Source organism: Chenopodium album, chromosome 3, assembly GCF_948465745.1.
Source record: "Chenopodium album chromosome 3, dcCheAlbu1.1, whole genome shotgun sequence".
In the NCBI taxonomy this organism is placed as follows: Eukaryota; Viridiplantae; Streptophyta; class Magnoliopsida; order Caryophyllales; family Amaranthaceae; genus Chenopodium; species Chenopodium album.
Window position 1 is genome coordinate 1,686,401 of NC_137836.1, and position 233,447 is coordinate 1,919,847.

Here is a 233,447-nt window from a genome sequence, read left to right on the forward strand (position 1 = left end):
GGTTGTCACTGGGGGGGGGGAGAATGGATGGGTGCTAGCCAACCGGGAAGTGGGCTAGGTACCGCCCTACCAGGGGTAGGAGTAGGGGACGGGCTGGGCTGGCCGACTAATGATGTTTTTTTTATAAAAATTTGTTAATAACTTTCTATATTCGAATTATTTCTAGTTAAACAAATAATATTATTAAGAATCAATTACAAGTTGTCACGTGGCATAATAAACGTTAATGACTAACTAAGTTAACGAAAATGACATGTGGTGACATTTTCGTAAAATTGATGGTTATATGGTGAATTTGAAAAATATTGATAGTATTTGGTCAATTAAGTTAAAACTCATGTGGTATTTGGTAAAAAAAAAAACGATTAATTAATTACTAATGGTTGTTGATTTAAGTTTTCAAATTCTTATATGTGGCCACTTTACATATACTTCGTAAGACAATTAAATAAATAATAGGGGGTTACGGTGATGAGCAAATGGGGTTACCTTGACGTATATGGGTTACTTAAATGAAAAAAGGGCTACTCTCTTACCTAAGTGGATTCAGTCTTTCAATTTTTTTTAGGTGTTACTCGAATGAATAAATGGGGTTACTTATTTTAAATTAGTTGATATTACTCATATAATGAATTGGAGTTACTTTAATAGACAAAATGAGGTTACTCTTATGGATAAATAAGGTTACTTATATATATAAATAAGGGTCCGTGTGGCTAGTCACATACATGACTTTTATTTTCTTCAAAAAAAAAAAAATGTTGAAATATTATATCGCAAAAATTTGGAAAGTAGCAAGTACAAAGTAATCTAAAATTTGTAATACAACGTATGGATTGTTTGTTATTATCTAGTAAAAAAATACTTAAATAATTCTTGAAGTAACAAATAATAATGATAAATCCCATGTCATAAGAATTTATTGCCATCCTTATTAAATTTTTCTTTCCGAATAATCCAATCTTTAGTCTTACTACGAAAAAATATCTACAATATTGTTCATTATCGCTTTCTTATTAATGTGCAATTCACACCGAGCCAAATCTTCACAAATGGCTTGATCATCAAGTGGATCCAAACGGTTAAACATGCAAATATCGGGTCAATCTAAGTATGGCATGGCTAAGCCATACTAGAATATTGATTATCTAAGGGCCTATTCTCATACGTTTATTTTCAATTCATTTTAGTTCAGCTCAGTTTAGTTCAGTTCAGCTCCTAATTTCCTTCTCTTATAAAATATTCATTTTAGTTTAGTTCAGTTCAATTCAGCTCCTAATTTCCTTCTCTTATAAAATATTCATTTTAGTTTAGTTTAGTTCAGTACAGTTCACCTGATTTCAGTCAATGAGAACAGGCCCTAAGCCATACTAGTTCGTTTAGCCCCTTTATCTAAGTGAAACTTTCTACAGAAAATGTACTCTTTCCGTTACTTATTACTCGCAACAAAGGGGTATTATTTGTGAGACATAAAATATTCCTTTGTTGCGAGTAATATGTAACGGAAAGAGTATAATAATAACATTGTCAATCAAACAAATATCTATAGATTAAGAATTGTAAGTGTAAAATTAATGTATAAGTTCCTAATGTAACTTTGTGCATCCAATCAAATGATCGCCATATCACCTAAATGCTAAAACAACTTGTTTCAAGAAAACAAGTTCAAAGTTATTTTAATAAGTTTATACTTTGTACTTGTACAAGTTTTTGTTGTCACAACGAGATTCATTCATAATTATAATAAATACTCCATATAATATAAAGTTGTGGTTTTTGAAGTGGTATCCAAAATTTTGTTTATGTGTAATGTAGTCCATTATTGTCTTACGTAGTACTTCTATTTATTTGCAATTTGTAGCTCTCTTACTCTCTAGAGTTTTGTACAAGATGTCATGTTAATATACTTTTATAACTTTTATTCCAATCAAACCCAACATTTAGGTTTTACACTATTTATACATTAATAATTTGAAACAGACAAAGTACTTGATAGTTTAATATAATAATCTAAGTTGAGGTGTCAAAATCTGACTCGATCGACCTAAATTAAGTCTTTAAAACGGACAAAGTACTTGATAGTTTAATATAATAATCTAAGTTGAGGTGTCAAAATCTGACTATCGACCTAAATTAAGTCCAACCCAAAAAATATCCGATTCAGCACATGAACACAATAACTTGTATAATATGATTGAAGTTTAAAATTAGATTGAATCCAACTTTACTGAATTCCATCCGAACACCCGAATCAACTCCTCTAAATCCAAGTGGTGGGATCCCACATCCAACAAAGATTAAAATAAGGCCCCACACAATGCCAACGTAGAAAGATTACCTGCCATTTCAATCGGTTTCTATAAACACCTTCACACCGCTACTTCATTCTACTCCTTTCTCTTTTTCTGGTTGCCTCCTCTAAATTCCTATGAATCAGACAAATTTCCTGTGAAATTATTCTTCAAAATTCCAAAAAGATAAAACCTTTTTCTCTGTTTTTCTTTCCACTTTTTCGGTTTTTAAGCAATCCACAAATGGCACTTTTTAATCGAGGTCGCAGATTTTTCAAGTTCAGGATTCCATGTTTTCTGAAAAATTAGTATAAACCCACAAAACCCTTTTGAATTTTGACCTTAAATTCTTGTAATTTAGAAAAAATTTCGTATTTTATCATCTGGGTTCTTTGAATTTTATGGCTTTGATTCATAAAATCAGTGCTAATAGCTACAATTACTCACCTTCAGTAGTAGAAATGGCGAGAAATTTGCTAATAATTAATTATTCGACGCTTTTCTGGTTGTGGTTGGGCGTTTTCTTCTTTGAATTTCATGAAGGAAAACCCCGGATTTTCTAGTGTTTTCTCACTTTATTTTTCTTATTAAAATTCCACTGAAAATTAATTAGATACATATATAAATACTTAGCAATTAAAAATTAGTTAAAATTGTTTGATATATAATCATGTACAATATGAGAATTAAGATTCAAAGTGGAGGAGCAAATTCTCATATGAAGTATGTTGAAGTAGACCCATCTGGTCGTTATGGACGTGTAAGTTTCTCATTTTTCCAATTTATTTCTGAGTAATTTGTGATTTATTATGTTAATTAGTCATATTGCATGTAATTGATGTTTGCACTTGATTCTTTGTAGAATTGGAACTATTTGTTTGATGTGTCTTGTTATGTTATGTTATTGGTTTATGATCTTGTGTTTTGTTCGATAGAGTAGAGGTGGCAAACGAGTTGTTTGGACATAGATAGAGTAAATTTTATAGGAAATTATTAGTTTTTCTTTCCCTCTATTTCTGGGGGATTGATTCTTGTATGGTATTCTTATGAGTTACCATGTCTTACCTTGTTCTTTGTTAAGTTTCGTAAAATCGAAAGATGGAAGTGATTAGAACTTTGTGAATTGGATGAAGATGGGAAGTGTGTAGAACTTTATGGAACGGAGGGAGTACGTTCTTGACTTAAATATTCTTCATTAGAGACAACTTGAAGTAGGTAATGAGTTTGACTTTGAGAAGATGATATGATGTATGGCTTACCATGGTTGGTGCAAGTGAGCTAACATTACAAGTTGGGATGTTAGTATCAGACTTTTTTTAGCTTAATAAAATAGGGGCTAAAACCGTTTTATATATTCTCATTATGCCTTGAAGTCGCAATCATCAATAAAATATGTATCTAGTTGTTGCTTGTTTGTTTTGCTGCTGATATGGGATTATATGACAAGGCTTTTCTGGAATGAATAATTTGGTGCAAGTGCTGGTTATTCGTATCAATGATACGGTTCTGCTATACTATTGATGTGGATCTATATGTTTGCTAATTGCTATCAATAAGTGGTGTCCTGAGAAATCAACTAGCATGATTAAACCACAAAACTTTGCAATAGCATGTCAATCTGACCTTATTTTATTGTTATCAACCAGCAGCATAATATATTAATATCACAAGTATTGGTGGAAAGTTGGTTATTGTTGTAATAGAAGAACCCTTCCATTGTACTGCCTTTGTTTCTCAATAGATACAGCATTTTAACTTTATACGTTATTCCTACACTATATATAATAATTAATTTCGTTATTGTGGAGTTATTCAATGTATATTTTCATAATATAAATTTATTATAATTTTTATCAAAGCATAATTAAAGATGTTAATGCTCAAAGTAGTGTGTTGGAAAATGTGTACAGTTAAAGTGATGTTTCTATTGAGAAACAAAGGTGGTATGTATCTTAATGTTTCACAACTACACTTTGAATGTCAATTATGCAGTATGTTCATCTTGTGTTAATTGAGGGAGGTGAAAGTGATTATTTTGTTCTGCTTGATTCGTTGCGTACTTGTCAATTGTCATAGATGGATCCTTTGTGGGAGTCTGGGAGAGGTGGGTATTTCATTGCTAAATCTGTTGTGTGTGATTGATAAGTTATGATGATAATCTTTGTATTCAAAGCTATAGATCATACAATTGGTAGTTGTTTTTGGTTGGTTAACTGATATGTAGATGTTTGGCTGTCAAATTACCGGCAGTTCAAAGACATTCTTGGCAAAGGAGCCATGAAGACTGTCTATAGAGCATTTGATGAGGTGCTTGGAATGGAGGTAGCATGGAGCCAAGTGATGCTGAATGATGTTCTTCGTTCTCCGGATGAACTGCAACGACTCTACTCTGAAGTTCATTTGCTGAAGAACCTTAATCATGATTCTATCATACAATTTTACAACTCGTGGATAGATATTGATCGGAGAACCTTCAACTTTATAACTGAAATGTTCACCTCCGGCACTTTGAGAGAGTAATCACTAACTCTTTCCTTTGATTAATATGTGGATCTGTAGTAGGACTTATGCAGTTGTTCTCAATCTCTTTCCAATACTTTTTTAGACTTATTCATTTGAAATACGTCATTGAAGTGTATACAATAAGATAATATTTTTGAGATTAAGGAAAACTTCACTGATTCTGACAAGTAGCATTACATTCACATTACTACAGATAAGTAATTTACAATGGTTTTTTTACTTGACCAAATAAGTGTCTTAGAAATGGCATTTTTACTACATAAATCTCATGTATTAAATTACTAAAAATATTTTTGTGGCATCTTAGTGTTTCTAGATTCTTCAATATTTATGACATCAGAAAGATTATAGGCTACAATGAGATTAAGAATAATTATATAAATTAGTAATTTGATCAAGCATACTGTGATAGATACTAACCCATTCAACTCCACATCTTATATTATAGGATACCATTAATAACTAAAGCCTAAAGGCCACTAATTAATGCTTTGTGTTGTGGCACTTTGATCACAGATATAGGCAGAAGTATCAGCAAGTTGATATTCGAGCTATCAAGAATTGGGCCCGTCAAATCCTCCGTGGTCTCGTCTATCTGCACAGTCATGATCCTCCGGTGATACATAGGGATCTCAAATGTGACAACATTTTTGTCAACGGCCATCTTGGACAGGTGAAGATTGGTGATTTGGGGTTAGCAGCTATTCTTCGCTCAAAACATGCCCACAGTGTTATAGGTCAATCTCCTGCTCATATCTGTTATAACTAGCTCTGACACATGTATACAATTGGGAGGGTTTTAGGGAAGACTGCGAATGGAACTTGAACTTTCAATTGGCTTTTTGCCATCCTCTGTCTTAAGGATACTTCTCATTTTGATTTTATATGAATTTACACTAAGTTACTCAGAGGTTTTAAGCTGAGCAGACAACACTCACAGTTGTTTTATTAATTAGCTTTGCAACTGCTGTGGCCCTCAGTTGTTTTATTCATTTTGCCAATCTTTGTTTTGAATGTAGGATTTTATCAAACCTGTTAAGCTATAATTTTAATTGATTTACTCAAACTAATGCAAAGTATAATATTTCTAACTACTCTTCTATTCTTTGTTATGTTTTAAATGACATCATTATACAACACTTCTTTTGCTAGTAATTCTGTGGACTTTAAGCTGTATTTCACTGACTTGTTTATAATTTTATTTGACAGGGACTCCAGAATTCATGGCACCAGAACTATATGAGGAGAAATATAATGAGCTTGTAGATGTATATTCTTTTGGAATGTGTGTCTTAGAGATGCTCACTTCTGAATATCCCTACAGCGAATGCTCAAACCCAGCCCAAATCTACAAGAAGGTGACATCGGTGAGTTTTCATGAGGGCTTTTCTACTGTATTTCTATATTTATTTTCCACTCCTCTGACCCATTCCCTTATTGAATATTCCAGGGAAAGAAGCCTGAAGCTTTTTACCGCATCCAAAATATTGAAGCCCAGCAGTTTGTTAGAAAATGCTTGGAAACTGTTTCAAAGAGGTTATCTGCTCAAGAGCTACTGTTGGATCCATTTCTGGCGCCTGATGAGGATCTCATGCCAGTGCCAGAGCAACCTCTTCAAATATACTCCCCAAAGGGTGTTTTAGTCGATATGCCTTTTCTGCTTGATAAACCTATTAGGAGTACTGAAATGACAATCACTGGAACTGTGAATCCAGAAGATAGTACCCTTTTCCTCAAGGTGCAAATCTCTGACAAAGATGGTATGTTTTTATCTATATTTATACTTCTCCTTGTTCAGTCCTTTGTCTATTGGGCATGGCTCCAACTAATCTTAGAGCCTGCCAATTAGGTAACCTTAGACATATTTTAGTTTACGTCAGAATAGCAAGTCAATCTTGTTAAAAATGCTTAAATCTCTTGGAATATCTTACAACTTACACTGTAATTTAAAGGTACATTAAATGATGTGGTAGTGGGATTTCATAGCTCCATGGATTATGATCTGCCATGCCTAATGTATATTGTTGTTTTCTATTCAATCTTGTACTGTGGCTAGTTGTCTATTACTTCAATATCATAGTTAAAAATTCTAACACACCTCTTTGGTATTTTGCTTGTACTGCATTGTAAAGGTTCTGTAAGGTTTATTCACTTCCCATTTGACATCATTAATGACACGGAAATGGAAGTTGCTACTGAGATGGTGAGGGAACTGGATATAACTGATTGGGAGCCACATGAGATTGCTGATATGATCGAGGAAGAGATATCCTCTTTAGTTCCGGGATGGAAAGATTTAGATTCACCCAAAAGCCAGCAACAGCACAGTTTTGACTATAACGATGATGATGAAAATGGCCCTCCCTTCCCGTCGTCTTGTTCACCTTCCCATGGGTCTCCCATTGGTTCCACCAAGTCATGTGAAGTACTTTGCTCTCGTGAGATTCCTTTGAACATAAATCATGATTGGCTTGAAGGTACATATAAGCTCCTACTGAGATACAATATTTTTACTCACTTTGTTTCATAATAGATACAACACTTAAGACTTTTGCAGTTGCCAATGCATGACTTTAACTATTAATATCTTTAAGTATAAATGGGAAATATTAATAAAAACTGAGGATATTTCAAAATTATAAATTGAGACTAATCCAACTACATGTTACATAAATATATATATGGTCAAATTGAGTAAATGGATAGTCCAAACTCCAAAAGTCAAAAGTATACCATCTATTTTGAAAGAAGGAAGTATTGACCCACGAGTTTGATAGAGTAGTGCTTCTTGTGTGCATTTGTATTATTGATTCATATTTGGGTTTTTCTCTAGTATCAATGAAGCTGCAATTAGTTGTAAACTAAATCTACATGTGATTGATTGAATAACAAATTGACAAATAAGGGTTGTTATTGGTTCTCCTAAGATTATACTGTAAAACAAGTCTAATTGGGTTGTTTAGTGTCTAAATAGCTCTGGCGAGCTAGTGAATAAAGTAGAATTTGTAGAAAGTAATCTTGCCCAAATCTTTTTAAACGGTACCTCTTTCTTCTTCCCACTCTAATTTGCCATATCTAATAACAGTCCATTTTTTCAGAATTAGGCTTGAGATAACCATGCTATGCATCAAATCCTAAAAATAGTAGTAGTAGTACTGTGGGAAAGTTCATAATTGAAGTTAAACTAATTTGTAGATTGGCATAATATTTTCGGACGTGATGTCCCAAGTTAGAAATGTGGTCTTATTGAAGTGGAACAGAGAGAATAATATGTACGTACTTAGGACTTTAGAAGGATTAGAGCTTTCTCAGTGGGTAATTGTACTTGTGTAAATTCTTTTTGGTAACAGGACATTTGGTTAATGCTGAAGATGCATATTCAGAAAGCTCATGTAGCTCAAGCTCTTGCTCTGATTTTGAGTACACTTCGCTGAAGAGTCCAGAAGCAAGGGATGTCATTTCAGATTTGAAAGTAGAGGAGCATTCTAGGTTTTGTCCTCGTGAAAGCACGACTTTCAAGCATGATGATAAATACAATGGATTATCTGGTACTCTCAAGAGTATGAGCTCAAGTGGGCAGAAGAAGTTTAGCAGGATACGTTCGTTCATGGACATCCGTAGCCAGTTGCTGAATCGGGCCTTGATGCAGTCCCTGAACAAGCGTCGTGCAGCCAAGACTGTTGGTGCTGTGGAAAATATCGGGTTCCATGATCCTTGCTGACCTTTTCTAGGAGGGGGATGCTTTATGGTATTTACTTGTGGTGTTTCCATTTCCTAAATACTTGAACTCCTTTGGATATTGTAAACTATTGAGTGTAATTTGCCGCGTCCAACCAAACGAGTATACTCGTATATAAATTTGGTTTGTTATCTTTTATGCGAGACTGCCCTTTACCTTGAAGAAAATACAGAAAATCTCAAATAGTGTGGACTGAGGACTGAAGACTGAAGATGATGCATTCTGTAATAAAAAAAGAATGAAATAGCTAATCTTGTAAATAATGGCAAAAATAATCACCAAAAAAGTTATATTAGTAACCTTTACATACTAGTATATTGGTTGATCAATATATACAAGTTTACAATTGATGTACAATATTTATTATATATAAAAAAAATTGTGTAATTAAATTTTTTCATAGGAGAAAAAAGAGAGTACATAGTTACACACTTATACGAGGTACTTCTTTTTCGGTTTCCCATAGAAGCGCAGTGACAAACTTTTGAAAACTCAACAGATTCCTTTACCTGTATGCACCTCTTACAAATACTTTTTGAATAACATTGGATAATATATTTTATAAACAATTAACAAATGTGGGGATTTTTAAGGGTCTAATTTGAATATACTTAAAAGTATATACATATCAAAGTACTTGAGAACCATAGATATACGGCCAATACGGGTGTGTATTATGTGTCAAGTACAGGTATGATGATCAATACAAGTCTTCATACTTGTACTTAGCAAGCAATATGCACCCGTGAAGAGAGAAAGACAGACAGAGGAGGAGGATCAAAAAGAAAATTGAAATAGAAAGAGGGATATAGAGAAGAGAAATAAGATAGAGAAAGGATAGGATCAAAATAGAGAGATGAATAGAGAAAGGATAGAGTAATAGAGAGAGATGAGCTAGAGAGAGAGAAGAGAAATTAGATAGATGATAGAGAAATGAGAGAGAGAGAGAAGGCCACTTTAGAAAGATCGATCATTCAAAAAGAGAGAAATATCACTTAGGTTAGAGAGAGATAGACTACTTAATTAAGAAATCGCTTAAGAAAATCAATTCAATTAGTTTAGGGGGAGAGAGAGACTACTTAAGAAAGGTCACTTATGAAAATTAGGGTAATTAGCTTTGGAGAGAGAAAGACCACTTAAGAAAAATCGGCCGGGCAATTAGCTTTGGAAAAGTTTACTAAAATGCTTAAGAAATAGAAAGAACACTTATGAAAATAATAGCAATCATTTAAAAACACAAATGACCATCTAATCTTATACGTCCTTAGCCCTTTTGCCATTAGCTATAACAAACTTTTCAAAATTGTCTATATATTATTCTACAGCTTTAAGTCAACCTGTATTTTTGCCAAAGCATAACTAAATAACATCACATAAATTCATAATTCGTGACAAACAAATAACTAATCAAATTTAGCATACTTTAGATTACTTTTTTCTAATATAATGATTTGAGTTACTTCTTTCTAATAAGATGATTTAAGTTAAAAATTTCTAATATGATAATTTAGATTTCAATGTTTCCCTTTTGCATTGACTTTAATAATTTAAATGCATACAACATTTAAACACTACGCAAACATAATTAACATGTAACAATAGTTACAATATACATAATTGAGGACCACGCGCGTAGGGGCCACTACTAGTATTGGTAAAATACCCCGTTCTAATTTCCAACTTCAATGGGCAAAATTGTAAAATCATCTATCATTATAATTTTCCCACCTCATTTGTGATTTGCATTTCCCTCCTCTTCTTCGTCTTCACTTTCTGATTGTTACACCATTAGTTCTCAATTGTAATTCATTCAGAAATAAGATTCCCAGCTACTTCTCTCTCTAGTTTTTCTCTCTCTACTTCTTCCTTCTTCTTCTATTTTTCTCTCAATATCTCTCTATCTTTTACTCAAGTTCATCCTATCATGTCTGAGCAGGTCAGTTCATCTTTGATGATTTTGCCGTGATTTTATTATTCGATTGCAGTTATTTCTTGGAGAAATTGATATTTATTTGATTGAATTAGTTATTTGATAGTTATTTAATAGCTATTTGCTGAAGTTGATCGATTAGGGCTATTTGTTAATGGAATTTCTTGCATTTCAGACTTTTTAATTGTTTCAATATCGTATTAGACTAGGTCAGTTCATCTTTGATGATTTAATTGTTGGATTGCAAATTTTAATTAAAGAAATTGATAGTTATTCGTATTGTGATTTAAGCTCGTGCTCCTCCAATGTTGCGTCGCATTTTCGAGAACGAAATGACTCCGTATTAGTAATAGTAATAGTAGTAATATGTTAGGAAAGATTAGGAGAATATTATTCATTATTATCATATAATTATAGCTTTAATTCACTCAAGATAATTCTAAGAATATCTTGTGATGTTATCTTAGGAAACTATGTACTCTACATATATGATTTGAGATCATTCAAGCTTTGAGCCCTAATTACTTTGACATAATATGAATTGCTGAATTGCTGTGTGCTGGACTCTTTCTATCGATCTGCTTATGATTGTTTCAATATAGTATTAGAGTAGGTCAGTTCATCTCTGATGATTTTGCTGTTGATTTTGATGATTGTTTCAGTTTGCAATGCAATGATCACTAGCTAGATTCTGTATTCTGTTGATAGTACTATAGCTAGGAGTGTTTTATATTTCACTTCTGCAAGGGAGATCGGTTGTACACTACAACTATCTTTAAATGATTTAGCTCAAGATCAGATGCAACTCCTATTGCTAAATTTTTCACTATAATCAAGGCAATCGGGGATGAAATAAGTGGTGTGAATCGAGTGCCAGTTTGTACATGTAATAGTTGCACATGCAACTTAACTCAGAAAATTTTAAAGCAACAAGAGGAAGAAAAGTTGGTTCAAATATTTAGATTTATAAGACTCTCACCATTGACTCAATTTAGGTTCCTAGAACCTTTCTTAACTACAGTGTACTATTAAATCTTCTATAGTAAAACCTAATAAAGGATTATTTTAAGAAAGTGTCCTCTCGTATAGGTTATGTGAAATATGTGGAAACCTGCTTGATATATGGCTTTTAACTGTAATACATGAACTAAGTTCTATAGTTATATATGAGCATTTTAACTGTACATGAACAGAGGGTTATGTTTTGTTTAGCAAAAAACTGAATTCAACTTGGAGCCTACTATCTGCATTCAGTTGAAGAGGGACTAGTTATACACAGCCAAAAGCAGGGGAATCAAGTTTCTTTGAATTTGAACACCATAGAACTCTATGCATATAAATCTATATGGTATCACAGCCTTGATGCAAAGTGCCCTATATGTTGTTTATTAATATGAGGATGATAGTAGATGATAAGTGCTTTTTATTTTTCAGGAAAAAGGGATGGCTGAGGAGGAAAAAACAATGGCTGAGGAGAAAAAAGCAATGGCTGAGGAGGAAAAAACACCGGCTACTGTTTTATGGCTCCATTGTCAGAGGAGATATTTGGAGCAGAGTGGACAGGTCCTTGGTTATATGATGCATAATACCAGTGTGCTGGTGGGGAATGACTTGGCACTTCCCTTTGCACTATTCATCACTCTTGTTTGACCATATAATATAATTTATACGTTAAGCAAAATATAGTCATGTGAGATCTTGCTAGATTTGTCTCATAAAATACTTTCACAATATCAACTTTTTATAATTTTTACTCTTATACAATTATAAATATTTAACATATAAAGTGTGCTTTAGGATGCTTAATTTCATTCTTGTTGCAATATTATTGGAACGAAGGAAGTATTGGATAAAGTTTAGAATTGACATACATGCTAACAATAAACGTTTTACATAAAATATAGAGAGGGAGTATTTCATGAATGCCAGTGACTTTTCTTTTTACTTTTTTTTTTTTTTTTGGAATACCTTCTAATATTTGGCCTTTTAAAGAAACAATGCTGATGCTCCAGCTTGATTTCTGGCTTTGGTTATCAAGATGCTTATAAGTTATGAATATAGCCCTATAGGGTTAGGGATTTGCCTTTTCTCCATCCTATTGTAGTTTGGAGCAAACATAGTCATAGAATTTTTTATTTATAAGAAATAATGCCCTCACCAAGCATTGGTTTGAAGCAAATTTGTCTTTCTACCTTAGCTTTGGGGTTTTGCTGGATTTTATCTTGCATAGCACATCTTTGACTTATATCTGTTTTTTTTTTGTTGAACAATCAATGTAAACTGAAGAAGTAAGTGCTTTGCTATTTTAGTTAAGGCAAACTAGAAAACAAGCTACCAGTGCAGGTTCAAATAAGCTCTGAATCTTTTCATGTTGAATGATAGTATGTGCTTTTATGTGTTTAAACATCTAGGTCACGACCTTTTAAAGTGTTATATAATTATATGTGAGAGTTTTATCGCTCTTTTATATAAGGTTCTTGATCTGTTCTGTTGCAGAAAATCTTGTGGAGAATCTCTCAGGCAGTTTCGAATTTGACGTTCAAGTTCCTTATCTTCTATACAAAAATGTTGTCCAAGAAGTTAATGGCATATGGTTTTATAATACTCCTGAATGCGAGGAGGTTGCTGATCTCTTTAACAGGTGATATATTATGGTGGCAATAAATTGGGAAATCATTATTGATAAAGAGCAATATTTTTTTTCATATCTTTCTTTGTGTTTCCTATCATGTCTGTTATCTGTTCTTGCTTTGTTTCCATTCTCAGAAATGTCCCTTGTTCTGCATATGGTATTGGTTGTGTGCAGAGTCTACCACATATTATACTTATAATTTGATATTGTTCAGTAACCTTTGTTAGTTGATCCTAATGTATTTTGTATGATTTTCATGGTAAATTTTTGTTTTTCTCAATTGTGTGTCCTGCCGCAGGATCATTGACTCATATGGAAGGAGTGCTCCAGAGCCATCAGAATTTAACCAAAGGTAGTAATTTACTTTTAGTATTTCTGTAAAGCAGCAATAGGATTTAAAGAAATAACTAAGTCACTTCTACGAGTTAAATTGAAGAAGATGAAAGTTGACCTTTAATCTTTTTAAATAATTTCCGTAGCTTATCTATGTGTTGGATGAGTCCATGCTTCATGAGCAAACAAGGATTGGTTTTTGCTGTAACTGGCTGTACCCGTTTCATTGGGTTTTAAGGTTATAGGCTTGTGTCATTAGACTTGCCTTCTGTGTGTGTAAGTCCTTTAACAGACACTTCCGCTGCCCTTGTGTTTCAGCCTTTATTGAGCTGTCTGTCCCGCCTAGCGACTGTTTTGCTTCAGCCCATCGCCTCTTCTATGGGCTTGTATATCTGATACATTTATCACTTACCCCCTGCTTATGACATCCAGGCTTTGGAAAAAGAGTTCCCTCTTATATCTCAAGTAGCTCTAAATTAAGCTGTTTTTTTTTTATGCTATATATTTTGAATCATCTATTCTTTGTCCTTTTTTTTTTTCTTTTCATTGATTGAGCTTTTCCTTATCTTCAAAGAAAATATTTCAGATACTGTGACTTTAAATATGTGAAATACCTTGAAACTTATCCTCCATTGAGCCTGTAACTTAGTTTACTTGCTAGTTGCTACTGAGGTGCTTTGCATAATATATGACTTTTGGTTGCATGAGTTTTTACGTAATCCTTCAAATATAACGAGCTTGACCATATATGATCGGCAAAATATACGGATCTGTCAAAGATGTTTTTATTTAGTATTTTGCATAATGATTTTAAAATGCTGTAATACAAAGAATGAAATAACACTCTTCGTATTAAGTTGTATTACACTACTCAAATAGAAACACACATGTTTATTCCTAAAAATATTAACCTAAAACCTTAGTGATAGCATACAAATTTTGTTTGCACCATGACCCAGTTATTTCATAAGAGCTTAAATACAAGGGACATAAGGAGTATTAAAGCAGGTTAAAATGAGTCTTCCTCGTCAGTATAAGAAGCCAGCCAGTCGTCCTCGTCCTCATCATAGGAACCCCAGTGGTAAGTTGGGGAGTCACCAGAACCGATGGAATCATCATTGGTTGGGGAATCACAAGAACCGAGCCACGGTATGGGTTGATGACTGTGTAGATCAATTTCAAGCTTCCTTGATTGATGACTGTGTAGATCAAACCAAAATGAAGCCTTGATTAATCTTCCTATACCTACTAGAATTTCCCGTCCATCCTTTGAATACGCGTAAGGCCTTGAGAATATAAAATCCTTTGATACACATTTTGGTATTTGTTCGTATGACAAGTGAATCAATTTAGTCCATGATTCTTTCACACGATACACTCCCATGATCCATATGTCTATCTCGTACGGATTTTCAATATAAGATATTAAATGAAGACATCCCCTTATATCGACTAGATCCCACATTATCAAATCACGACTAGGCAAGGGTAACTCAAAGAGCATTTCATTTTCAAGGCCAATACCTATTATTGGAGCATATTCTTTGTTAAATTGAGGTACCAAATGAAACCCATTATTAGAGAAAACTAATGTTTTCTTAATTTTTTTATGATAGTCAAACGGATAGAGTTTAATATATTTCCATGAACTAGACTTGAAGCTAAAGATGGCATAATAATAACAACCATGACGTTTATCATAGTATAAACATAAGATTTTATAATCATGGCTCATGCACTCATAACCAAATCCAAAAATATCATTCTCTTCAAAGTGATGCCGTATCACTCTAATATCGTCGCTACTTTGGTTGTAAACCAAAATTTGAACCAAACTCAAATTTAGGATGCAAACCAAGCCATTGCAACAACTAACGGTTTTGAATTTGTGTTTTGGGTTTGGGTCGTGATGATTCGAGTGACCTAGCCTTTTCACCTCCTCTAACTCTAATTCTATAACCAAGACATCAAAGGGATGTTCACTAAAGAGGATGACTTGGGTACTAAAATTGGCCTTATTATTCATAATTTTAAGCGAGTGTAATTTTGTAAAATTTGGGTTCTTAATTAAATTATGCAAAAACTTGCAAACACATTGGCAACGGACAAGAGGTTTGATAGGTAGCCGTAGGAGGATGTTACACTGCAGGTCCAACGGAAGCTCAGCTAGTCGGTTTTTTGTAAAAGAAGAATCGTTTTCGTTTATATCATCTGAATAACGTACTTGCTCAATTTCACCCAACTTTATACCTCCTTTTTGGGACAATATCGGCTCCTCCCTTGTATCTTCAACAATAGCCACAGTCGTATTATTCTTTGACTTCTTCATAATTGTTCACCTGAAATTTTTTGAATTATTTATGTATGAAATTCTTCATAATATAACCTAAACAATGCTATGTACAGAATTCTACCACATGTAATCTTTCTCAATCCTACACAATATCAAATTAACACATATATATCTTATGCCAACTAATCAAATCTCAGTCCCGTTTCTGTACAAAATTCTACCACACGTAAACTTTCCTAATCCTACACAATACCAAAACCCAAATTAAATGACAATATTGCACTACATCAACCCTTAATTGGATTATACACTTCAATTGCCCCAAATCATCCAATTTTGTAAAGCCCTTAATTCAAGTTTTTGACCATAAACTCTAATTTTAAGATTTAAGTGAGAAATTAAATAAACTATAATGCAAAATTAATTATGATTGACCTATAATTGTGTTCTACTATCGAAATTTCTTGTAGTCTATACCACAATTGATTGAAATTTTATTAACTAAGCTATCTCAACCGGAAATTCTTACCGGAAATTTAAACGTGGTAGTGCTACTCAAAGTTTTTGTTTAAATGAAAGTTGTTCTCAAAAGGGGTCATTTAAATGGTAGTTGTTCGCAAAATTTCCTATTTCTTTTTTTTTTGTTAACAAACCAAAGATCAAGTATTAATACAATTAAAATCTACTCCTTATTCAATAACCTAATTCTTTGTCAAAAGATACTACTCATACGATCAGCCTCAACACTTTATTATATACTGCTTATATACACTCAAAAAAGAGAGCGATTTCCATAGATAATGTTGGAAGATATTAAAATTCCCTAAATACGCTACAAATTATTAAAATTCCGGATGTACCGTCCACATCATCTACATATATTTAATTTTTTTTTGCCCTGTTTAAAAGGAAACCGCTAATTGAATTAGCGGTTTCATATAATATAAAACCGCTAATTCAATTAGCGGTTTGAAGAAACAAGTAACTCAACTGCTAAACGTCGCTCCCATTTTACATACTAACGCTCCCTTTTTGACATGAAAGGACGATATTGCCCTTTGTGTAAATTGTAGTGCATAATGGTATAATATCATTCCCGACCCCTCCACTTACTACCACGTGGTAAAAAAAAAAATCCCGAACTACCACATCCGACCTCGGCCCACCACATTCGATCTACCACCAAAAATCCAAGTTAATTTTTTTTTAAAAAATTTACTCAGCATTAGCAACAGGTTTAGGACGATGGATGTCGACAACATTCGGACACCGAAAGCTTCGTCGGAGGATTCCATAAGTCGTCGTACTATTTTTTTAAAAAAATTAAAATAAAACATCCGCCTAAAATTTTAGGATCCACGTAGGTGGATCCACTCAAAATTTCCGGATCCACCAAGGAGGATCCGGAAATTTTAGGCGGATGTGGGAGATCCGCCTAAAATTTCCGGAGCCTCCTTGGTGGATCCGGAAATTTTAAGTGGATCCACCTAGGTAGATCCACTTAAAAAATTAGGATCCACCAAGGTGGATCCTAATGTTTTGGGCGGATGTATATAGTGCTTTCTTTTTTTTTTTTTTCTTAAATTGATTAATTAATCAAATTTACTATTGTAATCTTTGTATTACTATTATTATTATTATTATTATTTTATTATGATTAGTATTAATTTTGTGATTAGAGTAATTAGTATTATTATTTTATCAAATTTATTATTGTAATCAAATTTTTTGTTTTCCTGATTTTACTTATTTTTTTTAGAGAATAAAATGAGAGTAAATGAGAGTATGAGAGTGAAGTACGAGAGTTTTGAGTACCGTAAAGTGAGTCGTGGCTATTTATTTGATAGGGGTAAAAATGGAAAATCTTAAAAAAATGCGAGCGATGCCTAGTAAAAGGGGAGCGACGTTTAACAACCCCCAACAAGTAATAAAAAAAAAAAAAAAAAAAAAAAAAAAGAACAGCGAATCAATACTAATCATGATTCATGAAGTTTAACAATGTCACACAAACCTAAAATAATATCAATTTTGAATCCAATTAGCATTGGAAAAATTCACATGATTAATCCCAACTATTGATAGTCTTCCCAAATTAATCCCAACTATGGATTATTATAGAATAATCCCAACTATGAAGAGTGTCTTCCAAAAATGATCCGGTATGACTTGTAACCGGTTAAGCAAGTAAAGTTTTTTTATATTTTTATTTTAAACATCACTCTCTCTCCTCCCCTTGCCCAGCTCCATAACCACCGGTCCACCACTCCTATTTTGCTCCCCTCCACCACTTTGCTGCTCTCTCCTCTTAATGCCATTGTTGACCACTGTCGACCTCGGCTGCGATTACGACCTTCCCATTCTTTCCTTTCGGTGGGTGGTTTGAACAAATAACCACCATTTATCGCTTTCTTTGTTAGCCACAAAACACCGCACACCATATCTACACCACTGATCAGCGTATTGCCGTATCACTACTTATACTCAACACGCACCGATCAAGTTCAGCTCCTCCGATCCCTCATATTTCCATTGCATTTTCATTCCCTTACTTCATCTTGCCCCTAATTTCTCTCCTCTTCATTAAAAAGTAATGATTGTTGTGTTTTTTCATTTAAAATCAAATTAAAGGACAAACAACAATAATTTATATAATGAAAAATCATAAACGACAATAATAGTTTATATTAGTATAGATAGGTTGTACAGTAGTTGTATGTTTGATATGAATTTTGATGGATATAACCTTCAATCGCAGTTGAAAGGTTTGGAATCTTGAGTCTCGGTCAAGAAACGCTAAGCAACACGAGCTTAAAACCTAAACTAGGCCAAGAATACACAAGCACAAGCTTACGTAAAACTTTATAAATTTCAAATCAATCAATCATGCTTTTCGTTAAACACCATCACGTATTTATAAGCTAAATAATTAGCCTAAAAATCGGTAAAACAAATTCTAATCTAACTAGGAAACTAACTCTAACTTGTAAAGATAATATTTTGCAAATATGATCTTTAAAGTTAAGCTTATCTTATACTAACCGAATTAAACTAACAAAAAATATCCTAATAAATTCGGTCATCTAATAATAAACTAAAAATAACAATAAAAATAATTATAATAACAATATTGATGCCTTGGAACCGCATCAATGTTGTTGTATTGGAATTTTTCTTGTTGATGTCATGTTCAATCAACAATGTAAGCTCTTCTCTTTTTGTCTTCTTTCCTGAACTCAATAATTTAAAAAGGACAGGGTCGATTTTTTTTTTTGTAAGATATATTATTGTAGATTTTTTTTTTTTTTAAAAAAGAAAAAAAAAATATAAGCCAATCACAATATGCCACCTCATACAAACAACCAGTTTAATTAGTTAAAACGGGTCACAAATCAATTCTAGAAGACACCTCCCATAGTTGGGATTATTCTAGAATAACCTATAGTTGGGATTAATATGAGAAGACATCCAATAGTTGGGATTAATGGTATGAATTTTTCCATTAGCATTTACAACATCAAATTATACATTTATTTTTAAAAAATCAAATTAGGCCAAAACTAACCTCTTTATTGCAGAAACTGATTGTCGCTGTTGTGGATGCCACGGTTGGAAGCCGACGCTGAGTGGTGGTGGGCGGTAGTTGCTAACGTTGAGCTGTGGTGGCGTTACTCTGCGCACCACAAGAGTAGCAGAGCGTTTTTTTTTTCCCTTTTTAACAGCTTTGTTTTTGCTCTTGTACTTCTTATCTACCACAAAATCTTTTTTTTTTTTTTTTTTTTTTTTTTGAGGAATACCACAAAATCTTATTGATTACGAGAAATTTAAGATGTCAAAAAAAAATTTAAAAAAAAAAGCAAAAAAAAAAATCTATGATAACAATTCCGCGGAACTCAAGGCAATCTATGATATTTATTTTTATTATTTATCAATTTATTTTTGTTATAAAAATTATACAATCTACTTCGTCACATATTAGGAAACATGCACATTTTGTAAATGTTAATAAAAACTTTACATAAAAAAATAAATAAATAAATACTATCCTAGAAATATTTCCTAAAATATAAACTCATTATAATTATATCTATAAACAAAAATACTTATGTGCACCCGAGGTTTATACACTCGCAACTGACATTATATTAAACATAATGACCCTTATTTTTGACATAGTAACCTTTTTTTTTTTTTGACGGGATTGACATAGTAACCTTATTTTTAACATAGTAACGTTTATTAAAAGTTGTATAACATTTAATACTATTGTGAACTTGAAGTACGACGTTATGACCCTAATTTTAACACAGTGACCTTTATTATTTATATTGACCTTATAAAATATTTCATTAAAAAAATTAACCTCTTAATATTACCAAAATGACTTTTATTTTCAACATAGTGACCTTCATTTTATTATAGTGACTTTTTTTTTATTAATAAAACAACCATAGTGTCTCTAATGTTAGTGGTCCACAATAAATTAGTGTGAACCAGGTCCATTTAAGAATTTGTAATCTATAAATTGACCATCATCAATTTCAGCTAGGAAGGAAGTTAGAGTCACAGATCGATGGATCATTATGAGATACTTGGTCTGTCTTTTGTAGAATCACTCGACTGTACGAAGCTAGCTAACCGAAGCCGAGATCAAGAAGGCTTATCGAAAGAAGGCACTTGAGTTACATCCTGATAAAATCTCTAAGAAGAGGAAAAGAGATGGTATTGCAGATGACAGTGATACTGTTAGTTCTACGACTGCGGCTTTTCAGCAGCTTCAGTCTTCGTACGAGGTGTTACTTGATAAGGAAGCCAGGAGGAGGTTTGATGTGGTGTGGTTACGACGAAGGCAGGGAAAAGTAAGGACAGGGAAGGAGAAAGGATGGAAGGAGAGGATGAAGCGCGAATGGGAGATGAATTTTAGGAAGGGAAAGGAAGAAACGGAGAAGATGGAACGCGAAAGGGAGATGAATGTGAAGAGGGAAATGGAACGGAGGATGGAGATGGCACGCGAATGGATAAAGAATGTGAGGAAGGAAAAGGCAAGGCAGATGAAGATGATGCGCGAATGGGAGGAGAATGAGAGGAACAAAAGAGAGTTGAGGAAGAGGGTTGAGCGCGAAAGGGGTGAGAATAAGAGGAGGGAAAACGAGGCGATGAAGAAGGTGGAAGAAGAGGAAAGATTAGTGTATGCTTATTAAGAAATGTCTCGATTTATGTGTTCACATTTTAACACTCATAACGAGACATTTACGTTATTTTTTTGTCAAATCTGAGCTCAATTTGGAATCCTAAGGGCCAAAATAGCCCCTCGAAACCTTTGACGGAATAGCAATTCGTTAAGAGAAATATTAATAAATGGAGAGTGGGCCCCACTAACGGAATTTTTTAACGGCAGGATAACGACAAGGTTACCGGATGGAAATAAAAAGTATATTTGGGTTACAGTGTAGAAAGTCATATATGTTGGGGCACAACGTTGAAAAGTGAAAAAAAAACAGGGTTACTGTACGTATAGAAAAACCCTATTTTTTTTTTAATACGGTAAGATACAGGGGTCCCACCTTATCACCGTAACCCTAGAACCGACCTTATGGAAATATTTTGGAATTAATAATAATATTTTTATTAAAAAAAATAAGAACGATTTGCCCAATTGGTGTTGAAAAATAAATAAATTACAAAAATAGTGTTCACTTAAAAATATTTCTCAAAGTAGTGTTCATGTAGGTTCGGAAATTACAAAGCTAGAAATTAAAAAATAATGGCTAATATAATCCAAATATATATATGTATACCATTAAATTCTTTACGGTAATGTATATGAGTATATCTTTACGGAGTACTACTTAATCCTATCCCTAGCTGACAAAGACTATTGGACACAGACCAAAAGTTGTTGCTGATGCTAGTCTCAAGCGTAGTCCCGGACGACCTCCTTCCCAAAGATTACGAAATGAGACGGATGAAGGTAATCGAGCAAAGGTGACATGTAGTGTTTGTCGACAAAGGGACACAATAAAAAAAATTGTTCATCAAGGTTAGCTAATTTTTTAAGATTATTAAGTGTCTTATATGTTTATATAGTTGTTCAAATGGAATTACTTTATAATGTTGCATGTCTACTTTTTAACAGATCAAATGGAGCTTCCAACTCTACTTCTTGGCCAACATGACTCTTCAAATTTTCATTTGAAGCATGAGCACACATCTGTACTTTGAAGGTTGTTCGATCATCATAAAATGGTGCTAAATTGAATTTTTAATTTTATTTAGCTAGTATGACATGTTTTGAGCTATTTTGTAATAAAGTAATACCATCTCCGATCCAAATTCATTGCATTGTAGACCTAGCAGTTGGTTTCAAGAATGGTGATTGAGTTCCCTTTGATAATTTAAATCCGTCTAAATAATGCATTATATATCATGTTATATATAAGTTTTTTTGACAAGGTTATGTCCATAACAAAAATGCTAGAAATTTTTAAACATTTATATTACTTCGAAATTCATAATCCATACACTGGTCAAGATACCGTAAGCGTTAAAAATAAAGAATTTGATGGTATACATATATATATATGGATTATATTAGCCATTAATTTTTAATTCCTAGCTTTGTAATTTCCGAAACTACATAAACACTACTTTGAGAAATATTTTTAAATGAACCTATTTTAGTAATTTATTTATTTTTTAACACCAATTGGGCAAATCATTCAAAAAAAATAAAAATAAATAAACATTGTAACAAAATAATTTAAGACATTAAATAGAATTGAAATTAATATTGAGATTAGACGTGCCAACCCACTTTGTTTCCTCAACGTCTTCTCTATTATAGTGTTGTAAAATAACAGAATACACCGTAAGACCACCTCCAAACCCTCTGTTCTTTCTCTCTCTTTCACCAAAAATGTCATCACACAATAATAACCAACAACACCATTACATGACCCCTTCAACACCCCGTGAGAGACGATCATCGTTGTCATTATCGTCGTCGTCGAAAATGATGAAATCCTTCGCAATGCCACCGTCTCCGATACCGAATGCGAAAGGGTCTCGGTCAGCAGCAATAGATGATCGTAAGCTAACTGATTACTTTACAAATAATCTACAAATACCTTACTTACGTCTACCTGATCCTTACAACTTGTCTCACACGACCCAGGTTCGAATCCCGGCTCAGATAGACTACAGGCTGTTGGTCTCGAGGGTTGGGAACTCTATCGAGAGGCTGGTTCGGTCGGCGAGGGAGTTTGGGGTGGTTCGGATCGTTGGGCATGGGATCGAGAGGCAGGAGATTCGGTTGGTTAAAGCGGAGGTCGAGCTGTTCTTCAAAAGCCTTGATGAGAGGAAGACTAAGTTTAGGAAGAGTTTCGTTGATAGGGTTGGTAATCGAGAGGAGTTTGTTTGGTTTCAATCTGATAAGGCCATGTTGCTTTGGGCTCGGGAGGTCATGGGCTCCGATCGATACCGCGATTTCAGGTAAAATATGTAGTATACTGTATAGAGCTGTCAGTTTCTGACCCGAACCGTTAAACCCGACTGTTTCGAACCGATCCGAAAAGGAACTGAACTATTTAAAACCCGTTTTTTGGAAATCGAAAACTGACCCGACCCAATTTTTTCCAAACCGAAACTGAACCAAACCGAATTTGTGCAAATTGTTACTAACCCGACCCGTTATCAAGCCAAACCGTTACAACCCAAAACTGAAAGCAACCCAAACCGTTTACGTTTAAACCCGATAGTAACCCGACCCGTTTTAAACCGAAAACCGTTAAAAGCCGATAAAAATCCGATAAACCTAAATCGTTCCAACCCGTAACCCGTTGTGACCGAACCGGTTATAATCCGTAACCCGTTGTGACCGAACCGTTTACGACCCGTAGCCCGTTATGACCAAACCGTTTAAAACCCGTAACCCGTTATGACTGAGTCATTTACAACCTGTTACCCAATATGTTTATGATATAATCTGTTTCAACCCACTACTCGATAAACCCAACTTATTTATGACTTGACTTGATTATAACATGACTCGTTCCTACCCATTATCTGACTAATTCGACTCGATAATCATCCAACTCAATTTTAACCCGATATGATTTTGATTAGAAACCCGTTTCAAATTGGGTAAACTCGTTTTCAAACCAACCAAGTTCAATCTAAACCGATTATAACCGAAACAATAATGGTTGGACCCGATTTCACCCGATCTATTTTGAACCGAAACCCATTTTCGAACCGACCCAGTTAAACCCAAACTGATTATGACCCGAACCAATTACGACCCGTCCTGATTAAGACCCGAACTGTTTTTAACCGAAACCCACATTAAATGGGCTAAACCCGTTTTCAAACCGACCCAGTTCAACCCAAATTGATTATGACCCGAACCGACTAGAACCCGACCCGATAAGGACCCGATCCGAATAGAAACTGCAATTAAAAAAACCAAACCGAACTGACCCGATAATTTTCAAAACCGACCCAAACCGACCCGCTTATTATTTTAATCCGTTATAAACCGACCCGTTATAACCCGAAACTGATAAACCCAACCCAAACCCGAACTGTTTAACCGAATTGACACCCCTAATACTGTATCATAGTGTTATATATATGTATATGGTCTTGTATGTGAAAGAATATTAGTATTAAATCCGATCCGATTTAGTACTACCTCCGTTTCATAATGATTTTACGAGTCATGCTGTATAATCCAAGTTCAATGGGTGTAATGGTCTTTCAAATGGTTAGAATGGTATTTTGGTTAGACAGATGTGACCAAATTTGGTATCTTGATTGCTAGGATTAATACATTATAATTAGTCATTTATGTAAACCGGCCAATTATGTGTTGGACCAACTCAACCAATTAAGAGATTATTAGGCGTCGTGGATGGTTAGTTGAAAGCCCAAAATTGGTTTATATACACTATCAATCTAGTATATTCGGGTTTGTAAGGTGCATCGCTTACTAAATTCATGTCACCCTTGCATATTATTAAGTCTACGTATGTTTTTTTAGTTTTTCATTTAACCTCAAGTACTCGTGTCAGTTGAGATTCAATGCTCAAGTTGAAACTTTATTAAGTTAAAATGCATACAATAGATTTGGAGGGCCTTATCTTCAAAATTTGGATATCAATATTTTGCGTTATTTTGATTTAAATATAACTAATCATAGCTTATGCAACATCTTGAATTACAAATTAAATTTATGGTACATTTGGTGTTTAATTTGCAGCCGTAAGATGGAAGGTGTAGTGAGCAAACTTGACAGAATCTCAGAGGAATTAGCAGAAGTACTGTCAAAATTCTCAGATAAGCGATTTGAGAAGGTGATCGAGGAGAGGGAATCCATAATAAGCTTATATAGGTACAATGACACGCACCCTAGCCTGCTCGTATCAAACGAGGACATCCACGAGTCGTATGATCATGCTTTGAGTCTGCATATGGCTATGGAACGCGGCGAATTCTATGTGCATACAGATAAAGGCCCTTTGTCCTTCAGCACTGACCCTGATACCATTGTTGTCACTGTTGGAGAACAACTCAAGGTACGTCTTTCTCTTATTTATAGCCGTTTTATACTCTTAATTAAGGATTTGTTTGACATCACTGTGGTTTTCTGTTTTTTGGTTTTTTTTTTTTCAAAATCATATAATTAAGGATTCGTTTGGCACCACTGATAATAGATAAGTAGAAACATCTTTTTCTTGTTTTCTGTTTTTGGTTTTCTGTTTTAAAAAAACGGAAAACTGAAAACAAAAAACAACACCAAACAATCCTTAAGTTAATTAATTAGTAGCAATAAGGCTTTGTACGTTTTTAAGTTGCAATAAACATAGATGACTTCTTATACGTAGTAGGTTCTAATAATTCAAGTACATAAATTACTTCTTTTGTATCTAAATAATACGTTCACACATTACTAATGCAGTACTCTATGGAATTAGGGCGAACCCTATACACAATCAATTGAAATAGTACAATTTTATTTTTATTTCGAAGTATCATGTTTAGGATTTGTAATTTGATATGAACTTGCTTAATTATATGTGATGACAGGAATGGAGTGCTGGAGACTTCAAAGCTGTTTTAGGGGAATTGATATTCGATCCAAATTTGCATGGAACTGAAGCATCATACTCATTAGAGCTCAAATGTTCACCTTTAAATCTTAATTTGGGTCATACCAAAAAAGTAATTAAGACCATTTCCTTGCTTGATCAATTATTAATTATACTATTCTTAAGCTTTTTTTACAAGATAATTTTGTACACTTTGTCTAGGCCATCTTTAGGAACATACTTGTATTAGAAAAATATACTTAATTACCATTATTTGGATTTATTTTTCTTTTGGAATTCGTTTTTAACTCCCTCTTGATCTTTACTTATGTATAGTTAGATTTATTTCATGTGTTCGTTTTTTTTTTTTTTTTGTGCGTTTAGATTTAGTGTAAGTAGTTAAATCCATTGGAATGTTGATAATTTGATTATTGTTGTTACTAGCTAGCTAGAGATTTTATATATATATAATGAATTTTAAAATTAACTAGGTTTGTTTCACAATGTTTTTTGTTTTTAGTTTTCAGTTTTTTAGAAAATAAAAACCGAAAATAGGAAACAAGAAAAATGTGTTTCCACTAAACTATTGTCCTTTTCAAAATTATCATGAGTTTAATAAATTTGACTAATTTTTTATTCATTATATGACGAGAAGGTTTTGCGTGAGACCGGTCTCACGTGAGTCCAGTCTACACGGCAACAAATATACAACAATAACAACACAACGCAACAACCTGCACGGCTGCACCACCATTGTTGGCTTGTTGTTATCACCCACCACCGTCACAAACGACAACCAAACATAGCCAGCACAGCAAACCTAGCCACAGAGCCACTGCACGATTCCTCCTCTCTCGCTTCCATGCCTCCGACGCATCGTCGCCGTCCCACCACCACCAAAATCAATGAAAACCTTCCAAATCTACCGCCGACAGCCAAAACTAACCACGGCAAGCCCGCAAATCAATTTGAAAGATGATGATGATGGAGGAGAGAGAAAGGCATATGGGGGGTTTCGGAAGTGATGCTGCAACAAACTAGGGTTGCTACTGTCATTGATTATTTGAGATAGGAATTGAGGAGTTGTGATTGCCGTTCGATTTGATTTTCACCATGGACGATGGTGATGATGATCGATGTGTTTGGATAAAATGTGAAGCAGAACAATATTTTTACTAGTCAGGTAATGTTTAGGAATTGTATTTTTTATATCAGGTATAAGAATATTTTAGTCAGGTATTAGAGATTTTTTGTCAGGAATTACAAAATTTTAGTCAGGATAAAAATTTGTCTATTCCTGATAAAAATAGTTTTATTCCTGATAAAAATAGTCCAATTCCTGACTATAATATACTAATTCCTGACTATAATATTTTTATGTTTTTGACCTGATAAAAATTAGTATATTCCTAATGAAAAATACTCTATTCTTGATGAAAACTACTCAATTCCTGATGAAACGTACTCTATTCCTGACTATAATTTAATCATTCCTGATAAATTTGATAATTAATTATTCTATTCCTGATGAAAAGTACTCTATTCCTGATGAAAAGTGTTCTATTCCTGATGAAAAGTACTCTATTCCTGATAAAAATACTCTATTCCCAACTATAATATATCAATTCCTGACTATAATATCTCTACTCTGATAATTGACCGGACTCATGTGAGTCCGTTCTACACAATACTTTTCCTTATATGACATATATCATATGATTTTAAATGGTGTTCGATTTTGCTATCTACGAGTATAACTTAATTAATACTTTGGGCCTGTTCACATTTACTGAATTGAGCTGAACTGAACTGATTGGAGCTGAACTGAACTAAGCTGAAATGAATATTTTATGAGAGAGGGAAATTAAGAGCTGAACTGAACTGAACTAAGCTGAAATGAATATTTTATGAGAGAGGGAAATTAAGAGCTGAACTGAACTGAACTGAACTGATTGGAGCTGAACTGAACTGAACTGAACTGAAATTAAGTAAATGTGAACAGGCCCTTAGTCACACATTAAAGATATGAAAAGGTAATTTCTTATAATGTACAACTTTTTTAGAAAGATGATCTAATGATTTCTCGTAATTGGATGGATGATTTTCATCTATTGATTTGAATGTGTTTGGAAATTTAATTTGACAGTTGTTGCTATCCCTTAGGAATTTTTTTATTTTAAACCCTAACCCACATTAATCGCCTAATTTAAGGAAAATGTATTTAATAAATAATATTCCTCCTGTCCTAAAATAATTGATGAGTTTGAATTTTTATTTATTATTTATATACTCCATATTAACTTTGATAATATAGTTTTAGTCTAGTAAAAATAAGTTTGTTTCAGTAAAAAAAATAAGTTTAGTTTAGTTAAAATAATTTCACTTTAATAAAATTATTTCAGTTCAGTATGTAAAAATCAGTAACTAGCTATTACATTATTTATATTATCTTACTTTACTTACATTTTCTCATTAAAAAAAAAAAATAAAATAAAAAATAAAAAATAAAAAATAAAATAAATAAATAAAAAATAAAAAATAAAAAATAAAAAAAAAAATTGAATAAGATAAAGTGTCGTGTCACAAAACACAACACGCCATATCATAATAGATTAATAGGACATGGTTCGAGACATATCATCGTATGTCCAACAAGTGTCGGTGTCTAACACGGACACAACAGTTAGGTAAAGTGTCTATGTATCCTAGCTCTATTCTAGATTGGAGTTTTATATCTTTTTTTTTTTTTTTAATTATTATTAAGAGAAGCATTATTTGCGAATTCATTATATAATTGACTATTGTGTTACATCTCTCTAAAACTTTTATAATTCAATTATCAATAATTTATACTACGTAAAAACTAACATGGCTCGGCAATCATCTAGTTGTTGCAATATTTGGGGAACGGAGGAAGAAATAGAAAAAAAAAAATATTGTTTGTTCCTATGATATAATTTTCCTACCGTATATCTTACCATTGCGATTATTACGAAATTAAGGAAGTATACCGTAGTCATATTGGGCAAATTTGCAATGTGCCACTCAAATTGGACACTAAATAAAAAACAAAAAATAAAAAAAAGCGAGGGAGAACTTCCCCTTTGTAGCTTACAGAGAGTATCACTTTTACGCTGCTTCTCCATTGAAGCGTGTACTCTGAAATCTCCATTGAAGAGCCTTCTTAGCTTTCCCTGATTTTCTCCTCCATTGAAGCGGCTTCTGAGTTCTGAGGTACTTGTTTTTTATTTATTTCTTGAAAATTAATCATCGAATATCTACAATTTAGTTTCACATTTTCTTTGATTTAATTGTCAGTATAGTCAATTTAGGGTTCGGATTCTTCAACTATTAGTTACACTGATTCCATTTTTTTGCTGTAATTTTGCTGGGTATTCTGAAGCCAAAGAATTTAATGTAATTTTCCTATCTTAATTTGGTAATTTTGTCAAATTTGGTTGCTAATGTGTTGCAAGTTTTAAGCCAAATTTATAGTTTAGATTGATGATTAATTAGGCCTTAATACCATTGAACCATTGCAATTATTCAGCTTAATTTAACAGTTTTATTATTATTTTTTTTTTAAAAAAAATGTTTATGTGTGATCATTACTTGTTAAGTTGTTAATACTAGGAAATTGAACATGGTGAGACTATCATTTGGAGAAAAGAACTTCATTAGAGGTGGTATTGCTCAAAATCTTCGTTGTGATGGTCGGAAACGCTTATCGTATCGACCTATTCATGTTGATACCGGGGTTATTCCATAGGTCTTGCTCCTCCCTTGAGCCCCTTCAATTCTTATTATCACAATTTGAGTGGAAATTTAGATGATGATTGTTGTTAATTATAGGCAAATGGTTCAGCAAGAGTGTGAATTGGGGGAACCGAGGTCATTGCTAGTGTCAAGGTAGATTATTTTGGATACCGTCTTTTGGAATGTAATGATTTAGGTTCTCATCCATAGTTAGTTTTGGTTGTAATGAGTGTGTTTGATCGAGTGCAGGCAGAATTAGGGAGACCCAATTTGTCTCAACCCGATAAAGGAAAGGTTTCAATACACATTGATTGTAGTGCTACGGCTGCACCTATCTTTCAGGTTTTCTTTCTCTTTGTATTGTTATATCTATTAATTCATTGCCTATTAAGTATGAACTCCCTTTGTCAGGATATGAATAAAGGATTAAGAATACGACTTTGTGATGTTCAGGGGTAGCAAAGTCATGTTTAATCCTTGATTGTTAGGGACTTGGACAGGCTACGGATTAAGTGTTCGTTCACTAGAATTTATTTTTGAATTCTAATGACCTGTTAGATATGGAAAGTAGTCTTTCATTCCAACCTCCTATGATTTTGTATGGATTGTTGAAAACCATAGTTCAAATTTGTTGCTGTCTATCATTTGAAGTGCTATTTTTTGCTCAAAAAGTGAGAATGTAGATAGCCTTTTGTAGTCAAATACTCATTAGCTCCTGAAAGATATGTAATGTATTTTTATGCTTTCTTACTTGAGTTTTATTCTGTATGAACCACATCTTTTGACAATTTTGTTGCCCTGTATAATAGGACAAGCAAATATACATGTTGTTGTTTATTGTTATTGACCAGGGATTACTTTAAATGTCTCGAGTCACAGGGCAAAGGGGGCGAGGCATTATCAACAGAACTTGCTGCTGATCTTCAGCGTTGCCTCTTGGGTGGTAAAAGTGGAGCAGGTAGGGACTTTTGTATAAACATGCATATACTTGATATTCACGTGTTTTATCAAGGTGAAAGAGCTGTGGATAATGTATGATGCACTTTGTTTTAGGAGCTGGAATTGACCTTTCATCCCTATCTATTGTGGAAGGGAAGGTTTGTTGGGATCTTTATATTGATGGCCTTGTGGTTAGTTCAGATGGGAATATGCTGGATACCTTAGGTGCTGCAATCAAGGTATTACCTAATTTTATTGTGCTGCTGCAACCTTTTTCTTAATTTGTTCATGAAATTAGCTTGGCCTGTTATAATATTACCCTATTCCCTCTGTGATCTGTCAGCCAAAACTTTGAGAGCTTGTTGATTGTTTAGAGTCAAATCATACAAGAAAGTTGAGGAATTACATCTTCCTCTCCACATTTAGGTGAAGAGAATTTACTCTTCTGTTCCCAATTCCCCATTGTGTAGTCCTCCTGTTACTCCTTTACAACTTTCAACTTTGTTTAATGGATATACTGTACTTACATGAGGTGCTTAGCTCAAGCAACCTATTAATGGAGCTATATGTCCTTTGGGTTATCAGAAACTTAGCATCTTAACTTCTATTAACAGAGATGCAGGGTTTTGTAATTAAGAATCATTTTTTGAATATAAGGGAGTGGAATTTGTTCAGAATCCAAGGACATGTGTGCTGCTGCTATAGCTTTGACATTCATGCTGACATTCGTCTAAAAGCACTTTATTTTATACTTGATGGTATATTGATAATGTTTGATGATCCCACTTCTTGAACAGGCTGCTTTAAGTAATACCGGCATTCCAAAGGTTAATGTCATTGCTGCTGATTCAACATCTGCTGGTGATCAACCTGAAGTTGATGTTAGCGATGAAGAATTTTTACAGTTTGACACTTCTGCAATACCTGTGATTGTTACATTAACCAAGGTTCCGCACCATTCATCACAACTTCTTTTGTAAAGCATAAATGGTTTTATTTGCCTTGTTTTATATTCTCATCTAATAAACCACTATGCACAAGACACTCATACCTATCTTCTTCAAAATTGAAAAGAGTTTTATGCTCTATTTGTGATAACTCTGTGCATTATTCAGGTAGGAAAACATTACATAGTAGATGCAACAGAAGAGGAGGAATCTCAAATGAGTTCCGCAATGTCTGTCTCTATCAATAGGAAAGGCCTTATATGTGGTCTTTCCAAGCGTGGGGGTGCAGGTGTAGATCCAAGTATAGTCCTTGATATGATCTCAGTAACAAAACACGTGAGCGAGAATTTTATTAACAAATTAGACTCTGAGATAGCTGCTGCAGAAGCTCTTGAGGAAGAATCATGAAAACTGATTTACATGTTTGAAATAAGCTCCAATGTTTTTGCAGAATAGTGAATTTTGACCTAGGAAATCATGTTTCATACAGGTAGATTCTAGATTGTATCAAGTGTCAAAATATAGTGATATATTATAATTATTGATGGCTCAAATTTTATCCCAGAATTAAAAATCACTTCGTTAATCAAATGAGATTTTTTTGCAATGCGGAAAGGCCTGAAACTACTTTGTCGACTGCTCTTCAAATGATCAGATTATGCAGCTGTGCACCTGTATGTATCATTTGCCAAAAATTGCATTCCTGTGCCTCTGTATCACAAAAATGGTATCATTTGGGTGATCATTATTATTTTGCATCTTATATCAAAGGATTATGTACAACAAACCTGTACTAGCATTTAATATATCGTATTCCCTTCATTCTTGAAAGGTCAGACTGTCAGAGATGAAGTCTTCAAGTACATGATCGAGGGTGACCTGGTATTTTCTATTCTTTCTATTATATTTCTAATTTAAATCTATTTGACTGCTAAATTATGAAATTGGATTGATTTTTGAATTTGTTGTGGTTTTCTTTATACTTGGAATCTGAATATTCACTTGTTTGAAGAAATGAGAAGCTTTTCTGCTGTTTGATGGCATAGAATTTATTCCTAATTGTGGTAAAATTGTCCAACTTTAGAGATGTTTTTTGATACATTTGCGTGGATAGATATTAAATTGCTTATAGTTTCCAATTTATAATTTGGTGGTGTTGGAAATGGGTTGTGAAAAACTGAAAATTGATATATTTAAGTAATGCATGGTTTTTTATTAGACGGATTGTACACAGGCGAATCAATGCTGTAACAGTTATGCGAGTAAAGGAGATGCAATGCTACAGAGGGGTAACCGGGTAAGGCACATTCAGAGTTTGCCTTGCCGCAGACAACAAACCAAGAACAACTGCAGGACTTTGAAGAGGGGAAAAGGAATTCAAGTTGTTGGCAAGAAGAAGCTCTCAGGTCCGAAATAGTCGAACTGGTTTGCCTCTTTTCTCTTCCTGTAATTGGGTGCAATATTGGCATTCAGCTCTTCTAATTGTAGTTGCTCAGTATGTATTGCTTGTAATTTTTTGTATTATTGACATCTCCAGCTGTTATGGCTTCGAAGTTCGAATTCCCTTACTACTTATTTCTTATGTTTGATGCATCTGTGCCACGGTGCCAGTTGTGTCCTGTTTAACCATTCTGTATGATATGCATTTGTATATGTTCTCATTAGAAGGCCAGAAATAGTATCAAAAGAGGTAAACGTGTAAAATAAATACTCCGTAGTATTTTATTTTTGGAAAGTTTAAACATGTAACCATAGTAAAATGACGGAGAGAAGAACAATGATAAATTTATCTTATTAACTACTTTTTAAATGTCTTTTTCAGTTTGTGAAGGGAAAAGCGAAATAGTTACACACATCCGATTATTATATATATGTGAAAAATCTTATAACCGCACAAGAAGAAAGATCATTTGTTTGAAATTTCAGGAAAAAAAAAAGTCATTACTTGCTAAGATTGCAAATTATTCTAATTGTACCAAACGAAGGAAATGAGGTGCAACAACTTATTAACTTAATAATTCATGGGTTTTCCATGTATGACGTTGAGTTAATGATAATTGCACTGATTAATAAGTTTGATATGACCACATTAGTGCACCATAACGTTAATGATTAGTTGAGAAATTGTCTAAATTAAATAATTGAGAGAAAATTTTCAGCACTTTTACTAATGATTAGGTTAGAATTTTTTTCTAATTAATTATATGATTAAGACTAATTCACACATCCTTATCACAGTATCACATAGCGAGCTGTAAGCTCAACTGCCAAATCTTCCTAAAATAGGTCATGTTGGGTTCACCTTAATTACTTCATTTCATATGCTCTAAATTTTGCCAAATAAACAATTCTAATTTTATCTAAATTGATGTTAACCTTCAATAACATATAAAAAGATGATAGTGATTATTATTGTTGTTATTGGTATTCAGCATTGAATGTAAGTATTAATTTCGAGCGGGCATCATAATATAACAAAAAAAAAATCCCTCTGAAAATCCAAGTAATTGTTTGGCACATATAAGAAAATTTTGTTGCGTATTTATGAAAGGGTAATGCTATATGTAGCCCTAAGAGATATATATAAGCATTAAATACACTCTTGTAAATTGTATAAAATTAGGAATTCAGGACAAAAACCCGCGTAAATCAGTGTAACTGTGTAATTAGCTTAGTGTATATATTTTTATGATTTCTTAACTTTTTACGATTTTCAAGTGTAAATTTAATGTGCTATGTGAACAGGCCCTTAGTATTAAAATGGTCATGTACTCATATGTAGTTTGTAAATAACAATATTGCATGCTCTTCCTTATCCAAAACAAAATTTGCTATTTAAAAACAGAATTTAGCAAGAAAAGATAAGCAAACAATATAAGATGTTATTTGAACTTATTTTTAAGTTTTTACTTCGCATATTGCTCTTATATGGCCCTGCTATCTTACTTTTGTTGTAATTCAATTCAATTGTTTTCCGTTCAATATAATTAATCCAAAATAATATGAAGTAGTAGGGTTTTTTTTTTAATAGTCAATTTAGAAATTGAATCTCTTACGTATACTCCATATAGAAATCATTGTTCCTTTTGTTGCAACTTGATAAAGCATCCCACTCATTAGCAAACATGTCTGGCTAATAAAGCTAATTAATCACACAAATCATAGTATTAGTGACATACCGACAATAGCCATAAAACACCGGTCTATATTTAGCTTTTGAGGCCACAAAATTCTACCACTATATATTTTGTGATAATTAAATTTTCTGTCAAACAAAAAAAAAAAAAAAAAAAAAAAAAACAAACACTTTTGCTTCTGTACTGTATAATCTAGCATTAGACTTTAGTTAATGAGTTAATAATTTAGTTAAAATGTCACCATTAATGGCCCGCCCAATCTAGAGACAAGATAAATAAAGATTCGGTTAATAATTCATTAAAATAAGTTAAAATGACAAGTTACTCATTTTTTTATTTAATTATAATTCATTACATAAATTAGAATGAGAAGTGACTTAAATCATCAAATAAAAGTCACATCAATTTAAACTCTTGCTGGCTGGCAGAGTACCTATCAAAAATTAATTAGTTATGTACAATCTTATAAATACATTTAATTAAAAAGTAGAGTAATAATGTTAGGTAAGCCCCCAAATAAGCCAAGTCTTTTTAGCCTATCAAACAAGAAATTATTATAACTATGACTTTAGATAATCGAATCATCAATTATATTATAAGATATACTATCTTACTTAGTACTCCGTAATATGTACGTTGTTTTGGTCAAATAATATCACAAACATTATAATGGTGATCTTTGACCTTTGCTCATTATGAAAAGAAAAGTGATTTTGGATTGAGAAATTAGTTATTTTTAATGTGAGTAAATTAGGTAATTTTGTTATGTTTTCTGTATTTTGGTTTTTTGTTTTTTTAAATCATATGATATATATCATGTAATGAATAAAAAAATTAGGCAAATTTATTAAAATTATAATAATTTTGAAAACTGACAACCAAAAAGTAGAAACACCTTTTTTCTTGTTTCCTGTTTTTGGTTTTTAGTTTTCAAAAAAACAGAAAACAATGCCAAACAAGCCCTAAGTTACTAGATCTTATTTGCTAATTAAGACCATAAACTGTACTTAAGCATATATATGCTAATTTGCTAGCTAATATATATCAATAGCATAACTAGTAGGGAGGACAAATGATAACAAATTAAAAACCTGCAAGTAATACTCCCTAGGATTTGATTTACTTGTACAAGATTTATGCAAGTAGATAAAAAAAATGAAAAAAAAAAAATAAAAAAAAAGTGATTGGTGTTAGAACTTACGGGTCTGTTCTCTTTAGCTTATTTTCAGTTTAGTTTAGTTCAGTTCAGTTTTTAATTTCCTTCTCTCATAAAATATTCAATTCAGTTCAGTTCAGTTTAACCCAGTTCAGTCAATCAGAACATGCCCTTAGTTCAAGAGAAAAAGGAGTATAACATACATGTATATGTTTAACTTCTTAGCTTGTAGAGCAAATGACTTAACTAATATGAGTAGTATATATAAGTCGAATAGTATAATGTTTTATTTATAAGTATTTTTAGCGTATTTTATGAGAGTTTTGGTATGTTAATTTTGTTTTAAAATCACCTTTTAGTAACATAAATTGAACTCTCAGTTTTTTTTTTTTATTCTTTTTTACAAAACAATCAAACTTTCAACCTCTAAACAAACACAATGATTCAATCGAAACGAGAACATCTCTTATTTCTGTAAAAACAAGACTCATTTAAGTAACCTTTAAAGACAAAAAATCTCATTGACTTGGATTTTATAATCGCAAACAATGCCCATCTTTTTCATAGCATCTCTTTTTTTTTTTTTTTTTTTTTTTTTTTTTGAAAATATAGTTTTTTTTTTTTTTTTTAAAAAAAAAAAGGCAAAAGACAGAGAGAGAGATACCCGCATGAAATTCAGCTCAAAAAGACTGATCCAACCGTGTGCAACTCTTTTTCTTCCTTTGTCTTTGTGTGGGATCCTTCTAGATTTTCTTGTCTACTTAATTACACTAATTGCAGGTTCATTTCTCCTTCACAATTTGGTTTTTTCTACTCCATATTGAAGTATGAGTAATACATCTTTGGCCCAACCGCTCAATATATTTGAGTTGTTCCGCTCTGCTCGATTAAATCCTATTCTACTCTATTTTGCTGATTCAATTTGTTTTTTGCGTAATATTTTGTTGACACCTGCTCTGCTTGTTCAGATTCTCATATATTCTCTTTTAATCGCTATATAATTATATATATAAAAAAAAATACATAATTAAAACTTAAAAAAGTATTATACTCAATCTATTTTTTATTTATTTTTTTTTGTTGTGGAAACAAATTAAGATAGCAATTGGTCTTGTATGGACCCGGTCTACAATAAATTATTGTAGACCCAAAATTTGACACTTTCAAATAATATAATCACATTCTAGATGATATAATCACTTTTTTAGACGATATAATTATCTTTTTGTGAGTCATTTTTTGAATTATATAATCTCATATTAAACCATTTAATGAGATTATATAATTATCTTTAGGATGATAAAATTTTAAAAACATCTTTTGAATGATGTAATTTACTATTTGATACTTTTTATAATGATAAATTTACTTTTTGAGTGATACATTTACATAACAGTTTCAAGATGATATAATCACTTTTGTAGTAATATAATCACATTCGTATGGTATACTAGAAGGTTGGGTCTACAATAAGTTATGTAAAAGCATTATTCTATCCATTAGTCCATTACTCATCATTCTGTTCCCTTCAAAAGTTCAAAGTATATATATCCCAGTTATTGTTATAAAATTTTAATGTTATGAAGTTTATAAAAGACAAGGTTAATACTTTCTCTATTTATTTAATCGTATCATTAGGGTCTATACACTTATTAATGCAATTTTTATAACATTAATATATTTAGTAAAAACTATATAAAAAAAATGTAATATTTTAAAAGTATATGTTGAGACGATTCTAAAAACAAGACATCACATCAACTAGCACGCTTACATGATTATATTTTTCCTAACGTATTACTTCGTAATTATAAAGGACGCCAAAAAAGTGACGTGAATAGTGTAAAATTTTAAATGTTGCAATAGATAAACTGAGAAATTACTTTGTAAGATAGACCAAAACTGTGTATAAACTGTATATGCATGTGAAAGTAAAGTACTAGCATTGTTTTACTATGGTAAAAAGTAAAGTTGTGCCAAAAGCAATCGTGGCAATCAAATTAGTTAAAAAAAAAAAAAAAAAAGGGTAGACCCTCATTTTGCATAGATATACGCCTTTTAATTTCAAAAAGAAGATTTAAATTCTAACTTGAAAGTGGTTATGTTAATTACTTTTGAGCACCAATTTTAAATTCCCTTATAATTCAATCACTATTATTATAAAATGGCAAAAATTGCATTGCATTGCATAATAATATCACACCTTGCACACGACTATTAATTGATTAAAATTGTTTTCTCCTTGGTTTTAAAGTTCATGGGTTGAGTATATACTTTTTTTTTCCTTTGGATACTAATGATATAATTTATACAATACATATATATTAAGTTAAGTAGACAAAGTAGTCATGCCTCTAATATAACATGTGCACGTGCACATGAACATGCACATATGTTATTAATATATTATATTGTTGTTCAAATGCGTATCAAATTGTATCCACTAAAATTTGATTTTAGAAAAATTATAATCGTTAAATGGAGTTTATTTTACAGTTATTGATAAAATGTCGTATAAGCACAAAAAGAAAGTTTTAATTTAATAGTATAATATGTACATCTTCAAATAATTTATTCATCGATTTTTCTTTTTTCTTTTATTATTTTTTTTTTTCAATATCAATGAATGAAGACGGATCCTTGATAGGATGAACGTATTCCCTCGTTTCAAGGTGATGAGGCATATTTGGCACATGTGTTAATTGGCTCATAAAATAAGGCATAACAACTACTCCGTAATAAATTTATATTACTCCGTATTAATTATTAATAATTGTTTGTCTTAGAATGCAAGGAAGAAAGAAAATTTTAAAGTACTAGTTTACATGTATATTTAATTTGTGCTTAGTAGTTGATTGTTTGATTGATTATAATATTGTTGGCTTCATCTTAGTTTTGTCTCGATTAATAAGCTATAGACTTAAGAAACATTGAGAAGATACCTAGAACATGCAAAATTGTACCTAAGAACCTAATCTATATTGACAAAAATATTTGGATCAGATATCAACATCTTTTATATACACTCAATTACACATATAGGTATATTCAATGGTACTTTTTTGTTTAAATAACATATTTTTTTTAGGAAAATGGTATAAAATACGTTTTTTTTTACTCATCTTACGATATAAAATAAGCAGAACTACCTTTGGTTTTTTGTTTAAATACTCCGTAACATTTTTTTTTTTAACTCATCTTACGATATAAAATAAGCAGAATTACCTTTGGGTGTAAGCACAATTTTTTTTAATTATTTGGATATAAGATACAATGATTTTCCAGTAAAAATTTCAGATTGAAATGAAACAAGAAATGAAAAAAATATGGCCTTAAAGCAACTTAAGTAAGGGCCTACACTTATCTCGAATTCAATTGTTATAAAATTAAAATGACCAATTGATTCACCAACTTAATTCTTATTTTTTTTATCGGGTTTAGTGTGATTAAAAAGATTAACTGGTAATATTTTGCTTGACATACTTTATTTCAACTTATTTTAATTTACGTAGTTTTTATTTAATTTATGTTATTTAAATTTATTTGAAATTAATTTTCTTCATTAAAAAAATATATTTTTTTCCTATAAATTTGATTTCTATAAACCTATTTTGATTTCAAAATTCTTGAATTCACCCGTAATATATATTCTAGCTACATTAAGGGTGTGATTTTTTTCAACTTATTTTAAAATTTTGAATTTATTAAAATTATGAATGTAATTGGTTTGAACTTGTGGGTATATATGTCTAATTTGTTATTGATGCTTATTTTACCTACATTAAGTTCAAGCTCAATCTCGTAAAAAAAATAAAAAAAAAATAAGGTCCATCCAAATCCAATCTAATATGAAAGTCCGCCAAAACAAAATTCAAATCAACTTGAAAATCCATCAACTCTTAGGCTATTATTGATGCAAATTTTATTTGTAATGCTTTGACTTTTATACTTATAAATACATTTTAATTACTAATAATAAAATTAAAATTATAAATGTTGATAATTAAATATATACCTATATTTATTATTCTTTTTGAGGGGAAATATATGCCTATATACATTGAGATAATTGTAACAAAGTCTCACATGAATGTGTTTTTTTCTTAGTTGTAATTCACCAAATAGTACCACTATAAGAAAATTGTCTTTTCGTAGCGATTGTACATTCACTACAATATATAAAAGGTTAAAATTAGCGATTACAATCGATACAAAATGTTAAAATAACCGCTACGAAAAGGAATTTTTTTTTTTTCCTTTTAGTGTACGAAGTATATAAAAGGTATGAGCTGAGTATAAAAAAAAGTCAACATATATATTGCATACTAAAAAAAAAAAAAAAAAAAGTATGTAATGCTCCCTTTGTTTTTATAAGTTGATTCTTGATAATATTCATAAATTACAATGCAAAAAGTTGATAATATAAAACTATAATTATTTGAGACATTTCTAACAAGTATTAAAATGACTATGTTTACTCTTGTATATAAAGCATAAATATTACAAGTAGTCTAAGGGATGTATAAAACTGGTGTAAAAGTCAAAATGAAACACTTAAATAAAATTGAGGGAGTATATTTTTTCAGTTTAAAAGAAATAAAAACAGTCACTTTGATGACCTACCATATTGCTACCAACTACTGTCAATCTATCAGAAGAATTGTCTGATCAATTCAAAAACATTTGCATATGATTGAAATTAGTTAGTTGCTAAAGGAAGAACAATTGTGATCAACTTTAATTGGTCGAGCACAAGTAGATGAGTGTCCACTGCCGCATTGCGTATAAGGCCTTTAAGGTTCCATCTTAAAACCAATTGGTAATAAACGACTATGTAAAGTAAGCTATAGGAATTAATTTAGAGACACCATAAGTTAATTGTGCACATAAATAAGCATTGCAAATCGTGTTTTCACATTACGTATGCCAAAGTTATTTTTTGATGCGGTTACATCAATTTTCATAACCCATTTTATCTCCATTTCAATACATACTGAACAATAATGGACAACTAGTCTCAAGTCTATTCTCAATTTACATGTGAGTTATTTTTCCGACAACTTAATATTTGAATTGAGTACGGAGTAACATAAATAGTAAAGTGATGGGTGTGACACTGTATGTTCTCTACCTTGCGGCCTTTGAATTTGGCTTTCGATATGAAAACATAAAGATCTATTGAGTCAGGGCAACTGGACAAAGGTGTATGTACGTCGTAGCCTTTCTAGCTAAGATAGGCAATCAAATCATATTTATTACAAATTGAGTAGTGCCAAATCGGCGTGTACATCAAATTAATTATTGAAGATGCTATTTTTTTATGGTACATTCGTCGGTACGTAGAAATAAAATTCATCATGCAATGATAAAAAAATAAATATTTTGGTAAATTGAGTAAACATATAGATAAACCAGTTTAGTTGTTATACATATTCTATATGTTTTGCATTATATCAATGGATGTAATAAACTAGTTATAGGTTATTGTTTATGCTAATTTTTGTCAAGTGAGATCGAATAGCAAAATTTAGGTTACAAATCAACCAAGTAAAACCTTAAATGAAAGTAATGCAAAAATAAAGAAATGACACAAAGGGTTGGTGATGCGGAAAACCCAAAGAATGAAGGTAAAAACTGCGAGTATAATGAGGATCTACCAAACTTTCACTATGTAAAATATTTGAACGAAAAGGTTACAACGTATGCTCGATGTATTTATGTAGCTAGGTTTAAAGGTGTCTAGCGTTGATGATGCCTCCTCCTTTTATAGATTATTATTAGGGTTTAATGTAGTCGTTATAAAATGATAAGATGACCTCCTTATCATTCGGAGCTATCCCCTTGAATACTGACCCTAAACTCAGCCCACTAACGGCTGAATTTAGCTGCCAAGAGACCAAGTTTTTGAAACTTATATATATTATCACGACCTGGAAAATAGGGAGTTAGTTACTTGAGCTTCGTGTGTCAAGTCTTGAGTCTTTGATGCTTACACTCTTTCGTTGACGACTTTGGCTAACTTGCGTTGACTTTGACCTACTAAAATTTATCCATAACAGTTTTTTTTTTTTTCTTTTTTGGGTTAAAGGGATAATTCAGGCTTTATTTAAGAATTTTTTTCGTAGTTATAACTGCTCTGCTGAAATATGCTTTGCTTTGCTTAGAATATCGATTCTAAATCAATCAATAAAACAGTACAGTAATAACTACGAAAAAAATAGTAAGAATAGGCAAATAGAACAAAACACCATCTTAAATTCTTAATGACAATAATTGTACATATTTTGTTGAGACTTGAGAGCATTATGGTTGCAAATTGAGCAAACGTAGTCCGTAAAAATGTTGGGGTTTACAATTAAAATTATGCTAATTCAACGAAGCTATATGCATGGAGCCCTCAGCTATTGGTAGCCTTGTTTGATGCTACTTGTAGGCTTATAGGATTATCACTGTTACACTGTACTTAATATCTAGTCGTATGTTATTACTCATTAGCCAATGATAACAATATCGATTTTGGAATGTGAGGTTTTAAATTCTTATAAAGTTTATGTACCATTTTACTACGTATGTAATTTAATTCCTCGATTTTTTTTTAATATTGTAGAAAATTCATCATTTATGTTCCATTTGTGTACTTTTATATATATTTTTTTTGTTTCTTTTTAATTGACACGTTTGTGTTAGTCACATTTGCAAATGCATAACTTCAATCGTTAATATCTTTAATTACCGAAAAGCAAAAATTATAAAAAGTTGATTTTTTTTAAATATATCCCGTGACGATTCTAAGAAGACTCCACATTATTATGTTTTCATTACGTATAAATCGCAAAATACGGTTAAAAAAAAGTGTGTGAATAGTATTAAAGTTAAAACGTGTCAACTAAAAAAACGGAGGTAGTATTACTTTGTACAATATCTAAATTAGTTATTATGCTTCCCTATGCATTGTTCAACTTATTTAGAAATAAATAGATTTAGATAAGTTTAAATGAGTTATATAAATCAATTCATTGGATGTTGGTGTAGTGGTGATTGAGACTACACTTGGTAGGGAGGACTCGTGTTTAATCCCTCACAACAACATTCGGGAGGAGACTGGAACCTGACCATCTAGAACTGATCCTCGAATCCGGATTAGCCTTAAAGGTGAAACAGGTGGAACGCCCTAAAAAAAAAAAAAAAATCTATCTAAAATACCCATTCCTAGCAAAAGCCGAATGAGTGTAATCATTATATTGTTGACTAATATCAATGATCGTCGAATGAGTGTAAATAATGGAAGTATTTTTAAGTAAATTGGAGATAAATAATTTGTAGATCCAACTCAAAGTCAAATTGTTGTGCGAACAAACTTTTTTTTTTTCTTTTATAACAAATAAATTTAAAATTAATACCAGTAGCATTGAAAATTAAAAAGACAATTCGGTGACAGGCTAAATTTTTTGGCATGCTATAGAGAAAACACAAATTATCTTCATGTTGGTTGAATATATAGCAGATCCCATGCAACTTTTGAAATCTCCTAAGCAACTTTAACTTTTTTTTTTTTTTTTAAAGGGGTATATTATGAATATCATGCCATATTACTTTAGACAAAAAAGTCATTATTTTTTTAAATGTAAAGTGCTCACCTAATTTCACTTGAACATAATTGTCATCATCATTTTAGACATAAGACAAACAAAACTCAAATATTTTGAAATTAGCTACTCCTATTTTCTTTATGTTGATAAAGGTTTACCACAACTAACACATCACAAAGATTTGAATTCGATATTTACAATTAATATGTACTCCGTACCCTGTATGTTTTTCTTATTGAAAAAATATATATCCTATATTTAGGGCATGTTCTTTTCGGCTTATTTTCAGTTCAGTTCAGCTCCCATCAGTTCAGTTCAGTTTAGTTCCAAAATTTTTTTCTCTCATAAAATATTCAATTCAGTCCAGTTTAGTTCAGTAAATCAGAACAGGCCCTTAGTACATATACGAGCATACAACTACATAACATCCGTGCCCAATCCATGATGTTTGATATGTACGTATTAGTATTTGTAATCTTTTAACTCTTGCCATGCATGCATTAATACAACCATTACAATTTACTAAATAAACTAAGGGTCTGTTCTCATTGACTGATCTGAACTGAACTGAATTGAGCTGAATTTAACTGAACTGAACTGGGCTGAGCTGAGCTGAACCGAACTGAAATGAATATTTTATAAGAGAAGGAAATTAGGAGCTGAACTGAACTAAACTGAACTGAACTGAATTTCAACGTAAGAGAACAGACCATAAGTCATGAAGTTTTATCGACTTTTATTAGTTTTATACTTCATTTTTGAATTTGCAACCAGAGCTTTTTTTCACCTCTTGTACTTACACAGTTTTCCATTAACTTTGTAAACACATTGGAGGCTTTTTCTCAGCGACTGCTTCTCATGGTTGGGTCAGTTTGAGGTAAAATAAAGCTGGAAAAAAATATGGGGAATATTTTGGACCGCTACAATTTTCTTTTAAAAATAGGTTATTTACTATAAAAACTACTGTAATTAAAATGTGTTGAGAGAACTTTTGGGAAAAGGAAATTAAATTTTTAGGGAAGAACATAACAGTACAATCAACTAACTACTTTGATTTGTCAACGCATAAACATAACTTAGAAAACACTTGATAGAACTTTTGAGTATTTATTTTAAGGTATTTATTTATACCTTGTTAAAAAAAATTCGGCTTAGGGCCTGTTCACATTTACTGAATTAAGCTGAACCGAACTGGATTGAACTGATAAGAGCTGAACTGAAATGAGCTGAGCTGAAATGAATATTTTATGAGAGAAGGAAGTTAAGAGCTGAACTAAACTGAACTGAATTGATTGACGCTCAACTAAACTTAAGCTGAAGTGAACCGCCCCTTATGAGATTAACTCTGATTTAGTAATTTGAATGTCACTAATTGTTTATAAATGCATTAAGTTATTGTTAAACAATAAAATGTCACATCCTCCTCATCATGTACTTTTGTACCGAGCATGAATTTATGAAGAAGTGAGACTATATGAGAGTGTTCACATCCTACTTGTATATACAATAATACAAGTACTACTTTGTGTTTTTACTCACATTTTATTTATGAATCATTCATATATTCCACTTTGATTAACTGTGATGATCTGTGTTTAAGGTATATAATAATGTGAAATCTTGTTAAATAACTTTTAATTAATAACTTCATAATATCAAATTTGTATAATTATTATATATTTGTATTTTGTAATTAAGGTACGGACATTTAAAAAAAAAAATATATATATATATATATATATATATATATATATATATATATATATATATATATATTAACAAACAGAAAAAAGTATTATAAGTTACAGAGCATTAAAAAAATACTTGTAGTAAAGTACTCGTTTTATTTTAACAAATTCAACTCAAAATCCTTAAAATCCATGCCGGTGGAATTATTTTGCAAAAAGAAAATGTAGGGAACACATATTTGAAGAGCACATAATTTACATGTAAACTTAAAACAACCCTACAAGAAATGAAAGAGGACAGAGCTATGCAAAGCTATTACAGGGGACCAAATAAATGGTAAAACTACTGTAGTCGTATCTAGCATCTAAATCTTTCAAATGTTTACGAACAAGACAATAAAGGTGATTTAATTAATGATAATGAAGTCACTTCCAACACCAACTCACTCACCCTTTTTTTTTTTTTTTTTTTTTTTTTTTTTTTTTGAGAAAAGGTGTGTGTGTGAACTTGAAACACATACTACTATTTACTACTACGTACAAAAAATGGGGTTGGGTATAAAAAATATTGCTCTTACAAAATATTGGAGATAGAAAAACCTTCAATTATACAATTATCCTCTTATTTACTTTGGTAAACCCTAATACAACATTTACTAAAGGCATGTTCTTTTCAACTTATTTTCAGTTTGGCTCCAATCAATTCAGTTCAGTTCCTAATTTCTTTCTCTTATAAAATATCCAGTGCAGTTCATTTAGTTCAGTTCATTTCAATTCAGCTCAGTTCGGTAAATCAGAATAAGCCCTAAGTAGTATGAGTATGCAAAACAAAACAAAAAAAAGTAAGGTTGTGCAATACTCAACATAGGGAGTGATAAATGTATTTTTCTTTAACAAGGTTTAACCAACTAGAATTTGCGATTTGAATTGGGTTTTTGGGTCCCAATTGTTGGTGCTCTAAATTCAATCGTAACTAAAAATGACATAAGTCTCTGATGAGCTAGAAAGCGCCATTTTTTGGCACAAAGGTAAAAGAATGAGATGTTTCTCGCTATGATAATTAAGAATCTTTCCCTCTATTTTGACGGCTTTATATGTTTTTTTACATATTATTTCCAATTTAAATGCAATTTGGAACAAGTAGAACCTTACCATAACAACCTACAATAAAATAAATATGCCATAGTAATCTATAGTGTCCTCCATGCACAATTATATAAGACCTTAACTAACCTTATCACAACAAAAATATTTTTCTAATTTCAATGCATGGAATCTAGATTAAAGAAATTCCATGATTAAAAAACTTGATATTGTAGTAACAAACTGTTCTTGCTAATGAAAAACTAAATAAACAATTAGAGCTTTTGTATTATTATATCAAAAGCTAATTAATAGTAATGGACAAAAATATCATACATACATACAATAATTTCTTACTCCAACTACTCTACTAGTGAACTATACCATGATTTTTACTAATAATTAAATATAATTAAATTAAACTTGATAATTAAACTATTTCTTTCTACACAAAATTATTTTTGGTGCCTTAAATCAAACCAAATTTGCTTAAAAACCTTAATAATAACTTCATGATACTCATCTGAATTAAGAGAAAGATAACAAGCTAATAAATCTTCCAAATCTTTTGAAGCTTTTAGATTATTTTGCACAATCATTTCCACCATTGATTCTTTGAAATCTCTTTGAGGATCAAATGAGGATTTTACCACTGCAAAACTCTCTGAAATACTTCTTCTCTTCTTTGAACTTGTGCTCTTTCTTCCACTTGAATAATTACCATTTTGCCCCTGTTTTCTTCCCATTATTCTTGGAGAATTTATCTTCAATCTTACTCCTCTTTCTAATGGAAGTCTCTTTGTAGGAGTATTGATCCTCTGTTCTTTCGAAGCCGGAGTAGTAATCAAATTTTGTTTTTCGTTTGGATTTATGGGTTTTACTTCATGTTTGGTGATAATTGGAGGAAGTTTGAAATCAAATGTGGTAATTTCATTGAATAAAGAGTTTTTATCGACATCGATTACGATATCGTAATCCCCTGTTTTATGCTCTGTTTTGAGCAGAGTATCTTCAAACAGGGGAGGAGAAGATGGAGAATTTGATTTAGAACGAAATGATTGATAAGTAACTGTTGATTTACAGCTACTAGAGGATATTGAATTTGTTCTTCTGCTTGATTTTCTTGATTTTGAAGATGATTTTGATTTTCTTGGAGGAGTATTAGGAAGAAAGTCTAGTTCTTGAGGTGGGGTATTGTTGAAATTGAGCTCTCTTGTGATGTGGTATGATTTTCTAGGTTGGCATTGAGTTTCAGGGTTCGAAACCTTCGACGGATCAATGGTGGTTTTGATGGTAGAAGCCGACACCGGTGGCGGGAGGAGGTGGCCTTTTTTATGCTTTGTGGGTTGAGATTTTGTAGTTTTTGTAGAGTTTTCTTTCATTTTGTTGAACCAAGCATTTGGGATCATATCTGATAGCTTAAATTTCTGATTACCCATAATTTCCTCTGTTTTTGTAAACTCTGTTTTCCTCTGTTTTTTGGGTACTCTGTTTTTGATTTTGGGTGCTCTGTTTTTAGTGGGGTTGAGAAAGGGGTTAAAGAAAAGTAAAGAGTGGGGGAAAATGGGTAGAAGAAAGGTGGGTTTTTGAAATTAAATAGAAGGGAGGGAGAGTATATTTTGGGGGTCCACAATGGTTGAAAAAAGTGGCACAATGTAGGAGTGAGGGAAGAAGAAGAAGAGGGTGAGGTGGGTGCATGATTTTCGTGGATTTTAGAAAGTGTGTGTGTATAATATAAAGTTTTGTTTGTATAGATTTTATTTAATTTTTTTGTGTTTCATTTTGACCACTTTCTATTTGTTTGTATCTTTATTTGGTTATAATAGCTAAAAATAACCATTACCCTTTTCTCGTCTTAAATTTTTGCCATTTTTGTGAAGTAAGGTGAATCTAGATTTGTAAGATTAACAATTTAACATGTACAAAAACCATACACTTAATCAAAATTTACCTAAATATGTTAATGTTTGAATAGAAACTATTGAGCCAATAAAAATTGTAAGGTCAAGGTTTGATCATAATTCTTTTAGTTACCATAAGATTATCAAAGTAAATCATGTCTAATCCTATTTAAAGAAAAAAATAAATATCGTTTGAATTTATTGATTGTAGCTTTGTAACTTAAAGCTAACAATAAACTCGATTTGTACAAACTTTAATGTATTCAGTGACTGATCTAGAGGGATACACAGAGGTACATATGTACCCCATTCCGTCATAAATAAATATATGAATAAAATAAATTTGATAACAAAGAAGCTAGTGTAACATATGACCCGTCTCTTAGGTAGTGTTATATAGCAAAATCGAGTCCTTAGACTAACTCACTTTACTTTCTCAGCCAAATAGACCAATCGTTACAAATAACCGGTCTCTTAGTTGATTCCTTTTTTTTTTTTTTAACCACAAATATAATCTTTTACTCACATGTAGACCTCATTGTTGAAGGATGGGAACATTGTACATGCAAAGACTTATACAATAGTTAAACAAATTAATAACTCAAACTTTAGTTGGCAAAAAATGATAACACTCTACATATTACTTTCAATTTTTTTTTTAAAATTAATTTCATACCCCCTTATCTAAATTTCTGAATCCGCCACCGTGTTAATGTGTCTAATATTGATTCAATTAGTGATTATAAGCTTCAGCTTGTGTATAATCCCACACAAGACTCAAATCAACATAGGATTGAATATATTCTATATACATGGGTTGGATGAAATGGACCTGAAAAAACCTAAATCCAAAATACATTGCTTACACTTGTAAGTGAAATTCTTTCATCATAGAGGTAGAAAACTAGACGCATCTTTCTTGTAGAGTTGTAGGAGCTGACCATCAAAGTCCCTATTGCAAGATTATTGTGGATAAACAAGGACCACTAGGTCCACAACCAATAAACCATAATTATTCATAAAAGAAATTTATCTTTTTCTTTGTGAAAATTCCCCTTTCACTTTTAGGACAAAGGGAATTCTTTTATTTGGCCATGGTAAAGCAAGTCATGTATCAATTATAAATCAAAGACTTTTGTCTTGTATGATATAAAGTGTAAGTAGCTTAATTCTTTGAAGAAGAAAGTTGAAATCTAAAAATTTATAAAAGATTGAGTTTAAAAAGTCCAATTATTTGAACTTTTTGATTCAACAATTTTATGATCAAGTAATAATATTTGAATTAATAAAACAACTAGATTAGTTCACCAAAATTTAGTTCAAAAGAGTGAGTTGAAGTCTGCAATTTATCATGATTCGATACATAGAACACGTGATTTATTCATTTTTATAAATACTAAAATTAAGTCAAATGACTTAATATTTACATTCATGACACCTAATTAATACTTTGTAGATTAGTCAAATAACAATTGGACACTCTTAATAGTCCATGATAGGTTGGTTTGGACCAACAATTTAAACATCCAATCACTTTTTTCATAAAGGAGGACAGCTAACGCGCGCGATGCACGCGCCATAGCTAGCCATATTCGGAAGTTCTTTTGGTTTGACCTTAAATCATGAATTTAATTGTTGATATGTAACAACTATTTTAGGGGTTTAATTGTCCAAGACAATTTTATTGTTTTAAAAAACACCATGGCTACTAACATTTATGATAGAAAATAAGAAAATAAATATTTTTGAGGATATAATTGTCCAAATACTTTTCATTAATAGAAACTTGTACATATTAATGAGGGCATATATGTAAATACACTTTTTAAGGGATAAATTTGGCATTACACTATTCATAAGAGTAGTTTTATACTTTTTATAAGGTAGGGAAATGAATCGGATGGATAGAGAAAATTACTGATTCACCAAGTTAGAATGGAGATGGTTTTAACCTTTTAAATTTACTCTTGCCTTTACAAATTTTATAAATTTTCATTGGAGTAAACTAAGGTCATGGCAAATTGGCAATTGGATTTTGATCACATATAACTATATAAGGTCAATATGATTTTATCCTAAAATCAATTAGTTATGGGCCTTAAGAATAACCAACCAAATTTATAAATTCTTCTTAGTACTACCCTTTTTATCAGTTTATGATAAATAGTCTAAAATTAAAGAGGAGTTAATGTGGACTTTATTTTAATTTGATTAACTAATAAATGGACATAATTATGTCCAGTTAACCAATTGTACACTTTTTTAATTAGAAGTTTCGTGAGAAATTTCTCTACTTGAGTCCATTATTGGCTTCGTCTAGAGCAAATGCTGAGGGTGTACGAACAGTGTGAAGGGTGATATAGTACTCCCTCCGTCCCCGAAAGAACAACTCATTTGAGTTGATTACGTGGGTATTAAGAAAGTTAAATAAAAAGAAGTAAAAGTATATTGAAAATATAAATTTACATGAGGTTTGTAAAAAATAGGGAGAGAAAGTAATAAAATTACATGGAAAATCAAATTTCTATATAGGGAAGCTAATTTTGCACAAATATTGTTGCAAATTGGTGGGTGTTTTGATGCAAATGGGTCATTCTTTTTTAGACTAAAATTAGACCAAATGGGTCGTTCTTTCGGGGACGAAGGGAGTAATTCATCATTAATTATATTACAGCTCCCCTTATTCATTTAGATACAAAAATAGTTAATCTAACTATGAAAAACACTAGTATCTATCTAATAATATTCGTAATATATTCAGCGTTACATGCACTATTTACAAATTCTACATTGAGAGAGTGAGGGATAACTCAAGTGGTTGGAGCTTTCCTCCCGATTCCAGGAGATCCTGAGATCGATTCTCACCCGCCCTTGTTGCTCTCTATAAAAAAAAAAAAAAAAAAAAAAAAAAAAAAAAAACTCTACATTGACCATTGTTCATTGCATATTAGTAATCTATACATACATATAGCTTTATGAAGCTTAAGTTTTGTTTCAAAATGTTACCATAACTTTTTTTTATAGGATTAACATACTAATATTTACAGTTATTATAATATGATCAAAGTGTCACTTTAATATACATGTGAAATATTAAGAATGATAACAATGGAGGTCGGGAGGTGATACATCACACATTGGTATAAAATTACGCACCAACCATATTAATCTTTTAATCTATTTGCTAGAGGCTACTTCGTAGAAGATACCTTTCTTTTAATGGAGTGTGTTAGAATGAGTTAGAAGATATTGCATTTATTTCAACCCTTCAATAATTAAATCTAAATAATGAAATGTGTGCTTGTTTGAGGAAGTTATAGTAATCCAACGAATGCCAAAAATTTTGGGACTTTCTTGTTTTAACTTTTTAAGTAAAAAAAATATTCATAGAATGTATGGTGAATAAAAAGCCATCAATTCAACTTGCTCAATATGTTCGCCCACCTTGCATATCTGACATAACTGACTAAATTTTATATCGTCTACTATAAATAATACGATTTTGATGTGAATTAAAACCAACTCGGCTCAAGTTGACTTCAAAAATTAGTTGACTAAGGGTCTGTTCTCATAGACTGAACTGAGCTGAACTGAATTGAATAGAACTGAACTGAGCTGAACTGAACTGAACTGAACTGAAATGAATATTTTATAAAAGAAGGAAATTAGGAGCTGAACTGAACTGAACTGAAAATAAGGCCCTAATATATTTCACGTTCTAGTTATTTAATGTATGTTATTCAAATATGACCCAACACCATTTGGTTCAATCTAATTCGAATTTCATATAATTGTCTAATCATCCAAATTAGCATAAATCAATCGAACAAATTACATTAAATGAATACATATTGAAAGTAAAACTTTCTAACTATATATTAACTCTCTCATTGCTTGCCTCTTGCATTCATGATCATCTCAACATCACCTCGATCCGGTTCCTAGGATTGGTCTATCTAAGGATTTTATCAGTTTTGTTCATTTAGAGAATTATAAACGAGATTGAAAATAATGGGAAAAAAAATACTCATGACCTAATGGGTACACTTAGCTCAAGGTATTCTCGAGAGAGCAATTAAAGTAAATTTAAGCCATCTCAAAGGTTCGGTGATGGTGAACATAAAAGGGGTAGTTAAAGTAAATTGTGAACAAACAATTGCATGCCATACATAACCATGTTATACCAAAAAAACAAAAATAAACAAAAGTTGCATGAAATGAACATTCGTGTGTTTCGGTATGGGAGCTTCATGGACTTGTGGTGACATGGAATCTTTATTGAAGATAGGACAATAATAAATTTAAATACGAAAGTATAAATGAATCAACGAACTACAAAATCAATTATTTGAGAATCTCACAATTGGACAATTATGTATAACATAAAAAGAAAATTTTCCTCTTAAAGATTGATCAATTAACAATAATAATAATGGTTATTTAGTATATCTATTGTCTCTAGACAGAGAATTAATATATATACTAATTTACTATTGCATTTATTATATGGAGTTGCTGATTTAATTAATACTCGTAATACTTTATACTAAGATTTTAATATGGAGTATAAATACTACTCGTCAACATATTATCACTACTTAAATCTAGTTTTACTAAATATGGAGTATGATTTTTGTTTAAGATGATGAAGAAAACAGATAGTCTTAATTTTACAAAACGTCATACATACGAGCTTGTATGAGGTTATACACTCCTTCCATACATATATTGTTGGTGTCAACTTAATTCTTACTGTATTATTCAATTATTCAACATGATGTATGGCCTAACTAGTACTCATAATCATGCAATATAATCAAATTTACCTCAATTTGCTCAAGTTTTGAAATTGACCCTTGTACATATGTTACATATGCGATGTACAAGTGAACATGCCCTTATTTGAGAACAATTGAGACACTAATATTCCATAGTTAACTAGTTAATACTATGCGTTACCCACCTTTAACCCCCTCTCAACGCATAATAGTGTGATGTGTTGTGCTTACCCATGCCCATGTTATGCTATGGACCAGCTCGATCCAGTGCCATCACATTTACTCTCAACGAAACACACATCTCCGCGATACCCCCTCCCCTAGTCCCCTCCCTAGCTACTTCATTAGGGCTGAGTCCCCTCTCCCTCTCATAAACTCTAGCAAGATGCTCCCCATAATTTCAGCTCCTCCACAAGTATGACACTACACTATAAATGATGATTTTAGTCATATTTGATTTTTGTAAGCTGTCAAAATCATGTTTCTATAGTTGCACAAACAAAGAACAAATAATATGCCACTTTACCTTCAATTAGTAAATTGTACACTGAATTTTGTACAGCATTATACATAGGAGAACATTTTAAGGTTATTTACTTTCATTTTGTGGTATCTATGTTTGGCAATTGACATGCATATCCAAGCAATAATGCACCTCTTCTGTAAGTAACCTGGCTATATGTCTTATCACTTTCTAGCTATTTTATCAAGCATGCTCAATTTTTTTGGCTTTACTTTATTTTAGTGTGATTTTTAAAATATCAATCAGTTACATAATAACACATGCCATGCATTTTGACATTATATATTGTTGTAATCCCTTCATCTGAATTTAATTGTCACATCAATCAATAATATTACACTAATCATATGATAATAATTTCCTAATGAAGGTAATAAGTTTGAAAGTGGTTGTAATTTATCAATGAGTAATAACAAAAATATTAATGTATGAGGTTTTTTTTTAGAGGTGCTTTTTTTTTTTTTAGAGGTGCTTTTTTTTTTTGTGATAGGTGAGTTATTGTAGATTAGGACCATTAGGTAAGAGACATCCGTAATACTAACATATCCTGTATTATTCCAAATTTATCCCATAATGGGCTAAATAGTTTTATTTTTTTAATAATTAATGTATGATTGGTAAAGCCACAATGAATTCTTCTTTCCAAATATTTAAGGAGGATAGGAGCTTCCAAAGCCAAATTTGTCCATAATTATACAGCTTGTTCCATCTACATATAGTTAATTTTTTTGGTCCATTATTCATAAATGATAGCACAATATGGAAGAAGGCAATTAAAAGAAACGACTTCTGTTTTTTCTGCCCTAATTCAATTACCATTTCTTCTAATTAGGTTGAAATTCAATAACTTGAGGCAATCTATCAAAACTAAATTTGAAGGCTATTTTTTTTTAGAGAGAGAGTTATAATGGACAAATGATGTAGACAAGGTTCGATTACAAATATAGAGTAACCTTTTATTTCTCTTGTGAGTTGTGACTAATTTGTTAATTATTTTTACATATCGAGATGACAAAGCTTTTATGCTTAGCTTCTTACTAGCTAGCTATTGCATAGTGCTTATCAAGTGTCTTCATAATAGGGATAACATGGCTATTAACCCTAACTTGCATTCGAGGACAATGCATGACTTGATCCACCATAGAACACAATTAATTACAAATGATTATTTGATAATATTTAGAGGAGTTTGAAAAGTCAATTAATTAAGTCAAGTGAACTAGTCAATTATAATAGTATATGGGCATTATATTCGATAAAAAGTGTCGTAGAATTGAAATAAAAAATGGGATGTACATTATATTGTTTTACTCTCTAGAAGATTGATAAACAAAAAGGTGCAAAACAAGCTAATAAACTCACCATTTCTATTGATCTAGCTCATTAGCTCATATATATCATGAAAGAAGACATTTAGGGAGTGACAATGTCGTGTCGATCCAACAACATGCGTGTTCAATCATAAAATACATTAATAAGTTTATTTTAGTTAAGATTACATATTCACTCACATAGTGGAATTTACAACAAAAAATTACATGAAGTAAATTATTGGGAAATTGTTTCGTTCGTGTACCTCCAAGTTTTTAAAAAATGCATCGTGTATCCTTGAAAACTTTTAAATACACCATATGCTCTTGAGGTTTGTAAATAAATGCACCAAATACCCTAATCCTCTAATAAATACACAAATCATTGACTTATCAAACTAAAATTATGCCCACACATTGACTCACTTTTAATATTTTATATTTATGTAGTAAAATTGCCTAAAAGCATAAATTACATACATCAAAATTTGAACTCCGTCAATCATTCTAAATCCTAAACTTTTGGGTGTTAGATTTGCTTTACTAATTAAGTTTACTTTATAATTAATTGATTTAACATTATAGTAGCATTAAGCTGTAATAACTTGATAGAATTTGATTCTTAGGGGTCTCAATTTAACAAAATAACATTTATTGTGAATCTAAGGGTATTTTGTGCAAGTTTTTAAAGTCTCAAGGGTACACGCAACTTTTAGTTTTCAAGGGTACACGGTGTATTTTTTTAAAGGCAAAAGCTAACGAACGCCCCGGGGGCGTTGGATAAGCTAGCTAAAAGTAGAAAGATTAAATTAAAATGAACATTAATTACACCGATCGACGCGTGATTTTGTGATGCTTTCCCAAATTTATACCACTTTTGGTAGTACTTTAAATGCTTATCCAACGCCCCGGGGGCGTTCGTTAGTAAGATCCGTTTGGTTTAATTTTTGGAGCATAATAAATCATACTCCATAGTACTTCGTAGTAAATAATATTCAAAACCAGTTTTCAGGTCTTAATTTCTGGTTGATATACTGTAGTTTATAAATCTCCATTAAAATTAGGACGATGTAATAAATTTTGCCAGCTTGTTAATTAATTTACTTTAACTGAATTTTCCTCTTAATTGTCCACTGTAATTATTTTTCAGACTTATAACTCGCACGGTCGCACGTACAAAAAAAAAAGTATTACGACTAAATAAGACTTATACTCGTAGAATATTTTTTCAATTCTCGTAATATTAAAACTAGTTTTGTATCCCGTACGATGTCCGAGCTGTTTATGAAGTCGATTTAAATCTATCCACGTGGCGCGACACTCAAATTTTATTTTATTGAAAATAAAACTCTAAATTAACAATTTTATCCTAAAATTCTATCAAAATTTGATTCAAAATAGAATTCTAAACTAACTTTTAAATCTTATGAAGTGTATTTAAATCTATCCAACGTGGCGCGACACTTGGCGAAAAGTTAGAATGCCAAAAGTCGCTGCGTCGTGACCTGGCTAAAAGTTTAGCTTTATATATTAGTTATATGATATGATATGATATGATGGGTGAAGTAAAATTTTTTTTATTTGATTGATATTTGTATAGCTACAATAATACATATTTCTAGGGTACAAAATATTCCTTGTCCTGTTTTATCTAAGTACTACTTACATGCCATTTGTTATGATTGATTTAAGTGTATTATATACGTTGAATAATTTTATTTTATAGGATAAATAGAAATGCCCTCAAAGATTCAAGTTTAGCTAGATAACTCACCGGTCACCACCCAAAGATGACCCGAATCACACATGCTACGTATATAGTTCGAAACAAATTGATTTTATATGACGTATTTTTCATGATACTCCATGATTTCGTATGGAGGAGAAACACTTCCCATTTAGCAATATATACATCGTACATACTAATGTTACAACAAATTCTTTTGAGTAATAAGTGTGAACATCGATTGTGTTATTGATCATACACTGATATATGAAAATGGGATTTGTGTTACACGTGTGGTGCGAAATAGCACAAAATTAAGTTGTGTCGTCGCCATTAATTTGTTTTCTCTAAGAAAGGAAAAAAATGACATTGATGTTTATGTCCAAACGTGTTGGTGCAGGAAGTATTTGGTGCAGGAACATTAGGGTATGGTATGTTACGCAAGTAGACTCATATGAAACCATATACAAAGCACAAACATTTAGATTTATATAATATAAATTTAATTTTTGTTATTGTGACAATGTAGTGGTTGGACTATTCATGAGATATACGTACTCAATCTATCTCATCATAATCTTATATTATATACGTACTTGTATTAGAGGGGACCAAGTTGAAATAAGTTAGAATGGTGATAACGAACTATCGTTGATAGAATAAATAATTAGCTTTTCTGTGTGATTCAAGCTGTATCATGTACTATACCATACAATTAACACTCACTCGTGTGAAGGGTGGATTTCAGCTGAAAATTATGTTGGATTTTAAGGGTTTCAAAGCTACTCAATTAAATTCATGCAACATTGAGATGGTATGGTGTGTTAGGTCTTAGGTCGTGGAACAACCACGGCCTTAAAAATGAGATTTATTATCTAATCCATCCAAGATATTATAATTAACACCATATAGCTTATAGTAGATCCAATCGTCTACAAATTAAATACTCTATTGTCACATACATGAACTCATACACTCATGTACATACTTTTAGGGTAAAAGATTAGAGTCTATCTATCTTACTCTGAGCTATTATGGAATAAAACCAAACAGGCTTGCATGGTAAGGTTTGGTGGGGAAATCACCTTGTGACTTTAAAGTCACGAGTTCGAACCCACCAATTATATTATGGAGCTGGGCCGACTTAACATGTGAGAGAGTCTAGACTCATGAACTCATAGAGAGTCTAGACTAATATATAAGGATCATACTTTTGGTTTTAATTTTGGTGTACTGCATATATAGAGTCAATAGAATCGCAAAGGCAATGATGTAAACATGATTCAATTCTAACTAGGGTTTCACCTCAATATTCGAACTAACTAAACTAGTTGACATCCACATAATAAGAATTATTGTAATTTATGATCGTTAAAAAAAGTCCCATAGTCATGCACTCATGCCTATATGCCATGCTGGCAATAAATGAGAGAAATCAATAAAGAAATAACATTTGCAACTTACAAATCAAAGCACTTTGATTCTTTGAAGCCTTGAATGAATGATATGAATTGAAGAATAAAGCCCCACGGTCCCCCTTGGTAAGCTAGCTAGGAGGTTGTTGCCTAATTTTTGTTCTTTACAATTAGCCGCTTCTTGGATTCTTATCTTCAACCCTCGTCGACGTCGACTTCAAAGCCTTATTCTAACAAATATTGGTTTCGAGGGTTTAGAGCGTTTGATGATTTTGTGGGAATTAGTAGTTCGATACACATAACCTTAATCCTCTCCCGTACTTAAATAATCGTTCAAAATAATACTATTTCCGTTTCATATCAGATCATCAGCAACATTTTTTGTCAATAAAGAATGTTTCATATTATATACTTTATAACATATGATATTTCCTTACTCCCTCCGTCTTTTAATAAGTGTTACAGTTTAAGTTTTTTCACTATTTACATAATGACTTTGACTTGATTATTTTATTAATATACATAAAGTAAATGTTATTGTATAAGACATTGTTGGATTTATTAGAATGTATATACTTTCATATTTAAAAATTTCCTATAATTTACTAACATATAATTAGATAAATTGATGGTCAAAATCGTGACTCGCCATGCGTATTTGGTCAAATTGTAATACTTATTAAAACACGGTGGGAGTATTAAGTTATCATTTCTTTCATCTCCTCATCGCATGCATCTTATATTTCTTTCTTTATTTAACATACATACACTTGCAAACAAATTTTGCCTATAGATCCGTGCAAACTCATTAATTGCCAATAATAAGAAATAGGGATAGTATACAATATACTTAGATAAAACATGCTTGGATGCAAAATTCAATATTTTATGAAGTCTGCTCTTACAACAAGTTGACTTTATTAGTGAGTGACTAAGTGTATAAAGTCAACTTGTTGCATATTTTAAGAAAGGGAGGAAGTATAAGATATAGGATGTGTTCAAGAAAAAATAAAAATCAACGACAAGAAGCTAAGGAACGACTCTTTAAGAAAGAACCAAACTTAACTAGTTCTTAGTCTAATCCAGTCCAACCTAGACTTAAACCAACATGCATGAATATATGGTCAAAGTCCAAGACCAAATGACTCAGACCAATTAAAAAAACGACCAAGCTAAATTTAGGACCATCATAGTACATTAGGTTACCCCAATCTATGGTAACTTAGAACGTACAACTGACAACTGATCTAGCTGGTTGGACCAGTATTATATGAGAAGCACGTACAACCTTATGATTAAGTTAGCTTAGCTTGTACTAATGAAGGACCATTTATTCTAAATCTTGAAGCTGACACTTATATGACAGCCTAACTTTGACATATACACTTGTTAATTTAAGGTGTATGGGTGTATTGGTGTAAGGTAACGTACGGTGTGTGTGAAAACTGATTTTGAGACACTCTGAATTGATATTGTTATATCTCTATATGAAGAGAGCATAGAAAATGCACTCTCACAATGGATGCGCCAGAATCATATTTTAAATTTCATTGTGAGCTTAAATGTAATTGAAATGAACTTTTCTAAATCTAGCTTGAATAATTGATTTCACGAAAAACATCATATACTTAAAATTTAACTTTATTTTTTGGTGTAGAAAAAGTCACAAATAGTTTATTAGTAGACAGGTTTTGAACTAGCTTAGGTTGATATCATATCCAAAATTTCAACCAACGAACTAACCTAGCTGATTGACACCGATGTTACATTAGTAGCCAAAATATATATATGAGCCAAGTTTCACAAAATTCGTAGTTTTTGGATTACTTAATTGAAATGGACGTTACCTTATGCATTGTAATAATTTATTAATATTTATTGAGCAATTTAATCGTCATGAAATATTGTAGGGTCGAGCCAGCTCAATGTTCGTAGAAGATTCAATAAGCTTAATGATAATGTTTGGCAAATTCTAGGTCATTTCTCCGCGTAAAAAGCTAATTATGTAACAACATACATATATACAAACACAACAACATATTAATTTCCATGTAAATAGTCATGATTAAAAGTTACTCTATATTAATTCTGTTGAGAATTTCTATTTTAGTATAAGATTGTCTTAACTTTTGTAAACCTTTTCATTTCAAGAAAAAATAGATTGATCATATCCTACATGTAATTGATGGAGGAAAAAATGAAAGGATATTGTGATGAGAAGCTAGTGGCAAGGGTTGTGCTGCCACACGCTTGAAATGCTGGAAAAGTCAGTAATTAAAAGACATTCATCTTTCAATTCTAAAAATTGGGGTTGTAACAATTTTGGATTTAATATGCTTCAGAAATAAATAAAGAGGATCAGATAATCATAAGTTGGTCCCCTATAATATACCCGTACAATATAAACCTACAGCCTAAAACTTCTGCGTCAAAGACTACATGTTAATATGTTGGATTTTTTTATTTTTCTTATAGGAAAATAGGTTGGAATTTTATTTATTTATTAGTTTATAAAACATTAACATGTTATTGTTCATTTTTGGGACCATGATGAAATTGTCTCATTAAATGTCTAAAAAAAAAAAAAAATTATTCATTGATGTCCATTTCTAGAAGTTACATTCAGATCACCATAAATATATACCAATAACATTTTTTTGTGATATTTTAACAACTTTAGAGAAATTCCTTCAAAAAAAAAAAAATTAAAAAAAAAAAAAAAAAAAAGAAGAGAAAATATTTATACTAAAAGAATTTTAACTTTTGTTCATGGATCAAACTAAAAGAATTTTAACTTTTGTTGTCCATACACTATTTTTGTTCTATAATAATTGACACAATCGAATTTGACACACTTATCAATGCATTATTTTGACCCTAAATTTACAGAGTAAATATAAATATCATACTCCGTAAAAAATAAATAAAAAATTAAAGCTGATATTATGAATTTTAGATTTATATAAAATCTACTTTAAAACATTTTACATAATAACTTTTTATTATTATAAGTTTTTTTTATTAAAAAAAAATAAAATAAAATGAAATAAAATAAATAAAAATTAATACTCCGTATATAAATAGTGAAAAGAATAAAAAATTAAAGTTGTTAATTATAATGGAATGGATAGCCATAATTAGCATGTAAAATCTTATTGGGTTCATCTCAATCTCAATGTATAATATTCATGTATTAGCTTCTCATAATTTACAATCAAATCTAATTAATGTTATAAAGCTTTTTGAATAATTGAGGCCTTCCTCCATAATTTTTTTGGATAATGTTATGGGAATGAAAAGAAAGGGAGGGACGTGAAGGGAAGGGAAAGGAAGAATAGAGAGTTTTCCTTTCAAATCTCTCTACTGTCCTAGCTAGAGATCAGTTTCTTAGAATTTAATTCCTCTAATTCCCTTCATCTCTAATTTGTCATCCAAATGAAAGATATTTCTTCCCTCCACATTATCCATTCCCTTCGTTCTTTTCCCTCCATATTATCCATTCCCTTCTTTTCCCTCAATTTCTTTCAATCTAAACATACTCTAACTTGGTTATGAACTCTTAGCCCTTACCCTTAGAAAGCCAAATACTTGAATGACGTACTTCCTCTGTTTTTTTTTTTTAATCCGCTTTGACTTTTATATTATTCACCAGATCTTTGACCGTCTTTTATGAATTACATGTAAGAAAAAAAATATTCCCATTACAAAAAATAAGTGATTTTGCGACAGTCAAAATCTGTCACAAAAATAACAAAAATTGTCGCTAAACATAGTTACGACAGCCATAAAACCACGCAATATGTACACTAAAGATCGTGCAATATGTAGTGAGCTAATAGGAAGAAAAAATAATCGAAAAGATTAGTTATAATAATGTTTTCATTTCCATTTTTTTTTTAAAAAAAAATTGTTGTCATTTAGCAATTTTAAAGTGGAAACGGATGACCGTATTTTTGTAACTTTCTTGAACGTGCAAGATTGCCAAGATATAGTGTTACTTGAGTCATTTTTGTTGCTAGCAGCCGCCGTCGCCGTCGACCGTATTTTGTTTTGTCTAGTTCAAAAATTGGCCGGTACAAGTACAAGTTACAACCATCCATGGTTTACGAACATTACAATGTACAACTTGAATATAGGTTAAATGTCCCACTAATATTCGTCTTATTACTCTAACAATCCCGTTTGGAGCTTTGGGTAAGAGCCAAAAGAAAACGTTATAATGAATTTGTATGTAGATTTGTTAAGTAATTTTTGTAATTATTCAAGTTAATGCATCTCTAGTACTTAGCTTTTTTCATAACTTTTCAATAATATATTCATTGACAATTGAGACTATGAGAATAGAAATAAATATTTTCCTGGAAAAAATGGTTTTATGGCACTTGTAATAAACATAGTCTTACACAAAGTTTGCACAAAATTTCATTTCGGTTGATAAGACGGTTGCTTACCAAACTAGATTAGATTAAGTGAACCGTGAACTGAACCAAGCATAAGTCTAGTAAAAGCAAGATCAACAAATTGCTTGCATCAAGTTTGAAGTAGTGGAGTATTAAAATGAGTTTGATTGTAAAAGTTGTATTCTTTTCTCAAAATTTGTGGTTTACAGAATTACAAATCTATATTATTATTGTAGATGTTGAAAGACTATACATTAATGAAATTGTTATTCTCATCCATAAGGAAAAAAAAAAAAAAAAAAACATTTTTTTTTGGGTCTTGAGGCTTAATAGGAGTGATAGTAGAAATACTTCAAGCCCAAAAGCCCATCATAGATAGTGGCCCACTGGTCCAGGCTCTCTGTAGTAGGGCTGAAATGGATATGATGAAAAGTTAAATAAATCCCCATCGAAAAAGCCCATATCTTCGATTATTTTACAAATCAATAGTTGATAGATAACATCCTAAGTGTTTTTTTTTTTTTTTTTTTTTTTTTTGGGTTAATAAAAAAAAAAAAAAAAAAGGTGAAATAAACAAAGTTGAATATAAAATCTTCAATTGTATTCTTAAACTATAAATTGTACATTAGAGAAGGTAGGTTTTGTGACAAAATATTACTTGTATCCTTTATAACAGAAAATGGGCTTTATTATTGGTTCGAATAGTCTGCAGCTAAAGTGAAGCCCCGCCTATAACAATTCACTGATTGAAGTTAGTGAAATGAAAGGATTCAAATCATGAGAGTCGGATCAAATCTTCCCAATCTCATTGTACATTTTTCCTTACACCTTCTTTAACTTTTAGATTAGACGTTCTCGATCCTTACCAAATTTAAATTAGTGAACAAATATACTAATATTTGCACAAAGATCGGAAATATTACGATCTTATTCTCCTTAACCTAAAATATTTGCACAATATCTACTAATTAATCAAATATTCTATATTAGAATTCTTATAAAACACTTGCAATCTCGGGTGGTTTCCTATGTTTTTGCATGTTTGCCTACAATCAATATTTGTTGAGGTTAAGAAGTTTTTTAATTTATATAGTTTGATAAATCATTATTATGATTCTTCGTGTATGTATAACTGGATTGGAGCATGAAAATTTAAAGTTTATGAGCTTAATACTTGTCTATTAGAAGGGAAAAAAAAATTCTATTAAACAACCTAATAACTAATTTAAGATGTTATATACTATGTAGTCAATACGAGATATATGTTTACATGTTACTCCCCCCGTTTCATAATGTTAGTCCCGTATGGAATCAATCACATAAAATAAGAAAATAAATATATTTGGAATCTAACATTAAAGTACAACATATTTCATAATTAGTTTACCCAATTTTTTTTTTTTTTTTTTTTTTTTTTTTTTTTTTTTTTTTTTTTTCATTAGGAAAGCACAAGCCATGATTGTATAATTAAAGGTGAAAATTTCCTTACTTAGAGTCATGTCATCAATCCACAATCAATTAATTAAAAAAAAATCAAGTTATAAATGAAATATATTCAATATGGGTAGATTTTTTTGAAACGCGCAAAATAGTATAGGGGACTAACATTATGAAACGGAGGGAATAATTACGTTCGAGTTTTCACATACATATTTTACCGGAATTAGTAAAAGAAATTTAAAATCTTAATCTTAGAATTTGTGTCTTCGATTTCTTCTAAAATACAACCCTTTCCTTTCATACAAGATTACAAGAATGAAGAATGTTATTTGGTTTGTACGTTGCCGTCAATTTACCTACTTTTAATAATAAAATAAAAATAATAAAAAGAAAAATAAAATAAAATGGGTGTTATTGGATCAAATATTTTTTAAAGCGGGTCCTCCAAATACCATATACCAATTGCCAACCTGGACTGGATTAGATCGGCCCACTACTAGTCACCAAAGTCAATATTTGTATATCTTTTTTACAGTAAATAAATAAATACTTGTTAATAAAATGTGACATATACTTAATTTTTAGTCAAGTTTGACGGCCAAAATTTTTGTTGAGTTTTTAAATTAAAAATTTATTTAAATAATTGAATTAGCCAGTCAACATGTAACGTGTAAAACAAGGAACAGCCTTTGCCTTGGTTACTGGCCCCTAATCATGTTTTTTTTTTTTTTTTTTTTTTTTTTTTATAAAAATAAATATAAAAAAGAAATTAATTGATATGGTATTAAAATTGAAGTCAAAGTTGTTATTCATGAAGTTCAATGAAAAAAAAAAAAAAAACAAAAAAAACAAACATAACTTCCATCTTCAAATTAGGGCCAAAACTTTGTGGTTCAACTTTAACTAAACTATGACTAATTGAATTATTGAAATTTCCATCCATGCACTTATTTCACATATACAGATGTTGATAAATTAATTCTTCTATCTTCTAAATTATGTCATAATTCTTGAATATTAATCAAACTTGGATTGAAATTTTGTATTTGCCATCATTCTTGTTTGTTCATATCCTAGTTTATGTGTGTCATTGTTGTTACAAATAAAGTTGTGTATGTACGGGTGCAATGCATTTTTCTTATCTTATTTTATAACTATTCAATAGTGTCCATTCATTAGCAATAAAAAAGCCAACTTTTTCTAATGACTAATAGTTATGTTTTGAAAAAAGTCTAAATAGTTCTAGCTAATGTCATTAAAGAATTAATTCATCAACGACATGATTATAAATAGCTGATATTGAAATCACGCGGTGAATAAAATGTTGAAACAAAATCCCGTATAAGTATTATTTTCTTATGGATTCATCTCAAGATCGAGTAATACATACTCCCTCCATCACTTTTTAAGTTTTTAACCTTTACGCTTATACCATTTAATTTTTTTCTCATAAAAAGATTCCAAATATAAAAATTAAATAGCGATGGAATTTCATTTTCATTTATATCTGTAAATATTCCAAATAGACATATCAACTGAAACTGTATAGAGTAATAATAGTTTTTTTTTTTTTTTTGTTTGTTTTGTTTTGTGTGTGTGTGTGTTTTGCATGATACAAGTTAATTATTAATAGCTATAAAAGTCACTAATTAAGTCCCAAAGATAAGTGTCTCCTACAGGCCACTGCTTTTAAAATCATAATTATTAGGTTAATGATATGGTTCATCTTTATTCTTTATTCTTTGCACATCATATTATATGCTTTTTGGTGTGATTAGTTACTACTTTATAAAAACGTCACTTTCTAATCTAATATATATAAATAAAGTAGGCATTTTTCGGGAGCATTTGACGCGCCACATAAGAAAAGGTATTATTTTGTCCAATGAAAAATTAGATTAATAATTTATTTTAGAATTAAAAAATTTACTCGCCACCTAAGCAAAAGTGACGAATAAGATTTAAGAATTTTGACACATAGGTAAAAACAACGAATAGTGAATAATTAAAATTTAAATTACTTTTAAAAACCAATAGTTATCTTCTCTAAGAAAAAACAATAATAAAAAAAAAAACTAAGTAATAATTATCTTTTTTACATAAATGGATGCAAATTTTTAATCTCAAATATCTTTAATCTCTCCCTAGAAAATGTTGTAAAAGTCTGATTTTAATAATGTACTCATCGAGACGAATAAAACTAAATCTCATATGACTAATTTCCCATAATATTTTATAGTTAAACGATTATAAATGAGACTAACATTTTAAACAAAACGAGTATATTAAATAAACGCATAGGCAAAAGACTTATTTTGATCAATTAAAAAACGAGATTTGTCATTTCTTTTTTGAATTAAAAATTTAAATTTTCACATAAGCAAAATTAGTGAATAAAGTTTAGGATTTTAAATTCAAGCGTCAGTGCGTCACATAAAATAAATAAAACAACAAAAGATAACTTTAGTGTTAAAATTAAAAAAGTATCTTATGATATTAGGAATTTTATCCATATAACTAATGAATGATCTTCATAAATATACACAATTTTAAATTAAATAAAATAATTACTAGAACCGTGCATCTAGTTAATAAGGATTATAAGTTCTTTTGACTATATAGTACTAGAAGTAGACTAATTAAGTTAGGAAGAGTATACTTGTACACTAAATCTTAAGAAATAGAATCTTATCTAATCATGCAAATAATTGTCAATACGATCAATATCAACAATAATCATCACTTACTCAAAAAGTTTATAAATAAGACAAGGTTATTTTTTCAACTAAAATCAATCATATTTGATCCGAAAAGATCAATTTAGATCAATATAAGTCGAAAACTAACTATATATACGTAATAAAAACAACTAGTGAATCAAACTAACAAAACTTATATTAATCAATAAAATCACTTACATTACACAAAACAATTAATAAGTCGAAAACAATTTGCCAACGAGAACTAAAGGATGATTTAATTATAGAAGTGACAAAGATAGACATATGAGAAAATGTTGTTTATATTTCACATGCCGTCCAATATTCGAATAAAAAGTAGGTATTGGAATCAGCCTATTACATCACTATGATATGCTTTAACTTTTTTTTTTTTTTTTCTCTCTCAATTCTACTATATCACCTACCAAGTATATAATGAATTTGCATAAATAATTTACAATTACAAAGTGTCAAAATCTAACTAAAGAATAAAGGAATGATTAAATAATAATCCTAATAACAACTATGAAATCAAAGAATGAATAAAAGAATAGTATTGGTCAGTTTTTTTTTTTAAAAAAAAAAAAAAAAAAAATATGATCTTGATAAACTTGAGCTTGTTTATGATCTTCTAAGTATTGAACTCATTGTGCCTCTTGCTAGGGCCAGAATTAGCCTTAGTGCCCCTTGGTAGGGCAGCTAAAACCAATGACCTCAACTTCATGTTGTTATACTTGCTCATGTTGTTATTATCTTCAACGTCGAGGTTTGTGCCTCCTCCAGCATTGCCACCACTTGGAAGCGAAGATGGTTGCTCCACGGCAGCCTTAAAAAACTGCATAGGCAGAGCAATGTTTAAGATCGGAGCTGAGGCGGTCCCAATCAAAACATTGTTATTTAGAGCAAACCCTTTTAAGAGTGGCCTTGCATGGCAAGTAGTAACCAATAATACTAGCAATGATAACATAAACAAAACTTTTGATGCCATTTTTTCAACTTTGAAATAAAGATTAATAGATGATGAGATTTTTTAAATTTTGGTGTAGGTATAAAATAATAAAGCTTCTTTTAGAGGAAGAAAGAATAAAAATGAAATGAAATATGGAATAAAATGAGGTGCTATAACCTAAGGTTGAGATTTATATAAGAAAATCTAATACAAGGGGTGGTTGAGGTATGACAAATAAAAGTAAAAGGTAGACTAATATAAATATTATGAAAGTTCGTTGAAAGTGAGGTGGTTTGAAACAGTGTGTAACCGTGTTTTTGGCTTGGTTTTAAATTGTAAAGTACGAGTAGTCGTACGTAGTAGTAAGTAATGCTGTGCCACCTTTGGTGTTGTTGGGGGAATAGGATTTGGGTCAGCTATACAAGCCGTGTCGGTGCTAACATACATTGAGATGGGCCTTGTGGTAGTTCATTACATTTATGTCCGCACTCGTTCTCACTTTGGGCCTTCTCAAATCGGAACATAAAAATCGTATGTGCAATCGGTTGTACCTATTTTTTATTTATTTTTTTGTAACGATTTATGTCGTTCAATTATTAGTGTTTGTAAGGGTTTTATTTTATATGATATACTAGTTTAGTTCTTGTGTGATGCACGATTTTAAACAAAACACATTGTAAGATTTGTTTATAATATGGAGATAGAAAGTTTCTAATTTTTTAGTATACATGGTAAGTAATTTCTACTATAAGCATATTACTTATAAAATATATGTTAAAGGACCAACTCAACCAAAAGCTTAAACTGATGGTTGAGGCCCAGGAATATGTTTTATACTCTATCAATATACCAAAAAAAAAAAAAAAACATAATGAACACTTTTGAACATTGAAATATTAATATGAAAAAAAAAAGACTCGGTAGGGATAAAGAATAAAGCATATGAATGGTTTACTAGATAAAAAAAAAAAAATCAAAAACTTAATGACATCATTATAGCAAATTTGCGAGAAAAAAAAAATTATGTCAAAGTAAAATGTGTACAATTTGAAGAAGGAATGGTGTCAATTAACAACGTTTTGTTTTAGTATTAGTTAATAGATTGATTAAGAAGTTTTGAACCCAAATTCTTATTTGCAATGGGTTGTATCTTTGATTTTAGTAATCAATTTCTTTTAAAAATCATCCATTTTAAGTTAGGAGAATGGATTGGGCTGTACCAACTTTGTCACCAAACTTGCTAGATTGAAGGGTTGATTTGGACTGTTTGGGTCAACAGGATATGCTCTCATTGATTAGCCATGCATGTCAATACTTTCAAAATTATTTAGGGTGACTTATTAAAATGCTCAAGGGCGACTTGTGCTAGAAGTCGCGTGTAAGGGTCTAACTTGATTACTTGATACGTGTTTCATTTATAAGTATAAATTGAATTAACAGGTAGCGCCTAAAAATTTTAAGTAGAGAATAATCTATTTGGGATTATGCCAAATGATTTACGATGATTATTGCTACAAGTATTAAATAAACCTACTATTATTGGAATGGTCACATTCACATAGGGGTGGTCATAAACAATTCCAATGGTTCTTTGATACTAATTTTAGTCAAATAAGTCATTGGTCCGAATAGAGAATTCATTAAATAAGGGTGGAATGGCTGCGCTTCCACGTTCATATAAGGGAGTAGAGGAAATATATGCATGTTATAAATGACTTTTCGTATCAATAATGAGAAAATTAGGTCTTGTTTCACGTTTCCATCAACAACCACAATAGCCCTTAATGTAATTAGGCATGAATTACATAATTAATGGACTCTTTACCCAATTTATAAGCCTTGTCACTCATGTACAAGCAAAAAAGGTACTCCGTCCAAAGTTACACTTGTATTTCCTCTACTCCCTTATATGAACGTGGAAGCGCAGCCATTCCACCCTTAATGAAAAGTTTTGTTTTTTTTTTTTTTTTTTTTTTTTTTTTTTGAAGGTAAGGAGAAAGACCCTAACTGTAGCTCAATGCTTACGGTTTTTTCGTCCGGTATTTACAGGTCGGATACTTTTAAGTGAGGAAGAAGGGTAAGAGATCCCTACTAAAACCCTCAAAGTGTCTTTAGGGGGGATTGAAAGCCTTACACTTAGAAATGGGCGTATGGTAGTTGATCATACTCAACTCGTGTCTTCGTATAATCGTATTATAGCACCTATTATCGATCAAGCATGACTCATCATGGTACAACATGATGGTCTCGTGCCAATTCAAGCCATCAAATTAGACATTATATTGCCCTAAATATCGAGTCACGCAATATATATATAGTTCCGATACATAGAAAATATTTATTAGGCTGAAGTTTGACCTGGCATGTTGATTTCTCACGACCTAATACGAACAATGTTGTGGTAGGTTGCATCAAATTCGTGATAAATCATTTCTTATTATTTCAAATGTGCCCAAAGTGTCAATTTTAAATGGGACCTTGTAAAGCTTTTGCTTTTCCTAAAGATATTTACTTTGTCTTTTCATAAGGTAGTTTGAGCGATGGAGGTATAAATTCACAAGCTTGGTCAAGATCTTTTATTATCGTGTAGGAAAAAATACAATTTTATCTTCATGATAATAAGTAAAAAAGTGTGTATCAAGTGGCAATTTTATAAATAAGTTAATACATTTTATAAAATATAGGTCCCATTAATAATGACTGGGATATTTTGTTGAGTTATTTACAAAGTTGTCCCTGTATAAACGTTTTTTGTTTAACATGAATACAAACCGGAGCTCCCTTAGAAAGAAGTATGAAAACATTTGACCAATCAAAATAGAAATTTGTCATATGTATTTTACCACGTACGAGTAATATTCATTGTTCTCACCTAGTATTAACTATCATGTTTTCTTTTACTCTATTTAAAAATAAAATAAAATTTAATCAAGAAAATGTATTACATTATTATGGTTCGAAAAAACATTTAGAAGAGCCGTCATAAATTGATTTAAACTCTAAAATATTAGTCACTGAGCTATTATCATATTAGTACATGCTAAAAATTAAAATAAAGATATAAGTTGGGCATGTGATATGAAGCCTATTACATGAAATATTAGAATAATTTGAGGCATCATCCAAATCATACACTCCTACAAAAATCAAATAATGGAGAAATTATAAAATATTGCTTGTAAATTGAGGATTGCCGACACCTTAACCATAATGGTAGAAATATTCTTTTCTTCACACTTCAGAGAAAATAGTGCAGTTGTAAAATACAAACAATGAAACATAGAATCAAACCTATTAAGCTCAAAAGGCTAGACTAGAGACATTGTAGAGATCCAAAAAAATAACCGCGTGAAAGAAAGACAAAAAGAGTACCAAAAAAAAAAAAAAAAAAAGAGGTGGGTTTTAATTAATTTAGGTGGGAGACAAAAATAGATGGCATTCACTGTAACATTTAACATTGTTGGCGGCACATTCAGTTTATTCGAAGTTTGGGCCGTCATATCATATCATATGACCCACCTCTTTTCTTTTTTTCTTTTTCTTTTTTTTTTTAAATGTCAAATTTATTTTTATGTTGGATAAAGGTTTTTTATCATGTCAATGATGAGTAGGCAGATAATGTTTTCAAGTAGATTTTGGTATTGGGATTGTCAATTTCATTTTTTTTTTCATTTTACTTTTTTTTTTTATAAAAAAAGGTGATGTAGGAAAAAATTAATGAGCAATGACTAATAAAGCATCCCTAATTCCCTATTCTATTAGAGTGGAGAATATTTTTACTTTTTAGCACCAAGAAAAAGGAAGTAATTAGTGGAGAATATTTTTCCAATTGTCAAAAATTGTTTTTCTACCTTGTATACTGTATAACTTATATGAGAAGAATTAAGCAACGGTTGAGGTTCATATTCAACTAATAGTTTGATTTATCTCATAATAATTGTCCCGAATAATAGATAACATAAATAAAACTCGCATAAAAGACAAAATTCAAAATCCAATCCATTATCAATCTATAGATTAGGTTTATGAAAGTGGGACAGGAGAATAAAGGAAATACTCACTCAGTGACTTCAAAATATAATACGGAGTAAGAATCAGGCTAATCTACCAATTTACCAACTACACCAACCTACACTTTCGAATGCATGATCAATTGATACGAAATTAATATGCTCCAAACATAAATACTAAAATATTTGCATTATTCCTCACATTTTTGTTTTAGGTCTTAGCTATCTTGAGAAGAAATGTCAAAGAATAGATGAGAAACTTTGCAGCATACAGAGAAGTTTGGTGATAGATAAAGGAACACTGTTTCTTCTACTTGGCATAGGTTTTGTCTACATGAATAAGTTAACTTCATATTCACTCAGACATGCTTAGAGAAAGCCAGAGGCGGCGAGGCTGGCAACAGTTAATACAAGACAACTTGTTGCCTTAATTCAAAGAACGTCCACTAGCTGAATTTCGGTGTGGGAAAAAGACATTAACGATTCATAAGACAGCGTTCGTTTCTATCAGAAGCATAAGCCACTGGACAACCAAGTTAGCAATCTAACAAGACATTAACGATTCATAACAGAACGTTCGTTTCTATCAGAAGCATAAGCCACTGGACAACCAAGTTAGAAATCTAATACAGGTGCTACACTGCAGTAAACTCGACCAAATCATAGCAGAAAAACTGAAGCAAACTTTCGATAGTTAAAAACAGAATTCAATGTTCATCAGACATTCGGACTACCTTCCAGGATTAATTTCACACAAACAGCAAGTTCTGAATTTTAAGTTACTGCTAGTACAGCTTAGTGTTGTGTTTATCTCGAAAGGGTTTTGGTGGAACAAGTGTAGCTAGCTAATAACAAACAAGAAGTTCTATGTTTATTCAGACAACAGAAAAACAAATGACTATTGACATGTTTTGTGTATAAATGATCAAAGGAAACAATTACAACTATGTAGGACATGTACAAATGATATCGGAATTAAATTCAAAGGCGAAAAAAAGAAAAGAATTTTGACAAACTACCTTTGTTTTTGTACAATTAAACGACAATGGCACATACTATGAATTCATTGTAATGCCATGGTCATAGAGAACTCCTCCAATACATCTCCTTCCAAACCAGCTGCCCACCTCCGGAGTATTCGCATTAGCGAGGCAGCTTTCCTCTTAGCCCTTGCAGTCCCTGTACCCATCAACTCCCAAATGGTCATTTCAATGGTTGTTATCCTTGCTAGTTCGGCCACCATTTCTGCTCCTCCTTTCCGACAAATAATTACTAGGGTGGCAATCGCGCTCTCCTTTGTTCTATCGGTACCACTTCTCAACACGGCCACTAGTCTCCCGATCATATGGCTAGCTGCAGCAATTGCAACAAAACCCCCTTTCTTAACAACCGTTTCCATAATAGTCATTGCTTCCTCTGGTAGCTCGACCATAACCTCCTTTATCATATCCAACACCCCACCTTCAACCAACCTCCCTGCAGTCTCTCTATCTCCCGCTAAGGTCAATATCGCGACTAAGGCATCCCTCTTAGAGCTCGTAGGCCCTTCCCTAGCAAGCTCGAGCAATCCTTTAATAACGCGAGTCTTCTTCCCAAGCCTCTTCCTATAAGCACTCACCGCGCATAAACTATACATTGTAGCAGCCGCATTGGCCTTAGCTTCCCATGTTGCACCCGAACGTAGCACCTCAATTACACCATTCAACGCACCATCAGTCTCCATGATCCTAGCCTTATTCGCCTCAAGAATCGACAAATTAAGTATCGTTGTAACAGCATTAACTTGTAGCTTCGGATGATCCAACCCCAAGTACCTTACCAACAAGGGGATTGCCCCGGCTTCCCCTATACAAGCTCGGCTATCCGAGTCGGTCTTAGCAAACACCCTAAGCTCATATATAACCCGGTTAACCATATCAACCGCCTGCGACTCAGACCCTAACTTCTCCAACAAAAACGACACCGTCATCTTCGTCGCCTCGAGCGCCGCCTTATTCAAAGCGACGCCGTTTTGACCTTCACTACTCTCGGCCGCCCCAAAGGGAATCCGCCTCTCCCTACACCACATAGCAATCAAGCTCTTCAACGCTCTGTTAGACACCAAGTTTGTGTTGACCAATGTTTGACCAGTCTTGGGACACGTGTTATGACCTGATTCGATCCAAAGCATAATTGAGGTTCGATCGTACGTCTGTCCTGTAGCCACAACAACAGGGTCAGACATCAGATCAAGCGTAATCGGACACCGGAAATCCGCCGGAATATTCGCCTCCGACGAAGAATTCCGGCGAAAATTTTCGTCGGAATTTATGCTTGAAGAAGCGCCGAAAAGCACGCATTTCGTGTATCTCACAAGTCCGATCAACGAAATCACCTCTGATTTTGATTTCTCGTCGGTTTGACACTGAATTTCGTCTTCCAACCACTCGATCTCCTCTCTGCAACTCGCTGAGTCGCTCATTCCGAGTTTCGCGAACAATTCGGCGAGTTTCGAGTGATCAGGAACAATCTCCTTCTTAATCGAATCAAGCATGGTGAAAACCTCAATTCGCAATCGATTATCGGAAGGATCAACAAACGATTTATCTTCACGGCACTGTTTGATCAACAAATTCCGCAATTCATCAACATCTTCGCTCAAATTCAGCTCACTTTTGGGGAGAATTTCAAGCAAAGTCCACAAATCCAAAGTCAACTCATGAAAACTACTGGAAATCGGCTCAATCTGCATCAGAAGCCATAGTTTGCTTCCGCCATTAGAGCAATCTTCAATCAAAGCTCTGATTCGCTGTAAAACGATGAACATCTCTTCGAAGCAAAGAAGCGAAGACGGCGAAAAAGGCGCAGAAAAACGGTGATTAAACTGCCGGAAAACTTCTTCAAAAATGACGGCGAGAAGACAGCATTTCCGTATAATCGAAGTGGAGTTTCGCTTGAAGAGAAAGCGAGGAGGATTGAGGGCGGAGATCTCTGAGGAGAGAGAGTGGAGTGCGCGGAGGAGGTCGGCGGTGGAGAGCTGAGGAGAGAGAAACGACGTCGGAGATGGTCGTCGCCGGCGTTGTGGGAAAATCGTCGGAGAAACCGCCATTAATGGAGGAGGAGAGAGAAAGAGAGAGAAAAATTCTCAGTAATAATCAGATGAAATGAAATTATAAAAGCATATATTATAAATTGAAATGAAGGTTTTTTTATGTAAGAATAATAAAAGGTAGATTGATTGGAAAATTTTTAAGACATTAAAGCCGAAAATATGGAAGACTTTATTAATAATGATAATTTTATTACAGTGATATTAAAAAAAAAAAAAAAAAAAAAAAAAAAAGGAAGGATTGAAGAAAGTTGGTTTGTTTAGTTTAATTTTTTGAATTATTCTTTGAGGTGTTTGGTATTAGCACTACTACTAATTCAATTGATCTTATTCTTTAATTGTGTGCTTGTTAAAATTATTTTTGGTCAAACCAATATAGTTGAATGGTTGTGCAAATTTTTTTATGTTTGTGTGCTGTATGATTAATTCAAGTTTTAATAAATAACTTGTGCTACGTATGTGATAATTGCATGACCAAATAGTTGTCAAGAGGTTTAGGTAATAATCAATAATGAATAATGGATACATTTATAATTTAAGTATTTGCGATCAAGTTTCGTAAGTTAGGAGATAAGCGAAATTGATAAGGTTTAATTATTGAAATAGATTTTAAAAAAGTATGTTGGTCATGTTCTATAGGTAATATGAGAATTAAGATTGAATAGTTTGTTACATTTATCTACTTTGTATCAACATTCTTGAAGTTTTTTTTTTTTTTTTTTTTGGTAATTATGGATCTTGCTAACGAATGAGGATTTAAAATAATACCTAAACTGGTATTAATTTGGGAAAACATGATAAAATTACGCGTCGATCAGTGTAATTAATACTCCGTATTCATTTTAATTTAATCTTTCTACTTTTTGGTAGCTTATCTAACGCCCTCGACGCATTCGTTAGCTTTTGCCTTTTGCTTAAGAAATTTAAATCTTAGTTTGTAGAAAAATGTAAAATGGGAAAGCAACTAAGAAAATAAACATTTTCATCTTAATTAGATTTTGAATACAATCCCAACATTTTAACCAACTACTGGTATGAATAGTAGTTGACATCCACAATAATAATTATAGAGTACATAATTTTTTTTGAGGAAATAATAATTACATAATTTAACTATATATTGCAATTAATCCGACATTTAAAAAATTAGAATTTTAAAAAACGGGGTTAAACTGCTAAAAAAGCACGTAAAACATGAACCCTGTGACATCTTGAAAATAAAGAAAGCACGAGGTACCTACTCTTCTAGCTTTGGTTAATTGGTTAGTACCAATTCCATTATAGCATGCAAAAGTAATGCGACGGCTGCGCATACAATACTGAAAGCAAAGCAATGAAAGCAAGTATGGTCTAATATATACAGAGTAGAATAGTAGATAGCCACCATTATATTGCTTCAAGCCATCAACTAACACAAGAGTATCCGACTAGTCATTGCCTTCAAGCAACTTAATTGGCTAGCTACTTCATTCATCACCATTTTAAGTTTGGTACCTAATGTAGGACATAAATCTTTGTATAGTTTTTTAAGGGCATTTTTGAAATTTTACTTTTTAAAGAGCCCGGATAATTTTCTTATATTATCCATCCGTCAAATTAAAGAAGTTACAAAACAGTATTTTTTAAAGTTATTAGTTACTCAAATTTAATCTTTTTAATGCTTTTTATTATGTACTCCTTTCGTTTTTAAATACTTGTTCCATTTCTCTTGGACACGCATGTCGATGCTAATCTTTTATCACTAATATCTTTAATCACCAATAAGTATAAATTCTAAAAATTGAAAATTAATAATCTATTCATTGAGATGATTCCAACAAGTACCCACAAGACTATATTTTTTCTTATGTATAAATCACAAACATTAGTCAAAATAGGACAAATAAATAGTGCAAAACATAGAAATGGAGCAAGTACATAATTATTTGGATTAGTACAACACAAATATGTTTAAATACGTATTTATAACAAGAAGATTTTTGTTATCGATATAACTTGTATGATGATACTAGCATTACTAGGTTAAAATTGCAACAATGATGGATTCTACAAAGTTAATTATTAAACTATTATCAAGAAGGGATTCAGTAATACTACACAAGTGTTGGTGAAGTGTTCAAGGTTCAGTCGGTTGGAAATTAAAGGTCAATGAGATAGTCCTTGTATGTTCAAATATGGAAGAGAGTATCAAAGAGGTAGTTGAGACAATCAAGGCATGCTCGGCACTAATTTCTATGTTTTAGTGACGCCAAATGTCGGTGCTTGATGTATGATGACTGCAATGACATCAAATTAAATGAACTATAGTGATTCCTAACTCTGATGTTTGACGTTGACAACTGTTTTCCGATGGTTAATCACCGAAGTTTAATAATGATGTCTAACGCTAGTGGACGTTGACAACCGACGTTCAACAACAGTGTCTGACGCTAGTGGACTAGCTAGACTACACCAAAGAGTTAAGTCAAATATCTAATAGCCCAAAATGAGTCAAAGAAACAACTCAAAATAATACATTGCCTAGATCAGTTCATGTTTAGTAGAGGAACGAGTCAAAGAACCAACCTCCACATACATCCTCAATTCAATGAAGTCATGCATGTTTTCCTCTAATCAATTACAACCACTTGAACCTCTATATGCATGGGAGAACAAAATAAGGCAAATTAAAAAAGGGAGGCTGGAAGAACATATTCATATATAATCTTACACCACACTCGTAAATTTAATTTCCCATACAAAACTATATGTTGTTAAGTGTCAATTTTATAATTACAATAACCAAGGCTATAGTTTCTTTGTAAATATACTTGTAGGTTGGGAGCAAGTGTGGAAAAAAAAAACCTTAAATTTTGCTTTGTGAACGGTTGTATACATGATGAATTCCTCCAAAATTCCTTAGAAATATGCATGCAATAGTGGAGTAAAGTTGCAAACAATTTCCATTATTAAAGTTCTAGTATAATTGATCAAGTCATTCAAATTTGAATTGCTACTAGACTTTATCTTATTCGGTAATTAAAATTACTCAATTTGCTTCTAGATAAGGAGGAGATTGTAAAATTACTCAATTTCCATTACAATCACATGGTATGGTATCAAATTCAACGTTTGCCGTATTGAAATCAATTAACCCAATCAAGGTTTTACATCTTTTGCAATAGTACAACTGTACAAGTAGTAAACGTTTTTGAAAGACTATTCTTTTTTGCCCCAATTGGAATGCTATCTCCTTGGTTGAACTTACCCAAATTTGGTACAACGGATTTGACACCAATTATTTTAAGGATAGATCGGGTTACTCCTTTGGAAAATGCAATCATTATTGATTTTGGACATCTTGCTGTCAACATGCTACTCGTCGTTTTACTAATGACTAGTAGCAAAATGACAAACTCAAGAACAATTGGAGAAAATGGCTTAGTCCTTGCATTCATTATAACGACAATATATATACACAATACAAAAGGAAACCTAACTTATCTAAAACTCCAAACAAGATAAACTTGACAAATATACAATATTAACATAATTACCCATATCGACTCTAATACTCCCCGAGCATGCAAATCATAAATGCCCAAAAATGAATGAATCTTGTATAATATATCATAAGTTTAAATCTCCGCGACCTCTTTATATGTAATTTTTAGTTTGTAAGTTTTCGTGGCTTATTTAATTAGACAAAGGTCTGTTCACATTTACTTAATTTCAGTTCAGTTTAATTCAGTTCAGCTCCAATCAGTTTAGTTCAGCTCCTAATTTCCCTCTTTCATAAAATATTCATTTCAGCTCAGTTCAGTTCCGTTCAGCTCCTAATTTCCCTCTCTCATAAAATATTCATTTCAGCTCAGTTCAGTTCAATTCAGCTCCTAATTTTCCCCTCTCATAAAATATTCATTTCAACTCAGTTCAATTCAGTTCAGTTCCAATTAGTTCAGTTCAGTTCAGCTCCAATCAGTTCAGTTCAGCTCAGCTCAGTTCAGTAAATGTGAACAGGCCCTTACGTAGTATAATTATTTTTTTATTGCAAATAATAAAGAGGTGCAATACCCCAAAACATACTCCGATCCGTATATAGTATCTAGTACTATACACTAAAGTAATCACCAAGATTATTGTAGAAGTACCACGTGTCGCGATTATATTAAAAAAAATTCCGCCAAAAACCTTTTTTTAAAAAAAAAAAAAAAAATATTTAATAATAATAAAAAAATATAAAGCACACATGATAGAACAATAACAACTTTAATAAATAAAACATTAAATGTATACAAAATCTATAATAAATACAAGCTTATATAATTATATAACTATAATTTTTTTTTCTTGTCAACATCCGAGCGTTGTTCGGGTAAAGAACTACGGAGTATTTTATAAAATAATAATAAAAAAAAAGTGTATAAAACATTATTTGAGCCAAGGGTATTAATGTTTGGTAGTCCTAATCTTAAGGGCAGGACGTTGGTGTCTTGGTGATCTTCCTCTAATTACAGGGAGTATTACTCGATCGAACAATAAATGACAATGTAATATATATAAGTATAAAATTGAATTGGATTTGATAATGAAATTTCAACTTACGAGATTTTGGGACAAAGGAAATAACCGATAACATAAACCTACTATAAGTGATCTACGTAATGCAGTTGGGAACACGTACCTAATAAAGATGGGGCTTCCCTAACAACTGCAAGGCTGTATGACTGTATAAGGATGTGTATATTTTGATTTATATGAATTTATAAATAAATATATATACTAGTTTTGTGAAGATAAAATTTTAATCTATGTGTCAAATTTTTAAACATATCATTGATACAAAATTAGTTAGGAATTGATGTGCTTTTATGACAATTTGCTATATTTTAGCAAAAAAAATTTAACAAAATTATAATTCAATTTGTACCTTTGAAATATTGGTATTTTATTGAGAATAAAACTCTAAACTAACAATTTTATCCTAAAATTATATCCAAATAGAATTTTAAATTAACTTTTTAATCGTCTATTTAAATCTATCCAACGTGGCGCGACACTTGGCGAAAAGTTGAAACGCCAAGTGTCGATGCCTCGTGACCTGGCTAAAAGTTTAGCTTTATATGTTACTCTGTATAAGAGTATACATGCATGGGATTGTATGAAAAAAAAAACATGCATTAATTTAATTTTTGATGTACTTTATGTTGTGTGAATATTTAAGTATTCTTACTAAATTCTCATTAGTTGGAATACTTGAAAAGTTAGAAATTAAGATAAGCGAAAGTAAGAAATATCTTAATAAGATTAAATAAATAATATGGAGTAGTGAAATTGAAATGGGTGTGTAAGAAATAGGTGTGTAACAAATGTAAATTATTGAGGAAGAGGAATATAAGAATATATAAGATGATAACAAGTATGCAAAAAATAGAATAAAGTGAATATAAAAACACAACACAACAAAGTTGATCGAACCAAAAAAAAAAAAAAAAAACATTTACAAGTACTACGTACATCAACGCCAAGGGATATGACAATATGATGATTACTTTGTAGATTAAATTGTTGTAAACATATATACGTGAGAAGACAAGCAAGAGTATTATATTAAACCTTATTCTTTCGGACTCAAATTTCAATTCCCCATCAATTGAATTCAATAGTTTCCAATCGATAGTTTCTTTCATTTTAAATCATATCAGATGCATTTTGTAATTAAGTACAAAAGAATAGAGCTATAATCAATTAAATTATCGATATTTAAACTTGACAATTTAATAATATGTAGGATATTTTAGATTTTAACATCTCATAAAATCCCGAAAATTGTTTTTAACATTCCCATAAAAAAAAAAAAAAAAAGATTTTAACACCAGATAAAGTTACAAAAAATGTGTATTACCACCACTTAACGGATTCCGTTTAGGAATTCCGTTAAGTGTGATCCACGATGACACATGTCACCTTTTTATTTGTTTAAAAAAAAGATTTTTTTAAAAAAATAAAAACCTCACATCCACCACCTCAGTGCCACCACCGCCCTTCCCCCGACCCACCACTGACCTCCCATAACCTACCACCGAAGACGTCGTCGCACCCCTAAGCCACCTGAAGCCCCCCCCCTCCCTTTCCCGCAACCGCTTCGCCCCCAAAAACCACAAAACCCAAAACCCTCTTTCCCCAAAACGGCCACAGATCCGGCCACAAATGGCCGAAATCGGTCGGTTTTAGGGCTGAGTGACCTTAACAGATTCGTAGTCGTTTGCGGTTGCTGGTTTGGTGGTTTTTGGGTCGATTGCGGGTGCGGGGGAGGGAAGGGGGCGTTCTGGTGGGTTGAGAGAGGGAGGGGGAGGAGACGCGTTGTCGATGGTGGCTTTGGGGAGGGCAGTGGTGGGTTGGGGGGAGAGCGGTGGTGGGGCTGGGGTGGCTGGGGTAGTTTTAGGTTATTTATTTATTTTTTATTTTTTAATTTTTTTAATTTTTTGGCCAATAATAAAACGACACATGGCTTTATGGGCCCACTTAACGGATTTCTAAACAGAATCAGTTAAGTGGTGGTAATACCCATTTTTTGGAAAATTGTGTGGTGTTAAAATATATATATATATATATATATATATATATATATATATATATATATATATATATATATATATATATATATATATATATATATATATATATATATATATATATATATATATATATATATATATTTATGGAGGTGTTAAAAACTATTTTTGGGTTTTTGTGAGGTGTTAAAATCTAAAAAATCCTAATATGTATGCATAGTAGTTAAAAAGGATGGGAAATAATGGAGGGTGTATGTTGTACTAAACAACTATTATCATGAGCAATGCACTCATATAAGCAAAGAATGAAGAAAATAAACCAAGATAAAAGTACAAAATAAAAGTGAAATGTGAAGTGTGATCCACTTTTTTTGGCTTAATGCATCTTAGCATACTTGAAAGAGATAGGTGCAATTGACTGAATTGAGCACCATAATGGTATTCTGCATTCCTTCCTCAGCTTGATTAATTTTCTTCGAAGAATTGATTTTTATTATTTGTATGTATATATAAGTGAGGATGCAAGTTAATTATGATTATTCCCTAATTAAAAAGAAAAAAATAATACAAAATCCCTTTTGTTAGTGGAGTATTGTATTCAAAATCATTAATAATAAAAGCCAAATTGTTAGCCACTTTGACTAAAAATAGGAATATATAAATACATAATTGAAAATAGATAGGTTCTTCAAACAAGAAAATATGTAGGTCCCATACTCCCATTGTATTAGTTGTGTGAGGCATAAAAGATTGCACACATAATGTCTATCTTATTTTTTAACCTGAAAACCTTTTTTTTAATTAAATAAATAAAATAAAAATGATTTGGTGTTTGATTTTAGAAAAGTGATACTTCCACTTTAACAGTAATTATCTCACAAAAATAAATTACTCCGATGTTTAAAAGATTTGGAACTATATTTTAGAGCAAAAAGACTTGCGTGGACCTGGTCCACATTATTGTGGACCCGAGGTCTATACACACGCAACTGACATTATATTGAACACAGTGACCATTATTTTTAACATAGTAACCTTATTTTTAACCTAGTAACCTTTATTAAAACTACTACAACGTTTAATAATATTGTGAACTTGAAATACGACGCTATTACCCTAATTTTAACATAGTGACCTTTATTATTCATATTGATCAGTATATAAAATATTTCATTACAAAAATAACCACTTAGGCCTATATATTACCAAAATGATTTTTATTTCAATATAGTGAACTTTTTTTTAATTATAGTGACTTTTTTTTTTATTAATAAAACAATCATACTTTCTCTAATGTTAGTGGTCCACAATAAATTAGTGTGAACCAGGTCCATTTAAGAATTACAGAAAAACTTGTATGAACCTGGTTCACAATAATATTATTGTGGACCCGAAGTTCTACATGTGCGCAACTGGTTTTGTATTGAACATAGTGACCCTAATATTAAATATAGTGACCTTAATTTTAACATAGTAACCTTTAATAAAATTTGTGTGATTTTTAATATTGTTGCAAACCTGAAGTATGATGTTATGATCCTAATTTTAACCTAGTGACCTATATTATTCATATTGACCAGTATTTTAAAATTTTCATTTAAAATTTTTTATCTCTTATGACCTTTATAAAAACAATCACTTTTATTTTAACATAATGACCATTATTTTAACATAGTGACTTTTTTTTTAAATTAATAAAACGACCATAGTATCTCCATTATAAGTGGTCCACAATAAATTAGTGTGAACCGGGTCTATTTAAGAGTTTGTATATTTTAGAGATGGTGGGATATAATGTGGATTGAAACATGATTTTATCATACACATTATAAATTTTAAATAGTGTATTTATTCAAAAAGATTCATCAGGAGTTTGTATGTGTTTATTTATTAACCGAAATTTTTAATTAATTTTTTTAATACCGAGTAAAAACCTTTATAGACAATAGTAAGCCGAAAAAAAATTATGTCAAAGTTTAGAATTAATATAGTGTGCTATATTTATGCAATAAAAAGATGTCATTGAGCTTATCCAGGGATGACATAATAAGTGATAATTTATTTTGCTAGCAAGGCTGATTATTAAGCAGCTATGGACCAACTGCTGATGCTGATTTTCTTAGTTGAATTGGTAAATACGAATTATAAAATATTAATTTGTCTAGGGATGACTAAGCTAGGTCCCCATTTCTTATTGAATTAATCGTACTTAATACATAACACCTTATATTATTTAAGTACACAATTATTATGTGACATTAATATTATAATCTTATTTGATCATCACTCCCATCATATTTTTGTTTGGGATGCAATGTATTGTTTACATTAGCCAATCATGATGTATTGTCTTGGGTTTATTGATGTGGTTTTGTTGTTATTGTGTTCTTTACAACATGGCAATTCTAGTTCTCCACTTTATTTTCAATAATTTTTTCCTTCTTCAGTCTGCCTTCACTGCCTTCTCAATCTAATTTTTTAGTACTTTGAAGTGTTGTACTCCCTCCGTTCTTTTTATCTTTTCATTTATGTTTTGTGAGATCATGCAACTTTGACCAATAATATCTCTAATTTCGTATAAATAAAATTGTACAATTAAAAACTGTAACAAATCTAACAATATTTCACACATTCCCACACGATAATTTTTTTTTCCTATTATAATAATTATAAAATATGGTCAAATTTTTACGTGAACCATATATGAGAAGGTAGAAAAAGTGGAGGGAGTACAACATTTAAGGCATTTAGCATTGCATAAATCAAAAATAAAAAATCAAAAATCATCGATCAATAACTGTATACTAAAAGATACAACAGTAATGACACGTGTCATCGTATGAAGTGTCTTTAAATATATATATATATATATATATATATATATATATATATATATATATATATATATATATATATATATATATATATATATATTGTTTTATTACCTTGGAGAAAATATTCTTTTAAGTAAAGTTTAATGTGGTAAAAAAAAATTGACTAAAATGTAAATGACCTTAATTGTAAGAAAATAATTATTACGGAGTATCTAGATCTTTAATTTTAGAAAGAATAAAATACAATAACTTCTTTAGGAAAAATATCATATATGCAGTAGATTATCAACATAAGATTTTTATAACTTATTTTGTTGAGTGAATTACCTTGATAACCAATATTTACGTAAAAACATCAATCAAAAACTATATAATTTATTGATTGATAACTATTACTTATTATATAAATTATTACTCAAATATAATTTAAAATATATTGACATCTAATTAGAGTTCATACCAGGACGAAGAAAAGTTGAATAAGAAATAATATCATATTTTAGGTTGCACAATTTTAGTTAAAATAGTAGAGATTTTAATAGTGTGTACAAAGAAAATTTATTCGCAAAGTTAGTACAAAACTTTAAAAAATTTCATTCAGTTAAAAAGAAAAATAACACTTTAACAATGCCACACTGAAATACATAAAATAACTATATGTTCAAATGCTTAACTTTAAAGTACATATTTAGCTAATCGGTTTTTTCATGACTAGTTTCATTTCTAAATGTTTCGGTAGTTTAGTTCACACTCATTTTTGACATTTTTTCATTGATTAAATAGTTGTAAATTGATAATAACACTGATAATTACCATGCATGACACATGACCTAAACTAGTTAGATATTAACATTATAACACGATATTAATAAGATATTAACACATATTTTTGGTGTTAAGGCCCAAAAACAAATGTATAGGGCCAGCCCTAAGACCCAAAGCGCCTTATTGTCAATTTTAATCATTTGAATCAAAATTCAAAAGTATATGAGATGAGTTACCAATTGATCAATTTTGAGTTTCCATTTGCTTATTGTTTTCCTTACCAATTGATTGAAAAAGTCATCCTAATAACAAACAGTACCACACTACTACTACAGTATGTTTTTTGAATATAATTAACATGGATAATATTCACAATATTTCACATTTAAGTTTCTTAAGCATGAGCCCAAATTACATGTAGCTTAATAATTAGGATTGGATGTATATGTAAAACCATATAGGTAGGTATAACAAAAATTTTAAAGCTTATCTAAACATATTTAGATGACACAAACTACACACAAGCATTGTAATACATAAAGACAAAATTGTAGGTTATGTGAATCTCTTCATGTGAATTATTAGGTAGATTGCAAGAATGTTTCCGTTCAAATCATAATCACTATTATTAGATGACAAGTTCGGTTTAGATACATGTTAGGTAGACTTTGTCGATCTCTTTTGTATGAAGGACAAGGAAATTCTCATGATAGAGAACCAATATTGCATGCTTTAATTAGGAGAGTCATTAAAGATTTAACATTTATATATAATATCAATAAAGTTAGATCTCGTGTCACGCACAATTATTTTCACTATTTATGATTATCTCACTATATTTAATAATAGAATTGAAAACCGTAAAAAATAAAATAAAATAAAAAGGAAAATTTGTTAAAAAAGGTACTCCGTATTTATGTGTTTACTTTTTTTGTGAAGAACCTTATATGTTCAAAGTAGTGAAGATGATCCTTATAATAAGTTACTTTTATTGTGAGGATCTCATGTCACGCACAGTTATTTCATGACATATTATTAACTCCACTACTTCCTCCGTATTTTAATAAGTGTTAAATGTGATCGTGTTTTAATTAGTGTTATACTTCCTTTTTGGCAAAAAAAAACTATATTTATATAATATCTCTCTCCTCTTTGATCCCCAGGCCACCCAAATCTACTACTTTTTTTATTATTTTTTTCTCTTACAATCATTACTTTTCAAAAAAATATTAACTCCATTATATTTCTTTTATTATTTTTAAATACTCCAACTACCCCCCACTCGCCTCTTATTTTATTTAAGTCAATTATATTGCCTAAAACTATGTGGTAAAAGTTTAACACTTATTAAAACACAAAGGGAGTATTTTTTGTTACAATTTTTTAACACTCTAACTAGGGTGGGTATAAAACTATAAACTAATTGTCAAGCCGCATAAAAGGGGCTTGAGTTTGCTATATTAAGTCCGTTGGACAAGGTTATTCAAAAGAATGGAGGATGTTTGCAACTCTTACACAAAAGTACTCATACATTGAGGAGGATTATTTAGATTGATAACTCATGGTGTTAAAAATTTGTGGTTAAACAAATAAGAGATATGCTATGTATCGAGTATTTATGCAAAAAAAAAGGCTGAAAATCAAAACTAACTGCTAGTTTCCTTAAATTTCAAACTAGACATTGTACTTCCAAAAAATAAGGGTATTTTGTGTAATTATTTAACAAAGATAGGGCATTTGGTGAAATAAAATTTTATTGCTAACGAAACTTTAACGCCAGAGGTCACGGTGTGAATATTAACAAATGTCAGTGGCATTTGGTGAATTTTGAAAAACTTGAAGGTATTTGGTGAATTTTTGAAAAGTTCAAAGGCATTAGTTGAAAAAACCGTATTTTGATTGTAATATTTTCTAAATAATGTTTAAATGAACTAAGTAATTTTAGAAAGTTTATTTTTTTTTAAAGCATAGAAAGTTTAAATTTTAAACTAAAAGTTATTTTTTTTATTTATTTTTTTTTTATTTTTTTTAAGCCTAGAAAGTTTAAATTTTAAACTAAAAGTATTACATTACAAAAAAATAAAACGTTTACAATATGATATTCAATTCTTTGCCTGGAATAATAAGGAAGACATACGTATTTAAGGAACATTCAAACATATGGAGTATATTATTATGAATTAAAACCGCGCTTTTTCTTTCCTCTCCAATTTCCCAATGAAACAGCAAGCCGTGAACATCGTCCATCACACTTCTTTCATGTGATTTAGGGCTCCAATTGGTGAAATTGAGATAATTTCATAATTTGGTCAGTTAATTACGAGCTTAATTGCTTCAATTTTTTGATGTATTTGATTACTTGATTTTTAATTTTCAACTTGTTTAAGAATTAGGGTTTGGGGTGGATGTTTTTTGTGTATAATCTTGTTCATTATAATAATTTGTTAAGTTGATGAAATTGTTGCAAATTTAGTGATTTTTATTCATTTTTCTGTTTGGTTGCTTGATCACAATCATGAATTATGGAGTAATGACTATTCCGTTTCATAAAGTTCTTCCCATTTACTATGTAGAGTTTAGATTTACCGGAAATATAAGGAATTAATAATTACAGAGTATAAAATAATGAATATTCCATTCCATAAAGTTCTTCCCACTTACTACGTAGTTTGATTATAAGGAAAATGAATTAAGTAATGTATGTGGAGCCTCATGAAGTGGGGCCTAATTGAGATAAAATAATACTCGAGTATTTCTTTTTAAGAGTTGAAGTTAGGAACCACTTAAAATGAAAAGTGAGTTGAACCTTATGTAATAATGTTATTTCGTATTATGATTTTAGTATGATACAAATGTGTAATTTCTTCTAGATTATTATTGCAATTAAGCATCATTGTTGTAATAATGTAGTTATGATTCCTGTTGGCTATTGTGATGGATTGATGGCTTGGTTAACCCCTTAATCTTGTAGTTTGCTTCATTAGTGGTGTTTATTGTGATCTTAACTCTTTGTCTGAATGTTATAATCGTTGATTTTTTTTTAGAATTGTGTAACAAATTTTCCATTTATTCAACATGCAAGAGTAAACTATGCACGTACTTAAATACTACCTCCGGTTCAAATTACTTGCAACTTTGGGTATTATTTATGAGATATAAAATATTCCTAAGTTGCGAGTAATTTGGACTAGAGGTAGTAATAGATTTCGAAGCATGTGGCAAAGTAACTAGATCATAGACATTTCCTTAGCACAAATTTAAGTTCAGTAACTTTACAATACTAAATAATTTTAATTTGTCACTATATGCCAATTTTCGTAATCTTGTATATTTGTTGCAGAAAATGGGTGTTGAGAACTACCATGTGATTGAGCTTGTTGGTGAAGGTTCATTTGGGAAGGTCTATAAAGGAAGGAGAAAATATACAGGCCAAGTAAAGTCTCATCTTTCGTTAGATTTTGCTATTTGATGATATGTTATTGTTTTTCATTAAGAAAGTCGGGTTTATGAATTTCAGATTGTTGCTATGAAGTTCATAATGAAAAATGGGAAGAGTGACAAAGATCTTCGGAATTTTAGGCAGGAGATTGAGGTAAAAAAGAGTATATTAGAAATAACATTTTCAATGGACTGATATATGCTGATATGTAGTGCAGCTAAAAATAGAGCTACCATTATATATATTTGAATTATAAATTTGTATGTACGTAATAGTGTAATACAAAGTATAAATCTTTATCACTTAACTAACACTGAGTGTTACATTTTTTTGTTAAAAATGCTGAACTAGTTTTCACTTTATTTCCATATAATTTATTCCATGATTCACTATTGTTTTATGAACTGCAGATCCTTAAGAAGCTAAAGCATGAAAATATCATTGAAATGCTCGACTCTTTTGAGACTGCAGAAGAATTTTGTGTAGTTTCTGAATTCGCTCAGGTTATTTTCTATCCACTTTCATAATCATTATCTTAAGGACAATAAGAAGTATGGGCATATTAGTTATATGGCATTGACATAGTTGGTGATGTGAACCGTGTAAGTTCTCAATAGTTATTATTCTAATGTACACATAATAGCGAGCATACTCCTGATTGTCTCTTATAATGTCGCAGTGTATGCTTTTACTTCAAATTTACCTTACCAATTGCCACTAAGAAGGCTCCCGCTTTTATGAGGGTAGGAGAGGCTTATGTATGCAGTTTGCTGTGTATGTTGCCAATTGATCCAAATTAGGCAACTGGCAACACATCATTTGCAGACAGATTATATTTGCCAAATTTAGTCCAATTAAATAAACAAATATATGTGATGTGCTGACTAATATATCTTGTTGTAATACAGGGTGAACTATTTCAGATTCTTGAGGATGACAAATGTTTAACTGAAGCACAAGTTCAAGCAATTGCAAAGCAGCTGGTGTTATTTCCTTTTCGCTTCTGTTATCTTAGCTTTATGAATCATATCATAAAGTCATACTATCAATTCAAAAAGCATGTACTTTTTATTGGTATTTCCACTTGAATAAGATGTCTCTAATTGTGTCTGTCCGAAAATCCAGGTGAAAGCATTGCACTACTTGCATTCCAATCGTATTATTCACAGGGACATGAAGCCACAGAATATCCTCATTTGCTCAGGCTCCACTGTTAAGGTTATATTGTCTGTAGCCTTAATAAGTTCATCCTCATTTGTCATTACCATAGAACCTTTTCTTCTCTTCAGTTCCTTTTAAATCATCTTACCCACACCTTTAGGGATGCATTTAGCCTACTTGAAGTGACACCATAAAGCTAATTTTTACCTCTAATTTTCAGCTTTGCGATTTTGGGTTTGCACGTGCCATGTCAACAAAGACTGTTGTTCTTCACTCTGTCAAAGGTCAGGCTTATCTACTGTTATTTGCCCCCTATTATATCTTTCTGCTATAATGTAGTCTGCTTTCCCAATGAAAGTTGGGTATCACTTGTAAAATTCATCTTTGAGTGGGTGCTAACTTGCTTAAGTGTTCAGAGGTTTTAGTTCCTATTTCAGTTAGTTTATTCAATGTTGTCAAGCCGTCAAGACCCTTAATATACTCTTGAACAAATCTCTGTCTTGGATCCGGTTGTTGAAAATAAAACAATGATATACGTAATACATACGATTGGTGCCCATATGTGTTAGCTGCTTCATTGTAGTGCTTTTTGCTGCTGATAATATTTGCTTATTCCTGCCTCTTTTTATAAGGTACACCATTATACATGGCTCCTGAGCTTGTTCGTGAACAACCATACAACCACTCAGTTGACTTGTGGTCTCTTGGAGTCATTTTGTATGTACCTTGATATTTGCTTGCCGTGGCTCAGTTCAAATTCAATTTTACCTAAATGGCTGCATTTCTCTAACTCAATCAAATGTAAAATTTCTTACTTGTGCATGCAATAGGTACGAGCTTTTTGTTGGCCAACCTCCATTTTATACAAATTCAATGTATACACTTATCAGACACATTGTCAAGGTATATAGGAATCAAAAAGATCATTTTTGTATCAAGGGTTCTGAAAAGGAATGCTGTTGTAATATTTAAGCTAATTTTTTTCTCTCTGCAGGACCCAGTGAAGTATCCAGAACAAATGAGCCTGGAATTTAAAAGCTTTTTAAAGGGGCTGCTTAATAAGGTTGTTTATGTCACAACTTTTGGCTCTTGTTTGGTCTTTAACTTACTAGCGTATGAGGAATTAAGCGCAGAATTCTTATTTGAAATGTTGGAATCAGGTCCAGCAACAAAGACTGTCTTGGCCTGCCATTCTTGAGCACCCGTTTATCAAAGAATCTTCTGTTGATTTTGAGGTAAGGAAGCACAGACTTTTGCTGTGTATGGATGTACTTTTGTTTGTAATGTGCAAACATCGTACAAACTCATTCCCTTGAAACTTTTCACAGGAATCTCCTGCTGTAAAGATATCAACGGGGTGTCAAGCTGCTGAGAAAGGCAAAACTTCAATGATGCCTTTGCCTGTGCACTCTAAAACTCTGACTTCTGAAAGTAAGACCTCAACCGTCTCTCCAATGTTCAATTTACTTTAAGGTGATTTATGTTCTTTGAAGAACTGTGAATGGATCGACCATAGGCTGATATTACTTCCTGTCTTCCCAATGCTTCAGGCTTTCTTTGAGATGCTCAGCCTTGCACATCCAATTTGGCTTACTCATGCATAATGCATTGCTTCATTCTTTTGTCATATTGTCCTTGAGCAGTTGAATTACCTTTTCAGAATGTGATTATGAGCCCATCTATGATTATCTACTGATGCATAAAACTGTATGGGGGTAAAATTTGATGCTAAAACTTACACTTGCACTCTTATATCAAACCTTTCACTTAATATTTCAAACTCTTGCTGAAACTTGTGAGTTATCAGGCAAATTACCATCTCAAATTGTATTCTGATTTTATCATTGGACGTCATATAGTCATATCTGTTCTAAGTTTGTAAGAGTGGCTGCAAGATTCAATTCTTTGAGATGGAGGGTAGCTACGTAGTTAGCCTTTTAACTATCTTTTCACATCTTATTTATTTCTGAATAGTTGGTTCACAAGTATTCATACTTTGTCTGATATGCTTAGATATATATTGCTACTATTAGCTCTTTCCTGATCCTCCTTTAGATATGAGATATCACCATCATTTTGTAGTTATGTTATTAGTAATAATTCATTATCATTAATCTTATAAAAGGACCATTTGTTACAGCTTAATCTTTGTCAAGATTGCATACACAATCACCATCATACTCTACTGGTTAAATTGTTTAGGGGTGTCAACAACAAGATCTTACTAGGTGGTGGTTGTCTGTTGAATTTTTGTTGTTGTTTTCTATGTCAGTTTATGTATGTCAAGAATGAACTCTGTTTCAGATTGGCAACCATTAGAGAGACTGGAAAACAATTCGTGCACAGTTGAAGGTGCAAAGATTATAGGACAAGAGGTTGAGGCACTGACACTTATTTTGGAACCGATTAAGATATTTTCTCAAGGCGCACAGACCTCTAGCAGGTAAATGATTGGTTCATTCTTTTTACTTGACTTGCAGTTGTACTGGAAATTGGATGATAATTGATAAATACTTCTTGAACCAGGATGTGATTGTTGTTTGTATTAGTATGTACGACTGTGGCTGTTACTTACTGTGTCATTGTGTTTCTTTTATGCCCATAATTCTTAGTTTCCTCTGCCTTTGACGATTGCTGTTTGATAAGCTTTAGCTGTAATAAAAGATCTCAACTAGCTTTGGGAATCAATTAGTACTATTCAGTAAGTTGGGTTTGTAATTTGTTTGCAGCTCTCTCAATATGTAGCTGAACGCATAATTTTTTGTTTACACATGTTTTACTAAGCAATATGCTTATGATTCCTTCAAAAAAAAAAAGAAAAAAAAGTAATATGCTTATGAAGTTTGAGTTTTGCAGACAGCAAGAAAATTGCAGGCTTAAGCTGCAGAATTATAACTTATTTCATGTCTAACTTTCACAGAAGGGGAGCGCTTCAGAATACAATTCAGTCGCTCAGAATTCTTTCAAATTTAGTGGCTGCTGAAGCAGTTACAGATACTTGTGTGGATGAAATAATCTTTGATCTTTTGGGGCTTACTTCTTCTCTTATGAGGGAGAAAAGTAATGACTTGTGTGATTTGATTGCTGAGGTATGTTGTCTCTTGTCAATTCTATGCAGTTCCCAAGCAAGTTTTAATTATTATTTTTAAACAGTGGAGATGTTGTTAAATAGAGAATTGCGTTGGTTATTACTAAGAGACACCTAGCTTATTGCTCTTTTAAGAAACAAAATTCCAATGTGACAAAGCTAGCTTAGGTGCGTGTTATCAAATGCAATCTCTACTACTGTATGTCATTTTCCTTCTTTGCAGACTTTGTATATCATCCGGATATTAATTGATGGTAGCGGACTCAGCTCTGATACCTCATATTTCACTCAGTGGGTTGCGCTAGTTGAGTTGCATTCACAGGTACTCCTTTTCCTAGAGGTTTTTGCACTGTTGGGCACTTTAAGCTGCAACAGTTTAGTATGTACATGTATAAGTTTTTCATATAATGTATTAGTAAGTTAGTAACTGCAGTATTTGACAACAGTCAAACAAAAATTAAGAGTTCAAAGGAACAATTATGATAGTTTATTGATCCTGACATAGATTAGGAGTACAATTGCAATTGCAAATTTGCTATAGGTCATGAAAGGTCAATTATATGTTTTCTTACTTCCTGTGATATACAGTACTATATTACAAGGGGAGTCAACTCATTATATTTTTGCTTCGTAAGATGATATTTGGTTGCTTAAGATGTGGAACCATGTGAAAGAATGACAAATTATGTGCCATATACAAATATGTTACTGCTCTAGAAAATTTTAGTGGTCATGTGTACAACTGTGCATGCTATCAATTATCACTTTCTCAGACCCGGGATTGACTTTTTAACTAGTCCAGAGTTGTTTGGTGGTGTTCCTCTATATGTCATAAATTTTTTTAGTATTTAGGCACCTTGGTTTTACTAAATATTTAACCCTTATTAAGATTTGCAATTGTACAACAGATTGTTAGCAGCTCAGAAGATTCAAGTGGCAGAGTTCTGTATGAATCCAACTCTTGCATTGCAGTCATGTTAAATCAAGTTATGTTGGCTGTCAAGGAACCTGATTTTTCTGCCCCCTTTAACATTATTGAGACACCGAAGCAAATCCTTGTCCATGCAAAAACAAGCAATTTAGTTGATTGCTTGTGTATGAGCTTAAAAACTGTAGGAACAAACCATTTGGGTTCTGATAATTTTTTAATTGCTGCTTCTGAAGGGTGTAGAGCACTTTGGTGTTTGGTAGATGCATTGGAAAATCTCTCTTTGAAGGAAAAATCTAGGGCATTTCCACTCACCTCCTTTCGCAGACATTTGTTAGTCCAAAATAACAATACGGACTGTGACAGGCTTCCAGACATTGGAACAGGCTCTGAAAAGGTTGTTGAGGCTATAGCAAAAGCATTTTTGAATTTTAAACCAGTTCGAGCTGTTATGCGCTACTGCCTTCACCAGTGTGCTGAAGAAGTCCTCTTAGCTGCTATCCAGGTTTGAAATGCCCCCAATTTTTATTTCATCCCTATATTGGAGAGTTTGTTGCTGTTTGTTAGGAATGCTGAGTAGGTTATTGCTAGGAATACAATTAGGTCTCTTATTCTAGACACTTGTTTTAGAAGAAAGGAAGAACAGCTTAGTGAAAAAGAGAGATAAGTGGAGGGCCTCATATTAAGAAAATCAGTTAGAAAAGAAAAATCTGTTAGGAGTGGAGTTAATGCAAGTATGTAAATATTATATAAGGAAGGCTGTAATAAAGTCATTGAGAATTGTATAGTGATAAACACATTGCGAGGAATTTACCCCTCGAAGAGTAAACCTTTGTAGTGAGCTAGACTATACTGATCTAACACAAGTGTTACCAAGCCTTGCTCCAGAATTCATCTTAACTTCTGCATTTCTACTAAATTGCTCCTCATTCTGTTTAATCTTCCAAAAAACCCAAAAATACTAATCTGATTTTTGTTATCAAACTGCCTCTTAGTAAAGGTTTCTCTGAATTTTTTCCTGTCAACATTCATCTGCTGTCCAGGTGTACAAGCATTAAAGGACTCAACTTTCTTTTCAGTCACATCAACAACCCCATTGACATCAAGCCAACTGCTGTTAAATGCCATAACCGCAGATTTCAATAGGCATGCTTGCTTTTGTCTTAACCATTTTTCCACCCACAACAAAGCTTTTGGGACTAATGATTTGAGCCCATGTAAGGGTTGTGGAGGAATATGTAAGATAGGCTCAATATGAACCCACGGATGTTCTATTCAAAACGTATGCTATATAGGTCAACAAGGGTCTTTTCGATGATGAGTTTGTTTCTTGGATGCAGGGTTAAAGTAGAACATCGAATATCATGTCAATAAGAATGCAAAAGAAAACCATGAAAAAGGTCTTCTTTCAGATGCCAATGATCCTACAGTTCTTAGGAATTAAAATCAGATAGTGTTTGTAAATTATAGGCTTAGGAGTCGGGATTTACTTTGATGGAATAATGCATATTATCTACTGTATCAAGAAGTTCAATAATTTACTGGCTTTCAGTTTTTGTTAATAATCTATACATATTCATATCATAACATGAGGTTTTTGTTTGTTGTAGCTGCTACTTAGGTGCTGCATACACTGTGGAATTATACCTTGTGTACTTTGTGGAATTCCAAGATCTTTTCCTGTTGAAGCTGTGATAAATGGTGGAGGAGATGACACACTTGTTTCTGACATATTCTCTATAATATCTTTATGTGGATCATATTTGAATGAAGACTCACCAACTGGTGAAGCTAATGACTTAAAGTTCAAATACACTAACCTAAATGGACTTGCTTTGCATTCATGTCTGCTGCTTGCAACAATAGCACAATCTTTTAATTCAGCTGGAAGAAACTCAGCATGTCTTATTCTAACAACTTCCTCTGAAAAACAGCAATCACGCCTTTTGTCACTTGCTCGCCTGTTTTCTTCTAGTGGAGCGATTGCCTCATTTGATCCTCATCGTGCATCGGCCATGCTAGCATTTGCATCAATTTTATCTATGGAAAGTGGAACATCTGTTGAACCTTCAGTATCTGACATTGCAATGCCTTACATCCCTTGTATTTCTGCCCTTTGTGACTACCTGAAAATGAATCACAACGATGATCTGGAGATCAGCCACACTACAACAAATTACACGCTTTCACCTTGGCATGGGTTGAGGGATGGATGTGTTGGCTTGCTCAAAACAAAATTGAGATGGGGAGGACAGTTGGCTATCAAACAATTTTGTGCCACTGGAACTCCACAATTTCTTCTGGATTTATTGTGGAAAAATCTTGTCGATTCCCAAGCAAAAGATCATTTACAGGATCTAATGGGGCTGTCTCCTGTTGGAGTTGTATGGGCTGTTTCATGTCTAAGTCACTGCCTTACATGTAGTGCTGTAATTTTTCGACAGATGATGCTGGTGAATGTACACGTCAAGGGTATTAGTGACTTGTTATCCGGTTCTCATCTGAAGCTCATTAGATCTTGGAGTGGGCCTGGTGGGGGGAACAATGGAGTGAGAGATATTATCAATGTAACGGTTGAGTTTTTGGCTTTCCCTTTCATTGCCATTGAAAATGCATTTGGTTTTCCGTCTGCCACTGCATCCATGAATAGTGGGTTTCTTCTAAATGTCAGCTCACCTGGTGCAAATGTGCATTGGGAGGATGAAGACATCACGAAAGCAATTAAGGAGAGCATGGAAAAGTATGCAGGGATTCTCTTAGAGGTTAGATTATAAGATACTCTCTCACCTATCTTTATGCAAACTTTGCAATTTTATTTGTTTAGTTAATTTAATTCAGAACTTTTATGAACTATGATAATCTCTAATAAGAGATATTTCAATCACATGTTTCATTGACCATGTATGAATATTATGATATTATCATTTACCCCAATGAGCCTGCCTTTCCTTACCTTGCATATTTTTTTATCCAGCTCGACAATTGTTTTTTTATGCATGTTATGAGTGTTAGTAGAGAGGAAAAATAAATCTATCATAAATTATATCAATGCAAGTCTATAAAGTTATTTGTTTTTTTTTCCAGTGTTTCTTTTTTAATTTACACTAGTCCTGCATTATTTCACCCTTTCTTACCTGTTTCTGTCAAGTTTGCAGACAGGGGTGCCTATTAGAATTTTGCATTGTGCTGATGTTTTGGGGATGGAGGACACCAAAAGGCCGGTTGCATTCCTTGGTAAAATGATCAAATGTGAAAAATTAGCAGTACATCTTGTAGGAAAGGGGATGCTAGAAGCTGCAAGAATGAGAAGACTGCTTGATAGTTCATGTCCTAAAGAGGTCATCCGGGATATGCTTGTGATAATGTCTGACCTAGCTCGTATGCATGTGGTCAGTTTCCTTACTGTAACTGAATACTCTTTGCATTTGCATGTTTTTCTGGAGAGTAAAATCATTATTAATTCTTTTAGTTGATGTTAATGAATTTGCATCCCAATCAGTTTTCAAAAGTTCATACTCATTTCCCATACAGCATAATAGATTCATCTATTTGAATGTATAGCGAAAAGACATGTACAAGATACCTGGTCAACAATTAAAAGTCACAGACATAGTCGTGTTTGAGGGCATGTTTTTGAGATCGGAAGAGAATTAGATAAACTTTCTATGGTCCAACTTTGGGAATTTAGGAAAATTCTGTAGTTGGCTGACAGTATGACTTACAACCATTGAACTTGATTTTATTGTGGATCGACTTTTGGAAGGTGCACTTTGACCAGGGGTCGACAATTTTTGCTTCTACAGAAACTTTGGTTGGATTAAATCAAGGTGTAATTGGGTGCTGCTTTTGCTTAAGGAATTCCATTGTGCAGTTAGGCCATTTCAATTGCTTTCCATGAGATCTTAAATACAAAAGCATGCCAGTGCGATTTGAATACAATTGTGTATGCTTTATAATTTCACAGTTGTAGATTATGATTAGATTGGCTGAATAATGTTCAGGTTGACAACTCTTTCTCTGATTACACAAGTTAATAATTATATTTGTGAAGTATCTTCTCTTTCAGGGTTTGAAGTCTTAGACATTGTCAGAGAATATAAGCACCGTGTCAGACTCAGAGGACTTGCTTCTATTTTACTGTTCTAAAGCTGAATCTTCATTATGGTGAATTTGTGCTGGTTGGATATTGAACTGCATTGCCTGCTTCAGTTATTATTTCCTTTATGCTTTGCAGGATTTTTACGAGTACATCGAGAAGGCAAATATAGTGACACGCTTAAAGGAGCTAATCGCGTCTGATGATCCTACTTTTCGTGCAAAGGCTTGCAGTGCTGTAGGAAACATGTGCCGGCATAGCTCTTACTTTTATGAATCCTTGGTAAGTTATATACAGTAACTTGCCTTTCAATTTGAGGTTTTATTGATCAAATCTTATGTTTATTGACGCTTTCTTTTTAATGTAATTATGTTTCATGATCATAATTTTATTCTTTTCCCCTGTAATTTTTCCACAAATAAATTATATGCTGACGTTTTCTTATTGCTTGATATATAGGCAAGGCATGGTATCATAAGTCTTCTCATAGATCGATGCACCGACTCAGACAAGAATACTAAGAAGTTTGCCTGTTTTGCTGTAAGATTTGTCACTTCAACATCTATATTCCGCTTCAGAATTAATTTTCTAGTCTATTAGTGAGGACTGAGGGGAGAAGAAGGGGGTGGAATGAGGAAAGGAGAGGGAAAATATAAGGCATGTGATAGATAATATGACATTTACTGATGAAATTGATCCTCTCCTTTACAAACCTCTGAAAAGGTTGAAATCTTAGTTATGTTGATGTACAATTATTTTCTTTAGTTGCACTTTAATATTTTTATGCCTGTATATCCTTGTTTCTCTTTCTCACATCCCTTCTCACAGATTGAAAATGCAGCCTTCCATAATGATTCATTATACGAAGAACTTAGGAGCTCAATCCCTCAACTGACAAATCTGCTGCTGCTACCTGAGGAAGATATCACAAAATTAAATGCTGCAGGTGCACTGGGTAATCTTGTTCGTCACTCCAACCTCCTCTGTGAAGATATCGTGTCTCATGGTGCAATTCAGGTTAGTTGCTACTTTTCATCACACTTAGATATAGCCGTGCTTGTTTAGCAGGTCTTCTGTCTGACACCAAACTGATCTGATATAAGATTGTAGTCCTTTACTCCCTTGCTATCACATATTCACGTCTAAAAAAAATTGTTGTTTGTACACTCTTTACTTTACCTTTAGTATTGGTGTTGTATTCTCGACATTTGAACATGAGTATGAATTCATAATACTTGACAATTAACATGGAAAATTCCAACTTGAAGGCATGTAGCAATGCATTTCTCATGGCTATTAATACTTCAGTCTAATATAAGCTATATGCATCACTTGTTCCATGATCATGACTTGTTTGCTTTTTATATTCGTATATGATTAAGCAGGCATTACTTAAGGTGGTCTCTGATTGCTCTAAGCTAGCCTGGAACTCTCCAAGTGCGGATGCTAATAATGAGTCTCCTTTAAAGAACGCACTCTTTGCTTTGGCAAATATGTGTGCAGACTATTCACCTAGCAGGAATATCATTTGTTTGTTGGAGTCATATCAAGAGATAGTGCAGTTTCAGAAAGCGTCTGATTCTACTATGGCAAAATATGCTAGGATCATATGTAGTAAAGCCGGTGGGGCTTAGAGCCACCTTATACGTTGTTCATAGTGCCTTGTTTGGTGTCCAATAATCTTGTAAAATGAAAATGTGTTTTAATTGCGACTTGGGAGGTCGATTTTCTTGTTTGTAAGTTGCATAGAACTTTACTCAGCTTGTCATGGTCTACTGGTCTGAGTTCTAACTGGTGACCTCAAGGTCACAAAATCAACTCCACTATAAGAGAATTCTCCTGTTCTCGGGCAAGCGATCCTCAATGCAACCCCTACTCCCAAGAGTCTAGTCTTCAACTAATTTGGAGTGTTCGATCAATCGATCCTGGCTATAGATCCCTGGCCAAGGGTCATTGTTTTAACATCCTCATAATAAGACCATCCAATATCTCTTAGTACCAACTAATCAGACATGAATCTGCTCTTTATTACATTTTTACTAGTTCAATCTTTAAATATATTGCCAAGGCTTCAACTATATTTGAATTTCTACTTATAAGTCCAAGTGCCAAGGATCATGTTACAGTGGACTTTGAAGTCAATTTTGATAAAAAAAAAAAAATTGGGGTTTTTCTAAGCTATGCCCCTAAGGTAGTTGATTTTTAAGGTGTACTCATGTTTTTTCAAGTTTCTAAGCCGTGCCCTTCAACTTCTTATCAATACTAAAATGTACCCTTTATTAGTTATTTAAAACTTAATTGAGAGTGGTATTTTGTGGCTTTAATTTTCGTTATTAGGGTTGTTGTGGTTAAGATTTCTTTCTCGTATCATTTCCTTACCTTTTATCATCTTTTTATTAAATTTATTGTTAACTTTAGATGACGTGGAAGTCCCAAGGAGGGTACTATTCATTAACGGTAGTGAGTTGAGGGGCACAACTTAGAAATTTGAAAAAGCATGGGTACATGTTAGAAACTCGACTACCTTAGGGGCATAGCTTAGAAAAACCCAAAAAAAAATTTAAAATGTAATAATGGACAAGTTAAAAAATAAAAACAAATAAAAAAAACATAAGTTATACTGATTATATACAAACAAATTGAAAAAAAAAAAGTAAATTAATTGAGTCTAAAGCAATTAAATTTACACATTAAGCTCTTGGAAAAAAAAAAGAGAAAAAAAAAAAAAAAAAGAAAAGAGTTCCGCAATAAGCTAATTAACAATTTCTAAATATGACTAGCTAAAATAAGTTGAACCTAACTAACTATTTTGTTCATTTGTCTCACTTCATTATATTAATTTGCTTTATGTGTTGTCTTTTACTAAAATAGAGGATGTTTTGTTTATGAGTTTGATAAATTTATATGATATACTACTTCCGTTAATGGTTATCTACAAGTATACAACTTTTGAATATTTTATATCTCACAGATAATATTCTAAAGTTGCAAATATACTCTATATGAAGCATAATATATCAAATTCAGAATTTCTAATTTGAAAATCTAAATTTGATTGATGTAATATTTAAAGAATAGAATCAAGGTTGAAATATTAATCATGGGATATAACAATATTCTTGTATAAGGAGACATCTTAATTCCTAAACCACATGCAATTAACAGCATCATTATTAGCACAATGAAGCCAAACAAACAATCAATTAACATAGTAGAATTTCCCAAAGAAGTGCACTAAAATTCCTCCAACTTGTCTGAAATTACCATATTCTTAGCCACCAAAACCTCAAGTCAATTCGGCAACTGTGAGAAAGAATAAAAATAACGTAATCTTTGCCCATGCAATTATGCAATTACATAACGACCCACGTAGGGATGGCAATGAGTCGGGTCCGGGTCTGGGTCTAGTCCACTGAGACCCGGACCCGGAATTTAGAGGTGGATCTAGATCCGACCCAGACCTATTGGGTCTTAAAAAATCAAACCCAGACCTATCGGGTCTTTAAAAATCAAACCCAGATCCATCGGGTCTAAAACAAGTCTAAAACGGGTCCAGCTATAATTTTTTATAATCTTTTATACATATTATAAAGTTATAATTATACTACTACTTGATATAATAAAAGATGTATAAAAAAAACTTGTTTATATTTTTGATACACAAATAATTTGTTCATTAAAAAGTAAAGACAAAGTATGAAAAAAAAAAAACTAAATAGTACGGAGTATATTACTAATTAAATATATCTAATTAAGTGATTCATTTTAATAATAGTATATCTGATCATTCTTCCGTGTTTTTTCAAGTGTTACACTTTTCATTTCCGGTCGTGTTTTTTTTAAGTGTTACACTTCTTTTTTTTGGCAAAAAGGTACATTAAAATATTATATCACTCTCCTCTTATGGTCCCCACCCAAACCTACGACTACTTTTTATTATATCTTTCCTCTCACATTCATTACTTTTCAATAAACTATTAACACCACTATCTTTCTTTTACAATTTTTTAATACTCTAAATACCCCACTTACCTCTTATTTTATTTAAGTCAATTAAATTGCCTAAAAATATATGCCGGTCAAACTGTAACACATAAAAAACACGGAGGGAGTATATATTTATTATTTATAAAAAGGATAAAAAAAAAAGGTCCATGTGTCGAATCTGGGTCCAAAAAGTGTAGACCCAGACACAGACCCGATCCATTAAACTTAGACTTAGACCCAGACCCATCAGGCTAAAATTTAAGGACCTAGACCCTAAAATATGGGTCGGGTACAACCAAATTTGGGTCGGGTTCAGGACCTATTGCCATCCCTAGACCCACCCATGATGAAAATTGATTTTAGCACACTCCTATATGAGAATGAGCATAGAAAATTGTGTTCTCACATAGAAGTGTGCCAAAATCAATTATAGTATACCAAAATCATTTCTCACTCATCATGTACTTGTTTGATACATGCGGTCTCCCAAACGCTTGTCCAAGTTCTAGTCCGGTGCAAGTACGATTCGTTTTTTTTTAAGATGAGGTTTGTTTTTGAACACCTTTAACCAATTTCATACATACACGATACAACCACTCCAAAAAATTTAGAAGCAAATATGGAGTAAGAAACTTCTAAAACTCACGAGTATTGTCTTTACACAACACACAAGGGAAACCAAACCAAAATAATATCACATAACTTTCTCTTTGTCTATCAAAGTCGTCTTCCGAACAAATTAAGCTTCACACTAATATAACTATATAAGTACGGAGTATATTCTAATATACACCCTCATTTTTCAAGTGTTCGACTTATATGGTAAACTCTAACTTTCAAGAGGAAAAATTGATGGGAATAATCCCATTTTTTGAGCGTCGGATATTAATAATCCCACCTTTGGGATTCTTTTTAATAATCCCACATTTGATGTCACTCCGCTCAAAATAGTCCCAGGTGACCAGTAACCGGTTGAAGAGGTAAATTTTTTTTTTTATTATTAAGCTTATTTTACATGTTCACAATTTGATTTGTCCAAAATAAATAAATAAAAAATACAAACAAACAAAAACAACACCAGCACCTAAGCTGCACCATAGCCGCCACCACCCAGACTGTGGAACCACCAACCCACCTAGAAACCGACCGAGTTCCCACCGCCCCAGAAACTGACCGAGTTCCCACCGCCCCAGAAACTGACCGAGTTCCCACCCCAGCCAAACCATCCCCAAAACCACCTTCGAAAACCAAATCTAAAACCACCTTCGAAAAATTAAAAACCCACCAAATTGGCCTGAATCAAGGTCGGGGGAGGAAGGCATGGTGGGGATGGGGGACAAGGAAGATAGGCACGCCAAGAATGGGGGACAGGGAAGGTCGGAGCGACCTCAAAAGGGACGGGGGACGTGGAGGGCTGGGATCGGGGGACGGGGAAGGTTGAAATGGGGGACGAGGAGGGGCTGGGATCGGGGGACGGGGAAGCTCACTTGCGACGGCCGACTGGTCCGAGGGGGTTGGTGACAGGGTAAAGTCGTATCCCCTTATAAAAAATAATTACCTAAATCACTAACTAAGGTAGATAGGGAAGTAGGGTCGATCTCCACAGGGAAACAAGTCTTTTTATTCCTAATTAATTATTATAATCTAAATTATTTAAGTAACCAATATTTATAATTAAGCAAGAAACTAAACTACAAAGAATAAGAGTAGGGAGAAAACAATATATGAAAGGATCTAGGGCATAGGTTCACCAATAAATAATACTCCAGGGTAAAACATAATAATCAATCATTGACATTGCATAAATAACATGATTAACAGGCTCTCGCAATTTATTAATCAACATAGATCTAACAGGCTCTCGCAATTTACTAGATCTAAGTTCTTATTGAAAATAGCCTTTAATATCAAATTAACATCTGCTCGATTCATCAATTTAATATTGCTATACTTTTACAAGCCGCAATTGTAAAACATTAAAACAATCCAATAAGAAATTATCATGCAATACCAATAATCAATAATAGTCAATCATCAATGCATCAATTAACCAGATTGTAAAGGGCTTTCGCTACGTATTACAATCACACAATTAATTTATCGGTATTAAATCTCATCTCTCGAATCTCGACTTAACCATTTATAAATTAACCTGCCTATTGAAACTAGACCTAAACATCAATTCTCATCTCTCGCATCTTGAATCAATATTGTCAAACTCATGCATAAAAGATAGGCCTAATCTAGTCACAGAGCATTAAATCAATCAATAGGAAATTAATCTAGCATTGATAATCAACAACAATAATTTACCCCTTCATATTATTTATTAGATCCCCATAAACCCTAGAAATTAAACTACTCACACATATTAAAAACTAAACTAATCAAAGTAATAAAATAAATCATGATGAAAGGAATAAAATAAATAACTAAGATTAAGGAAAGAGAAATCGTTACCAAAATAAATCTGGAATTAATGAAAGAATTAAGAACAAAGGTTTAGAGAGAGATTAAGAGAAAGAAAACTTAGTAGAGAGAGAAAGTCTAAGAGAGAAGATTAAGAGAAGAAAAAGAGGTAGAAGTCGTCCTAAAATCGTATTACGGAGGAATATTTATACTCCGTACAAAAATCCTAAACTAAAACAAATTAAAACGACGCTAATCATCTCCTAAATATACACACGCCCGATCGGGCGCCCCTTTTTTTTATCTCTAATAGCAATCTCGCGCCCGGCCGGGCGCGTCACTGGGCGCTTCTCCCGCCCGGCCGGGCGCGCCTCTGGGCGCCAGCCATTTTGGCCGGGCGGATCATTTGGGCCACTATTTGGACTTCGATTGAGCTCCAATTCTTCGGGTCAATCTGGGTTTCCTCTTTGGGTCTTGAATACTCGGTCCAAATGCCCCGATATCACCTATACCTAGCCCTTAATCACCGGTTCGATGGCTCTAACCGGCCCTGGGCTATAAAGTCTGGTCGTGCTTCTCCAACGCTCGTGATTGCTCCAAAATATCTCGGGAAAATACTCAAAAAGCATAAATCCCTGCAAAAGTCAACCAAATCTACGAAAACACTGGAAAACACCAATTAGTAATAAAAGTGGCTCTAAAGAGCCAAAAACACTACTAATTACGACCAAGGGACGGGGGTAAAATACTATATAAAATAGACACATCAAACTCCCCCAAGCCAAACCTTTGCTTGTCCCTAAGCAAAGATCTCATCAATGAATCAATAAATACACTTCACCCCAAAAAGTAAAAATCAAGCACAAACGATCCAGGGTAAATCAAATAAACATGCTTCAGAGTCAACCAATCAAATCCCTCTAATTACCAATCTTCCCTAACAATTGTCAAACAGAGCAAACCACAAGAGCATATAGAATTCAAGACTAGTGCTCACGCACTCAACTCTCATTTTTGTGGCGAGTAAAAGATGTACTCGATCGCTCTCCATCCAACCCCTTAAATGTGAACAATGCCCTCCCAACTCACACTCTCGTGTGTATAAAACAATGAACGCTCAATCCTACTAGTCGACTCGAAATATGCCAAATCATAACTTGCATTGATAAACAACACTTTCACATTCATAAAATTCTATGCACAAAGGTCAGAAGGTCTTTAAAGCTTGTAATGTAAGGCTAGGGTAAAGGGTAGGATAAATTTGGGAATAAGTGAGAGAAAAGCTATGCTTAAAGGAGCCATATCCTAATAAAACCCATGATCAAAAATAACTAATGATCAACATCTCCTACATAACCAACTCTAACATCAACCAAATAAACTCCAATCACAATAAATAATCCCAACTCTTACAATTTCACTCATAAGATATAATAATGGAGTAATTGAGTGAATAAACAAACTTATTTTTCAACTTGAATTTTTTCAATTGAGGCTCAATTTTTTTCCTTTTGATCAACCTCCAAATAGAACATTTGAACATTTTTTTTTCCTTCCGAAGTTCACTTATTTTTCACATTTTTTTTTCTTTGAACTTCCCTTTATTTTTTTCATAATATCATGCTTTATTTTTTTTCAAGAAAATATAACTCTCATACTCATCAAAAATAAACATGAATAACAACAAAACAACTTCTCAAATCTCACCTAAATTGTGCAAATAATAAGCACACTACAAACTCCCTCACCTCACTCACTAATAGCTCCCCCAAGCCAAGCTTGGGACTAGTAACCAATGGGGCAAAATAGGCTTGTAATATGGCTAATAAACAACAAAAAGTCAAGGCAACAACATGGGTAGCAAGAAGGGAACAAATGTATCTACAATATCTGGAGGCTACCTAAAAGAACAAATGCCTTCGTCCTCCACAATGTGCATAATAATGAATCATATAAATATTACTAATAGTTGCAAACCAATACTCAAATTCATTGACATACGAGGAATTATGGAACTATCACACATTACCTAACCAAATCAACTAGTCAAGCACTATATTCACAAGTAGTTGGACAAAATTGACGCATGTAAAGGTTTCAAGGCAATCAAACATCAAATCATGATCAACTAATCCACAATGCTTATCATCAAATACCAGGAATCAAAACAATTTTTCTCAAGTAAGGGGCACAGGGAAGCATGATTTACAACTCATTGGAACGTATTTTTGGATTTTTTTATTTTTCAATTTTTTTTTTGTATTTTTCATATATAAAGAAAGCAATAAAACTAACCTAAGAAAACACACCAAAAATAAAAGAAAAGAGAAAAAGAAAAATACCAAACCAAAATCTCCCCCAAGCCAGAATCAGACAATGTCCTCATTGGCTCGGAAACTAGCCCAGCATAGCTAGTCCTCATCATCCTCGTCCATCGAGCCGAAGCCCGCACCTCCACTGCCACCTGCACCAGAAGAGCTACCACCAAAATAGTCAGCGTGAAAACTCCCCCCCGCCGGTCCCCCGAAAGGAATGTCCTGCCCGTACCCGAAAAAGGAAGAATAGTCAGAGTAAATACCACGGGCAGTGGGATCCCTATCGTATCCCTGGGGTGGAGGCTGAAACCAGTCAGGGTGAATAGCGTCGTCGGGAATGTTGCCCCGACGAGCATAATCATCGTACATAGGGTAGAGAGCTCTACCCTGGTTCCTCTCCAGGTACCCTAACCTCTGGTCAATAGAGCCTACCATCCTCCTAAGGTCAGTCTGCGAATGCTCAATACGTCCTAGGGCCTGACCTATACTCTGAAAGTCCCAAACTGGGTCAGAGTCAACATGAGGGACGGAATGGGACATACGAGGTGGAGAGAAAGCCACCTCGGGCTGAGGCTAGGGTGGTGGAACTGGTGGTGGTGGTGCCTGCCCCCTAGCGTTGGCAACCAAAGCATCATAGGTGTAAGAAAGTTGCCCTGGGGGAAAGGCGGTCAAGTCTGGACTTGGAAGGGGAAAAATGGGCAAAGGTTGCTCGTTCCCAGTCCGAATACACCAAAAGGGTGTCTGCTCGCTATCAGGTCTAACCCACCCCACATCCTCAAAATACCTAGCAGTCATGTAGGTATCTGGTCCGCAGTTGGTCAGCTGGTGGGGTCCGTCTACTACAAAACCGGCCTTTTTCACCGCTAATCGAGTGATAAGGCCACCTAAACGGATAGGGGACTTGGAAGTGGTGCTGGCTGTGGCATGCCGACTCAGGTGGTGAACTATAAACCTACCTATGTTCAATTTCCCGAACCCGTATACATAGTGTCCTATTATAGCTAGTTCGTTGGTTTGAGCGTTATGAGGCTCGGCCCTACCCAAAAAACACAATCCCGCAAATCTTTGCCAGATTTTCGGGACAGGGTGATGAATGGGTTTGGTACTAGCATGTTGGGGGTCGGGGGCAGGTAAACCAGTCAAAGCAAAATATAAATCACCCATTTTATAATCTGCATGCCACTGATGAGATAGTTAAGAATTTAATTCAAAAATTTTACAAAATTCAACAAAAGTTAAACTAATATTTCTATTATTTAACCTGAAAAATAAATTAGGCCCATTTCTACTACTAACAACATGAAAAGTGGACAAAAATTCACAGGTGAGTTCCCGGTATGTAGGATAATGCATGTCAACAAATTTTCTCATGCCAATATCATTCAAAAATCGTTTAACATAATCAAACAAACCGTATGATTCTAGGGTAGGGCGGTGTAACCACCGAGAAGGGATTACCTCACGACCGACCAAATGCTCCAATCGTTCCTTTTGTTCCCGGCTCACGATCCGGATCGTCGGCCAATACGGGAGCTGCAAGTCTGGGTCGTACTCCTCCCTCGAGCTGGAGCTCCTACCAAAAATGGATCTTGCCCTCTTTGAAGCCATGTAGACGAAATGGGTCAAAAATATTTTGAATTAAAACTGAAAAATTTTTGTATGAGAGTGAAGAGAATGAAGGGAGGATCACAAATATATAAAAAGTTTTGAATTTGGATTGGTAATGGAGGAGAAATCTTAGAGAGAAGTCAGAGAAAATTTGAGTTTTAGAGAGAGAAAGTAATGGAGGAAAGAAGAAATGAAGAAAGAAGAAGAAAAGGCGGGAGAAGAACAAGACGTCTGACACTCGCGCCCAGTCGGGCGGTGGGTCGCCCGATCGGGCGATCTGATTAAACATGAGGTTGTTTCTCGCGCCCGGTCGGGCGATCTGAGTGTACAAAAGTCCGTAAGCTCTCGCGCCCGGTCGGGCGCCAGTCGCCCGATCGGGCGAATTTTTGCCCAGAATTTCTTCACTTCTCGCGTCCGGTCGGGCGAGGCTTGCCCGATCGGGCGGACAAATTAGTTCGTAAACGTCAAAATTCGCGCCCGGTCGGGCGCGTCTCGCCCGGTCGGGCGAAATTTCTTATTTTTGGAACCCTGCTCTCGCGCCCGATCGGGCGAGCTTCGCCCGGTCGGGCCCGAGACTAAATCGGGGAATGCTAATTTTCTTCTGTTCTCAAAAAGTTGTCTAACTCTTTTCCTTCAAACCTGTACAAACACTCATAAAACTCATTAAATTCCCTCGTCTCTCCTCACATAAGAAAACGAAAAGAAAAACTAGTCTAAAAAAGCATTAAAAATACGGGTTGCCTCCCGCAAAGCGCTGGTTTATCTAGGTCCCGCAAAAAAAAGTCGACCGACAATCCACTTCGGGAAAACTTGCCACTTACTGAAATGAATGACAATCCACGTTGAGGAACCTTTGCCGAAATTTATGATGAGTAGAGACCTACGACAATCTTTTGGGAAATTTTGCTATAGGGAACTGGGTGTATGACAATCCAATCTCGGAAAACTTGCCAGCGAGCCGACGAATGTATGACAATCCGAACTTGGAAAAACTTGCCAACAAAGAAGGAGCACGACAATCCACGCTTGGAAACTTTGCCAGAGATGACAATCCAATCTTGGAAAAATTGTCGTTGAAGAAAATGCACGACAATTCATTTTTGGGAATATTGTCAGTTGGGGATGACAATCCAATTTTTGGAAAACTTTGTCGTTTAATAAGATTGCGCGACAATCCATATTTGGAAATATTGTCGTTTAAGTGCTTGCTTTTGAACCGATGCTTTGGTGTTTGTAATGAGCCAATACTTAGGCGCTTAAGCTAAGTGAGACGATCTTTCGTCAGGTCGATCACTTAGACTGTAATCAAACCGACTACTTAATCATGTCAAATCGCTTATAGGGGCTAACTGGCGTACCAAGGAACCCAAAATTGCTGTATGAAGTCGAAATCACCTTTCTGGGAGGCTTCGACCTCTGTCGTTGCTGAGATATCTCTGGTGCCAGGCGCTGGAGTAGGGTCTTCCCTGTTCTGCTGCACCTGTATTTATTTTGACTATAGAACTTTGCCAATTTCTTTAATTATCTTAGGGTTGACCTAAGGCTTAATGTTGCTTGACTCATCGACTTGACACGACTCAAGGCATAAACTTGACTCGCTGTGACTCGAGGTTGACTCGACTCGAAGTGTAATGACACATGTGTTAGACTCAAATCAAAGTGATATGACATGACATGACATGACTCAGTGTGTACATGACTTGTGTGTGCATTGTAATGTGATCGTGCGACTCGAAAAATGCAAAAAAGCAAAAATTTTCCGTCATTTTTATGGAGGGTACCGACTTTCTCCCAAAAAAGAAAGACGTGAAAAAGAAAATCAAAAGTTTGAAGATGCATGTTGAATGAGCTTAGTCAAATGTTGTTTGATACTATCTCTCAAGGTGCAAGGATTAATCCATCCTAGGCTATCTCAATGGTTGACTCGATGATGAAAGTATTTGGGTAACTTAGGCATGGAGGCTAAGCACTTCATGCTTCGTGATGCAATGACAATTATGATTGATGAGTGAATTTTGATATGACAAGGCATGCTTCAGCATTAAGATTTCATGACAAAGGGTTCCTAAAGGGAAAGTATATGGTAATGTATATGTGCAGTGTGTGATAGTGACACTAAAGCTAGGCCACAAGAGCTAAGTGTGTGGAAAGATATTATTTGTTGAAGAGTCAAATGATGGTGACTCTTAGGCTAGGTAAGCTAATGATATAAGGATCAAGCCCCCAAGTCTAACTCTAAGTGAATAGAGATGAGCATTGGAGATCCCTTGATATGATCATGGTGTAAGTATGTGAATATGAATATGAATGCATGTTTATTACGGCCGCACCTCGATGTGAGGTTGCCTACGTATCCGTTAGGAATCAGGCCGAACGTAGCTCTAGCCGAACCTCGCACAAGTGTGTATACCTCAAAAAGGTCTTTTAAGGGTTGTAACGTGGTTAGGCTAAAGGTTTAAAGAAGAAGGGGATAAAGGCTCAAGACCCTAGATAAGCCCCCAAGGTGTGCAACCTTGCTTTTGAATATTTGTATTTTCATGCTTGAGGTTTTCTACTCTTTTTTAGCTCTTTTTGCTTTAGCATTTATTTTATTTTTATAAGTGCGGGCAATCCTGATCATGCGGTCTATCACTCACTTGGCATTCATGTTTCTCAGGCACGGTACCGAGCACTCGATAAGAGACGCAATCTGAGACGTGTTCTTATCGAAGATATTTTCATATCAAAGACATTGGAACACTTACCCTTTCGTACAATTTTATTTATTTTTTTGCTTTTTTTTTTGCTATTTTAATCTTTGAATTTGCTCAAGCTTTCTTTAGAATTGCAAAAGTTGCAAACCATCCCATCCCAAGGTTAGATAGATGTGGGTTGAAAAAAAAAAAGAAAGGTCTATCGTTAGACGAGGCTCAAAGTGGTTTATGAAGAAAGGATTGTATAATTGAAGGGCGAAAGGAGATATGATGTGGCTACAAGAGGTGCCTCAAATCATTGGTATACCTTATGCTTAATTCGACATGGATTTTTTTTTTTTTTTTTTTTTTTTTTTTTTTTTTTAATGAAATGATCATATGCAAGGAAATAAATGCTCATTTTATTAAAAAGGGAAAAGAAAAGAAAAGAAAAACTACAAAATAATCTAAAGGAAAAGAAAAGGTGCCTATGCTAGACTTATTGGGGAAAGGAAAAAAAAGAAAAAGAAATAGACAAAAGAGGTCATGAAATCTTGTCATTGAAGCTCGCCTCTTATCTTGTGTTGTTTGCTCCGACATCATCCAGTCTTCTCGCTAGCTAGAGGCAATGGGATCTTATTTGCTTCTATGAGATTTTGAAACCTGTAGCATTGATCGGTGGTATGACCGTTTCCTCGATGGTACTTGCAATAGGAATTTAGATTCCATCTCGAAGATCGATTTTCTGGTGTTGGATCCTCGGTAGGGCCAATAGGTTTGATTAATCCTCGATCATAGAGATGATTGAAAGCAGCATCGTAGGTCATTCCAATGGATGTGAACTCTCGCCTGGGTTTCCTTTTAGATCCTTGATTGTCCACGGCTAAGACATCATTATGGTCAAAGGTACTAACATTATTACTAGAGTGGGCGCTTTCGGAAGAAGAAGGATTGTCGCTCTTCTTTCCTTTCCAGCCACCGTGGTTGCTATTGTTAGTAGCTTTTTGCTTTGCGAGGTCATCTTCGATCTCGATACCTATGTCATAGACGGCCTTGAAAGTATTCAAGTTGTGTTGATATTTTAAGTGCTTTGAACTTTTCTTGGAGATTCTTGATAAACATCCTCACGGATTCTTTTTCGGTGGGGACCTCAATCATCTTGGCGGAAGTTTCTCTCCATTTATTAAAGAAAGAATTAAAGCCTTCATTCTCTTTTTGTCTTAGCATCTCAAGTTGTCTATGATCGGTTTCAACTTGAATATTGCACTTGTACCTATCAACGAAAGCATTTGCTATCGATTCTCAGGTAGAGGTTTTCTCCTTGTCAAGGGAGAAGAACCATTGTTGGCAAACGGTTTCAAGAGATAGTGGGAACAGAGAGGGGAAAACCTTCTTATCGATACCCTTAATGTTCATTATAGTTTCAAAATCTCTTAGATGGAAGTAAGGGTTGTCTGTTGCCTTGAATTTAGGGATGTCACTGGCGTTGAACTTATGCGGAAGAAGTTCTTTGTCCAGCGAGACCCCTTGCGAACTCATGCCCTGAAATTTATAGTCACTAGATAACTTGCTTAGACTCTCTTGCATGAGATCCATCTGTTGTTGCTTCACGGGATCATCAACCTTGAGGGTGAGTAGCTTCAGTGTTTCAGTCATGGTAACCAATTGGTTCCTAAGCTCATTGACTTCTTCTTGAGTTGCCATTATCTTCTTAGCCTTCCTCTTCTGACGAATCGGTTTATCAAAAAGCGAGACTTGAATAAAGAGGTTGTCCTTGATTAATCGCCCTTCTCTCCTCGACCAAGTACTGTGGGAAAGGAATTTGGGGATACTTATCATTAATTATTTAACTCAAACTTTATTCAACATGCAATGGATGGAGGAATGAAGGAAAATTGGAATAAAATGTGAAAGAAGATTTAGATGGAGGGATATGAAGAATTAGGAATAGAATGTACCCCCCAACTCAAATGACGGAAAGATCGACTCATGCATGGACCTACGACATGGTCATGGTGACGTGTACTCAAAGTGTGTGCTAAGATTAGTGAGTGTAGATGACATGTTAAGGCTCGTGTCATGGCCATGTGGCTAGACTATGTGACTAGACTCAAGCAAAGACTAAGTTAAGACTTCACGTATATGCATTAAACTGGACAGACTGTGGTATTTTAGTCATAAATTTTGATCTGCGACTCTGATTGGGATGAAACCAACGCCAAATTAAAGATAAAACTCGGGGATACAGATCCATATGTTGTACGACTCGTAGTTCTTTCTAGAACTCCATCTATGACCAAAACAAGTTGACGTTTGTGCAGTATACGGGAATAAAAATCCGGGTTGACTTAAAGGAACTTTGACTCGATTTTATGTTTATCTATTAGCTCAAATTAATTAATTAATTAATTAAACAAAGTCCTTTTGTCATTAATCAGTTTATTTAGTCTTAACACAAGTCAAACAAACGGTTAGGAAAAATCACATAGAGTATGCACAACAAATAATGCACAATTAGTCAAGTAGGCACAATATGATGCAATGAGTTTGCAACCTAACCATGGCTCTAGTTCTCTAAAGTTCGGGATATGGTTTAGTCAAATAGGGTCCATGGTTAATTGTCCAGATGCACCGCGTAGAAGCCTAACCGTGAAGGGTTAACGCGTGTGGATAGAACACCGCGAGTTTTTAGAAAAAAACTCGCTTCCATGGTTTGGTGAATTCAACCTCTCAGATGTACCCTTTGTTGCCAGGAGCGTTCAATCAGGTAGATAGAGCATGAATTCCCAGAGGGTTATGTCCATATGTAGAACACATATGGGTTTCAGAAAAGTGAGAAAAAATTCAATCAGGAAGTAGGATCGAGCAAACAATACGAAAAACCGGTCGAAATTAGAACGCATATTTCTGGCTCGGTATTGGGGGAAATTGGCGCCAGCAAACAGAGACTGGCGCCAGCTTTTAGCTGTAGTGCCTGGCGCCAATACTGGCGTCTGGCGCTACGACTAAAATGTTGGCGCCAAGCTCTGGCCCCTGACGCTACTTCCCACATGCCTCAGCAGCTTTCTGTGCTCAATAAAATCATCCAGTTTCGCGCGGTGTTATTTTAGTCCTAGTTGTGAAAGACATTTCTCAAATTTCCTACGTGTAAAATCCTATGTTTTTGACTCATTACGGATGGTCTTTCCAATAAGAACCTTTTTATGCATATGACAATAATGTTAATCAAAATTACGCACATGAAATACTTAGAACTTTTCGAGTCTCATCCACTCATTCTAAATCATTGCCGAAACAAATTCAGGAATTAAAATAGAAATCCTCCCCAGCAGAGTCGCCAAAAACTGTAGGGAATAATTTCAAGCCTTTAAAATCCCACTAGCTTGAACCCCACTGTGATCATACACTAAAGTACGGTGGCGTCCAAAAGGGAAGAAGATAGAGCAAAGAGTCGCCAACAAGTTTTTAAGGAACTTGTAAACCGTTCACGAGGTGAAGGTTACACCCCTTAACGATCCAAGAGATCGTCAACTCCATAAGGTCATGAACCAAATAAGGGTTCGGGGATGATGGTACAAATCCAACCTAAAAGAGATTGAACCTGCCCTAATAATAGGCCTCTACTTTATTCTGCTCGTATTCATGTGCGCTTTCTGACTAACATGCAATCAATAGGATTAACCCTAAACCTGTTTAATCTATGTTGGTTGAATTTAATGCACAAACAAATCTATTATTGGCGATCACTTGAATTATAATCAAATTAACCCTAACAAGATTATTAATTATCTTATTAAGCGTGATTACAAGTACCAATTCCCTTTAACATGCAATAAAAGGTGTGATCAAGCAATAAAAATATAAAAATATGCATATCAAGCAACATAATAAATAATAATCATGAAGAATAATAATCATAATCATCACAAATAAAATAATCATCATCAAAATAATAATAAATTATAACAATTATTATCATAATCATATTTATGTTAATATTAAAGCATAAAAATAGCAAGATCCTAGGCATGATACTAACAAGATTAATAACAAACCCTAGCATGTCACTAAGCAATAAAAATCAAATCTTTAACCCTAACATGATACTAACAATCATAAATATTAGGAAGAGAATAAAAGGCATCATACTTTTAATCATACTTGATATTAGAGTTACCCTAGACATGATACTAGGAAGATCAAAACGCCCTAACATAACATTAGGAATCATAATAACAACCTAAGCATGATTTCTACATCATAATATCAATTAAAACCAATAAAGTACTTACGTGGATGCCTCGTACCTCTTTCTAATAACAAAACACACACGTTAGTAACTTAAAGGAAAATAATAATCAAAACAATTAAATTAAATAATTGAAAGAGAGATTTGGGACCAAACCCTCAGAAATTAAAACCTTTCACGTCTAGGGCGAAGGCAACTTCGAATATGGCTAGGTGTTTCTAGATCTTGTGAATGCGGAATTTTGTATTCGAGAAAAGGCTAGTTTAGAAAAGAGAGAGAGAGAATAATCAAGAAAATCTTGATGAGAGTTGGTTTATTGAAAAAGGGGAGATATTACCTCTATTTATAGGAAAAAAGAGGGTAGAAGAATTAAGAAAAGAATCCAAATTCGAATCGAAATAAAACTCGTAGACAACAGTTTTTGCGGATTTTGTTTTTATCATATCTTTTGATCCAGGAATCGGAATAAGATGAATAAGATGTCGTTGGAAAGATATTGAAGTCTACTTTCTAACCCAATTAGAATCAGATTAAAATATGTTGTAGAATAAAATATATGAATGAAATAGTGAGACGGTGTCAGTTTTGGATAGAGTTTGATATCTTATTCATATCTTTTTCGTTATAGCTCGGAATTATTATTATAATACATCATTGGAAATATAATTTCAAGATCTATCCAACCATATAAAATTTGGATAAAAATTATGAGGTACGAAAATAATATCTGACTGTCTTTGAACATGTTTAAATCCGAATAGAATTAGGACTTTAAAAAAGGAAAGTTTTATAAAAAAGGAAAGTTTATATTTAAATCAAATTCCTTAATCTTATCTTTTCAAAAAAGGATAATTAAGATATTTTAGAAACTTATAGAAGATTCTAATCAATCCTAATTAGTTTAGGAATAGGATTAAACCTTTGGACCCTCCTCATGATCATTGGGTCGTAGGTAAAATCCGGTTTGGGCCCAGTTTAGTATTTTGGCCATAACTTCCTCATTATTCATCGGAATTGGGCTTATAATATATCGTTGGAAAGGTCTTTTTAAGCCCCATCCAACTACACCATTATTGGACCCTTATCATGGACCAAACTAAACTGGAATGGACGTTTTCATAAAGTAGAGTGGGTTTTCGAAAACAGAAAGAAAGAATTTTAACAAAAGCTAACCGCAACACTAGACTTTTCACACTTTCACCTCATTCGATTATGGTTCGACGTGAAAGGTATTCATCACTGGGTTTGGATTTGGGGAGACACAAATGGGTGTCTACAATCCTCGAAACCAAGACCAACATTATAGAGTGCTCTTTCTATTGCATCGACTTCCTTTTGCCATTTGTCTATCTCATCTGAAAGGGATGCAACACAAGATACCGCCTCCAAGGGATCTTTTTCAAGAGCTTGGGGCTTATTAGAATAATTTACAACCACATTAACACTGAAACATTTCTCCTCAGTCATGGAGCTTTTGGGGGCATTATTCAGATTAAAAACAACTTTATCGTCCCCTACTGATAGTGTTAACTTACTACTTCTAACATCTATGACTGCTCCTGCAGTGTTAAGGAATGGTCTACCCAAAATAATTAGGGTTTGCATATCCTCAGCCATATCAAGAACAACAAAATCTACAGGTATATAAAATTTACCCACTCTAACGGGGACATCCTCTAAAACACCTAGGGGGTATTTGAAAGAACAGTCGGCCATTTGCAGAGTTATATTGGTAGCTTTTAATTTACCCATTTTCAACTTAGAACACACAGATAATGGCATGACGCTAACACTAGCACCCAAATCACATAATGCATTATCAATCAAGAGATTACCAATATGACAAGGGATAGAAAAACTACCCGGATCTTTTAATTTAGGTGGAGACTTATTTTGAAGTACGGCACTACACTCTGCAGTGAAAGCTACTGTCTCTACCTCACTAATAAACCTTTTTCTCGTCAAAATTTCTTTCATAAATTTTGCATATGAGGGGATTTGTGTGATCAATTCAGTAAAGGGAACTGTTACCTTCAAATCTTTAACCACCTCCAGGAACTTACCAAACTGCTTATCCAAGTTTGTCTTCAATTGACGATTGGGGAAAGGAAGTTTGATAATTGGCTTTTGAGCATTCTTCTCTTTGTCTGGAGTAGCCACCTTCTCTGGAGTTTTACCCTGCAATGTAGAATTAGATGTGTTAGTATTATCCTCTAGCCCTGCAGGGCTAGCAACTACATTGTTTGGTTTAATGGAATCAAGATTAGCATTATTCAATAAAATAGGTTCATCAACTCCGGGCATAGAGGGCCCTTCATAGTTTGAACCACTCCTTAGAGTAATTGCAAATGCTTGATCCGTAGGCCTAGTCGGCTGTGCCGGCAGGGCTCCCTGTTGGCGTGCTTGTAGAGTGGCGGAGAGTTGCGCAATTTGATTATCTACAATTTTATTATGCGCTAAAATTTGATCGATTGTCGTATCTCTGCTCTCCATGTGCTTTTCCATATTGACCAACATTGCTCTAATTTCCCCCAAAGAAGGGTCGGAAGATGAGGGGAGTTGTTGTGGTTGATTCTTCTGGCTAGCATTTGGGTGATAATACTTCTGATGCTGTTGCTGTGGCACCTGTGGTTCTTGTGGTGGTGGATTTTGAACATTAGTGCTCCGGTAGGAAAGGTATGGATGATTCCGATACCCAGGATTGTAGGTGTTGGAGTATGGGTTATTCTGCCTATAAGCTTGGAAGGCATTAACTTGCTCCACGGAACTCCTGCAATCCTGCTCCCAATGACCTACAATACCACAATTTTCACAGAAGGCCTCATTAGAATTGTTATTAATTGCAGAAACATTAGCTACATTAGCAGTGCTCAGATTATCTAATTTTTGGCAGATTGAGGTCAGTTGAGCTTGCAAAAAGGATACAGAGTCGACACTATGTTTCCCTTTGTTAGCAAATCCTCTGGGATTCCCATATTGGGAATTGTGTATCGCCATATCTTCAATAACCTGACCTGCATCATCAACATTAAGATTCATAAATCTCCCACTAGCTGCAGAGTCTAAAATTATTCTGGAAGAATTTCCAATGCCGTTATAAAAGGCTTGGATTAACTGCCATTGTGCTAAATTATGGTGGGGGCATTCTCTTTGTAAGTCCTTGAACCTCTCCCAAGCCTCATATAAAGACTCATCGGCTTCTTGGGCAAAGTTCTGAATCGCACTCCGTAGTACTGCTGTTCTCTCTGCAGGATAATACTTATTATAGAAATTCAAAACAAGAGTTTCCCAGTCAGTTATACCAAGTGTAGTTCTATTTAAGCCATTGAACCATAATTTAGCTTTTCCAGTTAAAGAGAAGGGAAAGAGAATCTCCCTGATTTGGTCTTGAGTGACCCCGGCTTGCCTGATGGTGTTACAATATTGACAATAGTCGGCAATGTGAAGATTCGGGTCTTCACCCTTTGCTCCACTGAATTGCTTCCTCTCTATCATCGTTATAAATTGAGGTTTGATTTCGAATTGAACCCCATCAAGAGCCGGAGTAGGGGTGAGATGTGGAAAATCCGTAAGCTTTGGTTGTGAATAATCACTAAGCTTCTTTGGAGCCGCCATCTCTGATTCTGTGTCTGATGATACCTCTAAATCGCTAGAATCAGTTGGAGGATCGCGGTGATTATTGTTAGTATCACCAGAATCCGCCAGGATTTGCTTGTAGAAGTTTTTCTGTCTATGGAAGGAACGTTCGATCTCAGGATCGAAAGAATGTAACCTGATCTGGAACACCTGGGCATAAACAAAAACTAGAAGCAAATATGAGATTTGTCTCAGAGAACTAACGCTCTCTGAGACAAAAGGAAGATAATCTAGACTACAAAAACAATCAGAAATAAAAATAAAACCGTTTCCCCGGCAACGACGCCAAATTTTGACAGGGTAAAGTCGTATCCCCTAATAAAAAATAATTACCTAAATCACTAATTAAGGTAGATAGGGAAGTAGGGTCGATCTCCACAGGGAAACAAGTCTTTTTATTCCTAATTAATTATTATAATCTAAATTATTTAAGTAACCAATATTTATAATTAAGCAAGAAACTAAACTACAAAGAATAAGAGTAGGGAGAAAACAATATATGAAAGGATCTAGGGCATAGGTTCACCAATAAATAATACTCCAGGGTAAAACATAATAATCAATCATTGACATTGCATAAATAACATGATTAACAGGCTCTCGCAATTTATTAATCAACATAGATCTAACAGGCTCTCGCAATTTACTAGATCTAAGTTCTTATTGAAAATAGCCTTTAATATCAAATTAACATCTGCTCGATTCATCAATTTAATATTGCTATACTTTTACAAGCCGCAATTGTAAAACATTAAAACAATCCAATAAGAAATTATCATGCAATACCAATAATCAATAATAGTCAATCATCAATGCATCAATTAACCAGATTGTAAAGGGCTTTCGCTACGTATTACAATCACACAATTAATTTATCGGTATTAAATCTCATCTCTCGAATCTCGACTTAACCATTTATAAATTAACCTGCCTATTGAAACTAGACCTAAACATCAATTCTCATCTCTCGCATCTTGAATCAATATTGTCAAACTCATGCATAAAAGATAGGCCTAATCTAGTCACAGAGCATTAAATCAATCAATAGGAAATTAATCTAGCATTGATAATCAACAACAATAATTTACCCCTTCATATTATTTATTAGATCCCCATAAACCCTAGAAATTAAACTACTCACACATATTAAAAACTAAACTAATCAAAGTAATAAAATAAATCATGATGAAAGGAATAAAATAAATAATTAAGATTAAGGAAAGAGAAATCGTTACCAAAATAAATCTGGAATTAATGAAAGAATTAAGAACAAAGGTTTAGAGAGAGATTAAGAGAGAGAAAACTTAGTAGAGAGAGAAAGTCTAAGAGAGAAGATTAAGAGAAGAAAAAGAGGTAGAAGTCGTCCTAAAATCGTATTACGGAGGAGTATTTATACTCTGTACAAAAATCCTAAACTAAAACAAATTAAAACGACGCTAATCGTCTCCTAAATATACACGCGCCCGATCGGGCGAGGCACCGCCCGATCGGGCGCGCCTTTTTTTATCTCTAATAGCAATCTTGCGCCCGGCCGGGCGCGTCACCGGGCGCTTCTCCCGCCCGGCCGGGCGCGCCTCCGGGCGCCAGCCTTTTTGGCCGGGCGGATCATTTGGGCCACTATTTGGACTTCGATTGGGCTCCAATTCTTCGGGCCAATCTGGGTTTCCTCTTTGGGTCTTGAATACTCGGTCCAAATGCCCCGGTATCACCTATACCTAGCCCTTAATCACCGGTTCGATGGCTCTAACCGGCCCTGGGCTATAAAGTCTGGTCGTGCTTCTCCAACGCTCGTGATTGCTCCAAAATATCTCGGGAAAATACTCAAAAAGCATAAATCCCTGCAAAAGTCAACCAAATCTACGAAAACACTGGAAAACACCAATTAGTAATAAAAGTGGCTCTAAAGAGCCAAAAACACTACTAATTACGACCAAGGGACGGGGGTAAAATACTATATAAAATAGACACATCAGTTGGTAGCAACGCCGGCATTGGAGTTAGGGTTGGGGATTGCTGGACGGAGAGAGAAAGGGTCTTCGAGGGTTGCGGGATGGTTGGTTTCGAGGGTTTTCGTCATTGTGGATGGAGGTTGTTGGTTCGGGGGAAGGGGAGGGTGGCGTCGGCGCTGCGGAGGCGGTATGGGCGGTCAGCGTTGTGAGGTAGGGGAGTCCGGCAGCGAGGTCGGTCGGAACAGGCGGCGGGGAAAGTGGTTGGGGCTGGTGGGTTATTTTTTAATTATTCAATTAATTTCTTTTTTTATTTTTTATTAAAAAATTTAAACTTAATTTTTTTTTTATTTTTGTAACCAATCACTAGCCAACACGTGTCTGGTAACTTGTTATAACAAGTTCCATGTCCGGTTGGGACTATTAGGAGTGAATTGGGTACAAAGGTAGGATTATTAAAAAGAATCCCAAAGGTGGGATTATTAATCTCCGACGCTCAAAAGGTGAGATTATTCCCATCAATTTTTCCTTTTTAAGAAAGGACAATTGAGTAATTGGAATGAAAAAAAAAAGTAATTGGAATGGAAAATTGTGTAAAATGTAAGAGAAATAAAAAAGTATGTGACTGTAGGAAAAAAAAAAAAAGCGTAAAAACTGGGAGGGCAAGTATAAAAGCACACAATGATGTGGGCGTGCAAGAGATGAGGTAGACCAGTAGTAAAATGCAATTGCTAAAAAAAAAAGAATAAAAGTAGGTTGAATTTTCTAAAACACCTTTATTTATGACTTTTTACATTTTTCTTCTTATACCTCAAGCAAGTTTCAAGTTGAGTCTTAGAATTATCTAGTCTCACGTTGAGTCTTGAAATTCTGTGAGTCAAATTAAGACTTGAGATTGGGACCCACTTTACTTTTATTTTTATCATTTTTCTACATATAATATGTCATATATTTGAGTCTTAAAGATAAAGTAATAAATTTGTGCATATCTTAGTGAGTCTTAATAAGAATTTAATGACATCATTTGCAATGGGGATAAGAATTTAATGACATCATTTGCAATGGGGATGTCGCCCTTGCTCTAAGAGCATATTCTACCTACCTTATTTTCATTCATGAAAATTTAGTTTAGATAAATTAACTTTACAAAAAAAATTTGATAAGAATTATCCAACTTCAAATTATAAATGAAAGTTTGAAGTCAGATATGATAGAGTATGATAAGTTAAGATAAGTTCAATTAAGTTAAGATAAGTGAAAGAATGATGAATATTCTAAATAGAAGGCAAGTAAGACTTTCAAGAATAAAGAGGCTAAATATACATATATAATAAATTAATAACAAGTAGTATATTACTCCCTTCGTTTCAATATGATAGTCTCATAATATGGAATCAATCACATAACACAAAATTAAAAAAAAAAAAAAAAAAAAGAGAGAATATTTGAAATCTAGCATTAAAGTAAAAAACAATTCATAAATAGTTTTGTCTTAGTTTTTTTTTTTTAAATTTTTTTTAAGGAAAGAATTAGACATAATTGCATAAATCAAGGGAGTAAGTCATGTCATTAATTCACAATCAATTAACTTAACCAATCAGAATTTAATATGTATAAAATAGGAAATAAAAACCAAGTTAAAAGTGGAATACATTTAATATGGGTAAATTTTTTGGACACGTCCAAAATAGTATATGGGGGTAACAAATTGAAACGGAGGGAGTAGCATTTTATGCACGCGATGCTTATTTGATATTATAATGTATGTTAGAGAAGGCTTTCGTAAAAGGTTTGGATTTCGGTTTTGTGGAATTTTCAACAACATAGACTTTGGTTTAAAATTCAGATTGTTGCAAATTCTTTTGCGAAAGTCCTCAATACGTAAACAAACAAGCAAATCGTTAAAAGTAAACTTTTCGGGTTTGTGTTATAAATTTGTAGCAAATTAACCATGAAGAGTGCAATTTGGAAATCATAAAACAAACAATCATAATTTCCGGTAAAACAACTCCTTTTAATTTCATATCAAAAAATAATAGTTTCAAATTCATGAATGATTTATCATCAACCATTAGAAACTTAATCAACTTTTCACAAGAATAACATTTAAAACCATTTTAAACCGAACCATATGTAAGGGTATGAAGATGTAACGGAAGCGTAAAATAAATCGAGAAATTATAAAAATAAAATGCTAGATAAGCAATAAAAGGAACACAATATTTAACGTGGGAAAAACCTTCTTAATAGAGGAAAAAAACCCACGACGACGAGCACCAAAATAATTTCACTATAATAAAATATGAGAGTATAAAGTAACCCCAAATTATATAGGGTGATTAGGATACACTAAACTCTCAAAAGAAATACTCTTAACAGGGTAGAGAAACTAGTGGAATGATTACAAAGAGCATATTAATTTTGGGAGGCTAGTAATGTATACAAATGTGGTTGACTTTTTTGTGGATGCCCAAATTCATGCCCATCATCATCTATATAGTAGTATTATGTCCCTTAATAAAGTTTTGATAAACTTCTATAAATGTGAAGATTAACTCATCAAACTTTCTACTTCTATGTATTCATGGACTTATACATGCTGCTTTAATCTCTAGATTTTACTAAGTAACTCTAGGTAAGCCTTTTAATTGGGTCAAAGACTCAAGCCTAATGAAATTTGGGCCACATTTAACACTATATTTCAATTCAAGTGCATCTCAATTATATGTCAGTTTTAATGTGACAAAATATTTTATACACATTATCTGATAAAACACTCAAAATACGGCATTGACATTATAATCTCTTTACTAGAAGTTTCCACACTACTTCCTAATTGGACTTTCTCTTTTTTTTTTTTTTTTTTTTTTTTTTTTTTTTTTTTTGACAAGAGCTAAGGAAAACACAACTAAAGCAGGCTAGAAAACGTTAAACGACACCTCCTAGCTATGTCGTTTGCCCTCTGTACTTGTTCTCTTAAAACCTTTAGGATTGCACATCGATGAAAGGTGGCTCCGATTTTCCTTATTTCCTTAATCAACCAAGTTATTGAAACATCCTTACATCGATTGTCTTGTAGACTGTTAAGTGTTGGTAAAATAACTGTTGAAATCAATAACAAACAAAAAGATTAGAACTTTCCTGGATTGAAGATCTCAAACTCACAGTCGCGCCGTGGAACAAAATCCACTGCCTTAGAAGCGAAATACGCCACCACCGGTACAAGTTTCCTAGTGACGCACGCCCCCCAAGTTTAACGCAACTCTCTCCGTAATCCGTGCACCCGAACTCGAAGAGTGGAATTGCTCAAGAACTGTTCAGATCTCAAAAGGTAGGTTTGTGTTTTCGGCTAGAAAGTGAATAAATCTCATGAAAAAGGCAAGACTCATATTTATATGAGTCCCGGAAAAGGAAACACGCAAAGCAAACCGACCTAGGAAAAAAAAGGCGGGCCCGATCGGGCAAGCTGCCGCCCGATCGGGCGCGAGATCGAATTACTCCAGACGCTGCGTCGCGCCCGATCGGGCGGACACCGCCCGGTCGGGCGATCAGAAAACCCCATCCCGGGCGAGCCATCGGGCGAAGCCACCCGATCGGGCTCGTCAAAAACTCGAGTCCGCCGCCCGGTCGGGCGAAGCCCGCCCGATCGGGCGCGAGAGATCTTGTAGAAAAACTCTTTTCCGCCGCCCGATCGGGCGAAGCCTGCCCGATCGGGCGCGAGAGTTCCCTATTTTTCCTTGACCATCTTCGCCCGATCGGGCGCGAGTCATCCGTTTGCATTACCTGTTTCCAACAATCCTCCACTAATGCGAGCGGATCTTCAACATGAAATCTGAACAGTAAATGAAAGTCTTAGTACTTAAATGCTAGTATCCAAAGGTTTGAACTAACACATTAGTGCACAAGGTTTTCAACACTTCCCTAGTGAGTATCCTAAGATTTGAACTCCTAGGAGCGAGGAAGGGACCTTGAATACACATACCTTGACTTTAGAGCTTAAGCAACTCCGCCAATCTTGGCCAACACTTGGGCTCTCATGAGTACTTCAGGAAAACAATACTCCAGTCTTCCCTTGAGAGAGGCCACCTCTCGTACTCACTTAGGTGTTCATCCTATGTGTTACTCACACACGTTCCCAGCAAATTCAAAGGTCTTTCCCTGCAAGCTTAAACATGTTTAAGCACCTTGCAAACCAGAGAATTACATGCAATGGAACTAGAACATTAAGAACATAAGTTCAACCCTTCAACTTTCGGTGTCATTATCTATCCTGTTTTAAGAACTACTGGGACAAAGGTCTTAACTCTCTTAAGAACCTCCATCTATCCCTGCTCAGAAAACAACTGGACTAATGACATTAAGAGATAAACTCATCCTAGCAGAATCTAACTGGTAAAACTTACCACTCTTATAGAGTAATAGATTCAAACACATGATACATATATAACAAATCCACATGATTCATTCCAATGAAACAAATAAACCAAAACAGGTTCCAGATTTATTAAAACCAATGTATCATGTCACATAGCTAGAATAGCTACCATTTCTAGTCATTACAACAAAGGTCCTAAACCCATACCAGTTGATGACTCCACCACTAGTCTACGACTTAATCCCTTAGTAAAAGGGTCTGCCAGGTTTTTCTCTGTTCGAACATAATCCAACGAAATAACCCCATTCACAATTAACTGCCTCACAGACTCGTGTCTGACTCTTATGTGCCTTTTCTTACCGTTGTAAATGCTATTTTTAGCAACACATATAGCGGCTTGTGAATCACAATGCATAGACACAGGTGGTGACGGCTTCCCCCACAAAGGAATATCAATAAGCAAATTTCTCAAACAATCTGCCTCTTGTGTAGCAAGATCCAATGCGATGAACTCAGCTTCCATTGTTAATCTAGCTATACATGTCTGCTTACCAGACTTCCATGAAACTGCACCCCCACTAAGGGTAAACACATAGCCACTTGTAGAGCTTGTTTCATCACTATCCGTTACCCAATTTGCATCACAATACCCTTCAAGAACCAAAGGATGACCAACAAAATTCAATCCCCAAGACATGGTTCCACATAGATATCTGAGCACACGCCTTAAAGCAACCCAATGTTTCTCACTAGGACAATGAGTATAGCGACTAAGTCTACTAACAGCAAAAGCAATATCAGGGCGAGTGCAATTCATCAAAAACATCAGACTACCAAGCACCTTAGCATATTCAGTTTGAGACACACCGTCCCCCACATTTTTCACCAAAGTTCCAGAAGGATCAAAAGGAGTTCTCAACGGAGGCAAATCAAAACAATTAAAGTTCTTCAGAATTTTCTCCACATAATGAGACTGAGACAGAAAATACCCTTTCTTGGTTTTAGTAACTTTAACACCAAGGATCACATCTACCTCTCCCAAATCCTTCATCTCGAACTTTGAATTTAAATATTTCTTAGTTTCATTTATGACATACATGTTTGTGCCAAACAGGAGCATGTCGTCAACGTACAGGCATAATATCACACATTGCGCACCAAACATCTTAGAGTACACACATGCATCACTACCATTGACAACAAAACCAAAACTAAGAATAGTTTTATGAAATTTTTCATACCATTGCTTCGGAGCTTGTTTCAAGCCATACAAGGATTTCTTTAGTCTGCACACCTTATTCTCCATCCCAGGAACTACAAAACCCGGAGGTTGCTCCATGTAGATCTCCTCCTCCAAACCGCCATTCAGAAAAGCTGTCTTAACATCCATTTGATGCACAATCAAGTTGTAAGATGAAGCTAAGGCAAACAAAACACGAATAGTGGCAATTTTAGTCACCGGAGAATAAGTATAAAAATAATCAAGGCCCAATTTTTGAGTGAATCCTCTTATCACCAATCTAGCTTTGAACCTTTCCACGGTGTCGTCGGTTCTCATCTTTCTCTTGAAAATCCACTTGCACCCAATAGCTCTGCTCCCTTTTAGCAGGTCTACAAGCTCCCAGGTTCCATTTGACATGATTGAGTCAAGCTCACTGTTTACAGCTTCCTTCCAGAATGTTGCATCTACTGAACCCATAGCTTCTTCAAACGATTTCGGATCTTCATCCACAACCTGTAGACACAACATGATCTCATCTAGATCATCTTCGAACTCACCTAGATTTCCGCACTCTGCTATAAAGGCTGTTAGGAAATCAGGTCCAAAGCTTGTCTCCACTCTTTGCCTTTTACTTCTCCTAGGTTGAATCTCACTTTCAATCCTAGGGGAAGTATCTTCTAGCTCTACAGATGAAGAAACTGAAGAAACATCGTTAGAAACTAAGATTTTCTTCAAAGGAAATACCTGTTCAAAGAACTCCACATCACGAGATTCAGATATAGAGCGATCTTCCAGACTCATAAACCTGTATGCGGCACTATTCTCAGCGTAGCCAATGAAAACTGTATCATAGGTCCTAGAACCTATAGTTGAACGTTTGAACGATGGATAGCCCACCTTAGCTAGACACCCCCACACTTTCATGTGATTCAAGTTTGGAGCATAACCCTTCCATATTTCATATGGAGTCTTGTCTAACTTCTTGTGAGTTACTCTGTTCTGTACATAATTAGCTGATAGAACCGCTTCACCCCACAAATTGTCTGGCAACCCGGAACTAAGGAGCATTGCATTCATCATTTCCTTCAAAGTCCTATTTTTCCTCTCTGCCACACCATTTTGCTGCGGAGTATATGGGGCCGATACTTCGTGAATGATTCCCTCACTTTCACATAAGTCCTTGAGGAAATCGGAGCCATACTCTCCACCCCTATCTGAGCGAACTCTCTTTATTTTCCGCTCCAACTGATTTTCTACCTCTGCCTTATACACAAGAAACTTGGACTCAGCTTCATCCTTCGTCCTTAAAAGATACACCTTGCTATATCTAGAACAATCATCGACGAAGGTGATATAGTAGCGTTTCCCGCCTCTACTTTCCAAGTTCTTAAAGTCTGCTAAATCTGAATGAATTAGCTCAAGTGGTGAGGTCTCTCTCTTCGTGACAGATTTGTAGGGTTTCTTCACAAATTTAGACTCCGCACACACTTCACATTTTTCGAATCCATCTAATGACATATTTGGGAGCAAATTTAAACTTTTCATTTGTTTCAATTTAGTTGCACCAACATGACCCAACCTACTATGCCATAATTCAAAGGACTCAACAATATAAGCAGAAGTAGAAATCTTATTCATTGAAGGAACAGTTACAATCTCAAGAACAAATAGGCCCCCACTAAGGTAACCCTTTCCAACATACTCCCCATTACGGGTTAACACAAGTTTATTAGCATAAAAAACTAACTTAACTCCTACTTTGTTCAACAAAGCACCAGAAATTAAATTTCTACGAAGAGAAGGAACATACAGCACATTGTGAAGAGCCAAGGTCTTCCCTAAAGTCAGCTTCAGAACCACTTTACCCTTTCCAAGTACCTCAGAGCTGCTTGAATTTCCCATGTAGACTTGTTCATCTTCCTTTGCATCTTCCATACTGACAAACATGTCCTTGTTAGCACAGAAGTGCTTAGATGCACCAGTGTCCACGATCCATTCACTGTTGTTCTCAACCAGGTTGACTTCAGAAACAACTGCAGCAATGACATCTTCATCCTCATTCTCAACCCGATGAGCATGACCCTTGATTCCTGACAGGGTAAAGTCGTATCCCCTAATCAAAAGTATTTCCTAAATCCTCTAACTAATGTAGATAGGGAAGTAGGGTCGAATCCACAGAGAAACGTGTCTTTCTATTCCTAATTAACTAGTATAATCTAGATTATGACGTAACCAATATGTAAATTTGAATAAGGATGAGAGTAGGGAGAAAACAATATATAAAAAGGATCTAGGGCATAGGTTCACCAATAAATAATATTCCAGGGTAGAATATAATAATCATTCATCAATGCATACATTAATCAGATCATAAAGGGCTTTCGCTACGTATTACAATCACACAATTAATTTACCGGTATTAAATCTCATCTTTCGAATCTCGACTTAACCATTTATAAATTAACATGCCTATTGAAACTAGACCTAAACATCAATTCTCATCTGTCGAATCTCGAATCAATATTGTTAAACTCATGCATAAAAGATCTGCGCAAATCTAGTCACGGAGCATTAAATCAATCAATAGGAAATTAATCTAGCATTGACAATTAACAACAATAAATTACCCCTTCATATTATTTATGGATCCCCATAACCCTAGAAAGAAAACTACTCACACATAGTAAAAACTAAACTAATCAAAGCAATAAAATAAGTCATGATGAAAGGAATAAAATAAACAACTAAGATTAAGAGAAGAGAAATCGTTACCAACTAATCTGTATTAATGTAAATAATCAAGAACAAGGTTTGAGAGAAAAGTTAAGAGAGAGAAAAATCCTAACTAGAGAGAGAAAGTCTAAGAAAGAAGATAAACAAAAATTTCGTACAAAACTCATATATAAACGTTTCCTAAAACAAAAGTTAAGGCTAAACTAATCAGGTCTCTTAAAAACGCGCGCCCGATCGGGCGAAGGGCCGCCCGATCGGGCGCGCCTTTTTCTTCGCGTTCCTTCCCATCAGCGTCGCCCGATCGTGCTAGAGCCTCGCACGATCGGGCGCGCTATAGCACGCTCAGCAACAAAGCCTTGTCGCGCCCGATCGTGCTAGAGGTGGTCCGATCGGGCGATTGCTTCACTTTGAGGCTTGGACTTCGATTGGGCTTGATTTCTCGGCCCAATCCGGATTTCCTCCTCGGGTCTTGAATACTTGGTCCAAATGCCTCGGGATCCCAATTACCGAGCCCTTAATCACCGGCTCACACCGATCCTGGGCTCCAAAAGTAGTCGTATCCTTCTAGCTTCCATAGTTGATCCATAAAGCCCGGGAAAATGCTCCAAGAGTGCAATTTCCTGTAAAATACAACTAAAACTACGAAAACACTATAATACACAAATTAGTAATAAAAGTGGCCCAAAAGAGCCAAAAACACTACTAATACCGACCAAGGGACGGGGGTAAAACACTATATAAAATGGACATATCAAACTCCCCCAAGCCAAACCTTTGCTTGTCCCTAAGCAAAGATCTCATCAATGAATCAATAAACATGCTTCACCCCAAAAGTAAAAATCAAGCACAACGATCCAGGGTAAATCAAATAAACATGTTTCAAAATCAACCAATCAAATCCATCTAATTACCAATCTTCCCTAACAATTGTCAAATAGAGCAAACCACAAGAGCATATAGAATTCAAGACTAGTGCTCACGCACTCAACTCTCATTTTTGTGGCGAGTAAAAGATGTACTCGATCGCTCTCCATCCAACCCCTTTATGTGAACAATGCCCTCCCAACTCACACTCTCGTGTGTATAAAACAATAAACGCTCAATCCTATTATTCGACTCGAAATATGCCAAATCATAACTTGCATTGATAAATAACACTTTCACATTCATACAATTCTATGCACAAGGTCGGAAGGTCTTTAAAGCTTGTAATGTAAGGCTAGGGTAAAGGGTAGGATAAATTTGGGAATAAGTGAGAGAAAAACTATGCTTAAAGGAGCCAAATCCTAATAAACCCATGATCAAAATATATGATCACCATACATCTCCAACATAACCAACTCCAACAAAAACCACCAAATACAACTCCAATCATAAAAAATAAACCCAACTCTTACAATTTCACTCATAAGATATAATAATGAAGAAGTAGAGTGAATAAACAAACTTTATTTTCCAAACTTGAATTTTTTCATTGAAGCTCTATCATTTTTCTTTTGATCAACCTCAAACTAGAACATTTGAACACTTTTTTTTTTCTTTTGAAGTTCACTTATTTTTTTCACATTTTTTTCTTTGAACTTCTCTTTTTTTTCCATAATATCATGCTTTATTTTTTTAAGAAAATATAACTCTCAAACTCATTAAAAATAAACATGAATAGCAACAAAACAACTTCTCAAAAACCCACCCAAATTGTGCAAATAGTAAGCACACTACAAACTCCCTCACCTCACTCACTAATAGCTCCCCCAAGCCAAGCTTGGGACTAGTAACCAATGGGGCAAAATAGGCTTGTAATGCGGCTAATAAACAACAAAAGGTCAAGGCAACAACATGGGTAGCAAGAAGGGAACAAATGTATCTACAATTTCTGGAGGCTACCTAAAAGAACAAATGCCTTTGTCCTCCACAATGTGCATAATAATGAATCATACAAACATTACTAATAGTTGCAAACCAATACTCAAATTTATTGACATACCAGGAACTAACACACATTCCTAACCAAATCAACCAGTCAAGCACTATATTCACAAGTAGTTGGACAAAATTGACGCATGTTAAGGTTTCAAGGCAATCAAACATCAAATCATGATCAACTAATCCACAATGCCTATCATCAAATACCAAGAATCAAAACAATTTTCTCAAGTAAGGGGCACAGGGAAGCATAATTTATAATTCATTGGAACGTATTTTTAAATTTTTTTATTTTTTCAATTTTTTTTGTATTTTCTCATATATAAGAAAGCAATAAAAACTAACCTAGGAAAGCAATAAATAGAGAAAAGAGAAAAAGGATTACCATATATACAAGAAATCTCCCCCCAAGCCAAATCAAGCAATGCCCTCATTGACTTGGGAGGGTAGCTAGGAAGAGCTACTCCTCATCGTCATCCATCCTCTCATATCCTCCTCCATGACTCGAGACGGCACCACCCTGGCTCGGTCCAGCACCACCATAACCCGAACCACCTGCAAAGTAGTTAGGGTCCACATTCCCCCCCATACCCCCAAAAGGAGCATCACCCCCATATCCGTGGACTGAAGAGTAGTCCACATAAGTACCATACGCACCGGGGTGAGAATACCCTCCTTGGGGGTATTGGAACCAATCGGGAGTAAGTGAATCGGGAGGAATAGCCCCCCGACGGACATAATCGTCATACATGGGGTATAGACCCCTCCCGAGGTTCCTCTCTATGTAACCAACCTTCCCATCTAAGGTGCTTAACCTAGAATCTAGGTTTTGCATCATACCCTTAACTCTCCCTTTCCCCGTCTCGATACGGTCTAATTGGCTCCTAAAAGCCGAAAAGTCATAAGGGGCATTGGGGTCGACGTTATAGTCGACCGAGGAAGTGGGTATGCCATAGGTGAAGGGTGGAGGTGTTGGGTAGTTTGGTGAATGGTGAGAGGGGGAATGGTCTAGGGGGGATTGGTGGGGTTGTGGTGAAGGGTGAGGTGGTTGAACCTCACCTTGACCATTAATCTCGAAAGTATAATAAGGCTTCCCCTTCTCAAATTTGGTCAAGGCGGGGTTGGGTAAGGTAAAGGTTTGATCCCTTCTACACGATTGTCGGTGGACTATCCACCAAGTGTCACTCCCCACGGGTTGCACCCAGTTCAAACTCCCTAAATAGGATAGGTCCATGAGGTTTGACCCTACAACTTTCCTATGCCTATCCGGGTTCCAACCTAGGTGTTTTCTAGCAATGTGGGTCACTAACCCCCCAAAATAAATAGGTGCCATAGACCTACTAGCCTCGGCCGCATTGGCCGCCCTTTGGAAGTGATTGGCTATCCTATGGGGTATGTTCAATTTTTCGGCGGTAGGAATTATATAGGATGCCAAAAGTTCCAATTCATCTCTCCTAACATTTGCCGGTTTATGCCTCCCAAAAATAGTGAGGCCGGCAAATCTTTGCCAAAGTTTTGGGACGGGATGTTGAATCCACGTCCCTTTGGCATGCTGGAGGTTAACTAAATCCTCCCCAGTTAGCCTCTTATAGACCACGGCGGTGTGGTCTTGAGAGGGTTCAATTGGTTTATCCGATTTTAAATCAAACAACTTTCCGAATTCTTTAAGAGTTAGTCTCACATCGTTGTTTAATAATCGGAATTGTACATGAGTAATTAGTGCATTCATTTTAATAACATTAAAACTTGAAATAAATTCTAATGTTAAGTAGTCATACGTATCATAGCACATTTGAAAGAAACCACTCATGCCTATACCTTTGAACAATTTTTCCAAATATTTATCTAAGCCTAACCTAACTAGTGTAGGATGATGAATAAAACGGGTAGAAATTACCTGGCGATCGATGAGGTTTAACATCCTAACCCGTTGCTCCTCCGAGGTAATGATAACCTCCTCCCATCCCGGAATTTGAAGATCCGGGTTGACCGTTGGTTGTGGTACCCTCGAACTCTCACCCCTTTGTGTCCTTGAACGTTTTGAGGCCATTATATGAGGAAAAATTTGATGCTTGGAGCTTTCTCTCTCTAAGGGTTTGAAGGAAGTATGAGGGAAAGTAGGAGAAAATAGGTGGGAAATGTAGAGGAAGATGTGAGGATTAATAATATGTAAGAATATTGAGGTTTTGATGGATGAATTTGAGGAGATCTTGGATTGAAAGTGTAGTTGAAGGTGTAAAAATGGAGGTTTTAGAGAGAGAAAGTAATGGAGAAGAAGATGAAATAAGAAGAAAGTGAGGAAAGAAAGAAGAGGAAAAGTTTAAAGGGACGGCCAAAATAGGCGCGCCCGATCGGGCGAGCCTCGCCCGATCGGGCGGATAATGCTGATGTCCAGAATCTCCATTGCGCGCTCGATCGGGCGCAAACACGAACGAAATTTTCGCCCTCTTACTCGCCCGACATATCTTTTCCTTCACTCGATTTGCGCCCGATCGGGCAACCTCGCCCGATCGGGCGAAATTTACTCGAGTGTCTAACTGAACTTGCGCGCCCGATCGGGCAACCTCGCCCGATCGGGCAAAATTTGCTCGACTTTCCAGCTCTCCTTGGGCGCCCGATCGGGCAGCCATGCCCGATCGGACGAATTTAAGGCTGGTAATATGCCCTGCTTTCGCGCCCGATCGGGCCCGTGCCCAGTCAGTTTTCCTTAACTTTTCTTCGTCTTCAAATTTTTCTAATTCTTTCGACCTCTTAAACCTATACCTGTACAAAAACACTTATAAACGGTAAAATTTCACTCTCCTCGCCTCTCTAAAATAAAAATAAAATTAAATAAAAAGGAACACTAGTCTAGAAAGCAAGAAATACGGGTTGGCTCCCGCAAAGTGCTGGTTTATCTAGGTCCCGCACGACCGTCTTGCCAAGTACAATATTTAGGACCCTTGGCCTGACGCTTGATCGGGTGGTTTCTCACCCGGTCTAGCGGTGTTCAGGTTGCGATGCGGCTTCCTAACATACCCTGTGGGACGCCAAATTACCTTATCTGGTGGGTCCTCCTTGACTTGGACTGGGGGATCTTCAATGCTGCGCACTAAAAATCCTTCTTCGATCGAAGGTTGCTTCAGATTGTCTTTGCGTTCAACACTTGCAACTCGATCTGGCGGAACATTTACCGCAGGCTTGATTCGCACAACTTGCTCGATCGGTTCCACCTGTTCATCTTTGAAACCAAGACCAACAGTGTAAAACGCTCTTTCTATTGCATCGACTTCCTTCTGCCATTTGTCAATCTCATCTGAAAAGGATGCAACATAAGATACCGCCTCCAAGGGATCTTTTTCAAGAGCTTGGGGCTTGTTAGAATAATTTACAACCACATTAACACTGAAGCATTTCTCCTCAGTCATGGAGCTTTTAGGGGCATTATTCAGATTAAAAACAACTTTATCATCCCTTACTGATAATGTTAACTTACCACTTCTTACATCTATGACTGCTCCTGCAGTGTTAAGGAATGGTCTACCCAAAATAATTGGGGTTTGCATATCCTCGGCCATATCAAGAACAACGAAATCTACAGGTATATAAAATTTACCTACTCTAACGGGGACATCCTCTAAAACACCTAAGGGGTATTTGAAAGAACAGTCGGCCATTTGTAGAGTTATATTGGTAGTTTTTAATTTACCCATATTCAACTTAGAACATACAGATAATGGCATGACGCTAACACTAGCACCCAAATCACATAATGCATTATTGTAGACACCCATTTGTGTCTCCCCAAAACCAAACCCGGTGATGAGTACCTTTCACGTCTAATCATAATCTAATGAAACGAAAGTGTAGAAAGGTCTAGTGTTGCGGAAAGTTTTATTTCTTTTCTTTTCTTTTCTCTTCTCTCTGTTTTTGAAAACTTTATTTTAAGAAAACAGCCAATCCAGTTTGGTTGGTCCATGATATGGGTCCAATAGTGGTGTAGTTGGATGGGGCTTGTAAAGACCTTTCCAACGATATATTATAAGCCCAATTCCAATGAATATTGAGGAATTTATGGCCAATTTACTAAACTGGGCCCGGTTTGAGTTTTAAGTACGGCCCAATGATCTAGGGGAGGGCCTAATATGATTTATCATTCCTAATGTAATTAGGAATGGTTTTGGTCTTCTAGAACATTCTAGAAGGTTCTTATCATTCTTAATTCAATTAGGATTCTTTAGAGTTTTAATCAAGATCAAATAGCATTTTCGACTGAAATTATATTATTTTATCTTCCAGTACGGTAAAATTATCAGTTTTTCGAAAACGTGTTAAAAGCCGGTTTGGCGTCCAACCCCAGGCCTTGGCGCCTGGAACCAGGATTGGCGCCAGACGCCAGCCATTGGCGCCTGGCGCTAGCCACTGGTCCTGGCGCTAATGAGCCAGGGTTGGCGCCAAGTTGTTTTTGCGATCTTCAAACTCTGTTTTGATAAATTATCTTTTTTGGCCGATTTTCTCTATAAATATCGTATCAAAAACTCCGTTTTGGGTGACGGATTATCATCTATCATTCACCACTTCTTTTATTCTTAAGTTTTAATAAATTCCGTTTTCATTCATTCATCTACAATCTTCAATCGTCAACAAATTAGTTTATGAATCATTAATCTTTCATTCATTCTTTCTTTTCTAATACTTTGCTTGTTTTACACAAAATTCCTCATTCATAAGATCTTGATACACCTAGCCATATTCGAAGTTGCCTTCGCCCTAGACGTGAAAGGTTTTAATTTCTGAGGGTTTGGTCCCAAATCTCTCTTTCAATTATTTAATTTAATTGTTTTGTTTATTATTTTCCTTGAAGTTACTAACGTGTGTATTTTGTTATTAGAAAGAGGTACGAGGCATCCAAGTAAGTACTTTATTGATTAATTGATTTTATGATGTAGACATCATGTTTATATTATTATTATGATATTCCTAGTATCATGTCTAGGGTGTTTTTAATATTAAGCATGATTAAGAATATGATGATTCCTATGTTCTTTCTAACATTTATGATTATGATTGATGATGATTATTCATTATGTTGCTTGATATGCATATTATTGTATATTGTTATTGCTTGATCACCTTTTATTGCAGGTTAAAGGGAATTGGTATTTGCAATCACGCTTAATAAGATAATTAATAATCTTGTTAGGTTAATTGTGATTATAATTCAAGTGATCGCCAATAATAGTTTGTTTGTGCATTAAATTCAACCAACATAGATTAAACAGGTTTAGGGTTAATCCTATTGATTGTATGTTAGTCAGAAAGTGCACATGAATACGAGCAGAATAAAGTAGAGGCCTATTATTAGGGCAGGTTCAATCTCTTTTAGGTTGGATTTGTACCTTCATCCCCGGACCCTTATTTGGTTCATGACCTTATGGAGTTAACGATCTCTTGGATCGTTAAGGGGTGTAACCTTCACCTCGTGAATGGTTTACAAGTTCCTTAAAAACTTGTTGGCGACTCTTTTGCTCTATCTTCTTCCCTTTTGGACGCCACCGTACTTTAGTGTATGATCACAGTGGGGTTCAAGCTAGTGGGATTTTTAAAGGCTTGAAACTATTCCCTACAATTATCAATCAAGAGATTGCCAATATGACAAGGGATAGAAAAACTACCCAGATCTTTTAATTTAGGTGGAGACTTATTTTGAAGTACGGCACTACACTCTGCAGTGAAAGCTATTGTCTCTACCTCACTAATAGACCTTTTTCTCGTCAATATTTCTTTCATAAATTTTGCATACGAGGGGATTTGTGTGATCAATTCAGTAAAGGGAACTATTACCTTCAAATCTTTTACCACCTCCAGGAACTTACCAAACTGCTTATCCAAGTTTGTCTTCAATTGACGATTGGGGAATGGAAGTTTGATAATTGGCTTTGGAGCATTATTACTCTTGTTTGGAGTAGCCACCTTCTCTGGAGTTGTACCCTGCAATGTAGAATTAGATGTGTTAGTATTATCCTTTAGCCCTGCAGGGCTATCAATTACATTGTTTGGTTTAACGGAATCAAGATTAGCATTATTTAATAAAATAGGTTCATCAACTCTGGGCATAGAGGGCCCTTCATAGTTTGAACCACTCCTTAGAGTAATTGCAAATGCTTGATCTGTAGGTCGGGTTGGCTGGCTGCGCCGGCTCCCTGTTGGCGGGCTTGTAGAGTAGCGGAGAGTTGCGCAATTTGATTATCTACAATTTTATTATGCGCTAGAATTTGATCAATTGTCGCATCTCTACTCTCCATGTGCTTTTGCATATTAACCAACATTGCTCTAATTTCCGCCAGAGATGGGTCAGAAGATGAGGAGGGTTGTTGTGGTTGGTTCTTCTGGCTAGCATTGGGATGATAATATTTCTGCTGCTGTTGCTGTGGCGCCTGTGGTTCTTGTGGTGGTGGATTTTGAACATTAGTGCTCCGGTAGGAAAGGTACGGATGATTCCGATACCCAGGATTGTAGGTGTTAGAGTATGGGTTATTCTGCCTATAAGCTTGGAAGGCATTAACTTGCTCCACGGAACTCCTGCAATCTTGCTCCCAATGACCTACTGACAGGGTAAAGTCGTATCCCCTAATCAAAAATAATTACCTAAATCTCTAACTAAAGTAGATAGGGAAGTAGGGTCGAACTCCACAGGGAAACAGGTCTTTTTAATTCTAATTAATTATTATAATCTAAATTATCTAAGTAACCAATAATTTTAGGTATGAATTCTATACTACGAAGAATAAGTTTAGGGAGAAAAGAAACAATAATAAGGAAGCCTAGGGTCACAGGTTCACCAATAATTAATATTCCGGGATAGAACGAAGCAATTAATAATTAACAATGCACAGATAACATGATTAACAGGCTCTCGCAATTTATTAATCAACATAGATCTAACAGGCTCTCGCAATTTACTAGACCTAAGTTCCTATTAAAAATAGCCTTTAACATTAAATTAATATCTGCTCGATTCATCAATTCAATATTGCTAAACATTCACAATCAAATTACATCTGCTCGATTCATAATCTAATTGCAAAGAATTAAAACAATTCAATAGGAAATTATCATGCAATATCAAATATCAATAATAACAAACTATCCCTTCATATTAATTATGGATCCCCATAAACCCTAGAATGGAACTACTCACTAATCATCATAACTAAGCCAATCAAGTAAATAATTAAAAGCATAATCAAGAAAGCAATTAAAATAGCTGAAATTAAAGGGGAAGAAATTGTACCAAAAATAAATCTGGAATTAAAGGAAGTATTAAGAACAAAAGTTTAGAGAGAATTTAAGAGAGAGAAAATACTAAGTAGAGAGAGAAAGTCTAAGAAAGAAGGTAAGCTAATAATTCCGTACATAATCGTATTTAAACCTTTCCTAAAACAAGAATTAAAACTAAACTAATCAGCTACTAAGAAAAACACGCGCCCGATCGGGCGAAGGGCCGCTCGATCGGGCCCGCCTTTTTGCTCTGCCCTTGCTTGGTATGCTGCGCCCGATCGAGCCTACGCTCACCAGATCGGGCGCACTTCTTCCTTGAGGATTGCTTCTGCGTGCACTCGCCCGATCGGGCGTATGCTTGCCCGATCAGGCCTGGCTTCTTCTCTGAGGCTTGGATTTCGATTGGGCTCGATTCCTCGGCCCAATCTGGATTTCCTCATTGGGTCTTGATTAATTGATCCAATAGCCCCGGTATCACATACCGAGCCCTTAATCACCGGCTCTCACCGATCCTGGGCTTCAAGAGTGGTCGTGTCCTTCTAGCTTCCGTAGTCGATCCATAAAGCCCGGGAAAATACTCCAAGAGTGCAATTTCTTGTAAAATACAACTAAAACTACGAAAACACTAGAACACATAAATTAGTAATAAAAGTGGCCCGAAAGAGCCAAAAACACTACTAATAACGACCAAGGGACGGGGGTAAAACACTATATAAAATGGACATATCACCTACAATACCACAATTTTCACAGAAAGCCTCATTAGAATTATTATTAATCGCAGAAACATTAGCTACATTAGCAGTGCTCAGATTATCTAATTTTTGGCAAATAGAGGTTAGTTGAGCTTGCAAAAAGGATACAGAGTCGACACTACGCTTCCCCTTGTTAGAAAATCCTCTAGGGTTCCCATATTGGGAATTGTGTATCGCCATGTCTTCAATAACCTGACCTGCATCTTCAACATCAAGATTCATAAATCTCCCACTAGCTGCAGAGTCTAAAATTATTCGAGAAGAATTTCCAAGGCCATTATAAAAGGCTTAAATTAACTGCCATTGCGCTAAATTATGGTGGGGGCAATCTCTTTGTAAATCCTTGAACCTCTCCCAAGCCTCATATAAAGATTCATCGGCTTCTAGGGCAAAGTTCTAGATCGCACTCCGTAGTACTGATGTTCTCTCTGCAGGATAATACTTGTTATAGAAATTCAAAACAAGCGTTTCCCAGTCAGTTATACCAAGTGTAGTTCTATTTAAACCATTAAACCACAATTTAGCTTTTCCAGTTAAAGAGAAGGGAAAGAGAATCTCCCTGATTTGGTCTTGAGTGACCCCGGCTTGCCTGATGGTGTTGCAATATTGACAATAGTCGGCAATGTGAAGATTCGGGTCTTCACCCTTGGCTCCACTGAATTGCTTCCTCTCTATCATCGTTATAAATTGAGGTTTAATTTCAAATTGAACCCCATCAAGAGCCGGAGTAGGGGTGAGATGTGGAAAATCCGTAAGCTTTGGTTGTGAATAATCACTAAGATTCTTTGGAGCCGTCATCTCTGATTCTGCACTTGATGATGTCTCTGAATCGCTAGAACTAGTTGGAGGATCGCGGTGATTATTGTTATTATCACCAGAATCCGCCAGGATTTGCTTGTAGAAATTTTTCTGTCTATGGAAGGAACGTTCGATCTCAGGATCGAATGGGATGTAACCTGATCTGGAACACCTGGGCATAAACAAAAACTAGAAGCAAATATGAGATTTGTCTCAGAGAACTAACGCTCTCTGGGACAAAAGGGAAATAATCTAGACTACAAAAACAATCAGAAATAAAAATAAAATCGTTTCCCCGGCAACGGCGCCAAATTTTCACAGGGTAAAGTCGTATCCCCTAATCAAAAGTATTTCCTAAATCCTCTAACTAATGTAGATAGGGAAGTAGGGTCGAATCCACAGAGAAACGTGTCTTTCTATTCCTAATTAACTAGTATAATCTAGATTATGACGTAACCAATATGTAAATTTGAATAAGGATGAGAGTAGGGAGAAAACAATATATAAAAAGGATCTAGGGCATAGGTTCACCAATAAATAATATTCCAGGGTAGAATATAATAATCATTCATCAATGCATACATTAATCAGATCATAAAGGGCTTTCGCTACGTATTACAATCACACAATTAATTTACCGGTATTAAATCTCATCTTTCGAATCTCGACTTAACCATTTATAAATTAACATGTCTATTGAAACTAGACCTAAACATCAATTCTCATCTATCGAATCTCGAATCAATATTGTTAAACTCATGCATAAAAGATCTGCGCAAATCTAGTCACGGAGCATTAAATCAATCAATAGGAAATTAATCTAGCATTGACAATTAACAATAAAAAATTACCCCTTCATATTATTTATGGATCCCCATAACCCTAGAAAGAAAACTACTCACACATAGTAAAAACTAAACTAATCAAAGCAATAAAATAAGTCATGATGAAAGGAATAAAATAAACAACTAAGATTAAGAGAAGAGAAATCGTTACCAACTAATCTGTATTAATGTAAATAATCAAGAACAAGGTTTGAGAGAAAAGTTAAGAGAGAGAAAAATCCTAAGTAGAGAGAGAAAGTCTAAGAAAGAAGATAAACAAAAATTCCGTACAAAACTCATATATAAACGTTTCCTAAAACAAAAGTTAAGGCTAAACTAATCAGGTCTCTTAAAAACGAGCGCCCGATCGGGCGCGCCTTTTTCTTCGCGTTCCTTCCCATCAGCGTCGCCCGATCGTGCTAGAGGCTCGCACGATCGGGCGCGCTATAGCACGCTCAGCAACAAAGCCTTGCCGCGCCCGATCGTGCTAGAGGTGGTCCGATCGGGCGATTGCTTCACTTTGAGGCTTGGACTTCGATTGGGCTTGATTTCTCGGCCCAATCCGGATTTCCTCCTCGGGTCTTGAATACTTGGTCCAAATGCCTCGGGATCCCAATTACCGAGCCCTTAATCACCGGCTCACACCGATCTTGGGCTCCAAAAGTAGTCGTATCCTTCTAGCTTCCGTAGTTGATCCATAAAGCCCGGGAAAATGCTCCAAGAGTGCAATTTCCTGTAAAATACAACTAAAACTACGAAAACACTAGAACACACAAATTAGTAATAAAAGTGGCCCAAAAGAGCCAAAAACACTACTAATACCGACCAAGCGACGGGGGTAAAACACTATATAAAATGGACATATCAATTCCTCCACTCGATTTCAGATTTTTCTTCTTCTTGTTTTTGCATTGTGAAGCAAAGTGCCCCACTTCACCACACGACCAACACTTAACAGTGACTTTCTTCCCAATCTTGCCCTTAGCTTTGAGATTTCCCTTCTTCTCAGAGCTCCCCTTCTTGGCACGATTATCACTTGCTTTCTTGTCAGAGTCAGCACCAGATTCAACAAGGTTAGCCTTTATTGCTAACACATTCTTAGGCTTAGAGGAAACATCCTTAAGCCTGTTGGCTTCCTTAATCTTCATGTGGCTCACAAGTTCTTCTAGGGTTAGATCCCTCTTTTTATGCTTGAGGTGATTTCTATAATCAGACCATGAATCAGGTAATTTTTCAATCAAAACATTAGCCTGAAGGATTTCACACATCTTCATACCCTGAGCAAGAATTTCAGCAACATAATTTTCATACACATGGACTTGGTCCATAATAGGCTTTGTATCAACCAGTTTGAAATTCAACCAATTTCCAGTCACATACTTCTTTTTCCCAGCATCATCAACACCATATTTCTTCTCTAAAGACTCCCACATCTCCTTAGCAGATTTCATATTAACATACAAATCAAATATGTTGTTTTTCATGCTGTTCAAAAGATGACCTCTAACAAATTTATTATCACGATCAAATTTCTTGATTTCAGATTCATTAGCAATAACAGTAGTGATCCTTTGACTAGAGCTAGATTCTTTATTCCCAGGAGCAGAAGTACTAGGAATTTCAATCATGGTATTGGTTTGCTCAATGGGTTTTGGAGCATCCCTAAACAAAACATAATCAATTTCTACTTGTTCAAAAGCAATCAACATCCTTTGTGACCATCTCTTATAATTAATTCCATCAAGAGACTCAACCTTAGACAGATCTAGGTATAGACGAGTTTGAGAATTTCTAGTCATGATATCAACAGAATAAAACAAAATATTTCGCTTCTAAATTGTTGGTAAAATAACAGTAGAAATCAATAACAAACAAAAAGATTAGAACTTTCCTAGATTGAAGATCCCAAACTCACAGTCGCGTCGTGGAACAAAATCCACTGCCTTAGAAGCAAAATACGCCACCACCGGTACAAGTTTCCTGGTAACGCACGCCCCCCAAGTTTAACGCAACTCTCTCCGTAATCCGTGCACCCGAACTCGAAGAGTGGAATTGCTCAAGAACTGTTCAAATCTCAAAAGGTAGGTTTGTGTTTTCGGCTAGAAAGTGAATAAATCTCATGAAAAAGGCAAGACTCGTATTTATATGAGTCCCGGAAAAGGAAACAGGCAAAGCAAACCGACCTAGGAAAAAAAAGGCGAGCCCGATCGGGCGCGAGATCGAATTTCTCCAGACGCTGCGTCGCGCCCGATCGGGCGGACACCGCCCGGTCGGGCGATCTGAAAACCCCATCCCGGGCGAGCCATCGGGCGAAGCCGCCCGATCGGGCTCGTAAAAAACTCGAGTCCGCCGCCCGGTCGGGCGAAGCCCGCCCGATCGGGCGCGAGAGATCTCGTAGAAAAACTCTTGTCCGCCGCCCGGTCGGGCGAAGCCCGCCCGATCGGGCGCGATAGTTCCCTATTTTTCCTTGACCATCTTCGCCCGATCGGGCGCGAGTCATCCGTTTGCATTACCTGTTTCCAACATTAAGAAGGGAAATAGAATCAGAAAGGAGAAGATCCCCTGTTTTCCTTGAACCTTTGCCCATTTTAAAGTTTCGAGACATGCCCAAGCTTCACATTGTATTGCTGATGAGGTCGCTCCACAAATTCCACCTTCTACAATCGTATCACCCAGGTTCTCATTGGAAGAAATAGATGATTTTTTCTTGTTTTTAGGTTCAAGAATGACCAATAATTCACATTATAATGTGCGCAATTTATTAAGTTTAATAAATTTAATATAATTTGTTTCATATTGATTAAACCCATTGATAGAAAATGTTAGATTCGTATTACATGTATTAAAACTTGTGCATACCAAAACACCGTTACGTTGTTTTAATTTAGTTCGGATATTTTTTATATACTTTTTAATTTGGGAGATTCCTCTTTTATACTCGTATTATATTTAGGATAATAAGATTTTTCGCAATTTACCATTGTGAAAATGAAGAACTATATATAGTGTTAATGTGTTATCAAAGAGAATTTCCCAAATTATTTTTCTTGATTTTGAGACATTTTCCTGGATTTGGTGATAATTTTCAAATGTTTTAGCTGGATAAAAGTGTTGTTCAACTACATTGGTATTGAAGTTAATAACATTTATAATTATTTGTTTGCGAGTATAGGATATCACGTAATTCAATGTAATCATTTGATAATATAATCTTTATGAAATAAATATTGGTGATATTTGATGAGAGTTTCGAACAAACATTTTCGATCCACATTAATTTCTACATATATAAATAAATCACAAATGATTAGTTGAAAACTCTTTAAAATATTAAAGAATCTTTATATTAATTCAATAATATGAAATTGTTATTACTTAAAAAATTTCACAAATTTTGAAAGCTTGGTTTTAATTTACCATGATTATGGCTCAAAAATAAATAAAAAAGTATAAATAAGTATGAAAAATATAATTCTTTGAGTTACCCACTATGTATAATTCTAATTGAAAGGATTAAGGGCTCAAACTAATTGCAATCAACCCACAACAATGAAGAACATGCAAGCACAACAACTAAAAACAACCATGAAGAAATTAAAGCAAATAAAAGGGAGACAAAGTTACCGTGGGAAAACCCGAGAACCGGGAGAAAAAAACCCACCTAGCACTATGGAGCAGTATTGATGATGAATGAATCAAGATTACAAGCATGAATTGTATATCATTCCAATGCTCCTCACCAAAACTCTCATAAACCCTCTCTTAGTGTTTAAAGTTTTGTGAATACTTGGGGAAGAAGCAAAACCAAACTATATATAGTCTAGGTAATAAACGGCAATCCAAGGGCTAGCAATTAATCAAGTAACACGGGCTGAAATCGCACCGTAAAACAGAGTCGCACAGAGGTTCGGCCGAACCAACCCAGGGTTCGGTCGAACTTAAAGTGGTTCGGCCGAACTTATAGTGGTTCGACCACTCCTTCATTTTTGCTGAAATTGCACAACTCCCTGTCTCAAGGTTCGACCGAACCTCAGAGTATGTTCGGTCGAACTTCCTTCAACAAGCTTCCTCTTTGATTCTTCCTTATGCCTCCATATATTGATGCATCTCCACACTAATCCTAACAATCTCCCACTTGGAGATAGGATCAATAATGCATACACCATAGACATCCATATATACACTCCTTCCTCAAGAGCACTCAACACATTCATCAAAGCAATTTTTCACCATAGCGCAACACTCCATCAATTCAATGATGGAGTCCAATTGAGGTCCTACACAACCTCAATTTGTCACTAGAGCCAACCTTAGTGAGCATATCCGCCGGATTCTTTGAACCGGCAATCTTCCTCAAACACATCGTGCCATCCTTCACCAAACTCCTAGTGTAGTGATAGCGTCTCTTGATGTGTTTAGTGCGATAATGAAACATAGGATTCTTAGCCAATTGAACCGCACTTTGGCTATCACTATACAACGCACAAACATCTTGTTTCATGCCCATTTCTTCAAGAAAACCCTTCAACCATTCCATCTCTTTTCCCGCTTCCGACATAGCCACATACTCGGCTTCCGTCGTAGACATAGAGACACACTTTTGGAGCTTGCTCATCCAACTAATGGCCGTACCACCAATAGTGTACACATACCCCGAAGTGCTTTTACTTGAATCATAACATCCACCAAAATCGGCATCAACAAAACCTTCCAAAACAACTCCATTTCTTCCAAAGCAAAGAGCCATACTTGAAGTACCCAACAAATACCTCAATAGCCACTTCACGGCTTCCCAATGTCTCTCACCCGGATTTGACATGAACCTACTCACAACTCCCACTGCGTGAGCAATATCGGGCCTCATGCAAATCATAGCATACATCATGCTACCAACGGCCGAAGCATAAGGGACAATGGCCATTTTGTCCTTCTCTTCCCTTGTCTTTGGGCAATCCTCCTTTGTCAACTTGAGCTCACTTGAAAGAGGTGAGCTTCGAGGCTTAGCATCCATCATGTTAAATCTTTTTAGCACCTTCTTGACATACTCCTCTTGAGATAACTTCAACACACCCGTTGAGCTATCTCTAGAAATTCTCATGCCAAGTATTTGCTTGGCCTCACCCAAGTCTTTCATCTCAAATCTTCTAGACAACTTCTTTTTCAAGCCATTGACAATTTGCATACTAGTTCCCGCAATCAACATATCATCAACATACAAAAGTAAATAGATATAGCCATTGTCATACCTTTGAAAGTAGCAACAATGATCACCTTCCGCTCTCACGAAACCATTGCCTAGCATGAAATTGTCAAACTTCTTGTACCATTGTCTCGGAGCTTGTTTCAACCCATATAGACTCCGTTTGAGTTTTCACACCAAGTTCTCTTGACCCGGAACTTGAAACCCTTCCGGTTGCTTCATGTAGATTTCCTCCTCCAAATCACCATGTAAAAACGCGGTTTTTACATCCATTTGCTCAAGAAATAAGTTCTCCGAAACCACTATAGCCAACAAGATTCTTATAGTGGTCAACTTCACAACCGGAGCAAAGATCTCATGATAATCAATGCCCTCCTTTTGTGAAAAACCTTTCACCACAAGTCTTGCCTTGTACCGAATTGTACCATCCGGTTCTTCTTTCTTTCGAAATATCCACTTGCACAAAAGTGCTCTCTTGCCCTTAGGCAATTCAACCAACACCCAAGTGTTGTTCTTCTCCAATGAAGACATCTCATCTTCCATTGCTTGCTCCCACTTCAACGAGTCACCCATGCCCATTGCCTCTTGATAACATTCCGGTTCACCGGAATCCGTCAACAACAAATAATGCAAGGATAGAGAATATCGGTTAGGTGGCTTGATTGGTGTTGATGATCTTCTCACCGTTGGTGGTGTAGAAGGCTCTCCTTGAACCACAACGGGCTCACCCATAACTACTCGTTCATCCGTCTCGAAATGATCATCATCATCCAAATCACTAGAATCCGAATCCACCGAGACATGAGCACCATGTTGAGGAGATGCTTGTTGAATTGGCACCTCAACTTCTACTTGTTCAACCTCCTTGCCACTTTTAACTTCACCCTTTAGGTCAACATATTTCCACTCATCTCCTATTGATTCTCTTTCCACGGATTTTCCACCAAAGTTGTCCTTATACAAAGAACACTCATCAAAAGTGATGTCACAATGCCTAACAATCTTTCGATTCTTAGGATCCCACAATCTATAACCGTATTTCTCACATCCATACCCGATGAAGTAACATTTGATGGCCTTTGGGTCTAGCTTATCTCTCTTCTCGGATTGCAAATAGGCCACACAACCAAAGGTCTTCAAGTGAGTGTAGGACACCTCCTTACCACTCCACTTCTCCTCCGGTATCTTGAAATCCAAGGGCACCGAAGGTCCACGGTTTATCAAGTAAGCCGCGGTACTAACGGCATCCACCCAAAAACATTTTGGGAGGTCCGCAAACAACCTCATACACCTTGCCCTCTCAAGTAAAGTCCTATTCATCCGCTCCGCTACCCCGTTTTGGCGAGGTTTACCGAGAATGGTCCTCTCCAAAACAATGCCATGCTCCTTACAAATGTTTTTGTAAGCTTCCAACTCATACTCTCCTCCATTGTCGGACTTGATTGCCTTAATCTTCTTGCCCGAAACATTTTCAACCTCCGCCTTCCAAGTCTTGAACTTCTCATTCACTTCCGACTTGTGACTCATGAAATATACCCATACCTTCCGGGTTGAATCATCAATGAAAGTGACAAAATAGTGAGAACCACCAAGGGACTTGATGGGGTATGGGCCCCAAACATCCGTGTGCACAAGTTCTAGCTTCTCCTTCTTCAAGGACCGTTTGGTTTTTGTGAAAGACACCTTCTTTTGCTTCCCAAAAACACATGTCTCACAAAATTGCATGTCGATTGATTTCAACCCCGACAACTTACCCTTTGAAGCTAGCAATTTCATCCCTTTCTCACTCATGTGACCAAGCCGAGTATGCCAAAGCTTAGTCTCATCATTTGCGGTTGTAGCAATCATGCTTTTACACCCTAAGGTAGTGTACAAAGTGCCGGTCTTCGTGCCCCGAGCCACCACCATAGCTCCCTTTGACACCTTCCAAGTACCTTCACCAAACATGGTTCTAAAACCGCTTGAGTCTAGTTGACCCACCGAAATCAAATTTTTCCTTAGCTTAGGTATGTACCTAACATCTTCAAGCTTCCATGAGCTCCCACTTGAAGTCTTGATCATAACATCTCCCTTCCCCACAATATCCAACGGTTCATCATCCGCAAGGTACACCTTTCCAAACTTACCACTCTTGAAGTTTTGGAAAATCTCCTTACATGGAGAAGAATGAAATGAAGCTCCCGAATCAAGGATCCAAGACTCAATGGGACTATCAACGCTCAAGATCAATGCATCACCAAGTTCATCACTTGATGCCAAGCTAACCGATGAACTAGCATCATCGTGGTTCTTGTGGTTTGAACCACCCTTCTTCTTGGGATTAGGACAATCCCTCTTAATATGTCCCTTCACACCACAACCCCAACACACAATGTTCACCTTCCCTTTCGACTTACTCCTCCCTCTAGACTTCGATCTTCCCTTTTGAGCACCTCTTTGTTGTCTTCCACGTCCCCTACCTTCACTAGAATATGCACCACCCGATGACTCACCCGAGTTCTTCCTTCTCAAGCTCTCACTCAAGATTAAGTCCCTCACATCATCACATTTCAACTTCGTATTCCCGGAGGAGTTGCTTATGGCGGCTACAACGGTATCCCAACTCCTAGGCAACGATGACAACAAAATCAAGGCCTTCACCTCATCATCAAATTTGATCTCAACCGAAGCTAGTTGAGAAATTATCGAATTGAATTCATTTATGTGTTCCGGGGCGGAACCACCATCATTCATCTCCATTTCAAACAAACGACGCATCAAGAACACCTTGTTCATAGCCGATGGTTTCTCATACATATTTGTCAATGCTTTGATCACACCGACCGTCGTTGTCACATCTTTGACATTGTAAGCAACACTCTTTGCCAATGTCAACCTAATCACTCCAAGAGCTTGTCTATCCAATATTTTCCACTCTTCTTCCTTCATACCCGATGGTTTACTAGAAAGAGGAAAAAATAGGTTCTTTTGATACAAATAGTCCTCCATTTGCATCTTCCAAAACCCAAAGTCTTTCCCATCAAACTTCTCAATTTTTAACTTGCCTTCCTCCATTGCAAATCAAACACACAAAGTTCACAATAGGTTTTCAACAACAAAGAATGCAACTTGACACCCAAGATTCAATCTTTGAATACCTAAAGACTCAAACTTTGTAACTCAATCACAAATTCAAGTTTAACACAACCCAAAATCACTAAAACACCAAAGATTCAACCTGGCTCTGATACCAATTGAAAGGATTAAGGGCTCAAACTAATTGCAATCAACCCACAACAATGAAGAACATGCAAGCACAACAACTAAGAACAACCATGAAGAAATTAAAGCAAATAAAAGGGAGACAAAGTTACCGTGGGAAAACCCGAGAACCGGGAGAAAAAAACCCACCTAGCACTATGGAGTAGTATTGATGATGAATGAATCAAGATTACAAGCATGAATTGTATATCATTCCAATGCTCCTCACCAAAACTCTCATAAACCCTCTCTTAGTGTTTAAAGTTTTGTGAATACTTGGGGAAGAAGCAAAACCAAACTATATATAGTCTAGGTAATAAACGGCAATCCAAGGGCTAGAAATTAATCAAGTAACACGGGCTGAAATCGCACCGTAAAACAGAGTCGCACAGAGGTTCGGCCGAACCAACCCAGGGTTCGGTCGAACTTAGGGTGGTTCGGCCGAACTTATAGTGGTTCGACCACTCCTTCATTTTTGCTGAAATTGCACAACTCCCTGTCTCAAGGTTCGACCGAACCTCAGAGTATGTTCGGTCGAACTTCCTTCAACAAGCTTCCTCTTTGATACCCTCTAAGACCCAATAAGCTTGAATAGTGAAAGTCCCAATTTTCTTAACCTATAATTTGATATAATCGTCATTAATGTGATACAATAGAGCATCATGGCAAAGGATTTGGGACGATTTTGGGGCGCGTATGAGGTGGGTATGAATATCCAAGTGGGTGATGGGGTGGGGATGGATCCTATCTTGTACCCGGTGGGGCGGGTATGGATGTGGATATTGTACCCGCCACGGGTGGTGGGGCGGGGATGGGTATAAGATTTTTAGGCGGGTATGGGTATGGAGGTACCATCATCCGCATCCGACCCGCCCCATTGCCATCCCTAGCCCCCCTCCCCCCAGGTTATATAATTAGAGATAGGAGAGTAGTTATATTTTTAATTAGGCAAAAGCTAATGAGCGTCCCCGGGGTGTTAGATAAGAGAATTAAAGTGCAAATATTAGAGTAAAATTAACATTAATTACACCAAACGACGCGTGATTTTGTCATGAATTCCTAACTTAATACCATTTCAACCAATATAATTTATCCTTATCTAACGCCCTGGGACGCTCGTTAGCAAGATCCTTTTAATTAAAGGTTTGTTTCTATAGAGTATTCTTCATTTCATTTTATATATTAGTATAAAATTTTGACCCGTTTAATACAATTGAAATTTGCAAGGATCAAGACACATCAACTAGAAGAATAGAACCGTTCACAAAAAAAAAAAAAAAAAAAGGAAGAATAGAAGATTAGGGTGGTAATACTTTTGGGCACACTTCATTAATGTGTGCCCACAATTTATGGGCCCTTTTTCCATATGGTTTGATGCCTTTCCCAAAGTTGATTGCAATTACACTTGATAAACAATGCAAAAATACATAGTAGGACCCTAAATTGTTGAAAATTTCTTCGTTTGTTTTGGGGCTATCTCACAGTTTTCTTGATTGTGACTCTATTTTTTGAATTTTTCATATGCATAATTAACAATAATACCGAGGTTATAGGGAAAATGATGTGTATTGGTTGGTGTAATGTGAATAATTACATAAAATAATTATAAGAGACAAAAACTATGTCTTAGTCGAGATTTGAGCTCGGCCAGCCGAACTTGGTACCACCCAAAAATAATCGTGGGAACTTTGGTTTGTGTCTCTATGTAATTAGACTTTTTGAAAACTTTTTCATACATAAATTGGTTTCTTTAATACATTGTGCAAAAACTTGTATAAAAAAGTGTGTTTTGCTCTCTTTGGTATTTTAAAATTTGGTTCTTTAATTTATCTTACTTCTACTATTTTTTTTTTTTGTTTTTTTGAATAGCTATCTTACTTCTACTTTACTTTAGTGTTAGATAAAAAATAAAAATAAAAAAAAAATTACCTTGTTATCTTCACTTATCTAGTCATTCTACACCATTATACCACCGGCACATGATACATTTTATGCAGTTGTTTGAATATAATAAGAAAATTCTATCGAATTTTTATTTTACTTCTATTTGTGATTTAATAAAAAAAGTATGAGGTCTCCTTAACTTCCCTTGTCTAGTTATTCCAAGCCATCACATCATATATCTTTTGTAATTGTTGATTATGCACATGGTCGATATATATGGATAATATTGTTTTAACTTTTAAGATGTAGATAATGTGACCTTTTTATCATATCAATTTATATGTTAGCCATTTATAAAGCTTAATCAATTTATACTCTATTTATTTCAATTGTGTATACATAATCCTATGCCTACATTATTGAATCTAGCAACTCTCCCTCCCTTTCTTAGGTATTGTCATTAGTCATTGGCGTTCAAACAATGCTGCAATGCAAGCATCATTATCTGTTCAAATCATCATTAAATTTTAAATAAGACATATAACTGTTCTTTATTGTGGCTCTCTACCAGTCTTATTACTTATTTAGGATCCCATTTAAACCCATTAGAAGGTTTGATTCAAGAGACATTTTGAAAGCTTATAAATCACTATTCAGTATTCACCTACATTCATGTATATAATAACCTACTATAATTTTTTTTTTCCCTCTATTTAATCAACAAATTTTCAATAATATATTTTTTTCAACTTTTATACTTGTAATTGTCTATAATCAAAACCCTATTACTTCGTATTTTGTACTTTTTAAATTTTACTTTCCTAAGACGTTGTGTGTAATAAAAAGTCAAATGAACCTTTTACATACAATGCACTAACTATCATCTTAAGCTTTTTTGTACTCAAGTTAATGTTTAAACGGTTTGGAATGGATATATATTGGGATCTCATTTGATTTTAATTATTTTTTTATTATTATTATAAAATGCCACTGTATATTTTTCTTTTTTTTTTTAAGAAAAAATATATAAATATAAAAATTTTAAACCCCACTTAGTTAATTAGTTTAATTCAAGAGACAAATTGATAGTCTCTAATTTTACATCCATTTATATAAAATCACAATCATATCATGCATGGGGCATGCAAAACCTTTTGCTTAATTAAGAAGTAATTTCTTTTAATTCTTTCAACTTAGCTATAATTTGGTCTGATGAAAGGTGGGAACAATTCATAATTGAATTGGTTGTTGAAATGTTTCCAACTTTTTTTTTGTTATCATGGGAGGGAAGGGGAAGTGTTTATAGATATGTATAATCTTGACCTTGAATTATCTATATAAATTATAAATAAAAATAAATTATAGCCTAGCTATATAACAAAATAATTATTTGTGGTAAAATATAAAGTCAAAATAAGTATTGTAGACAAAATAATGATGGAAGTTTGACAACAAGGTGAAGGAGGTGCACTGCTAAAAAACAACCCTCCATCCCCTCCATAATAGCCTCCTTCTCCTGGAGGATTATTGTAACCGTCTCCCGTGCCATACATGCCTCCTGGGGCACCACCGCCATTGCCGCCAGGAATTAGCCCGCCACCACTACTAATGCCGCTACCTCTTGATGATCCCGGATTTGCTATGCCTCTGCATTATTAATCACTCATGTATCAATAAACAATGTACATGACGAATGAACAATTAATTGATACCTAGCTTTCAAACAACGGTTAAAATTGAAATGTTAATTTCTTTGCATCGATCTATGATAGATTGAAAACAAAATCAAAATGATTCAAACGACTATATAATAAATTTAGTGTACTTTCTACAATAGCCTGTTGTAATAAATTTATGGCGCGACTTGTCCTAATCACACCTTATCATTGTATCATATGAATCGACATCAACATACTAAAGTAATAAGCTTCCACATAAATGTTAACTCTTTTTTCTCTTCTTTTTTTTTTTTTTTAAACAACATAAATGTTAACTTCATTCATTTGATCTTTGCATCTTTTGATCCAAAAAAAAGAAAACATACAAAAAAAAAAAAAAAAGGTACAATATGCTAAGAATAAATTCCCAAACAAGTGCTTGAGAAATTGCGTCAGCCACCCCCCTTAATTTCAGTGAAAAATTCTTAAACATGATAATTGATACCTATTGTACTACTTTACAACTTTGACTTGCAAACCAAATTTAGGCCAATAATATCGACCAAATCTCATGATAATATCCTTTCTTTCATAATGTTAGCACTCCATATTTCCATGTGAAAAAGTGTCCTAATATTTTTCACTTTATGAACTGTACTAGAATAAATTAAAGTAAATGTCTTCTATTTTATGTTGGTTTAGTTGCTAATTTGCAATATATTTTATGTTAAAGTTTTACACTTAAAAGCTTCTTTCTAATAAGTGTGGAACACATTTTAGTGTACACTAAATCAACATGTAATGAGCCACTTTCAAAAAAACCTTCATGTTCATTCAATTAAATGGCATGACCATACAAAAAAGATAAACCTCCGTTCTTTCGACTATATTATCTGCCTGCTTAATTAATTAATTTATTCTCAATTTAACATTAATGCATATCATCTTTCGTTAACTATATCAATGTACTATCACTAGTGTGTTAGACACCAACACATTAGCTAGTACACCATATAATCTATAATCATTAAAGATAGTAAATAAGACCAAAATCAAATTAAACAAAAACTAGCAAACCAATGTTTTAGACAAATGATATCCCTTCATTGCTTAAGAACAAAATCTACTATCAATAAATCACAATATTTTGATTTTTGAACTTTTATGTAGATTGTAGAAGATTCCTACTGGCCTACAGTACTTGTAATCACATCTTCTATTAATAAATGCATTATCTAGAAAAAAAGGGTTAAAAATGACATATAGAAAATTGTGTAGGGCAAGACTCTGAAAATATCTTCAGAAAATTGAGGAAAAAGACCACAGAATATATGCAATATAACATGGGTGACCTGGTGAAGATATGGCATTAGTAATTAACCATGATTTAGATTTGGAAACGGTCCAAGTATATATAGGTGAGGATGTGATGAATTTAAGCTGTTCAAACAAATTTATGAGATTCAATATTAAAAATAATAGTAAAATAATAGTAGCAGAACACAAAAGCATACATCTGGTTACTTGTTAGTTGTCTTTATTTTACACTTGAATGTATATATCATTCATTCACACTACAAATGACTAATACACATCACTCGGTGTAACTTCTTTTGGAAAACTAGCAATTTGTCATCATTTATTATACTCGTATGAAATAAATGATCATGATTTTCAAATTATTATAATGAAGCATGACATTATTTCAGCAAAATTAATAACATAACGAATAAATTAAACAACAATAATAACATTGATCACTTAAACTAATATGCATGTAGGATGTAGCAACATCACATTAATAAATCGACAACAATAATAATAAGTTAGAATACTTAATCCTCAAAAATGGGGTCGGTTTTATGAATCAGGACCATATTTGATCTCTTACGCTTATAAATTTAAAAGCATGGAGATGGAGACAAAAAGGGGGGAAAAAACATACCCATTAGGAAGCAAGATGCCTGCGTTGAGAGTAAGTTGGTCAATAAAAGCAGCAGGTTTGGGCTCCATACTTGAAGCCAAAGTATATTGAGGATTGACCCCATCACCTGATGGCACAAAGAAAGCTCCATTCACCATTAAATCACCTTCTGTTCTCCAATTCCAGCTCTCCCACTCTTGCCCATTTGCATCCAGCCTTCTTGTAACCTACCTTGCCCAATCAACACACACGTACACACGTTAATTTTTATAATTTCTATCTCGATATATATATATTGTTATATTGACTCAACCCCTGACCTTCTACTATATCATAAATTATATAGTGAAAATTTAGAGGCAAAATCGTGTATGAGATGGTCTTATTAATATCTGTGTAACTGTCTCTATTTTGGGGCCATCCTTTTAGCTAGCTCAATCTTGCAAAGTTGCAATAGGTTTTATGCAACACTAGCACAATATATTGAATAGCCTAAACACTAATTAAAGCAAAACTTATCTATAATGCGTCACTAAATCAAGAAAGAATCTTTTCAAAGTTATGAATGCTTTATTATAGGAAAGCAACATTTTAGCCACTTTCATCTTTTCTTGAATGCATGTGAACTTAGTAAAAAGGGCATTTGATTGATCTAAAAGAGTACTAAAAAACATGCATTGTAACGTTTCAACCCAAAAGATGGTCTCTACCTCTTTGGCATTTGGATTTGGTGGTGCAATGTATCGATTCCCTTGGCTATTGATTGTAGGTCTTGAGCTACCACCCACCGCGTACTCAACCCAACTCGAATAATCATTATTCACGACGTGGAAATACCCAAACCGGCACCTAGGCATACGTTGATTCAATGCCTCACCAAATCGATTGAATGCCACCGTGACTTGCATCCCTCGATCAGCAACATAGTCATCACTATGCCCTAGTAAAATCACCTTATCGTGATGAGAGAAGTGATTGTTCGAAATTGTGATAGCAGTCGATCCCACGGTACAATCAATTAGACCATCCGCGCAATTAGACAACGTGCAATGGTCTATCCAAATGTTACTAGACGAAAAAATATGTAACCCGTCACCATCCGAGTCAGCAGGGTAACAATGATGTATGTTAATATTGTGAATAATCACATTTGTAACATGCTCAATTGATATGCACCCTCCACCCGTTACCTCAACATGAGCACCACGTCCATCAATTGTCTTAAAACTTGTGACTATTAGAGGACTTTTAAGCTTAATAAGCATGTCACTAGCAAATATTATCCAAACCGGGCCCGGTTGGCTAACCGCGTCACGTAAGGTCCCCGGCTTAGGCCTATGTGGGTCCGGGTCCGTTGAGTCCGTAACCACATAGATAGGACCACCTTTGCCACCAAGTGCCTTGTAGCCGAACCCGATTGCGCAATCGGCTAATTGTTGCCGGTTACCGGCCCAATTAGGGTCACATTTCCAACAGTCATCAATTGGATTACCAGTTACACAAGAAAACTGGTCCTTTTCTTGGGTTGTTTCTAGGGTTTTCCTTCTGCTTAGAGACATATTAACTCTCCTGCAAGAAAAGCAGAGAACATAACCTATGTTATTATGTTTAAATAATCGTATTATTTTAACATTAGTTCTTTTTTTTTATTTTTAAAAAAATACCCATTAAAAAATAGAAAATACCCAGATGAAATTTGATGGAAAAAGTGTAATCTAGAATGTTAAAATATCATAATGAGGTATGCAAATTCATCTTAAAACAGAGGAAAACAGAGCATAACTATTATTGACAAATTACTGAACAAAAAAAAAACAGTTTATAGTTCAAATTCCGCGCCTCTTTTCAAATGAACGTAGTAATCTAGGTTGCACGAAAACGGATACAAAATCATTACTACATTACAGCAATAATGTTATTATATGCTTGAAAAAATTTAATTAAGCATAAAAACCAAGTAGAATGCATTGAATAATTGATACATTCTCATTGTTTTCCTTAACTTTATAAATTAAACCATGTACTAAAAAGCAGAGATTTTGAAGCAAAAAACAGAGATTAACAATGTAATTATTCCTAAATCTAATGCTTACTTTAGAATGAATGAGGTAAAATGTATTAAACTCACAAGATTATAGCTTTACTATATTGAAAAATGAGCTTGAATTCTAACCTGTGAAATTCTCGAACAATATGTTCAGGGTAAGGGTGTTCATGAGGAAGACTAAGGTTATAAGCAGCAGCCGAAGACGAAGCCGAAACAAAACCAAACAAACAATTACATAAAATCAGGACAACGAAAAACACATAAATGTGGGCTCTTAGAAGCATAGTTGCTAACCAATATCGATTAGTAAAATGAACCCACCAAAAAATGTTGAGAAAATTTCAAGAGAAAGAAAGCATAATGAGGTTATATAGCAAGAAGTAACAAGAAATTTGATGAAATTAATTGAATGTGTGAAAGGAGTTTTTGTGAAAAATTAAGTTACTTGACTTTGTTGGAAAGTTTTAAGTATAATTCAAAGAAAAGAAAGGAAGAAAAAATTGTGAATTAATTTGTGATTGAGACAAGTTGAGGGAAGAGAGGGAAGAAGAAAGAAGAGAAGAAGAACAAAGGAATAAACTGCCATTGGTGAATTATGTTTCTACTTCATCTCTACTTTGCTTCCTCGTATAGTTTAAATGGTAATGCGGCGGCTTGTGTCTAATACTAATAGTCTAATAGTGTGTTTGGAAACCAAACTTCAACCATTAATAAATAAAGAGTTTGTTTTCTAACTTTTAAGGGTGATTTTTTTGGTAATTTAATACTCAAATTTGAATCTATACGCTCGAGTTAAAAAAAAAAAAAAAAAAAAAAAAAAAAAAAAAAAAAAAAAAAAAGTTTTTTTCTAACCTATACCCCTAAGGTAGTTGAGCTTCTAAAGTGTACTCATGCTTTTTCAAGTTTCTAAACCGTGCCCTTCAACTTCTTATCAATACTAAAATGTACCCTTATTATTTATTTAAAAGTTAATTGAGAGTGATTTCGTGGCTTTAGTTTTCGTTATTCGGGTTGTTGTGGTTAAGATTTCTTTCTCGTATCATTTCCTTACCTTTTATCATCTTTTATTAAATTTATAGTTAACTATAGGTGACGTGAAAGTCCCAAAGAGGGTATCATTCATTAATGGTAGTGAGTTGAGGGGCACAACTTAGAAATTTGAAAAAGCATGGGTACACCTTAAAAACTCGACAACCTTAAGGGCATAGCTTAGAAAAACCCAAAAAAATTAATCTTACAATATTTTGTAAAATTAAGGGGTGATAATCGAGTGAGTTGAGATTCAACTTGGGTTGGTTAAGCTAAGCTCGTTATAGTTTTCGTTCAAATTTGTAGGTGAGTCATGAGCTTTATCAAGCTTTAAGCTTCAAACACAATATTATAATACTCAATTTGATTGTGAAAATTAGATCTTACTTAATGAAGCCCGTGCGATGTACGGTTTGTTTTCCACACTGTAATCTCAATATACATTTTGTTTCCATAGGGTAACTTTGTCGTTATCCCGCCGTTAAAATATTCCGTTAGTGGGTCCCACTCTCCATTTATTAATATTTTTTAATCGATTTGCGTGTTGAAAAATATTTCGGTAAAGATTTTGAGGGTTGTTTTGGTCCTTAAGGGTCCAAATTAAATTCATATTTCACAAAAAAAAAAATGACGTAAATGTCTCATTTTGTGTGTTAAAACGTGACCACGTAAATCGAGAAATTTCTCAATAAGCAAAACGAGGCGTTTAAGTTATTTTTTTTTTTTGCCAAATATGGGCTTAATTTGGATCCTTAAGGACTAAAATAACCCCTAAAACTTTTAACGGAACGTTTTTCAACGCACAAATCAATAAAAAAAAATATTAATAAATGGAGAGTGGAACCCACTAACGGAATTTTTTAACGACGGGATAGTGTTAATGTTATCGTATGGAAACAAAATGTATATTGGGGTTACATTGTGTAAAGTGATATATATTGGGACACGACGTAAAAAAGTGAAAATAACAAGATTACTATATAAAAAAACCCTAAAATTAAATATGAATTGTAATTTTTTAAATTTGTTACCAATGCAGCGCACATGACGAGTATGACTTTTGAAAAATCTATTTTTGAATTTACGAGCAAAGAAGTTAGTAAATCAATTTTCTTACACAAGGAGGATCCTTGTTTGTTTGGTGCATCAAGATGTTGCCCCTTAAACTTTGCTTTAGGTTTTACTAATATATGGTTACTTATGATGCACGTACAAGTTACAAGATTCTGATTTCCTCGTATAGTTAGAATCTGCATGCTGTATGTAAGTTTTAGGAACTAGAATCAAACATTTGTCACCCTAATATGTATTGCAAGATCCCCTTCCTCACGTTATAAATCCAATGATTAATCCTAGTAAAAGGTTTCAGTAAAAGTCATGCATGGAGGCAATTAGATTAAATCACCACTTTTCAAAAATCCAAAAATCAAATCAATATTGAATAGCCTAGATCTATAATTAAAATATTTTAATGACAAAACATTGTCTCCTAATTGAATGCATGAATATTAGGACAATAAACCTTCCCATATTTAGATTGAACTGAAATATCGAAATTGAATTCAGGGGATGACTAATTTCCTATGTAATTATGATGTTTGTTCTTCGATGTTCTAGCTGATATATTCGGTCCAATTCGATTCAAATTGATTTTGTATGCTCAATCCAATGTAAAACAGGTTTGTGATTTTAAAATTCTTATTGAATGATTTCCCTAAAACATAGTGTATTTATATAGTTTTATAATTAAACCTCCACTAAAAAAAATATATTATGTACTATTTTCAAAAGTAAATCACGTCATCGGGGGACTATTTAGGATTTATACTAAATGCACTAGAAAACCAAAATAAATGTTTTCAAGAACTGAAGTCCAAATTATAATTCCTCAATCTTGTCCAAACCCTATCTTGAATTATAATAACCTAAATACTTTTTCTAGTGGAAACAGAATATAATTTTTGGGATCAAAATAATTTTTGCACTACCTGAAAAGATATATGGAACATTTTATACCAGCTTGTAAGAATTAAATATCCATTTTTGGTATAAACTACTGTGCAATATAAGAATATATGAAATGGAACATTATTTTTTCAAAAAAGGCATAAAAAAATAAATAAATAAAGTTATAGAAGAGTAATATAGAAGATTAGATATTCCAAGTTGCAAAAAGTTTTCTTCATCAAAATTAATGCTTCAATTATTATGCTTTTGGATTTGGATTTGGATTTGGATTTTACATGAGAATCAAAGATTCTTTGCCCAGACGTAAGTTGGATCACACAGACTTTATAATTGGATAAGCCTTTTTATTTTTAATTTTTGCAAAAGTCATAATCAAACTTAAACCCTTTTCACTTTAGGCTTAGTCCAAAAGTAGCTCACATTTTAGGACTTTTATAGTCACTTTGTCAGGCCCAATTCCTTAAGGGCTTAATGTTTTTTTAGACACTAGAAATTTGGCCTTGTCACTTTGTGTTATAATAATCAATTCATGCAAATTTAGTTCTTTCAATAAATAAATAAAATGCAAATTTAGTTTTCTTTTCCTCTTTATGTGATTAATGCCCGTGTACACTCTTATTTTTTTTAAAAAAAAATCGAACCATCTACAAAATATAGTTAATTATATACGGAGTACAATATAAGGTAATTTTTATATGATAAAAAAAAATAGACTTAAAGCAACTGATATTCAGCCAATTTAGGTGCTGAATTGGGTTAGGTTAGGTCCAAAAATTTCACACTGGCTTTGAGCCATATTACGCAAATTTTAATATACACCATGGTGTATATTAAAATATGTGCACCACCATTAATAAGAGGCCACATGTTTATAATTTGTCACCATAATATCAATATTATTTTCTATCCCCATCATTTTCTCTCTCCTCTCTTCTCCTCCTCTCACACTTTCCTCATTTCTGATTTCTATCTCCTCTTTCTTCTCTTTAAACTATTTTTCTCTCTCTTAAATTCATTCATAATTTTGTTTTTGATTTAATTTCTTCATCACCATTGTTGTTCACCACTTCACCATAGATTGAGATCCTTCATCTCTTCCTCTTACAATCCTAATTTCTAATTTCTCTCTCCTCTATTTTTCTTTTTCCTAAATTCATTCATTATTTTGTTTGTGATTTAACTCCTTCATCACCATTGTTAATCACTATACATTAATTAAAAAAAAGTTTGTTTTCTTCAACCTTCAATTTGAAGCTTTGTTAATAGAGTTTTTCCAATGAAGTGAAGTTAAAAATGGCGGATTTGACGAGGAAGAGGTGGTTAAGACGATGGAGATGATTATTTTCCGGTGACATTCCTTTATTTAAATCACTATGGCTAGGTTTGAGTTTCGAAATATGTAGCTTTCATATTATTTTGATTTTTTAGTGATATTTGTGTATTTTATTATGAACAGTGTTGTTTTTGGTTATATTTTGGTATTTTGAACATTTTTAGTTAAAAATATGAACGTAAGACATGTTTCCTATACATATATATTTTTACAAACATATATTTTTGGATTTATGAACATCTTAATTATAATTTTGAACAAGTGATACATTATTTATGAACTTTTTTTTTGAGATTTATGTATTTTGTAATCATTTTTTTAAAAAAAAAAAAAAAAAAAAAAATTGGCAGATGTTTTTGAGGGGTGTTCAGTGGTTTGTGGTTGGGGTTCAGAAGTTTTTGTAGGGGGTTCAGAGGTTTTTGTAGGGTGTTCAGTGGTTGGGGTTCAGAAGTTTTTGTAGGGGGTTCAGAGGTTTTTGTAGGGTGTTCAGTGATTTGTGGTTGGGGTTCAAAAGTTTTTGTATGTAGGGGGTTCAGAGGTTTTTGTAGGGTGTTCAGTGGTTTGTGGTTGGGGTTCATAAGTTTTTGTAGGGGGTTCAGAGGTTTTTGTAGGGTGTTCAGTGGTTTGTGGTTGGGCTTCAGAAGTTTTTGTAGGGGGTTCAGAGGCTTTTGTAGGGTGTTTAGTGGTTTGTGGTTGGGGTTCAGAAGTTTTTGTAAGGGGTTCGGAGGTTTTTGTACGGTATTCAGTGGTTTGTGGTTGGGGTTCAGAAGTTTTTGTAGAGGGTTCAGAGGTTTTTATAGGGTGTTCAGTGGTTTGTGGTTGTGGTTCATAAGTTTTTGTAGGGGGTTCAGAGGTTTTTGTAGGGTTGTAGACACTCATTTGTGTCTCCCCAAAACCAAACCCAGTGATGAGTACCTTTCACGTCGAATCATAATCGAATGAAACGAAAGTGTGGAAAGGTCTAGTGTTGCGGAAAGTTTTTATTTCTTTTCTCTTCTCTCTGTTTTTGAAAACTTTATTTAAGAAAAACAGCCAATCCAGTTTGGTTGGTCCATGATATGGGTCCAATAGTGGTGTAGTTGGATGGGGCTTGCAAAGACCTTTCCAACGATATATTATAAGCCCAATTCCGATGAATATTGAGGAAGTTATGGCCAATTTACCAAACTAGGCCCGGTTTGAGCTTTATGTACGGCCCAATGATCTTGGGGAGGGCCTAATATGATTTATCATTCCTAATGCAATTAGGAATGGTTTTAGTCTTCTAGAATCTTCTAGAAGGTTCTTTTAATTCCTAATTCAATTAGCATTGATAAGTTGACTTTGTTGACTTTTCAGAGTTTTAATCAAAATCAAATAGCATTTTCGAAAGAATTATATTATTTTATCCTCCAGTACGGTAAACTTATCGGATTTTCGAAAATGCGTTAAAATCAAGACTGGCGTTCAACCCCAGGCCTTGGCGCCTGGAACCAGGCTTGGCGCCAGTCGCTAGCCATTGGTGCCTGGCGCCAGCTAGCCAGGGTTGGCGCCAACCTTGGTTTGCGTGCGTCAGACTCTGTTTTGTTAAATTATCCTTTTTGGCTGATTTTCTCTATAAATATCGTATTAAAAACTCCGTTTTCATACACCAATCATCATGATTCATCATCTACATCTATCATTCATCAATTCTCCTGATTCACAAGTTTAATCAGCATTCTTTAATACATTCAATTCTTTCTTACTTTGTTTTCATACAAAATTCCGCATTCACAAGATCTAGAAACACCTAGCCATATTCGAGGTTGCCTTCGCCCTAGACGTGAAAGGTTTAATTTCTGAGGGTTTGGTCCCAAATCTCTCTTTCAATTATTTAATTTAATTGTTTTGTTTATTATTTTCCTTGAAGTTACTAACGTGTGTATTTTGTTATTAGAAAGAGGTACGAGGCATCAAAGTAAGTGCTTTAATTGATATTATGATATAGAAATCATGCTTAGATTGTTATCTTGATTCCTAGTATCATGTCTAGGGTAACTTTAATATTAAGTATGATTAAAAATACGATGCTTCCTATATTCTTTCTAATATTTATGATTGTTAGTATCATGCTAGGGTTAAAGATTTGATTTTTAATGCTTTGTGACATGCTAGGGTTTGTTATTAATCTTGTTAGTATCATGCCTAGGATCTTTCTTTTATTATGCTTTAATATTAACACGGACATGATTATGATTATAATCGTTATAATTTATGATTATGAATATTATTATTATTATTATTTTGATGATAATTATTTTATTTATGATGATATTATTATTATTATAATTATTATTCATGATATTGATTATTTATTATGTTGCTTGATACGTTATTGTTATTGCTTGATCACACCTTTATTGCATGTTTAAAGGGCATTGGTACTTGTAATCACGATTAATAAGATATTAATAATCTTGTTAGGGTTAATGTGATTATAATTCAAGTGATCGCCAATAATAGTTTATTTGTGCATTAATATTCAACCAACATAGATAAACAGGTTTAGGGTTAATCTAATGATTGCATGTTAATTAAAAAGCGCACATGAATACGATCAGAATAAAGTAGAGGCCTATTATTAGGGCAGATTCAATCTCTTTTAGGTTGGATTTGTACCATCATCCCCGAACCCTTATTTGGTTCATGACCTTATGGAGTTGACGATCTCTTGGATCGTTAAGGGGTGTAACCTTCACCTCGTGAACGGTTTACAAGTTCCTTAAAAACTTGTTGGCGACTCTTTTGCTCTATCTTCTTCCCTTTTGGACGCCACCGTACTTTAGTGTATGATCACAGTGGGGTTCAAGCTAGTGGGATTTAAAGGCTTGAAATTATTCCCTACAAGGGTGTTCAGTGATTTGTGGTTGGGGCTTAGAAGTTTTTATAGGGGGGTCAGAGGTTTTTGTAGGGTGTTCAATGGTTTGTGGTTGGTGTTCAGAAGTTTTTGTAGGGGGTTTAGACTTCAGAGGTTTTTGTAGGGAGTTCATTGGTTTGTGATTAGGCTCAGAAGTTTTTGTAGAGGGTTTAGAGGTTTTTGTAGGGTGTTTAGTGGTTTGTGGTTGGGGTTCAAAAGTTTTTGTAGGGGGTTCAAAGGTTTTTGTTGGGAGTTCAATGATTTGTAGTTGGGTTCAGAAGTTTAGGGGGTTCGGAGGTTTTTGTAGGTTAAGAGGTTTTTGTAAAGTGTTCAGTGGTTTGTAGTTGGGGTTCAAAAGTTTATATAAGGGGTTCAGAGGTTTTTGAGGTTTTTATGTTATCAGAAGTTTTTTGGGGCTTTTTTGTTGCTTCTAGAGTCTTATAAGAAGTTTTTAGGGGCTTTTCTTTTGCTTCTTGTATTTGATCGGAAGTTTCATCCTTTTAGGTAGCTAATTTAAACAATAAATTACTTACACATCTTCATCCTCTTCAGTAGGAGTAGATAATTTAATTTTGATTTTCTACAAAAAAAAAAAAAAAAAAAAAAAAAAAAAAAAAAAAAAAAAAAACAAGAAAAATTCAAAAAGACAATTATACAGTAGAATATTGTTTCAATTTTATAATTTGTTCATTTTTTGAGTGATGTTTTCGTGTGTTCTTCGTCTTTCGCCATGGTGGATTGCAATTTTTTTAAAGAGAAAATTGGTGAGAGGAGACAGAAAATACAAAAAGAAATAATTGAAGAAGATTTTTAATTTTTGAGAGGAGACAGAAAATTGGCGAGAGGAGACAGAAAATACAAAAAGAAATAATTGAAGAAAATTTTTAATTTATGAGAGGAGAGTAAATTTTTAAAATGAAATAAAGATAAATATGGTGGATAGAGAGGACGAACAATTAATCTTTTTAAAAAAAATTAAACTCCATGTGGCCTTTTTTCATCTAGGCTTTCTTTATTGGGTGTAGATTGGGCCTGGTGCACCTATTGACCATATTATAGCCATATGGCCCATATTGTCATTTCAAAAAGAGGTTGTACGTAAACTCTATCTAAGCATAATTCAAATTATATTTGACAAATGGTTTACATTTTTTTTTATTAGAGGCCGCGAGGCGATTAATTATTACTCCCTCCGTATCTTAATTAGATGTCTACTTCTCTCTAGTATGTGAGGAATAAATGTTAGAAATCAATCAATAACAATATACTAAAAGACACACCAGCAATTACACGTGTCATCTCCTGGTGTGTCCTTAAGTTTTTATTTTTTATTTTTTTGGAAAAACACTAATTAAGTAAAAGTTTTAATGAGGTAAGTTTTTATTTTACTAATAGGTCAATTATTGCCTTATTTGTTAAATATTAATTATTGTCTAAATCTTCACTTTTAGAAAGAATAAAAAAAACAATCACAACACTAGGAATAATATCATAGATTATAATACAATCCATAATAATAAAAAAATATTATAAAAAATTATTTTGCCAAGCTAATTACCTTAATAATCAATAACTAGATTAACTACATACGAGTAATAATCTTTAACAAAAAACTACATGATATATTGATTGCTTACTAATATATAAATATTTGTATAAGATATTGCCAAACATAATATAAAACATACTGATATTGAATTAGAATTCATAACAAGAGAAAGTTGAATAAAGAAATAATACATTATTCGGAGATATTGATTAATATTGTAAATGGCTTGATTTGAGATAAAATAATAGCGTGATTTTTGTAGTGAGTACGAATGGAATTGAATTACTTCTCAAGGTAAATATATAGCTTTAAAATTTTATTTAATTAACAAGAAACTAACGACACCACACTGAATTACATATTTACATAAATATAATTATATGTTCAATCAAATGCATAAAAGCTAATTGGATCTTCTATGATTATTTCAATTAATATTTTGGTAGTTTATTTCACAATAATATTATTAGACAATTTTCTTGACTAAATTTTTAACACATACTAAAATAGTGTAGAATAGTTGAATTGATGATAATAATAATAAAAATTACTGTGCATGGCACGGGACCTAACCTAGTAGGCATCTAATTAATGGTCAGAAGGAGCATTAAAGAAAGAACAATAATCTGCTGCTACAATGTCTGAAATAACTAAAGCCTAAAGGGCACTCCCCCCCACCCAAACTAGAGTAGAATACTCAAGAGGGCTTAGATGTGCTATTACATGAGCTGCCTAATTAACTATTTAACTTCTGTAAAAACATGAGCAAAAGAAATTGATCTAAAGTCACTTGAAAGCAAATATTAGCCATCCACTTCTTGGTGCTAGACTAGAATAGAATAGTGAGCTTTAATGGGCTAAAGAAGTAAAGAGAGCACATTGATTTGTGTAGTGGGCCTCTTCTCTTTAGTCTAGCCTTGTTTTCCAATAAAAGTGTTCTGGCTAAGCTCCTTTGGTTTTTTTTTTTTTTTTTTTTTTTTTTTTTTTTTTTTTTTTTGGACAAAACTAAATCAAATAGGAGTATTAAGTAGACAAAGCCTCACAATCAGCCATTACAACGTTTAAGAGTTTTTTTAGGCCCTTTTGGCAAAATTGTACTTAAATTTAACGCACCATATTAAATAATGGAAATGTCAATGGGCTTAAATCAAAACATGGCTCTTAATTGACAACTAGCATAGTGCCCGTGCGATGCACGCTTTATAAATCAAACTATTAAATTCGTAGGGAAAATAAAAATAAAAACAAAGGTAATTCATTTACTATTAAAGGACTTGGTTACTAATGGTCAATAAAAAAATTAAAGGAACGTTATTTGAATAGTATTTTATGTTATTTGAATTTCTTTTAATTTTTTATAATGTTATTTTATTAATTGAAAAATAATTGAATAATGCTCCACATAGCTATATAAGAAGTGAACTAATTTATTTATATCTCCCGTTGAGAAAAAAACTAAAATTTTCTTATCATACCATCCGCATCAGTAGCTACAATCAATTTAATATATACATGTTTTATTTACCCGTCGCACTCATTAAATCTATAGACACAATAATAACCTTATATTTGACCTACCAGAACATATATTTTCCTAAGTTAAGCATTGTGCCAAAAACTATATATTATATAATAGTCATATATATAACCAACAGCTGATTAAATATAGTATACAACACAAATACTTCGTATATAGGTATGGATACTGATAATTTTATATAAATAAAATATACGGAGTATATATTACTAAGATTTATCCCTACCTTAATTATAAAATGGTTAACAAAACTCTTATAATAGTGCATGGACATTTATATATCTAAAAATGTTCTTTTTACATATATTTTCCCCCATTTAATTTTAAAAGCCTTAAAATTGTCTCTTGAATTCGCTAAATTGATTTAAAAGGTTATGTTTATTTCAATATTTAAAGCCATTTACTATTTTCATTTCCTTTTGTTTTAATTTTTCTATTTAGAATTTATTAGACTATTAGGTTTCAAGATCGAAGTCAATATCTTTTTACCGTACAATCACTAAATCAAAGTCGCTCAACTAAAGTTTTGGACATTGCATAGCTACACAACATCCAACACATTTAATGATTACATGCAAATAGTTTTAATAAAACTACACATTTGATATAAGTTATTAAACAATTTAACTATATATACATTTTGATAGGTTTATATCTTTCATAGTAACAAAAATTTACAAATGTTATTATTATATTTTGAAAAAAAAAATTAGACTTTGGAGTTTTGTATAAGATATATAAAGGATAAGTTAATTCCCGTCATATATGCATTGAGTTTTGGGTGTTCTATCCGGTTCACCCTTTGGGCTAATCCAAATTTGAGGATCTGTTCTAGGCTATTAGGTTCCACTCCCCTTCCGATTGTTGTTGCAGGGGAGCGAACACAGGTCCTCCCTACCAAGTGTAGTCTCGATCACCACTACACCAACAACCAAACACTTTGTATGGAGGACACGTGTTATAAAATATTATATTATATACATATAATTTTTATATTATAAAAATTATTATATTATATACACATACTATTATAATTAAAAGTATTATTATGTATAAAACAACATAAATTATTGCACATGATTGTTGTATATCTAGTATAGTACATGAGCAATGCACGATTTATAAATCAAAATGTTAGTTTTTCTAAAAAAAAATTCATAAGTAATAGCATTGTTAATACGAATATTACAATTTAAAACACGAGTAATAGTTATAATACATTTTATATCTATCCCTTTTCCGTCAAATGTCTAATTCAATTTAACTTTTATTCTTCTTGTTTTGATTGGTTATTTTATGTTCAAGATTATGTATTTTTTTCCAAGACAACATTTCGGCTCCGCATTCAGTATTTGTCAAGGAGCACAACAAACGATAAAAGTAATTTTTACACTATTTTGTATCTTTATCAAAAACTTTTGTATTCATCCGATTACTTGAATTGAATTTAGGATAATTTGTATACTATTTTGGGTAACTTTTATCAATAAAGCATAAATAACTTTCATTCATTACAGGGTAGCTTTTATAATAGGTGCACAATATTTTATTGTACATCTGATTTTTTTAAATGTTTGTATTGATTTCATAATTGACGTCAAACTAAATTCTTATCGATTTTATTTAATTTTCATAAAAAAAAATATTAGCCTTTCAAAATACGAAATATTTGTTTCCTTAATTATGCCACTTTAATCATATTGCTTCAAATTAGTTATTATTCTTTAACTTGAATATAAATAAAGATTGGAAAGACTTTATGGATTATTTGTAGTATTGGAAAGTATATATTTATTATAAAAAAATTAAATCAATATTTGTGTTAGGAAATCATGAAAATCTTATGCATGTATAGAAACTTGCTTTTATTGTTTGAAGTTTAACAAAAATAACTATGCTTGAATATGTAAACAGTAATTATATAGATATATTTAATACTTAAGATAAGCCAATGAGAGAGTGACATTTGTCATCCTCACATTGAGGCGCTTGTCTTTTAGTATAATATATAGATTAGCCTTGATAGAATATCAAATTTTGATATCTGAATAAATTTAGTATGTGAAAATTCTTAATCAAAAAGTGTAATAATTTATTAATTTTTCGATTAAGGATGAAGACGTTTTTGAAGTGTAGGTACAAAATTTCTCAATAACCATCTAGCTACATTTTTGTTTCCCTCTTGAGTCATATGAATTCCATCCCAATTTACTGTTTTACTAGGATCTTGGCACACTGGAACTCCAGGGCTTCCGCAACTTCTTTTTAGGTCATAATTGTATGGATTGCGACCAATTGCACAACAAGCCTTTTTCGATCCATTTCGCTCGAATCCTGTAAAAAATAAAATTTGAAACCTTTTGTCTTTTAGTAACAATTTAAAGACTAATTGGATTAACAATATTTTTTGTCCCCAAGTTATCTTTACTTTACCGTTAAATTTAGTCAGCTACGTATACATATTCCATATTATCTTTACTTTACCGTTAAAGTTATTCGTTATATATACAACATATGTATGAAATTTTGTGGAATAAACTTTGAAAGTGAATGAGGAGCTATTATTACAAAGCCTTTCAAAAAGTCCAACCATAAAAATAGTATAACGTGATAATTTGGCAATATATGATGGCATGTTAGTTACAATTAATACTTCATTTTTACAAATTGTCTCATGTATTGTCTAGGTCCTTCTAAGCATTGGAGTATGGACCACTCATGGAATCAATCACGGGTCTAAATCCCTCTTGTTGTGAATTGTGATTGATTCAACGGAAATATTATATTGTCACACCAACTTTTTACCTAGCTTATCATTTTAATTTACCATTTTCCATGATTACAAATTAGTTATGTTTTGAGCAAAACGAAAAATAACCAAGACTTTAAAATATAGGATGTGTGCAAAGTCAAAGCTTTCAATATTACTAGTTTAGTAATATTGAGCTATTTTTAGGTATTGACTAGAACATCATTTGGTTAGGAAAATGTAAAATATGGTTTGAATATTAATGATAGAGTGATATATAAATATAGCTTTAACCTTATACTACCTCCGTTACAGGTTATGTGCAACGATTAGACATTTTCTCTCTCTGCTTTATGTCAAATCTTTGCACATAACCTGTAATGGAGGTAGTAGTATAAATTATCAACGTGAATGATACTGAATTATTATTGGTTAGAATAATGAATGATGTGACGGTTTTGTTTACTATGTTAAGAAGGGAGGGGTGCACAAATTGTATAACTATTTTACCTAAACGAGGAGCATGACTAATGACCCATGTCAAGGCAGAGTAGTAGTCTCCATAAGCAATGGCAACACCCGGGTGTTCGCGTTGCACCTCTTCGATGGCTTCTATTAAGAGATTATTGTGATACTTTGAGAAGTCGTTGTAGTCTTTAAGGCATTCGAGTTCATCATACTTCGATGCATCAATGGTCGCGAATTTAACAAGATAAAGAGGTACACAACCGATGGGAAAATTCCCGGGCACCACAATATTAGTAGCACCAAGCCGAATCACTTCCTGCAATATAGTTTAGAGAAAATTTGTGTTCAATACTACACTCTTCAACCCGAATTTTTAACGCTAAACACACTTATTATTTAAGGTCATCCCGAATAAAAGTGATGTAGTTTTCTAATAGTATCTCCGTTAAATGTTATGTGCAACTTTAGGGTATTATTTATGAGATATAAAATATTTCAAATAAAGTATATTAATACTCATTACTCAATGGTAGCATTTTCACAAAATGGTAGGTAAAATTAAGTGATTGATGGGAAGAAGATGTAAAATCATTACTATGTCCCATAAAATAATCATAGTAACTAATAACTTTAGCAACATGAGGATTAATTACTTATCCAAAAGTAAGCCTAAAATTTCATAATAAGTTTTATGGTACACTCAATTCAACTTAACTGTGCACACGATATGACACATTATTTTAAAGAGGTTAGGATAATATGACAACTTGTAAGTCCTAACGCTGATAGATTATTAACGTGAAATGTGAATAACTATAGTAGTCAACTACAAGTATTAATTTTATAAAGTAGCAACCTGTGATCAACATACCTTAACTGCATCTTTAATGGTTTGTACAACGTGAGGAACGAACTGATATACTTCTTCCAAAGTTCTACCTTGGAAGAAAGCGAAATTGTAGTCATTGCCTCCAATTTCTCCCATTAATACCAATGATTTTTGGAGTTTTTCTCTGATTTCTGCAACCATGCATGCAATTACAAGGAAATGTCATTTATAATTTTTAATAGACACAATTCTTTGTGATTTAGGACTAGTTAATTGTATTAATTTCTTCATGTGATTACAATATACAATGTCAATATTCTTTAGATCGATCATAAAAGTTTGTGAACTTTTAGGATTGTTTTAATCAAATTTCTGATAGCGTAAAGGTAAATTCTCTTCTTCCCCTAAGTTTTTGTTATTTATAATTAACTTTATCTTTGTGATAAAAGTAACTTGAAATTACGACAAACTTAAGAATAATTCAGTGTTATTTAATGTCCAATACATACGTATTTTACATAATTTTAACTTCTTACGCAATATTTTTTTTTTTTTTTAAAGTATAAAGGTATAGCCGTATAGGAAAGAATTTCGACTTATCAATTAGTGTAAGAATATAAATGTGTCCTGCCATTTCAAAAAAAAAAAAAAAAAAAAAAAGTGATATAAATGTGTGTACTGCAAAAATTTGTGTCCTTTAAATTATGGCACTTTCATAAGAAAAGAAGTTTTTCAAAGATTTGAAAATTAAAAATCTTTTTAATTTCTTTCCACATTAAATTTGGTGCAAGAATATGTCATACTCCGTACACAAATTTCTGTCAATATAAACACTATCATAAATAAAAGGTGGCTCTCCAAAGATTTGGAAACCCTACAAACAATAACCTACCAAACACAAGCTATAAGTATTAATTTGACAAGAAAGATTAACAAAGTACTTGATAATAAATTGTATTTATGAAAATTACGTGGTGTTCGATCTTCATAACTCTTTTGTACCACTCGATATTATATCATTTATAAACATTATTTAGGCAAGTATTAATGATAGTCATTGACAAAATGGCATATAATTTGGCACCATGCAGTCATGCATTAGCGTTATTTATTTTATACCGATTACAACCAGAATAGTCAATATTGTCATCTAATAGTACATTATAGCATAACACGTACCTATTGGATCGGAGAAAGTAGAGTAGAGGAGAGATCTAAACCAACGTAGTTGCATATCCAAGTTGCTTTGTGTAAGAGGTAGAGTTACGTTTCGAGCAGCCAAAGCGGCTACATCGAGAGCAGTGACGCCAGCCACGGCGAAATTGGCTCCATAGGTAAAGTCACTTCCTTTGGCAAGATATGGGTTCAGCAGTGGTAGGTTAAAGTACATAGCTACCATTCAAAAAAAAAATTGAACAATAGTTAGATTGAGATGTAAAAGTCTCACACAATTATTCTAACTCATTGACTAATTTCTGAAAAAAAATTCTTACTTTTTTTGGTAGGGGGTTGGGAAAGTGAATTTTTTTTACAAAATGTTCAATTTAAAAAGTTGAAACTTGCAATATATTTTGGACTAATATTTGGTTGTAGGGTATTATATAGTTAGTTAATTAATTAGTTAATTGTACTTAACTACTCCTTCAATTTCTTATTATTCATCTCGACTTTTCAATTTCTCACAAAACATTCCACTTTGGAAAAACAAAACACGGAGAAAGTACTTATCATTAATTTAACTATCTCATGTCATTTCTAAAAATGCGATTCTTAATTATCCTTATTCTCTTGTGTATCAACAGCTATAAATATGAATTACACATTTAATCAAAAAACAAAGTATATATTATAATCTATTAAACTATTTACTCCATTTCCTTATAATTTCAACTTACTTTAGGAGAAAAAATAAAAGCAGTAGTTTTGAATATATTACTACCCTTTCTTTATTTTACTAATGTAAAATATATTTCAATATGTTCTAATATAATAAGTTCTATACATATTATCACAATAATATGAAAAAGAAAAACAGAGGAAACAGAGGAAATTTGAATAAAGTGTTAAGTGTAGGAGTGCAAATAAATGAAACATACCTATATAATCCACCATAAGAAGGCCATCGGAACAACGGCCGGTCGGGTGGCGGAAATAAGTTTGTCCATAAGGAAGCCTCGCGAAGGCGGTCTTTGCACCGGTAGACTCCCGGATTAAGTTGCCGGTATCGGAAAGCGAGTCGCCAAATTGGTAGATGGCTTCAAATTGCATTGTCATGGGTGTTGCTCCTTTGCTTCTAAGGGAGGTTTGTAAGACACCTTGACATGTAATGAGAGTTGCATATAGCATGAACAAATGCAAAAAGAAGTGCCTCATTATTATTCTTGTTATTGTTATTTTTGTTGTCTAAGTGGAATAAAAATAAATTCTAGTTATGACTTGGACTCTTGGAGTGAGTTGGGAGAAGTGAAATGAAAGAGGTGGATTTTATAACGGAAAAAAAGGAATGATTTTGGTCAGAAAAAATGATTGTTTTTTTATTTTCATGATTATGGTAAGGCATGCTAAGAAATAAAACTAAAAACAAAAATAAATAAAATTTATAATATTTAATATTATTATTTTTGTCTTTTTTTGTTGGAAGGCAGGTGTTATTTGGTGGGTTGACTTTTGTAGTAAAATGTACACATGCTACTCCACTTCTTTTTAGGGTATGATTAATTTTAACATGTACATTAACAGAATGGGCATGCATATTTTTAATGGAATAATAATGGTACCTTCTAAAATGCTAGCTGAACAAAACCAATAAAAATCATATTATATGAATTAAATAATTTATATATACATATATATGTATTAACCTAACTTCTAAACTAAGTTGTTTTGTGACTCAATTGGTCTTTAAAGCAATAAGTTGGTGAATTACGCTACTACATCAAAATTATATTTGTATGGCACATAGTGTTTTAGATTGATTGAATTGTTGAGATTGAACTAACATATCTAATGGTCTAAGCTAGTGTCTAAACATTCATGGCACTTTATGGAGGTTGATGCTTGATAACATTAGTTTGGCACTTTCCAATTACAAGGATTACTAAGATTGTTTTTCTATAACTAGTAGTTTTATTTTAACTCGTACGTTATGATTGTCATATGGAGATATGGTACACATTGATTTCTAAAGAAGAAAATGCTCATTTTGTTGTTTAAACGTTTTAGATAATTATACTTTGTTGTCATGATTTGTTTTCATTAATTCCATACTAATATGATGCTTTGAAGTTTTAGCTGTACTTTTTATTTTTTATTGGAGGAATCCCGTGTAGGACTCATTTTAATTAAGTTAAATCGATCATGATGAATAAAGAAACACTACAAGAAAATAACCTTTTCGTAGCGATTATTTTAACCTTTAGTATCGATTGTAATTGCAACAAAAAGCTTTCCCAACGAATGGTCATTCGATACAATATCCCCCATTGCCTTAGCCTTTAGTAGTGGTTTTCAATATCGCCTTGGCCTCAATAATCAATACGAAAAACTACATCCAATCGTGGTGATTATTGTAGCGATTACAATCGCTATAAATGTTCAACTCATTTTCATCAAAAAAAAAAAACATGTGTATGATCTTTACAAGATTCAAACATGCAACCTCAAACTCTTATATTAAATGTTTCACCAATAAGCTATGACATATTTTATGTATTCTTTGTCAAACAATATTTATATATCTAGTGTTGAAAAGGTTTTTCGTATCGATTTTTAGGATTTAGTGGCGATTGTAAATGATACGATTTCTCAAAATTATATAAATGTGTAAAAATAGTGTGGATATGTATTATTATACTTTCCGTATCGATTTTATATGGGAAAACCATGGCGATTGTAAAAATGATACGACATCCTTAATTATTTCACAAACATACTTGCATATTGTAGCGAATGAACAATCGCTACGAAATAATCGCTACGAAAAGTGATTTTTCTTGTAGTGAATACAATGCATTAAGAATTATTATTTATCCTAATAAGGATAAACATCGTCCTAATAAGGGTAAACATCGTACATTTATTAAGTCCCATACGTTTGATTCATCTATCAAACTTGGTCTTAAATTATTATAGATGATGGTATGTGCCTAGGTTATCATTCTTATCAAGCAAGCAAATTTATGATCAATCATGATCATAGTTAGTAGTTCCATACTTCCATACCACTTTCCATCCACTCATTTTAAGATGATTTGATTTGTGTCACAAAATTAATTGGATTGAGAAGTATTTTAATATTTTTAATAAGAATCGGATTAACATCATGTCCCATATAATTCTTCTAATGTCCAATTCATCTATCTTACTTAGGCTTCAATCATTTTTTAAGATTATATTGATGGAATGACTTAGGTTTAGCCGTTTAGGTATCATACCAATAGCCATAGTTCCTTGAAAATAACACCTTACGGCTTACCATAATGATCGAATTAAAATAAACTCCAATTACATGCCAATGTGTCATCATGGCGATAGTAGGACGACGTCTAAATTTTTAGATGCGCTACTAACTAGATTTTATTCACACAAACATCATGTTGTAATTAAATTCTTAAATTTTTTTTTTTACACCCCCTTTACCTTTTTTTTTTTTTTTTAAAAAAAAAAAAAAAAAAAAAAAGCGAATAATATCCTGGCCCATAACTTTCACAACATTGTTTTCCTTAACAAGTTTAATATATCTCGTGCGTATTAACAGTTTAGTACAATAGCACGCAAATGGTACATTCGAGTATGCATAGAATAGAAAGTGGGTAGTCTTTGGGTTCACATTAGACAACTTAAAACTAAAATGCTAGCCTTTCATTCAATTCAAAGCACTCAAAGATAATGTTTAGTTAATGGAAGAAGTTCAGCTCCATGCTTTTAGGTACAGCTAAAGCTTAGAGGGAGACATGATTAGTTTTTTGGGGCAGTTTTTTCTTCCACTAAACGAAATCATCATAAACATAAACTAACACATTTTTATGTGTCACTCTTTTATTGGCTCTGACAAACCAATAACAGGCAAATATAAGTACATATGATATAGTAGACTAGTAGTAGCAAACTAGCAATATTGGGGCAAGAGCACTTAATTCATATTAATTCATCTAATTGACTTAATTATGATGATTTGGACCTATTAAACTATAAAGTATAATGATTAATGGATTTTATGTTGTACTATCACTTCCGCAAATTACTGCATGCATTCTTGGGTAATCAAACTTACACCTACCCCTTTTCTTTTCTTCTTTGATTTATTTATAATTTTATATTATTTATTGTTTACCAATTGGTTATTGGTAATTTGGTACAGTGGATTAGTAGTGATTGAGACTACACTTGATAGGGAAGACCCTTAGCTTGTTCGATCCCCTACAACAATAATTGGGAGGGGACTAGAACCTAAGCAGCCATAACTGATCCCCTAATCTAAATAAGCCTAAAGGGGTAATCAGGTGGAACACCCAAAAAAAAAAAAGTTATTATTTTATATTGTATTTTTTTATACTGGTATTTATTTGTTCGATAATTTTAAGCTAAAGTCACACTTATTTCGTCTTCAAAGGTCAAAAAAAAGGCATAAGGAATGGCTTTAGCATTAATTTCCAAGTCAAAATATTCGTCCATACATACAATAGTAAAAGAAATTTTATCAAAATTTGTTTTCGCTTTTTTTTTTTATTTATTATTATTATTATTATTTTAAAAAATTTTATTTAAAGAAGAAGGATCTTAGTGAGCTAACTGTACATTTTTCACAGGTTAGTCAACCAAGCTAAATAGGTCAACGTCTAAGAGTAAAGCGAAGGGCAAGGAATTTAATTCAAGCTAAGGGCCTGTTTTATTCAGCTTCATTTCAGTTCAGTTCAGCTTCAATCAGTTTTGTTCAATTTAGTTCCTAATTTCCTTCTCGCATAAACAGTTCAGTTCAGCTTAGTTTAGTAAATCAGAACAGACCCCTAAATATGATAGAATGTATGTAGGTTGTTTCATGCTTAGCCTATGAAGTGAATTGGTTTAATTTAGGTATGGTACGGCTCGGAGTGTCGAGCTAATGAGTACTCTATGAACTATTTTGACTATTAATATACGAAGTATAGAGTATATACCGGTAATATTTTATTAAAGTATTAACAATAAAACTCATTCCTGTAAGAAACTAAGAACTTGTATGAAACTAATCCAAATATATTTTGCATTATACTCCGTAGCAAATTTACGTTGTAGTACAAGTATAAGTTCAATGGTTATGATAAAGAATAAGCAAAAAAACTTTTTGGATGTATACAAAGGAGTTGAGATCCTCTAGAGTTTGAAAATTATAGAGTTGTAGAGTTGTGAGAGTGAGAGTTTTAAATTATTTTTTATTGAACTTTTATTTTTTATTTTGAAATACATGCAAGATGAATATTAGCCATTGATCTATTGTGGAGGGTCTAGATTTATTGAACTCTATAGAGTTCAACTCTAGAGGATCCAAACCCGTATACAAAGTGTTGGTACATTATAAATGATGTTGCTTTTGTTGGGCCTTGGTACACATGCGTGTGTTGCGCCTATAACAAAGGTGGGCTTCATGATGTGATCATCAACTAGGCATTTGCATTAAGAATTACGGTCCATCTTTTCAGCGTCAACTTTTAAAGTAGCATGTTTTGGTCTTCAATTTCGTCATCATATGGGGTAGGACAAACATTTTATTTATTTTATTTAATTTTTTTATTTTAAATATGGGATTTTTAATATAGTATCATTGTAATTTTGATTTTTTTTTTTTTTTTAAATTTGGTTTCCACTTTATATGGCACCATTATAATTTTGACTTATTTTCTAATATAGCATTTCGTTAAATGTAACATTAGTTTGGGACGATTGTGGACTTGTGGTACTTCTTTTTCTGATTTCGACTGCAAATTTTGATCCTTTAATACCATAATAACTCCCAAAATTTTAACCGAACAATTTTTTTTTTTTGCGAGAAACAAATCAAAATACGTAGTATACAAATTGAGACATTTTTCTTGTACATAAACCGTGACTTTTTAAGCTTTTTTTGGGCTAATTTTGACCTCAAACTTGAACCTTAAGGCCGCTAAGGGATAAATCCTCTTAAAACTTTAACCGATTAATTTTAATGACATCCAAATTCAAGAATACATTATATATTTGATGAAATGGTATCTTAGAGAATAATTGAAAGTATAGTGGTACACTTAAAGATGGGCATTGTGACGTACTGACGTGCAGCCGTCACGGGGCGTGCCAAGGTGGGGCTCGTGCCGTGCCAAGTTTTGGCACACCCGGCCCACGTCACGGCACGACCCACGTGCTTGGCTGGCCGGGCTGCATATATATATATATATAATTTCTTTTTTTGAACAACTTAAGTTTATATAAATAATTTTATTGATTTAGCAAAAAACAATAATGCTTTGCTAATAATAATAACAATAATAATAATAAAATACGTGCCTGGCGGGCCGTGCTGACCCATGGGCTGACGACTGTGCCGCCCGCCGTGCCGTGCCAATTTTTCAAAATTTTGTTCACGGCACGACCCACGGCCCAAGTGGGCCGTCGTGCCACGCCGTGTCGATGGCCATGCCATGCCGGGCCCGTGCTGCCCACGTGCCGACACGGCCCATGGCCATCGTTATTCGTTAGGTACTACATTGGTACCATGGGGAATAAAACTAAAAATTGGGCACCAACTGAAAAAAGCCAAACTATAATGATACCAAATGGAAAATCCAATTTAAATTATATTTATAATAAGGGTTTTTTTATTTTTATTTTTATTTTATTTTTATTTTTTATGTAATAACCACCCCTCAAAACACGTTTTATTGAACTTACCACCCATTTTTTCGAAATTAAAAAATACCTTCCCTTAAACACAAAACTAGTATGTATCACCATTCACCACCCCTCTCCTATTCCAGCTAGTTTTTCGAGTTAGGGTTTTAAATCAAAATTAATGTATGTCTCTTTTTTTTGAAAAAAAAAGGTACGTAGCCAGACTAGCCACCCCCCCCCCCCCCCCCAAAAAAAAAAAAAAAAAACCAACCACCTATCAGACCATCCACATTAGCCAGCCACCCTCTCACCCTCCCCCTTCACTGTCAGCATCCAACATAACTTCCTCTCCATCGCCCAGTCTTCCTCCAATCACCGGTAATTCTAACTCGACCCTTCAGCCTCCACCCTGACCACCACCTGAAATTCGCATCCCCACCCACTTACCTGAAACTCATATCCCCACCCACTTGCTTGAAATCAAAACCCTAACCCACCTAGCCCGAAACTCCAACCCTCGCCTTGAATCCTAACCGCGAAACTACCCTAAACCAAGGAGAGGGGTCGAAATTGTTGAGCAGGAAAGGGAAGGAGCTGGAAAAGGATGGGAAAAGGAGGTGGTGTCAAAAACGGAGACAAGGCAAGGAGGGGATGCCGCCTAACAGAGGTGGAATATATATATATATATATATATATATATATATATATATATATATATATATATATATATATATATATATATAATATGTTAGACCAATAGGGTGGTGACATGTAGACCCTTAGTCAGAAAACAGACCGGAATAGAGGAGGGGTTGTGTTTTAAGGGTGGTATTATTTTTTAAATTCAAGAAAAACGGTTGGTATGTTTAACAAAGGGTGCTTTGAGGGGTGGTTATTTACAAAAACAATCCTATTTATAATACTAATGCTTTTATTATTATCCGAACTTTCTTTCAATTTTTTTGGGTGATAGTGCATTTTATTCATAATCACAATGTTGTAATTATTATGATAGTTTGTTAGTTTTATACAAGTTTTAGTGTTTGTTTGTGTTTAAAGTTATTAGAGCAACTTCAATGATAAGCTAATTCATGCCCCATGTCACTTAAGCTTTTAAGCTAAGTGTCATTTTAGTTACTGTTTAATATACTCTACTTCCTTAATCAACGTTTTTATATTTCGTTTTATTTACTGCCTTCATTACACATTTGTTGCAACTTTAATATATTTTATACCTCATAAATAATACCCAAAGTTACAACTAATATGTAACAACGGAGGTAATATTCTATTTTGACAAGTTTTTTCCCAAGCAAATTAGCAAAACTAATTTTCTTGACCAAGCTAACTGCATCACATACATTATCTAACTCCAATGGTCAAGTTAGTAGCTAGCTAGGGATTAATTAAAATTACAACCAAGTCCATAGCTATAACCATTAGATCAAGTTGCTTTTAGTTAGTTACATCTTGTTGAAAGAATTTTAGGCTATTTATGTGATAAAAAGAATTAATCACATAAAGGTTTTGAGGATTATTACTTTTATTTCATAATTTGGTACCTTTGTCTTCCTTTGTTGGCCTTATTTTTGTTGACCATATTTTAATTAACTTCATATAAGAATGTATATGAACTAATTATTTTGCTAGCTAGAATTAAACAAATAAGGGAACAATTAGAATTTGAAGGTGTTAATCTGATTAAATTGGTGAATGAACAAGAAAAACATATTGTATTGATCTTTGTGTTCATAAAATTAATTAAGCTAATTAAAATCTATGTAGCAAATTAAGAAATACACTAAATACTTTATTTTGGCCATCTTTGTAAATTCTATGTTTTTTTTTTCCACATCACTGTCTACTACGACGTTTTCTAATATGTTTTCGAAGTTCAGATACAAATTGCTTAATCAATTGTTGTCCAACATTTTTGTTTCCTTCTTGAGTCATATGAACTCCATCCCAATTTACTCTTTTACTAGGGTTTGGACAAACTTGAGCTCCAGGACTGCCACAACTTTTATCACCGTAGTTGTAAGGATTATTACCGGTTCCACAACAAGCCTTTTCAGTGCCACCTTCCTCGAACCCTATATAATATACATATATATTCGTTAACATACTTCACAACCAAACAACGACAAGAAATTAAACCAAAACCTTTTTTTGGAAGACAGCTTGATAATTTTAAGTAAGATTATTTGAATAAGATTACCTAATTGTTGGGCATTGGTGATGACCGAAGTCAAGGCAGCATAGTAGTCTCCATAGACGATGGCTACATCCGGGTGCGCGTTTTGCAATTGAGTGATGGCTTGTAGTAATTGTTGATTGTAGGACTTTGCAAAGTTATTGTAGTCAATTAGGCAATGAAGTTCATCATACTTTGAGGTATCATTCGTCGCATGTTTAACAAGGTAAATAGGCACACATCCAATTGGAAAGTTCCCGGGTACCACAATATTAGTAGCCCCTAAACTTATCACTTCCTGAAATATAATCAAGCAAAGGATTAGATCGTAAGCCCTGTTTGATTCACCTTAATTTTGCTGAACTGAAATTATTTTTACTGAACTGAACTTATTTTTACTGAACTAAACTTAATTTTACTGAACTTAAATTATTTTTACTGAACTTAAATTATTTTTACTGATTTTCTATTATAATTCTTCTTTAAGAAAACTGAATTTTACTGAACTGACCTTATTTTTACTGAACTGAAATTATTTTTACTTAATATTATTTTTTTAAGGTGAATCAAACTGGGCCTTATTTTTACTTATTTAAAAATAAGTTCAAATCAGATCATCGTTTTGCGTGCAGTTTTTATCGCTAAATATCTTGAATTTCATAATGTGAAAACTTATGAAAATTACATATTAATAAAATACACATTATTACGAATCTAACAACATCCCACTTGATAGTATATATTATCATATATTTGAGGTCAAAGTTTGGTCAAATTTGAAATTAAGATCAAATCATACCAGACCACACCATATTAGACCAGATCAGATAAGCAAAAATAATTTGAACCAAACAAGCCCTAATTTAAGTCACTTGTAGATTCAACTTACCTCGACTGCATCGTGGATGGTCTTTATGACTCCCGGGACGAGCTTAGATACTTCCTCGATCGGTTGTCCTTGAAAAAAAGGACCATTGAAGTCATTGCCTCCGATTTCTCCCATTAGCACCAACGACTTTTGGAGTTTTTCTTTGATTGCTGTTATCATAATATGTACGTACGTACAATTTAAGAGAACATGTTGACATGGTAAATCTATGCTTTGATAATTTAAGCACGTAACAACATACCAATCATTTATTACTCGTATATACTAAAGTAATAACTGCTACAGAAACTTGACAAGATATATTAATTATGCAATATTTTTCCGACAGAACTAATTTTTTTAAGGAAACATATCAAAATGATTTTGTTAAATAGTGAAAATCTTAGGCAATCTTGAGATATGTTAATTTTTACGTACCGATCATTTTATTATCAATCATCAATAATCAATAATTCAATAATTATATACTAAAAGACACACCAAAAATGACTCGTGTCATTTTTTTGTGTGTCACTTATAATTTTTTTTTTTTTAAAAAAAAAACTATTTAGGAAACAAATATTGTACATAAATAAGAGAATAAAAAAGATTTAATGTATCTTTCCACAATATATATATTATACCATATAAATATGTTAAAAAAAAATTAAATAAATTCCTAAAATAATTACATACATAGTACTCAGTATTATGTACTACTCTACCATTATTACAACAAGGATATTTTTTTTACAGAATTTTGTATTTGTTTTTTTTTTTTTTGTATTTAATTATTTATGAAGAGCTTGCTAGGAAAGATATAAGTAATATTTTAAATAAATTTATTATGAAAAAAATATTGCATAAGAGAATGAATAATGGTACGTAACAAAAAATATATTTGCGAGTTAAACACATATTGTTAAGATATTCATTTTATAAGTATACATATATGCGTATTTTAAATATCTATTTTGCTAATAATAAACAATTTTATAATAAATTTGTTTTACGAAGTAGACTATTCATCTTTTATAATTATATATTGTATTAATTAAATATTAGTTATTTGAAAATTAACCTGCATGGCACGGGACCTAACCTAGTTTATGATATTCCAAACTTCTTCGTTTAATTAAAATTAAAAAAAAAAAAAAAAAAAAAAAACGAGTGCAATGTATGTACCTGCTGGATTAGAGTAAGTAGAGTTGAGGTGAGTTTTAAACCAATCAAGCTCCTTAGCCAAGGAATTGTCGTTAAGTCCACCATTAGCGGTAGCGCCTATTATCGCGAAATTGGCTCCGTGGGTGAAGTCGCTTCCGGTGGCTAGATATGGGTTCAGTTGTGGTAGATTGAAGTACGATGCTATATCATAAATACATTGAAATAATTAGTTAGTCAATCAAAATTACCAAGTTAAAAAAGCGCAAGTATTGGGTTAGATGGTCTCGCCCTAACATATTCTAATATAAAATCATGCTATAATAGGGTAACAACTTTTATAGTTTGTACAATATTTTAGTTTGTGACGTTCTAAAGTGTTTCTCATTAATTGCAATGAAGGGGCTGAGTATTGGTTGTGATAAGATATAGTATAATTTTTTTATTGCAACTAATAAGAAACGGATGTATATAGTATATAAAATAAATAACAAATAAATTTGAGGATACATATGCACGACGTATTCACATATAAGTAGCTAAGGTAGTTAATGAAGCATACCAATGTAATCCACCATGATAAGGCCGTCGGAGGCACGACCCGTTGGGTGTGTGGTTTGACCATAAGGGAGCCTGTTGTAGACGGTGTTGCTTTTGGGCTCTAGAACATAGTTGCCGGTGTCGGAAAGAGAGTCACCAAATTGGTAGATAGCATCAAACTGCTTAGCCAAAGAAGTTAGCTCTCTTTTGCTACTAAGGGAGGCTCCCAAACCATTGGGAGTTATAGTAGTAGCATTAACACATACAAGTATTATTGAGGAGAACAAAAGAAATTGCACCAACACGTACAATAATACTTGCTTCATTGTTTATTTTGTTGATTAACAATTTGCATGTGACTGTTTTTACAAGGGCCAAAATAGTGTTATTTAGGTAAAAAGCATAATCAAAATCTTTTATTTAGGAAATTACAGGTAATATTTGCAATTTTGTCAATTTAATATCATAATCTGAGGAGTATTATATGGAAATTTCTCCATATATTTTCTTACTAAATAAAAATGTGCATGGAATCATATTAGCTTGTTTTTGTGATTTTTTTGGACAGATTCCATGCACAATCATAAAATGATACAATATGATTTTTCCATATTTCTATGGATTGGAGATATTGCTATATAATATCTCCTCATAATAGGAAAAAAGCCTCATATTATATGGCAATCTTAACATATACATATCTATTTTTAATTGTATTTTATTTTGTATGATATGATATGATTAGCTCCCTTAATTGCTTTGATTAGTTTCCTTCTCCCCAGAAATATAAAAGCTTTGAGAAAGACTATCTTGATCTGGATATATAGGGAGGACCGTGTCTTCGATCCCCCACAACAATAGTTAGGAGAGGACTAGAACCTAATCACTAAGAATTGAGCCCCGAATCCTAATTAAACAAAGGACATGAATTGGGTGGAACACAAAAATAATAAAATAATAATAATAAATAAATAAATAATCAATCCAATCTGAATGCTGCTTTATTTGGCATAATGTTTGCTAATTTTCTTGACTAATACCTTGCATGGTAATAATACATGTGCATTCAAAATAGTAAAATCTAATATCCGTATTAGTACAAATACGTAAAAGCATTTGAGAAACTTTTGCGTGAACGGTGAAACTGGACTCACCGTGCGTCCAATATATCTGACATTAGTATTCTAACATATGACATTAATATTCTAACATTTGACAATAACATTTTAATATATGACATTAATAATCTAATATCTGAAATTAAAAATCTAATAGTCTAATGTCATATATTAGATTATAATGTTAATTATTAGATTTATTAATGTCATATATTAGAATAGGATTTTTTGTGAAAAACTACCTTTTAAAAAAAAATGTTGTAAATAACTACCTCTTTTTTAAAAAATGTTGTAAATGACTACCACTTGCCGAAATCTTGCCGTTGACTCACTTTTCCGGCGTTGACCACCCACGTGCCGGTCACATGACCTTTATTTTTTTTTTCTTTTTTTTCTATGCATGCACCACCAGCAATGCCGCCATCTTGACCACCGCCCCACCACCACAACACCTCAACCCACCTCAAAACACCCTTACAACCGCCCCCACGCATCCCAAAACCAACCCAACCCAACCCCACTTGAAACTGCCTCCACCCTGGCAAATCCAACACAAACCCTCAATTGCTCCCCAATTCCACGACCCTCAAACAACAACATCATAACTCCTCAATTGAGGAAAGGAAAGGAAGGCGATCTGGTTTTTGAGGGGGTCGAAGGATGGTGGGCGGGATTTCGAGGGTTTTTGATGCGTGGATGGGATGAAATTTGACTAAAAATTAATAATTTATTTGAGGGGTTGGTCGGAAATCAAGAATTGAGGGAAAGGGGAAGGGTTTCGAGGTGTTCGGGGGAATAATGAGTAGTAAATTGAAGGGGGTTGGCAAGGAAAGGGCTGTCGGATTCAATGGAAGTGGGGGTAGGGAGGGGAGTGCCCGGAAATTGATAATTTGTTTGAGGCTAGGGCTGCAATAAGGGTTAAGGAGGGCTAGGGAAAAGGAGCGCTGCAAGGGGTGGGGGATGGCCGGAAATTGGAAAAGGGAGGCGGAGGGGCAACAAGCGCGGCAGTTGGAAGTGTGTAGGGGTGGTCGGAAACTGGACAAGGGAGGGGAAGGTGACGACGAAGGGGTACGGGTGCTCGAAAACTAGAAAATGGAGGAGGAGGAGGGGGTGAGGATGGTCGAAAATGAGAAAAGGCCGCCACATGGGGTGGTCAACGCCGGAAAAGTGAGTCAACGGCCAGATTCCGGCAAGTGGTAGACATTTACAACATTTTTTAAAAAAGAGGTAGTCATTTACAACATTTTTTTTAAAAGGTAGTTTTTCACAAAAAGTTGTATATAAAAGGTAGTTTTTCACACAAAATCCATTAGAATATTTTTGTCAAACATTAGATTATTCTTGTCAGATATATTAGACTCGTCATGAATTCCACTCAGCCAATTTATTTCGAAAGCATTTATATTGTTCAAATTTGGGCCCCGTACTTATGCGATAGATTTATTGTTAGTGACATCTATAAAATTACTTCTCTATACCAATTTTTGTGATAGAGTGATAAACATATTCTTGGGTTTCAACCATATTAGGTTAATCTTTTGGTTGAGTTGGTCCTCTAACATGGTATTAGAGCCAACGTGACATAGAGGTCAAAGGTTCAAATCTTATCCACCCTCCCACCTTTAAGTGGAATATTAAGAGCTGGGTATGAGGAGGGATCATGTTGCATCCACACTTCTAGCCCAACGAGCTCTCGTGTGAGGAAGCGTGATAGAGTATAAAACATATTCTCGGGTCTTAAGCTTTTGGTTGAGTTGGTCCTCTAACATTTTGAACTCCATTATTTTTTTTGCGGTCAAAATTTAAATGTTTTGACCACTAAAAATCCTCATTAATCTCTAAGAAATAAATAAATAATAATATAGGCAAGTGAAAACAAGTTAGATTTGTTATATTTTCTGGTATAAGAATATCAAATTTTTATATTATTTTAATGTATAGATTTGAAGATATTTATATTTTAAGGTGCATTTCGTAGATCGTGAAAATTCAAATGAGACAAAATATTAAGGTTGAAGGGAGTAATAAGTTAAAATTTTACATTGTATTAAGATTAACAAATTAGATATGCGCTACCCAAATAATAAGAGAGTTTGGAACACTTACAAGCTCACATGATGTATCTGAAAACCAATTGATGATAGGAAGTGTTGAACCGTGTGTCATGAACGGTGATAGCGGAAAATGTGATCTGCACACTAGACAAGTGAGATTTAATTTTGTAACCATTTATCAATGAAAATGAGTTTAATGCTTATAGTGTTACTTTCTCACTTAATTCTAATGTGTGATAACTAATTCAGATCACCTATGCTACATTTCCTTTTTTGGTAAATAAAAATAAGGTAAAAAAGAAGTAAGAAAATAAGTTAAGGGGGAGAAATATAAGGCTGATAATATCGCACCTCCTATTTTTATATACCTACCTAATTAATATGGATGTTGTCTTATTGTTCATTTGATATGATGTTGGACTTCAAACTCATTAATCATCATCTCAAAATTAAAACTCATCAATCGTTATTAATTTAATTTCTTAATAATGACGCCAAAAACGAATGTAACAAATAATAAAGCATGCGACCAAAAAAAATGTACAAGGAGACATAAAAATTAAGTAAAAGATATACTTTTTCATTATAGTTCATACATGATATGACTCATACGAGCAATAAGCCGAATTGTAAAAACTACTATATTCATAAAATGTATAATTATACTCGTATAACAAAATTGATGCAAAGAGTGATTGTACAAGCTAGATAAATACTTGTATATTATATTAACTGAGTATAATTTTTTATATCTTCAATTTGACCACATATATATATATACATATATATATATATATATATATATATATATATATATATATATATATATATATATAAAGGTGAATTCAACCATTGTGTAAAACTCTCAAGTAGCAATATATACTAAGTGCACTAAATGTTGCCAAGAGATGGTTGAGCATAAAATAAGTAAAGATATATGGACCCCTTTTGTCTTCTTTGAATCGTTTTCACATCACCTAAGATCATTTGATTTGTCTCTTAGGTTTTTACCTAATAGGTTTTTTCAATCGCCTTCGAATTTGTTTTTCAAGTACGGGTACGAATTGTTCTAATAATTGGTCTCCAACTCCTTTATATCCTTGTTGAGTCAAATGAATTCCATCCCAGCTTATTCTTTTACTAGGGTCTTGACAAATGGGAGATCCAGGGCTGCCACAACCAGTTGTGCCAAAATTATAAGGGTTATAACCATATCCACAACAAGCCTTTGTGGTTTCATCCTGCTCAATCCCTGTAAGATAATATACAATTTGTTAACTTGCGAAGTACAAATTAAAATTAATGATGCGCTGTTTATAGAACATGTTCCAAACAATATTACGAGTAAATGTATTATTATATCCAACATTTATATTGTTTCAAAACATTGCTTGGAGGGGGTTTAGAGTGTTAGAAATCATTGGCATTTGGTTCACAAGGTGGTATGAATATGTAATTAGAAATGAAAACAAGATACGAGTAGCACATATGAGTTTGTAAGTCAGTCTTTAATAGAGACCGACTTTGAAAATATAAATATGAGCAATGCATTTTTTTTTTTCTTCTAGAGATTTGATTAAGTTCATTGTGTAATCATGTGCATGATATACAATGCAAAATTTCCACTCTGGCTACGACACCAACCGCGCACACGGCACACAGCACACAATGCGACGCACCTTTGTACCGGAAGCCGTGCGTGAAGAATTGTGCATGTGATTGTACCAATATTATAAATCCTAATTCCTATTAATTTCATGCATACAGCATACGTATAGTATAAGGAAAGGTGGAGGATGTTGGACTTAATTGTCAAATTAGAATTAAAGAAGAAGATTTAATAAGTATAGTTTCAATCAATAAGGTATTCATGACTAAGTGTGTATATGAATAAAAGGCGACTTTAATTTTTAGTTGACTTTATTTAAGATGGAACCTCATTTATCTGTATATGTGGTTAAACTATAATATATAGAGCTTGTACATACTCATGCAATGTAGTTCAATTAACTAAGTGTTTGAACATTACCTAATTGTCGAGCATTAGCAATGACCCATATCAATGCGGAATAGTAATCTCCATATACGATTGCCACATCTGGGTGCTTTTGTTGCAATTGCTTGATGGCTTGAATCAACTTTATATTGTAGAACTTTGCGAAATTATTGTAGTCTTTCAAGCACCCAAGTTTATCATACTTTGATTTATCATTTGTAGCAAATTTAGCAAGATAAAGAGGCACACATCCGATAGGAAAGTTTCCGGGCACCACAATATTAGTAGCCCCAAGTTTAATCACTTCCTGAAAATTATGCAAAAAATGTTGATATTGTGAATCACCTACTCTTTGTAATGGCATAATATTATAAAAAACTAACCTAGTCATCCAACCCAAACCAAATTACACTTGGATTATACACAAAACAAGTTTAATTTACCCGTGTTTGACCATAACTAAGATTGACTTGAATAATATGACCTCAAAATTAGTATGTACTCCATAATTTTCTTAAAAGAAATATAGACTCAATATAACCCGAACTGAATTGATGTGACTAGCCTGTTTTCTATTTAATTAGTCATTCAAGTTTCAACTCACCTCGATGGCATTTTTTATGGTTTGCACAACTCCGGGGACAAGCTTAGCTACCTCCTTTATTGATTTGCCTTGGTTAAAAGGACCATTGAAGTCATTACCTCCAATCTCTCCCATTAGCACCAATGACTTTTGTAGTTTTCTTTTAATTGCTGCAATTAATCATGCAAATCATTATGTACATGAAATTAAGGGAATGAATAGAGTTTTGGAAATTTAGCCAAAAAATTCAACGAATTAATGTAGCATTAAACAAGAATGTACCCATTGAATTATGATAAGTAGTCATGAGGTGATATTTAAACCAAACAAGCTGCCTAGCCAAAGAATTGTATTTGCCATTAGCAGTAGCGCCTATTACGGCAAAATTGGCCCCATGTCTAAAGTCGCTTCCTTTAGCAAGATATGGACTCAGCAGTGGTAGATGGAAGAACATTGCTATCATGCACAATTCCATATAATTATTAGTCACCCATAAAAAAAAAACACGACACAAAAACACACATAAATATATATATAACCGAGTATAACTTATTGTGAAACATTAAAAGTATACCTTATAGAAAAAGTTGTCATAAATCTAAATCATGCATGTTATTTCTAGTAATAATGGTAAGTTGGACATCATTATCTTGCTTCATTGTGGTTTAATCAAACCCGTTGACTTACTTGACTACGTACCAAATTAAAGGAGAATAAAGGAAAGAAAATTGATTTAGTGATATCTAGTTTAAGGTGAGTTATTACTTTTAAGTGGATAATATATTTTTTAATGTCTTTTAATAAAGTCGTCAAAGACTGCCTGAACTAAAACTAAGTAATAAAAGAGCAAAGAAAGTATATTATCATACATTAAACAAATATATCATATACGAAGTATGTATCTAAGTTCATGATACGTACCAATGTAGTCCACCATGATAAGGCCATCGGATGCACGACCCGTGGGGTGGTAGCTTTGACCATAAGGAAGCCTACTATAGGTGGACTCTTCCCCATTGACCTCTCGGATGTAGTTGCCGGTGTCGGAAAGGGAGTCACCAAATTGGTAGATAGCCTCAATCTCCCTAGTCAATCTAATTAGATCTCTTTTGCTTACAAGAGAGTCACCCACAACGTTTCGGTCACGAGTAACATTAGTAGCACTAGCACGTAACAACAATGAGGAGAACAAGAGAGATTGCATGAACAACCGAAACAAGAAGTGTTCCATTGTTGTTGATCAACCAAAAACTACAACTCATGGATTACTCATTGCTTAAAGAGTTGGAGTATATATAAGGGCAAAGGGATTTGACATGATCATAATAATGTGTTTTGACCTTTTTTTGTTGGCAACAAACTATTTGATGATATGAAGACAATTTCTCCATAACTATATTTATTCTTTTGTTAGAATGTGCATGAAATCATTTGGTTTATGAATTCTTTTAGAGAAGATTTTATGCTTCATCATTCATTTTGAATAGCTTTTTATTTCTTAGAAATTACACAAGCTAGTTGCTTTGCTTTGCTTATGAATTTGGCGTGTGATTTAATTTAGATAGAACCAAAGCATAAGCATGTAATTTTTTATAAATTGCATCAATCTCTAAGCATAGAAATTCAAATAATACAATAATAATGGACAATCATATATCCCCCCAATACTTGACCTTGGTCACATAAAATTAAATAATGATAAAAATGATGGGCCATATTATTGAGATTATTAAGTTTTACGTAACAATATGAATTGCATTATTATTGTATGTTAAATAAATCAGAATTTTGCAATCATCAATGTTAAGACCAAACCTCATTATTAGTGCCCACCTCTAAATAAACTACCATCCACACCAATAAGCATACTTAGCTTCACGTCTTATTTGCCGTAGGGAATTAGTTATGTTAAAAATAAATATTGTTACGGAGTTAATGTAAGTTTTGAAATTCTATATTAGTGTCTTCCCTAATATATACACCCACCATTGCCCAAGCCTCCTCCATCCCTCCATAAGTTGGTTCCCATGCGTCGTTCATATTGAGTTCAAGTCATGTCAATTCGAGTCGGGTCGTCAATTATTTATTGTTAAGACTTGAGCTAGGTTGATTTTAAGTTCAGATTGGCTCATTTTCAATTCTATTGCCATTATGTTTAATTATTTTAATATAATACGGTTATTAGGATATAATTTGGAATTCAAGTACTTAGGTATTTCTTGTTGGATAATTAAAAAATATGAGTTTTGACGGCTCTACTTGAGCCTGTAAAGATAAAACCCATCAAGACTCGAGAGTAACTTGGACAACCCAAGTTTACTTAAAAACATCTTTAGTGAAATGAGGCCCATTATAACCCTTTTTGGCTACTCAAGAGACTCAAGACCAATAATGAGGCCATACTATTTGATGCCTTCTATGTCCAAGCATATTATATTGTCAAGCTTATTACACATTAATTGTGGAAAGACCAATTAAGAGGGAGATGCAAGGCAATTTCATTCCTCCCCACCTTCTCTTTTCTCCTAATTAACACTTAGAATGGACCTATTTAGTGAAAGAAATATGCAAGCTAAAGTTCTTACTCCCTTCCCTTTCCTTCCCAAACATATTATCAAGCTTTTTACTCACCAATGCTCCCAAAGTTGTGTCAGAACAAATAAGATGGTTAAATATAAGAGGGTTAAATAAATCAAATTAAGTCAAGCTTCATCACGTTTCTTACTTGATCTTCCATCTTACTAGCTTGCTCTAGTTTCGCTTAAAGCTTGTTGTGCTTCAAGCTTTTCCTTAGCTCTAACCGAGTCACTTAAAGGATTTAGGTCACGTTCACTTCACCTTAAAATAATATTATATAGTTAAATAACTAATAAGCTAGGTTCAGTAAATGGAGCAAATCCAGTTCGATAAATATAATATTAAATCGGTAACAATACGCCTTTATCAGTAAAAATAATTTCATTTCAGTAAAATAATTTAAGTTTAACAAAGTATTTTCAATTCTGTAAAAATAATTTTCAATTCAACAAAAATTAAGACGAAGATTACAAGGCATTAGTTGATATTTGCTTGTTATCATCATAAGTTCATGACCTTATATGGTCAGGTTGTACGTGTTAATCAATATGTCATGCTAAGCTAAGCGAATTCTGCTTGATTTATTAGACCAAGAAAAAACGTGTTAGAGTCATGTCAATCTTTCATAAACAAAGGTCATGTACAAGCATACAACTTAAATCACATGTCATATTAACAGACTCCTTATTTTGTACGGAGTAAATTGGTGAAAAACAAGCAAGCCGATTCATAGTTGTACAATACCCCTTGAATCACCGATGTCACGCACCCCTCATATCACGGTAGGCTCGTAGCTGACCGACCCTCATGTTAGCTCGACCCATGCGGCCATGCCGCGCACTTTAACCGTTACCCCATGAGCCCTGGACCCGAACAAGAAACTTTTTAAAAGAATCAGCATTTCAACATCACTCATCACTCATCACTCATCACTCATCACTCTTTTAGACTCATTATCACATAAAATAACACGAATGACAAAGATAGCATGGAGATATTTGCAGAGAAAGACGAAACAATTTGCCCCATATGACAAATCTTAACAGACTTACCATGAAATTCCCAATTTTCCATCAAAATCTACACAATTTTCTCACTTTACACCATCATTCTTCGTCTGCTCAACTGAATTTTCTGCTTCGACCGCCATAACCAAAAGCTTCATCTTCAAATGTCTTCACTATATAACCCCTTTGCTCTTTCTTCTAATCTTCATAACCATAATCTTCGTGTAGTACCCTTTAATTTTAGTTTGATTAAGAAATTACCATCTTTCTCAAATTCCATTTTCATTGGGTCTAATTCTAGAATCTTCCATTCTTCATCAAAGAAGGGTTTATCTTGCTTTTGTTGCTCTATGGCTGTTGAAGTTGATTCTGTTTCTCAGGTTTAAATTTATTGTTGTTTTTATTGATTTTTAGAAATTTTGATCAAATTTATGAATAATTATGTTAAAGAGTAAGTTTCTGTATTGTTATGTTGTTTATGTCATTGTATATTCTGTTTAAATTATGGAGTATTTGAGTATGAAATTGATGAATATTTGGAAATTTTGGAGTGACTGACATAAATATTTCTGTGATTTGTGAAGTGTGTTCTTTTACTTGGAAGTTTGGAACAGAAATGTTTGGTTGACGTTGAGAGTTAAAGACCCTTGTGTGAGACAAAAAGAGGAAGAATGTAGTTTCATAAAAGTTTATATATTTTTAATATGAGAGTGGCTAATCATAGTGTGAAGGTAGTTAACCCTTAGGGTCAGGTTAATGTATCATGATTTGTGTTATCCTCGACTAGTTAGAGGTAAGGTTGTATACATCTAAACCTCTACGGATTGACTAAGTGCAAAATTGAAACTAGGTGATGGGAGGTTGAAGAAGGATTACCTTGAAAAAGCTTCACTTTCATCACATAATTCTACATTTTTCGATTAGTATTACTTTTGGTTTCGACCATTATGAATTCTTTTCCTTAGAGTTCACACTAATGCGGGAGATAATTTTTATTTAAAATGGTAAGAGCACTAATTTTTGTGAAGGTTGGGTGAATAATTTAAGGTTCCTTGATGAAGGATAGTAAGGATTTATCTACTAGCTACATTGAGATAATTTTGACTCCTTATAATGTCTTTAGACAAGTATATAACTTGTGTTTTTTTGGTGGATTCATGAGGCAATTATTCTATGGAACTAGCCGAACCAGCCTAATGTGTTAGATTTGGTTTTAATCATTATGCTATACAGTTATCAGGGTAGTGACTTAGGTGCAGTTTCCTACAAAGCTTTGATTCATCACCTTACAAATGTGTTAATGGCTAGTGAAAACTTGATTATTGCAGATTGAATTGCAAGGGACTTTAAATAGCTCTAGAGCATATTGGCCGAGCAAGTATATCCTTGCCTGGAATGTTGATGTTGGAAATGGTTCATACTACTTGTTTGCAAGTAAAACTGCTGCACTAAGGGTTACGAATGATGGGATAGAAGGTCTGGTGTTATGTCATACTTCTCTGATATATGTACATTCATGTATAATGGAAAAGAGACTCTACTCTAACTTGGCTCTTATATGAGTTGACAGGCTATGATGTGAAGATAAAGCTTGACAAGGACAATGGGGGATTGCCAGCACATGTAAGCTGCTTAATAAATCGCGATAATATGCACTGTCCTTGTCATTTTCCTCTATTATCTAGCAAATAGGATTTATAATTTTCCTACCCTTCCCCCTCTTTGTTCTTTATACCTGTCTAATAACACATATGTATGTTCATAACTCCACATGTTCGTATCAAGTCTTCCTTGAAAGTATGAATACCATTTGCAAAGTTACAAGGATAGTGATATGAAATCATGCTTGTAGTTCATACTAGTATGTACTTTTGTAAAATTTGTGATCCAGTGCTTGAATACTCTCTTTCTTTATTGCTTTGATCTAATCTATCTAGATTTTTTAGGTTACTGAAAAATTTCCTCATATTAGAGGTTACTCAGCCTTCAGAGCTCCTGCTAACCTGGATGTCGAAAGTCTGCTGAAGTGTCAACTAGCAGTTGCTGCTTTCAGTGGTAAGCTTTCAAGTTGTGACCTTGGCCAATTTAAAAGAAATTTATTCAAACTGACGCCATTCTGAAAGATAAATTAGTTCTTATAGTTGCCTTGTTATCCTCCACTTTACAGCTACAAAGGACATGAGAATTTTCCTGAGTAGTTTCTGTGTTCTCAATGTTTGAGTGGCAATTTATTTCCTTTGTGTTCAACACTAGAAAAATAATAAAATTTGATTGATGCATCCAATTATTCTAAGTATAATCATTTTTGCATATATGCAATCTTTGTTCTTCACTGTCCATCTGATGAATTTCCTGGTGCATCTGATGTCTCCGGTAAAAACCTTGATCGTGACAAGCATGCTGGTGTCTAGCCCTGGTTACTGACAATGCTTTATTTATACTTGTACAGGTGATGGGGCTTGCAGAAATGTTACTGGTTTGCAACTACCTGGCGTTATCGATGAGCTATATTCTTATGATGGTCCTCTAGGTGCTGTTTTCTCAGAGGACTCCATATCATTAAACTTATGGGCTCCTACTGCTCAAGTATGTTGTCCTTCTCTTTCCTTTTGCCTCCCAGATCTCTTTCACGACTTGCACTTATTTTAGATCATTATGTACTTATTTGAGGAAATTGTGTGCTATCTGTTTAAACAAGTAGGCCGTGAATGCGAGCATATATAGGGACCCATTAGGTGGTGAACCGTTACAAACTGTTCAGCTAAATGAATCAAGTGGTGTTTGGAGTGTTGTTGGACCAAGAAGCTGGGAAGGGTGTTACTATGTGTATGAAGTCACTGTCTACCATCATACCACCTTGAGAATTGAAAAATGCTTTGCTATTGATCCATATGCCAGAGGGTATGTCAGTTTTCCTTCAAATGTGAAAGGGGAATGCAGTGCTTTTAATCCTTCATCTACTATAGCTATTATCAACAGGACCAATAGAAAACATATATTTAAGGGTACATTTGTTTTATTTTTTGGTTAAAATAGGGTTTCAGCAGATGTAAAGCGAACGTTATTGGCTGATATAAAGTCTGAATCACTAAAGCCTGAAGGATGGGATAATCTGGCTGATGAAAAGCCTCATCTTCTTTCTCCTTCTGACATCAGTATCTATGAGCTGCACATAAGAGATTTCAGGTGGGTTTTGTAATATCTTGGAAACAGAAAATACAAATTTTGTGAATTTTACTGTCATATATATATATATATATATATATATATATATATATATATATATCCCTTGTTAGTGATAGATACTATTTTGCTACAACTTTTGAATGAAATTTATTTACTGAGACCAGGAAAAATGAACAGCTTTCAGGAAATAACTTTTGACAATTTGCACACTTGGGTTGGCCCAATTTTTGGGAAGATTTAGGTTTATATAAATGCTTCCATTGTAAATCTCCAGGGCTTCAATTTTATTTTTTTCTGATCTTTGTGATTTAACGTTATCAATCTTATGATTTGGGCACTGTTGAGGATTTGTGGGCTAATGGCTTTAACAACTGTGCTTTTTTACAGTGCTTACGACCTTACTGTGAGCCCTGACCTTCGTGGTGGATACCTTGCGTTTACATCACAGGTATTTATATAATTTTTGTTTGTCTGCTCTAAAAACTTTTTATTCTTGCTTGGATGTTTTCTTCAGTATATCAACTTCAATACTGAACTGACTCGTGTTTTAAATTATGAATCCTGTAACTGATCGTGTTCAAGTAAAAGTACTTCAACCCCCCCCCCCCCCCCCCTCCTCCCCCAGAAGGATCAATTATAGAAATCAGTAGAAAGGGGAAAGGGGTGTAATACTACTACTGTAATACCAATTTCATTTCCCTTACTCTTCACATTAGCCAAGTTTATTTAGAATTTCTCACTTGATGCTGCATCTGATCCAAAGCGTAGTAATCGATTCCATCGCTCACAGGAAGAAATTGTGTTATTGAGTGTTACAATGACTATTACCAAGTGTTGGGAAACAAGACCTTAATAATTATATTGGTTAAGCTCACCTTTACAGTCTTTGTGTGTATAATTACATTGGTTAAGCAGACCTTTACATTCATTGTGTGTATAATTATAGTGGCTAAGCTTACCTTTACAATGAGAAAGGATATTTTATGAAGCCTTACTGATTAAACTTCTACTTGAAGGACTCTGCTGGTGTTAATCATTTGAAGAAGTTATCAGCTGCTGGTCTTACTCACGTGCATCTGCTGCCAAGCTTCCAGTTTGCTGAAGTTGATGATGACAAAAAGAAATGGAAATTTGTTGGTAATTACTATTGCTTGTCTTCTCTAACAATTTGATGCTAACATATGTAGATTACACATAACAATGAACTTTTATCTTTATATAGGAGCAAACATTGCTGAAATTGTGTTAGTAGCCTTTGAAATTATTTTCTTAGTTGATTGCTCCCCAACTGAAGTTTCCATTTGCGTTGCAAACACTAACATTCTAAGCAGCATAGACTTTATTGAAACTTTTCTGCCTAATATGTGAGAGCAAGCATATTCTCTTGATTGAATACTTCAAGTCTGCAAGATCTTATAGCCCTCAAAGAACTTATCAATTTTGTTGTAGAGCATGTAGAATAATAAACCATGATTTTAACTACACTTGAATGTGTCAACTTAAAAAAATTTATTGCAAGCATTGTGTCAAGGTATATTTTCCTGGGGATAAGGATTTAAATCTAAAATTATATGGCCTGTGCCTCTACATGTGTTGACACTAAGTTATATGTAATAGACTAACATTAACAAGGGTAGTTTGGGAATTTTAGTACTTTTAGTTTGGGAATTTTAGTACTTTTAGGTTAGTAGCCCTTATTCCTAACTAAGCCTTAGTATAAATAAGGGATAGTGTATGCATTAGCTATCATGTGAATTGTGAGGAAAAAAATGTTGAGAGTAGTAACCTCAAGTTACTAGGAGAGTGATAACCTAAAGTTATCAAGAGAGTGATAGCCTTAAGCTATTAATCTATCCTTTTGTATCCAATTTTCAGCCATTATTAATCAAAGTATCAAGCTTTTATCTCTTAATTAATCTTTAAATCAGAAAATACTAAGGCAGTACATAACATTATATTCCTGAAAAATCGCCAAGTTTTGCCAGAATAAATCTCCTTTTATTGTCTCTTAGTTCTGGCTCTCTGAAAGTGGTGCGTTCCTTTAGGCTCCTTTGTCAGTAAATCTGAGAATAGTCTTATTCTTTGTTGATATGCCTCAATTCTTTATTTGAGGTTCTTAAATAGGATATTTTATTATTTTAGATAGATGTGAGTATAGACCCAATGGATGGGAACAAAAATGGGGCCCTAAAAGCTTGGTGTATTGCTCAGTGTGCACCACTCACTGTATCATCTCTAGGAAGTTACCCACTGTGGTTAATGCTTGAATGTTGATTCTGGCCAAAAAAGGTTTATTAAAAAATGAGATGTTTACTTGAAACGGATGAAAGGTCCTTAGGGAACAAGCTGTCTATGGCTGTTAGAATTTAGCTTGCATTTGTTTTCGGCCATTTTAGCATATTTTAGTATTCCTATTGGTTTCTTGCCGTCTCTTAGTTGATTCTTATCCATTTTCCATGAAGTCATTTGAATTTTATAGTAATTTTAGTTTTTATCGGGCTCTTTGTTTAGTCATTTCAATGATAAGAACCTTTTTTCAGATACTAAGATGTTAGAAACACTACCACCTGATTCAGAAGAGCAACAAGCTCAAATAACTGCCATCCGTGATGAGGATGGGTATAACTGGGGGTAGGCTTCAATCCCTTTGGACTATAGTTAGCTCAAAATTCCCTTCTCTTGCAGTATTATTTGATATTTTGTTACTAATTTTTCCTTTTATGAAGATATAATCCTGTTTTATGGGGGACACCTAAGGGAAGCTATGCAACCGATCCTAATGGCCCATCTCGTATAATTGAGTTCAGAAAGATGGTCCAGGTGTGTATCTTGCCTTCTAGTCTTCTTTAATCATGGGGAAAAAGTGATCTTTGTTAGAGCTAGAATTCAGATCTAGCTTTCCATTCCATCATAAAACTAAAATATTGACTTGGTTACAGGCACTAAATCATATCGGGCTTCGTGTAGTGTTGGATGTTGTTTATAACCATTTAAATAGCAGTGGGCCATCCGATGTAAACTCTGTTCTCGACAAGGTGTGCATATTGTTCATTCCATTTTATGCTTTCCTATGAATTTTCATTCCCATCTGTTTAACCTGATGTTAAACGTATTATTGATAGATTGTTCCGGGTTACTATTTAAGAAGGGATAATGATGGTGCTATTGAGAATAGCACATGCATAAATGACACGGCTAGTGAGCATTACATGGTTGAACGTCTGATTTTGGATGATTTAAAACATTGGTCCGTCAATTATAAGGTGATTGACTGATTTTGAATTGTCAAATCTTTCTCCCTTATACTTTCTTTTGTGATTTTGTTGCTTATTGCTGGATTGAAAGAAGAGGGAAGCCTTGGAATCTTCCTTTTCATAGACAATGGCTTGCAGCTTGGCCTCTTATTAACGGACAAGAAAACTGAATATGATTATCTTGTGTGTATGCTATTAGCTTTAGATGGCAGGGCACAGAACGCTTTAGGACTAGCACCTGGTGTTAGACTAGGCTGAGAGCTTTCCCTTTTTGTCAATTATTGTTTTTCAATAGTTCTTTATTTTGTTATCTCGATTTCATCATGCAAATGTCTGTAATTTGTATTTTATGACCACCCTTTCTTGCAGGTTGATGGTTTCAGATTTGATCTCATGGGCCACATCATGAAACATACAATGGTATGTATTTGATAGTTTAAGAGTTTTCTTTAATTACAGATTGTAGTACACTGGTACTTCTATGTCATGATGATTTTGATCTTTCTTTCTTATTCTTCTAGCTTAATTTAGATAACCTTGACTGATGGGTGAGTGAAATGTAATCGGTCATGTAATAGATAAATACATAAGCTCTTCATATTCCTATTCCTAGTAACCTGTGAATAGATAAATAGTTTTGCTTGAATCTTGATTTCATGATACCTAATTTACTTTGCTGTCCAGAGAACCTCCACCCTCTTATAACCTACTTCCTCCATTTCTCAATAGTTGCACCATCTTGACTTTTATGCTATTCCTATACTACCTTTGGCCACGTTTGTTTACTAATATATAAACTAAATCTCATCATTAATTGCTGTTGTGTTAATCTCAATGTATATTTTCAAAAAATATATTTTTATAGTTGTTATAAAGCATTATTAAAGATATTAATGGTCAAAGCAATGTATTGGCAAACATGTCTAGTCAAATTGATGCAACTATTAAGAAATGTAGGTAGTATACGGTATTATTATTATCTTATGTATAATCTTTCCCTTTCAAACCATTTCTCAGTTTTTTTTTTTTATTCCTAGATGAAACATAGGCTAGTTAAATATGCAATTTCTGAATTGTGCAATTGAAAGTATACACTAGGAATTCCCTTTGCGAGGAAGGCTTCCTAATGATTACTATTTTCTTACCTTCAAGCGTAAAAAAAAAAAAAAAAAAAAAAAAAAAAATGAAAGTAACAATTGCCTGGTAGCTGACTGAACTGTTTGGCTGGAAATAACTTTAATTGGCTCTTTTACCTGTATCTAGATGAAAAGAATATACCCGCTACACGGAATAATCACTGTTCATGTAGTCGACCCCTCTTATGGGATTAAGGCTTTGGTTGATTGATTGATAGATGAAAAGAATTCTAAGTTAATACACTACTTCTTTGGTTTGCTTTCTATAAGTATGTGATTATGTGTCACGCAATCAGCTCAAAATTTAAATCTAAACAACTTTTTTTTAACTGGTTACAGGTGAAAGCAACAAGTATGCTCCAAGGCCTTTCAAAAACCAAAGATGGTGTAGAAGGTTCAAGCATTTATATGTAAGTGACAACCGTTGGTGGTCTCTAAATTTTATCACTTGTATACACAAGTATAATTGTATTTCCCTTCCAGTCTGAGTTTGCTTTTTTTTTAAAAAAAAAATAAATAAATCCTGTCTATTCTGTCTTGGTTCTATTGTTTGGATTACCATTTGATCTTCCTTTAGATATGGTGAAGGTTGGGACTTTGGTGAGGTTGCAAATAATGCACGTGGAGTAAATGCATCTCAAATGAATCTTGGTGGCACAGGAATTGGAAGGTAAATGTTTAATGTTTGTCCCCTTCAATGCATGTGATATGTATATTTTTGTGACCAAAAATGGTTGATCAAAATGAATGTCATGTATACTCTGTGCTTAACTTAACGTCTATATCGCACAAAAGAGGGAATATCATGTGGTTTTTAATTGTTCAGTTTCTATATTAACTAGTATGTAGCCTGGGATTGGGTCGTTAGTTTGAATATCCTATTGTATTATATGAGTTCCAAACTGCAAAGTATGTAATGGAAACTTGCAATAGATAGAATAACTAATGAAAAGAAATACAATATAAACATCTCCTATCCACATTAGTTATGTTTGGGTTGAGTATGCAAGCATAACTAAAAGATAGCTTAGAAGGCAAGAGTCCTATGACTTCTAACCCATTTCTTGTCAGTCTGGATTTCAAAATCTATAAGTGTTCAAATAGACAAAAAGTGTACATGCCTCATGGATATAGACTGTACCAAGTACACGAAGCTTACTAGTTAGTAAGACACCAAGACTGACCCTGTTGGGTCAGGCTCTCTGAGGCCTTATAAGTAATACCAAAGTATGGTGTGAAAGCTCTCCCCTGGGAACCACCGCTAAAGATCTTCGAGAACATAATTTTGTCACCTTGTATCAAACCTGGGCAGTGCTTCTGGGCAAGTGACGCGGAAATGAGGATGCCACTAAACTACAAGTCACTTTAATTCTTTGAAGTGATGTGAGGAATTTATCCCTGTAGTCTTAAGTGGGTTAACTTAAAGTAATCACTATTCACATTTATTTTCATTTCCTTAATAAATAAAATGTTCAATCATCTTGACTTATTATGCTTTCTGTATATATAATATCTTAGCCAAGCAGAACTACTATCAGTCAATTACTTTTAATCCTGCCAAATCTTGTTCAGTTTTAATGATCGAATTCGAGATGCAGTGCTTGGCGGGGGCCCTTTTGGCCCCCTTCTTCAGCAAGGTTACGTGACTGGCTTATCTTTACAGGTAAATTATTCTTCATGTGGATCTTCCACTAAGTAATTTGTCTTTGTAGTTTCTCTGTGTTTGAAATCTTTTATCTAAAATTGTATAATTCTCGTCAATAAAGTAAAATGAAGCAACAGGCATTCTTGAATCTTTTAATCTTTCCTGATCTGCAGCCTAATGATAATGACCATGGTGGCAAAGCTAATGCAGATCGTATGCTCGCTGTGGCAAAAGATCATATACAGGTTCTTTACTCAGTTCCTTCTGCTTTTTCAATTGATAATGACAAGGATACAGTAATGGTTAAACATTAATTCTTTATAAAATTAGTTTGTACCTCGTTCTGTGCTGTTTTAAGAAAGCAGTTGCCTTGCAAAGGATTTGCTTTGTATAATTTTTTTCTTACTTGAAGAAGATAAAGACTAAATTTTTGGTACATTTTAATTTTTATGTTTATCTTTAAGTATTTCAGCAGAGTAATGATTTTTATTTTGAATAATATTGGTAATTGGAGTGACATTGATATTCTTATTTTTCCATAGGTAGAGGTTTTAAGGGTTGTCTTTTCGTTTAACTTCGATGTGATCAGAATAGTTTACTCATTTGACATATATCATGATTTTCATAATGTATAGAGAACAGTCCCATTTTTTTTTTAGTAATTATTATGCTCTTGATGGGCGGTTTTGCTGTCAAGAATGAGAGATTGACAGGTGAAAAATCGTGTATACTCCATCTGCGTTTACTTATCATACTCAAGAAAGGTACAAAATCAAAGGAACATCTTTTTTTGGTCTCCTAATATCTTTATGTCTTACAAGTTCCAACCAAACACAATTTCCCTTCAAAATTGTCACTGCAAAGCTAACAAATTTTTGGGACATCCTAAAAAGGAAATTTTGAATAATCTGAGGGCAGAGGAGTTATATATTCAAATTATTATTGCTCTTTTATATGTCTTTTTGACTGATGTCATATTAGAAGGATTTTATATCGGATAAAATCTAAATCCCAATGCAGGGAAGGGATAGGTTCATTTTGTGATTAGTATCAGTGTTCAATCTGTTCACTCTTTCTGAAGGGTATAATATATATGTAAGGCTAAAACCAATTACCCACCCTGCGCTCTCTCCCTCCTTTTTTAGTGGGAAAATTTGAAGGTGGACTAGTAATGTTTCAGGCAGATTATAGATTCAATGTCTTTAATTTGTACTGACAACTGTCTCTTAAAGTCATCACTTCCTTCTTGAAGTCACGGTTGCCATATAATCTCTGCTATATTTTCAATTTTGTAATTGTAATATTCTTTGCCATCTGAACCATCTACAGAGCAATCAGCAACAGATTCGCATCAGATTCAGTTCTTTATTTATGTTATTGCAGTGAGTTAATCAAGCTCTCTTTTTTTTCTTTGGTATAAATTAGGTTGGGTTGGCAGCAAACTTGAGAGACTTCATGCTGACTAACTGTGATGGCAGACAGGTAATTACTTTTACAGCAAAATTCTGATGAATACAAATTCTTTTGGTTGCTGCTGATCTCAAAAGGTTTTTTTTTTTATTTTTTATTTTTTATTTTTTATTTTTTTATTTTTATATGATGTGGGCTTCATATTTTTGTCTCTCTCCTCTTCACCATTCATTAGAGCCTTTAAAAAAAGTCGTATCACTTAGCTATTAATATGATGGTATTTTTTTATCAGGCTCCATTTTGAAATCTTATTCTTAGTTTAAATTGGACTTCTTTAAATGGACTTTTTTAAATGGACTTGATCACTGTTGATTTGTGTTCAATTTTGCTATGTTTCTTCTGCTAGCATTACAATAGCAATTACTATCATTAGCAGCATCTTTCATCATCAGCACCTGAATTTCGTAACATGTCTCCGTTGATCAATAGCAATTTACTATCATTAGCCCTCAAAGATGTATGCATCACCTCTCTATCTTTCCTATATGTGTTGATCATTCCATAACATGTCATCCATATCATCTATGGGGATTCTTTGACAGAAAGTTCAAGGTTAATTGGTGTGGGTAATGTGAATGATGTCAAATTGCCTATATGGCTAAGCAATTGATGTGAAAATGAGGGTGTTTAACTTTATGGGTTCTGTTATAAGTTTCATGACAATGATCTCCATGATATCAATATTTTTATCCTAAATTTATGACGTCCATTTAGCCAAACTTAGAATACACCTAATAAGCTTATAGTTGACATTTTTTTTTTAAATTCCATTGCAAGTCATTTTTCTATAGATATTTGATAGCTATAGCATTTATTCAATTCTTTGTGTGCCTTCCAAATGACACTACCTAGAATCATCTACCGTGGACTGCAAAATGAGTTGGAACTGGAATCAAGTCCCAGCTAAATCTGATATAATCTTTCATATTTTGAATTCCTCCTAGTGCAGTAGTGCCCTTGATTATTTTGTTAGAGCTTATCATTGATTTCTGAAGGTGATGATAAGGTCCTATATGCTCTGTTTCTATTTTCTTCTTATGCTGGTCAACTTGCGTAAACCTTTGTTTCGCCTTCCAGGTAAAAGGTTCTGAAGTTTATACCTATGGTGGATCACCGGTTGGGTATGCTATGCAGCCTATAGAAACTGTGAGTATCAATTGGAAAATCTGTTTGAATATTTTTTTTTTTTTTGGTGAAAAAATCTGTTTGAATATAAAACTTCATTAGATGCATCCCAAGGCTTGCTAAATATGTTTTGTTTATTTCTTACATTTACCTTATATCTGCAGATCAACTATGTCTCAGCTCATGATAATGAAACTCTTTTCGATATTGTCAGTTTGAAGGTGCATATTTGCAAAAGTCCATAATTTTTTCCAGTCAAGGGGCTGAAGATTATCTTACCTTGAATTTAATATAATTTCTTTGGTTATCCAGACTGCTACCTATACTTCGCTGGACGAGAGATGTAGGGTAAATCATCTAGCTACAAGTATCATAGCTCTTACCCAGGTTACAATTCTTAATTCTTTGTATTTTACAAAATCTTGTGCTATACTAATGCCAATTGAAATTAATAGCTTGTTTGGATGGAGAAAAATGGAGGGAAGGGAAGGGGAGGGAAAGAAAGAGATGAGTTTTCCTCCATTTGGATAGCAAAAATAGGAGGAAAGGGAATTGGGAGGAAGAGAAATGGAAGGAAATAATTTATTTCCACAATTAAGAAACAAATCTTTCCAAATTAGAGAAGATTTGGAAGGAAAACTTGTTTTAATAATCTCCCGCACATACTGTTCGTTTGTTACTGTTAGATTATGTAAATAATCTCGTATATAATTAGTTTGTAATTTACTAATATAGCCTTAACCCTAACCTAGTATCGCTTGTATTATATATTGACTTTTGATCAATGAGAATGGCACGGCAAATATTCTCTCATCTCTCATATTCTCTCATGGTATCACGAGTTTAGGTTACGCGATACGACCTAATTCGCTTCCGCTCTTCTCTTCTCTTCTCCTCTAATCTTCTTCCTTATCAATGGCCGAATCCTCCAAGATTCACCCTGCTACTGTCGTTTCCAATATCAAGGCCTGTATACCCATAGTTCTTGATTACGATGGCAAGCAGTACAATACCTGGTCTACTGTGTTTCAATTGCATTGCCGCGCAAATTTGGTCCTCAACCATATCAAACCACCAGAAAAACCAGTTACTCCGGCCACCGCTAAGGAATCCGAACCAGTTGACAAGAACCTTTGGCAACGACTTGACGATATTGTGCGTGGATGGATTTATAGCACAATTTCCCCTGATCTTCTCAATTCCATCATTGATTCGGATGATAAAGCCGTTGATGCGTGGAATCGATTGGAAATTTTTTTCAGAAATAACAAGTCTGCTAGGGCTTTGCAACTTGATGCCCAATTCACAAACACTCGGCTAGAACAATTTGATGGTGTCCGTCCCTATTGCTCCCAACTCAAATCTCTGGCTGACGGTTTGAAGAATGTTGGAGATCCTGTCTCCGATAATCGAATGGCTTTGCAACTCTTAAAGGGTCTCTCGGAGGAGTATAAACCCTTTCGCACTTCCGTTCGTCATCTAAACCCTTTACCCTCGTTTGACACCCTCCGTTCTATGCTAGAGTTGGAGGAACAGGGGAATGCTGCGGAATTATCTCACGAGTCCCATGCTGAGGCTCATATCTCGCAAGCTTCTCTCTCGGCACCGCACAACAACAACGATCAATCTCACAATTCTCATTCTCGTGGGGGGAATCAGCGTTCCGGTGGCCGGAAGAATAAGGGTAAGGGCGGCACCACCAAGGGGAAGGGTGGTGCCGGGCACCAGCAGCAGCGTGGTGGCTCCACGCAACAGCAGCAGCAGCAGCGTGGAGCACCAGCGCCACAGCAGCAGCAGGCAGGGTGGGCAGCATACCCTCCTTGGCACTATTGGCAGCCAACACCGTGGGCGATGCCTCCCTGCCCGTATCCCTCTCAAGGTCAAGGGTCACAACAGTGGGCAGCCCCTAGACCTATGTCCTCTCAGTCCGGTGTGCTAGGACCGAGACCATCTCAAGCTTATTTTGTGAACGATCCATCTCAAGCTTCGGGTTATATGCCAACCAACATTGAGCAAGCTATGCATACTATGACTCTTGCCAACCCGAATTATTATATGGACACCGGTGCTACATCCCATATGACACACTCTCAAGGTAACTTGTCGTCATATTCTCATTTACATAGAAATAATAATAATTCGATTATTGTTGGTGATGGTAGCAAAATTCCAATTCACGGTTATGGTCACAAAATCTTGAATCCAAACACACTCCAACTCAAAAATGTCCTCCATGTTCCCAAACTTGTCAAAAATCTTATCTCAGTTAGAAAATTCACTATTGACAATAATGTTTCAATTGAATTTGATCCTTTTGGGTTTTCTGTGAAGGACTTGCATACGGGGAGCAAAATAGTGAGGTGTAATAGCAGTGGCGATCTTTATCCTTTCTTCAACAATCGTCAACTCTTTTCTTCTTCTATTCCGTCAGCTTTTGCAGTTATCTCTCCTAGTGTGTGGCATTCCCGTTTAGGTCATCCGGGAAATGCAATTTTGAGTTCTTTGCGTAGTAGCAATCTTATCAATTGTAATAAGGCGAATAAACATGTTTGTCATTCTTGTCCTTTGGGAAAATTAATGAAATTGCCTTTTTATGATTCTACGACTCATACTACTATGCCTTTTGATATTGTTCATAGTGATTTGTGGACGTCTCCCGTCCTTAGCTCCCTTGGTCATAAATATTATGTTCTATTTCTTGATGATTACACGAATTTTTTATGGACTTTCCCCATCTCTTCTAAGTCTCAAGTCTATAATTTATTCAATCGTGTTAGAACATATATTAAAACTCAATTTGAGAGAGAAATAAAAGCTTTCCAATGTGACAATGGTCGAGAATTTGACAATGATGCTTTCACTAAATTTTGTCATCAAAATGGCATGACTTTCCGTCTTTGTTGTCCATATACTTCTCCTCAAAATGGTAAGGCCGAGAGAAAATAAAAACGATAAACAATATCATTCGAACTCTTCTATGTCATGCTTCTTTGCCCCCTTCCTTTTGGCACTATGCATTGGACATGGCTACCTACCTTCACAATATCTTGCCTACAAAACTTCTTGGTTACAAATCCCCGATTCAAGTTCTTTATCAAAAGAATCCCGCCTACTCACACCTTTGAGTTTTTGGTTGTTTGTGCTATCCACTTCTTCCCTCCTCTAAGATACATAAACTCCAAGCTCGTTCCGTCCCTTGTGTTTTTCTTGGTTATCCTTCGAATCATAGAGGATATAGGTGTTATGATATGTCAGAGTCGAAAAATTTTTGTAGCAAGACATGTGTGGTTTGATGAGTCGTCTTTTCCCTTCTCTAAAATTCACTCACCCATGGCTCACACTTATGATTTTTTGGGTGAGGCCGAGTCTCCTTTTCATGGCCCTCTCTTGCGGCATTTTCTTGCCTCTCCCGAGCAGCCGCACGCATCTCCCACACATAGTGGCGAGAATGCAGCAGCTATTGCCCAGCCCGCTCGTTTTCCATCGGGTGCTGGCTGGGCAGCTCCTCGCAACACCCCGCAAGGCCAGCAAGCTTCGCAGGCAGCCTGCGGTGCACGCTTGCAGCCCGCAAGCATGCTGCGGGGTGTGCTGCCTCCCTCCGTGCTTGCACCCTCTTCTCCTCCACCCAACCTATCTTCTCCAGCCACCCTACCTCCGGGCACCGCCACCTCTGTTGGGCAGAATAGGCCCCCTGTGGACCGTGGGTCTGTTCAATCAGCCACGGCCCACTCGGGTCCTACCCACACAGAGCTCCGAGGTGCCCCTCCTCCTCTCACTCACTCTACTCCTCCCTCTTCCTTTCCCGCACCATCACCGATGCCTTCTCATTCCATGGCTACTCGTAGCAAGCATGGCATTGTTAAACCAAATCCCAAATACCAGGATCAAACACATCATACTACTACCTCCATATCTCCCATTCCTAAGAACCCGGTTACCGCTCTTCGTGACCATAATTGGAAAATTGCTATGCAGGAAGAATATGATGCTCTTATTGACAATGGTACTTGGAAATTGGTTCCGCGACCACCGAATGTGAACATAATTCGGTCTTTGTGGATTTTCCGGCATAAGACTAAGTCTGATGGGTCTTTTGAGAGACATAAGGCTCGTCTTGTTGGTGATGGTAAAACTCAAAGGGAGGGCATTGATTGTGATGAGACATTTAGCCCGGTTGTTAAACCGGCTACTATTCAGGTGGTTCTTAGCATTGCTTTGGCTAAGTCTTGGCAAATTCATCAATTGGACGTGAAAAATGCATTCTTACATGGTCATTTGAATGAAACGGTTTACATGTATCAACCTTTGGGATTTAAAGATCCTGACAAACCCGATCATGTCTGTTTATTGGAGAAGTCACTATATGGTCTGAAACAGGCACCCCGTGCGTGGTACAAACGTTTTGCAGATTTTGTGGCTACTATTGGTTTTGCTAATAGCAAATCTGATACCTCTTTGTTCATCTATCGCCATGGTAATGATACTGCTTATCTACTTCTCTATGTTGATGATATTGTGCTTACTGCTTCTTCGGATTCTCTCCGACGACATATTATTTCTCGGCTCAGCTCTGATTTTGCTATAAAGGATTTGGGTCCTCTGAGTTATTTTTTGGGTATTGCTGTTACTAGAGGTAAAAATGGTTTATTTTTTTCTCAAAGGAAGTATGCGCAGGAAATTTTGGAAAAAGCAGGAATGGCAAAGTGCAAGCCTTCGCCTACTCCTGTTGACACCAAAGGCAAATTGAGCACTCAGGAGGGTGCTCTGTATGACGATCCTACTTCTTATCGGCGCCTCTGTGGTGCTTTGCAGTACTTGACATTCACTCGCCCAGATATCTCTTATGCAGTTCAGCAGGTTTGCTTATTTATGCACTCACCCCTTGTTGAGCACATGGATGCGTTGAAACGCATTCTTCGATATATTCGAGGTACGACAGATTTTGGTTTGCAGTTGCATAAATCTCCTGTTTCTTCTCTTGTGTCATACACGGATGCTGATTGGGGCGGGTGTCCGGACACTCGTCGTTCTACATCAGGGTATTGTGTATACCTTGGTGATAATCTGATTTCTTGGTCTTTGAAACGCCAACCCACTTTGTCTAAGTCCAGCTGTGAAGCAGAGTACAGAGGGGTTGCCAATGTGGTTTCAGAATCCTGCTGGATTCGCAATTTGTTGCTCGAGCTCTTTCTTCCTATTCCGAAAGCAACATTGGTTTATTGTGACAATGTTAGTGCGATATATCTCTCTAGTAATCCAGTTCAGCATCAGCGCACTAAACACATTGAGATGGACATACACTTTGTTCGTGAGAAAGTTCAAAGGGGTGAAGTTTGTGTCCTACATGTGCCTTCCCGATACCAAATTGCAGACATCTTCACCAAAGGTCTGCCTAAGGTTTTATTTGATGATTTTCGGGACAGTCTAAGCGTTCATGGTCCTCCCGCTTTGACTGCAGGGGAGTGTTAGATTATGTAAATAATCTCGTATATAATTAGTTTGTAATTTACTAATATAGCCTTAACCCTAACCTAGTATCGCTTGTATTATATATTGACTTTTGATCAATGAGAATGGCACGGAAAATATTCTCTCATCTCTCATATTCTCTCAGTTACCTCTAACACAAGCCGTCATCTTCCACCGTCATCTTTCGCCGCATCATTCGCCGACATATCCAAACCATTATCCGTCTTTTGTTTTCCAAAATAGATTTTAAAGTATAAAAAATTCTAATGTTGAGATTCATAATTTCTGGTTTTGATTTACAAAAATTGATTTTTCATGAAATCTGATTTTTAATTTCATTAATCAAGTTTCACAAAATTGATTTTGATCTTCAAAAATCGATTTTCTAAAGAAAAAAAAAGGTTTTGATATTTAGAAACCAATTTCCTGAAAATACGATCTTCTTTTTCTAAAACCAACATTCAGAAATTTTTGTTTTGATTTTCGAAAATCAAATTTCAGAAAGTTTGGTTTTAATTTGGCAAAAATCAATTTTCAGAAATTTTGTTTTGGAAAATCGACAATGAAGAAAATTTGCTTTCCAGAATTTCTTATTTTGGAAAATTTATGGATGAAAGAATTTTATATTTTCCAGAATTTTATATTTTGATGTTTTGATTTGTAAATTATTGATTTTGAAAAATTGAAAACTTCAATTCATATTATCATAAGAACAAACACATTAATTCAGTCATGAGTAAAATTCATAAGAACTAGCAAATTCCCTCACTCTCTCTTCCTTCATTTTCTCTGTTATCCAAATGAGGGATTTGGTTTTCTTCATCCTTCCCCTTCCTTCACCTCCCCTTCCTTCATCTTCCTTCCCCTCCCTTTCCTTCCAAAAGTTCTATTCAAACACAGCCTAACACTTTGTTTGGATAGGAAGAAATGGAAGGAAAAGAAGAGAAGAGAAATGGAGGGGGACAAAATCTCTTGTTTGGGTAAAAGATTGGGGGAAGGAAGGGGAAGGAGAGGGAGGGATCCATTTTCCCTTTCTCTATAATAACCATAATCTCTCCAAAATTGGAGAGATTTGGAGGGAAAATGGAGCTCACCTCCCCCTCCCTTTCTTTTCCCTTCCCTTCCTCCATTTTCCCTCCCCTTCTTTTCCTTCCTTCTTTGCTATCCAAACAAAGCGTAAGTGTTGCTATAACTTGAGAAGGGGGAGATAAATATATGTTCCAGAACAAACTCTGAGTTATTACTGAATTTGAAACTAGAATACCTGTATAAAAAAAATTGTTACAACTGTGGTAAATTTTCTCCTTTGGCATGGCTTAAGAAGGTTTCACATTCTGGCCTTACCCCTAACGTTTCTCAACTAAATTGAAGTTGTTATCGGAGTATTCTATGCAATAGAGAATTTGTGGTGAGAAGTGATGAAGACATAAGTTAAACATACTCGACTAGAGAGGGGAAGAAACGTATACAGAATCAATAAAGAAAACAGAAAGGTCCTTGACTTGGTGTGACTGAATAGATTCATACTATATAATGTTTTTAAGCTTATATGCCTCTGATTAAAACAATATATATTCAATAAAATACCATGTTTTCTGAATGTCTTCTACGAATATAGGGAATACCTTTTTTCCATGCTGGTGATGAGTTACTACGTTCAAAGTCCCTTGACCGTGATTCTTACAACTCTGGTGATTGGTTTAACAGGTTTGTGATGATTCCATTTGTATTTTTTGAGTCCAAATGTCAGCTATATTCCAAGCATTTTATAATGGTGTTATCAATGATGATTTCATCTTATTTCACTACACTATATACTTATGCACTCCTGTTCTTATGTCTTTCATCAGATTGGACTTCAGCTATAATACCAACAACTGGGGCGTTGGCCTTCCTCCCAAGGATCAAAATCAGAACAATTGGCCTATGTAAGCTTTGTTTCTTTTATATGGTTTCATATCATGTTGCCATTCCATCATTATCGTCTTCTTGCTCAACTCAAATACTAAATATATTTATCTTCATGGATATACCCTTTCAGAATCAAGCAAAGACTGGAAAATCCATCATACAAGCCCGACAAGAGTCACATTATTGCTGCTGTTGAAAATTTCACCAACTTATTGCAAATTAGATACTCTTCCCCACTTTTCCGTTTAAGAAGTGCCAAGGATATTGAGGTAAAAGCAGGTTATTTGCATCACTATCAAACTATATGGTTTCGCAAAATCATACGATCTTTCAACTAAAACCAAGATATATATTTTAATTAACTGCATGGGCCTATATTTTGCTAATATGAGCAGTTATGTTACTAGGGAAGGATTATAAGATTATATGTTTGATCTTAGCATTTTAAAAATGAAGTCATATTCCTTTTATTTAATTAGATTACTGAGTAGCAGAAATAAAATTTATGTGTGATCTTCGATGTTTCTCAGGATCGAGTACGCTTCCACAATAATGTCCCTTCTTGGATTCCTGGGCTTATTGCTATGAGCATTGAAGATGGTCATGCGGGTGCCTCTGGCTTGTCGCAAATAGATCCCAAGTAATTTTGTGAAACTCTTGCACTTCTCTGTAGTTTAAGTTTGTTAATTTTGTCAGCTACTAACATTTGATAGATGGGAAGAAGTATATTAATACCTTTTTTTTTTACAGGTTCCAATATATTGTTGTAATGATCAATGTTCAGCCTACTGAAACCAAATTTACTAACCCAGATTTTCGAGCTAAATCTCTACAGCTACACCCAGTACTGGTAACAAATACTTATGCTTTCTTGTTCACTCTTGGTCCAAATATCTAGAATTGTCAAATTTATATAGCATGACTATTCAAAATAAACCACTCCAAATCTAACTGAAACTAGACAACATGATTTTGTTCTGAACTAGATTATCCTGACCTAAAATTTACCACTCCTAGTCTAACTGAAACTAGACAGCATGATTTTATTCTGAACCAGATAATCCTGACCTAAAGTTTTATAATATAACTGTCAGATTATCCTTATGTGGAATTGATCCATGAATAATGACTTGCTATACAAATATAACTCGGACTGAATTATTGCAAACCAATCCATATTCGAAGGAGCCTTTTGCCATCCCTTAAGATAACTGGTAGGTGCTATAGCACGTTAAAAAAGAAACTATGGTCACCAGTCTCACCACTAATTTTGTATCTCGTCCTTGAAATCTTATATAAACCTTTGGCAGGGAAACCCACTTATAATGACCTATGACGTTTCTCAAATTCTGTGATTTGTGAACTAGAACTACAACTTAATAATCTATGTCACTCTTAACAAAATTAATTCTTGTCACTCATTTTAATTCTTTGTTGTCTCCTTCTGCACTCTGCAGTCAATGTCAGGAGACACGATCGTTAAGGAGTCAAAGTATGAGCCTTCTACTGGATGCTTTACTGTACCTCCTAAGACGACTGCTGTTTTTGTTGAACCACGACATGTTTAAGATGAACTTGGAAGTTGATGTCCAAGATGGCGACTGCATAGGAGTGTCATGAAGTGGAGTTCCTATCTGCACACCTACAATGTTCAACACACATACAACACGACAATGCCCGCAACTACTGCAGGCTCATAGTTTCATAGCTTCAGAACAATAACGCCACAAATAAAAACTGTCTTTAAGTCTTTATCTCTCTCCAAAAGTAATTTTAAGGTTTTGTAAGTCAGTTTCACTTCGTAGTTCATCTCAAATTTCCTGTAAGACCTGCCTTAATCTTACTCACTTCGTATGTTGTAGTAGTGATTTTGTTATGCAGAAATAAAACAATGTGGCAGAATAAAAAATCTGTTGTTTTTCCTATACTGTTGTTCAATAAATTCCATGCCGTGAATACATGCTTTTCATTGTCTTGAACTCTTAACAAGGAGGGAAACTTCTAACGATTGTTGATTGAGATCACGCTTTCTTGCTGGAGTTCCTGATTTAGTTCAAAGAAATGATCACAACAGGGTAAATACACCTTGCGATTTGAATTGATGATACGCGAGATTTTTAAGTCAGATATCCTGCACACAATAAACACTGTCTTACGACGTATCCAGCACACAGTACATAGTCTGAACACAATTTTACAGCTTGATAAAACAGATTATCAGAGTTGGAAAACCTATTCAGTTCTCTTCATCAACTGGAACAATCTGTTGTTTCTCTTGTTGAAATCTAGAGCATTCTATAATAGTGGAAGTTGTAAATTTTTATTTGATTTGATGAAACGAAACTTTCAGTTTGACACTTTAGTTGTTGAAATATTGTAATTGCTTGAAATTTTTCAGTTTGTTCTGATATATTACCTCCGGTTATTAATCTTATATTACTCGCAACAAATGGGTATTGTTTGTGAGATATAAAATATTCCTTTGTAGCGAGTAATAAGAACCGGAGGTATTATCTGCACATTTTTTTCTTCATGCTGCCCAATTGCCAATTCCATGCATCACAGATTCTCGGTTTTTAGCATCAGATTTCATACATCACAGATTCACAATTTTTTTTTTCTTCATGCTGATAATAATCCCCGCAGTGGTCTTATTATCAGCATCAGATTTCATGTTAACAAAAACCATAGGATCGCGCTCTGGATCTTCTAGTATTGGAAATTAACTCTCAAGAACGATTTTTTTTTTAGTATCCCCTTCTTCCAACTTCACTATAGTTGTAATGTTGCCTCATACATTAACACAAATAAGGTAACCTCCCAGTCTCATAGTAAAGTTGTAGTTGTAACTTGTTATACCGTCTCTTACATGATATATATTTTAATAAAATTCAACCCGCCTTCCTCAAATCTTCCTTTTTTCGACATGTATACAATAATGATTTATAATAATTAATAAAATTACTCAAAATTACAAGCTTGAATTGAGTAGATTAGATTATGTTAATGAACAAGAGGCACACTACTAGCACACTCTAGCATAATAAACAAATAAAACATAGACGATGAAAATAAAATTTGATCATAAATGAGAACAAATTGGCATTATTATAAACCTATCAAGTTGAATTTAACTTAAAGTTTAATTTTATGCAAAAATATCACAAGAAAAATATCTCATGCACAAACTTTATTTTATAAAAATTAAAGAAAATAAATATTTATGAAAGTGGCCACAATCTTTTTGAGCCTCTTCCTTAACCCTTGAGCCCCATGTAAATCTAATACTTATAAACGATTGGTTATCCATGATTCATTGAGTATATTTTGTCAAAGATTTCATCATTTTATCAAATAAATATCACAAATTTATCTTTTTATTAATGATAAAGGGCCAACATGATAATATCATATGAAACATTGCATTTTGTTGCCATCGTTTTAACCCCTTTTAATTAACGATGTTACATATAGAGTAGTTATAAAAACAAGTAATTAAAGAAATAATAAGATCTTTTGTTTTTCTAACCTTGATTCCAATTTAGAAGATATTTTGGCTTGAGTTTGTCTTTTAATTGTATATATTGCTAAGCTAATTTTCTTCAATAATAATAATATATCTAGGCGCCTTCAATTCATATACTACCTTCGTTAATTATCATGTGCAACAAAGGAATATTTTATGTTTCACAAATAATACCTCTTTGTTGCACATATTCCCTCCGTTTTTAAATACTTGCTCGATTTCTCTTAGGCACGAATGGTGATGCTAATCTTTGATCAATAATATTTTTTAATTATCAATAAGTATAAATTCTAACAATTGAAAATTAATAATCAATTCACTGAGACGATTTCAACAAGTAGCCACAAGACTATATTTTTTCTTATGTATAAATCACAAACATTAATCAAAGTAAAACGAATGAATAGTGTAAAAAATAGAAATGGAACAAGTATTTAAAAACGGAGGGAGTAATAGTTAACGGAGGTATTATAACACAATGAGTAATCTAACTTGATATATTACCTCCAATTCATATTATGTGTAACATTTACTAAAAATAGATTCTACATATAATGTGTTGCAAATGATTTTTTTTTTTTTTTTTTTTTTTTGGTTGACATTTCTCTCTATCTCTCCTTACTCTCTATTTAACATTTACAAACAAATTTTACTAAGCAATTTGTATCAAGACCTTTGGTGCATATAATACAAAACGGGGGTAGTTTAGACTTGTATTCTTTAAGAAAAAAACAAATAAATGAACTTACGTAAGGAATGGTGAGGTAAAGAACTTGGCCTGGACCCACCTAAATAGCCCAAAATACAAGTAGTGATATAAGCCTGTTGACTGATGAGGGTTATAAAATGCAGTATAATAAGGATTTGTTGCCAAAATATTGGCCCAAGGAATCCATGTGACCCAAGAACAAACATATACGAAGTATATTGTTATATATGAATCTTTATTCCTATGCTAATTCTTTGATCAATTAAAGTTTTAAGCTTATAACAGTTTATGTATTACTCTATACTTATTACAATATAATCGATGTTTTGTAAGATTGAGGTGATTACCTTATTATTAAAATTACTATTCTTAGAGGATAATAATCAAGGGAATAAAGTATTGTTGCTTATATTTTCACTCGGATTATATTAAATTACTAATTCATAGATTATGTTTCTATTTAATGCAAGGTTGTCGTCGTGATAATACTCGTAATAATCCATTTGTTGATAATAAATTTTCATTGATTATTAAATTTGATCAATTAGGTATTATGGAGTAATCTTTAAGTAATTAAAGTTTGTCCTAATTCTTGTTACGAAAACAATGTCTACCATGCAAATATGCAATTAAGACCACACATAAAAACATTAAATATATTATGCCATTTATAGTAAATTTTACTTCGTATTTCATATAACAATCTACGTAGTACTATATTTGGCCTTTTTTTTTTTTTTTTTTTTTTTTGTATAGTATGCATAGCTAGGTGTAATAACTTGAGGCTAGGGTAGCTCCTAAGATTTTCTAAAGGACACTTAACTATCCGCCACGTTTCAATTATATTTGAATTACCTAAAAAAAATATGCAACATTATCTTTATACTCTATTGTTCTTTGCTTTTACGTCATACATTCATGTTACAAAATATCTTCTCTTGGAATAGATACGTTATTCGAACTACAAAGTATATGCACGTTTACCTTAACCTTCTTTTACAACACGACACTGTTGGCTATGCTGGCGTTTTGTGATTATGCCATGTGAAGCAACTAACTACTTATGAGTGGAAGTTTTATTTCAACGTACCCATATTCATGAGTAACTTTTGTATACCTCGGGGGTCACTTTATCAAATTTGAGGTCTCTTTGCATTTACTGAACTGAGCTGAATTGAACTGAACTGATTGAAACTGAACCGAATTAAATAGAGGTGAAATGAATATTTTATGAGAGAAGGAAATTAAGAGCTGAACTGAACTGAACTGAACTGAACTTATTGGAGCTGAAATGAAGTGAATTGAAATTAAGTTGAAGTGAACAGGCACTTAGGTCACTTTTACAATTTTTTGGATAACTTTTATCAATAAAGCATAAATGATTCGTAACTTTTATTCATATTAGGGTAGCTTTTATTCATATTAAGGTATCTTTTGTTCATTTTAGGGTAACTTTATAACATATAGTTGTACGACTTGTATTAGGGTATCTTCTTTATTAATATTGTAGGCTTGTATAGTTGTATGACTTGTATCTAGTAAATTATACGATTAACCCTTAAGCGTTGCTACGTACGAACTAGTTTTATATTAGAAACAAAATTGATTAAAATTTGTAAATGCTTGCTGCCCTAATTTATTCCTTAGAAGTTTTGACATACATTGTCCCAACGGAGAGTAATTGGTATCTTTTGTTCAATTATTGTTTTTTATTGTTACCTTTTCTTCATTTCTTAAACTACTACATGCATTGTTACAAGCAACCATGGAATTGAATCTAAGGTTCATTCATTGATGCAAGAAATTATAATATAGCTAGTTACCTTACAATATAAAGAAGGGACACCAATCCTATTTTATTTCAAGGTTGCTAAGCTAGATATTATTAAATCATTAACAAATAAACGTCTATTATACATTTATACACATACTATACTATATACGTATAAAAAAATGAAATATAAACTCGTAGCTCAGTACTATACCCAAATGGTGCGTACATACATATAAGAATCTTTGACTATATTGCTTTTATATTAATATCTATTGACATTATAACATATATGTGTGACACAAATCACACATCACAATATACACGTATGTAATTTAGTATTGAAATGGTCAATCGATAATTTTAATTTTTTAACGAGCCATTTTTTTGTTAGAAAATAAAATTTAATTGAGGATGACGTTGGTCGTCCATGAAAAAGTGGCGTTACGTATTAAGCTAGAGAGTCGGCAACATGTTGCTAAGTAGCTAAGCTTACGTTATATGTTTACAATTTGGTAGCCACCAAAAATAGTTCACTGAAAAAAAAAAAAATTTGTTTTCAAACTACAGTTGTAGGTTAATTGTAATTAAGTTATATATACACTTGTATTAACATTTCAAACTACAACTGTTAGTAAGTTGTACTAGACGTATTTAACTTTTCTTGAATTCAATATTGAAAATTTGTATTTGTGTTTCATAAACTTAATTTTCAACTTAGTTTGCTTATGTTGTTGATTCCAACTTGTATATTCATCATGTGATTAGAACTTAATTGATGTTACGAGTTAGAGTTGGGATATGTATTCAATGAAATTTAGTGTTTGTGTTTGTTTAAGGATTGGAGTCACTACAAAAATCTAATTATTTTATGACGGTGGTCATTAATGACAAGTTCAAATTTTGTCCCTAAATCAACATTGTTAATGATAGTCTTTTAGTCCGCTATAAAACATACTCAACTTTATGCAAAAGACCCAAATCAGCTTTATAAAATCCCAAACGAACAAACATTATACTCATAGTTATTAATTGGCTTTTCCGATGAGTTTTTTGCCCGTCATAATTAGCTTTTGCGATGTAATCAGTAATCTATAACAGCCCCTTTTATGACATGCTCTCGACGGGACTCGTCATAAAATACACTTTTACAATGGGTTTTAATGACGAGATTTCCCGGTCGTTAAATTAATAGAACCTTTTCTTGTAGTGAGTTGTTCCCTTTTCCTAGTCCTATGCCTCCAACATATTCTCATGTACCTTAGCTTTCTAGTTTCTACACAAACCCAACACTAATAATATACTTCAATTCGTATTAGACTAATTAGAGCATCTTGATCTATTAATTTGTCTATGTCGTCTAATATATAGACAATATACAAACATAAACACCGAATTTTGAAATTATTACAAAAACCTCCAATCTATCATTATTTCTCTCTATCACTATATAAGTACGGTTCATACTTTTTCTCATGTGAATTTATTCCATAACCTAAGCTATAGTTTATTATTCCATCATCACATACACTAACGTACTCAATTTCCCCTCTCTTAAAACTAAGCTTATACTTAAGTTGTCTTATTATTTATTAAGAGATAACTTATAATATACACGCCTAATAAGTTATTAACATTATTATGATTACTTATCGCGTTGATAAAATTTCTAACAACAATTTCTTAGTTGTTAATAAATAGATAAAAATTGAATAAGTTTTGTCGTATTCTCTTAGGGTTATAATGATTTTAATATATTTTAATAAATTATTTAGGTTCCAAATTTGACTTAAAGCTTTTATATAAGTGTAATTACTCTGCAATTTTGTGTTTATTATGAGAGTGACATGCAATTAAATAGATAAATAAATAATTTGTGCGAGTAGAACAACAAAATAACAGCAGCCAATCTTTGAAGAGTATAAATGTAATAGCAAAGTACATATAATAAATTTATTAAAAAAAAAAAAAAAAAAAAAACGTGTCTTAGAACTATTCGTGAAACTGCGGCTGCAATTTGGCAATGATTATAAAGTACTTAAGACTTTTCTTGAATTACAAATATAAGGGATAGTACGTCTCAATTGATGAGAAACTTTTTTTGATTTCGTAAAAAGTCATTCAAGCTTAAAAGTAGTAGTAAATAATCAAGATTTAGGTAAGCTACAACTTGTATTTTTTTAGATTTAGAGCACTATTTGGCGGCTGATATGATATGGCCGAGCATATAATTGATTATGTATAAAGAGATTATCGATTTCATCATGATCTCTCCCTCCAAAATTAATATATAGTCGTAATTTGATCCAATATATTCATTATTTGTGTAAGACGTTCAAGAAACATCAAATTAACATATAATGCTTATGTCGCCTTATGATTAACATGTAGGAGTACCGAGCAAGTACTAGTTTATTTTATGAAAAATAAATTGATTTTACAATATGTATATTTATACGAGGAAAAAGTACTAAATTCTTGAAAATTAGATAGGGAATAATCAAACCGTCAATGAATGTGATTAAATTCAATTTAGTCAATTACCCTAGTTTATTATTTTTTTACCAAACATTAATCCGTACTTAACCTACTTACCTAAGTGTACAATACAACCCTATTCAAATAATTAATAATGAATCAGTAGATAACTTATAGTCTTAACTGTATTATAAGTTATCAAACTTTGTAATCAATTCAACCACCTTTGGTTTCTGATCTTAGTTGTTAAGAGAGTGACCAATTTTGTTTGTTTTCTAACAATAATTACTTTAATTAGGTTCCAAATTTGACCAAATATTTTTTGGAGTGATTTATTTTCTTATGTGCAAAAGTTATATATGAAAGTGACGGTAATTAGTTTTGATAACATATCAATTATGACCGTGTTACAGTAATAATAGCTAAGCTGCCATACTAATAATTTATTGACTATATTGGTGTAGCAAGTAGGAGTGGTTTAATAATAAAATAAACAAATGAAGCATGCAAAAAAACGTGTTTATGGTCCATTCTTGAATGCACACTGTATTACACTATACAAGTTGCTAATAATGATTGTAAAGCACAAAGAGTTAAAGGAGAATAAGGACGACCTTCTATTTTTAGCAAGGATGCGTGTGCGGTAAATCCGATCTTTGTATCGGGTAGTTAGTTATCTACCTTGTGAATGTCCATGAATAACTTTTACAAAATCACAAAGGTCAGTGAAGTCTTAGAGCTCGTTCACATTTAATGAAGTGAAATGAACTGAACTGAATAAAACTGAATAGATGAGCTGAAATGATATTTTATGAGAAAAGGATATTAGGAACTTAACTGAACTGAACTAAAATAAACTGAACTGAAATTAAACTGAATATACTCCATCCGTCCTTTTATTAAGAGTTTGTATTCTATTTTGGGTTAACTAGAATTAAAAGTTTATTTATATTTATATGTTGTACTTTTTGATAATAATTTCTTTTTGATGATTTCTTTTTCTTTTTATACTTTTAACATTAATTTTCAATACTTTCTCTCTCATTCTCATCAATAATATCTAACTACTTTTTCTTTCTTTCAATCTCTCTCTAATCCCATATTCATATTTGTAGTATCAATTATAAATCTTAAGGAATATACAATTTTCTCAATTCCTGTGAAAAAACTCAAATAGACTATTAATAAAAGGACGGAAGGAGTATATGTTTCAATTCCTCACGAAGACAACCTCCCGAGATTATTACAAACTTGCCTTCCCGGTGAATATATACTCTCAATTCAACTAACTGTACATACTTTTCTTAACACGTTACAACTACATTTTGTTAGTGGACCATCTCAATTTGATTGATTTGGTGCCTTAACATGGTATCAAAGCCAGCGAGACACAAGTATTACGGGTTTGAATCTCATCTATCCCTTCTTTCAAAGTGGAATATTAAAAGTTGGATATGGTGAGGTCCATGCTACATCTGCACTTCAAGGTTAATAGGCTCTCATGTGATGAGGTGTGATAGAGCATATAAATCAATCATAGACTTCAACCATCAGCTTAAGTTTTTTATTGAGTTGATCCTTTAACACATCTTATTATAGATTTTTTTTTAAAATACCGAATATAATTCAACCTGACACGAATATCACTATAGTGTGCAATCGTTAGTCATTACATACAATGCAAAATGTTGCATTATTTACTTGCACTCATGCTTGTGAAGGTGTACTCTTTTAACTTGGCAATTACTTAACTCTTAACGTCATCACACGTAACAGATTTGCGTTAACATTAAGTGATGAATGTATGGGTGAGGATAACCCTGTTCTTTAAGCTAGAAGTTCATAAAAAAGACATTGCTTTGATTTCCAACCACAACTTGTTTCCATTATTAATGTCAATTTCGTTTTTTTTCCTTTTGGATCATAATGTTGGGTCCATTGATTATTGAGTTGAGATGTATAGTTCACATCAATTAAATCAAGGCTTTTCTCTATTCTTTTTAAGCGTTGGATAAAAACTGTAATAGGGTATCATTAACAGCCATTAAAAAAACAATTACTGTTTCTACAATTTTATTTTGGGATTAAGATAATGTTAATTAAATTTAATATTATCTTGTATATATAATCGAGTTTAGTTTTGCAACTTTTAAGAACTAACTCTTCAAAACCTCATTCATCAAATTTTATAATAAACTCGTAAATAAATATTCTTTGTATTATATATTTATCTTTATCTGTTATGATATATCTTGTGCATTAGGGTGTGTTATCTGAACTTACGTACTGAAGTTATACGAATTTATTAAACTTTATTAAAACCTGTTTTTATTATGGTGTGTCTATTTACCTGATTTTCACTACTTCTCAGAACTTACATAAAGTTATATGAACTTCTTAGGCCTTATTAAAACTTATACTAGTTATAATTAGTATTCAGATAACTCTTATCATAATTTTTTTTCCTTGAACTAAACTTATCAGAATTTAATTAAACTTATCCAAAATAATTACAACTGAAATAAGTGAAAACAAGGTGAACAAGAGCTGAACTGAACTGATTGGAAATGAACTGAACTGAATTGAAATGAATTGTTTATGAGAGAAGAAAATTGAAAACTGAACTAATTGGAGCTGAAGTGAAACTAAGCTAAAGAGAACGGGACCTTAATAGTTTAAGGCTAGGTATGGATAGGATAAATCCATACTATGAATATGAATGAAAACTACAAAAGCAACAAAGTATGTTTTCAAGGGACACGAACATAACTTTGATAGCTTGATAATATGCACAATCACACACCACAAAATTAGTAATTTCCAATTCAGCAATTATTTGATAATTGAACTTTACAAGCAAGTGTCTCTAGCTTGATTTATCTACTATCCATTAGTGATAGTAGATAATAAGAAGAATAGACTATGATGTCTATTCCAATGACAATCAAGTAAAAATTAGGCTATCAAGATCAAACATCTTTCTTGAACTAAATCGTGTTATTTTAAAACATTAGGTGTCAAGATTTGATGATATATGAAACTTATTGCGTCAAGTATAGTATTCAATCTACAAATTAGTGTTTTTTTTACTTTTTTCTACCCTTTTTCCTTATTTAAATTGATTAGCTAATGTATGTTATATTATCACTATTATCTAATGATTAGAACTAAAGCCCTATCATATAAGAACTAGATCAAATTGTATTTCTTTAATTTGGACTAATTACTCTTTTGTGTCAAATAAATAATATATATACAATAGAAGCTACACTTGGAGAATTAAGTATATAGGTTTTTTTTCGTTCAAAAAAAGAAGAAAAGAAAAGTAAGTAGCAATTTATGGATGAACCTAATCTACATACTCTGTATTGTTATACTTCTTTCATATTTAAATAAGTGAAACTAACGTTTCTCTTAATCCTCCAAATTAGTCCAAATAATATATATTAATATTGCATAAGTCATATATATAAAGACACAAATAAAATAAGTAATTTGTTATAAAATATGTAGAAAACATGAGAGATGGAGAGAAAACCAATCTGTATGTTCCACTTGTATTTCATAAAATGGAGGTATAGATATATATAGATACAATACAACTGATAGGGTTTGTTTAAAGAATAATAAACCCTAAAATCTAGAAAGTTCTGGAATGATACCAGGTATAATGGGCATCCACAAATATATATTTCATAACATAATTTAATTAATTTAGTTCTTATATTTTTTTTTTAAGTAAGGAAAATAACATTAGGAAGCTCTAGTCTAGTTCGTATATGGGTGCTCGTTAAGTATTGAGATATAAACTTATGATTTTCTTTTTATTTTTTTTTTAACAAGACTACTATTTATGAAGTTACATTAACTTTTGTGTACGGTTGTGTGGCCAGTTGACAGACACCAAGTAATCTCGCTCTAATCAACTTAGTAATCCCTAACCGACCTAGTAACACTTGGTCGAGCGAGTAATCTCTAACCAACTTAGTAATCCCTAACCGAGTGAGAATCTCTTACTAACCGAGTAACCCCAGAACCAGTGAGTAATTCCCGTAGCATTAACAAAATAATTTTCATAATTGTTGACCAACATATAAAAGTTTGTAATGAAGGTAAGCAAGAAGAAAGGCTAATGTAGACATCACTAATCAGTACGTATCACACAATTTACTAAATCGATAAGAAATATTCAGGAAATAAATAAAGTAATTCGGCCATACTCTGCAAATTCTTATTAAATATTTTGATTAATTAAATTTATGGCATTGAAATTTGAAATATGGGAATTGTTAGATCTAGTCACAAAGCCACACTTTTATTTTTTTAAAATTTTTTTTTATAATATCCAGTTATAATCAATGGATAATTGGATATACTAATATATAGATTTTGCCACCGTTTGTTCAGTTATTATAAGAAGTATTGGATATGGATGTGTGGCAGCTTATTTGCCGATTGGCATCTATGGTGAGAAGGAGGCTTGGCTCAGTAGACTAACAGGATAAGTCTCTCGGATTTTAGGTAAGAAACTTGGGTTCGATTCTCATCAAACTCATTATGGGAGGAATAACAAAAGTTATATAATAACAAATATAATATGAGTACAAAATTAATAAAACAAAATTAATTTAATTTTGATAAAAATAATTTTAATTCATTAAAAATATTTCACTTCAACAAATATAAGGTGAAAAAAAAAAACATACTCCGTAGTTGGCTTGTTTTAATTTATGAAATCATTGAGTTAAAAGAAAAATAAATAAATTTTAATAAAAAAAAATGCATACTCCGTAGTCGGCTTGTTTTAATTTATGAAATCATTGAGTTAAAAGAAAAATAAATAAATTTTAATAAAAAAAAAATGTTTATTTAATTTTAGTTTAGCAAAAATAGAAAAAAGAACATGATCTAAAATTAATCTAGCTTGTAACGCAATTATGAGAACTTGAGAAGTATACATGAGAATTTAAAATGTAAAGTCTGGCCAAAGAATATACTTGCAATCAACAATATTTTTTTGCAAATAACGCCAAAAAAACTATACTGATTAAAACCAGATTCTATGTGCAATTCCAAAACCTATGGGCAAGGCAGGGCAGGTTGTAAATATATTGAAGGTGCAATCATCTAGCTAGCTCGATCACCTCAAATGAACTTGAAACGACTCTGATTAAATACTCTCTCTGTGATTTTGTTCTTTTAGAATTATTTTATTTTTATACTAGTTTTGTGCCCGTGTGATGCTCGGGTTGTTTATTAAATTTAAAGATAAAATTTTTAATCTATATGTCAAATTTTAAAATATACCATTGATACAAAATTAGTTTATTGATGTGCTTTTGTGACGATTTACTATCTAGTAGGCATATAATGACTAATACTAATATTGGTGGAAATGTTCGATTTAATACTTTAAGAAAATAAACATATAATAAATTAAATAAGATAAATGCTCAAAGCCCGTTGGGTTGACCCGAACCCAAAACTTTGGGCAAGGGTTGAACATTTCTCGTAACCTAAAGTAACCCAATCCGAGATGACTCATGACTCAACCCTAATTGACAGGTCTATGTAGTAATAAAATTCTATTAGTTGTGAAGTATATTATTTTAACCGATTAGTATATATTATAAATAGATGTTTTACACTTTAAACTAATTCCTTCGCTCCAAAAAAATTATGTCATAAAAAAAATTAATTTATATGATAATTTTTAAGAATTATAATCTAATAATTTTTTTAAATAAAATTATAATTCAATTTGTATCTCTGAAATATTGGTCTTTTATCGAAAATAAAATTCTAAACTTTAAATTTTATCCTAAAATTCTATATTTTGTTTATCTTATGAAGTTTATTTAAATCACTCCAACGTGGCCCGACACTTGGCGAAAAGTTGGAACGCCAAGTGTCGCAACGTCGTGACCTGGCTAAAAGTTTAGCTTTATATATTAGTTATTATATGATTTTGTAAACGGATTCAAATAAATCATTACCACTACCAAGTGTTATGTTAGAACTTAGAAGGTTTAGGTAACAATAATCATTTGTTTTTTTTTTTTTTTTTTAACAATAATCATTACCTAAGGGGTAATGGTTTCCACTCAAGACTTGTTCAGTTCGGTTCAGCTTCTAATTTCCTTCTCTCATAAAATAATCATTTTAGCTCTATTCAGTTCAGTTCAGTTCAGCTCAGCTCAGTTTAGCTCCAATCCAATCAGTTCATTTCTCTTCAGCTACTTATTTCTTTCTCTCATAAAATATTCATTTTAGCTCTATTAAGTTAAGTTCAATTTAGTTCGGCTCCAATCATTTCAGTAAATATGAACAGGCCCTCATTTGTTACCTCTCTAAAACCTAAGGTAACAATTACCCTTACTCTCCTCAAACAAAAATAAAGCATAATAGGTTTAAGTGATTCATTTACATAATTAAACTAAACCAAACAAATAAAAAGGTAAGAGTTAAATGATTCTTTCCCTCCCACTTATTTGTTTCCTTTCCACTCCATTTTCATTAATCATACCAAACGGCCACTAAGAGCTATATATCATATACAAGTAGCCAATTAGGTAACATAAAGGATACAACACGACTTTTGAAATACTATCCAATATGAATAATGGGAAAATTAAAAATTTAGAAATGAAGAGATTATTTCATCTAAATTTTGTAAATTGTATGGCTTGAAAGTTCTTCATAAGTTTTTCTAAAAAGAAGATTAAAAAGCATACAAATGTCGTTAAATAAGTATTTTTCTAAAATAAATTTCTAATACGAAGTATTTATTTAAATTGAAAGTTGTGTAATTTTGTCATATATTTTTTGACTTAATTAATTATGACGTACTATGCTTGCTAGAAATGTATCACATCAATATGTCAACATACATTTTCCTATATCTTTTGCATCCCATTTATTAACAATAACTCTAAGCATCCAAAAATGTCATTGTCCAAATTTCATACTATATCAAGCACAATTTTAATATCATAGTTTTGGCTAAATAAACGACAACTATAAACTATTTATAGATGATAAATATGGTGCTCCAATTTTCCAACAATTACTAGCATTATTTCATGCATGGGCCTTTTTTCTTTTGTGACCGTCAAATAATTCTGTGTCTCTGTGGATGAATAATGTACTCCATTTTTGAATTAGTCGTAGGATTTTAGCAATAATTTATATCTTATTAAATGTGTACCATAAATCCATTATAAATAAACTTGAACTCCATATTACTTAATCTAGTATTTGTGCTAAATAAGTGGTATATATGCACCCATAAAAATGTGAAAAATTAACGTTAGTTATATATAAGATTTTGTCACGTACTCTCGTATAAGATGGTCCATACATAGGTATTTGATGCACATTTACAGGCTTCTTTAAAGCTATGATGAGATATTTTCCTTTCTTTGTTTTTTCAAATTTTAGTAAATTTCGATTTTAATATCAAGTTTTTTATAGAATTAAAATCATCATCAACAATATAAACTTTTTTCAGACAATAACAATAAGAAAAGCTATTTGCATATCTAGAATTCTAGATGACTAGATGAGCTTATATTTATATGAATTTAACCAAGGATTCAATTCATCTTCAACAAAACTCTATCTATAATTAAAGATTTTCGGTGTAACATCATATTATATCTTTAATTTATTTTTTTTTCCGAAATAATTTTAAGTGTTATGTTATATCAAACTCTATGTATTCATTGTATATATGTGTAGTAAATAACTGCATGATCAAGCTAAGTGTTTCACAAGTGAGTTGTTTAGGCACGGCATTTCTCTTTAGTAGTGTACTTAAATGTGCATTTCTTATAACAGCCAGAAGTTAACGATAGAGTTAGAATTAGTTCAAAATGTGAAAACACTAATGTCATGTATAGATGAGCTAAGGTTTAGATGAATTTAATCATTTATTTTAAATTGCTTTTGGTGCACTTCAACTCGTTAAATTTTATAACTAGTGGAGGAAGATTCATTAAACCTCTTTTCATTATACATTAAAGGTTTTGAGTTTTTAATCAACAGTTTTTTTAGTTGAATCCATTCATTTACAAGTAAAAAAAGTTGTACCCATAATCTACCAAAAAAAAACATATTTTTCGCCTTCTTTTTTACTTAACCCAATTTGGCTTTTATACTATTTATCATCCCTATGTTTGATCGTCTTTTATGACTTATATGTAAGGAAAAATATATTTATGTATGTGATATTTTTTTAATTCATCTCAATATTCATGTACAGTATTAACTTTTATAATTTTTACTTAGAGCAAGATTAGCTAGCCCTAAGTGTCAAGTTTTGGCATGACATCATTATAAGGTGGTTTCTTAATCTTAAGATAAGATTTTATAATTTTTTGCACTGATGTTGCTTTGTCTTAACAAAGTCTGAAATGGAGTCTTGATTTTCCAAAACCCAAGTTAAGACTTGAAAAGGAACATGGGTGCAATGTATGTCAACATACAATATTGATGTTGTTGGCTGTGTGTAGTTGTATAAATTTTGAGAAGTCTTAAATGAGTTGAAGATTGAAAAGTTAAAAAACGTTGAGTCCGAAGAAATCTTAACAATATTATAAAATATTAAAAAAATTTAATAAAAATATAGTTTAAGTTTTAACACTACTAGAAAACTGCTGTTTTCCGACGGAAAAAATCCCTCGAAAACACGTTGTTTTCCGTCAGAAAACCTGTTTCCGACAGAATTCCGTCGGAAACTGTCGTCGGAGAACCCTTCGTAGGAAAATCAGCCTTTTCCGTCGGAAACACTTTTTCGACGAAAATTCCGACGGAATCCTTTCGTCGGAAGGTATTTTTGGGCACTAGAAAAGTCCGTCGGAAAGTTCCGACGAACACAAATCCGTCGGAAAACTCCGACGGAATTTCCGTCGGAAACTGATTTAAAGAAATTAAAAAAAACACGCCACGCCACCAGGGGCGCGGCGCATCACCACCTCAAAACACCACCAACCCTAAGCCCAAACCTCCACTCCCTAAACTAACCAAGATCCATCCACCACCACCACCAAACCCTAACCCAGACCCACCCAAATCACCCACTTATCATCATCAAACCCTAACCCAGATTCACCAACCACCACCACCGCACCCTAACCCAGATTCACCAACCACCGCCACCGCACCCTAACCCAGATCTTCCCAAACCCTAAACTCACCTAACCCAAACCCGCTAAACCCAAACCCAGATCCACCAAAATCCTAACCCACACCCTAACCGAACCCACACCCAATCCGACCCACCTAAAACCATCATCATGAACGACTAAACCAAACACCACAACACAAAAATTTAATAAAAAATTCAAAACATTAAAACGTACCTTAAAAATCGAATTAGCTTCAAATTTAACCTCGAACTTGGTTTACAAAGGCCAAATTCGACCATGAAAATGAAAATTCTAGATCTAGCATTTTCATGGTCGAATTTGACCTTAAAACCATTAAAGTTATATAAGAACTCACCATTTTCAACTTTTACCCACCATAGAAAAAATCAGAGAGGAGAAGAAGACTAGGGGGTGTGAGAAGAGAGCGTGAGGAGAGAAAGGAGAGGAGAGAGAAAGAGAAGGCGTGAGATGAGAAGAGAAGAGAAGGGCGTGAGAAGTCTGAGAACTGAGAAGAGAAGAGGGAAGAGGAGAGAGGAGAGAGGAGAGGAGGCGGTGAGAGAGGAGAGAGAAATGAGAAATGAAAGGGAGAGGGAATCTGATTTAATTAGGGTTTTGTGTGTTTTTTTTTTTTTTTTTAAATTCATAAATCCGCCGGAAAGGGTTTAAATTCCGTCGGAAATTTTCGAGGGAATTAATTTCCGTTGGAAAATGTAACATTTTCGACGGAATTTCCGTCGTAAATAAAGAATTTTTCGACGGATTAAAATTCCGTCGGAAATTTTGCACTTTCCGACGAATTTTCATGTCCGTCGGAATTTGACTGTTTTCTAGTAGTGTAAGATAAGACGGGGTTAATCTTAGCTTGCTTTTATAGTGAATTAAAGTTATTAATCGTTAAAGTTTTATATTGGCAAGCATGATAAAAGTAACAGGTCGAGTAAAAAAGAACGAAAAAAGTGTAGATTTTTGAGTTTAACAAATTCATAACTTATTAAATTAAATAAGGAATTCATTCATATAAAATATGATCATCGTGTAAATCTTGCACTATGAAATATCTTTCGCTCGATCGGATTGCTAGAAAATGCATGAAGCTTTTTGGAGAGACAAATTAACGATTTGTTGTAGCTATGAGTATAGTCAAACCTCTCATGTAACCCCAAATATCTTCTAACTAAACACCCATAACCATTATCGATCAACTCCAAGTTTGGCTTCCTTACATTGGTGTACAATTGTACCTACACTAGCTACCTATACATTTTCGAACTTATGTGAAGAGTTTTTAAACTTTTCCATTGACAATTTCAAATTTATGAAAGAAGACGAAGGATTGAGGCATCAACTCGTTGGTTTTATCATTAAAACATAAAATTGAACCGTGTAGATTATGGGTGTATTTCAACATCAAAAAAAATTGCAAGAATAGTACAAAATAAAAGATGCTTCCTTGATGCTTCCTATACATATCATTGTCCCACCAACAAAGTTCAAAAAATGAAATAAAATTCAATTTATACTATAAATTATTATTTTAATATATACTATACATAATTATAAATTTATAAGTGTCAATATATTTTCCACCAAAAAGCTTAGCTACGCGCGGATGGCGGAAACTTACATAAATAGACTACGTACAATTTGGGTAAAGAGTAAAAGAATCCGAATTTAAAGGGACCCACTTGAATAAGAACCCGTCCAAAAAAAAAAAAAAAAATCTGATTTTGACTATTTAGTCATAAAATTTCCACTCATTTGTTCGGAGTACTATCTATTTATAGATGTGGCTTTAGGAAAGGCTAGTGATTTTAATCTTTCTTAAAATAGTAATTTATATTGACAATATTATTACTGAGAATGAATTTTTTTTTTTTCCCACCTTTTCTTAAGTTGTTGAAAGATGTGCAAGTTTAGTTATTCGTAAATGATAAGCGATTATTTTAGAAAGATTACTAGTTGTGATTCTTGTGAATCTAGTGATTACGTGAGTTTGTTAGTTTGCACTGGCTAGCCATACAGTGTGACAAATCATTATAGAAGTTATTTCGTTAATGTAATAGGGATTAATTGGTTAGTATTAAAGGGGTTACTTTATTAGTGTAATTGGGGTTACTCAATCAGTATTACAGGGGTTATTTCGTCAGTGTTATAGGAGTTACTTTGTTTGTTTTTTTTATAAGTGGTCACAGGATCAGTGGCAGAACCAGAATTTTTAAGTAAGGGGGGCCAAGATCATATCTATGTATGTGTAATTTCGCAAATCGCGACTACTATTAAGTTTGTTGATTACATTTACTATAAAAATATAAAATAAAAAATAAAACTACAAGATGTTAGTTGCTAGATTTGAACTCTTGACCTCTTGCCCACAATCACATGGCAAAAACCAACTCCTCTACACTACAACTTCTAATATAAGCTAAATTTAATATTTATCTTGAGCCAAGGGGGAGGCCATGGCCCACCCCAGCCCCCCTTGGCTCCGCTCCTACACACGATATGGCTAGTCACACACAAAACAGCTAGTTATTTTGTACTCCTAAATACAAGTAGTAGTTGTTTTTGATTTTTTGCCCCCGGAAAAAATGAATAACCATAGGTTCGTCAATTTTAGACTCTCTAGAAGAAGGAAAAAAAAAAAAAACTCTCGCTATTTATATTAAAAGAAAAATACTTTAATAATCTCAATTAAGATTTATTATCTAATAATCTCAATTATGCTATGTATCTACACATTGACATGTATATCAATGTCAAACTTACACAAATAATATCTTTAATTATTAGCCATAGTAAAGATTATAATAATTGAATATTGATAAACTATTTATTGTGATGACTCTAACTAGTTCCACCAATTTATATTTTTTCTTATGTATAAATCACTAAAATTATATAGACATTTAAAAAATTATTTTTAAAAAAAAAACAAAAAATAAAGCATGTGAGATGTGACACATCCTAAAAACTAAGTGGTATAATAATTAGTAATCCATTATGTTAGTGTTTTATACTCTTTCTGTTTTCCTTAGTTCTATCCACTTCTTGTTTTTATTCGTTTTCTAATTAAGGGCAAGTTCACATTTACTTCAGTTCAGTTCAGCTCCTAATTTTCCTCTCTCATAAAATATTTATTTCAGCTCAGTTCAGTTCAATTCAGCCCCAATCAGTTTAGTTCAGTACTTGTGAACAAGCCCTAAGTTAGTCTTACTTTATTCCTTTTTAATTATGATAATCTTTTATGAAAAAAGATATATGCAGCCCTTAGGCTATCTGCATATAGTATTACACATCTTTTATTACACCGATAGAAAAAGGATATATGTAGTCCTATATGAGGAGCTAAAAGTGAAAAGAAAAGACATACAATTAATATATATTACACCGATTTACTCGTAAATTGTTAATAAATTGCCAGCTTAATACTAAAAAATGAAGTATATTAAATGCTTATATGCAGCCTTTAGGGCTGCATATAGCATTACCCATCTTTTATCCATATTTTATCAACTAAAACCTCATTATGTATGGTCTAATTTTATCAAATAAATACCTTAATTGCACTCAATCTCTTTCATCTTTTAAGTTAAAGCAAGAGTATTCGCATGGAGTAGAACTAAGAAAAAAAAAAATAGTCATGCGTGTATTTCTTAGAATCGTCTTAATATACAATTTTAGGATGTAATATACTCCCTTCGTCCTTTTATTAGAGTCTCATATTCACATAATAAAGAGAAATGAGACTCTAATAAAAGGACGGATGGAGTACTATATATATCATAGATTAAAGTTTTGCATTGGTATAGGTGCCCAGTTAAAATGAGATATTTTTTTTGTAACATCTTGTGTAATTAATACACATACCTTAAAAAAAACTACAATAATGTCCCCAACTAAAGCATGAGATGTACTTCCTCTCTTTTTATTTGAGATTATTTAAGTTATACATATAGGCAAATTTGTCAAAATAATTTACAAATGTATACCTAACATGTCTCTAATCTTGGTATTAAAATCATTTTTATAAAGTCACTCGTTTATCTACTTTAATCTATATCTATATCTATATCTATACTTAGTATTTAAAAACACAAACCACAATTTTTTTATATGACACATGGCATCATATAAGTCACTCTATACCCCATATAACATATGTCACCTCCCTTAATATTTATATTCAAGTAAGAAAATGAAGTGTTCCATTTCCACCATAATAAAATAAAGTTCAATTAATTAGTACTTATTACATAAACATATGAATTATAATAAAAATAATCTTTTCATCTCCTAGACTTTAAATATAATTTAAACTAATATATCTTTTCATATTTCACAATCTTCATGTATATATATATAAATAAATTTCTTCATCTTCTTTCACAGTTTTACCGCCCTCAGTCTTTTTTTCCTTTAAGTTTTAG

The 233,447-nt window shown here is 33.5% G+C and overlaps 11 protein-coding genes, 2 non-coding genes and 1 pseudogene across 14 annotated transcripts; 7 read left to right on the top strand and 7 right to left on the bottom strand.

Moving 5' to 3' along the window:
- Positions 1 to 2,362: 2,362 nt before the first annotated feature.
- LOC145623687 (putative serine/threonine-protein kinase WNK5) lies at positions 2,363 to 8,691 on the top strand. Its single transcript, XM_081676541.1, has 7 exons — positions 2,363 to 3,051; positions 4,542 to 4,807; positions 5,331 to 5,551; positions 6,024 to 6,181; positions 6,265 to 6,574; positions 6,947 to 7,291; positions 8,165 to 8,691. The coding sequence occupies exons 1-7, from the start codon at positions 2,962 to 2,964 to the stop codon at positions 8,533 to 8,535; spliced, it is 1,761 nt and encodes a 586-aa protein (XP_081532667.1). The 5' UTR covers positions 2,363 to 2,961; the 3' UTR covers positions 8,536 to 8,691.
- A 5,762-nt stretch (positions 8,692 to 14,453) lies between these two features.
- On the bottom strand, positions 14,454 to 19,500 carry LOC145610173 (F-box protein CPR1-like). The gene is made up of 2 exons (XM_081665453.1): positions 19,304 to 19,500; positions 14,454 to 15,787 (listed from the first exon to the last, which is right to left on the bottom strand). The coding sequence occupies exon 2, from the start codon at positions 15,775 to 15,777 to the stop codon at positions 14,458 to 14,460; it is 1,320 nt and encodes a 439-aa protein (XP_081521579.1). The 5' UTR covers positions 15,778 to 15,787; positions 19,304 to 19,500; the 3' UTR covers positions 14,454 to 14,457.
- Positions 19,501 to 22,612: 3,112 nt separating this feature from the next.
- Positions 22,613 to 26,112, top strand: LOC145610180 (uncharacterized). The gene is made up of 3 exons (XM_081665464.1): positions 22,613 to 23,229; positions 24,998 to 25,313; positions 25,825 to 26,112. The coding sequence occupies exons 1-3, from the start codon at positions 22,655 to 22,657 to the stop codon at positions 26,074 to 26,076; spliced, it is 1,143 nt and encodes a 380-aa protein (XP_081521590.1). The 5' UTR covers positions 22,613 to 22,654; the 3' UTR covers positions 26,077 to 26,112.
- Positions 26,113 to 28,863: 2,751 nt separating this feature from the next.
- LOC145610188 (uncharacterized) lies at positions 28,864 to 32,073 on the top strand (annotated as a pseudogene). The gene is made up of 8 exons (XR_014106239.1): positions 28,864 to 29,060; positions 29,447 to 29,595; positions 29,679 to 29,735; positions 29,832 to 29,924; positions 30,462 to 30,540; positions 30,636 to 30,760; positions 31,319 to 31,468; positions 31,637 to 32,073. The product of XR_014106239.1 is annotated as an uncharacterized LOC145610188 (transcript).
- A 14,316-nt stretch (positions 32,074 to 46,389) lies between these two features.
- Positions 46,390 to 47,692, bottom strand: LOC145610196 (transcription repressor OFP1-like). The gene has a single exon (XM_081665480.1). It carries the CDS (start codon positions 47,558 to 47,560, stop codon positions 46,577 to 46,579), a length of 984 nt encoding a protein of 327 aa, XP_081521606.1. The 5' UTR covers positions 47,561 to 47,692; the 3' UTR covers positions 46,390 to 46,576.
- A 24,450-nt stretch (positions 47,693 to 72,142) lies between these two features.
- Positions 72,143 to 74,437, bottom strand: LOC145623688 (U-box domain-containing protein 16-like). Its single transcript, XM_081676542.1, has one exon. The coding sequence runs from the start codon at positions 74,379 to 74,381 to the stop codon at positions 72,357 to 72,359; it is 2,025 nt and encodes a 674-aa protein (XP_081532668.1). The 5' UTR covers positions 74,382 to 74,437; the 3' UTR covers positions 72,143 to 72,356.
- A 13,440-nt stretch (positions 74,438 to 87,877) lies between these two features.
- Positions 87,878 to 98,880, top strand: LOC145622108 (serine/threonine-protein kinase TIO-like). Its single transcript, XM_081676386.1, has 23 exons — positions 87,878 to 87,967; positions 88,052 to 88,126; positions 88,384 to 88,476; positions 88,882 to 88,956; positions 89,099 to 89,191; positions 89,355 to 89,418; positions 89,767 to 89,851; positions 89,965 to 90,037; positions 90,129 to 90,197; positions 90,295 to 90,402; positions 90,481 to 90,565; positions 90,795 to 90,841; positions 90,942 to 91,012; positions 91,407 to 91,577; positions 92,055 to 92,223; positions 92,446 to 92,544; positions 93,131 to 93,655; positions 94,761 to 95,912; positions 96,306 to 96,539; positions 97,385 to 97,528; positions 97,706 to 97,786; positions 98,075 to 98,263; positions 98,632 to 98,880. Exons 1-23 carry the CDS (start codon positions 87,878 to 87,880, stop codon positions 98,878 to 98,880), a joined length of 4,041 nt encoding a protein of 1,346 aa, XP_081532512.1.
- An 18,733-nt stretch (positions 98,881 to 117,613) lies between these two features.
- On the top strand, positions 117,614 to 117,720 carry LOC145625876 (small nucleolar RNA R71). Its single transcript, XR_014110773.1, has one exon. It is a non-coding gene; the product is annotated as a small nucleolar RNA R71 (small nucleolar RNA).
- Positions 117,721 to 138,646: 20,926 nt separating this feature from the next.
- Positions 138,647 to 138,753, top strand: LOC145625785 (small nucleolar RNA R71). The gene has a single exon (XR_014110688.1). It is a non-coding gene; the product is annotated as a small nucleolar RNA R71 (small nucleolar RNA).
- Positions 138,754 to 151,620: 12,867 nt separating this feature from the next.
- LOC145610204 (putative pectate lyase 5) lies at positions 151,621 to 156,827 on the bottom strand. The gene is made up of 4 exons (XM_081665489.1): positions 156,038 to 156,827; positions 154,575 to 155,433; positions 153,886 to 154,091; positions 151,621 to 151,929 (listed from the first exon to the last, which is right to left on the bottom strand). The coding sequence occupies exons 1-4, from the start codon at positions 156,193 to 156,195 to the stop codon at positions 151,653 to 151,655; spliced, it is 1,500 nt and encodes a 499-aa protein (XP_081521615.1). The 5' UTR covers positions 156,196 to 156,827; the 3' UTR covers positions 151,621 to 151,652.
- Positions 156,828 to 168,277: 11,450 nt separating this feature from the next.
- LOC145610212 (acetylajmalan esterase 2-like) lies at positions 168,278 to 172,624 on the bottom strand. The gene is made up of 5 exons (XM_081665501.1): positions 172,348 to 172,624; positions 171,431 to 171,643; positions 170,294 to 170,442; positions 169,465 to 169,738; positions 168,278 to 168,539 (listed from the first exon to the last, which is right to left on the bottom strand). Exons 1-5 carry the CDS (start codon positions 172,622 to 172,624, stop codon positions 168,313 to 168,315), a joined length of 1,140 nt encoding a protein of 379 aa, XP_081521627.1. The 3' UTR covers positions 168,278 to 168,312.
- Positions 172,625 to 179,947: 7,323 nt separating this feature from the next.
- LOC145622185 (acetylajmalan esterase 1-like) lies at positions 179,948 to 186,143 on the bottom strand. Its single transcript, XM_081676388.1, has 6 exons — positions 186,081 to 186,143; positions 182,879 to 183,035; positions 182,341 to 182,520; positions 181,177 to 181,325; positions 180,312 to 180,585; positions 179,948 to 180,186 (listed from the first exon to the last, which is right to left on the bottom strand). Exons 1-6 carry the CDS (start codon positions 186,138 to 186,140, stop codon positions 179,948 to 179,950), a joined length of 1,059 nt encoding a protein of 352 aa, XP_081532514.1. The 5' UTR covers positions 186,141 to 186,143.
- Positions 186,144 to 186,857: 714 nt separating this feature from the next.
- LOC145610217 (GDSL esterase/lipase At5g03980-like) lies at positions 186,858 to 190,042 on the bottom strand. The gene is made up of 5 exons (XM_081665514.1): positions 189,529 to 190,042; positions 188,890 to 189,063; positions 188,629 to 188,777; positions 188,058 to 188,331; positions 186,858 to 187,280 (listed from the first exon to the last, which is right to left on the bottom strand). The coding sequence occupies exons 1-5, from the start codon at positions 189,836 to 189,838 to the stop codon at positions 187,036 to 187,038; spliced, it is 1,152 nt and encodes a 383-aa protein (XP_081521640.1). The 5' UTR covers positions 189,839 to 190,042; the 3' UTR covers positions 186,858 to 187,035.
- A 2,117-nt stretch (positions 190,043 to 192,159) lies between these two features.
- Positions 192,160 to 213,312, top strand: LOC145623689 (pullulanase 1, chloroplastic-like). The gene is made up of 28 exons (XM_081676544.1): positions 192,160 to 192,571; positions 193,520 to 193,667; positions 193,762 to 193,814; positions 194,138 to 194,246; positions 194,641 to 194,777; positions 194,893 to 195,092; positions 195,228 to 195,377; positions 195,765 to 195,825; positions 196,394 to 196,514; positions 197,918 to 198,008; positions 198,104 to 198,197; positions 198,317 to 198,412; positions 198,500 to 198,640; positions 199,001 to 199,051; positions 200,107 to 200,177; positions 200,345 to 200,437; positions 201,340 to 201,430; positions 201,586 to 201,657; positions 202,838 to 202,894; positions 203,960 to 204,028; positions 204,172 to 204,228; positions 204,320 to 204,394; positions 211,095 to 211,183; positions 211,327 to 211,404; positions 211,518 to 211,656; positions 211,918 to 212,027; positions 212,138 to 212,237; positions 212,845 to 213,312. The coding sequence occupies exons 1-28, from the start codon at positions 192,356 to 192,358 to the stop codon at positions 212,953 to 212,955; spliced, it is 2,880 nt and encodes a 959-aa protein (XP_081532670.1). The 5' UTR covers positions 192,160 to 192,355; the 3' UTR covers positions 212,956 to 213,312.
- The last annotated feature ends 20,135 nt before the right edge of the window (positions 213,313 to 233,447 follow it).

Coding starts and splice junctions, on each gene's coding strand:
- LOC145623687 (XM_081676541.1), top strand. CDS start 2,962: ATGTACAATATGAGAATTAAGATTCAAAGTGGAGGAGCAAATTCTCAT. Junction 5,552..6,023: donor ACATGCCCACAGTGTTATAG/GTCAATCTCCTG, acceptor TTTATTTGACAG/GGACTCCAGAATTCATGGCA. Junction 6,575..6,946: donor GCAAATCTCTGACAAAGATG/GTATGTTTTTAT, acceptor TGCATTGTAAAG/GTTCTGTAAGGTTTATTCAC.
- LOC145610173 (XM_081665453.1), bottom strand. CDS start 15,777: ATGAAGAAGTCAAAGAATAATACGACTGTGGCTATTGTTGAAGATACA.
- LOC145610180 (XM_081665464.1), top strand. CDS start 22,655: ATGTCATCACACAATAATAACCAACAACACCATTACATGACCCCTTCA. Junction 23,230..24,997: donor GATCGATACCGCGATTTCAG/GTAAAATATGTA, acceptor TTTAATTTGCAG/CCGTAAGATGGAAGGTGTAG. Junction 25,314..25,824: donor CTGTTGGAGAACAACTCAAG/GTACGTCTTTCT, acceptor ATGTGATGACAG/GAATGGAGTGCTGGAGACTT.
- LOC145610196 (XM_081665480.1), bottom strand. CDS start 47,560: ATGGGTAATCAGAAATTTAAGCTATCAGATATGATCCCAAATGCTTGG.
- LOC145623688 (XM_081676542.1), bottom strand. CDS start 74,381: ATGGCGGTTTCTCCGACGATTTTCCCACAACGCCGGCGACGACCATCT.
- LOC145622108 (XM_081676386.1), top strand. CDS start 87,878: ATGGGTGTTGAGAACTACCATGTGATTGAGCTTGTTGGTGAAGGTTCA. Junction 87,968..88,051: donor GGAGAAAATATACAGGCCAA/GTAAAGTCTCAT, acceptor TATGAATTTCAG/ATTGTTGCTATGAAGTTCAT. Junction 95,913..96,305: donor ATGCAGGGATTCTCTTAGAG/GTTAGATTATAA, acceptor TCAAGTTTGCAG/ACAGGGGTGCCTATTAGAAT.
- LOC145610204 (XM_081665489.1), bottom strand. CDS start 156,195: ATGCTTCTAAGAGCCCACATTTATGTGTTTTTCGTTGTCCTGATTTTA. Junction 155,434..156,037: donor ATTGTTCGAGAATTTCACAG/GTTAGAATTCAA, acceptor CTTTTCTTGCAG/GAGAGTTAATATGTCTCTAA. Junction 154,092..154,574: donor CAAATCCAAATGCCAAAGAG/GTAGAGACCATC, acceptor TGGGCAAGGTAG/GTTACAAGAAGGCTGGATGC.
- LOC145610212 (XM_081665501.1), bottom strand. CDS start 172,624: ATGAGGCACTTCTTTTTGCATTTGTTCATGCTATATGCAACTCTCATT. Junction 169,739..170,293: donor CCATTAAAGATGCAGTTAAG/GTATGTTGATCA, acceptor ACTATATTGCAG/GAAGTGATTCGGCTTGGTGC. Junction 168,540..169,464: donor TAGTCATGCTCCTCGTTTAG/GTAAAATAGTTA, acceptor TATTTTTTACAG/GATTCGAGCGAAATGGATCG.
- LOC145622185 (XM_081676388.1), bottom strand. CDS start 186,140: ATGACACACGGTTCAACACTTCCTATCATCAATTGGTTTTCAGATACA. Junction 182,521..182,878: donor TATCATGGTGGATTACATTG/GTATGCTTCATT, acceptor TTTATGATATAG/CATCGTACTTCAATCTACCA. Junction 180,586..181,176: donor CCATCCACGATGCAGTCGAG/GTAAGTTGAATC, acceptor ATTATATTTCAG/GAAGTGATAAGTTTAGGGGC.
- LOC145610217 (XM_081665514.1), bottom strand. CDS start 189,838: ATGGAACACTTCTTGTTTCGGTTGTTCATGCAATCTCTCTTGTTCTCC. Junction 188,778..188,889: donor TACTTATCATAATTCAATGG/GTACATTCTTGT, acceptor GATTAATTGCAG/CAATTAAAAGAAAACTACAA. Junction 188,332..188,628: donor CCATAAAAAATGCCATCGAG/GTGAGTTGAAAC, acceptor CATAATTTTCAG/GAAGTGATTAAACTTGGGGC.
- LOC145623689 (XM_081676544.1), top strand. CDS start 192,356: ATGTCTTCACTATATAACCCCTTTGCTCTTTCTTCTAATCTTCATAAC. Junction 196,515..197,917: donor AAAGAAATGGAAATTTGTTG/GTAATTACTATT, acceptor ACCTTTTTTCAG/ATACTAAGATGTTAGAAACA. Junction 212,028..212,137: donor TTGTCGCAAATAGATCCCAA/GTAATTTTGTGA, acceptor TTTTTTTTACAG/GTTCCAATATATTGTTGTAA.